The sequence below is a fragment of the Hippocampus zosterae genome, chromosome 13 (genome assembly GCF_025434085.1).
Source record: "Hippocampus zosterae strain Florida chromosome 13, ASM2543408v3, whole genome shotgun sequence".
Taxonomy (NCBI): domain Eukaryota; kingdom Metazoa; phylum Chordata; class Actinopteri; order Syngnathiformes; family Syngnathidae; genus Hippocampus; species Hippocampus zosterae.
This window is the reverse complement of record NC_067463.1, coordinates 7759654-8045065: the sequence shown is the minus strand read 5'-3', so window position 1 is coordinate 8045065 and position 285412 is coordinate 7759654. Positions and strand designations below refer to the sequence as shown.

General features: G+C 42.4%; 12 protein-coding genes and 1 non-coding gene across 34 annotated transcripts; 7 read left to right on the top strand and 6 right to left on the bottom strand.

Moving 5' to 3' along the window:
* Positions 1-62759: 62759 nt before the first annotated feature.
* prr36a (proline rich 36a) lies at positions 62760-153219 on the top strand. Of its 2 annotated transcripts, XR_007966082.1 has the most exons (7): positions 62760-62991; positions 73690-74285; positions 74361-74451; positions 77462-77733; positions 78727-81147; positions 83858-85844; positions 153209-153219. XR_007966082.1 is itself a non-coding variant. In XM_052084066.1 (6 exons), exons 2-6 carry the CDS (start codon positions 73721-73723, stop codon positions 84790-84792), a joined length of 4284 nt encoding a protein of 1427 aa, XP_051940026.1. In that variant the 5' UTR covers positions 62760-62991; positions 73690-73720; the 3' UTR covers positions 84793-86837. The 2 variants fall into 2 exon arrangements, 1 of the variants encoding a protein (XP_051940026.1); XM_052084066.1 differs by lacking the exon at positions 153209-153219 and having other exon boundaries at positions 83858-86837.
* LOC127613187 (UPF0575 protein C19orf67 homolog) lies at positions 88167-98536 on the bottom strand. Its single transcript, XM_052084128.1, has 7 exons — positions 98027-98536; positions 95916-96033; positions 95664-95771; positions 94543-94652; positions 90114-90299; positions 89901-90038; positions 88167-88485 (listed from the first exon to the last, which is right to left on the bottom strand). Exons 2-7 carry the CDS (start codon positions 96000-96002, stop codon positions 88329-88331), a joined length of 786 nt encoding a protein of 261 aa, XP_051940088.1. The 5' UTR covers positions 96003-96033; positions 98027-98536; the 3' UTR covers positions 88167-88328.
* Positions 99952-161217, bottom strand: LOC127613503 (UPF0575 protein C19orf67 homolog). Its single transcript, XM_052084567.1, is given in 8 exon segments — positions 99952-100108; positions 100885-101022; positions 101099-101263; positions 101911-102011; positions 102985-103108; positions 103281-103425; positions 105036-105141; positions 158333-161217. Coding segments are annotated over 7 exon segments (903 nt in total). The 5' UTR covers positions 105109-105141; positions 158333-161217.
* pkn1a (protein kinase N1a) lies at positions 106640-139465 on the top strand. 3 transcript variants are annotated; one of them, XM_052084070.1, is made up of 23 exons: positions 106640-107127; positions 107186-107338; positions 124822-125016; positions 125518-125844; positions 126503-126623; positions 128457-128602; positions 129092-129305; positions 129382-129576; positions 130825-130934; positions 131090-131233; positions 131419-131494; positions 132265-132400; positions 132608-132692; positions 133366-133445; positions 133642-133717; positions 133796-133887; positions 134248-134424; positions 134825-134887; positions 135008-135084; positions 135168-135310; positions 135406-135513; positions 135610-135690; positions 138313-139465. In XM_052084070.1, exons 2-23 carry the CDS (start codon positions 107318-107320, stop codon positions 138514-138516), a joined length of 2871 nt encoding a protein of 956 aa, XP_051940030.1. In that variant the 5' UTR covers positions 106640-107127; positions 107186-107317; the 3' UTR covers positions 138517-139465. The 3 variants fall into 3 exon arrangements, with proteins under 3 accessions (XP_051940030.1, XP_051940029.1, XP_051940028.1); XM_052084069.1 differs by lacking the exons at positions 106640-107127; positions 107186-107338 and adding an exon at positions 123535-123702 and having other exon boundaries at positions 125518-125623; positions 125696-125844; XM_052084068.1 differs by lacking the exons at positions 106640-107127; positions 107186-107338 and adding an exon at positions 123535-123702.
* On the top strand, positions 140100-153891 carry map2k7 (mitogen-activated protein kinase kinase 7). 2 transcript variants are annotated; one of them, XM_052084107.1, is made up of 12 exons: positions 140100-140323; positions 143914-143961; positions 146836-146974; positions 147425-147491; positions 147598-147711; positions 148324-148443; positions 149291-149398; positions 149742-149921; positions 150019-150099; positions 151234-151376; positions 151456-151501; positions 152211-153891. In XM_052084107.1, the coding sequence occupies exons 1-12, from the start codon at positions 140200-140202 to the stop codon at positions 152355-152357; spliced, it is 1317 nt and encodes a 438-aa protein (XP_051940067.1). In that variant the 5' UTR covers positions 140100-140199; the 3' UTR covers positions 152358-153891. The 2 variants fall into 2 exon arrangements, with proteins under 2 accessions (XP_051940067.1, XP_051940068.1); XM_052084108.1 differs by lacking the exon at positions 143914-143961.
* Positions 161218-164971: 3754 nt separating the features above from the next.
* LOC127613145 (myosin-9-like) lies at positions 164972-187464 on the top strand. 4 transcript variants are annotated; one of them, XM_052084057.1, is made up of 43 exons: positions 165565-165637; positions 169206-169396; positions 169466-169606; positions 169695-169851; positions 170915-170942; positions 171080-171173; positions 171397-171417; positions 172675-172767; positions 172845-172905; positions 173208-173309; positions 173417-173560; positions 174087-174182; positions 174266-174342; positions 174414-174608; positions 174693-174866; positions 175504-175677; positions 176294-176408; positions 176573-176763; positions 176848-176969; positions 177051-177120; positions 177194-177354; positions 177446-177554; positions 177655-177786; positions 178135-178341; positions 178440-178577; positions 178677-178800; positions 179226-179397; positions 179474-179686; positions 180014-180158; positions 180231-180437; positions 180540-180644; positions 181374-181526; positions 181612-181860; positions 182002-182214; positions 182295-182507; positions 183640-183801; positions 183897-184025; positions 184163-184251; positions 185143-185266; positions 185355-185563; positions 185655-185763; positions 186340-186512; positions 186829-187464. In XM_052084057.1, exons 1-43 carry the CDS (start codon positions 165571-165573, stop codon positions 186935-186937), a joined length of 5958 nt encoding a protein of 1985 aa, XP_051940017.1. In that variant the 5' UTR covers positions 165565-165570; the 3' UTR covers positions 186938-187464. The 4 variants fall into 4 exon arrangements, with proteins under 4 accessions (XP_051940019.1, XP_051940017.1, XP_051940018.1 ...); XM_052084059.1 differs by lacking the exons at positions 165565-165637; positions 171397-171417 and adding an exon at positions 164972-165165 and having other exon boundaries at positions 172654-172767; XM_052084058.1 differs by lacking the exon at positions 171397-171417.
* Positions 187465-188421: 957 nt separating this feature from the next.
* LOC127613185 (mitochondrial glycine transporter B-like) lies at positions 188422-197699 on the top strand. Of its 2 annotated transcripts, XM_052084126.1 has the most exons (8): positions 188422-188739; positions 188897-189001; positions 191501-191625; positions 193452-193536; positions 194228-194407; positions 194494-194662; positions 194739-194902; positions 196266-197699. In XM_052084126.1, the coding sequence occupies exons 2-8, from the start codon at positions 188987-188989 to the stop codon at positions 196386-196388; spliced, it is 861 nt and encodes a 286-aa protein (XP_051940086.1). In that variant the 5' UTR covers positions 188422-188739; positions 188897-188986; the 3' UTR covers positions 196389-197699. The 2 variants fall into 2 exon arrangements, with proteins under 2 accessions (XP_051940086.1, XP_051940085.1); XM_052084125.1 differs by lacking the exons at positions 188422-188739; positions 188897-189001 and adding an exon at positions 189899-190732.
* Positions 197700-198330: 631 nt separating this feature from the next.
* Positions 198331-198403, bottom strand: trnar-ccu (transfer RNA arginine (anticodon CCU)). Its single transcript has one exon. It is a non-coding gene; the product is annotated as a tRNA-Arg (tRNA).
* Positions 198404-198756: 353 nt separating this feature from the next.
* Positions 198757-208910, top strand: ttc26 (tetratricopeptide repeat domain 26). 3 transcript variants are annotated; one of them, XM_052084805.1, is made up of 19 exons: positions 198757-198879; positions 199247-199311; positions 199393-199536; positions 199796-199888; positions 199960-200074; positions 200709-200758; positions 200868-201013; positions 201818-201989; positions 202766-202840; positions 202919-203021; positions 204236-204291; positions 206010-206063; positions 206145-206208; positions 206296-206384; positions 206779-206862; positions 206949-207018; positions 207500-207606; positions 207829-207962; positions 208632-208910. In XM_052084805.1, exons 2-19 carry the CDS (start codon positions 199309-199311, stop codon positions 208744-208746), a joined length of 1674 nt encoding a protein of 557 aa, XP_051940765.1. In that variant the 5' UTR covers positions 198757-198879; positions 199247-199308; the 3' UTR covers positions 208747-208910. The 3 variants fall into 3 exon arrangements, 1 of the variants encoding a protein (XP_051940765.1); XR_007966281.1 differs by lacking the exons at positions 206296-206384; positions 207829-207962; positions 208632-208910 and having other exon boundaries at positions 207500-207577; XR_007966280.1 differs by lacking the exons at positions 206296-206384; positions 207829-207962; positions 208632-208910 and having other exon boundaries at positions 206145-206265; positions 207500-207577.
* Positions 208911-210730: 1820 nt separating this feature from the next.
* Positions 210731-227935, top strand: ubn2a (ubinuclein 2a). 2 transcript variants are annotated; one of them, XM_052084799.1, is made up of 17 exons: positions 210732-211591; positions 213824-213940; positions 214951-215049; positions 215934-216044; positions 216120-216211; positions 218883-219447; positions 220095-220165; positions 220349-220478; positions 221831-221937; positions 222269-222379; positions 222562-222705; positions 223279-223329; positions 223408-223450; positions 223675-224976; positions 225818-226025; positions 226478-226546; positions 226658-227935. In XM_052084799.1, the coding sequence occupies exons 1-17, from the start codon at positions 211274-211276 to the stop codon at positions 226702-226704; spliced, it is 3585 nt and encodes a 1194-aa protein (XP_051940759.1). In that variant the 5' UTR covers positions 210732-211273; the 3' UTR covers positions 226705-227935. The 2 variants fall into 2 exon arrangements, with proteins under 2 accessions (XP_051940758.1, XP_051940759.1); XM_052084798.1 differs by lacking the exons at positions 225818-226025; positions 226478-226546; positions 226658-227935 and having other exon boundaries at positions 210731-211591; positions 220349-220541; positions 223675-225799.
* Positions 227936-230497: 2562 nt separating this feature from the next.
* On the bottom strand, positions 230498-272620 carry myh10 (myosin, heavy chain 10, non-muscle). 5 transcript variants are annotated; one of them, XM_052084792.1, is made up of 45 exons: positions 272457-272620; positions 269825-270209; positions 265322-265478; positions 257608-257635; positions 256214-256316; positions 255984-256013; positions 255731-255745; positions 255432-255449; positions 251950-252042; positions 251710-251773; positions 251520-251618; positions 251093-251236; positions 250850-250945; positions 249679-249797; positions 248661-248813; positions 248394-248567; positions 248130-248303; positions 246777-246891; positions 246555-246617; positions 244371-244564; positions 244096-244217; positions 243912-243981; positions 243670-243830; positions 243248-243356; positions 243030-243161; positions 242736-242942; positions 242519-242656; positions 242291-242414; positions 241196-241367; positions 239034-239246; positions 238789-238933; positions 238482-238688; positions 238281-238385; positions 237607-237759; positions 237277-237525; positions 236964-237176; positions 236151-236363; positions 235918-236079; positions 235618-235835; positions 235419-235542; positions 234832-234921; positions 234596-234714; positions 234416-234524; positions 231526-231698; positions 230498-231296 (listed from the first exon to the last, which is right to left on the bottom strand). In XM_052084792.1, the coding sequence occupies exons 2-45, from the start codon at positions 270167-270169 to the stop codon at positions 231155-231157; spliced, it is 6054 nt and encodes a 2017-aa protein (XP_051940752.1). In that variant the 5' UTR covers positions 270170-270209; positions 272457-272620; the 3' UTR covers positions 230498-231154. The 5 variants fall into 5 exon arrangements, with proteins under 5 accessions (XP_051940752.1, XP_051940755.1, XP_051940754.1 ...); XM_052084795.1 differs by lacking the exon at positions 246555-246617; XM_052084794.1 differs by lacking the exon at positions 255432-255449.
* Positions 272621-273255: 635 nt separating this feature from the next.
* On the bottom strand, positions 273256-277962 carry LOC127613672 (solute carrier family 22 member 7-like). Of its 6 annotated transcripts, none has more exons than XR_007966278.1 (10): positions 277204-277962; positions 277030-277133; positions 276708-276862; positions 275588-275756; positions 275250-275373; positions 275040-275149; positions 274304-274518; positions 274117-274225; positions 273515-273671; positions 273256-273430 (listed from the first exon to the last, which is right to left on the bottom strand). XR_007966278.1 is itself a non-coding variant. In XM_052084800.1 (10 exons), exons 1-10 carry the CDS (start codon positions 277585-277587, stop codon positions 273336-273338), a joined length of 1689 nt encoding a protein of 562 aa, XP_051940760.1. In that variant the 5' UTR covers positions 277588-277950; the 3' UTR covers positions 273256-273335. The 6 variants fall into 6 exon arrangements, 5 of the variants coding, with proteins under 5 accessions (XP_051940760.1, XP_051940761.1, XP_051940762.1 ...); XM_052084800.1 differs by having other exon boundaries at positions 273256-273447; positions 273515-273721; positions 277204-277950; XM_052084801.1 differs by having other exon boundaries at positions 273519-273721; positions 277204-277755.
* A 919-nt stretch (positions 277963-278881) lies between these two features.
* LOC127612892 (solute carrier family 22 member 7-like) lies at positions 278882-282950 on the bottom strand. 2 transcript variants are annotated; one of them, XM_052083721.1, is made up of 10 exons: positions 282512-282950; positions 282032-282135; positions 281797-281951; positions 281536-281704; positions 281338-281461; positions 281146-281255; positions 280149-280363; positions 279969-280077; positions 279684-279890; positions 278882-279029 (listed from the first exon to the last, which is right to left on the bottom strand). In XM_052083721.1, the coding sequence occupies exons 1-10, from the start codon at positions 282881-282883 to the stop codon at positions 278999-279001; spliced, it is 1596 nt and encodes a 531-aa protein (XP_051939681.1). In that variant the 5' UTR covers positions 282884-282950; the 3' UTR covers positions 278882-278998. The 2 variants fall into 2 exon arrangements, with proteins under 2 accessions (XP_051939681.1, XP_051939682.1); XM_052083722.1 differs by lacking the exon at positions 278882-279029 and having other exon boundaries at positions 279679-279886.
* Positions 282951-285412: the final 2462 nt, after the last annotated feature.

Here is a 285412-nt window from a genome sequence, read left to right as displayed (position 1 = left end):
TTTGGTTTAGGCGTGACACTCAATTTGAATTTTTATTGTTTTAAATGCATTTTCAGGCCGAGCTGAGCATGTTTTTTGACTTTGAATGTATCTTCATAGGAATGAGTTGTGTCGTCAAATTAATTGTCATTTAGGCTTCAGGAGGTCAACCTGAACTAAATACATGTTGAAGTGTGTGCATAAGTCATTTGGTTTAGGCGTTACACTCAATTAGAATTTTTATTGCTTTAAATGCATTTTCAGGCCGAGCTGAGCACGTTTTATGACTTTGAATGTATCTTCATAAAAATGAGTTGTCTGATCAAATTAATTGTCATTTAGGCTTCAGGAGGTCAACATGAACAAAATACATGTTGAAGTGTGTGCATAAGTCCTTTGCTTTTGGCGTGACACTCAATTTGAGTTTTTATTGCTTTAAATGCATTTTCAGACCGAGCTGAGCACATTTTTTGACTTTGAATGTATCTTCATAGGAATGAGTTGTGTAGTCAAATTAATTGTCATTTAGGCTTCAGGAGGTCAACCTGAACTAAATACATGTTGAAATGTGTGCATAAGTCCTTTGGTTTAGACGTGACACTCAATTTGAATTTTTATTGTTTTAAATGCATTTTCAGGCCGAGCTGAGCACGTTTTATGACTTTGAATGTATATTCATAGGAATGAGTTGTGTGGTCAAATTAGTGATCATTTAGGCTTCAGGAGGTCAACCTGAACTAAATACATGTTGAAATGTGTGCATAAGTCCTTTGGTTTAGGCGTGACACTCAATTTGAATTTTTATTGTTTTAAATGCATTTTCAGGCCGAGCTGAGCACGTTTTATGACTTTGAATGTATCTTCATAAAAATGAGTTGTGTGATCAAATTAATTGTCATTTAGGCTTCAGGAGGTCAACCTGAACAAAATACATGTTGAAGTGTGTGCATAAGTCCTTTGCTTTATGCGTGACACTCAATTTGAGTTGTATTTGTTTTAAATGCATTTTCAGGCCGAGCTGAGCACGTTTTCTGACTGTGAATGTATCATCATGGGAATGAGTTGTGTGATCAAATTAATGGTCATTTAGGCTTCAGGAGGTCAACCTGAACTAAATACATGTTGAAATGTGTGCATAATTCATTTGGTTTAGGCGTTACACTCAATTAGAATTTTTATTGCCTTAAATGCATTTTCAGGCCGAGCTGAGCACGTTTTTTGATTTTGAATGTATCTTCATAGGAATGAGTTGTGCGGTCAAATTAATGCTCATTTAGGCTTCAGGGGGTCATCCTGAACAAAATACATGTTGAAGTGTACGCATAAGTCCTTTGCTTTAGGCGTGACACTCAATTTGAGTTTTTATTGCTTAAAATGCATTTTCAGACCGAGTTGAGCACATTTTCTGAGTTTGAATGCATCTTCATAGGAATGAGTTGTGTAGTCAAATTAATTGTCATTTAGGCTTCAGGAGGTCAACCTGAACTAAATACGTGTTGAAATGTGTGCATAAAACCTTTGGTTTAGGCGTGACACTCAATTTGAGTTTTATTTATTTTAAAAGCATTTTCAGGCCGAGCTGAGCACATTTTCTGACTTTGAATGTATCTTCTTAGGAATGAGTTGTGTGGTCAAATTAATGCTCATTTAGGCTTCAGGAGGTCAACCTGAACTAAATACATGTTGAAGTGTGTGCATAAGTCCTTTGGTTTAGGCGTGACACTCAATTTGAGTTTTTATTGCTTTAAATGCATTTTTAAGGCCGAGCTGAGCACGTTTTATGACTTTGAATGTATCTTCATAAAAATGAGTTGTGTGGTCAAATTAATGCTCATTTAGGCTTCAGGAGGTCAACCTGAACTAAATACGTGTTGAAATGTGTGCATAAAACCTTTGGTTTAGGCGTGACACTCAATTTGAGTTTTATTTATTTTAAATGCATTTTCAGGCCGAGCTGAGCACATTTTCTGACTTTGAATGTATATTCATAGGAATGAGTTGTGTGATCAAATTAATTGTCATTTAGGCTTCAGGAGGTCAACCTGAACTAAATACATGTTGAAGTGTGTGCATAAGTCATTTCGTTTAGGCGTTACACTCAATTAGAATTTTTATTGCTTTAAATGCATTTTCAGGACGAGCTGAGCACGTTTTTTGATTTTGAATGTATCTTCATAGGAATGAGTTGTGTAGTCAAATTAATTGTCATTTAGGCTTCAGGAGGTCAACCTGAACTAAATACTTGTTGAAATGTGTGCATAAAACCTTTGGTTTACGCGTGACACTCAATTTGAGTTTTATTTATTTTAAATGCATTTTCAGGCCGAGCTGAGCACATTTTATGAGTTTGAATGTATCTTCATAGGAATGAGTTGTGTGGTCAAATTAATGCTCATTTAGGCTTCAGGAGGTCAACCTGAACTAAATACATGTTGAAATGTGTGCATTAGTCCTTTGGTTTAGGCGTGACACTCAATTTGAATTTTTATTGCTTTAAATGCATTTTCAGGCCGAGCTGAGCACGTTTTTTTGACTTTGAATGTATCTTCATAGGAATAAGTTGTGAGGTCAAATTAATTGTCATTTAGGCTTCAGGAGGTCAACCTGAACTAAATAGGTGTTGAAATGTGTGCATGAAACCTTTGGTTTACGCGTGACACTCAATTTGTGTTTTATTTATTTTAAATGCATTTTCAGGCCGAGCTGAGCAGATTTTCTGACTTTGAATGTATCTTCATAGGAATGAGTTGTGTCGTCAAATTAATGCTCATTTAGGCTTCAGGAGGTCAACCTGAACAAAATGCATGTTCAAATGTGTGCATAAAACCTTTGGTTTATGCGTGACACTCAATTTGAGTTGTATTTGTTTTAAATGCATTTTCAGGCCGAGCTGAGCACATTTTCTGACTGTGAATGTGTAATGATGGGATTGAGTTGTGTGATCAAATTAATGGTCATTTAGGCTTCAGGAGGTCAACCTGAACAAAATACATGTTGAAATGTGTGCATAAGTCATTTGGTTTAGGCGTTACACTCAATTAGAATTTTTATTGCTTTAAATGCATTTTCAGGCCGAGCTGAGCACGTTTTTTTGACTTTGAATATATCTTCATAGGAATGAGTTGTGCGGTCAAATTAATGCTCATTTAGGCTTCAGGGGGTCATCCTGAACAAAATACATGTTGAAGTGTACGCATAAGTCCTTTGCTTTAGGCGTGACACTCAATTTGAGTTTTTATTGCTTAAAATGCATTTTCAGACCGAGTTGAGCACATTTTCTGAGTTTGAATGCATCTTCATAGGAATGAGTTGTGTAGTCAAATTAATTGTCATTTAGGCTTCAGGAGGTCAACCTGAACTAAATACATGTTGAAATGTGTGCATAAAACCTTTGGTTTAGGCGTGACACTCAATTTGAATTTTATTTATTTTAAATGCATTTTCAGGCCGAGCTGAGCACATTTTCTGACTTTGAATGTATATTCATAGGAATGAGTTGTGTGGTCAAATTAATGCTCATTTAGGCTTCAGGAGGTCATCCTGAACAAAATACATGTTGAAGTGTGTGCATAAGTCCTTTGGCTTAGGCGTGACACTCAATTTGAGTTTTTATTGCTTTAAATGCATTTTCGGGCCGAGCTGAGCATGTTTTTTCACTTTGAATGTATCTTCATAGGAATGAGTTGTGTCGTCAAATTAATGCTCATTTAGTCATCAGGAGGTCAACCTGGACAAAATGCATGTTAAAATGTGGGCATAAAACCTTTGGTTTATGCGTGACACTCAATTTGATTTGTATTTGTTTTAAATGCATTTTCAGGCCGAGCTGAGCACGTTTTCTGACTGTGAATGTATCTTCATAGGAATAAGTTGTGTGGTCAAATTAATGCTCATTTAGGCTTCAGGAGGTCAACCTGAACTAAATACATGTTGAAATGTGTGCACAAGTCCTTTGGTTTAGGCGTGACACTCAATTTGAGTTTTTATTGCTTTAAATGCATTTTCAGGCCGAGCTGAGCACGTTTTTTTGACTTTGAATGTATCTTCATAGGAATGAGTTGTGCTGTCAAATTAATGCTCATTTAGGCTTCAGGGGGTCATCCTGAACAAAATACATGTTGAAGTGTACGCATAAGTCCTTTGCTTTAGGCGTGACACTCAATTTGAGTTTTTATTGCTTAAAATGCATTTTCAGACCGAGTTGAGCACATTTTCTGAGTTTGAATGCATCTTCATAGGAATGAGTTGTGTAGTCAAATTAATTGTCATTTAGGCTTCAGGAGGTCAACCTGAACTAAATACGTGTTGAAATGTGTGCATAAAACCTTTGGTTTAGGCGTGACACTCAATTTGAATTTTATTTATTTTAAATGCATTTTCAGGCCGAGCTGAGCACATTTTCTGACTTTGAATGTATATTCATAGGAATGAGTTGTGTGGTCAAATTAATGCTCATTTAGGCTTCAGGAGGTCATCCTGAACAAAATACATGTTGAAGTGTGTGCATAAGTCCTTTGGCTTAGGCGTGACACTCAATTTGAGTTTTTATTGCTTTAAATGCATTTTCGGGCCGAGCTGAGCATGTTTTTTGACTTTGAATGTATCTTCATAGGAATGAGTTGTGTCGTCAAATTAATGCTCATTTAGTCATCAGGAGGTCAACCTGGACAAAATGCATGTTAAAATGTGGGCATAAAACCTTTGGTTTATGCGTGACACTCAATTTGATTTGTATTTGTTTTAAATGCATTTTCAGGCCGAGCTGAGCACGTTTTCTGACTGTGAATGTATCTTCATAGGAATAAGTTGTGTGGTCAAATTAATGCTCATTTAGGCTTCAGGAGGTCAACCTGAACTAAATACATGTTGAAATGTGTGCACAAGTCCTTTGGTTTAGGCGTGACACTCAATTTGAGTTTTTATTGCTTTAAATGCATTTTCAGGCCGAGCTGAGCACGTTTTTTTGACTTTGAATGTATCTTCATAGGAATGAGTTGTGCTGTCAAATTAATGCTCATTTAGGCTTCAGGGGGTCATCCTGAACAAAATACATGTTGAAGTGTACGCATAAGTCCTTTGCTTTAGGCGTGACACTCAATTTGAGTTTTTATTGCTTAAAATGCATTTTCAGACCGAGTTGAGCACATTTTCTGAGTTTGAATGCATCTTCATAGGAATGAGTTGTGTAGTCAAATTAATTGTCATTTAGGCTTCAGGAGGTTAACCTGAACTAAATACGTGTTGAAATGTGTGCATAAAACCTTTGGTTTAGGCGTGACACTCAATTTGAGTTTTATTGCTTTAAATGCATTTTCAGGCCGAGCTGAGCACGTTTTTTGATTTTGAATGTATCTTCATAGGAATGAGTTGTGTAGTCAAATTAATTGTCATTTAGGCTTCAGGGGGTCATCCTGAACAAAATACATGTTGAAGTGTACGCATAAGTCCTTTGCTTTAGGCGTGACACTCAATTTGAGTTTTTATTGCTTAAAATGCATTTTCAGACCGAGTTGAGCACGTTTTTTTATTTTGAATGTATCTTCATAGGAATGAGTTGTGTAGTCAAATTAATTGTCATTTAGGCTATAGGAGGTCAACCTGAACTAAATACTTGTTGAAATGTGTGCATAAAACCTTTGGTTTACGCGTGACACTCAATTTGAGTTTTATGTATTTTAAATGCATTTTCAGGCCGAGCTGAGCACATTTTATGAGTTTGAATGTATCTTCATAGGAATGAGTTGTGTCGTCAAATTAATGCTCATTTAGGCTTCAGGAGGTCAACCTGAACAAAATGCATGTTCAAATGTGTGCATAAAACCTTTGGTTTATGCGTGACACTCAATTTGAGTTGTATTTGTTTTCAATGCATTTTCAGGCTGAGCTGAGCACGTTTTCTGACGGTGAATGTATCATCATGGGAATGAGTTGTGTGATCAAATTAATGGTCATTTAGGCTTCAGGAGGTCAACCTGAACTAAATACATGTTGAAATGTGTGCTTAAGTCATTTGGATTAGGCGTTACACTCAATTAGAATTTTTATTGCCTTAAATTCATTTTCAGGCCGAGCTGAGCACGTTTTTTGATTTTGAATGTATCTTCATAGGAATGAGTTGTGTGGTCAAATTAATGCTCATTTAGGCTTCAGGAGGTCAACCTGAACTAAATACATGTTGAAATGTGTGCACAAGTCCTTTGGTTTAGGCGTGACACTCAATTTGAGTTTTTATTGCTTTAAATGCATTTTCAGGCCGAGCTGAGCAGGTTTTTTTGACTTTGAATGTATCTTCATAGGAATGAGTTGTGCGGTCAAATTAATGCTCATTTAGGCTTCAGGGGGTCATCCTGAACAAAATACATGTTGAAGTGTACGCATAAGTCCTTTGCTTTAGGCGTGACACTCAATTTGAGTTTTTATTGCTTAAAATGCATTTTCAGACCGAGTTGAGCACATTTTCTGAGTTTGAATGCATCTTCATAGGAATGAGTTGTGTAGTCAAATTAATTGTCATTTAGGCTTCAGGAGGTCAACCTGAACTAAATACGTGTTGAAATGTGTGCATAAAACCTTTGGTTTAGGCGTGACACTCAATTTGAGTTTTATTTATTTTAAATGCATTTTCAGGCCGAGCTGAGCACATTTTCTGACTTTGAATGTATCTTCTTAGGAATGAGTTGTGTGGTCAAATTAATGCTGAGCTGAGCACGTTTTCTGACTTTGAATGTATCTTTATAGGAATGAGTTGTGTGGTCAAATTAATGCTCATTTAGTCATCAGGAGGTCAACCTGAACAAAATGCATGTTCAAATGTGTGCATAAAACCTTTGGTTTATGCGTGACACTCAATTTGAGTTGTATTTGTTTTAAATGCATTTTCAGGCCGAGCTGAGCACGTTTTCTGACTGTGAATGTATCATCATGGGAATGAGTTGTGTGATCAAATTAATGGTCATTTAGGCTTCAGGAGGTCAACCTGAACTAAATACATGTTGAAATGTGTGCATAAGTCCTTTGGTTTAGGCGTGACACTCAATTTGAATTTTTATTGCTTTAAATGCATTTTCAGGCCGAGCTGAGCACGTTTTTTGGACTTTGAATGTATCTTCATAGGAATTAGTTGTGAGGTCAAATTAATGCTCATTTAGGCTTCAGGGGGTCATCCTGAACAAAATACATGTTGAAGTGTGTGCATAAGTCCTTTGGCTTAGGCGTGACACTCAATTTGAGTTTTTATTTCCTTAAATGCATTTTCAGGCCGAGCTGAGCATGTTTTTTGACTTTGAATGTATCTTCATAGGAATGAGTTGTGTCGTCAAATTAATGCTCATTTAGGCTTCAGGAGGTCAACCTGAACTAAATACATGTTGAAATGTGTGCACAAGTCCTTTGGTTTAGGCGTGACACTCAATTTGAGTTTTTTTTTTGCTTTAAATGCATTTTCAGGCCGAGCTGAGCACGTTTTTTCGACTTTGAATGTGTCTTCATAGGAATGAGTTGTGCTGTCAAATTAATGCTCATTTAGGCTTCAGGGGGTCATCCTGAACAAAATACACGTTGAAGTGTACGCATAAGTCCTTTGCTTTAGGCGTGACACTCAATTTGAGTTTTTATTGCTTAAAATGCATTTTTAGACCGAGTTGAGCACATTTTCTGAGTTTGAATGCATCTTCATAGGAATGAGTTGTGTGGTCAAATTAATTGTCATTTAGGCTTCAGGAGGTTAACCTGAACTAAATACGTGTTGAAATGTGTGCATAAAACCTTTGGTTTAGGCGTGACACTCAATTTGAGTTTTATTTATTTTAAATGCATTTTCAGGCCGAGCTGAGCACATTTTCTGACTTTGAATGTATATTCATAGGAATGAGTTGTGTGGTCAAATTAATGCTCATTTAGGCTTCAGGAGGTCAACCTGAACTAAATACATGTTGAAGTGTGTGCATAAGTCATTTGGTTTAGGCGTTACACTCAATTAGAATTTTTATTGCTTTAAATGCATTTTCAGGCCGAGCTGAGTACGTTTTTTGATTTTGAATGTATCTTCATAGGAATGAGTTGTGTAGTCAAATTAATTGTCATTTAGGCTTCAGGAGGTCAACCTGAACAAAATACACGTTGAAGTGTACGCATAAGTCCTTTGCTTTAGGCGTGACACTCAATTTGAGTTTTTATTGCTTAAAATGCATTTTTAGACCGAGTTGAGCACATTTTCTGAGTTTGAATGCATCTTCATAGGAATGAGTTGTGTGGTCAAATTAATTGTCATTTAGGCTTCAGGAGGTTAACCTGAACTAAATACGTGTTGAAATGTGTGCATAAAACCTTTGGTTTAGGCGTGACACTCAATTTGAGTTTTATTTATTTTAAATGCATTTTCAGGCCGAGCTGAGCACATTTTCTGACTTTGAATGTATATTCATAGGAATGAGTTGTGTGGTCAAATTAATGCTCATTTAGGCTTCAGGATGTCAACCTGAACTAAATACATGTTGAAGTGTGTGCATAAGTCATTTGGTTTAGGCGTTACACTCAATTAGAATTTTTATTGCTTTAAATGCATTTTCAGGCCGAGCTGAGTACGTTTTTTGATTTTGAATGTATCTTCATAGGAATGAGTTGTGTAGTCAAATTAATTGTCATTTAGGCTTCAGGAGGTCAACCTGAACAAAATACATGTTGGAGTGTGTGCATAAGTCCTTTGGTTTAGGCGTGACACTCAATTTGAGTTTTATTGCTTTAAATGCATTTTCAGGCCGAGCTGAGCACGTTTTTTGATTTTGAATGTATCTTCATAGGAATGAGTTGTGTAGTCAAATTAATTGTCATTTAGGCTTCAGGGGGTCATCCTGAACAAAATACATGTTGAAGTGTACGCATAAGTCCTTTGCTTTAGGCGTGACACTCAATTTGAGTTTTTATTGCTTAAAATGCATTTTCAGACCGAGTTGAGCACGTTTTTTTATTTTGAATGTATCTTCATAGGAATGCGTTGTGTAGTCAAATTAATTGTCATTTAGGCTTCAGGAGGTCAACCTGAACTAAATACTTGTTGAAATGTGTGCATAAAACCTTTGGTTTACGCGTGACACTCAATTTGAGTTTTATTTATTTTAAATGCATTTTCAGGCCGAGCTGAGCACATTTTATGAGTTTGAATGTATCTTCATAGGAATGAGTTGTGTGGTCAAATGAATGCTCATTTAGGCTTCAGGAGGTCAACCTGAACTAAATACATGTTGAGTGTGTGCATAAGTCCTTTGGTTTAGGCGTGACACTCAATTTGAGTTTTATTGCTTAAAATGTATTTTCAGGCCGAGCTGAGCACATTTTCTGAGTTTGAATGTATCTTCATAGGAATGAGTTGTGTGGTCAAATTAATGCTGAGCTGAGCACGTTTTCTGACTTTAAATGTATCTTTATAGGAATGAGTTGTGTGGTCAAATTAATGCTCGTTTAGTCATCAGGAGGTCAACCTGAACAAAATGCATGTTCAAATGTGTGCATAAAACCTTTGGTTTATGCGTGACACTCAATTTGAGTTGTATTTGTTTTAAATGCATTTTCAGGCCGAGCTGAGCACGTTTTTTGATTTTGAATGTATCTTCATAGGAATGAGTTGTGTAGTCAAATTAATTGTCATTTAGGCTTCAGGAGGTCAACCTGAACTAAATACATGTTGAAATGTGTGCATAAAACCTTTGGTTTACGCGTGACACTCAATTTGAGTTGTATTTGTTTTAAATGCATTTTCAGGCCGAGCTGAGCACGTTTTTTGATTTTGAATGTATCTTCATAGGAATGAGTTGTGTAGTCAAATTAATTGTCATTTAGGCTTCAGGAGGTCAACCTGAACTAAATACATGTTGAAATGTGTGCATAAGTCCTTTGGTTTAGGCGCGACACTCAATTAGAATTTTTATTGCTTTAAATGCATTTTCAGGCCGAGCTGAGTACGTTTTTTGATTTTGAATGTATCTTCATAGGAATGAGTTGTGTAGTCAAATTAATTGTCATTTAGGCTTCAGGAGGTCAACCTTAACAAAATACATGTTGGAGTGTGTGCATAAGTCCTTTGGTTTAGGCGTGACACTCAATTTGAGTTTATTGCTTTAAATGCATATTCAGGCCGAGCTGAGCACGTTTTTTGATTTTGAATGTATCTTCATAGGAATTAGTTGTGTAGTCAAATTAATTGTCATTTAGGCTTCAGGGGGTCATCCTGAACAAAATACATGTTGAAGTGTACGCATAAGTCCTTTGCTTTAGGCGTGACACTCAATTTGAGTTTTTATTGCTTAAAATGTATTTTCAGGCCGAGCTGAGCACATTTTCTGACTTTGAATGTATATTCATAGGAATGAGTTGTGTGGTCAAATTAATGCTCATTTAGGCTTCAGGAGGTCAACCTGAACTAAATACGTGTTGAAATGTGTGCATGAAACCTTTGGTTTACGCGTGACACTCAATTTGAGTTTTATTTAGTTTAAATGCATTTTCAGGCCGAGCTGAGCAGATTTTCTGACTTTGAATGTATCTTCATAGGAATGAGTTGTGTCGTCAAATTAATGCTCATTTAGGCTTCAGGAGGTCAACCTGAACAAAATGCATGTTCAAATGTGTGCATAAAACCTTTGGTTTATGCGTGACACTCAATTTGAGTTGTATTTGTTTTAAATGCATTTTCAGGCTGAGCTGAGCACGTTTTCTGACGGTGAATGTATCATGGGAATGAGTTGTGTGATCAAATTAATGGTCATTTAGGCTTCAGGAGGTCAACCTGAACTAAATACATGTTGAAATGTGTGCTTAAGTCATTTGGTTTAGGCGTTACACTCAATTAGAATTTTTATTGCCTTAAATTCATTTTCAGGCCGAGCTGAGCAAGTTTTTTGATTTTGAATGTATCTTCATAGGAGTGAGTTGTGTGGTCAAATTAATGCTCATTTAGGCTTCAGGAGGTCAACCTGAACTAAATACATGTTGAAATGTGTGCTTAAGTCATTTGGTTTAGGCGTTACACTCAATTAGAATTTTTATTGCCTTAAATTCATTTTCAGGCCGAGCTGAGCACATTTTCTGACTTTGAATGTATATTCATAGGAATGAGTTGTGTGGTCAAATTAATGCTCATTTAGGCTTCAGTAGGTCAACCTGAACAAAATGCATGTTCAAATGTGTGCATAAAACCTTTGGTTTATGCGTGACACTCAATTTGAGTTGTATTTGTTTTAAATGCATTTTCAGGCCGAGCTGAGCACGTTTTTTGATTTTGAATGTATCTTCATAGGAATGAGTTGTGTAGTCAAATTAATTGTCATTTAGGCTTCAGGAGGTCAACCTGAACTAAATGCGTGTTGAAATGTGTGCATAAAACCTTTGGTTTAGGCGTGACACTCAATTAGAATTTTTATTGCTTTAAATGCATTTTCAGGCTGAGCTGAGCACGTTTTTTTATTTTGAATGTATCTTCATAGGAATGAGTTGTGTAGTCAAATTAATTGTCATTTAGGCTTCAGGAGGTCAACCTGAACTAAATACTTGTTGAAATGTGTGCATAAAACCTTTGGTTTACGCGTGACACTCAATTTGAGTTTTATTTATTTTAAATGCATTTTCAGGCCGAGCTGAGCACATTTTATGAGTTTGAATGTATCTTCATAGGAATGAGTTGTGTGGTCAAATTAATGCTCATTTAGGCTTCAGGAGGTCAACCTGAACTAAATACATGTTGAAATGTGTGCATTAGTCCTTTGGTTTAGGCGTGACACTCAATTTGAATTTTTATTGCTTTAAATGCATTTTCAATCCGAGCTGAGCACGTTTTTTTGACTTTGAATGTATCTTCATAGGAATAAGTTGTGAGGTCAAGTTAGTGATCATTTAGGCTTCAGGAGGTCAACCTGAACTAAATACGTGTTGAAATGTGTGCATGAAACCTTTGGTTTACGCGTGACACTCAATTTGAGTTTTATTTAGTTTAAATGCATTTTCAGGCCGAGCTGAGCAGATTTTCTGACTTTGAATGTATCTTCATAGGAATGAGTTGTGTCGTCAAATTAATGCTCATTTAGGCTTCAGGAGGTCAACCTGAACAAAATGCATGTTCAAATGTGTGCATAAAACCTTTGGTTTATGCGTGACACTCAATTTGAGTTGTATTTGTTTTAAATGCATTTTCAGGCTGAGCTGAGCACGTTTTCTGACGGTGAATGTATCATCATGGGAATGAGTTGTGTGATCAAATTAATGGTCATTTAGGCTTCAGGAGGTCAACCTGAACTAAATACATGTTGAAATGTGTGCTTAAGTCATTTGGTTTAGGCGTTACACTCAATTAGAATTTTTATTGCCTTAAATTCATTTTCAGGCCGAGCTGAGCACGTTTTTTGATTTTGAATGTATCTTCATAGGAGTGAGTTGTGTGGTCAAATTAATGCTCATTTAGGCTTCAGGAGGTCAACCTGAACTAAATACATGTTGAAATGTGTGCACAAGTCCTTTGGTTTAGGCGTGACACTCAATTTGAGTTTTTATTGCTTTAAATGCATTTTCAGGCCGAGCTGAGCACGTTTTTTTGACTTTGAATGTATCTTCATAGGAATGAGTTGTGCGGTCAAATTAATGCTCATTTAGGCTTCAGGGGGTCATCCTGAACAAAATACATGTTGAAGTGTACGCATAAGTCCTTTGCTTTAGGCGTGACACTCAATTTGAGTTTTTATTGCTTAAAATGCATTTTCAGACCGAGTTGAGCACATTTTCTGAGTTTGAATGCATCTTCATAGGAATGAGTTGTGTAGTCAAATTAATTGTCATTTAGGCTTCAGGAGGTCAACCTGAACTAAATACGTGTTGAAATGTGTGCATAAAACCTTTGGTTTAGGCGTGACACTCAATTTGAGTTTTATTTATTTTAAATGCATTTTCAGGCCGAGCTGAGCACATTTTCTGACTTTGAATGTATCTTCTTAGGAATGAGTTGTGTGGTCAAATTAATGCTGAGCTGAGCACGTTTTCTGACTTTGAATGTATCTTTATAGGAATGAGTTGTGTGGTCAAATTAATGCTCATTCAGTCATCAGGAGGTCAACCTGAACAAAATGCATGTTCAAATGTGTGCATAAAACCTTTGGTTTATGCGTGACACTCAATTTGAGTTGTATTTGTTTTAAATGCATTTTCAGGACGAGCTGAGCACGTTTTCTGACTGTGAATGTATCATCATGGGAATGAGTTGTGTGATCAAATTAATGGTCATTTAGGCTTCAGGAGGTCAACCTGAACTAAATACATGTTGAAATGTGTGCATAAGTCCTTTGGTTTAGGCGTGACACTCAATTTGAGTTTTTATTGCTTTAAATGCATTTTCAGGCCGAGCTGAGCACGTTTTTTTGACTTTGAATGTATCTTCATAGGAATTAGTTGTGAGGTCAAATTAATGCTCATTTAGGCTTCAGGGGGTCATCCTGAACAAAATACATGTTGAAGTGTGTGCATAAGTCCTTTGGCTTAGGCGTGACACTCAATTTGAGTTTTTATTTCTTTAAATGCATTTTCAGGCCGAGCTGAGCATGTTTTTTTACTTTGAATGTATCTTCATAGGAATGAGTTGTGTCGTCAAATTAATGCTCATTTAGTCATCAGGAGGTCAACCTGAACAAAATGCATGTTCATATGTGTGCATAAAACCTTTGGTTTATTCGTGACACTCAATTTGAGTTGTATTTGTTTTAAATGCATTTTCAGGCCGAGCTGAGCACGTTTTCTGACTGTGAATGTATCTTCATAGGAATAAGTTGTGTGGTCAAATTAATGCTCATTTAGGCTTCAGGAGGCCAACCTGAACTAAATACATGTTGAAATGTGTGCACAAGTCCTTTGGTTTAGGCGTGACACTCAATTTGAGTTTTTATTGCTTTAAATGCATTTTCAGGCCGAGCTGAGCACGTTTTTTTGACTTTGAATGTACCTTCATAGGAATGAGTTGTGCGGTCAAATTAATGCTCATTTAGGCTTCAGGGGGTCATCCTGAACAAAATACATCTTGAAGTGTACGCATAAGTCCTTTGCTTTAGGCGTGACACTCAATTTGAGTTTTTATTGCTTAAAATGCATTTTCAGACCGAGTTGAGCACATTTTCTGAGTTTGAATGCATCTTCATAGGAATGAGTTGTGTAGTCAAATTAATTGTCATTTAGGCTTCAGGAGGTCAACCTGAACAAAATACATGTTGGAGTGTGTGCATAAGTCCTTTGGTTTAGGCGTGACACTCAATTTGAGTTTTTATTGCTTTAAATGCATTTTTAGGCCGAGCTGAGCACGTTTTATGACTTTGAATGTATCTTCATAAATATGAGTTGTGTGATCAAATTAATTGTCATTTAGGCTTCAGGAGGTCAACATGAACAGAATACATGTTGAAGTGTGTGCATAAGTCCTTTGCTCTAGGCGTGACACTCAATTTGAGTTTTTATTGCTTTAAATGCATTTTCAGACCGAGCTGAGCACATTTTTTGACTTTGAATGTATCTTCATAGGAATGAGTTGTGCAGTCAAATTAATGCTCATTTAGGCTTCAGGAGGTCAACCTGAACTAAATACATGTTGAGTGTGTGCATAAGTCCTTTGGTTTAGGCGTGACACCCAATTTGAGTTTTATTGCTTAAAATGTATTTTCAGGCCGAGCTGAGCACATTTTCTGAGTTTGAATGTATCTTCATAGGAATGAGTTGTGTGGTCAAATTAATGCTGAGCTGAGCACGTTTTCTGACTTTGAATGTATCTTTATAGGAATGAGTTGTGTGGTCAAATTAATGCTCATTTAGTCATCAGGAGGTCAACCTGAACAAAATGCATGTTCAAATGTGTGGATAAAACCTTTGGTTTATGCGTGACACTCAATTTGAGTTGTATTTGTTTTAAATGCATTTTCAGGCCGAGCCGAGCACGTTTTCTGACTGTGAATGTATCATCATGGGAATGAGTTGTGTGATCAAATTAATGGTCATTTAGGCTTCAGGAGGTCAACCTGAACTAAATACATGTTGAAATGTGTGCATAAGTCCTTTGGTTTAGGCGTGACACTCAATTTGAATTTTTATTGCTTTAAATGCATTTTCAGGCCGAGCTGAGCACGTTTTTTGACTCTGAATGTATCTTCATGGGAATGAGTTGTGTGATCAAATTAATGGTCATTTAGGCTTCAGATGGTCATCCTGAACAAAATACATGTTGAAGTGTGTGCATAAGTCCTTTGGCTTAGGCGTGACACTCAATTTGAGTTTTTATTGCTTTAAATGCATTTTTAGGCCGAGCTGAGCACGTTTTTTGATTTTGAATGTATCTTCATAGGAATGAGTTGTGTAGTCAAATTAATTGTCATTTAGGCTTCAGGAGGTCAACCTGAACTAAATACGTGTTGAAATGTGTGCATAAAACCTTTGGTTTACGCGTGACACTCAATTTGAGTTTTTATTGCTTTAAATGCATTTTCAGGCCGAGCTGAGCACGTTTTATGACTTTGAATGTATCTTCATAAAAATGAGTTGTGTGATCAAATTAATTGTCATTTAGGCTTCAGGAGGTCAACATGAACAAAATACATGTTGAAGTGTGTGCATAAATCCTTTGCTTTAGGCGTGACACTCAATTTGAGTTTTTATTGCTTTAAATGCATTTTCAGACCGAGCTGAGCACATTTTTTTACTTTGAATGTATCTTTATAGGAATGAGTTGTGCGGTCAAATTAATGCTCATTTGGGCTTCAGGAGGTCAACCTGAACTAAATACATGTTGAGTGTGTGCATAAGTCCTTTGGTTTAGGCGTGCCACTCAATTTGAGTTTTATTGCTTAAAATGTATTTTCAGGCCGAGCTGAGCACATTTTCTGAGTTTGAATGTATCTTCATAGGAATGAGTTGTGTGGTCAAATTAATGCTGAGCTGAGCACGTTTTCTGACTTTGAATGTATCTTTATAGGAATGAGTTGTGTGGTCAAATTAATGGTCATTTAGTCATCAGGAGGTCAACCTGAACAAAATGCATGTTCAAATGTGTGCATAAAACCTTTGGTTTATGCGTGACACTCAATTTGAGTTGTATTTATTTTAAATGCATTTTCAGGCCGAGCTGAGCACGTTTTTTGATTTTGAATGTATCTTCATAGGAATGAGTTGTGTAGTCAAATTAATTGTCATTTAGGCTTCAGGAGGTCAACCTGAACTAAATGCGTGTTGAAATGTGTGCATTAAACCTTTGATTTACGCGTGACACTCAATTTGAGTTTTATTTATTTTAAATGCATTTTCAGGCCGAGTTGAGCACATTTTCTGACTTTGAATGTATATTCATAGGAATGAGTTGTGTGGTCAAATTAATGCTCATTTAGGCTTCAGGAGGTCAACCTGAACTAAATACATGTTGAAGTGTGTGCATAAGTCATTTGGTTTAGGCGTGACACTCAATTTGAGTTTTATTGCTTTAAATGCATTTTCAGGCCGAGTTGAATGACATTTTCTGACTTTGAATGTATATTCATAGGAATGAGTTGTGTGGTCAAATTAATGCTCATTTAGGCTTCAGGAGGTCAACCTGAACTAAATACATGTTGAAGTGTGTGCATAAGTAATTTGGTTTGGGCGTTACACTCAATTACAATTTTTATTGCTTTAAATGCATTTTCAGACCGAGCTGAGCACATTTTTTGAGTTTGAATGTATCTTCATAGGAATGAGTTGTGTGGTCAAATTAATGCTGAGCTGAGCACGTTTTCTGACTTTGAATGTATCTTTATAGGAATGAGTTGTGTGGTCAAATTAATGCTCATTTAGTCATCAGGAGGTCAACCTGAACAAAATGCATGTTCAAATGTGTGCATAAAACCTTTGGTTTATGCGTGACACTCAATTTGAGTTGTGTTTGTTTTAAATGCATTTTCAGGCCGAGCTGAGCACGTTTTCTGACTGTGAATGTATCATCATGGGAATGAGTTGTGTGATCAAATTAATGGTCATTTAGGCTTCAGGAGGTCAACCTGAACTAAATACATGTTGAAATGTGTGCATAAGTCCTTTGGTTTAGGCGTGACACTCAATTTGAATTTTTATTGCTTTAAATGCATTTTCAGGCCGAGCTGAGCACGTTTTTTGACTCTGAATGTATCTTCATGGGAATGAGTTGTGTGATCAAATTAATGGTCATTTAGGCTTCAGGTGGTCATCCTGAACAAAATACATGTAGAAGTGTGTGCATAAGTCCTTTGGCTTAGGCGTGACACTCAATTTGAGTTTTATTGCTTTAAATGCATTTTCAGGCCGAGCTGAGCACTTTTTCTGACTTTGAATGTATATTCATCGGAATGAGTTCTGTGGTCAAATTAATGCTCATTTAGGCTTCAGGGGGTCATCCTGAACAAAATACATCTTGAAGTGTACGCATAAGTCCTTTGCTTTAGGCGTGACACTCAATTTGAGTTTTTATTGCTTAAAATGCATATTCAGGCCGAGCTGAGCACATTTTCTGACTTTGAATGTATATTCATAGGAATGAGTTTTGTGGTTTAATTAATGCTCATTTAGGCTTCAGGGGATCGTCCTGAACAAAATACATGTTGAAGTGTGCGCATAAGTCCTTTGGTTTAGGCATTATACTCAATTACAATTTTTATTGCTTTAAATGCATTTTCAGGCCGAGCTGAGCACGTTTTCTGAGTTTGAATGTATCTTCATAGCAATGAGTTGTGTTGCCAAATTAATGCTCATTTAGGCTTCAGGAGGTCAACCTAAACTAAATACATGTTGAGTGTGTACATAAGTCCTTTGGTTTAGGTGTGACACTCAATTTGAGTTTTATTTATTTTAAATGCATATTCAGGCCGAGCTGAGCACATTTTCTGACTTTGAATGTATATTCATAGGAATGAGTTGTGTGGTCAAATTAATGCTCATTTAGGCTTCAGGAGGTCAACCTGAACTAAATACGTGTTGAAATGTGTGCATAAGTCCTTTGGTTTAGGCGTGACACTCAATTTGAGTTTTATTGCTTTAAATGCATTTTCAGGCCGAGCTGAGCACGTTTTTTGATTTTGAATGTATCTTCATAGGAACGAGTTGTGTAGTCAAATTAATACAATACAATACAATACAATACATGCTGATTTATATAGCGCTTTCACAACAGCGGCAGCTGTAACAAAGCGCTTTACAAAACAGTTAACAAAGTAAAATAATAAACACAACACATAACATAAAACACGGACAGTCGTGCAGTCCTAACCACTTTTCCATCACACGCTTTGTTGTTTGAAGCGGTTTGAGATGAAAGAGGAGAGAATCAAAGTGTCCTTTAACCAGTGGATCAGAGACGTCATGCTCAAAATGTGCACACGCCGGCTACAAGCTAAGTTTCAAAGTCAACAAGAAGCTGTAGCATCCATTGACGAAAAAAGAGATTGGTTCACTTCTCCTGTCCCATGGAAATCCATTTCAATTCCAAGCGGCAACTCACGGTTCCAAATACGCATCGGCGCTCTTCGCCAACGCTCCTCTCTCCTCATCCTCAACTTCAGCGGCCATCCATCCAGCCGCACCAACGCCAACTGTCCAACAGCGCTGACATAGCCACTGAACAAATCGGGGTTGTGAAAAATGCTGCCCATTACTGGCGCAAAAAACACAAGCGCCCCAGGTCTATCCAGCACCGACAGTCAATGGCGCCGACATTCCTCCCAATCAAAATCTGTGCTGGTACAGGCGTACTGCCGAGAAGGCGCAACCACCAAGCACAGATACTGCTCCTTTGACGAATGTCGTGGCCAAAAAGCGCTGAAAACAGTCCATATCAGGTCCACACAATGAAACAACAAACAACATGTGACAAAACAAAAGACAAAAACAGCAAAAAAGAACAAAAAAGCAAGGCTCTTGAAGAGCACTTGCCGAAGGCTGCCTACTCGGGCGCCATCTTGACAAATTAATTGTCATTTAGGCTTCAGGAGGTTAACCTGAACTAAATATGTGTTGAAATGTGTACATAAAACCTTTGGTTTACGCGTGACACTCAATTTGAGTTTTATTTATTTTAAATGCATATTCAGGCCAAGCTGAGCACATTTTCTGACTTTGAATGTATATTCATAGGAATGAGTTGTGTGGTCAAATTAATGCTCATTTAGGCTTCAGGAGGTCAACCTGAACTAAATACATGTTGAAATGTGTGCATAAGTCCTTTGGTTTAGGCGTGACACTCAATTTGAGTTTTTATTGCTTTAAATGCATTTTCAGGCCGAGCTGAGCACGTTTTGAGAGTTTGAATGTATCTTCATAGGAATGAGTGCTGTGGTCAAATTAATGCTCATTTAGGCTTCAGGGGGTCATCCTGAACAAAATACATGTTGAAGTGTGTGCATAAGTCCTTTGGTTTAGGCGTGACACTCAATTTGAGTTTTTTTGCTTTAAATGCATTTTCAGGCCGAGCTGAGCACGTTTTCTGACTTTGAATGTATATTCATAGGAATGAGTTGTGTGGTCAAATTAATGCTCATTTATGCCTCAGGAGGTCAACCTGAACTAAATACATGTTGAAGTGTGTGCATAAGTCATTTGGTTTGGGCGTTACACTCAATTAGAATTTTTATTGCTTTAAATGCATTTTTAGACCGAGCTGAGCACATTTTTTGAGTTTGCATGTATCTTCATAGGAATGAGTTGTGTGGTCAAATTAATGCTGAGCTGAGCACGTTTTCTGACTTTGAATGTATCTTTATAGGAATGAGTTGTGTGGTCAAATTAATGCTCATTTAGTCATCAGGAGGTCAACCTGAACAAAATGCATGTTCAAATGTGTGCATAAAACCTTTGGTTTATGCGTGACACTCAATTTTATTTGTGTTTGTTTTAAATGCATTTTCAGGCCGAGCTGAGCACGTTTTCTGACTGTGAATGTATCATCATGGGAATGAGTTGTGTGATCAAATTAATGGTCATTTAGGCTTCAGGAGGTCAACCTGAACTAAATACATGTTGAAATGTGTGCATAAGTCCTTTGGTTTAGGCGTGACACTCAATTTGAATTTTTATTGCTTTAAATGCATTTTCAGCCCGAGCTGAGCACGCTTTTTGACTCTGAATGTATCTTCATGGGAATGAGTTGTGTGGTCAAATTAATGCTCATTTAGGCTTCAGGAGGTCAACCTGAACTGTAAATACATGTTGAGTGTGTACATAAGTCCTTTGGTTTAGGTGTGACACTCAATTTGAGTTTTATTTATTTTAAATGCATATTCAGGCCGAGCTGAGCACATTTTCTGACTTTGAATGTATATTCATAGGAATGAGTTTTGTGGTTTAATTAATGCTCATTTAGGCTTCAGGGGATCGTCCTGAACAAAATACATGTTGAAGTGTGCGAATAAGTCCTTTGGTTTAGGCGTTACACTCAATTAGAATTTTTATTGCTTTAAATGCATTTTCAGGCCGAGCTGAGCACGTTTTTTGAATTTGAATGTATCTTCATAGGAATGAGTTGTGTAGTCAAATTAATTGTCATTTAGGCTTCAGGAGGTCAACCTGAACTAAATACGTGTTGAAATGTGTGCATAAAACCTTTGGTTTAGGCGTGACACTCAATTTGAGTTTTATTTATTTTAAATGCATTTTCAGGCCGAGCTGAGCACATTTTATGACTGTGAATGTATCTTCATAAAAATTAGTTGTGTGATCAAATTAATTGTCATTTAGGCTTCAATAGGTCAACATGAACAAAATACATGTTGAAGTGTGTGCATAAGTCCTTTGCTTTAGGTGTGATACTCAATTTGAGTTTTTATTGCTTTAAATGCATTTTCAGACCGAGCTGAGCACATTTTTTGACTTTGAATGTATCTTCATAGGAATGAGTTGTGTCGTCAAATTAATTGTCATTTAGGCTTCAGGAGGTAAACCTGAACAAAATGCATGTTCAAATGTGTGCATAAAACCTTTGGTTTATGCGTGACACTCAATTTGAGTTGTATTTGTTTTAAATGCATTTTCAGGCCGAGCTGAGCACGTTTTCTGACTGTGAATGTATCATCATGGGAATGAGTTGTGTGATCAAATTAATGGTCATTTAGGCTTCAGGAGGTCAACCTGAACTAAATACATGTTGAAATGTGTGCATAAGTCATTTGGTTTAGGCGTTACACTCAATTCGAATTTTTATTGCCTTAATTGCATTTTCAGGCCGAGCTGAGCACGTTTTTTGATTTTGAATGTATCTTCATAGGAATGAGTTGTGTAGTCAAATTAATTGTCATTTAGGCTTCAGGAGGTCAACCTGAACTAAATACGTGTTGAAATGTGTGCATAAAACCTTTGGTTTACGCGTGACACTCAATTTGAGTTTTTATTGCTTAAAATGTATTTTCAGGCCGAGCTGAGCACAATTTCTGAGTTTGAATGTATCTTCATAGGAATGAGTTTTATGGTCAAATTAATGCTCATTTAGGCTTCAGGAGGTCAACCTGAACTAAATACGTGTTGAAATGTGTGCATAAGTCCTTTAGTTTAGGCGTGACACTCAATTTGAGTTTTATTTATTTTAAATGCATTTTTAGGCCGAGCTGAGGACGTTTTTTTGACTTTGAATGTATCTTCATAGGAATGAGTTGTGCGGTCAAATTAATGCTCATTTAGGCTTCAGGGGGTCATCCTGAACAAAATACATGTTGAAGTGTACGCATAAGTCCTTTGCTTTAGGCGTGACACTCAATTTGAGTTTTTATTGCTTAAAATGCATTTTCAGACCGAATTGAGCACATTTTCTGAGTTTGAATGCATCTTCATAGGAATGAGTTGTTTGGTCAAATTAATGCTCATTTAGGCTTCAGGAGGTTAACCTGAACTAAATATGTGTTGAAATGTGTACATAAAACCTTTTGTTTACGCGTGACACTCAATTTGAGTTTTATTTATTTCAAATGCATATTCAGGCCGAGCTGAGCACATTTTCTGACTTTGAATGTATATTCATAGGAATGAGTTGTGTGGTCAAATTAATGCTCATTTAGGCTTCAGGAGGTCAACCTGAACTAAATACATGTTGAAGTGTGTGCATAAGTCCTTTGGCTTAGGCGTTACACTCAATTAGAATTTTTATTGCTTTAAATGCATTTTCAGGCCGAGCTGAGCACGTTTTTTGATTTTGAATGTATCTTCATAGGAATGAGTTGTGTAGTCAAATTAATTGTCATTTAGGCTTCAGGAGGTCAACCTGAACTAAATACGTGTTGAAATGTGTGCATAAAACCTTTGGTTTACGCGTGACACTCAATTTGAGTTTTATTTATTTTAAATGCATTTTCAGGCCGAGCTGAGCACTTTTTCTGACTTTGAATGTATCTTCATAGGAATGAGTTTTGTGGTCAAATTAATGCTCATTTAGGCTTCAGGAGGTCAACCTGAACTAAATACGTGTTGAAATGTGTGCATAAGTCCTTTAGTTTAGGCGTGACACTCAATTTGAATTTTTATTGCTTTAAATGCATTTTCAGGCCGAGCTGAGCACGTTTTTTTGACTTTGAATGTATCTTCATAGGAATGAGCTGTGCGGTCAAATTAATGCTCATTTAGGCTTCAGGGGGTCATCCTGAACAAAATACATGTTGAAGTGTACGCATAAGTCCTTTGCTTTAGGCGTGACACTCAATTTGAGTTTTTATTGCTTAAAATGCATTTTCAGACCGAGTTGAGCACATTTTCTGAGTTTGAATGCATCTTCATAGGAATGAGTTGTGTGGTCAAATTAATGCTCATTTAGGCTTCAGGAGGTTAACCTGAACTAAATATGTGTTGAAATGTGTACATAAAACCTTTTGTTTACGCGTGACACTCAATTTGAATTTTTATTGCTTTAAATGCATTTTCAGGCCGAGCTGAGCACATTTTCTGACTTTGAATGTATATTCATAGGAATGAGCTGTGTGGTCAAATTAATGCTCATTTAGGCTTCAGGAGGTCAACCTGAACTAAATACATGTTGAAGTGTGTGCATAAGTCCTTTGGTTTAGGCGTGACACTCAATTTGAATTTTTATTGCTTTAAATGCATTTTCAGGCCGAGCTGAGCACGTTTTTTTGACTTTGAATGTATCTTCATAGGAATAAGTTGTGAGGTCAAATTAGTGATCATTTAGGCTTCAGGAGGTCAGCCTGAACTAAATACATGTTGAAATGTTGAGATAATGTTTTGGTTTAGGCGTGACACTCAATTTGAGTTTTTATTGCTTTAAATGCATTTTCAGGACGAGCTGAGCACGTTTTCAGAGTTTGAATGTATCTTCATAGGAATGAGTTCTGTGGTCAAATTAATGCTCATTTATGCTTCAGGGGGTCATCCTGAACAAAATACATGTTGAAGTGTGTGCATAAGTCCTTTGGTTTAGGCGTGACACTCAATTTGAGTTTTATTGCTTTAAATGCATTTTCAGGCCGAGCTGAGCACGTTTTCAGAGTTTGAATGTATCTTCATAGGAATGAGTTCTGTGGTCAAATTAATTCTCATTTAGGCTTCAGGGGGTCATCCTGAACAAAATACATGTTGAAGTGTGTGCATAAGTCCTTTGGTTTAGGCGTGACACTCAATTTGAGTTTTATTGCTTTAAATGCATTTTCAGGCCGAGCTGAGCACGTTTTTTGATTTTGAATGTATCTTCATAGGAATGAGTTGTGTAGTCAAATGAATTGTCATTTAGGCTTCAGGAGGTCAACCTGAACTAAATACATGTTGAAGTGTGTGCATAAGTCATTTGGTTTAGGCGTTGCACTCAATTAGAATTTTTATTGCTTTAAATGCATTTTCAGGCCGAGCTGAGCACGTTTTATGACTTTGAATGTATCTTCATAAAAATGAGTTGTGTGATCAAATTAATTGTCATTTAGGCTTCAGGAGGTCAACATGAACAAAATACATGTTGAAGTGTGTGCATAAGTCCTTTGCTTTAGGCGTGACACGCAATTTGAGTTTTTATTGCTTTAAATGCATTTTCAGACCGAGCTGGGCACATTTTTTGACTTTGAATGTATCTTCATAGGAATGAGTTGTGCGGTCAAATTAATGCTCATTTAGGCTTCAGGAGGTCAACCTGAACTAAATACATGTTGAGTGTGTGCATAAGTCCTTTGGTTTAGGCGAGACACCCAACTTGAATTTTATTGCTTAAAATGTATTTTCAGGCCGAGCTGAGCACATTTTCTGAGTTTGAATGTATCTTCATAGGAATGAGTTGTGTGGTCAAATTAATGCTGAGCTGAGCACGTTTTCTGACTTTGAATGTATCTTTATAGGAATGAGTTGTGTGGTCAAATTAATGCTCATTTAGTCATCAGGAGGTCAACCTGAACAAATTGCATGTTCAAATGTATGCATATAACCTTTGGTTTATGCGTGACACTCAATTTGAGTTGTATTTGTTTTAAATGCATTTTCAGGCCGAGCTGAGCACGTTTTCTGACTGTGAATGTATCATCATGGGAATGAGTTGTGTGATTATATTAATGGTCATTTAGGCTTCAGGAGGTCAACCTGAACTAAATACATGTTGAAATGTGTGCATAAGTCCTTTGGTTTAGGCGTGACACTCAATTTGAATTTTTATTGCTTTAAATGCATTTTCAGGCCGAGCTGAGCACGTTTTCAGAGTTTGAATGTATCTTCATAGGAATGAGTTGTGTTGTCAAATTAATGCTCATTTAGGCTTCAGGAGGTCATCCTGAACAAAATACATGTTGAAGTGTGTGCATAAGTCCTTTGCTTTAGGCGTGACACTCAATTTGAGTTTTTATTGCTTAAAATGCATTTTCAGACCGAGTTGAGCACATTTTCTGAGTTTGAATGCATCTTCATAGGAATGAGTTGTTTGGTCAAATTAATGCTCATTTAGGCTTCAGGAGGTTAACCTGAACTAAATATGTGTTGAAATGTGTACATAAAACCTTTTGTTTACGCGTGACACTCAATTTGAGTTTTATTTATTTCAAATGCATATTCAGGCCGAGCTGAGCACATTTTCTGACTTTGAATGTATATTCATAGGAATGAGTTGTGTGGTCAAATTAATGCTCATTTAGGCTTCAGGAGGTCAACCTGAACTAAATACATGTTGAAGTGTGTGCATAAGTCCTTTGGTTTAGGCGTTACACTCAATTAGAATTTTTATTGCTTTAAATGCATTTTCAGGCCGAGCTGAGCACGTTTTTTGATTTTGAATGTATCTTCATAGGAATGAGTTGTGTAGTCAAATTAATTGTCATTTAGGCTTCAGGAGGTCAACCTGAACTAAATACGTGTTGAAATGTGTGCATAAAACCTTTGGTTTACGCGTGACACTCAATTTGAGTTTTATTTATTTTAAATGCATTTTCAGGCCGAGCTGAGCACTTTTTCTGACTTTGAATGTATCTTCATAGGAATGAGTTTTGTGGTCAAATTAATGCTCATTTAGGCTTCAGGAGGTCAACCTGAACTAAATACGTGTAGAAATGTGTGCATAAGTCCTTTAGTTTAGGCGTGACACTCAATTTGAATTTTTATTGCTTTAAATGCATTTTCAGGCCGAGCTGAGCACGTTTTTTTGACTTTGAATGTATCTTCATAGGAATGAGTTGTGCGGTCAAATTAATGCTCATTTAGGCTTCAGGGGGTCATCCTGAACAAAATACATGTTGAAGTGTACGCATAAGTCCTTTGCTTTAGGCGTGACACTCAATTTGAGTTTTTATTGCTTAAAATGCATTTTCAGACCGAGTTGAGCACATTTTCTGAGTTTGAATGCATCTTCATAGGAATGAGTTGTGTGGTCAAATTAATGCTCATTTAGGCTTCAGGAGGTTAACCTGAACTAAATATGTGTTGAAATGTGTACATAAAACCTTTTGTTTACGCGTGACACTCAATTTGAATTTTTATTGCTTTAAATGCATTTTCAGGCCGAGCTGAGCACATTTTCTGACTTTGAATGTATATTCATAGGAATGAGTTGTGTGGTCAAATTAATGCTCATTTAGGCTTCAGGAGGTCAACCTGAACTAAATACATGTTGAAGTGTGTGCATAAGTCCTTTGGTTTAGGCGTGACACTCAATTTGAATTTTTATTGCTTTAAATGCATTTTCAGGCCGAGCTGAGCACGTTTTTTTGACTTTGAATGTATCTTCATAGGAATAAGTTGTGAGGTCAAATTAGTGATCATTTATACTTCAGGAGGTCAGCCTGAACTAAATACATGTTGAAATGTTGAGATAATGTTTTGGTTCAGGCGTGACACTCAATTTGAGTTTTTATTGCTTTAAATGCATTTTCAGGACGAGCTGAGCACGTTTTCAGAGTTTGAATGTATCTTCATAGGAATGAGTTCTGTGGTCAAATTAATGCTCATTTATGCTTCAGGGGGTCATCCTGAACAAAATACATGTTGAAGTGTGTGCATAAGTCCTTTGGTTTAGGCGTGACACTCAATTTGAGTTTTATTGCTTTAAATGCATTTTCGGGCCGAGCTGAGCACGTTTTCAGAGTTTGAATGTATCTTCATAGGAATGAGTTCTGTGGTCAAATTAATTCTCATTTAGGCTTCAGGGGGTCATCCTGAACAAAATACATGTTGAAGTGTGTGCATAAGTCCTTTGGTTTAGGCGTGACACTCAATTTGAGTTTTATTGCTTTAAATGCATTTTCAGGCCGAGCTGAGCACATTTTTTTGATTTTGAATGTATCTTCATAGGAATGAGTTGTGTAGTCAAATGAATTGTCATTTAGGCTTCAGGAGGTCAACCTGAACTAAATACATGTTGAAATGTGTGCATGTTAGAAGAATCCATGAGCAAAATTGTATCATGTTTAAAGTTTCGGTTAATTTGGGCATGTCTGGACATGCTCAGCGCAGAGGTGTCGGCCGTTTGGGCGGAGGGCCTTTTTCTTGAGTAATCACGTCAAAGCAAGGGGGGCGAAGGCTAGATTCAATCACAAATTGGGAACAAAGAGTTGTTGAATACCAAAAGACAGTTTGGGAACAGCTGTCGCGCCCAGGTGGACATTAGTCATCAGCCAAGTCTGTGACTTGTGTATTCGGGTAGATCAGATCACTACCGAGGGGCCGGACCGGGGGGCGCGGTATGCTAATCTCTGGGGCAAAGTCTTTCTTGTATTTTGCAATAAAAGTTCGAACCGGCGGAGAGGGAGCCGAGTGTGATCGCGGAGCAACAACCGTCGTTCGCTCTCAGAGGTCCGCTCCCGCCGATATTGAAGACAATTTTCCTGTGTGCCGAGTCGTTCCTTTAACTTTGTCCGAGAAAATCTCTGACAGTGCATAAGTCCTTTGGTTTAGGCGTGGCACTCATTTTGAGTTTTTATTGCTTTAAATGCATTTTCAGGCCGAGCTGAGCACATTTTCTGAGTTTGAATGTATCTTCATAGGAATGAGTTGTGTTGTCAAATTAATGCTCATTTAGGCTTCAGGAGGTCAACCTGAACTAAATACATGTTGAAGTGTGTGCATAAGTCATTTGGTTTAGGCGTTGCACTCAATTAGAATTTTTATTGCTTTAAATGCATTTTCAGGCCGAGCTGAGCACGTTTTATGACTTTGAATGTATCTTCATAAAAATGAGTTGTGTGATCAAATTAATTGTCATTTAGGCTTCAGGAGGTCAACATGAACAAAATACATGTTGAAGTGTGTGCATAAGTCCTTTGCTTTAGGCGTGACACGCAATTTGAGTTTTTATTGCTTTAAATGCATTTTCAGACCGAGCTGGGCACATTTTTTGACTTTGAATGTATCTTCATAGGAATGAGTTGTGCGGTCAAATTAATGCTCATTTAGGCTTCAGGAGGTCAACCTGAACTAAATACATGTTGAGTGTGTGCATAAGTCCTTTGGTTTAGGCGAGACACCCAATTTGAGTTTTATTGCTTAAAATGTATTTTCAGGCCGAGCTAAGCACATTTTCTGAGTTTGAATGTATCTTCATAGGAATGAGTTGTGTGGTCAAATTAATGCTGAGCTGAGCACGTTTTCTGACTTTGAATGTATCTTTATAGCTATGAGTTGTGTGGTCAAATTAATGCTCATTTAGTCATCAGGAGGTCAACCTGAACAAAATGCATGTTCAAATGTATGCATATAACCTTTGGTTTATGCGTGACACTCAATTTGAGTTTTTATTGCTTAAAATGCATTTTCAGACCGAGTTGAGCACATTTTCTGAGTTTGAATGCATCTTCATAGGAATGAGTTGTGTGGTCAAATTAATGCTCATTTAGGCTTCAGGAGGTTAACCTGAACTAAATATGTGTTGAAATGTGTACATAAAACCTTTTGTTTACGCGTGACACTCAATTTGAATTTTTATTGCTTTAAATGCATTTTCAGGCCGAGCTGAGCACATTTTCTGACTTTGAATGTATATTCATAGGAATGAGTTGTGTGGTCAAATTAATGCTCATTTAGGCTTCAGGAGGTCAACCTGAACTAAATACATGTTGAAGTGTGTGCATAAGTCCTTTGGTTTAGGCGTGACACTCAATTTGAATTTTTATTGCTTTAAATGCATTTTCAGGCCGAGCTGAGCACGTTTTTTTGACTTTGAATGTATCTTCATAGGAATAAGTTGTGAGGTCAAATTAGTGATCATTTATACTTCAGGAGGTCAGCCTGAACTAAATACATGTTGAAATGTTGAGATAATGTTTTGGTTCAGGCGTGACACTCAATTTGAGTTTTTATTGCTTTAAATGCATTTTCAGGACGAGCTGAGCACGTTTTCAGAGTTTGAATGTATCTTCATAGGAATGAGTTCTGTGGTCAAATTAATGCTCATTTATGCTTCAGGGGGTCATCCTGAACAAAATACATGTTGAAGTGTGTGCATAAGTCCTTTGGTTTAGGCGTGACACTCAATTTGAGTTTTATTGCTTTAAATGCATTTTCGGGCCGAGCTGAGCACGTTTTCAGAGTTTGAATGTATCTTCATAGGAATGAGTTCTGTGGTCAAATTAATTCTCATTTAGGCTTCAGGGGGTCATCCTGAACAAAATACATGTTGAAGTGTGTGCATAAGTCCTTTGGTTTAGGCGTGACACTCAATTTGAGTTTTATTGCTTTAAATGCATTTTCAGGCCGAGCTGAGCACATTTTTTTGATTTTGAATGTATCTTCATAGGAATGAGTTGTGTAGTCAAATGAATTGTCATTTAGGCTTCAGGAGGTCAACCTGAACTAAATACATGTTGAAATGTGTGCATGTTAGAAGAATCCATGAGCAAAATTGTATCATGTTTAAAGTTTCGGTTAATTTGGGCATGTCTGGACATGCTCAGCGCAGAGGTGTCGGCCGTTTGGGCGGAGGGCCTTTTTCTTGAGTAATCACGTCAAAGCAAGGGGGGCGAAGGCTAGATTCAATCACAAATTGGGAACAAAGAGTTGTTGAATACCAAAAGACAGTTTGGGAACAGCTGTCGCGCCCAGGTGGACATTAGTCATCAGCCAAGTCTGTGACTTGTGTATTCGGGTAGATCAGATCACTACCGAGGGGCCGGACCGGGGGGCGCGGTATGCTAATCTCTGGGGCAAAGTCTTTCTTGTATTTTGCAATAAAAGTTCGAACCGGCGGAGAGGGAGCCGAGTGTGATCGCGGAGCAACAACCGTCGTTCGCTCTCAGAGGTCCGCTCCCGCCGATATTGAAGACAATTTTCCTGTGTGCCGAGTCGTTCCTTTAACTTTGTCCGAGAAAATCTCTGACAGTGCATAAGTCCTTTGGTTTAGGCGTGGCACTCATTTTGAGTTTTTATTGCTTTAAATGCATTTTCAGGCCGAGCTGAGCACATTTTCTGAGTTTGAATGTATCTTCATAGGAATGAGTTGTGTTGTCAAATTAATGCTCATTTAGGCTTCAGGAGGTCAACCTGAACTAAATACATGTTGAAGTGTGTGCATAAGTCATTTGGTTTAGGCGTTGCACTCAATTAGAATTTTTATTGCTTTAAATGCATTTTCAGGCCGAGCTGAGCACGTTTTATGACTTTGAATGTATCTTCATAAAAATGAGTTGTGTGATCAAATTAATTGTCATTTAGGCTTCAGGAGGTCAACATGAACAAAATACATGTTGAAGTGTGTGCATAAGTCCTTTGCTTTAGGCGTGACACGCAATTTGAGTTTTTATTGCTTTAAATGCATTTTCAGACCGAGCTGGGCACATTTTTTGACTTTGAATGTATCTTCATAGGAATGAGTTGTGCGGTCAAATTAATGCTCATTTAGGCTTCAGGAGGTCAACCTGAACTAAATACATGTTGAGTGTGTGCATAAGTCCTTTGGTTTAGGCGAGACACCCAATTTGAGTTTTATTGCTTAAAATGTATTTTCAGGCCGAGCTAAGCACATTTTCTGAGTTTGAATGTATCTTCATAGGAATGAGTTGTGTGGTCAAATTAATGCTGAGCTGAGCACGTTTTCTGACTTTGAATGTATCTTTATAGCTATGAGTTGTGTGGTCAAATTAATGCTCATTTAGTCATCAGGAGGTCAACCTGAACAAAATGCATGTTCAAATGTATGCATATAACCTTTGGTTTATGCGTGACACTCAATTTGAGTTGTATTTGTTTTAAATGCATTTTCAGGCCGAGCTGAGCACGTTTTCTGACTGTGAATGTATCATCATGGGAATGAGTTGTGTGATTATATTAATGGTCATTTAGGCTTCAGGAGGTCAACCTGAACTAAATACATGTTGAAATGTGTGCATAAGTCCTTTGGTTTAGGCGTGACACTCAATTTGAATTTTTATTGCTTTAAATGCATTTTCAGGCCGAGCTGAGCACGTTTTCAGAGTTTGAATGTATCTTCATAGGAATGAGTTGTGTTGTCAAATTAATGCTCATTTAGGCTTCAGGAGGTCATCCTGAACAAAATACATGTTGAAGTGTGTGCATAAGTCCTTTGCTTTAGGCGTGACACTCAATTTGAGTTTTTATTGCTTAAAATGCATTTTCAGACCGAGTTGAGCACATTTTCTGAGTTTGAATGCATCTTCATAGGAATGAGTTGTTTGGTCAAATTAATGCTCATTTAGGCTTCAGGAGGTTAACCTGAACTAAATATGTGTTGAAATGTGTACATAAAACCTTTTGTTTACGCGTGACACTCAATTTGAGTTTTATTTATTTCAAATGCATATTCAGGCCGAGCTGAGCACATTTTCTGACTTTGAATGTATATTCATAGGAATGAGTTGTGTGGTCAAATTAATGCTCATTTAGGCTTCAGGAGGTCAACCTGAACTAAATACATGTTGAAGTGTGTGCATAAGTCCTTTGGTTTAGGCGTTACACTCAATTAGAATTTTTATTGCTTTAAATGCATTTTCAGGCCGAGCTGAGCACGTTTTTTGATTTTGAATGTATCTTCATAGGAATGAGTTGTGTAGTCAAATTAATTGTCATTTAGGCTTCAGGAGGTCAACCTGAACTAAATACCTGTTGAAATGTGTGCATAAAACCTTTGGTTTACGCGTGACACTCAATTTGAGTTTTATTTATTTTAAATGCATTTTCAGGCCGAGCTGAGCACTTTATCTGACTTTGAATGTATCTTCATGGGAATGAGTTTTGTGGTCAAATTAATGCTCATTTAGGCTTCAGGAGGTCAACCTGAACTAAATACGTGTTGAAATGTGTGCATAAGTCCTTTAGTTTAGGCGTGACACTCAATTTGAATTTTTATTGCTTTAAATGCATTTTCAGGCCGAGCTGAGCACGTTTTTTTGACTTTGAATGTATCTTCATAGAAATGAGTTGTGCGGTCAAATTAATGCTCATTTAGGCTTCAGGGGGTCATCCTGAACAAAATACATGTTGAAGTGTACGCATAAGTCCTTTGCTTTAGGCGTGACACTCAATTTGAGTTTTTATTGCTTAAAATGCATTTTCAGACCGAGTTGAGCACATTTTCTGAGTTTGAATGCATCTTCATAGGAATGAGTTGTGTGGTCAAATTAATGCTCATTTAGGCTTCAGGAGGTTAACCTGAACTAAATATGTGTTGAAATGTGTACATAAAACCTTTTGTTTACGCGTGACACTCAATTTGAATTTTTATTGCTTTAAATGCATTTTCAGGCCGAGCTGAGCACATTTTCTGACTTTGAATGTATATTCATAGGAATGAGTTGTGTGGTCAAATTAATGCTCATTTAGGCTTCAGGAGGTCAACCTGAACTAAATACATGTTGAAGTGTGTGCATAAGTCCTTTGGTTTAGGCATGACACTCAATTTGAATTTTTATTGCTTTAAATGCATTTTCAGGCCGAGCTGAGCACGTTTTTTTGACTTTGAATGTATCTTCATAGGAATAAGTTGTGAGGTCAAATTAGTGATCATTTAGGCTTCAGGAGGTCAGCCTGAACTAAATACATGTTGAAATGTTGAGATAATGTTTTGGTTTAGGCGTGACACTCAATTTGAGTTTTTATTGCTTTAAATGCATTTTCAGGACGAGCTGAGCACGTTTTCAGAGTTTGAATGTATCTTCATAGGAATGAGTTCTGTGGTCAAATTAATGCTCATTTATGCTTCAGGGGGTCATCCTGAACAAAATACATGTTGAAGTGTGTGCATAAGTCCTTTGGTTTAGGCGTGACACTCAATTTGAGTTTTATTGCTTTAAATGCATTTTCAGGCCGAGCTGAGCACGTTTTCAGAGTTTGAATGTATCTTCATAGGAATGAGTTCTGTGGTCAAATTAATTCTCATTTAGGCTTCAGGGGGTCATCCTGAACAAAATACATGTTGAAGTGTGTGCATAAGTCCTTTGGTTTAGGCATGACACTCAATTTGAGTTTTATTGCTTTAAATGCATTTTCAGGCCGAGCTGAGCACGTTTTTTGATTTTGAATGTATCTTCATAGGAATGAGTTGTGTAGTCAAATGAATTGTCATTTAGGCTTCAGGAGGTCAACCTGAACTAAATACATGTTGAAATGTGTGCATAAGTCCTTTGGTTTAGGCGTGGCACTCATTTTGAGTTTTTATTGCTTTAAATGCATTTTCAGGCCGAGCTGAGCACATTTTCTGAGTTTGAATGTATCTTCATAGGAATGAGTTGTGTTGTCAAATTAATGCTCATTTAGGCTTCAGGAGGTCAACCTGAACTAAATACATGTTGAAGTGTGTGCATAAGTCATTTGGTTTAGGCGTTGCACTCAATTAGAATTTTTATTGCTTTAAATGCATTTTCAGGCCGAGCTGAGCACGTTTTATGACTTTGAATGTATCTTCATAAAAATGAGTTGTGTGATCAAATTAATTGTCATTTAGGCTTCAGGAGGTCAACATGAACAAAATACATGTTGAAGTGTGTGCATAAGTCCATTGCTTTAGGCGTGACACGCAATTTGAGTTTTTATTGCTTTAAATGCATTTTCAGACCGAGCTGGGCACATTTTTTGACTTTGAATGTATCTTCATAGGAATGAGTTGTGCGGTCAAATTAATGCTCATTTAGGCTTCAGGAGGTCAACCTGAACTAAATACATGTTGAGTGTGTGCATAAGTCCTTTGGTTTAGGCGAGACACCCAATTTGAGTTTTATTGCTTAAAATGTATTTTCAGGCCGAGCTGAGCACATTTTCTGAGTTTGAATGTATCTTCATAGGAATGAGTTGTGTGGTCAAATTAATGCTGAGCTGAGCACGTTTTCTGACTTTGAATGTATCTTTATAGGAATGAGTTGTGTGGTCAAATTAATGCTCATTTAGTCATCAGGAGGTCAACCTGAACAAAATGCATGTTCAAATGTATGCATATAACCTTTGGTTTATGCGTGACACTCAATTTGAGTTGTATTTGTTTTAAATGCATTTTCAGGCCGAGCTGAGCACGTTTTCTGACTGTGAATGTATCATCATGGGAATGAGTTGTGTGATTATATTAATGGTCATTTAGGCTTCAGGAGGTCAACCTGAACTAAATACATGTTGAAATGTGTGCATAAGTCCTTTGGTTTAGGCGTGACACTCAATTTGAATTTTTATTGCTTTAAATGCATTTTCAGGCCGAGCTGAGCACGTTTTCAGAGTTTGAATGTATCTTCATAGGAATGAGTTGTGTTGTCAAATTAATGCTCATTTAGGCTTCAGGAGGTCATCCTGAACAAAATACATGTTGAAGTGTGTGCATAAGTCCTTTGCTTTAGGCGTGACACTCAATTTGAGTTTTTATTGCTTAAAATGCATTTTCAGACCGAGTTGAGCACATTTTCTGAGTTTGAATGCATCTTCATAGGAATGAGTTGTTTGGTCAAATTAATGCTCATTTAGGCTTCAGGAGGTTAACCCGAACTAAATATGTGTTGAAATGTGTACATAAAACCTTTTGTTTACGCGTGACACTTAATTTGAGTTTTATTTATTTTAAATGCATATTCAGGCCGAGCTGAGCACATTTTCTGACTTTGAATGTATATTCATAGGAAAGAGTTGTGTGGTCAAATTAATGCTCATTTAGGCTTCAGGAGGTCAACCTGAACTAAATACATGTTGAAGTGTGTGCATAAGTCCTTTGGTTTAGGCGTTACACTCAATTAGAATTTTTATTGCTTTAAATGCATTTTCAGGCCGAGCTGAGCATGTTTTTTGATTTTGAATGTATCTTCATAGGAATGAGTTGCTTAGTCAAATTAATTGTCATTTAGGCTTCAGAAGGTCAACCTGAATTAAATACGTGTTGAAATGTGTGCATAAAACCTTTGGTTTACGCGTGACACTCAATTTGAGTTTTATTTATTTTAAATGCATTTTCAGGCCGAGCTGAGCACATTTTCTGACTTTGAATGTATCTTCATAGGAATGAGTTTTGTGGTCAAATTAATGCTCATTTAGGCTTCAGGAGGTCAACCTGAACTAAATACATGTTGAAGTGTGTGCATAAGTCCTTTGGTTTAGGCGTTACACTCAATTAGAATTTTTATTGCTTTAAATGCATTTTCAGGCCGAGCTGAGCACGTTTTTTGAATTTGAATGTATCTTCATGGGAATGAGTTGTGTAGTCAAATTAATTGTCATTTAGGCTTCAGGAGGTCAACATGAACAAAATACATGTTGAAGTGTGTGCATAAGTCCTTTGCTTTAGGCGTGACACTCAATTTGAGTTTTTATTGCTTTAAATGCATTTTCAGACCGAGCTGAGCACATTTTTTGACTTTGAATGTATCTTCATAGGAATGAGTTGTGCGGTCAAATTAATGCTCATTTAGGCTTCAGGAGGTCAACCTGAACTAAATACATGTTGAGTGTGTGCATAAGTCCTTTGGTTTAGGCGTGACACCCAATTTGAGTTTTATTGCTTAAAATGTATTTTCAGGCCGAGCTGAGCACATTTTCTGAGTTTGAATGTATCTTCATAGGAATGAGTTGTGTGGTCAAATTAATGCTGAGCTGAGCACGTTTTCTGACTTTGAATGTATCTTTATAGGAATGAGTTGTGTGGTCAAATTAATGCTCATTTAGTCATCAGGAGGTCAACCTGAACAAAATGCATGTTCAAATGTGTGCATAAAACCTTTGGTTTATGCGTGACACTCAATTTGAGTTGTATTTGTTTTAAATGCATTTTCAGGCCGAGCTGAGCACGTTTTCTGACTGTGAATGTATCATCATGGGAATGAGTTGTGTGATCAAATTAATGGTCATTTAGGCTTCAGGAGGTCAACCTGAACTAAATACATGTTGAAATGTGTGCATAAGTCCTTTGGTTTAGGCGTGACACTCAATTTGAGTTTTTATTGCTTAAAATGCATTTTCAGACCGAGTTGAGCACATTTTCTGAGTTTGAATGCATCTTCATAGGAATGAGTTGTTTGGTCAAATTAATGCTCATTTAGGCTTCAGGAGGTTAACCCGAACTAAATATGTGTTGAAATGTGTACATAAAACCTTTTGTTTACGCGTGACACTTAATTTGAGTTTTATTTATTTTAAATGCATATTCAGGCCGAGCTGAGCACATTTTCTGACTTTGAATGTATATTCATAGGAATGAGTTGTGTGATCAAATTAATGCTCATTTAGGCTTCAGGAGGTCAACCTGAACTAAATACATGTTGAAGTGTGTGCATAAGTCCTTTGGTTTAGGCGTTACACTCAATTAGAATTTTTATTGCTTTAAATGCATTTTCAGGCCGAGCTGAGCATGTTTTTTGATTTTGAATGTATCTTCATAGGAATGAGTTGCTTAGTCAAATTAATTGTCATTTAGGCTTCAGAAGGTCAACCTGATCTAAATACGTGTTGAAATGTGTGCATAAAACCTTTGGTTTACGCGTGACACTCAATTTGAGTTTTATTTATTTTAAATGCATTTTCAGGCCGAGCTGAGCACATTTTCTGACTTTGAATGTATCTTCATAGGAATGAGTTTTGTGGTCAAATTAATGCTCATTTAGGCTTCAGGAGGTCAACCTGAACTAAATACATGTTGAAGTGTGTGCATAAGTCCTTTGGTTTAGGCGTTACACTCAATTAGAATTTTTATTGCTTTAAATGCATTTTCAGGCCGAGCTGAGCACGTTTTTTGAATTTGAATGTATCTTCATGGGAATGAGTTGTGTGATCAAATTAATGCTCATTTAGGCTTCAGGAGGTCAACCTGATCTAAATACGTGTTGAAATGTGTGCATAAAACCTTTGGTTTAGGCGTGACACTCAATTTGAGTTTTATTTATTTTAAATGCATTTTCAGGCCGAGCTGAGCACATTTTATGACTGTGAATGTATCTTCATAAAAATGAGTTGTGTGATCAAATTAATTGTCATTTAGGCTTCAATAGGTCAACATGAACAAAATACATGTTGAAGTGTGTGCATAAGTCCTTTGCTTTAGGCGTGACACTCAATTTGAGTTTTTATTGCTTTAAATGCATTTTCAGGCCGAGCTGAGCACATTTTCTGAGTTTCAATGTATCTTCATAGGAATGAGTTGTGTGGTCAAATTAATGCTGAGCTGAGCACGTTTTCTGACTTTGAATGTATCTTTATAGGAATGAGTTGTGTGGTCAAATTAATGCTCATTTAGTCATCAGGAGGTCAACCTGAACAAAATGCATGTTCAAATGTGTGCATAAAACCTTTGGTTTATGCGTGACACTCAATTTGAGTTGTATTTGTTTTAAATGCATTTTCAGGCCGAGCTGAGCACGTTTTCTGACTGTGAATGTATTATCATGGGAATGAGTTGTGTGATCAAATTAATGGTCATTTAGGCTTCAGGAGGTCAACCTGAACTAAATACATGTTGAAATGTGTGCATAAGTCCTTTGGTTTAGGCGTGACACTCAATTTGAATTTTTATTGCTTTAAATGCATTTTCAGGCCGAGCTGAGCACATTTTTTTGACTTTGAATGTATCTTCATAGGAATAAGTTGTGAGGTCAAATTAGTGATCATTTAGGCTTCAGGAGGTCGGCCTGAACTAAATACATGTTGAAATGTTGAGATAATGTTTTGGTTTAGGCGTGACACTCAATTTGAGTTTTTATTGCTTTAAATGCATTTTCAGGCCGAGCTGAGCACGTTTTCAGAGTTTGAATGTATCTTCATAGGAATGAGTTCTGTGGTCAAATTAATGCTCATTTATGCTTCAGGGGGTCATCCTGAACAAAATACACGTTGAAGTGTGTGCATAAGTCCTTTGGTTTAGGCGTGACACTCAATTTGAGTTTTATTGCTTTAAATGCATTTTCAGGCCGAGCTGAGCACGTTTTCAGAGTTTGAATGTATCTTCATAGGAATGAGTTCTGTGGTCAAATTAATGCTCATTTAGGCTTCAGGGGGTCATCCTGAACAAAATACATGTTGAAGTGTGTGCATAAGTCCTTTGGTTTAGGCGTGACACTCAATTTGAGTTTTATTGCTTTAAATGCATTTTCAGGCCGAGCTGAGCACGTTTTTTGATTTTGAATGTATCTTCATAGGAATGAGTTGTGTAGTCAAATGAATTGTCATTTAGGCTTCAGGAGGTCAACCTGAACTAAATACATGTTGAAATGTGTGCATAAGTCCTTTGGTTTAGGCGTGACACTCATTTTGAGTTTTTATTGCTTTAAATGCATTTTCAGGCCGAGCTGAGCACATTTTCTGAGTTTGAATGTATCTTCATAGGAATGAGTTGTGTTGTCAAATTAATGCTCATTTAGGCTTCAGGAGGTGAACCTGAACTAAATACATGTTGAAGTGTGTGCATAAGTCATTTGGTTTAGGCGTTACACTCAATTAGAATTTTTATTGCTTTAAATGCATTTTCAGGCCGAGCTGAGCACGTTTTATGACTTTGAATGTATCTTCATAAAAATGAGTTGTGTGATCAAATTAATTGTCATTTAGGCTTCAGGAGGTCAACATGAACAAAATACATGTTGAAGTGTGTGCATAAGTCCTTTGCTTTAGGCGTGACACGCAATTTGAGTTTTTATTGCTTTAAATGCATTTTCAGACCGAGCTGGGCACATTTTTTGACTTTGAATGTATCTTCATAGGAATGAGTTGTGCGGTCAAATTAATGCTCATTTAGGCTTCAGGATGTCAACCTGAACTAAATACATGTTGAGTGTGTGCATAAGTCCTTTGGTTTAGGCGTGACACCCAATTTGAGTTTTATTGCTTAAAATGTATTTTCAGGCCGAGCTGAGCACATTTTCTGAGTTTGAATGTATTTTCATAGGAATGAGTTGTGTGGTCAAATTAATGCTGAGCTGAGCACGTTTTCTGACTTTGAATGTATCTTTATAGGAATGAGTTGTGTGGTCAAATTAATGCTCATTTAGTCATCAGGAGGTCAACCTGAACAAAATGCATGTTCAAATGTATTTTGTAAATGTATAATGTAAATTTTTTTTTTTTTTTCCAAGATGGCGCCCGAGTAGGCAGCCTTCGGCAAGTGCTCTTCAAGAGCCTTGCTTTTTTGTTCTTTTTTGTTCTTTTTTGCTGTTTTTGTCTTTTGTTTTGTCACGTGTTGTTTGTTGTTTCATTGTGTGGACCTGATATGGACTGTTTTCAGCGCTTTTTGGCCACGACATTTGTCAAAGGAGCAGTATCTGTGCTTGGTGGTTGCGCCTTCTCGGCAGCACGCCTGTACCAGCACAGATTTTGATTGGGAGGAATGTCGGCGCCATTGACTGTCGGTGCTGGATAGACCTGGGGCGCTTGTGTTTTTTGCGCCAGTAATGGGCAGCATTTTTCACAACCCCGATTTGTTCAGTGGCTATGTCAGTGCTGTTGGACAGTTGGCGTTGGTGCGGCTGGATGGATGGCCGCTGAAGTTGAGGATGAGGAGAGAGGAGCGTTGGCGAAGAGCGCCGATGCGTATTTGGAACCGTGAGTTGCCGCTTGGAATTGAAATGGATTTCCATGGGACAGGAGAAGTGAACCAATCTCTTTTTTCGTCAATGGATGCTACAGCTTCTTGTTGACTTTGAAACTTAGCTTGTAGCCGACGTGTGCACATTTTGAGCATGACGTCTCTGATCCACTGGTTAAAGGACACTTTGATTCTCTCCTCTTTCATCTCAAACCGCTTCAAACAACAAAGCGTGTGACGGAAAAGTGGTTAGGACTGCACGACTGTCCGTGTTTTATGTTATGTGTTGTGTCTATTATTTTACTTTATGTTAACTGTTTTGTAAAGCGCTTTGTTACAGCTGCCGCTGTTGTGAAAGCGCTATATAAATCAGCATGTATTGTATTGTATTGTATTGTATAAATGTATGCATAAAACCTTTGGTTTATGCGTGACACTCAATTTGAGTTGTATTTGTTTTAAATGCATTTTCAGGCCGAGCTGAGCACGTTTTCTGACTGTGAATGTATCATCATGGGAATGAGTTGTGTGATCAAATTAATGGTCATTTAGGCTTCAGGAGGTCAACCTGAACTAAATACATGTTGAAATATGTGCATAAGTCCTTTGGTTTAGGCGTGACACTCATTTTGAGTTTTTATTGCTTTAAATGCATTTTCAGGCCGAGCTGAGCACATTTTCTGAGTTTGAATGTATCTTCATAGGAATGAGTTGTGTTGTCAAATTAATGCTCATTTAGGCTTCAGGAGGTCAACCTAAACTAAATACATGTTGAGTGTGTGCATAAGTCCTTTGGTTTAGGCGTGACACTCAATTTGAATTTTATTGCTTAAAATGTCCAACCCCTCTCGAGAGGACTGGTACCAGAACCTAGGCTGTGTGTGGAGGCAAGTCCGACTATATCCAGTCGGAACTTTTCTGACTCACACACCAGTTCGGGCTCCTTCCCTGCCAGAGAGGTGACATTCCATGTCGCAAGAGCTAGCTTCTGTAGCCGAGGATCGGACCGCCAGGGTCCCCGCCTTTGGCTGCCGCCCAGCTCGCATTGCACCCGACCCCTTTGACCCCTCCCACGGGTGGTGAGACCATGAGAAGGGGGACCCACGTTGCCTCTTCGGGCTGAGCCCGGCCGGGCCCCATGGGTGTAGGCCCGGCCACCAGGCGCTCGCCAACGAGCCCCACCTCCAGGCCTGGCTCCAGAGGGGGGCCCCGGTGAACCGCGTCCGGGCAAGGGAAACTGGATACCATCGATTTTATTTGTCATTAAGGGGCTTTGTGAGCCGTGCTTTGTCTGGTCCCTCACCTAGGACCCTATTAGTGTTACTAGTGAACATGTAAGCCACAAAACGCCCACTAGTTCACTAGTAAGATCATTTTGAGGCTTACTAGTTGACATGTAAGCCGCAAAACGCCCACTAGTTCACTAATAAGATTATTTTGACACTTACTAGTGAACATGTAAGCCACAAAACGCCCACTAGTTCACTAGTAAGATCATTTTGAGGCTTACTAGTGAACATGTAAGGCCATAAATGTGCCCACTAGTTCACTAGTAAGATCATTTTGAGGCTTACTAGTTGACATGTAAGCCGCAAAACGCCCACTAGTTCACTAATAAGATTATTTTGACGCTTACTAGTGAACATGTAAGGCCATAAATGTGCCCACTAGTTCACTAGTAAGATCATTTTGACGCTTACAAGTGAACATGTAAGGCCATAAATGTGCCCACTCGTTCACTAGTAAGAACATTTTGAGGCTTGCTAGTTGACATGTAAGCCACAAAACGCCCACTAGTTCACTAGTAAGATCATTTTGAGGCTTACTAGTGAAGATGTAAGCCACAAAACGCCCACTAGTTCACTAGTAAGATCATTTTGACGCTTACTAGTGAACATGTAAGCCACAAAACGCCCACTAGTTCACTAGTAAGATCATTTTGAGGCTTACTAGTGAACATTTAAGGCCATAAATTTGCCCACTAGTTCACTAGTAAGATCATTTTGAGGCTTACTAGTGAACATCTAAGCCGCAAAACGCCCACTAGTTCACTAATAAGATTATTTTGACGCTTACTAGTGAACATGTAAGGCCATAAATGTGCCCAGTAGTTCACTAGTAAGATCATTTTGATGCTTATTTATGAACATTTAAGCCACAAAACGCCCACTAGTTCACTAATAAGATTATTTTGACGCTTACTAGTGAACATGTAAGGCCATAAATGTGCCCACTAGTTCACTAGTAAGATCATTTTTATGCTTATTTATGAACATTTAAGCCACAAAACGCTCACTAGTTCACTAGCGGTCGTGAGCACTCGTCAGAAGCTGTGAGCTGCCGTTAGCAACCACCAGCCGACAATTGCAGTCGTTACCTGCCGTTACAGGTTGTTAGCTAGCGTTTGCCGTTGTTACAAACGGTACATATGGTGGCATCAGGCGCCGACAGGTATGGCAGCCTCGGTCACACGCTCCCTAGTATTATCCCTGTTTTTGTCATTTTCGTTTGTTTTTGGCGACCCTGAGCGGCTTACTTACACGAGGGAAAAGTTGCTGCGCATTGGGGAGTCTATGCTCGGTCTTTTTTCACCAGTACACGAAAATCCACAAGGTTTTTCGGAGCTAATCGCGAGCGGAGCGGCTGCGCTGTACGGAGCATGGAAACGCCGCCGGAGGAGGGGGAAGCGAGCCGGCGTGCTCGTCAAGCTCCGGCAGCGCGGATTTCGAACCCCGCTCCCATCGATCTATCTTGCTAATCTACGATCTCTGCCAAACAAGATGGATGAACTTCTCCTCACAAAGACCAACAAAACATTTGCACGTTCTGCTGCGCTCTGCTTCACTGAAACCTGGCTCAGTGACCGCCATCCAGATCCCGCGCTACATCTACCCGGCTTCCGCCTTCTCCGAGCCGACCGCGACACGGAGCTATCAGGGAAATCGAAAGGTGGTGATATTTGCTTCTATATCAACGAAGAATGGTGCACTGATGTCACGAAGCTCGACGCACACTGCAGCCCGGACCTGGAGTCGCTGTCTTTAAACTGCAAGCCATTCTACTCGCCACGTGAGTTCACCTCCTTTTTACTAGTCGGTGTTTACATTGCGCCACAAGCTAATGCTAACACGGCGATACAAACGCTAGCCGAACAAGTAAACAAACTCGAACTAAAATACCCAGAGTCACCCCTGATCATTTTGGGCGATTTTAATAGAGCACATCTTAACCGTGAACTTCCCAGATATAAGCAGCACATCGACTGTTTCACCATAGAAGGCAACACTCTAGACCACTGCTATACAACAATCAAAAATGCATACCGATCGGTCGCCCGTGCAGCATTGGGTCTTTCTGACCACAATTTAATCCACTTAATACCTACATACAGAGAGAAACTCAAATGTGTTAAACCGGTTGTTAAGACTGTGAAAAAATGGACAGATGAAGCAAAGCTAGCTCTACAAGAATGCTTAGACTGCACTGATTGGGGCGTCTTTGTTTGTTTGTTTGGTTTGTTTATTGAACATAAAACATATACAGTAATAATTTGACAGAAAATAAGGTAAATAAAAAAGTAAAAGAAAGAAATCAGTCTTCATTCAACACAGTTATTATGTTCAAGGGAGTAGGATGAAGTAAAAAAACTTATCTAGTCCTACCCCGTTATGTGTTTATATCTACTAAATCATTTTTATATCAATCAGAAAAGAAAAAGTAATAAGAAGTCTCCATTAAGGCTCATACTTTACCCTTAACCGTGATATTTTCACAACTTTTGGTTTGTATCGGGATTATATACATCCTCACCCTGGCACTCTTGTGTCAATTTTCTCTTGTATTCATAATGGATATTGCAATGCCTTTCTCTATTTATCAACTTAGTTCTGATTTATCATTATATTTAATGTTTAGTATTTATCATTTTAACTCTGATTGGTGTAGGTTGTTTGTACTATTTTTTTGAATTTGTTTTTGAACTCAGCAAGCGATTTACTCATTTTTAGGTCAGTTTCGAGATTATTCCACAGATTAACACCTTTGCTAGATACACTTCTTTGCTTGATGTTTGTTCTTGTTTTGAGTTTTTTGAATAAGTTGGTACCTCTTAATTCATAGTTGCTTTCTCGAATTTCAAAAAACTTCTGAATGTTTTGGCAGAGCAGGTTATTGTGTGCTTTGTACATTAATTGGGCGATTTTAAAGTCAACCAGGTCATAAAATTTCATCGTATTTAATTTAATAAATAGTGGATTTGTGGGTTCCGTATATTTTGATCTATTAATAATTCGAATTGCTTTTTTTTGTAGTTTGAGAATAGGGAGTGTGTTTGTTTTGCAGGCATTTCCCCATATTTCCACACAGTAGGTCATGTATGGTAATAATAATGAAGTGTATAATGTGTACAAGGATCTCTTATTTAGCACTTCCTTGGTTTTGCAGAGGATCCCTACGGTCTTGGCTATTTTTCTTTTTACGTTATCGATATGTGGTTTCCAACATAGTTTTGAGTCTATTACTAATCCGAGAAACTTGGTTTCATACGCTCTTTCTATTTCAATTGAGGTTACCATAATTTTAGCTTGGTGTTTGATTGGTCTTGTGCCAAAAACAATTGACTTCGATTTTTTCAGGTTAAGTGACAATTTATTTCTGTCGAACCAGTTTTTTAATTTGTTTAATTCGTTTTCTACGGTTGTCAGGAGCTGTTTCAGATTTATTCCAGAACAGTAGAAAGTTGTATCATCAGCAAATAGGACACATTTAAATAGTTTTGAGACCTTGCAGATATCATTTATATATAAGATGAATAGTTTTGGACCAAGCACTGACCCCTGAGGTACTCCGTGAGTGATTTTCAGTTGATTCGTTTTTTTATTGTTGAGTTGCACGTACTGATATCTGTTTTCTAAATAACTTTTTATCCATTTATAAGCTACACCTCTAATGCCATATCTTTCTAGTTTTTTCAATAATATACTGTGATCTATTGTGTCAAAAGCTTTTTTTAGATCTAGGAAAACCCCAACAGTAAATTCTTTGTTGTCTATATTAGTGGCTATTGCTTCCACAAACTCCATAACTGCCATTGAGGTGGTCCGTTTTTCCCTGAAGCCATATTGATTCTAACTTAACAGCGCATGCTTTTGTATAAAACTATCAAGTCTGCGAGAAAATAGTTTTTCTAATATTTTTGAAAATTGTGGTAGTAGTGATATTGGTCTATAATTTGTAAACAGATGTTTTTCTCCACTTTTATAGATTGGAATAACTTTAGCAATTTTCATTTTTGATGGAAAGATACCAGCTTTGAATGACAGGTTGCATATGTGTGTGAAAGGTCGCACTACATATTCTATAATCTGCTTGATTATTGTCATATCAATATTAAAGCAATCAGTTGACTTTTTATTTTTAAAAGTTTTTATAATATTTGATACTTCTTCTTGTTTTACTGCAGTAAGGAACATCGTGGAGGAGTTTTTTCTTTCTTTGAAACTTCAACGGGCACACTGGATGAATACACAGACACTGTAACATCATACATCAGTTTCTGTGAGGACATGTATGTACCAACGAAGTCCTACCGCTCCTTCAACAATAACAAGCCATGGTTTACTCCCAAACTCAGGCAACTCAGGAAAGAGAAAGAGGCCGCATTTAGAAGTGGAGATCGGGCACTGTACAAACATGCCCGAAACCAATTGACAAAGGAAATTAACATCGCAAAGAGAAGCTATGCAGAGAGGCTGAAAAACCAGTTCTCTGCTAACGACTCTGCATCTGTATGGAATGGCCTGAAAGCAATCACTAACTATAGAATGCCATCCCCCCAAACAGTGAACAATAAGGGTCTTGCTAATGAACTAAACATGTTTTTCTGCCGATTTGAAAAGGACACCCCCATTTCCCACTCACACCCACTTCTACCAGAAACCACTCTACCTACCCCCCCACCCTCTTTTTCTCCACTACAGATCCACGAACAGGACGTGAGACGGCTCTTCAAGCAGCAAAAGATCAAGAAAGCTCCGGGGCCCGACAAAGTGTCCCCCTCCTGCCTGAAAGTCTGCGCTGACCAACTGGCTCCGGTCTTCACACAAATCTTCAACAGATCCCTGGAGCTGTGTGAGGTCCCATCCTGCTTCAAACAGTCTACCATCATCCCAGTTCCCAAGAAATCGGCAACATCGGAACTGAACGACTATAGGCCTGTCGCCCTGACGTCTGTGGTCATGAAGTCCTTTGAACGCCTTGTGCTGAATCACCTAAAGAACGTCACTGGACCCCTGCTGGACCCTCTCCAGTTTGCCTACCGGGCAAACAGGTCTGTGGAAGACGCAGTCAACATAGGTCTGCACTACATCCTCAAGCACCTCGACAGCACAGGGACCTACGCAAGGATTCTGTTTGTGGATTTCAGCTCTGCGTTCAACACCATCATCCCGGAACTCCTCACCCCCAAACTACTCCAACTCGGTGTGTCCCCTACGATCTGCCAGTGGATCCTCAGCTTCCTGACGGGACGGACACAACAGGTGAGACTGGGAGCAACAACATCATCAATACGCACCACCAGCACTGGAGCCCCACAGGGATGTGTCCTCTCGCCACTGCTCTTCTCTCTCTACACAAACGATTGCACCTCAACAGATCCAGCTGTCAAAATCATAAAGTTCGCAGACGACACCACGGTCATCGGTCTCATCAAAGACGGCAACGAGTCTGCGTACCGCCAACAAGTGGAGCAGCTGGAGCTCTGGTGCGGCCGACACAACCTCGGGCTGAACACCCTCAAGACTGTAGAGATGATCGTGGACTTCAGGAAACATTCTTCTCCTCAGTTGCCCCTCACACTATCCAACTGCCCTGTGTCAACCGTCGAGACCTTCAAGTTCCTGGGAATCACAGTCTCCCAGGACATGAAGTGGGAAGCCAACACCATCTCCATCCTGAAAAGGGCCCGGCAGCGGATGTACTTCCTGAGGCTGCTGAGGAAGCATGGCCTGCCACAGGAGGTGCTACGACAGTTCTACACGGCAGTCATCGAATCAATCCTGTGTTCTTCCATCACGGTTTGGTTTGGGGCCGCCACAAAAAAGGACAAAATCCGACTTCAACGGACAGTTAGGACGGCAGAAAAAAATCGTTGGCACCGCCCTACCCACTCTTGAGGACGTGCACACTGCAAGAATCAAGACAAGGGCACGGAAAATCCTCCTGGATCCCCCGCACCCTGCCCAGCACCTTTTTCAGCCACTCCCCTCAGGCAGACGCTACAGATCCATGCGCACCAAATCCAGCAGACACTTAAACAGCTTCTTCCCTCTAGCCATTAACTCCTTAAACAGTCACTGACATAGTCACTCTTCTTGCACCACAAAATGGTACTACAAAACTACTGGTTACTCTAAAATGGTTCAATGATTTTGTTGTTTACGATGATACTAGTGCAGCGTGTTATACCGGAGACAAATTCCTTGTGTGTTCTACATACTTGGCCAATGAAGATGATTCTGATTCTGATTCTGATTCTGATAGTAAGGTCATTTTGACGCTTACTAGTGAACATGTAAGCCACAAAACGCCCACTAGTTCACTAGTAAGATCATTTTGACGCTTACTAGTGAACATGTAAGGCCATAAATGTGCCCACTAGTTCACTAGTAAGATCATTTTGATGCTTATTTATGAACATTTAAGCCACAAAACGTTCACTAGTTCACTAATAAGGTCATTTTGACGCTTACTAGAGAACATGTAACCCACAAAACGCCCACTAGTTCACTAGTAAGATAATTTTGAGGCTTACTAGTTGACATGTAAGCCGCAAAACGCCCACTAGTTCACGAGTAAGATCATTTTGATGCTTACTAGTGAACATGTAAGGCCATAAATGTGCTCACTAGTTCACTAGTAAGATCATTTTGAGGCTTACTAGTGAACATGTAAGGCCATAAATGTGCCCACATGTTCACTAGTAAGATCATTTTGAGGCTTACTAGTTGACATGTAAGCCGCAAAACGCCCACTAGTTCACTAATAAGATTATTTTGACGCTTACTAGTGAAGATGTAAGCCACAAAACGCCCACTAGTTCACTAGTAAGATCATTTTGACGCTTACTAGTGAACATGTAAGCCACAAAACGCTCACTAGTTCACTAGTAAGGTCATTTTGACGCTTACTAGTGAACATGTAAGCCACAAAACGCTCACTAGTTCACTAGTAAGGTCATTTTGACGCTTACTAGTGAACATGTAAGCCACAAAACGCCCACTAGTTCACTAGTAAGATCATTTTGAGGCTTACTAGTTGACATGTAAGCCGCAAAATGCCCACTAGTTCACTAGTAAGATCATTTTGACGCTTACTAGTGAACATGTAAGGCCATAAATGTGCCTACTCGTTCACTAGTAAGATCATTTTGACACTTACTAGTGAACATGTAAGGCCATAAATGTGCCCACTAGTTCACTAGTAAGATCATTTTGAGGCTTACTAGTTGACATGTAAGCCGCAAAACGCCCACTAGTTCACTAATAAGATTATTTTGACGCTTACTACTGAACATGTAAGGCCATAAATGTGCCCACTTGTAGTGCTAGTGACATTACACTGTACTTGCATTAAATGCAAATAAGGATGATTACGAAAACATGTAACGGTATCCTATTGGCTGTACGTTTCAAAATAGTATCATCCCACCAGTCAGGGCTCATGATTTTGGAAATTCTGTGCCCACTTAGTTTTTTAAAACAACAATGGCGGACAGCGTCCTGAGACGTATTCGGCGAAGGTGCAGGGCAATAGAGAGTGCGTCTCATCAAGGGTCTGCCGGTGAAAGTGAAGCACGCGCGATAAACATTTCAATTGCTAATTTAAGAAGAGTTAGTGACCAGTTTAGCGCTGATACTATTCAAAGTTTGATTCAAAGTCCAATAGATCTCCGATCTGTCATCATTGCGGGACCCACTCCTAATGGTGGACGTGTTTGTTCCCATGTGGCACATCGTTTGCACACAGGTAAAATGGCTACCATTTTTTGTCATTGGTTTTTCGTATGTATTTTTATTCGAACTACACACGGGTTTTACTGACGACTTGCTGTGACTTACCTTCTATCACCCTGTCAAACGTCGTTTTATACCAGTGGTTTTCCTGCAAATCAGTAGACTATTAAGTAACGCGATGGCTATACACTTTTAAGCAATAACTAGTGATCTTTTAGTTATTCAATTATAAGTTTGAATTATTTTTTTCTTGAGTAAAATGGTTAGAGAAAATAGCTGCTCGTGGTTTTGAAGCTGCATATACTTTTATGTACATCTGTGTCTATATGCCTGTACTGTATACAGTATATAAAAAACACGTAGTGATTCATTTGCTTGAATTCCTTAATCCTTTTATCTCTATACTTTAGGTAGACGAGGAAGACCAGCACTTGATATTACAAGGGATCAAATTGAACTGCTCCCCACTCAGGGCTTTACAGTGAGAGCCATCACGGGGATGTTGGGCTGTTCCTCTTCATACCTGCATACAAAAAATGAAGTTTTTTCAGATTTCAGCCAGAAATAGATTTACTCCCATTCATGATGTTGACCTGGAGGAGCATGTCAGAAGATTGCACAGCCAATTTCCCAGATCAGGCACGGAAGCAAGTGTTCTGCTACATACTCTTGTCCCTTCATGTATATATCATTATATTCATTGTGAAAGTGTACTTTCTTTATTGTGTTGTTTTATGAACCTGTTGCAGATGATGAGGGCCTACCTGCGTGCTGATGGTATTGTAGTACAAAGAAAAAGAGTTCGAGAAATCCTCAACCGTATTGAGCCAGCTGCTGCAGCCCAGAGATGGAGCCAGACTGTGGCTAGAAGAACATACTATGTGCCATTCCCCAATAGTTTATGGCACATAGATGGGCATATGCGTCTCATTCGGTAATAAGGGATCATCTTATATTTGTACTCGTGGGAGCATTAGAAAGCCATATTGTATGGACAGCACAGATTAAATTGAATTTTATCATTTGTATATCCAAGTTACACAAACTCCAAATTGCCTCCATGTAGTCTTAAGTGCACAGCAATATCATCTCTACCGAGATGATATTTCAAACAAGATATGAAACTTGATTGTTTTCGTGTATTTAATCATTATTCTTTTCATGTTTGTTTTACAGGTGGGGGTTTGTGACACATGCTGGCATTGATGGGAATTAAACTTCGCTGCGTATGAGACGTCTACTTTCAGCCGATTTGGGTGCCTGACTAATCCGGAATAGGAGCGGATCCCTCATACGTATACCAAAAGAAATTGTATTATAAAAATGCTTTAGTTATAAAATAAGGTCACATGACCAATAAAGTACAACATAAAACGCTGGTAACAAAATTACCAGGATAAGAATGAGGGTAACAAAAAGTTCTTGCAAACAGCAAGGGAAATTGCAAATGAAAAATCACAATAAAATGCTTACAGTGTCTCTTTTATTTATTACATATGAGAATTTTAAATGTTGGTATATATTTTAGCAATCGTAATGGATGTTGCCATGTTTGATTTGCTTTCATGGGCCACATAAAATAATGTGGCAGGTCAGATCTGGGCCCTTAACTTTGATACCTATGCTGTATAGTATCCACACAGTGTTAATCGATCCAATTTTACAAAATCAAAAAGTGCAAAATCTCCAGGTACTCCGGTTTCTTCCGACATTCCAAAAACATGAATGGCAGATTGATTAAACACTCTAAATTGTGCCTGGGTGTGAGTGCGGATGGTTGTTCGTCCCTCTGTGCCTTGAAATTGGCTTGCAACCGGTTCAGGGTGTCCCCCGCCAACTGCCCGAAGACTTCTGGGATAGACTCCAGCACCCCCCAACCGGCGACCCTTGTGAGGTTAAAGCGGATCACAAAATGGATGGATGGATAATTAATACACAATTAGTATTGTGTGTGTTTTCTATTTTACTTTTGCCCTCCACTGTATATATATATTAAGGGTGTGGAAAATAATCAATATAAATCGATACATCGATGCGCATGTGCGCGATGCGAGTGCATCGGCTCATTCACTGGGTACGATGCGATTGACGGGTGAAATCGAGATTCATTGCGATGCATTGTCTGTAAAATCCGATTCAAGCGCCGTTTTATTCATGTTAAACGTCACCTATATGCCCTTTCCTAGGCGCATTGAATGCACCATCATTGTTTTGCGTTTTGTGTTGAGTACGGACGGTAGCCGTGCGTCACATACAGTCCCCAGTACACAACTAGCGAAACACTATGGAAGTTCGCGCAAGCAGCAGCGAGGAAACTACTGTATTTAATGCTTCCGCAACATTCAGATCTTATGTTTGGAAATACCTGTACTACGGCTTCGAAAAGAAAGACGGAAAGATTGATAAAAGCTCCGTAATTTGCAAAGAATGTCGCACTACGAAGCCATACAACGGCAGCACCACAAATATGCAGACCACTTAAAACAATGGCACCACTTCACCGACAAGTTTCCCTCCCCCTCCCCGCGCCTCCTCGTCCAGTTCCTCGTTGGACACCGGAGAAACTCTTGGCAAACCAGGTCAGGATCAGAAAAAAAATCGCCTCTTATTTTGGGGGTCCCCTTGCAGCTCACTGTGACCGCGCAAGGAAAAACTATATATGGATGACTCTTTTGGACATTTCATTTTGACACTCAGTGAGAGTGGTCTGTGTACGCTACAATACACACAGCAGCTTTGAGGCTGTGACTGCCACATTGTTTCAATTGTATTTTTTTCTGTCCTATGGAGATGGATATTTCATATAAGACACTCAGTGAGTAGTATGTTTGTGTTTACACTACAGCAACAGCTGTGAGTCTCAGGTGCCAAATTGTTTACATTTTCTTTGCACAAAACCCAATTGTGAAAGGGCTTAAATAAGTTGTTTTACACGTTCTACTGTTTATAAGGAATAAAGTGGTATACTTTTTGCAATACCATACTGAATTACAACTTTTTAAAAACGTTTTTTCTTTGCGTATTTGCATCATGTTTAATTGCACAATATCACAACAAATTGCACTGTATCGTATCGGATCGCATTGATTTGAAATAAATGTGTATCGTGTCGTATCACATCGTGAAGACGGTGAAACGTATTGCATCGTGTCGCTAGAAAATTCCATGTATCGTTTAAGTATCGCATCGCTGGTAGTGCATCGAGATGTGTATCGAATCGTCCTCAGTACTGAGATTCACATCCCTAATATATATATATATATATATATATATATGGGCGGCCTGGTAAGCACGTCAGCTTCACAGTGCAGAGGTACCGGGTTCGATTCCAGCTCCGGCCTCCCTGTGTGGAGTTTGCATGTTCTCCCCGGGCCTGCGTTGGTTTTCTCCGGGTGCTCCGGTTTCCTCCCACATTCCAAAAACATGCGTGGCAGGCTGACTGAACACTCTAAATTGTCCCTAGGTGTGAGTGTGAGTGCGAATGGTTGTTCGTTTCTGTGTGCCCTGCGATTGGCTGGCAACCGATTCAGGGTGTCCCCCGCCTACTGCCCGAAGACAGCTGGGATAGGCTCCAGCGACCCTAGTGAGGATCAAGCGGCTCGGAAGATGAATGACTGAATATATATATATATATATATATATATATATAGTATATCATTTAGCGGCTGGATAGCTCAGTTGGTAAGGCATCGGTTTGGCATACGGGAGACGGTGGTTCGAATCCCGCTTGGGGCAAAAATGAGCACATAACACCATCCAGTGTGGGTCCTTGGGCAAGATCCTTCACGCTAATGCCTACCTCATACAATGATGAGAGACAATAAAACGAATGACATGCCGGCTCAGACGTTGCCCGGCCAAACAAGGTCTGCATCAGGTGCTGGGGAACCAGAGCACCTTGATGAAAAATGGGCTGCCAGAACAAAGCGGAGATGGGCGAGAGGCGATAACATGGCTCTGTTTGAATGCTACTACTCAAGCAACCCTAGTCAGAGGGGTTACATGCAGAGAATGTGGGCTGAATGGTTACTTCGAAACCCACAGTCACGGGTGACCACGAAACAACTAGTAGCTCAGTGTTCCAACATCCACAAACGGCAACTGCTGTCACAACTTGAGATTGATGAGGTACAACGCAGGTTCCATGGCGAAGGGCCCCAGGCTGCCAGATCAGAGGAGGAGGTCATACAAGAGATTGAAAGAAATTGAAAAGCCCCAATGAATGCAGATGATGACATTTGGTGGCCAGCCCCAATGAATGAAATGCTGAGCGAGGGAGCAACTGACCTGAAAGCTAAGATCATGGCGAGAATGAAAGCTGGGCAACCTAGAAACCGATTACAACGGCTGTGTGAAGTACCATCTGAAAGTCTCATAGAAAGTGTGAATGCAGCACTGAGGGCGATCCCTACCGTAACGATCACAGAAACCAATGAGCTGATATACGCTTCAGCATCAGTGATCCTGGAGACTCTGGGCTATAAGAGCAACCATGGAAGCCATGAGATACGTTACCCACCATGGAAAAGACGGTTGGAGGCTAAGATCAAGGCGGCCCGGAATGATTTGAGTCAATTGACGGAGGCCCAGAGAGGTGTGATGAAAAGGCCGATACCCGAGAGGTACATCCAGATGACCATACCTGAAGCACTCAAAACTGCCAAACAAAGGCTCCAAGCCTTGTCCAGTCGCCTAAAGCGGTACACGAAAGAGAATGAGGCCAGACGAATAAACAGGCTGTTCGCAACACAACCTGCGAAAGTGTACGCTCAGTGGCAGGGTCCTAACAACAGAGCCGACCCACCAAGACTGGAAACTGAAAGGTGCTGGAAAGGCATATGGGAGAAGGAGGTTGCATATAACAGCAGTGCACAATGGCTGGTGACCCTGAGAGAGGAGCACAGCAACCTCCCTGAACAGAACCCAGTTACCATAACAGTGGCAGACATACAGGAAAGAGTCTCAGATATGAAGAACTGGACAGCACCAGGCCCGGACATGGTCCACACCTACTGGCTAAAGAAACTCACAGCACTCCATGAGCGCCTAGCAGTACAAATGAACCAGCTGCTGAGGGATGGGACTCACCCAGAAAGGCTAACGGCGAAGAAGGGCGAACGATCCTGATCATGAAGCAACTGACCTGAAAGCTAAGATCATGGCGAGAATGAAAGCTGGGCAACCTAGAACCCGATTACAATGGCTATGTGAAGTACCATCTGAAAGTCTCATAGAAAGTGTGAATGCAGCACTGAGGGCGATCCCTACCATAACGATCCATGAAGGACCCCTCGAAGGGTGCAGTTCCATCCAACTATCGGCCAATAACCTGTCTCTCCACAACATGGAAGCTCATGTCAGGCATCATTGCGGCTAAGATAAGTGGACACATGGATCAATACATGAGCGAAGCACAGAAGGGCATTGGTAGAGATACTAGAGATACATCAACTCCTGGTTGATAGAACAGTCGCACACGACTGCAGGTCCCGACGTACCAACCTGTGCACAGCTTGGATTGATTACAAGAAAGCCTATGACTCGATGCCACATACATGGATCACTGAATGCTTGGAGTTGTATAAGGTGAACAGGACCCTAAGAGCCTTCGTTGCGAACTCGATGAGGATGTGGAAAACCACACTTGAAGCCAATGGCAAGCCACTTACCCAAGTGCCCATCAAATGTGGCATATACCACGGTGATGCACTCTCCCCAGTGCTGTTCTGCATAGGACTGAACCCCCTAAGCCAAGTAATCACCAAGACAGGCCATGGATACCGCCTCAGAAATGGAGCTACAACCAGTCACCTCCTCTACATGGATGACATAAAGCTGTATGCTAATTGCGAAAGGGACATAGATTCCCTGATCCACACAACCAGGATCTACAGCAGCGACATCGGGATGTCATTCGGGCTTGAGAAATGTAGTCGGATGGTGACTCAGAGAGGAAAGGTAGTCCGCACTGAAGGGGTCTCACTCCCAGAAGGAACAATAGCAGACATTGAGGACAGCTACAAGTACCTTGGTATACCACAAGCCAATGGCAACCTCGAACTGGCAACAAGGAAAGCGGCTACGGCCAAATACCTCCAGCGAGTGAAGCAAGTCCTAAGAAGCCAGCTCAATGGCAAGAATAAGACCCGGGCAATAAACAGCTATGCCTTGCCAGTGATCAGATACCCTGCAGGAATAATAAGGTGGCCAAAGGAAGAGATTCAGACCACGGACGTTAAGACCCGAAAGCTCCTAACCATGCATGTAGGGTTCCATCCCAAATCCAGCACCCTGAGACTGTACGCAAGCCGAAAGGAAGGAGGCCGGGGACTAGTGAGTGTGAGAGCCACTGTCCAGGATGAAACATCCAAGCTCCATGAATACATCAAGGAGAAGGCTCCAACGGATGACGTACTCAGAGAATGCCTCTGACAATGGGGAACAGAAGATGAGGCGCTGGAAGAGGGACTATCATGGGAGGACAAGACCCTACACGGGATGTACCACCGGACCATACCTGAAGTGGCTGATCTCAAGAAGTCCTATCAGTGGCTAGAGACGGCTGGCCTGAAGGACAGCACAGAGGCACTCATCCTGGCTGCTCAGGAACAGGCCTTGAGCACCAGAGCCATCGAGGCCCAGATATACCACACTAGACAAGACCCAAGGTGTAGGTTGTGCAAAGAGGCACCTGAGACGATCCAACACATAACTGCAGGGTGTAAGATGCTGGCAGGGAAAGCCTACATGGAACGCCATAACCAGGTGGCTGGCATAGTCTACCGAAACATCTGTGCGGAGTATGGACTGGAAACCCCAAGGTCAAAATGGGAAACACCTCCGAAGGTGGTGGAGAATGACAGAGCGAAGATCCTGTGGGACTTCCAGATCCAGACTGACAAGATGGTAATGGCGAACCAACCAGATATCTTGATCATAGATAAAGGGCAGAGGAAAGCCGTTGTAGTGGATGTAGCGGTCCCAAGTGATGGAAACATCAGGAAGAAGGAACATGAGAAACTCGAGAAATACCAAGGGCTCAGAGAGGAGCTGGAGAGAGCCTGGAAGGTAAAGGTGACAGTCGTGCCTGTGGTGGTCGTAGCACTCGGGGCAGTGACCCCCAAACTAGATGAGTGGTTGCAACAGATCCCTGGAACAACATCGGACATCTCAGTCCAGAAATGTGCAGTGCTGGGAACAGCAAGGATACTGCGCAGAACCCTCAAGCTTCCTGGCCTCTGGTAGAGGACCCGAGCTGAATGACGGACGGACACCACCCGAGGGGTGAGATGAGGATTTTTTTTTTTAATATATAGGGTGTCCATAAAGTCTCTTTACCATTTCAAAAATGTATTAAAAATGCAATTGATTAGATATCTCATTCAGATTTGTTCTATTGTAACATTATATATATATATATATATATATATATATATATATATATATATATATATATATATATATATATATACAGTATATTTATATATACTGTATATACCTGTATATATACAGTATATATACATACATGTATTATATATAGAGAGAGAGAAAGAGAGATTAATCAAAAGTATGAATTGTTTTCATAAAATCACTTCTGTACTTTCTTCTTCAGGTATTATGAGCCGGGTGCAGAAGGGTTAAAGCTTTTTTTTCATTCATTCATCTTCCAAGCCGCTTGATCCTCACTCTGGTCGCGGGGGGTGCTGGAGCCTATCCCAGCTGTCTTCGGGCAGTAGGCGGGGGACACCCTGAATCGGTTGCCAGCCAATCGCAGGGCACACAGAAACGAACAACCATTCGCACTCACACTCACACCTAGGGACAATTTAGAGTGTTCAATCAGCCTGCCACGCATGTTTTTGGAATGTGGGAGGAAACCGGAGCACCCGGAGAAAACCCACGCAGGCCCGGGGAGAACATGCAAACTCCACACAGGGAGGCCGGCGCTGGAATCGAACCCGGTACCTCTGCACTGTGAAGCCGACGTGCTAACCACTGGACTACTGGGCCGCCCGGGTTAAAGCTTTAAGACTGAATATTCATTCTCTGAATATTGACCAATCAAAATTCTTGTCCCGCCTACTTCATTTGCATGCAGCCCACTTGTGAACATGTCGGTGTTCGAGTCGCAACTGAGACATGAATGATCGCATGTTACAGTTGACATGCTCACTTGTAAGGGCCAAATGTCCACTGGGTACACTCGTTAAGGTGTTCTGGCCTTAGCAGTGAACTTGTCAGTTTAAAAATTGATCACTAGCTCACTAGTAAGGCATATTATTTCCACTAGTTGGATCTTCTAAACCTTACTAGCTGACTAGTGAGGTTCAAAATGTTCACTAGTGAACTTGTAAATGCGACAATTTCCACTAGTTGCACTAGTTGGTCTCTTTTCAAGCTCACTTGTGAACTAGTGAAACACATGTTTTCTTTCTAGTAAACTACCGGTAGGTGAGTCCAGAGCGAGCCACTAGTTCACTAGAGACGCTCGTGTTTATTCAACTAGTTAACTAGTGGGAGGCATTTTGTCTCACTAGTCAGACCAAGAAATGAACTTGTGCAAGGTTTGACTGAGCATGTTTGACATTTTTCCTACATGTTGGGCTTTTCTTTTCACTTGTTGGTGTTAATCAGCACTTGTGAGCGACTGTGCACAACGAGTGCAACAAATATCAAACATGTAGGGATTTTTGTTGCACTAGCTCATGTTTTTGGCATACTAGCTGGCATGTACGTCGTACTAGCTAAATAAAATTGCTTACTAGTTGACATGTGTGCACAACTAGTGAACTTGTGAAGTTTAGTAACTGCCAAACATGTAAATTAGCCAAATGTGATTATTTCACTAGTAAACTTGATGTGTGCACATGTCACATAGTGCCCCGTTTTGTCAAACATGTTCAGTCAAAGTCTATACATGTTCAGCATTGAGCCTGACAAGTGAGACAAAATACGTTCCACTAGTTAACTAGTGATACGAAAATCTGTGTCACTAGCTCACTAGTGCGTCACACTGAACCCAACGAGTTTACTAGTGAGGAAACATGTGTATCACTAGTTAACAAGTACAGTGAAAATGAGCCCAACTAGTGTACCTAGTGGATATCTCTACATTGACTTATGAACATGTTCACATTTTGAAACCATCTAGTTAACGTGAAAGGTCAAATTGATTGCACCTAGTTTACTAGTTTGGATTCCTGGATTCACTCGTCGACATGTAACCAATAATGGGCATCATCTAGTGAACTAGCTGCACATCCTCAGGACAACTTGTAAACTAGTGTAAAACATGCAAATGAAGTGGGTGTGATTATGACAAAATCTGAATCCCGATTGGTGTATTTTAGCTGCAGATCCAATAGGAATCCTGCAGCCACATTTCTGCCCCACCTCCTCATTATATTTTGTGCAACTAGATTACTAGTGAGCAGGTTGGCATCCACTAGTTCTACTAGTGAACATTTTAGACCTCACTAGTTGAACTAGTGCAACATTAAATGTCACACTAGTGCAACTAGTAAATATTTGGGGCATCACCAGTGAACAAGTAACATTTTTGAGATTCACTAGTTAGATATCAAGGCGTCAAGGGGCTTTAACTAGTGAACTCGCTACTGTTGTATCCACCACTAGTAAACTAGTGAGTATTTTAGCTCTCACTTGTTTACTAGTGCAGGAAATCACGTGTCACAAGTTCACATGTTAGAATAATCCATGTTTGACAAGTTGACATGTTCCTGAAAATGAATGACTAGTTCGAGTTTGTATGCAACTAGTTCGTCAAAGTGTGTCACTAGTGTGGCGAAGTGTCGAACTAGTGCTGAAAGATATCGAACTACTGACACACACTTATGTTTGATATCAAGGATTTGGAATACATGCTCAAATGGCTTGCCATAAGAATCAAACACTGCACCTCTGCACCGTCAGGCGGACTCTCTCACCAGTCAACCACCATTTGCAAATGATGTTCAACCTATATTTAGTTGAATACACTTCAAATATATTTATATACTTAATATTCAAACGAATAAACTTTGTTATAGCAAATAATCATTAACTTTGAATTTCATGACTGCAACACATTCCAGAAAAGATAGGACATTAAATGCAATTTTTAAATTAAGGCTTGTTCTGAAAAGAGGAAAAAAAAATCCAACACATGTTGGCCCACCCTCCGCCATTGAGACTGAACGGGGGCTTTTTTTATCTCTCAATCTGTCCAAGAGGCCTCCTGCCCGGCCGCACTCGGCCGCCTAGCCGGCCCGCTCTCCGCCGCCGGGCCGGCCCGCTCTCCGCCGCCGAGCCGGCCCTCTCTCCGCCATTGAAACTGAACGGGGGCTTTTTTTTATCTCTCAATCTGTCCAAGAGGCCTCCTCCCCGGCCGCACTCGGCCCGCTCTCCTCCACCCATTAAAATGAATGGCCTTTTGCCTACTACACCGCCGTCTGGCGGACACAAGCGGTATTGCCGAGAATGAATGGGGGGGGATTTTCTAATTTTCACAATGCGACCAAGACGCCTCTCCGCCGGCCACGCTTGGCCACGTCGCCGGGCCTCTCCTCCGGTGCTCAAGATAACTTTCGCGGGCCGCGTTCCAACACTATTCATCCGACCAAGACGCCTCCCCGCAGGCCACGTCGCCGGGGGCTCTCCTCCGGTGCTCAAGATGACTTCCGCTGGCCGCGTTCCAACACCATTCATCCGACCAAGACGCCTCTCCGCCGGCCACGCTCGGCCACGTCGCCGGACCTCTCCTCCGGTGCTCAAGATGACTTTCGCTGGCCGCGTTCCAACACCAATCATCCGACCAAGACGCCTCTCCGCCGCCGAGCCGGCCCGCTCTCCGCCATTGAGACTGAACGGAGGCTTTTTTTAATCTCTCAATCTGTCCAAGAGGCCTCCTGCCTGGCCGCAATCGGGCAACCTCTGACCAACCAATCAGAGAATGGATGAATGGTGATGTAATTGCAGGCCAGCTCGCTGGCCCAATGAGGCAAATTTGAACTTGTATTTTAAAGCTTAGAAATAGTCCCGTAGTTTATATAGTTTAAGTTACATCGGGGCAGCACTACTTACTAATTCTAAAGGCATCTTACAATGACATGGCAGAACATATTTGTTGAAATCAAATTGGACAAACAAACAAAAACGATCTTAATGCACACCTACATGAACTGGTAGCAGTGCAGCCAAGAGAAACACTATAAAAGGGAAGAGATTAAACGTTTGTGAGTAAACAAATATATTTTTCATGGAATAAATCTAAGAAGTTAGGTTGTAAATGTGTTGTTGTTCAGTGCTTCTGATGAAGTTTCGACCAGCAGAGATGACCTGGCTGTCCCTGACCGCCTACCCATGCTAAATATACTGTTGTTTGAGGAAGTAGATATTTTCAGTCTTGTAGGTCATCGGTTCCTCCTAATTGTCTGGGAATTGTATCGCCGGGACACACCCTGGGGAAACGTCTTCAGAAATTGACATCCACTGTTATGTCCACTTGTATTTATGCAGGATATTTGAGTTTATTTCTGCAACCGAGAAATCCAACAATTGTATATTTGAATTTTGAGCCATTGCCCAGTAGATTTTTTTTAAATGTTGAATTAGGAGCCAAAATGGAGTCATATGACCATGCTTCTGATATTGCTGCTCGAGTGTACTGAATAAGAAAATGCCGCAACTGTCAATTCTTTGCATGTGGGTGAGGAATGCCACCATTGATGCACTTTCACCCATTTATTAAAGATTGAACGTCATCACGATATGTTTGATGAATGTATTATTTTAGAGTGCTGTTTTCCATGTTAAAAACACAAGACACAAGGTAACGCTTTACACTTTTTTTTTTTCAAGATGGCGCCCGAGTAGGCAGCCTTCGGCAAGTGCTCTTCAAGAGCCTTGCTTTTTTGTTCTTTTTTGCTGTTTTTGTCTTTTGTTTTGTCACATGTTGTTTGTTGTTTCATTGTGTGGACCTGATATGGACTGTTTTCAGCGCTTTTTGGCCACGACATTCGTCAAAGGAGCAGTATCTGTGCTTGGTGGTTGCGCCTTCTCGGCAGCACGCCTGTACCAGCACAGATTTTGATTGGGAGGAATGTCGGCGCCATTGACTGTCGGTGCTGGACAGACCTGGGGCGCTTGTGCTTTTTAAGCCAGTAATGGGCAGCATTTTTCACAACCCCGATTTGTTCAGTGGCTATGTCAGCGCTGTTGGACAATTGGCGTTGGTGCGGCTGGATGGATGGCCGCTGAAGTTGAGGATGAGGAGAGAGGAGCGTTGGCGAAGAGCGCCGATGCGTATTTGGAACCGTGAGTCGCCGCTTGGAATTAAAATGGATTTCCATGGGACAGGAGAAGTGAACCAATCTCTTTTTCCGTCAATGGATGCTACAGCTTCTTGTTGACTTTGAAACTTAGCTTGTAGCCCACGTGTGCACATTTTGAGCATGACGTCTCTGATCCACTGGTTAAAGGACACTTTGATTCTCTCCTCTTTCATCTCAAACTGCTTCAAACAACAAAGCGTGTGATGGAAAAGTGGTTAGGACTGCACGACTGTCCGTGTTTTATGTTATGTGTTGTGTTTATTATTTTACTTTATGTTAACTGTTTTGTAAAGCGCTTTGTTACAGCTGCCGCTGTTGTGAAAGCGCTATATAAATCAGCATGTATTGTATTGTACACTGTTACCTCATTTACCAACTGATGAGCTAGCATCAGGGGGGATGAGTATCTTGCTCAAAGACACTTCAACGTGGTTGCACGGGCCCCGCATGTTGTTCGTGGCAGTGGTAGCAGTTTATAAATGTGCGAGTTATTAGTGAAAAAATCATCGATATAAAATTAGATATGTGTGATTTCAAAATCTGCGACATAGTGAGACAGCAAAACAAACAAAAAAAAAACTTTAGTTGAAATACTTGTGGGCCAATCTGTATTTGCGTAACCAAGTGGAACAAAAAACATCGTGCACAAGGACAAACGGGAACATTTCAACAATAAATCTAGAGTGGATTTAAAGACGGGTTTATGAGTTTTCCCCTGGTTTTGGCACACTGTCCAGTGTGAAGAAGCAGATTAAACAACTGCCAGACTCTTGAAAGATGCGCACACTCTCCCCAAACAGCTGCATTCTTTCAGACCAGTCACCTCAAAGAGTTTTTCCAATACAACTGAAGTCTTATGCCATTCCATTCTTTTCTCCCAGTGTTGTTGCCCTGCTCTTTGTGCGTGGCCATTCATTGATGTCTATTGAGCTGACGGCAGCTGCAGCACAACAGAAGAAACACGTTCACACAACAAGGCATTCACAAGGCAGCAGCAATTGTGGGCCTAGTACTATAGGGAATTGGACCCTTGTAAAAAACTACTTTTGTTGTACTATTTTTAGAGATGACTTTTGAACAGGCATAATAGGCAGACAACTAGAGAATTTCACATGAGCATCTACTTTTAGGTGAGTAAATGCACGGGTGGCTCTTCTAGATGGTACAATTGCAATTACTGAACTTAAGCTAATGAACTCTAAAACTGCTCATTGTAGTCCACGGTTCATGGTTTGAGGTCCATTCATTTTCCACAACATCCAGCCAGCCATTTTCCGATCCGCTTATCGTCACAAGGGTCGCGGTGAGTGCTGAAGCCTATCCCAGCCGTCTTCGGGCAGTAGGAGACAGACACCCTGAACTGGTTGACAACCCATCGCACAATTTAGAGTGTTCAATCAGCCTGCCATGCATGTTTTTGGAATGTGGGAGAAAACCGGAGTACCCGGAGAAAACCCACGCAGGCCGGGACGAACATGCAAACTCCACACAGGGAGGCTGGAGCTGGAATTGAACCTGGTACCGCTGCACTGTGAGGTTGACGTGCTAACCACCCGCCACCACCGTTTTCTACAACATAGGCAAAGAAAGCGGAGGCGAAAATCCATTAAATATTGGTATGAATAAATGGGTTTTACTTATTTTTTTCATTTTCATTTTCGTTATTGCAATGATGCTAAAAAGGGATTTGAAATTATTTTATGAAAGATATTTAGATTAAAATAATAAAAAATGGCTCTTGGTTGTCCCCCCCAACCCCCCACTTCATATGTTGAGCAATTTTATATTCGTTCAGTTTTTCTATTGTAATGCATTTATTTTCAACGTTTTTTATGATGAAGTTATCGTGACACAAAAATAACAGTGTCACATTCCCCCTTGAGAATGGTTACAACCAGTTTGAGTTCTTTTTATGCTCAATTAGTCAAGCCCCATGAGCTCTCGCGATAATTGCACCACCTGACGTCTTCGCCTCTTTGCATAAACACCAGCTTCGTTCGCTGATTGGCCCTCGGGGCCAGGGTTAATTTGCATATGTCCATTCGAGCCACCCCGCGTTACCATTTCAGGCCGCTACTCCCCACCTCCCCACCTCTCTCCCGCCCCGACTGCATCCTTTAGTAGCCAGGCTGGACAAGCCTGTCGCCGTTTAAACCTGGAGGGAAGGACGCGTCTCCATTGTTACACCGGACGGAGAAACTGACCCCTCCGTCGACACCCCTTCTCGTCGAGCCCACGAAAGGAGCGACTGTGTGTTTCTTCCCGAGTCGCCGATTGAAAGGTAGGCGCAGTTTACCACGTCGTTTCGTCCGCACTCCTCAAATGTTCCGCTTTTGTGCAATTAAGCCTAAACAACCACCACGGCGATGAGTTAAGCCGCTTCCGATTGAGTTTGCGGCGTGGTAAGTGGTTGTAAAATGGCACTTCGGGGCGCTTCTCCCTCGGTTTCAAGACTGGGTGTGATGATGGACACGCTAGCTTGTCACCGTGCACACCATGGGGCGGCGTTTCTTGGCTGTGTTTTAGCCGCCCGTCAAGGCTCGTGTCCGACTTTCCAATCCTTTGGCAGGTGGCGGATAGTTTCTTGCATTATTGAACGTATCCGTCAACAAAACCGCAGCAGCGTGCTACCACGGCGCCCCAAATGATTACGTTTGAGGTTGAATGGGCAGCGTGTTTGTCTCGAACGACAAATGGTCTTATTAATGCGCCGCTTGAGGCACCAAGCACACGCATACATTCAAGCACCGTGCACCGGGTGAGAGCACCCAAGTGATCCTTGATCCTTGTTGTGCATATTGAAGGGAGTTTCATTTTCAGTTTGTCCGTATTTATGACATAGAAACATATTTCGGGAGATTCATTTACTAAACCATCAAACCTGATACAGTAAAGGTTTTAAATGTTTCGCCACGCCACAGCATAAGAAGAATGGATTTGGTTGATGAAACAAAATGAGACAGCCCTTTCTGGTATATATCGAGGACGATTTGAATTTGAAAATCACTTGTGATTAAAAAAAAAGAAGCGCGTACAATCGCACCAGTTTATAATATGTAGAATTGGATAGTGAATGTCTTTTACTGGAGGGGTGCATCGTCAGAAAGCTCGATTGAGGTGCCATCTTTTGCTGAAACAATGATGGAATATCCAGTGCCTGTAACTTCTCTGCCAACAATTGGCACATAATCTCACCAACATTTTAAGATTTATTTAGTGCCAAATCACAGCAGAAAGGATCACACGGCACCTAACACATAGAGCAGGTCACTCCTCACTTATTACACGACCAACTCAGCTCCACGTGAGCAAGCACAAGGTGACCGAGGCAAGGAAAAACATCCTCTTGAGGAGAAACTTTGAGCAGACCAGAACCTGTTTGGATGGAGAGTAGAATGGGGGAGGGCATATAGCACATAATGCAAACAGAAGCAGAACCAAGTCATGTTGTGTCATGGCTTCTTGGGCTACATCACGTTTGTATTTTGGTACTACCTGATTCACCGAGAGCTGTGAGTTGACTTGGCACAGGGGTGTGAAATGACTCGGGAGGATTCTCCCGCTTCTCAGCCTTATTTTGGAAGTGGGCAGGGGGTGAGGGGGGTCTCTTTTGGCTCAATTTTAACTGCTTGGCCTCACTCCCGTGTCCCATTACTAGGATCGCTTAATGCCAAATGTGTCCGCTTTTGCTTGCCATGCCCCAATCTCATCAATTCCTTGCCAGTTATCTTCTAGACCTGGAAATGAGTCACCAAACTATGTTGTGTTTTATAGTTTCGTAATCTGATTCGAACTGGAACCGCACGGTAAGCCCATCCGCCTCAGAGCTCAGAGGTTGTGGGTTAGCTTGTTCTCTCCGTTCCTGCGTGGGTTTTCTCGGGATACTCCGGTTTCCTCCCACATTCCAAAAACAAGTGGGGTAGGTCAAAGGAATGCTCTATATTGTCCAAAGGTGTGATTTGGGAGTGTGAATGATTGTTCATCTTTGTGCCCTGTGATTGGGTGGGAACCGGTTGAGGAGTCCGCCCCCCACGGTTATTTGCATGAAAACACGGTTATTTGTGTTTTTTGGGTGATGGTGTGTATATACCAACTAGTGTATTTTATTGACATGATACTGACTTTGATTAAGTATATACTGGCGGTCTCCGAATTATGGTTTGAGGTCCATTTTCAGCTGGAGAAAACGTTCAACGCTTTGGAGTTGAATACGTTGATGTTCTCTAAGATTAGGTTTTGTAAGAATGTCCTTATTTTTGGAGACATTTTTGTTTTCACCAAGCCAAAATTCTGTAATTTAGCTTTCAGGGTCTCTCTTCCTAGTGAGTCATTTTCTTCCGTTCTGTGATCTCGTCATGCCTTGTAACTTCTCGGAGAACTTGCACTGGCGCTTTTGGGAACACCTGCAGCTATGTGCGGTATTTCCGGTGTGGCCTCAGTGGCACCGTTGACTATTTTGGAGCATGGTGTCATTTTTAAAAAATGTATGGCACACATTTGAAATTGTAGTGGCATTCTTTCGGTGTTCGAGCTTGTGCTGATTTGAACTTGAGCTGCAGGAAAAACGCTTCCTTTCCACACATATCGAAGTTTTTCAACGGCACTATTGGAGGAGTATTTATTTAATGGCGTGTTCATAATTCTTTGCCGTTGTGTGCGACTACACGAAGACAAAGGAGAGCAACAGAACCTGCTTCTCGACACTGCAGAGCCATTTGCGAGCGCTGCTATTTGTCCGCTGCGGTTAATAAAATAAAGGGAACACCTGCAGGCTAATTGAAATGACTGCACCTTTTATAATGCCGAATTGTTCCCGTCAACCGGGTCTTCCCCTTTTGTCGAGAAAATATTCAAATCCTCTGATCCGTTTCATCTGTTGAGTATTCATCATTCCGCTTTGTGCGACATAACTGGAACTTGGCGTGACCGCAAGAGCTCTCAACACGGCTTTCGGGTGCTAGTACTTCCCTCCCCATTAGGATTAAGTGGTGAATGCTGGCGGTGCACTTTTTTTGTGAAGGCTCGAGTCTGTCTGGCATTGCAAGACTTGGCCCAGTGCATGAAAATTATCGACGGGGTGAATTAGCACTTTTGATGGGCTCTTTAGGCAAGCTAGATTTCCCTTATCGAGGCCTGCATACTTTCCAATCTAGTGTTTGCCGCTCTGAACGTCCATCTTCCTAATTGGAGTTTTGGTGAAATCCTGCGTTGAGCTAAAAGCCCGTGCTGCTCGCTCAGAGGCAGTCACCATCTTTTTGACGGCTCGAGGAGGGAAGTTTTCTGAATGCATGCTCGTGCAGTGCATTTGTCACTCTGTATGATGAGCGCGGCAGACGGAGATTGGCCTCAGAGGACCGTTTCGCGTCAGACGGAGGCCTGCTAACTAATCAGACAGAACCTTTTGGGCCCGCCCGCCTCTCATATTGACCGTTTGTGTGCACGCACTCTGTACCGTATGCGGCCCGCTGGCTGGACCCGTGTTTGCTGATGCGGTTTGAAACGTTCACTCTGCTAATGATCAATCGCTTCTCCGGGTCTGGACTGCGCTTGGGAGAATGTGACTTGACTGTCCCTGGCTACTTCCTCACTTCCTAGGCTGGCTCTATTCATGAATGAACACGCAACCATTTGCTCCTCAGTTTGTGTCCGGCATTAGCCTGTGCTTCAGGTTGCTTCCTCCTTGACTATCATTACGTTTCACGTCACATTCATAGTGTCCGACACTCTTAGCGGTGACCTGCCTTATTAAATATTGGAACCGGTTTACCGTGTGATATATTCCAAGTATGTCAGTATCTAAGTAATAATTGAAGATACTGTTTTGGAGACTAAACAATTGGGCCTATTGCTGACTTTGGGCGGCAACCAGGCTCAATTTAGGCAGGAGTAACTTTGCGTGTACCCCACTGCAGCCTTGACTCAAGGTACATATGTATCACAGATCCCCCAGAAATAAGCATATGACTGTCCGACGAGGAGAAATTCTTTTAAGCATTTCAGCCGGACTAGTCTCAGGTACCGGTTTGGTTTTCTGTGAGGCCATGCAAACGTACAGATTTCATTTGAGCTCAAGTGTGCTCTCTCTGGTCCGACTCAGTTGATGGGTTTGCTTGAGTACGTGAACAGATAAATTGACCTTTTTTGTCTCTTTGTACCGTATTTTCCGCACTAAAAGGCGCACCTAAAAGCCTTCCATTTTCTGAATAGCTCACAGCACGCCTTAAAATCCAATGCATCTTGTGTATGGTTATTACGGTAATATTTCGACCGCCAAAATGTCTCCTTGCTAGAGACACGCTTGCAACGCAGAGATCAAACTTAAGGCGATCGGTTTCGCATTTGAACATGGAAATTGAGTTCAACGTTAACGAGTCGATGTTATAACTTGCTGTTGTTTCAGTCAACTGTGTTGCTGCTTTATTAAACAACTTTTACTGACATCTAATCATTCTGTTGGCATTTCCTTTAGCCTAGAGCCATCTAGTGGATGCATTGTAGATTGCATCTTATAACGCGGTGCGTCCAATATTTGAAAAAAATTACAAAATAGGCCATTCATAGTAGGTGCGCCTCATAATCCAGTGCACCTTTCAGTGTGGAAAATACGGTAATGTTAAATGTGTTGACAAACCGAATGTTTTGCAATCTACCAGCTGATCACTGCATATCGAATGGTTCTTCACATGATGGAAGACCCATTTATAGTACTGCATGGTCCAACTCTGAAAGGAGAGCCATAGTTTGAAGAACCCTCAACCAATCGCAGACTTAAGACTTTTAATGCAGGACTGCGTATCAATTTTTTTTTCCATCCATCCTTTTTCATTTTCCTCCTGCCGTTTGATCGACAAGCGTTGCCAGCTGCTTCTCCATCCCGTCGCACCAGTTAATCCAGTGCACTCGCCTACCCCCACCTTCCGTCTAAGCGCCACGCCTCAGTGTTAGATGGTGTCGAGACAATAAGCCTCCCCCCTCCCCCTTCGTAGGATCTTCATGTGGGCTTAATGCACTGCAGAGGCTGACAAACGCTTAAAAAAAAATTACACACAATTTCGTGCTCATCTCTTCCTTCTGCGGTTCGGACAACCGTCCTACCGATACTGGTCAACAAGACTGCCTGTTTGCATCACGGCAGGATGTGCGCTGCTGCCAAGTTCACCACAGATTGTAACCCAGATCCCCGCGGCCGATGGGAATACTGCAGGCTAACTGGCTTACTCCGTTTAACTTGCAGCCATACTTAACCACCTGACCCTAATGCTCTCATTGAGAGGCTTCGAGTCACTTAGCGCTTGCTCAGAGACCGTTGTGGAATTGATGACAATAAGCTCACTTGTACCGGAGAGCCCTCCGTAAAAATCCCAAATCCTGGTCTTTGTTTTTATCTTGTCACGCGTTGATAGGGTTATGCTAGTTCGGATTGGGGTTAGCTTGCATCACGCTGGCGTTTCAAGCGTATCGACCAAAACTAGGGTGTACTGAAAAGTGCCATTGTTTAAGGATCTGATATTTCGGCACTCCTTCGTCGTGGAAATGCATAGCAAATTGAATCGTACCTCTCGGTGCAAACTAGTCTGTCGGTTTCACCAAGATGTCTGGATTTATCTGCTCGCACAAGTTTTGGGTCCATTGATGTTGCTTCACCTTCTGAACCAGGATTTGACCACGGCCATTAAACAGCGGTTCTAATTAAACAGAGCTGCTATGCTGCAATGAAACCAAGACGAACACAAATTGAATTGTGAAGTACAAACACTCGCCATCAACAAGCTTTTCCACTGTTTTCTTGACGCCTGGGATTTGGACATGATTTGTCAATTGTCAACAGTCGTCAACTTGAAAGTCCTTGCCCTGTTTTTGAGCATGACTTGGGTTTATTTTTTATTTTATTTTTTGGGGGTGGGGTTTGTGCTGTATCCAGCTGACCAACATTGTTAATGTCACCAATCCTCGAGCAACTATTGATCTGAGCTGTCCATGTTGACATCAGGAATAAATGGGCCAGTCATCCGCTTGTTCAGCACTTTGGCCTCGATGATGTCATGTTCTTTAACCGCATTTGCGAAAGAGCCACGAGTACTAAATGGTGTGGTGCCTCGGGCATGGACCAAATATCGGCCACTTAAATAAATAAATAAATAAATAAATTAGCACAGCGCATGCTTTTTTTTTTTTTTTTTTAATGAGAATTTTTCACTATTTTTATTTTATTTTCCCCTCCATGGACTTCCTTGAAGGACATTTAATGTCCCGAATCCTGTCTAACACGTGCTGCGTGTCTCCAGACAGTATGTTGGCATCTGTTGCTCTCGGCTTGAACACCAAATCCATTTTTCTTTCTTCCAAATCTCCGTCTCAATGACACACGGGCCCTTCTCTTCTCGTTGCAGTCTCATGCGCCAGGTTCCCCCGCCTCCCAGAGTGCCCGGCAGGAAGGTTCACTAAACGTGATTCCTTCGGAGTTAGTCCCGACGGATAACTGGGGAGTTAACTCATCACCCAATGTCTTTCGGTAAAAGAATTATCGAGTTTGATAAGCAAACTTATCAAACTGACTTTTAAATTATTGTGCAATTAATTGATTATCGCGACGTCCCTAGTAAGAGTGTTTATGCGCATAATCATCCTCTTGCTTCATGGAATCGAAACACTTTTCTTTATTTTTAGTAGTATTAATATGGGTGCATGACGCACCTTAACTCAACGTGGAAGTTAATGATCGGCCAGCCAGTTTGGCCTCGTCTCAGATTGCACTCTGTTAATGTTTGATATTGCTAAACCTGCTTTATTGCCTCCTGGGTGCTCATCCAGGCCTCATTGCATTCTCTGCCTGCTCTTTTTTTAAGGACTATATTAAAACTTGGGTTGGATGAAAATCCTATTCAAAAAAGTTTCCTTTTTTTTTTTTAAGGGCTACAAAGCAACAAAATAGTCCAGACACACAACCATCTTGCCAGATATTTTATACAGTACTATGCAATGTTGCAACACAGCCGGAAACGGCGAAAATAAATGCAGCAAGTGGGTCTAGACGTTCTGGTTGTTGTCGCGGTTGAAGCTAGCGTCATGTAACAGTGATAATGTCGATAGTACGCAAATACTGTATATTCTTGTGAATAGCGGACAATCTGCTATTTGGGCAAATTAAGAATTTTGTGAGATGTCCATTCCACTTTTAGGCTGTGATTTGTTTTAACGCTTAAAAAAAAAATAACCCTTTCATGCACCCTGTAATGCTGTGCACTTGAGTAACTGCTGAAAGGTGTTGAAGCACAGGTGTCAAAGTAAAGGCGTGGGGGCCAGATCTGGCCCGCCACATTATTTTATGTGGCCCGTGAAAGCAAATCAAGCATGTCAAGGTCCATGATGCTTGTTAAAGTCTGAACCAAAATTTCAAATTGTCATGTGTTATCCACAATGACAGTCACTATTCTTGACTTCTGGTTTAAAAAGTAGTTTTTCATACATTTGTTGTGCGCTGTGTATGTAATGTGTGGAGGGGATTAAACATTTATATGGTTCGCCAAAATTCATAACGACACTCAAAGGCAAACCATAACTACAATGTGGCCGGTGTTTGACACTCCTGGGTTAAAGCAACAGCTTTATTAAAATAAAAAGTCACAATTAACGTAAATCACGTTGGCGTGTTGCAGACGAACTTTGTGACGCTGCCATTTTCAAGTGTCACTCCACATTTACTGTACGTCGCAGCCCGGCGTTTCCAATTTCAACTGTTGATGTGATGCTTGTTCACATAGGCTAAAAGAATATATCGCCCCTGTGAATCCAAATGAAATTGTATTCAGATTTGCCTCTCGTATTTTTTTAGGGTGTTTATATGGAGCATTTTCCTTGCGTTTTTGTCATTCGGTTTCATTCTTAAACTGGCATGACTCCATGTAAACGTAGATCTTGTTCTGTGATGCAGGTAGTTTCCTTGTGCCATTTGTCAGGTTTGCAAATCACATTTCAGCATCGCGCGAGCACATTCTTGAGACGTGCGCGCTTACCTGCGGTGCACACCTCTGCGGTCTCCCTCTAACGCTCTCATTGACGCCACAAAAGCAACACAAGACTACTACCAGCTGTCGCTCTGGGACGCTTGAGGAAATCGCTAGCGATGGAATGTGAATGGGTGGGGTTTGCTCTCGACTGTCCTGCCATCGAAACTGTCACTTTTTTTTTTTTTGTTTGCTGTCAATCATCTGGGAGCACATGAAGTCTTTCAGAGCTGACACGAAATGGACATGCTCAGTACAAATTCTTCACCGGGAGACAATTGGCAGGCGGCGAATGCATCTATCGCTCATGCTCTTTTGTGACAACAGTTTGGATGAAATCTAGAGATGAAAAGTACGAACGGCACCGCTCGCCACCCCGCCCCTCTGCAGTCTGGACAATGCATTCCAAAATCCCCGCCACGCTGCAAAATCCCTCTCGGCTTGCGTTAGACACCGTATTAAAAGTGACCCATTTTGTCATGCACTGTTTGAAATGTCTGGGCAAGCGCCGTCGCGGAGGCAGGGCAGTGGAGAACAAGCGATGTCATTAAACTGCCTCAAGGAAAGAAGTCCGCCGTGAGATTTATTGGCACGCAATCGTATTGGAAGGGGTGAGACGTAAATATTAATGAGGTCAGTCGGTTCCCCGTCTAGACATAGTCTCCAAATAAACTCGCAAAGCGATGGGTGGTGTTTGTAAGCTAGGCCCATTGGTCATCACATGACTGCGTTTTTATTGTCACCAAGATACATGCTAAATATAAAAGTCGTGACATAGGTGATAGCCTTTTGTGGAAGTGTCTTTTAAAAAAATGTATAATAATAATCATGAAATGAGCACTTCAGATGCCTTTCAAGAGGAAGTCAACCCCCAAATTTTCTTTACAGCAATGTTTTATGCTCCTCCACTTGTTTAAATATGGTATTCTGATTCCTTTTGCGCTTGTGGAGTAAGAGTTAAGCGGCAAAATCCACATTTTTCTTTTTTTAAAAGCCATCTCAGGGGTCGGCCATTTTGCCACTTTGTGTCAACTGAAAATGACATCGGTTGCTCAGGGCTCAGGTAGCAACAAATCACGGCTCACCTGTTTTCTATCAAACGTCAACAATGGAGAAGAACGAGTGCATCTTGTATTTACTTCCGGACTTGTGTCCTTTCTCCCTGACGGAGGCTCATTTCTGTACTTCTGGCCTTGTGTCCCTAAATGTGACATTAGTGTGACGCAAAGAAACTGTTCATCATCGCGCTACTTAAAGTGGGAAAGGGACATGAAGTCAAAGTCTCCGGCATTGATGTGGCGCACTGCCTCAGCATTTTCACTGTTTGGTGTCAAAAGACGATCCCAAGTGAGGAATTGATACAACATGAGCGTGGAAAGGAGCAGGTAAAAAACAGAAAACAAAAACGCATCGTCACCCGTTGAGTGAAATGCGGTTGCGTGTGCTCAAATGGGATTTTAATGATCCACTGCACTTCCTGTGTGCTGCATCACATCGAGTCAGCTGGGGAGAGAGATGATGCGATTACTTGCCCAGAAGGGGGTCATCAACAAGGGAATGTGATTCAACCTGCCGGACGCTAAATCCCTGGCATTAGTTGCCGGCTCATCATGCTGTTCGAGCACTCTTTCTCCTCCCAGTCTGGATTATTGAGGCAATGCCAGCGCTCCTTAAAGGGCTTCACCTGATTCAGAAAGTGCATAGCTTTTCCAACTGTGAAATCCATAAGAACAGTCGTGGCGACTGCACGGTTGTCTCTCCTGGAGAGCTTCGCCTTCAGCTCTATCCGACGTTGAGGTTTTGTGTTATTTTGTTCAATGTATCTGTGAAGCGCTTTGTTAGAACTATACTTGTTGTGAAAGTGCTAGATAAAAGATGCATAGTATAATGTCCGACACACAATTTGAGATTTGGTGGGCACCCCCCCAAAAAAAAAAAAAACAAAAACAAAATAAAACCACTGAACTGGTAATTCAGGGTTGAGAACTGTTTACACAAATGCCGAGGCATTGCCTAATTATCTATCAAAACAAAAGAGCAAGCTAAATGTGGTTTTGCGGGTTACTCTCATTACACAAACTACTCCCCCCAACCCTCCCACCATCCGTGCGCGCTTGTTATGAACAAGAAAAAAAGATTCTTTGGAGTAGTTGTACAATATCCGTTTCAGAAGTCATGCAGTTTAGGAAGCATTGGCAAGATTTAATTTATTTCTTACAATGTTTTTCTTTGAGGGTTATTTTACAGAATATTTTTTTGTACTCCAAAACAAATATGTACATCGAATGAGAAAGAAATTATGAAACGACTGATTTTCAGATTTGTATTTTTAATTTTTCCCTGATCTGATTCAGTGTCCGTCAATCGCAGTTTTCAATCTTTCCAGCGGTGTTCAATCTTTGCATAGTTTAGCCCGCATGGAACTTCTGTTATCCGCTCCGTCTGTTTTAGTACTTTAATGCTAGCAAATTTCAAGGTGGGGGGTGGGGGGGGGTGAGTTGTGTCGGCAGTCTTTGTTGTGGTTGGAAGGACACACTTGGTGGCTTGTGCTTAGGACTGTCCCTTGTCCCCCCCCCCCCCCACTTCTTGATCGTTTGAATAATAACAAACACATGTTATTGTTGGTATTGTTGCATGAATGAAAGTGCCAGATGAGCGGTGATGCGTGGGCTTTGTTTTTAGTGCCTCGGGCGGTGTGTTGGCTAGCACTGTAATCGCTCTGTGGTCATTGGTTTGAAGATTGCAGAGGGAGGCCAACAGTTGAGTGAAGAGATTTACTGTATTAGCATCGCCGATAATTCACTTCCTGTTTTTTTTTTTTTTTTTGACGTTCCCCTAAAATCCTCAGAGGCCCCTTACCATAAATGAGTTTTCCTTTTGAGTGAGCACATTGCTTAACTGTCCGAAGGCTGGCTCATTGATGAATTCTTGTTAGTGGAAACTTGATGTGAAAGAGACCCTTTAAATTTTGGCAGGAAACTGCGGCGACCTCAACATCGGGGGGAGATGAAACCGAACGAGCTTACCATGGATACCTCGGATCCCGCAGAGCCCACCGAAGCAGCAGCGGCAGAGTCCTCCGTGCCGCAAAACGACACAGTAGAGCAGCCGGAGCAAACCCAGAATGATGTTTCGCCCGCAGATGTCGCCAAGTCCAACGGGGAGGCGGACCACCAAGTCAAACTTGAAGCTGATGCCTCCAAAAAGCAGTCTTCCACCCCAAAAACACAAACTTCCTCAAGATCCAGGACCCAACCTTGTGCCGCTGCCTCCCATCGCCCTGTAAATAACGTGCAGTCTACTACTAACAACAATAAAACCGCAGCCAAATCATCTGCGGCGGGGGCGGTGCCCAAAAGACCAGTTAGCGTTGCGACGGTTGTGCCCACCGTCAAGACCCCGACCAGGATGCTCCACAAGAGGCCCGCAGGAAGTGGCCCATCCAGGACTGCGTCGGGTGCGACTGCAACGTCGGCGACAAATGGGAGCAGGCCCGCCGCACCCCTCGGTGGAAGTTGCAATAAGAGGATGGCCGCTGACAACGTGGACGCAGCTCCAGTCAAAAGTTCCGGTAAGTCATGAGATGACTTGTCCGCTTTGGGTCATCTTCTAATACAACGTTGTCTTTTATTTTTCTGCCTCGTAGCTGCGAGCAGACCGGCTGCATCCACTGGCCACAGACTCTACACTTCAGTTGCTGCCAAAGTTGACAGCGGTGCTGTTCCAAAGTCCAGCAGGTATGCGCTCGCTAGCTTTGGATAGAATTTTGCTTTTCTTAATTTGGTTGGTAGAAATAACATGGAGAGGTGTCAAAATTCTTTGCTTTTCCAAATACTCTATTTTTATTCACTCTTTCATGCCCCATGTCCAGTGCACTAAACCGCTGTCCCCAAAGGGGTTAAAATGGTTGCCGATAAATCGCCTGGAGATTTGTCCAAATTGCTCTGATCTCAGCCTCCCAACAGTAATGATTCTCTGATTTCCGTAATCCTTCATGAAAGCGGACTGATTTCTCTATTACATGAATTATGGGGTGCACCTTGGTACATTGGATGCACCGCGTTATAAGACGCAATCAACAATGCATCCACAAGATGGAGCTACGTTCAAGGGAATGCCAACATCAGATGTCAGTAAAACCCATTTCATAAAGCAGCGACACGGTTCACTTAACCAACAGCAAGTTATAACATTGACTCGTAAACGTTGAACTCTTGCCGCTGCTCTATTTCAGAGTTCCACTGCAAAACCGATCGCCTGAAGTTTGAACTCTGCGTTGTAAGCGTGTCTCCAGTATTACCGTAATAACCATACACAAGGCGCATCGGATTTTAAGGCACGCTGTGAGCTTTTAAGCAAATGGAAGGCTTTTCGTGCGCCTTTTTCGTGTGGAAAATTCGGTAACTTTGTTTTTTTCTTTCAAAATCACTAAACGATACCAAATCAACAATAATTGATTACATGGCAGTCCTTGAAAAACAAATGGTTTTGTAATACACTTTAATATAAAATTGTATCCGATTAATCAATTCTAAACATATTAAACCCTTGCAAGGACAGCGGTTTCTACGGGGGACGGCTTATCACGTTACAGGGCGGATGAAATGGTTCATAGTGACAGCCCTAATGGAGTTTTCCCCAATCAGAGAAAATGAATTAAATCTCGTCCTACCCCACAAGCGTTGGTGGGCAATCACCCTCCCTTTTGTACGTATCCTCTATTTGCGTGTCATTTTATCTCAACTTTCATTGCCCCTCTCTGATTGGGGGGGGGGGGGGGGGTGCAAAACTGAAAATCAAGAGTGGAGAATGAACTGCATTGTGTTTTTTCTGCGTAGTCCGCGAGTCCGATTACACATCCAGAGTGCGAATCGCGTCTGCTTCAATGGGCTGAGACAGAGGACCTTAAGAGAGTCGGTGTTATTGAAGACTTGGTCATTAAATCCAAGCCTGTGCGGCAAGGGACCGGCCGCCAACGCTTCCTTCGAGCCGAGGCGTTTACTTGAGTCAACTTATTTCACGACGCCTGCGTTTTTGATCGACGGCCTTCCGTTGTCTTGTCGGAGCCATAATTGAAGACATTCTCAACAGACGCCGACAACTGACCTTCATCGTCAGTTGCTAATTACCGCAACAAGTCATCCCTGATGACGTCATCTTCTAAAATGGTGGCCATCCATGCCGCAGTGAGTTCTTGGGTCATGGCTACAATGTGATGAGCTCCGTCATCCCATCAATGGCTATTTGGCGCAGTTGCCATTTCTTTCGTGATCATAGCTTGGCGCATTTCTAGCACGACAGTGGACACTTAGCTGTCAAACAATGCCTACAGCCTGGGGGTGGGTGGAAATAAAATCTTCCTTGGCATGTTTTGTTTTCTTTGGGCTGTAATTTTTTGTAGCGAGGAAGCAGCTGGCTCATTGAGTTTTGAACGTAACATAGACTTGACCTGAATAACAGAAGTGAATGTTTCATAATCTTCAAACAATGCATGTGGACAACTAATGGCCAGCCCCCGGAGTGACTAAAAGCGCCTAACCGCTCTTTGCGGGAATGTGATATTTATGTCTAGCTTGACATGATTCATTGCCGCTGTTCCGATTTCACTTCCCAGTTGGTGGGAGGTTTCACTGAATGAGGCCCAATGCCATGTCCGTCATTGAAAAGATTCTCTTGATCGTCAAGGAGATAAACCGGAGATCTTAAGCAGTGAAGCAGCTGGGGGGGGGGGGGGGGGGGGTTTCCTCCCTTGCAACTGAATGTGAGGAGGGGGACAGAAACAAATAGTCCGTTTTTTTTTGTCTGAGGAGGAGTCTTTAAACTGGTGAGGACCAAATTGTGCATCTGGCACCAGACACTCACTCTGTATGTCAATAATTTAATGCTTATTGTGCAGGCGTCTTGACATGCATAATTTATAGTGAGTGATCCGTGTGACACTTGCATGCATTCTTGTTGACATTGTCCTGAACGTTGACCTCGACAAGGACCTCATATGTAGTTGTTAAAATCTTATTGGACTGTGATTTTTATTTGTATTTTTTGGTATTGATTTCACTCCATCTGCCGGGAAATGCAATTCAACAGCAATAGAGCAGCAACCCCCCCAATCCAGTAATGGTGGATGTGGTTAAGTTTAACTACATCCAAGAGGGCATATGTTCAATGGAGGATAAATTTTTTTGGGGGGTGCGGGGTGCCACAATTAGTCAATTGATTAAAGTGACTTATTGGATTTTAAACCTTTTTTTAATTAATGGACAGAATTTTTAAAAGTCACATTTTAAATAATAATTTTTAAAAATCCCTCCAATTTTCCTTCATCACAAATTTGTCCCCCACCCCTGAGTTGGCGGGATTATGCAAAAACGGCTTGACCTACTTCCCAAAAGCTGTTTGGAGGGCTGGGGTGTGGCCAAAGGAAAAATCCAATTCATTTTCTCCACAAGTGTCTCATATCAACGTGTCTGTCTTCTAAAATACATCACTTGGCCTGATTCCGTTTTTTGGCGTCTTGCGACGGGTTTCCACAAAGTTCTCAGTCTGTTCCAAAAATGGCATTCAGTACCCAAGCTTGAAATGAAATGATCCCCTCCTGACACAGTTATCTTTGGGGACACAAACAGCGGAATTATTATTATTGTGGGCCACCTCTCGAAAAGCTTTTTCTTCCGTTGATAATGTATACCAAATGATCAAAACTTATTTCTGTGCTATTTTGGTTTATGCATTTGTTTGTATCCCCAGGCCCGCTTCTGCTCCCTCATCAGCTCGAATGGCAACAGCTGCATCCAGGGCTAGTAGCAGCACCGTTACAACCAGAGCACCCACTAGCGCAGCGGCTGCTTCCTCAGGATCCCGAACAGTGCCATTAACATCGAGAGTTGGTAATGGTGTTGCATCCAAGCCGCCCAGCAGTGCCGGTAGCAGAACCGCTCCATCTCGAGTTACCGCGGTTCCCCCTGCTGGCAGGACCGCAGCAGCACAGCCTCACCCAGCTGCTGCCACCAGGAAGAAAGGTTTGAGTGTTTTTTGAGCGTTTACACCAAGGGTGGCCAACCAGTCAGAGACAAAGAGCCAATTTTTTTTTTTTTACTGAGTTACTGCAAAGAGCCACATCATACTCTTCTTTTGGCCAAAGATCGACTTTTGCACGTGCAAGCATACGCACACACGCGCTACGCACACGCGGATGCCCACCAGTGCACTCGCGCACATATGCACGCACACCACGATGAGCAACAGTCAGAACGGGACGAAAATTAATGAAAGCTCAACATACAAGCAAACATTTTTTTTTTTTCTTCACGCATTTCCTCCTCCCAGTCCTTGCAGTCGACTTGGGACCAGTTCGCCGGCTCCCGGTCGATTCTGATCGACGTATTGGGCACCGCTGCCTTAAAATCAGAAGTAATTCGCTGACTAGCTTAGCACTTAGCGCCGTTGTTTGCGCATGAGCGGTGATGCAGTCATCTGATTGGTTGCTCTCTATGTCAATCAAGTAACAGGATTGATGATAGGCTGACGGAGTACGTTCTGTGAAGTTGGCGCGTTGTTTGAATGGCATCGCCGCTGCCGAGGCGTTTTCGACACTTGAGAGCCCTTTGGCCGCATTGAACCGGCCAAAGAGCCGCGGGTTGGCCACCCCTGATTTACACCTTGTTCTGAGGGGAGATCTTAAAATAATGTTTGAAATCATCAATTTGACATTATTACAGTTTTATGGCGAATTTGCAGGTCCAAGGCACCAATATTACATGAAATGATCAGGGTACACCGCCAGACCCCCCCCCCCTCCCCAAAAAATATCACAACTGAAACGCCAAGCTGATCCATTCACCTAAAAATGTGACTTGCTTTGTTGTGTATCCCCCGTTGCCATGAAGACAAGTTCATTGTACCTTCTGCTATCTATATTTAGTTGTTGTGCCTGCCATTCATATTAAACAAAAATAATTTTCTGGGAAAATTGAGTTCTACCTAAATGGCGCATGTTTCTCTGTTGGCACCAGATGTCAGTCGACTACCTTCGACTTCAGTCACGAAAGGGCCGGCTGCTCCATCAGCTGCCACCAAAAAGCCAGAACCTTCTCAACCTGGAGCCACCGGAAAGCCCCCTTCTACCTCCAAATGGGTCGCGATTTCCCAAAAAGCGGATCCCAAGGTGTCGCAGAGTAAAGCGCAACAAGCTGCAAAACCTGGTTCCGCTAAGTGTTACGCTGTGGCCTCTTCCAAGGCTCCAGCAGCGAGCAAGCCATCCCTGGGAAAAAGCCAGCCTGCGTCTCCAGCTCACAAATCCACAAACGGCAGAGCGGCGCCGGCGAAGCACCTAACCAAACCCACTCAGGCAGTCTTACCCTTCTCTGCTGGTGTCAAGAAAACCAAAGATTCCAGATCCAACCACTCTGTGAGGACACAGAGGGATGCTGGTGCAGCGCTAACGAGCGCAACACCAGCGCTACAAGTAGCAGGACTAATACAGTCTGCACTCCAAGAGCCATCTACTGCTACCTTTGTGCCAGAGATGGTCCCGCCCCAGGCTTCGACCCGGGACTCGTCGCCAGAGGCGGAACCGCAAGTGACTGCTCGGAACAATTTGGCTGCTCCCTCTCCCCCGCGGAGCCCCGTTACTCCACCCTTGCCAGAAATACAACCGCCCCGGCAACAAAGCGAAAGCGACGCTCCTTCGGCGCAACCGGAGCGGGTCGCAACCCCCGTGGAAGTTCCGTCAGCGCCAGAGATACCCGGTCAGTCTGTTAACGTGACTTCAGATCAGACGCTCTCCATATGCAAACCCGTTACAACAGTCGTAAAGTCAGTCACTCAGGCAGCTCCTCCCAGCCATCTCAACGATGATGAGGACGAAGAGGAAAGGGAGGGAAGCCAGCTGTTGTCGGTCTCCGAAATGAGCGGGACGACACAAGCGACCGAGGAGTCGCGTCCCGGTTCGGCCGGACTGGTAGGCAGCTCCGCTTGGAGGGCGGGGGTCGCCGTCCCATCTGAGCTGGACTCGCCGAGCGGGAGCCAGCAGGGGGCGTCGGAGTTGAGTGCTCCCGGCGTCCTGGAGGGCACGGAGAGCATGGACGATCTCGGAGAGGGCAGCCTCAAAGGTGCCCTCGAGATGGAAGGAGCCTCTGCGGGGTCGCCGGACTTTCAAAAAGTTCCTGACATCCCCTTTAATGACTACGAGGAGGATGACGAAGATATGGATGTGGGCTCAGAGAAAACCGACGAGCTGCACAGGCGTAGGCACGACAACGACGTGGATGACGACGAAGAGGACGAGGACGTGGAGATGGCGAGCGAAGCGGTAACCGAGAGCGGTCTGGAGAGCTACGGCAACGCCGACGAGGACGACTTTGCCGAGGAAGAAAGACCGGACAACTTAAACAGGTTGGTCCGGCTTCCCCCGCCTCCTCGGCTCCCGTCGGCTCCGGGTGCTCAGTGGTACCAAGTCAACCCGTTTGCCGACCCCTGGGAAGAGCAAGTTCGACTTCCCCAACTGCAGCAGCAGCTCCCCGAACCGGTCTCCCAGCCCGCCCCGGTGGAAGCTGCGCCGAGCCCACCGGTAGCCCCGCTGCGAGCAGACTCGGAGGCAGCATCCCAGTCTCCCGCTCAGGCTCGTCTGGAAACGAGCTCTGATCCTCATCTTCCTGAAAGCCGAGACGAGTCTCTGTCTTCCACTCTTAAGGACGGGGCCAAAATGGCCACCGAACAGCGTATTGCGGGGCCGACTTCATTCCCTGTAAGCGGCGAGAGCGTCACTCCAGAGGAACTTGGTGATGGACGTGACACATTTCAAGAAGCCCCCGTCACCTCTCCCCAGCCCGATGCGGTCGCCCGTATGGCGAGCGGTGACCAGGAGTTTAAAGCCCTGACCATGCCGGCGGACGAGGTTTTAAGAGGCGTAGTATGCGCTCTCACTTCCAACCCTTCGTCGACTTCCGTGACGGAGGATGAAGCCAGCGACACGGAGGGCGAAGCGCTACTTGATGACCCTTCGGAGTTGAAGAAGAACAGAACCTTCGAGGTCCAGCCATCCGCACAGCGTGGACTCTCCACCGTCGAAGAAGCGGAGGAGTCCGAGGCGACCGGTCTGACCGACGACGCCACCCCGCCTTCGGCGACCTCGCTGGCGTCCTACGGCTTCGACTCCGCAACCACGGCCTCCAACGCCCAGTCCGCCGGCGAGGGCCGCATCAAGAGCCCGGGCATCTTCTCTCTGGAAGAGCTTCCCGAGGAATCCAAGGAGCTCTGTGACCAAGCCCGATCCGGCCTCGCAGAGCAGCAATACATCGAGTGCGCTCATCGGGAAGTAGGTTGTACGGAGCGAGAGCAAGGGTCGGAAGCGCCGGCTCTGAACGAGAAGCCTGAAGACGGCCACCCTCCGTATTATTCTGCAATCTGTGAAAAGACTGACAACGCTTTTGCAGGTAATGTATAGTTAATTATGTCTGGCTGTTCTTGTCCTTATTGTTTGTATTTCAAATCTTTGGTGGTGGTGATGCAAAAAGGTTATTGAGGGAGAGAAAGAAAAAAGTATTTCTATTGACGTCAAAGATCCAACAGATTCCTGTATGTGCAGTGGCTATTTGGATGTACTCGTCATTAACGCAGGAGCCCCGCACTGTCATGATGGATATGTGGTGCAGCGCTGAGAGATGGCAATGCTTAAAATGGTTTGAAGTGGATTGAATTGCCCAAAATACGAGAGCTCTTGATCCTAATGCTTTTAAACCAAATGACTCATTCATACAACTAACATGTCTTGATTTGTATTTTTCTTTTTTGCCGGGGGGGGGGGGCGGGGATGGCGGGGCTTCTCTTCCAACACAGGAACTCTACAGTAGCCCCCCCCCCATCACTCTTTCTTGCACTTTAAATGTATGAATTTCATTGTACCCTCTTTGAATAACAAAACTTAAAATAAAGATAGCCTTTTATAACTATCCTATCCTCATTTCTATAGTTCTGATTAAAGGAGTATTGGGCAGCGGCAATACTCGACAGCACGGGTGTCAAAGTCAAGGCCTGGGGGCCAGATGCGGCCCACCGCGTCATTTTATGTGGCCCGTGGGAGCAAATCATATCTCAATGTGTCGACTGTCACGATTCTTGCTGAAATCTCTACCAAAATGTGAAATCGTCATTGGTGATGAGTAACGTTGAGATTTTGCACCGACCCTCCGAGGGAAGCCGTAAATCCGAAGTGGCCCGTGACAAAAAATGAGTTTGATACCCCTGCTCTGCAGTGTTCCCTCAATTTTTGCCGGTGGTACGTTCCAATTCCAATTAAATCTCCACAAAGTAGAATTGACATTTTGGAGGGTGGGGGGGTTAAGTCCATTAAGCCATTACGACCCCCCCCCCCCACACACACACACACACACACGCACACGTATCCTCCCTTCAAAACACTTTCGCTTCATAAATGTAACTTTTAAACAGCGAAATGAATAATAAATGCGATGTTGCTGATGATTGGCTCGCGTTCATAAATGATTGTGACGGGAGCGCGCGCTGCACCGCGGCAGTAGCAGAGGAGATGTGGCGACAAAGTAACCCACCTTTGGCATACCTGTCAACTCGTACGGTTTAGACATAGGCCATACGGATTTTGTGGTGAATCTTGCGTATATGGCCGTATCGCACAAATCATACGGATTCTGAAAATGCTCGAATGCTTTCATTTCCGGTAACTTTCCAGTAAATCACGTGGTTCCTAGTTGAAAACAGCAGAGTATTCATTGCATATCATTGAATTTTTTTTTCTGGTGTTATTTTGACATATAAAATGCTTTGGTATGTTATAAGGATTTTTTTGGGTAGTTTATACAGATTGGCGCTCCGAAAAGTTGACAGGTATGCTTTGGACAAAGCCTCCACGAATCCTGTCGGAAGAGAACTGTCATAAATGTGGGGGGGATGGGGAGGGGGGGTTGTGTGGATTTACAGACACCAGGAAAACTCCAGGCTGAAAACTCCAGAGGATTAGCGACCACGAAAGGCAATAAGAGACTCGTTCGCGGCGGAAGAACGTCACACTGCGCTAATGCTACAGTACTGTTCTTGTTGTTTTTCGTTTATTTAGTTATTTTGATAAATATATTGATGGCTTAGTCTATTTAGTTCTTTACTACTATAATCCCGACTTTACGACAGCTTTGGCGTCGTTTGTATTGTAAATCTTTGAGGCAGTTAACACTTGTATCAGTGCTGTAGCACAAAACAAAGTCCTTCCCGCCCCCCGAGTTTGCCCAGACTTGACAAGCCGCTGGATGATACCTCAGCATTGGATCCAACGGCACCGCTCCAAGCAACAAAGGCCTTGGTAAACGTTTTAACAGTTTGGCCTCCAAGACGACCGCTGACTGTGCTGCAGCTTTTAGGTCGTCTCCACCATATTCTAGGTGTGTTGCCGCCAAATCACAGAAAGAAAGAAAAAAACATCTTCTGCATTCTTCTACGGCACCGTACGTTTTAACCGAGCATGTGACTGTAACGTCTTGATTTCCATCGCATCTCTGCTCAGGTTTGCTGAATAGTTTGGCTCTAGGATTTGAATATTTGGAATCGGGGGTTCAACGCGGATGCTTTATTTCTCAATTTTGGGTTGGGCTCTTCTTCCTATTGCAGGGGTGGGGAATCAATTGGACCTGGCCCAAAGAGGATTGAATAAGACCTGAAAAGATTCCCCAGTCCTGCTCAAATGACCGAGTCTAAAGCCAAGCTATTGTTTCCTCGCGACGCTGTTTCATGTACACAAATGCATGAGGAGCTTCTGCATGTCTTCGTTTGAATCCACGGGTGGTTTCGGCTGGTTGCGTACACAGGAAGTTGGCTGTTTCTTTTTATATATATATATTTTTTTGACACTCCCCTTGTTGTCTGGGTATTAAAAATGGTGTGCACATTTGCTCTCTCGTCCCAGGTTTCACGATTTTACTCACCTCCTTTTTCCAAATATAAAATGCCATTTTTTTGCCCACGTTTTGCGGAAGCAATTTTGCTTGAATTTGGTTCCGTTGGCTGTTTTCCCCTCACACTGCTTTTTTTTTCTTTTTTACTTTTAAAAGGGCCATGAGCTATTCTTGAACCTTTTCACACCGCCCTGCTCATTGTAACCCTTTTGACCCCACGTAGGCCTGACCCCGCAACATCATCATCGCCACGGAGACCATCGCGGCACAACGCCCCGTCTGACTTGCGCGGACCTGCCCCCCCGCAAGGCCGGGCAGCAGGCGCTCAGCCCCCAGCTGCGGCGCCTGGAGCAGCACCAGAGGCAGCTGATGGAGATGCAGCAGCGGCGGGAGCAGCAGAGCAGACCCCTGGAGGGGGCCGAGCAGGAGAGGAAGAGGACGGAGGAGGAGGAACGGAGGAAAAAGAAGGACGAGGCGGAGGAGGAGATCAAGAGGAACGAGCGAGAGGCGTGCGAGGAAATGGAGGAGGGCGAAACGGGAGATGGGAGTGGCCAATCGGTTACTGAGGAAGTCAAAGTCATCAATGGGGAGGGCAAAACGTCTGCTGAAGAAGAGGCACAGAGGCGCGAGCTGGAGTTGCGACTGCTGCAGCAACAGTCCGAGCTGAAGCAGTGGCAGCGAGAACCGGAGGAGCAGCCGTCTTCCAGTCGAGCCGTGGTCCTGTCCCCCTCATCGGGCCTGTGCACCATCTACGAAGCCCTGGAGAACAGCGACGAAGAGCCGGACGGCCGCCGTGCCGATCGCGGCTCTCGGGAGAGGAGGTTGTCGGGGCGCTTGAACGATCCAAAGGAAATCTCCAGCAACGGGGACCGCTCATCCCCCTTGGACTTGGACTGGGGCGCCAAAGTGGACATGGTGCAGCAGCTGATCAATCAGACATTGCTGCTCAACGGAGATGGCTGCTCCTCCCTGCTGCTTCTTCCGGGGGGTGCGGGGGGCACCCTGAGCCCCCTGGAGAGCAGCCTGTGGCCCAACCTCCTGCCTCCCATCAGCCCCCCCTCGGCCACAGTGACTTCTGTGAGCAGCTTCTCCCCGGAGGCCGCCGGAAGCTCCCCTCAGGGGGAGTGGACAGTCGTGGAGCTGGAGACGCATCATTAAGACTCCACGGGTACTCCTTTCACACAGAGTTGCAACCAGTGCTGGTTTCGTATCTGCTCGATCATTTTGTCGGTGCTCGTCGTCATGAGTGTGAGCTGAAGTCCATCCAAGCTGACCGGAGTGGTTCCCGCTCGCACCGTGGACTAGTATGCTCTGCGCTCAGGCCAAAGCCATGTCTAATGTAACGAGATGGCTTTGGAGCCAAGCTACAATGTCAAAGTGAGGGAAGGGAAGCTTCACTTCGTCAAGACCACAGCCCTGGCTAATGGGGGGTGCTTTGCTGCGATCTTGTGGCATCTGAGGGAACCATTATAAAGTTTTGTGGGCGTTACTTTAAAAAAAAAATATGACGGGGCTAAGTCCCAATTTTTTGTGAACATGATCATGGTGGAGAGCGCCGATGGTTGTTCGTCTCTACGTGCCCTGCGATTGGCTGGCAACCGGTTCAGGGTGTCCCCCGCCTACTGCCCGAATGCAGCTGGGATAGGCTCCAGCACCCCCCTCGACCCTTGTAAGGATAAAGCGGTTCAGAAAATGAATGTCGCTCGTAGTACCGGTTGCACTTGGTTTAGCCTCATGAACATGAAATGTGAACAAGGAGCATCCTCGTACAAACCGCTAATTTAATCTAAAGTGAACTTAACATTCCTGAATTTGCAATGCGAAAGGCAAATTCGGCACACGACTGTGAGGCAGACGGGCTGTCACAGGCTGGTGACGCTGACCGTCGTCACCTGGCATGAACATTCAACCGCATTTGAAGGTGCTGCAGATTTCAAACGCTCGGTAAGCTCACCAACGGAAATACAAGCAGCTCCAAAATGTAACAGTGACTGGAGTCTCCGCATACTTCACTTGTAGCGTATTCTTTTTCTTCCATGGCTAAACGCTCATCGTTGAGACTGCTCCCTCTTATATGGAAGTGTTCCAAAGAAAAAGCAAAAGGCTTGTGTGACACCGTGCACGATGGCCGTTCAAATGTTGAAGGATTATCTTTGCAAAGACTAAACTATTGATCCAGGTGTTGGTTCTTGTGAAAATGTGTACCTCGTGTTGTGACTGCTTTCCGGAGACTAAAACCAAAAAAAAGTATATTCTTACGTCGGGTACCGTACATGTAATGCCTCATGTCTCCGCCATAGATGCACATAAACTAGATCCGATTGTAAATTGATCTTGTAGAGTTTAGAGGAAGCAAAAACACTGGAAATGACTTTGTCACGCATCGAGCTTAAGAACATTTTTGTCTTATTTTTATTATTTGTCCACCAAAGGTCAGTAGGCGTAAATGCTCCCCATTGAAACATCTGTCGGGCACTGATGTTACTTATTTGTATCTGTGAATTGATTTTTTTTTTAAATAATAAATTCCGGATCTTAAGGTCCATGTAGTACAGGTGTCACCAACATTTTTGAGGGTGAGGGCAACTTCATGTGTGCCGATTGTGTGAAGGGCTACCAAATTGATACACGTCTGAAATAACATATTTGTCCAAAATACCTTCAATAATATGAGGATGTGTTATTTTTAATACTTGATGATTTAAATTGTCAGACTTTGATCGTGTTTCGAAATGTCTCACAGTACTGCCAATGTTTGCATTTTTAAATCATAATTTCTACTAGCAAATCACAATGTCCAGGCACTGGCGGGCTACTCAAGTGGTCTTCACGGGCTACCTGGTGCCCGCGGGCACCATGTTGGTGACCACTGATGTAGTATTACACTGTTCTCACAAAGACAATTCAGTGCACTAGCAGAATAACTGTCTTACGAGTAACCCCCCCCCCCCCCCCCCACTGCTGGTGCCACTTGTGGCCTGTGGGACATTTCTGTGACATGTAAGACTGTAGTCCTCAACTTTTTACACCATGTATCACACCCCCAAAAATACTGAGGAAAAAACAAATTTAACATTTGAGAAAAAAACTTAAATTTACAAGAATGAAGGAGTAATGTGAGGGAAGTCGGCATTCCGCATTTTCCACGTTTGAGAATTGTAATGAGAAGGAAAATGTCATTGTGCACTCTGAAAGTTGTCATTTTTGCTAATAGTCCTTTGCAAACTTACAATTTGGTGGGCCTTGACATGTTTTGTCATTGGTTAATTTTGTGTTGAAAGCTGCTGTTTGTGTGCCGTGTTTATTTTCCCTGAATTACGACAGTGAAGGAACTCTCACGATTGGGAAGCGTTTCTGCTCTAATCATTTTCATGAAGGGAAAAGTCCTTGTGAGTCCTGTTTTGCTTCTTTTTGTGTCTTAAATTTATTTTCATGTGAAATCCAATGAAGGATGTCAGATGTTGATAGTGCTGGTCAAAGGGGGGGGGGGAATCATTTTGTTTTCAAATTTAACATATAAAAGTTTGCTCAGTATGGATGTTACCATGCGTTGTAATTCTATGAAAAAAATCTGCCTGTTGCTCACCCTTACCCTTCCTTCCTTCCTAAAATATTACTATATATACTGATTTATGAAAACCTGACGCGCAAGAGGAGAAAAAGTGGTTAGATTTGAAATCGGTGCAAAAAAAAAATGCCGGATTTAAAAAAATGTGTTGACCAATGTAGTCTATCACCACTGATAAATTGACTCTTGTGGGTGCAAGATTTGCCACACTGGATTTGATTAGCACCGACTTGCAAAATAATTATCCGATGAAGGGCTTTTAAAATATTGACTGAAGCAAACTGGGAATTTTAAACTGAAATTTTAAGCTCATGTGCATCCGGCTGCATGTTTTTTTTAAATGCTGTAAATCTGTGAATGTGTGTAATTATATCACGGTGAGGTTTAATGTAAATGTTTTTGACAAGAAATCCAGAATGTCTTTATTTTTTCTTTCTTCTTTTTAATGAAATGTGAGCCAAGTATTTTTTTAAATGATTTGAAACTCCCAACACCATGAAAATGCTAATTTACATTCTGCCTTTTATTTTTCTATCTGACAAAGTGAGACAGGAAATTGTGGACAGAGTGAAAACAGCGGGGGGACTTCCATTGTATTAAAGCACACATTTAAATGACAACGTGACATTTGTTAAGCAAATTTTCAAACAAGCATGATGTAAAAATCGCTTGTGATCATGAAATGTATTACTCACAAAAGTGAGGGATATTAATTTGGCTTTTAGGTGAAATTTATGGAAAATTTAAAAAGTTCATGCGACGGGGAAATTAAACAATGCTGGTTACACCACAACAAAAATGTCAGTAACTTGTCATGTGCCCTTGAGCCTCAATTATAGCGCGGCGACGACATCTCATGTTCTCAAGTCGACTCATTGTCGAACGAGGCATGCCATTCCTCTTTTCTTGAAGGACAGCCCTCAGGTCATTGAGGTTCTGGGGTGCAGAGTTTCGAGACTCTATCCTCGTTCCTCCACATTTATTCAACCCGTTCCAAATCTCCCATTCAACATTTCAATCTTAATTCTTGATTGACTAATGACTTCCAATGTCCTGACACGACGTCGAACCCCGCTTGTGATGAATAAGAGTCCCTGGTTCAAAACATTGCGTAATGACAACAGGGCTATGCCATCCTGGGAACCCCGGATGTGTTACCAACGGAGATGACTGATGACATCAGCAGCTGCAGCAGGTGTTGGGTGGCTGTGTAGCTTGATGGCTCTTGGCTGCCCATAAACAGCAGCTTCTCGAAGGCGCCCTCGGGAACTTCACACTCCAGCCTTAGGGAAAGAATACCACTCAGATGATAGCAAAGTTGATTTTATCCCCCAATCCTAAACCCCCTTACACCAGAGACATCAACAATACACAGGTTACCATCCTGACTGCCAAGTACAACTTGTCAAATCAATGTTACGATCTCTAGAGGGGGAAAAAAAAATCTATGAAAATGTATCCTGATTTCTCTCTGCATGCTCGTGACTCATCAGCTCTGGGTGAGTACACAATTTTGCTTTTAAAGAGAATAGAAATTTACTTTTCACACCCATATAGCAGTAAAGAATTTCAAAATGTGGCGTCAAGCCGACTTCCTTGAGCAAGTCTCCAAGATCACGTCATTGAGGGTGAGTGGTATTTTTTCTTTTTTTATATAGTGGGCAAACTCTAAGGCAGGGGTGGGCAATTATTTTCCCGGGGAGGGGGGGGTCATCAAATGAGAAGCAGAAAATATTGTAGATGTCCGGGACAAAAGTTAGAAATGGAAAATAAAGAAGATAGCACAATGTCTTTGTATGCCAGTAATAATGTAACATTCTCCTCCACTATCACACTCGGCACCGGTTCTCCTCAAGGACGTGTACTGGGCCCCCTCTGTTGTTCACGCTCCACACATTTGACTGCTCTCCGGCTCTTTATTAGCGGTCCAGTTTGCGGAAAGTTTTTAACATGATAACAATCAAACCATTCTAGGAAACGTTCATTTACCACAAGCCACAAGCAATTCACTCTGAGCATGGAAATTGCCAGAATCGGACTGAGTAGGAATAGCTTCCTTGTTTTTCGGAGTCTTGTAGATTTGAGTCTTTCCGACTCCAGGCGTCTCCTGAATGTTTCGTAGTTTGTTACCCGCTTCGTTTAATCAGATATCACTTTCCCTTCCATGGTCATTACTCTCTCCCTCTTTCTTCATCCCCCCCCCCCACCCTCCCTGTGCTTTGAAACTTGAACTGCACCTCCTGGTGTTGAAATACCTGTCATTACAAGTCCAAACGAAATGAATGCAATCAAACCTTAATTGTGCACCAATCTTCAGCGGGCCGGATTAAAAAGTCCAACGGGCCGCAGCCGGCCCGCGGGCCATAGTTTACCCACCCATATTCTAAGTGCTACTCCCTCCTTACCCTTAATTTTTTTTTAATTTGTCAACTGAAAATCGTTGTGGCAAAAATAACCCAATTATGGGTCAAAAATGGCCCAACCGCCCCTGAGGTTAATTGGGCCCATTTTTTGGGTTATTCATTTAATCCCAAAGATTGTCAAGGGGGCACTCCTTTATTTATTTATTTTAACCGATAACAGGATTATTTTTGACCCAAATGCTTTTAAACTAACTGGTGTTTAACTCACGCTAAATGGGAGTCAGCACACACGCACATTGAGCAGGGGTAGGTCGACTGAATACCCGCTATATTACCAGTCAAAAATGGTCTCCGAGTTGGGGTCAGGTTTCAACTGCACCCACTGACCAATGGACCACATCCGCAGAGTTTTGGAATCCGGGTTGTCATCGTCTGTGTGCAAGTCGAGAATATCCTCGTAGCACAGGAAGTAGCTGGGCAAAAGGAACAAACTTAGAAAGCGGCCTGTTTTAAAAAAAGGAAGGAAAGAATGAGAAAATAAGACTCACTACTCTATCTCAGGGTTGCCGTCTCCGTCTTTGGCACCATTAAGGTGCTTCACGTTCCAGCGCATGCGCTTAAACACGCCGGTGTTGATTCTGGCCAGGTAGGGCGTGGGCTTGCAGTAGCGGAATGCGGTGACACTCAGCTGCAGTTGGTCTAGCTCTACGCAGCCGATGCAGAAGTGAGACATGCTGGTGACAAAAGTGAGAAAGTTGGCTATGGTATATCAATGACTATGCATTGCATATTTGAAACAAGCAAGCTTATTCAGATGGATGCTGAGATGCCTGTTCGTCAGGTTTACACATTTGAGCCAAACAGTGCAGCGAGGGACTATCTCCCCTGACCAACCGCATGTCCATTCAGTAACTATGTGTAAACAAACAAAACAAAACAAAAGTACATGCATGTACTGAATGTCAGAATGTTGAAATGCTGCTTTAAAAAATTGCTGGTGTTGGGCCGTAAACTCCGATGTTTTCAATTCCATATTTTTTCCACAAATCGATACTATTGGTCAGTCCACACATGCGGGTGTGACTTTGACACATCATTTTAAAGCAGGGGTGTCAAACTCATTTTGTCACAGGCCACTTTAGTGTTGCATCTTCCCTCGGAGGGCCATTAGACGTTATATTATAAATGTTTAATCATCACATCGTATCATCACTTGTAAACAACAAATATAATTGATAGATTACTGTTTCTTGTTTATTCAATTATTGTCCAAGTGAGTGTAAACGGGGTAAAAAAAAAAAAGATTGCAAAAACACAAAGCCCCTTATGAAAAATAAAATCGATGGTCCTCAGTTTCCCTTGCCCGGACGCGGGTCACCGGGGCCCCCCCTCTGGAGCCAGGCCTGGAGGTGGGGCTCGTTGGCGAGCGCCTGGTGGCCGGGCCTACACCCATGGGGCCCGGCCGGGCTCAGCCCGAAGAGGCAACGTGGGCCCCCCTTCTCATGGTCTCACCACCCGTGGGAGGGGTCAGGGGTCGGGTGCAATGCGAGCTGGGCGGCAGCCAAAGGCGGGGACCCTGGCGGTCCGATCCTCGGCTGCAGAAGCTAGCTCTTGGGACATGGAATGTCACCTCTCTGGCAGGGAAGGAGCCCGAACTGGTGTGTGAGGCAGAGAAGTTCCGGCTGGATATAGTCGGGCTTGCCTGCACACACAGCCTAGGTTCTGGTACCAGTCCTCTTGAGAGGGGTTGGACTCTCTTTCACTCTGGAGTTGCTCACGGTGAGAGGCGCAGATTAGGTGTGGGCATACTTATTGCCCCCCGGCTCAGTGCCTGTACATTGGGGTTCACACCGGTGGACGAGAGGGTTGCATCCCTCCGCCTGCGGGTGGGGGGACGGGTCCTGACTGTTGTTTGTGCATATGCACCAAACAGCAACTCAGCGTACCCACCCTTTTTGGAGTCCTTGTAGGGTGTGCTGGAGAGTACTCCTGCTGGGGACTCCCTTGTTCTACTGGGGGACTTCAATGCTCACTTGGGCAATGACAGTGAGACCTGGAGGGGCGTGATTGGGAGGAACGCCCCCCCCCCCCCCGATCAGAACTCGAGTGGTGTTTTGTTATTGGACTTCTGTGCTCGTCACGGACTGTCCATAACGAACACCTTGTTCAAACATAAGGGTGTCCACATGTGCACTTGGCACCAGGACACCCTAGGCCGTAGTTCGATGATCGACCTTGTGGTCGTGTCATCGGATTTGCGGCCGGATGTTCTGGACACTCGGGTGAAGAGAGGGGCGGAGCTGTCAACTGATCACCACCTGGTGGTGAGTAGGCTCCGATGGTGGGGGAAGATGCCGGTCCGTCCTGGCAGACCCAAACGTATTGTGAGGGTTTGTTGGGAGCGTCTGGCGGAATCCCCTGTCAGAAGGAGTTTCAACTCCCACCTCCGACAGAGCTTTTCCCATGTTCCGGGGGAGACTGGGGATATTGAGCCCGAGTGGACCATGTTCCGTGCCTCTATTGTTGAGGCGGCCAATCTGAGTTGTGGCCGTAAGATGGTTGGTGCCTGTCGTGGCGGCAACCCTCGTACTCGCTGGTGGACACCAGCAGTAAGGGATGCCGTCAAGCTGAAGAAGGAGTCTTATCGAGCCTTTATGGCCTGTGGGACCCCAGAGGCAGCTGACGGGTACCGACTGGCCAAGCGGAACGCAGCTTTGGTGGTCGCCGAGGCAAAAACCCGAGCATGGGAAGAGTTCAGTGAGGCCATGGAAGCCGACTTCCGGACGGCTTCGAGGAAATTCTGGTCCACCATCCGACGTCTCAGGAGGGGGAAGCAGTGCACCACGAACACTGTGTACAGTGGGGATGGGGTGCTGCTGACTTCGACTCGGGACGTTGTGAACCGGTGGGCAGGGTACTTCGAAGACCTCCTCAACTCCACCAACATGCCTTCTTTGGAGGAAGCAGAGCCTGGGGACTCTGAGGTGGGCTCTCCTATCTCTGTGGTTGAAGTCACCGATGTGGTTAAAAAGCTCCTCGGTGGCAAGGCCCCAGGGGTGGATGAGATCCGCCCGGAGTTCCTCAAGGTTCTGGATGTTGTGGGGCTGTCCTGGTTGACACGCCTCTGCAACATTGCGTGGTCAACGGGGAGAGTGCCTCTGGATTGGCAGACCGGGGTGGAAGTCCCTCTTTTTAAAAAGGGGGACCGGAGGGTGTGTTCCAACTACAGAGGGATCACTCCTCAGCCTCCCTGGTAAGGTCTATTCAGGGGTGCTGGAGAGGAGGGTCCGTCAGGGAGTCGAGCCTCAGATTGAGGAGGAGCAGTGTGGTTTTCGTCCTGGCCGTGGAACAGTGGACCAGCTCTACACCCTTAGCGGGGTTCTCGAGGGTATGTGGGAATTCGCTCAACCAGTCTACATGTGTTTTGTGGACTTGGAGAAGGCGTTTGACCGTGTCCCTCGGGGAGTTCTGTGGGGGGTGCTTCGTGGGTATGGAGTACCGAACCCCCTGATACGGGCTGTTCGGTCACTATACCACCGATGTCAGAGTTTGGTTCGCATTGCCGGCAGTAAGTCGGAATCGTTTCCAGTGAGGGTAGGACTCCGCCAAGGCTGCCCTTTGTCACCGATTCTGTTCATAACCTTCATGGACAGAATCTCTAGGCGCAGCCGAAGCGTTGAGGGGGTCCGTTTTGGTGGCCTCAGTATTGCATCCCTGCTTTTTGCAGATGATATGGTGCTGTTGGCTCCTTCAAACAGGGCTCTCCAACTCTCACTGGAGCGTTTCGCAGCCGAGTGTGAAGCGGTTGGGATGAAAATCAGCACCTCCAAATCTGAAACCGTGGTCCTCAGTCGGAAAAGGGTGGAGTGCCCCCTCCGGGTCGGGGGGGAGATCTTGCCCCAAGTGGAGGAGTTTAAGTATCTTGGGGTCTTGTTCACGAGTGAGGGCAGGAGGGAGCGAGAGATCGACAGGCGGATCGGTGCAGCGTCTGCTGTGATGCGGACGTTGTATCGGTCTGTCGTGGTGAAGAAGGAGCTGAGCCAAAAAGCGAAGCTCTCAATTTACCGGTCGATCTACGTTCCAACCCCCATCTATGGTCACAAGCTATGGGTCGTGACCGAAAGAACGAGATCCCGGATACAAGCGGCCGAAATGAGTTTTCTCCGCAGGGTGTCCGGGCTCTCCCTTAGAGATAAGGTGAGAAGCTCGGTCATCCGGGAGGGGCTCCGAGTCGAGCCGCTTCTCCTCCACATCGAGAGGAGCCAGATGAGGTGGCTTGGGCATCTGATTCGGATGCCTCCTGAACGCCTCCCGGGTGAGGTGTTCCGGGCATGTCCCACCGGGAGGAGACCCCGAGGAAGACCCAGGACACGCTGGAGAGACTCTGTCACCCAGCTGGCCTGGGAACGCCTCGGGATCCCCCGGGGAGAGCTGGAAGAAGTAGCTAGGGAGAGGGAAGTCTGGGCTTCCCTGCTAAAGCTGTTGCCCTCGCGACCCGGCCCCGGATAAGCGGTAGAAGATGGATGGATGGATGGAAAACTCGACGTTATTTATTACACATGACAATTTGACATTTCAGTCCAGATTTGAGCAAGGATCATGTGTCAACTTCCATGATGATGAATTGCTTTCGCGGGCCACATAAAACATCATGACGGGCAAGATCTGGCCCCCAAGACTTGAGTTTGACACCAGCCTTTTAAATTATTGAAAATGCTTTGCTCTCATTGGCTTCACAAACGCGCCGTTTTAGGGGTCTCCTGAAAGGTGATGATTTTGGCGGTACAAGGTTTCCACCCGATGCCAGCGTTGATGTTGACTGTCAATCATTGACATTGTAGAATACAGGAAAAATGAGAACTGGCTTGACGAAACAGATATTATCAAACACCGTAATTTTATTTCCTCTCTTGATTCGTATTTGTGTGTGTACACAAATATGGTTGACTGTGTGAGTTTGTGTGTTGGCAGGCATACTTGTCAGGCTCGGATTCATCCAAAGTGAGGAGATTGTTGCTGGCAAAGGTCAGTACCAGATGTTCCAATGTGTCACACATTTGCTGAGAGAACTCCATCAGCTGTACAAACTCCAGCAGGCACACACAAATTTGTCAAGAAGTTATTGTTTTCCGCAGTATGTTTTGTCAAAATACAGCGGACAGATTGTTGTGATCGAGTGACGACATACCCGTAGTCCTCTTATGTTTGTCATTCCCAATCATTCTAAACCAGGGGTTGGCAACCCAAAATGTTGAAAGAGCCATATAGGACAAAAAAAACCCAAAACCAAATATGTCTGGAGCTGCAAAAAAAACAAAAACAAATGCCTTCCATAAAATTTACAGTGAAGGAAACGCATGCTGTAGAAGAGAGAAGGCACGGAGTCAGACCAGACGTGTCTGTTTGTGTCGAGACTGTTAAAAGCATAAATAAAGTGTATGTTTTAAAAAAACCAATACCACAGCTTTCCTTTTTCGGAGCTGCAACGTGTATCTATATCTATATTAGCCTACTATTAAAATCTTTTTCCATTTTCAAACATTTTTACAATGCTCCAGATAGCCAATAACTGTTGCTAAAGAGCCGCACGCGTCTCTGGAGCCGCGTGTTGCCGACCCACCGCTCTAAACAATTTTGTTAAATAAATAGAATAATATCTCTATATCCAGTCAATCGCAGTGCAACCGTTCACGCCTGCGGACAATTTAGAACAGCAGACACAAGAAAGTCCGCAAATGTATGAGCAAACCCGCCTGTTCTTAAAATGGCTCACCAATGATAAGGCATTGTGATTTCGTAAGAATGTTATTCAAGTGAAAATATAAACGCAAATTGAGTAAAAAGGTTTGGCATAATTAGTTTCCCAAATCGTTGATTGCCAGAAATCACTCAACTGATTCGTGTCATAGCATTGATCAATAGCTCAGCTAATTATTAATAGTCACTTATGACGAGTGTGGAACAAAGTCATTGGTCTTTGGACTAATGATTAGTCACGAATCTGTACCCACCGGCGTAGCTCTCAGTTCAAAAAAACAAAAAACAACAACAACCCTAGGCCTTCAACGAGCATGAAGTATGAATATTGAGTTTTGTACCACGTCAGAGGGCAGCTGCATGGTTCTGGCTGTAGATTCCAGGAAGTTAAAGTACGGCTCGCAGGCAAAGGCGAAACTCCTCAACGCGGCGACTTCAAGTCCTGATTGCTTGAACAGATTAGTGCAGTTGTGCCAATATGTCAGAATAGAACCCCCAATGCGATTGTGGAGACGGCCTCTTGTGAGACTTCAGGATAAATGTAAATGTCCTGACACATCCAAATTGGTCTTCCAACCGAGACACCCACTCACCGGTGACCACCTGACGATTTGCCCCACTTGCGCTGAGTCTCCGGGCAGAAGGTTGACCGTCATTGCTTCAGCATCATTTGCCGACATTCTCAAAAAGATTGTTGGTAAATTGTCTCGACTGAAAACAAAACCAAAAAAAAAAAAAAAAAAGTGAAGGAGCGCAATATGTATCGTTTACAATACCAGTAGTGTCTAATTATCTCTGCATCCTTCCTTCTGCGGAACCACACGGACCTAGTCTTGCTGCGGTGTCTTGTAAGATGACAATACTCTTTCATTCTTTGTCTAACAGCATCAAAGACATATGACATCAACAACACCAACTGCAAAAATTGGAAATCTATCCTAATTCAGCGAGTCTCAAAATGTGCCGTGAGTGGCACAAGTGGGACATAGGCCTTCTCTCGTGGTATGGAGGCAAAAACCTAACCAAAAAAACAAATGCTAAAGTGGCTTAAACATTTCATTCCCCCCCCCCCCCATTTATTTTTCACTCATTTATCTCATGAGGCCCCTCAGTGCCCACAATGGTCATCTTTCCAGTTTGCGCTTTTCCCCCCCCACCTCACAGTTCACAGATTGTCGTCCAAAGGTTAATGTGCTTAAGTTTTGCCAGGTAGCTTTTTACAAACTGCTCTTGAAAATGAAAATATGATAAGGAATAAGTTTTCTATCAACTCTACACTCCCCCACCCTTCAAGCCATATTGGGCTCCACTGACTCCCATTAGAACAGACCTTTTTCAATCAATCTATAAATTGCCCTTTGAAATATAAAACCTAAAACCCCCAAACCACAGGTGTCAAAGTCCAGGCCCGGGGGTCCAGATCTGGCCCGCCACATCATTTTATGTGGCCCGCGAAAGCAAATAATCTGTGTCAATTTCCGTGATCCTTGCTTCAATCTGTACCAAAATCTCAAATTGTCCTACGTAATAAATAACGGTGACATTTTGCAATAATTTGGTTGCCCTGTTTATACTCGCATGAGAAATGATTTAACAAATACTTGACTGATTTCAACACGAGTGAGCCATCATTTTTTTTGTGTAATAATACAATGTGATGATTAAACATTTATTTGCGTTTGCTGTTTTAACAGCACTCCGAGGGAAAATGTAACTCCAAAGTAGCCCGCGACAAAAATGAGTTTGACACCCCTGCCCTGAACCTTTAGATGGGGCTGTAAATACAAAAATAAATAAAACAAAACAGTAAGTTTTGATAGAAATTGTGGCTTTTACTCGGGGGGGGTGAAAGAAACTTAAATACAATGAATCTGTGTGGGTATGAAATTCATCAAAGCAAATCACCAAAGGCCCAAATGGCCTGTTGTTTAATCAAAGGAGGCCCTTCCGCATACGCAGACACGTGCTCTGCCGATGAGCCAATATCAAAAGACTTTGTGTTTCAAAGTCATCAGGAGAATATTACAGTCGGAGTTTTGACATTTTCAAGAAGTAAGCGAAGCGGTCTCGCGGCTCTTGGGATGATGACGAGGCTCTCACAAACTCTTCCCGAGAGGACGAGTTCACTCGGAACACCGGAGGGGCCTTGAGCTTGGTCCCGTAAGAGGACGAGAAAGAAAAGGAGCATGAGGTAGCCAGCACACGGTGATCCAAGATGAAGAAAATCCTGCGGTCTTCCAAGTCCCACACAAGACGAAACCGTGCACTCCTCCACCCCAAGTTGCCAGATCTTCAGTGCAGCAGGTATGCGACAATGGACCCGGTTTTCACCACTACTCGTGACCCCATTTTTGTGTGATCATATCATGTAAGAGCAGTTTGAGCTCGAAAAAATGTTGAAAGGTAGCCTGTTTCTCTCAAGTAATTTCAAGGTCATTCAAGCGAAGCTACATCAAGTTTGTACAATGCTGAAGAGAATGTTGTTAATCATGAATGAATAAATCTAAATTCTTGTGTCGTCTCTTCGTTATAATTTGGTCTACACTTAATGCTGAGGCCTTGTTTTGTTTGAAACAAGGGGTCCTTGGTGCCCTCTTTAAAGTCTTAATGCCATAACTTGCTAAATTCTTGAATATGTTGAATTTAAACACTTTTTTTTCCAAGCTCTTCGGTAAAAAAAGAAAAGAAAAATTTTTTTTGTCACGTACCGATCTACTGCGAGTTGTGACGAACATCTGGAAAATCAAAATCCTCAGCGCATCCTGGATTACAACACCTGCAAAGGGGACGGTGGACCACCTGGACTGGGTAAGCCTAAGTATGCATCAAATTGTTCTTTGATTTAGTTTGAATTTTTACTGTACTATCACTTATGCAAGTAGTAACTGTTGAGTGTTTTAATTTTTGTATTTGTTTAAATTACGGTTGGAAATTGTGATGAGCGGTTGAATAATTATGTCACAAGGCTTGTTGTTTATGATGAAGTCACTTTGCAAGTGATGTCACTGGATGTTTATATGACAAGATCAATACTAAATGATGTCAGTAGGCTTTCGAATGATGACGTTTTGGGAGAAATGAAATGTGGTTAAGCGATCAAAGTGTTCAGTGAGAATGGCGGAGCGCTACTTGGGCCGAGAGCCTTTGCGCTCAAGTGAAGGTCAGATATGCCAACGATATATGATAACGATTATTTCTTGTGTAATTTTGAAAGAACAACAAAATCTGAACAATAATTTGTAATTCAATTCAATTCTTTTGTCTTTGATTCAAGGTGACCAACTAAACCCCAAATTCCTCTTCATCACCAAGGCACCAAAACCGAGATGAGACAATGCACAATAGCCACAAGTGCCATTGTTTCTGCTGTTTGTATTGTCTATATTGTTTATACTGTTCAGATTGCATATTATGTCTTTTGTACAGTGTAGCTACCATCTTCTTAGCTGTGTGTTTAATGCACAGCACGTTTGCATGCATATTTGGAGTGAGGATTGAGGAAAAATAAATTTCATCTATGCTGCATGTCATGTGTAAGCATATTTGACAATGAAGATGACCTTGACCTTGACACGCATGCCAAGTGCACATCATAATAATCTCCGCCTGATGCTTTTATATCATGGAAATAATTGTCTATTGAAGCTGTACATATTCAAAACAGTGATGATGTTGTTGTTCAGGTGTCAATATTTAGTGTTAAAATTAAACTGGGGTGGTATATGCTTTGCTCCCTTCTGCTTGTGTTTTCAGTTAAACACTGTTTTCAATAAATGTATATTGCATCAAAATTGGTGTTACGAATTATTGACTTACTCAAGGCTGTAGTTGCCTCATACTCGAGTAATTGACATGCAGAGTACTGCATGCTTTGTTTATCCCATGAAAGTATATTTGAAATCATTTTCATTTTGGCTTATTAGTTTTTTTCTTTTTTTTCATTCAAACGGCCGCACCTAATTGAACCCCGCATTGAATGGCCATGGCCAAAAAGGTTTTCTTTTTCCCAAATCTGGGAATTAATTTGCATTAACCCTTTTATGCACCCTGTAACGTGATAACATAAGTTGTCCACTGTGGTAGCCGCTGTCCCTGGCTACCCCAAAAATGTTACATTTTTAGTTAACTGAAAACTGGATCTATCTCACCCTTCTGAACACTTTGGAAAATGAATGAATGGATGTTTCAGGTGAAGTGTACTGAACTGAATGCTTGAGTACAAATATTTCAAAGCAAAGTATAATGTTTTTGTTTTAAACAATAATAAGAACTCTCCCCCACAAATGTTTTCTTCCAAAATTACAAAAGGTCAACTTAAAAGTGTCTCAATCTTAGCATAACACAACTGTATGTTAATTATTTCTAGACAAGAGGTTGTAATCAAACTAAACAGTGCAAATTGTCAACATTTCAAAGCCAAACAGACTTTAAAGACAAAATGTTATTTTCGACACTAATGGTGAAACAGACATGAGGTAAGCAGCTTTGTGACTTTTACGTGGTTCTGCTTATGGAGATATTGGCATCCAAAGTCCCCTCACATAACTGGGAAATCCCGCTTGAGCTAATTCTAACTCTGAGCACCCTTGTCCAAACCTATACTTTTTTTACAACAGAACAATATCCTCCTCAAACCTGACTGAGTCTCAAGTCCAGCTAAGGTGAGATGCCCTCCTGGGACATGAGCAGCTTTAGAAATTGGTCGGTGGCTGTGCGGCTGGACGGCTCGTGTATGCCCAGAAGCAGCAGCTTATCGAAAGCGCCCTCTGGAATGTCGCAAAGCAGCCTGAAACGAAACGCGTTCGCAAATAAGTCGGATATGAATAAAGATGAGGATTTTGAGGAAGGGGGGGTCAGCACGACCACTGAATTCGGATCCGAACTTTATATTAATCACCAGTGACGGTATGAGTGCCGCTCATCTAACACACTAATTTGAAGGAGACTGTTTTTAATACATCCAATTAAAGTAATTTAATCCGAATACTGTAAAGTGAGTGATTGTGGATCAGCATTGCCCAACACGCATGCTTGCGAGTCACCTAAACGGATTTCACGACAGGCATGGATCAAATAAAAAGTGATTTAAAATCGAACTCATAGTGCCGGATGACTCTCGTTGTTTGTCATTACTGTAGTACATTCAAACATCGAGCACCCATCATCATGCGGAAACGCTCCTCAGTGACAAAGAGTCTGCCGGCTCCTAATTCTGTTTGGACAAACGATAAAATACGACATCAACGTTCAGCAGTCAGTGGAATGTAGGGACCCACGATGGCTCATGGACAGTCGGTGACCACAACAGCCTCTGCACTGTCGAGAGGAAAGTTAATTTGTTTTAGTTTTTTAAAAATAAGTCTTTTGAAGAATACGCACTCTGTCAGATTTGACAGGGAACGGCATCATCCACCCAGCATACGTTCCGTGAAGGTCAGTACTGTATATGAGTGGATGGGAGGATTTGTGCTGCCAAAATAATTGCACAGCTACGTGACTTTCTAACATGAAGAATGACGGAAGAATATGCCCCGAAGATCTTTTATGTATCCCCGTCCTTACCAGTCAACGATGCTCTCCGTGTTTGGGTCAGGCTTCACCTGCACCCACTGACCAATGGACCACATCCGCACCACTGTGGTATCATATTTGTCACTATCTGCATGCACATTTGGAGTATCCTCATAGCACAGGTAGTAGCTGGGGGTGGAAGCCACTTTTATTAAAACAAAAACAAACAAAAAAGTAAGTGCACAGGTATGAAAATAAGACTTACTACTTTTTGTGCCCTTCAACAAGTCTCTCCACGTTCCAGCGCATGCGCTTGAACACGCCGGTGTTGGCCCTTGTCACATACGGCGTGGGCTTACAGTAGCGGAACACGCTCACACTCAGTCTCAGTCGCTCCAGCTCTATTTGGCCGATGCAGAAGTCAGACATACTGCGGACAAGAGAATAGATTGGTCCATGAAATAGTGATGGCCGTTTAGTGTTCCAGTGAAAGCTTCACAGCCGAACAAATTATAAGTTGAGCAGTTTTGAGGTCAACCAAAATTTCTTTCGCGCTCGTGTTACAGTTACTGCCTGTTACACAACGAGCAACGCAGCCGAACGCGACTAAAGTGAACAGTGCAGAAAAAATTCTAGTTGGCGGCTCTTTGTGTGGATGGATAGATACTTACCCCAAATCCAATTGTGTAAAATGTCAATAAAGGGAGCCCATACTGTCGAGCAACTGCAACTGTTGAACATCGAGCAAGGATGGGAACAAATCCCATCTACGAAGCTTCAAGAATGAGTGTGCGTTTTGAGTGTGATGGTTAAAAGGAAAGGTGATTTAACAGAGCAGTAAACATGTCCCTGTCCTTGCTTTTTTTTGGAATGTGGTGTAGGCATGAAGTTCAAAATGAGAGAATATTTTAGGGGAAAAAAAGTTGATCACTTTGAACATGAAACGTTTTGGTAGTGTTTCCAATTACGTATAGGTTGGAAAAGACCCCTGTGTTCTGTTTTTACGTTTTACACAGCGGCCCGATTTAATAGGAATTAGCTTGTGGGTTGGTTGTATGTGTCTGTATGCGTGCTTACTTGTCAGGATCTGTCTGGTCCAATGTGATGAGATTGCGGCTGGCATAGTCCAACACCAGACGTTCCAATACATCACACAGTTGCTGAGAGAACTCTAACAGCTGCATGACACACACACACACACACACACCAAAGAATATATATATATTCAGTACATAAATATGTCCACACTGTGACTTCAGGATGTTACTATTGACAGGTTGTAGTGTAGTTTGCAGTGGTTTAGAACTGCACTCATACACAGAACTAATATTATCCAAACAGTCAGGATAGGTGTCTTTTGTTTACGACTCTCCCAAAATAAGACATTTCATGACGAATGGCATGCAGCCAAAGAATATTTCATCATGCGGCAGTTACCACCATAATCACCATTTTTCATTGGAATTTTATATTTAAGTGTAATTAAGATTACTAGGGCAGCAAGTGGGACGAGTAGTTGGCACGTCAACCTCACAGTTCTGAGAGTTGGAGTTCGATTCTTGATTCCGGCCAACCTGTGTGGAGTTGTGTTTTTTGTGTGCTTGCGTGGGCTTTCTCCGGGCACTCTGACTTCTTCCCACATTTCAAACAAATAGCACAATATGTAGGTGGGAGTTTTTAAATTGTCCATACAGGTGAATGGTTGTTTTGTCCAGATGTGCAACCTGATGGGCTGGCAACTGGTTACAGGGTGTAGCCCACCTTCCATCTTCCTACCAACTACTTGATAGCATGAAAATATGGTATCAACTAGTGATCCACACAAGACAGCACTATTCTAGCCCAAGACTTGGAAACAGGAGTACCCGGAGAAAACCTACGCACGCATGAGGAAGACATGCAAACTGCCCCCAGAATGAAGCCCATGACCGTTGTACTGTGAGGCACACGTGTTTACCACTCACTCACCGTGCCGCCCATGATGTCTTCATTATTGCGTTAACATTGGGTTAGTGACTCCAGCACATTCCAGTTTGCATACAAATTCGGCATACCGGTACTCCGAAAGAAGGGAACTCCGCGATAAAACTGAGTACCCCCAAGCTGTGACTCCAAAATACTAATAATAAGTAACACGATTGAGATGCGTACGTTGTCATCAGGGCACAACATCTTGGTTCTGGCTGTGGATTCCAGGAAGCTGAAGTAAGGCTGACATGCATGGATGAACGTCCTCAGCGCTATGACCCAAGCCCCACTGTCTTTTTTTGCCTCACTGCAATAGAACACAGACTTTATAAAGTCATTTTATATATGTATGTGTATATATATATATACACATACATATATATATATATATGTATATGTATATATATATATACACACACACACACACACTGGCTATATATTTTTTTAAATGTGTATTTTATCCAAACAAAACCCTTTACCATTTGGCAATTTCTTTGTGCAAGTTTTCTGCTTGGTTGATGGGAAACTGGACCTGCAGCTCAATAGAACTGAGGTTCAACGTGGTCCTGCTTACTGGCATGCAGCAGCTTGATGTTGGATGGCCACTCTGGGGCGCCAGAGCCTCTGAAAAGAAGGTTGTATTTGCATTGAATTAAAGTTATTCTATATTAGTTGTGCACTTGTATTGATGCTATAATTACATGTACGCATCTCTCATAGATCCAATCGTGTCTAAATTACCTGAAAGCGATATGTGAGATAAAGTAGAAGTATCATTTGAAGTTTGTCACTTTGTGTAATATTAGCCTACTTGAAATATGTCTATCTACTGGTATACAGTGTCTCAGTATTGAAGGTAATTTTCTCAGAAAAAACTTCAAGACCCTGGTAAGTGAATTCAGTCTTTTTTACATATTTTAAGGTAGCTGCTGAAAATGTGTGCAAACACTGAGGAGGGTCGTGCTGTAACAAAAACTGGTTTAAATCATTGGATTGGATACAACTTTATTGTCAAATGTGCACAGCACAGATGAAATTCCTGTGATTTAACCACAAAAACATGGCAGCGTTGTCAAGGAAGAAGTGGATAGCCATGTCGAAGAAATGGGCGACACAATGTAGATATTTTGAAAAGCTTGGCAGCCAGACGGCTGGTTCTCGTTTACACAGACGGAAATATTTTTGGTGGATGTAGTCATAATAAAAATGTCTTGGGATTGATTGACAGTTTAGAGTTAACCACGGTGTGGTTCGGTTCCAAGGCATACCCCCAAAGCATCCAAGAGCAGAAAGAACGGTCGTGATTTAAAATCTGGTTATACATGCCATTATTTTTAATTGGCACGGTTGTAAAGAACTCTTTTATGGTGTACTATTTACAAGACATTCTCATTTTACAGGAACTTTCAAGTCAACTTATTTTTCAAAAAGTGAGTGGTTAAAATTTTGATAGCGTCTTCATGTATTTTATTTTTGTATTTAGTTTACGTAAGTGCTTTGCGTGCTTGCTCGTGACTCAAGCTCACATACTTTTTGGCCTGGCCACCACAATAAACATAAGCCTCAACACACTTAGAATAATTAAACCATTTAACTTTGGACTCAACCGGTTTAATACAAATTCATATAACTGACCAAGTTGGATGGAAAATGTTTGAATGCCAATGTTTCTGTGACTTTATGTAGGCATATGAGGCACTTCATCCTGGCGGTGGAATATGCATAAAACATTCAAATTATTACTCACAGAGGATGTCTAATAAAACACTCTATACACTTTTAAAAGTAACCATTGCATGGTTACAGACTTTCGTGTATTGTGCACTTATTTTGAGACACAAATAAAAGTTGCAGACTTTCTTGATACAAATTACTCCTACTCTAACATTTTTCTTTGTGATCTTACTTACTTAATGGTCGTTTTTGTATTATGAAATGCTAGACTGCTGTTGTGTTGTGCTTACTTTTTGTACAATTGATTAATATCTGTTCTCCATTCTGGGTAGATGGTTGTCTTTTGTTTGGTAATGAACTGTGTTGTTTTATGAATACTGTGAATACACTTCTAATCAACATAAAACACACTTTTATCACACATTGTGGTATGTATTCTTTGTGTCCATCTTAAAGTTCATCAATTTTGTGTGTATCGTGTACAACTCAGGGAATGAGTGTGAATTCTGACGACAAATGCCGATGATCCAGTGTGACATCCATGGTGGTCGCCCACTCACCGCAGACCTCCTGCGGTACTTGCGCTGACTGTTCAACCACCATATCTTCGACGTCTGTCCAGTTTGCTGACATTCTCGTGACGCTCTTCCAAACGGCTTTGTGTATCTGATGGAACAAAAATACATATTATAATAACTGAACGAGGCGGGAACGGGACGTCTCGCGCAACGCTAGCGGCTAAGCTAACGGCTTATAACACTCATGTAATGACAACACAGTGCTAGTCGAAGCTACCGTCGGAAAAAATTGAAAACTGAAACAACCTCCCCAAAAAACAAACTGGAAAAGAAGACGAAATTAAACAATTAACAATTACATGTGTATCGTCTATTTATGTGTATTGTCGAATAAATACAACAATAATGAAATGACCTAAAATGCCGCTGAGGCTATTTCAATGAAGAAATCGATGCTTGCTGCAATTAGCGGCTGGAGTAACTTTTGACAAAGGGTGAAGGTTCGAAGGTAATGGACGTCCGAATTAAGAAAAAAAAGACTTTAAAATAACATCTATGGAACGCTGTTGCACTTTTAATCGTCTGATTATTTTAAATGTTCTATTATTTTAGGACCTTGCCCACAAATATTTGTCATATATTTTATGTTTTTCAAATGAATATGCTGATAATATCAAAAGATACACTTAAGTGTATTACTTTTATTATAAGTATTTTTGCATATAATAATATTAACAATGGTTTTCCCAAAGAAAAGTTGACCAAACTTGTGAATCATTTGTTTGATTCACAGCATAATTGCCAAGTCATTTTTTTGACTCCTGCTGGCGAAGATTCATGATCATAATGTATTGCATTTGGTACTTCTGTTTCCAAATTGCTGAGAAATCATGAACATGATCAGTGTCTTCACATAAATATCTTTATTCATTCATTCATTTTCTGAACCACTTCATCCTCACTAGGGTGCTAGAGCCTATCTCAGCTGTCTTCGGGCAGTAGGCGGGGGAAACCCTGAACTGGTTGCCAGCCAATCGCAGGGCACACAGAAACGAACAACCATTTGCGCTCACACTCACATCTAGGGACAAATACGAGTATTCAATCAGCCTGCCATGCATGTTTTTTGGATTGTGGGCGGAAATCGGAGTACCCGGAGAAAACCCACGCAGGCACGGGGACAATATGCAAACTCCACACAGGGAGGCCGGAACCGGAATCGAAACCCTGCACCTCTCCACTATGAGGTCAGCGCGCTCACCACTGTATTACCGGGCCACCTCAAAATAACATATAAAGAGTATTTGAACAAATTTGTGATTTCAGAAGGATACCCTTTTTTAAATTAAGTAATTAAGTAGCACACGTCTTGGATAGTCGAGAGAAATAAGTATTCTAGCAAAAAAATGAGACAAAATTATTTTTATGTTGTTGGTAATTTTAGGCTATTGTAATTTAAGCATTAAATTTCGTTCGGCAACAGTTGCTTCATATCACGTCATATGTTATGGTTGCCTTAGCAACCACGGAGTCGGTCGGTCACGTGACATATCCGGTCGCGCTCCCGCCGCGCGTGCTCTCTAACGATGAACTGCTTGATGGTTCATTTTTAATGAGAAATGGTGGCTCATTATTTCAAATGAGCGTTTGGTTACGCGTAAGCGACTTGCGTGTTCGTGTTGTAAAGCGGGGCGCGTGTTCGCGGGTGCGCGCACGCAAGGTCTGACAGGCGGTGTCTTGGGTGTCACGTGATGTGTGGAAGCGAGCGGGTAGCAACTAGCGAGTGAGGCAGACAGCGAGGCGTGTTTTAGTCTTTCACGGATGTAACCGGCGACGCTCTGAGCGAACTCTCGTGGAGGAAGAAGCTCCGATTTCTCTCGCTATTCTTCACTCAGACCCCACCGTGGATGTGACATTTGCAGCGTTTTGGCGAGACGGAAACGTAGCCGCGTGGGGGGCTTTCTTTCACAGGGTTCATTGTTGTAAGCTGCCATTGTGGATGTCCCCCATGTTCCAATTGGATGATTGACTGCGAGACGTAAAGGCAAGGACCAACGTTTTTAAAAGTGTATTTATATTCTTATGTATTTTAAAATACAACGTCAGAAGAGAAGTTCTGGGAACAAGCGACAGGGTGGGTCCACTCAACACCCAGGCGAGGATTACCTCCTTGACCGCCTTTGTGTCAACAGGCTGTTAGGACAAAGTTGAGACAACATCCATCATTGTGTGCCATTGTCTCGGAGCTGGTTGACGAGGGGTGGGGAGCAGAAGCCCCACATGAGCACAGGTTGTCCGGCAGCGACACGGCGACAGGCACCGCGATGGCCAACGACTCTGTACAAGTAAGTTGGCCAAAGCTCCATTTGAATCGCCCTGCTTTTTCACTGAACGTGCATTTCTTTCATTTTCTTTCTTGTATCCTTCACTCCCGAGTACAGTGCAATGGTTAAAACACATCAGTAGCCTACATTTTTAGGTCATCTATGGAGTTGTGCTCATTTGTTTCCATGCCCTGGTGAAATATTGTCATTTTCTTTTTGGGAAATACTGAATGACTGGTAACTGAACAAGGACCATCTCATAATTGTCTTTATTGCTGTTTCAATGTTTAAGTAACTTTCCCCTAATGACATAAAGAACGGTAAACATCTTGCAAACTCTGCCTGGGTGTGTACAGTAAACGTATACAGTATATATTTTGTCATCATCATGATACTGGCTACATTTGTGAAAATCGCCCTCAGACACATTATTCTGTTCTACCCCTGGAATGAAACTGTTCATAAATATCATATATGCAGTATTTAGTTCACTCCTACAGTATGTGTTTTCTGCAATAAACAAATGAGTTAGGCCACAGATATCAAACTCTGGCTTGCTGCATCATTTTATGTGGCCCGCAAAAACAAATTATTTATATCAACGTCATGATTCTTGTCTATGAAGTGGTAATTAAAAATACAAATAAAAATAAAAAGGCAACAGTTTCTGACATTCAAAGAGGTAAAAGTACATTACAGCACATTGTTCCAGAAATAGGAGAGCCAACCCAATCTTACTGGTGTTTTCCCATCAAGAAAACAAGATTAAAGATTCCCGTTATTGAACTATACAAAGTATATGTCATGAGTACAGGTCATGACGCATTTCTCATTGTGTAAAAATAGCTTTCCTGTGACCTCACTCACCACTATGTTGGAGGTGCACACATTGTTTTGTTTCGGTGCTTAGTGAATGTTTGATAAAGTACCTATCTCACCGACCAGCGCATGTTTGCAAGTGTATGCACACTTGGCAAATGTTGGTTTTACACCAAAGTCGCACGTGGTCATGAAGACCTTTGCCAAACATGTTCAAAGTTTCCTTGGAACAAGAAAAGCTGTTTGCAGCCATTAAAATTGTTGGCGAACGTCTTTGCAGCAATATTGAGTATTGTGGCCATTAACATAAACAACTCCTTTCCAGAATGCCTCTGTTGGTTTTCAGTATTTTAAAACTGGAAAGTCATTCTACAATGGTGACATCCAAAAGACCCTGTTAAATGACAATAGATATTGTCTTTTAACACAAGGAATTCTGCATGGAATTTGGTGTGAAGCTATCGTGTTACATATCCTCTCCCTATAAAATTATTACAAATGATCCAGGCAGCCAAAAATGTTTTTCCGGTCAGTAATTGGGACTAGAATTTCAGCTATTCACAATTGGACCGGTTTGTCTCTTTCATGACAGATTGAAACATTTAAAACCTTATATTAGAGACACGTGGTGGCCGTAGTAGAGTGTCCTGAGGAACTCCCAGGTACCGGTACTCAGTTGAAGCGGAAATAGATAGTTTGTTTCCTATTAATAATATACTGTAGGACACGTCTGTGTTTGGGACCTGGATGCAGATCCCTACATAGGGTTCAATCACTTTTACATAGGAAGTGTATATCATATACAAAGTAGAGTGTTTTGACTAAAAATGCACATCCCTGGATGTTTTGTGTGCAAATGGTAGGAGCAAATAGTGGTATTTGTTTTGAGAGCACACATTTTACGTGACCACTTTCCTGTACGACTTGCCATTTTCATTGTCCTGGGATTAGTAACATAGAAAACATCACCTGCATCAAAAAGTCCTCTTGAAATTTATGGCAAAATCCTCTAGCAGGAGGGTTCACAATGTGGAATCATGCTCATTCATTTCAATGAGTTTTTCTCCATGGACATTTTATAAATGTATGTGTCGACGTATTAAGTGTGGGTTTGCAACAAGTAATTAAGGGTAGCTGCAAATGTCACACAGCTGATTGGATGTCAAGTTTGTCTGTTGGAAAGTTTAGCAGTTGATGCAATAAGGGGAAGTTGTCATTTTCTTGAAGCATGAAACAGGATATACATTAGCATTGCGTTATGCCAATTGGAGCTGGCCATTTGAGAACCAGTGATATCGCATTTCTTTGGGGGGAAAATGTGGTGTCACGGTATCTGATGGTTCAGTATATTTAAAATTCTGGGAATTTTAGTGTTGTTGATCCAAGTGAGCCTCACAGACCGAAGTGAACCTCACCTCATTTTGATTACTGATTCAAGATATTCATTGTATCTTGGTCTTCTTAGGACTATATAACTGTTTGTTTCATCGACTCCTGGCCCAGTTTATGTCCACAACTTGGGAGGTGAGGCAGTTCTTCCATGGGAGTTAATGAAGGCCTATTTTGTTTTTATTTGCATCCCGAGGACATGAGTCGAGCATGTGCAGCGGCAGGTAGTAAAAATGAGACGGTCTGAGTTTAATTACGCTGAAGACGTGATGACCTGTTATCAGACTGCTCTAAGAGCTTCACGTCGGCTGACTTTACCACTTGACACGGTCCTAGCGCTTTGATTTGACGCCGTGGTGTCTCAAGGCCAGACAGAAAAGTTCTTGCATTGACGTAGTTGTTCCGTCACATTTTGTCCATGGAAAATGACCAGTGTTGGAAAATATTGCAGAACAGATACATACATCTCAGCATATTAGTCTACCAACCTATTTAGGACCAAAAATCATTGATTTGAAACCTCCATCAGGAAGCCAGCACATCTTACAAGACTGAAATGATCAGGAGACATAACCCTACAAGAGTTCCTCTTTTATCGTGCTCGTACTCAGGAAGATCACAAACCACAGGGACGTATGATCATTAAATACTAGGATTGGCGGCAAGTGGCAAAGGATAGAGCTCTATTTGCTACAGTTGAGCATGATTTCCTGTTCATTCATAAGTACGTGCGTGGAAGTGAAACCACTCGACTTATTTGTCTGCACCTGAATTCATTTTTTTTTTTTTGCCCAAATCAAAAATACTTTTGGGAGGGCAACCTGGCTGCACTTTTGTTGGTCAAAGGTCCATGAAAGAACAAATCCTGAATCTACTGCACTTTAAAATTGCCGCCTGTGTGCAACCCAATCACTTTGTGAAATCTCATTCAGATTCATTCTTCCCATGACGTTTTATTTGTTTGCCCCCACAGGAAGGCACTATTAAACACCCCCCAGTAGAAGCTCACACTTCCTCATAAAATACTCGACGGGAGATGAGAATACGAGCGAGTTCAATGGACCACATTGATGGATCTGCGGCCGTTTTGTCTTGTGTGCAATGTTTTTGTACGGTCTATTTTCGCACCGATATGGAGTCCTCTGAGGAATGCACTGGAGTCCGCCTTACAAGGCCATACCATGACATAATCAGACAGATATGCACAGTCCTTTTTTTTTTCCTCTGACGTCACTGCCCTACAGGCATGCACAGTCCACAGCAAAGCTGACAGTTAAGCACATGAAGACACACACAGATCACATTCTCATTCATTCCAGTGGTAGACATCCAGTCAAACAAGATTGTGTTCTCCCAAGCGATGATGTCATTTCTACGCATATTTTTTTTTCTTATACTTCTTATACTCTGCGATTGGTTGTCAACCGGTTCAGGATATCTCCCACCTACTGCCCAAGACAGCTGGGATAGGCTCCAGCACACCCTCGACCCTTGTGAGGCTAAAGCGAATTAGGAAATAGCCGGATGGATATACTTATACATAACTTCCTCATATTGAGTCCTCTAAATGATGACATGCTCTGTTTGGTCTGGCGCTCAAAAGAATGTATTACGTTTGTACGACTTGCATAGTTTGGAATTGTGGCTCGTACGTAAACGAAGTTTGGAATTGCTTTTGCCTTGGCTCTCATTTGACAGTACAGGTGTCAATTTGATTACGTTACGTAGCCAGGTTTCCACCATGCACTTCAGGCTTCAGCCCAAATTGTTTCCACTGCTTGTAGTGTGACAGAGATGGTGAAAGCTACGACAGACACCTAAATTGTGTGACATCGCAGCGATACAACTGTGTGCATTTGGACAAAGCATCCAACTACGAAAATAAATGTGACGAACAGTATTACGTTATGACATGGCCACAAGCGACAGAAATTCCTCTTTCTCAACTTGCCCTCTTTGTTTGAACGCCGCGATTCAGTGTGGTTTGCCTCGGAATTGTAAATGTTGAACAGCATTTCTGCTGCAGGATTTGCAGGCTGGAATGCTGCGTCTGCTGAGCAAATAATGTGTTTTCAGCCCTGTACTATATACTCACTTATACTCTGAGACCCGCTATAATGGAAATGCACCAAAATGAACTGAACCGAAACATATTGCTTGGTGGAAGTACAATATTAGTTTGATTGTGGGTGGGGGGGCTGGGGTGGGATCCTCTGAGGCTCACATGGCCTCACCCCCCAGAGCAGAGGGCTGAGTGTCTAAAGGGCATTATGCCGATGCCGACGGCGCTCTGCAGCCTCAGCAGTACAATGGCACCTATTGTCTGACACCCGCAACCTAGATCACATTCAGTTCACTGCCAGTTCATTTCCCCACATCCTTTGACTGAGGCGGTTGACGACCACACCCTCACCATCTGACCATCCAAACCCGATGCCCCATCAAGTCTTCCCTTACAGTGTGTTTGACTGTTGATGTTCGGAAGCTTTTGTTAAACAGTGTTTGTGCATCCTGGTTGGTGTTTACATCCACTTATGTTCCTCTCTAAAAACTTCAAAGTATTCATGTGACTTGACAAAAATGTTACACTGCATTCTGGATGGAATTTGAGCGACCTTTACGGTCCGGGTCACGGTATCAATTGAAAAGATCTGGCAAACTTTCGCTGGGCCATTTATCTTTAATTCTCCCAATATTATAGCAACTACTAGAAGACTGTATAATCTCAGTTGAACTATTTCACGGATGCCAGAAAGATTGAGACACAGCTATGGAGTCCTATTCTGCCAGATGCGCACAAAGGTCTAATCAATCTAAAATGGTTCCTGCTTTTCTTCAGTTTTAGAGGAGGAGGGTGGCTCTGCCTAGCTCATGTGACAATGTGTCTGTCACCCGATGGTTTTAACTGGATTCAACTAGCTATGTGTGATATATAAGGAGGCCAAACGAGAGAGAGATCACAGTAATTCAACAGCCTACTTCAAGTCACCTATCTAATTAAATGTGCCAAGGAGGCCCAGTCAAACAAAGCCCACTGGATCACTTTGTCAGCGAACCCCCGATTTATATTGTGTGAGGCAATAATAACTGATACAAGAAGCTCACTCATCCACTAGTGAGTATGTTTTAGTGCTCCTCTAACCTCATTCATGCAAGTGTAAATATTCCCCCGTGTCTTTGATTCTGTGTCACGAAACTGCAACAGTTTCTCATTTTCACTCTCATGCAGTGCCAGGCTTGTCATGTCAACACCGTCAGCCTTGCACCCTGACGTACCTTGACCCCTGACCCTCCCTCACCATGGCAGCGCCCAGGGCGACATGCATCGATCCCAACGCCATTGCTGCCTTGCTGTTGAAACGTTGCCCCTCTCTTTGCCGGCGTCCTGGCAAAGAAATTGCGAACAAGGGCAATCCCTTGACGTGTTCATCCTCTTACTCACACCATTGATTTTCCGTCCAGCAGGGGTCCGGCTGGTAAAAAAGTTCTTGAACAAAACAATGGGCCACCTTAACAGGATAAAAGAAGCATGCTTTCCCTAGAGCTGACTCGACAAACACAAGGCTCAGTTGCGAATGTGAGTGCACGTGCGTCTTGCTGGAAAGTAGCTTTGTCGTGAAACAATGCTGAACCATTAAATTTAATCCTGAAAGTAGTACAGTTAAAATACCAGAGTGAGCCTCGTGAGAAACATCACAGTTATAGTGCAATGTTTATTTTAAGATGATGTCACACTTGAATCGGACATCACGAAGGGTGGACTTCAAAACTTAGCGTTTTCATTATTACCTCTGGTACGTTGCTGTGTTTTGGCATCACTGTTTAGCCATAGTGTATTGTGAAGTTAAAAATAATGTAACTAGAAATGTTAAAACTGGAAAGAACTTTCCCAAAAGTTTTACATACATACCTTCATCCAGCTCTTATCTCCATTAGGGTCTCGGGTGAGCTGAATCTTGTCCGGTGACTTTGACCAATGGACGAGGTAAACCCTGCTTTGGTCACCATTGCAGGGCACAGCTACTCACATTCACTCATATGGACAATTTTGAGTCTTCCATGAAGTAATGTGGATGATTTTGGATCATCCCCCCAATGATCCATCCATTTGGATGGATGGGGGGGGGGGCAGCCATAGTATTTGGAGAAAAACCACACAAGCAGCGGGAAAACTTTTAAACTCCACATTATAAAGATGAGGTTGAATTGAATCCCAAATCTCAGAACTGGAATGTCAAGACCTGTTTTCGCAAACAAAGGAGTGTTTGTTCGGGAACCGAATAAAACAATATATTCCGTCATTTTGTATTTCAGGTCGTCTTTTCCGGTAATATTCTCAACAAAACCTCCATTCGATTGACTAGTTTTGAGTAAAGTGATCTACCACCCTTACGTTATCGTACCCCCTCCCATGTTTTTCTGCACTGGTTCTCCTCCCTTTTCTCCAAACTACAGCTGTTGCCTCTTTTCTTCTTCCCCCTCCGTCCTACCAAAGCCACCCCTTTTGTTTTCCCATTTGGGCTGAACCTCAAGGGCTGTCGTCTACTGGGGGATAATTAGAAGGAAAAGGCCTGTTGCTCCTGCAAGCAACACTTTGCAGACTAAATATGGTCACCTGACTGAATTGTTTAACATATTCACTGCAGTGTAGACGTTTGCGTTGGTGTAGAATCATACTCATGTAACTACAGTAGATAAGTTAACCCAAATTAATTTGTCTTTTGCCGTAATAAGCTTCAAAATATACAGAAAAGCGTATTCACGTCACAGCACATTCAACCTTTACGTTAAGTATAGATGAGTTGTGCATGTTTGTGTGTGAGGGTGTGACCAACATATTGGGTGAAGGAAAAGTCCCTTGAAACAGTGTGTGTGCGGATCAAGTTACGCTGTGGACACATGCGTGAATACTAATGGCTTTGGAATGACAGATTGAAATAATTGCATTATAAAAAAATGAAAGCCTCTTTGAGATATGCAAAAATAGTCAAATGAGCACTCAGCTGCTTTGCTTTTTACACACAACTCGTCAAGGAAAGAATATGTATGGTGTAGTGTTTAGCTGAAGTTAAATTATTTTTTTATTCATATACAATACAATACAATACAATACAATACATGCTGATTTATATGCAGTGGATTGAAACTGAAGAGGTTTACACATCCCTGTTCAATTGTGAGGTTTTTGTGATGTGAAAAAATAGACCATGATGAATCATTCCAAAACTTTCCCCAAAGGGCAGGCAAAAAATAAACAACTGATATAACGTGGCTCCAATATATACACACCCTCTTACAATGGCGATGTGGCTGCGCTCAGAATTAACCGGTCACATTCAAACTTACAGTTCGTTCGTTCTGTGTCCCGCGTCAACTGCAATACGCTTTGCGCGCAAATGCGAGAACATTGCACTGTCGTCGCATTTTTGGGCTTTTAGCAGTTTTGACATTGCTGGTGCATTGTGGCTTTGCGGAGATATATGGAGTGTTTGTTTGTTTGTAGCGTTTTCTTTTCCAAATTGTGTTTTGAAGTGCAACTAAATGAAGCACATGATGTCCCGTAGAAAGTTGCAAGCAATCATACACCTTTGTCACCATTCCTCGTCTGTCGCATTTCAACCTCCAGTTTCGGCGCTCACTCCTGTTTGTTAAACATATAGCTGAAGGGAAGAATTAGCGTTGGTCTTTCCTGCTGCCTTACCTGCAAGGGGGGACAGGGCGATCACGGAAATAGCTGTCGGCAGGATGAGCTATTAGCTGATTTATGTCCACCCGATGACCTGACCACACACATACACACAACTGGTACTTTACAACCATCGGGTTCCTATGCGTGTCCCTGCAGAGCACTGGTGTCAAATTTGTATCCGGCCTGCACCATCATTTTGTGCATTACCCAAGGTTGTCAGAGTTTATGAAAATGTACCAAAAACATTTTACCAATGTTGAAAAACTGAAACTACATTTTACGTTTTCACAGCTAATGAAAAGCAATTATAATTATTGTGAAAATATCTTTGTTTTTCATCTTTGTCAATTAATACATGGGTTTTCAGGGAATTAATTTAAATATATTGACTTTGTCTTGGCCGGTTTTAAGATGGTTGTTCTGTGTGGCCATACGGAGCAAGGAAGGAAGTGGCTTTGTATTGGCTGCTGCCCGGTGCTTGTCGGTGCTTCCTGTCTGTCTAGCTATCGACGGTTGCATCAAAATCAAGTGCCTTTTCGTCGAGTGGAACATCTTTCATTAATTTTTTGGAGTTTGGTGATGGGTGGGCGGGGGGTACCAGATTTTGGTAGCAGCAGTGAGGTTGGTTGTGGTTTTGTCGTCCCCCCTCCCTACTTTTGAAGTTGCAACAAGCCTCTCTCATGGGACAATTAACAGAGAGTTTGCTGTCAAATTCGATCTGGCTTTTAGGTAATGGACTGAAACACTTTTTCCCCTTTTATTGAATTAAACCGTGGCTTCCGCAAAGCAGCCGTTACTCAATCAACCTGAAATCGTTTACACAACCCGAGGTCATCCCATCAAATTATAAACCTTAAACCCAGCCAACCGGTATATTGCTGCAAATGTTTCACTTAGCAAACCGCCGTCTCACAATCGGATAATTCGGCAGCAGTTTGTGGAATGACCTATAAAGAGGGGGCAAGTGCGCGCAACACAACAGTGACGGAGAAGCGAGTGTACACAGCAGCTGGTCTGCCTCTTACAGCTGTGATGTGTCCCCTTGTTCGGCATCAGCGCTGTCCAGACAGAAGAGCGATGCAGAAAATGAATGCCAAATGAAATGATCCTGTTTGGTAGGGAAAGCTGTTTGCTTTTCCCAGAATTAAACATGAACACTTTTTAGGGATTTAACTGAAATGATGCAACATGCTAGTCTTTGCACAAAAGCATACATCTGGTATTTATGTCGCCATTTTCAGTTATGCACAAGAAGACGCACATCTGTTAAATGGTGGTTGTTTTTTTTTGTGCACTCAACCAGGCTCTGTAATGACGTGTTGTAAACATAAACATGGACTACACGGGCCTGCTCCACTAGTCGTCACAGTTGTTGACACACCTTCAACAAAACCAGATAGACAAACACACACATGAATTGAATCCCTTGAGAATCTTCTCCACCTCACGTATTCACTCAAAGACTCAATTTTGAAAGACATTGTCAGAGTTACCTAATTTAGCAACACGAGCCAGTCATATTATGCCTAAAGTGTGGGTGTTGAATTGGAAATGGCAAAAAAAGGAGAGTACCTGATTGTATTAACTTGATATGACACGCATGCATGACCGGTCCGGCAAGAGAAACTAGTCTGAGTGAAAATGCTTGCAAGGAGGTTATGTTAAATAATTACATAACTCAAGCTTCACTCGATGTGAGCAATGTCTTTACAGGCTGAGTGGACTAGCGTTGACAGAAGATGATTTAGTAGGGTTGGGCTATTATGGGAAAAAAATAATGATCACAATTATTTTAATTGATATCATTGACTAATTTCAAAACCTTGTCATCATTCAACTCCCAAAATATAAGCAAATATGCAGTCACTTGAAAGAAGCAGAAAATAAATGAGCAACAAAGTCAAATAGTATATTAAAATAATAGCAACTGCCCCCCCCCCACACCCCAAACAATAAATAAAAATAAAGAGCTGTTGTTCCTGTTGTAGCTTGGCTTCTTAGGGGTTGTGTGTTGCATGTATCCATGGACGCACACGCTTACAGTAGAGAAAACAAAAAAGAGGAGAAGAATGTTGCCTCCTGTTGACGATGCCGTCTGCCACCCATCAGCGATTACGCGTGATGGCTGCACCACCCCCCCGTCACCGACAGGCGAAGAATATTTCTGGGCCAAAATTTTGAACTCAGTAAGTCTCGGATTGGCGCGCTCCAGTCCGGCACATTGGCTCTTGCCTCACGGACAATCAAAACCGATCAGCGTGTTTGAAGCTGTTCAGACTGAGACCCATCCTGGGCAAATGCGATATGAAACTACCTCCCAAATGTGGTTTCAATCTGGTTCACCCAAAACATTTTATGTGCTTTGTGACTGTTGATACTACAAAAAGAGCCATCCGGTTTCAACCCTGGATGGGCTAAAAATCAGATTCTGGCTGGCAGTCTGAACAAGGGTTGTTTAATATATTGTCGTTGCTGACGGCGGTCTTGGGCCAGCAGAAGATCAGGAGCTTCTGCAACCCAAATCTAACACGGTAATCCACCATCGCTGTCAATTTTGGCAGTGTTTATGCTCGGTCACCTGAGAAGTGGGACAACCATGTCATCATTCATCTCAGAAAAGGACTTTGTCTGTTGCTGTTTCCAAACCACGGAGTTACCTCCCGTTAGACAAGGCCCTTTTGCTGACCTTGGCAAAGAACGAGACTTGCTCTTATTTTGGTGCCTTAACAGTTTTGAACTTTATCGTTTCATTTTTTAAAAATTATGTTAGGTTGCTTTATGTGTGATGTTGAGAATACAGGATCAGCATATCCTTAAAATGGAATCTTGCTGCATTTTACAGTATCTCCTCTGGCAAGTGTTTGACTGGTTCCTCAGGCCTCATGCTTCCCACTCTCACCATCACGCGGACTCCTGCTCTCCGGCACATCAAGCGTGACTAGTCGGGCCGCGGCATGTCTGCAGGCCAAGGCCACAAGTCCTTTTTTTTTTTTTCATTTTAGAACAATGCTATGATTGTGATGTCCAATCGAGAGTCGCACGGAAAGGAAACTTGCCATTGCGCGATGTAACAGCAGCCTGCTCTGAATCTTTACATTGATGTTATGTGTAGCCTCGAATCGTCTTTTCATGGAGTCTTTTTTGTCCCGTTTCCGCCTGTGTGATGTCTGTCGGTCCTGCCAGCAGCCTCTCACATGGCCTTTTATCTGTCGCTGGCCTGTGGTGCCGACACCCTCCTTTCCTGCTTCTCTCCTTCCCCCTCTATCTATTCTACTACCACCTGTCTTTTCTCCCAGGCTGTCCACGTCCTTCAGTTTGCAGGCTGCTCTTTTGCACTCTCAAAAGAGGGTGGCGTCTTCTCTCCCTGCACTCCCCGCTGTCTGTGCTGTGCCTCAGTAAGGAAAAAGATATGTGCAGGAGCTCGGGAATTGTTTTCCTGAAACAAAAACAAATACCAGTTGGGCGTGATCGGACTAGGGCTTGTTGTAGCACTGCCCTACATGCTAGCTTCCCTTTACACTACCGTGGATCGCTCCATAGTTGCAGTTTGGCATTTACGATTGTTTTTGGAACCTGTCCTCCGATTTCAAGGAAAAACAACACCTATTTTGTGTTTCTGCATGCTGAGTTCTAACCTGTACATTTTTTTTGAAGGATACAGGAATGTTTGGAGATGTTGGTCATCATCTCAATGCAATTTAAGTGTTTTTTTGGGGGGGGTCATGGTTTGTGTAGGCAATTGTAATCAGTTTAAGTGGGGGGTGGGGGGCTCAATTATGTTCAGAACTTTGCTGTTCATTCCCGTGAATAGAGGCCTCCGCTATACATGAATCTCTCCTATTGGCAGAGACAAGTGAAAATCCATAAGTAGGAGACCCTACCCCGAACCAAAAGATTTATGTCTAGTGGTTTATGTTTCTCCGGGGGACTCCATCTTTTTCCTGTACTCCAGAAACATGCACCTTAAAGTATTTGAAGACTCCAAATTGTCCATGAATGTGTGAATAGTTGTTTGTGTGTCCTGCAATTAGCTGGCAACCAGTTGCAGGCATCCTCTGCCTCTTAACCAAAGTCAGCTAGCTAGGCAAGGAACCCACACCTCTAATTTGGAGATGCAATATATAAAATGGATGAATGGATAATTCAAGGTGCAACTAGTACATGTTCGTTCAAGACAGTCTCAACCAATTAACTCAGATGAAGGCTGTTGTTGATGTAAAAACTCTGATAACTGGGAGCGCCAGACCTTATAATTTTTTACATTTGTTTTAGTTTCTGTTGTTGTAATCGCCTGCTGTCTAAATATTTTTCCCCATATGGCGTGACTTCACTTTTCTTGAATTCCTCCAGTTTCATGATTTAGCATTCCTCAACTCCCTCCTTCTCCTTATTTGCTGCCAGCTTACCTGGCGTCATTACTCAGAAGTCTTAGGAATGCCTGCAGATGTTTCCCCCTGTGTGACGCTGCATAAACACGCAAAAGCGATTCGTCACACTTCCCTCATCGTACTCGTAGGCAACATGGATTGTTTGGATTCAAGATAGAAGTCTCTACTGGAGCTCACATTGAGCAGTGACTCCATTCTCCTTTCCATGGGGAGTGACACAAAGACGAACTGACATCATATCAGTACTCCAAGGCTTATCACCCGTTTCTGGGTCTTTAATTAAGTTGATATTGCTGCCTTTCATAGTGCAGCTCATCTCCAGGCAGAGTAGAGCGCTGTCAGAACAATCACCATGAAACTTGGCCTCACTAATGTCCCAAGTAACATGAGCACACGAAGAAATGGAATATCATATCATTATTTCCTCGCCATGATTTTTCCCCATCTGTTATTAGAGTCCTCTATTCATAACGAGTGCTATGTAACGCCTTATCTAGACAGGTTTAGTGTCTTATCAGGCCGTTTAATGCTTGGATTAATTTCCTCTTCCTGATAATGCGAATAGCCTGTGAAGTGACAGAAATCAGTGATGCGTGCATTCTTTGGGTAGTATCCTTCACATAAATCCAAGGAAAGAATTTGCCCCCACGAAAATAGATCCTTGGTTGAGCAAAATATTCAACACGAGGCCGATGTGTTTACATTCCCACCTGGACTCGCTATCAACAGAATTCCAGATCTTTTGTCATCGTATCAAAAAATGTAAAATAAAAGGGGTGGGTGCGGCGGGGCTAATGTACTCACCCGGAGTATGATTGACAGCTGTTGTCACTCCTTAGAGCTGTGGGATGGTGAGACATACAGGGATGTCTCTGCATCTCGCAAAACATGTCTGTAATGTATCATCATGACGGGCCATAGCAAAGGCTGCAGACAGTAGCAAGGACCAAGTTGCTTTTTAGCCTTTCACTAAAGCCCTGAAGTAGATATTTACCCTTCTTCTTAGCCCATGGAATTACTGGGTTCGTTATTATGAGTATTATTATTATTATATTTATGTATTTATTGATTTAAATTTTCGATGAATTCTTTATCCTTGAGCATCAGCAACACCAGACTGGTGCACTCGATATTGATTCATTTCAATTCAAGGCACCCTTTTCTATCTCTTCCTACCCTGGTGCTTATTTGTCCCATGTATGTGCTCCTAGCCCGTGACCCTCTCGGCGGGGCCTCATCCAGCTCTCCTCCCTCTCTTCCTGTCCCCGTCATGCTCTCTCTTTGTCTGACTCTGTCAGACGCTGCCCCTCGCGCCACATTTCTGCTTGCACTGGACAAACTGCAGCTCCCCAACGCCCGCAAAATCCTTTTTCTGACGACTATTTGCTTAGAGAAGATATCAATTGTCATTTTTTTTCCTGTAGTAAGTCAAGAAAACTTAGTCAAATGTCCATCCATTCATGTTTCCTCATTGTTTCATCTATTTTGGGAGGTCTTATTCCCTCTCCTCGCATCTATGCCTTGCAGTCATTCAGCTTGACATTCTGTGCAGGTTTTTTTTTTTCCCCCACCACTGAATGCTTCTAAATGTCATGTGTGGCAGTAGAGGACAATCACTTCATTAAAAAAAAAAAATTAAAAAGTCAATAGTTTGTCTCTAACGTATCATTTTCCGCCATTTATTTCACATCACCTCGTCATGTTAGGCAAGTGACTATTCCTTCCAGAAACTGAAAGCAAAATAACTTCCAGTTGCTATAGCAGCCCATTTATCCAACAAACTAGTTGCGAGTGAGTTGATTACTCTCCGGAGAGGTTGCTGTCATTTGGTTAAATCCATATTGCCTACATAATTATAAGACACAGCCTTCTACATAACCCCATTCATTCTCAGGAAGTTGGTGTCTATCTGAGATGACTTAGCAGAAGACAAGACTACACCCTGGACTAGTTGCTGGTCCATCATAGCTCGCTTGATTTTCAATAGTGTCAGCCCATCCTGAATTTGAGTACTTGGAATACTCTGCATTAACACAGAATTGGGTGGAGTTCAGTAGCCTTGCTGTACTCATACAAGTGTTCCTCTCTTGGTCTTAACCTGTACCATGTCTCGATTGAATGGTTGTCATCGCGGATAAGGAACATAGTGACATGCTATTTTACACACATCAAACTTCGCTTTTCCCATCACATCTCAGTCCGGCCTGAGGCTTCACTCCGTATTGCTCACACTGTCAAGTTCAATTAGCTCAGCGCTGCTTTGCCCAATGTTCCTTTAGTTCTCTTACAAGAAGCACAGGCTGAGTCATTTGTGCCGTGAGCTGCCAGCGTCTTTGTTAAGGTAACACCGGGTCGAGGACCTGAGGGTGAAGGAGTTGAAAATTTCTTCTTTCCGTTGGCTTGTAAAGTTGCAGGATAAGTTGGAAATTTGACCCAGTTTTCTTTTGTCAAACCATCTTGACGTCTTTCATGTTCCTGCTTCCTTGTCTGAGAATGAAGGGTAATGTAGTTCTACGAGCCTTATGTTGCAGGCAAACCAAACACGAGCTGAGTGTTTCTGGCGACACGTTTCCAATGTAATAATGTGGGAATGCCAGGTAAACTACATAGACAGCTTCCAAGAGCTGCCAGGACCGACTGCTGTCAGGCTGCTGAATAAAATTAACAACAATAATAATAATAATAATAATACTTAAATGATGTGGAGGACAATTGTAAATAGCACTGCGATTTATCCATTTTGTATTTATATTGCACTTAATTGAACGGTGTTTGTTGTTTTTTTTCTTCTTTCTTCTTTCTACCTACATTCTTGCTGCTGGAGGCTGCAAATTTCCCCAGTGTGGGACAAATAAAAGATATCTTATCTTATTTAGCATTAGCCAAAGCGATAACAGAACCACTGGTCTCCAGATTGACTAGCGATGTTCAAAAATTTTTTATATCGTCTGGCGGAGGAGCCCTTCCTCTCCCCAGCTCGAAGGAACCACTGTCTAGTTGTGCGGTGGAAAAAAAAGCATGCGAGACGCGCCGCTGTCCGATATCTCGTGCCCGGTCTGAAACTAGCATGATTGCGCAAAATCTATCAAATGAACGTATGTTACAATTAGCACAATTAAAAAATTATTTATCCCAATAAATAAATAATGCGCTTTACAACCCAGTGTGCCTTATGTATGAAAAGCTTTCAAAATAGACCAGTTCATTGATATTACGCTAAATTATACGGTGTCCTTTATGGTCCGTAAAATACTGTGTATGACACCGAGCAGTACTTCTTGCTGTATTGAACCTGACCTCTCTTAAGTGTCCTGAAATTATTGAGTAATAATAGTGAGTAATAGCTATTATTGTTTTCATGGTACGAATGTAAGTTTATGCCATATTTGTAAATGTGCTGATTTTTATAGCGAATACTGCCCTGAAGCTTCATTTGGAGAAAAAAAAAATCTGTCCGAAGAATCGCAATTCAATCTTTCGCTGAAATCATTCAGCCCGAGTTCACTTTATTTTCTATAAGCACTGTGCCTCTATCTATAAATGCCATAGGAGTTTGTGGAAAAATTAAGACATTCATTACAACTTTGCTCTCTGGCTATGCACCAATACTTGGAAAATACATCCTTCCCTTGTTTCTACCCCCAAGATTTTACCAAATAAAAAGAAAAGGATGCCCCCTAAGGACTGATTCCAAATGCCAGTGTTGACTTGACACTACCTCAGTGCGATGGATCTCCAAAATGATTTACGAAACCTTGTCCAGAGAGGAAATGTTCTTGATGTATGGACTGTCTGTCGCCCTTTTCTCTCTCTCTGCTGACAGCAGTGGCAAAGTTTGCAAAGGAAACAGGAAAGGCCTGAGCCGCTTGGTGTTGGGACGGATATCCTCTTCAGGAGCCGTGACCCCTCCCCTCTCACTTAACTCTCCCTATCTCCTTTTTATCGGGTTTCCCCACCTCCAAACAAGCTGCATTTTATCCACATTTCGACTCAGAAGGGCTCCGAAGGAGGGAGTTGTGTTATTCTGTGATTTTCGGATCATTAAACCTGAGCAAACGATGTGTTGGCATGGCGATGAGGAGGATGAGGACAGCTCGGAGGTGATGTTTTGTCAGCTTGTTTGTTGGCTTTGTGTGTTCCTGTAATGGCAAATCGCTGTGAGTGTGAGTGTTCAACGCTGTGAGTGTTCCTGGTGGATTGTCTTGGAGCGAGCAGACACAGTTCAGTTGAAATTTTGAACACGAAACAAGAGACACTTGTTCACAGGGACAGCTTTGTGACATTTTTCACAAGACAATCATCACGCCTCTGGTCGTTTATACACAAGGATGTCATGTTTATCCATCGTGTGGTCATTGGGAAAAAAATCACTTCAAATAATGATGAACGAAGTAAATAGCATCTTTAATTTGCACGGCAAGCCCTTACCATCCTTTTTGGTGGTCTTTAATATTCAGTGGACGAGCTAGGACATCTCTCTCATGGTGTGACCTGCAGTTTGAATTGTTACTTTTGTGTCATGCAGTGATAATAGATGTCTCTTTTTCCTCGTTATAATTGTCTTTTTAATTATCATTTCCTATTGCGTGACATAGAAATGGTGAAAACCAAACTGAATTGCACTACTTGGTTGCAACCTTGCTGGAGAAAACAAAACCGCTGTTAAAAATGTAATTATCATTGAGGGGTAAAAGACAATGATCTGTTTCTTTAAGTGGATACGGTAGTCAATTAGAGCAGAGGCCACTAATTGAGGGAATACTGAAGACACTCAATGGCATGGGTTCCTGTCAACCACAATGGTTTTAAATATGACATATTTTTACAAATTTTGCTTGCTTTCACTTTTGTGAATTTATTGTTGTATTGTGTGTTATATGTTTAATAAAAATAAACAAACAAAACATATACTTTCAGGCCAGTTCAGGAGCAAAAAATGCCATGCTTTTCTGGCTTTAAATACACACCAAGTCATTCTACTTATCTGCATTCCTTTTCTCATGACTTGTCATTCGGACTCTTTTCCTCGAAAATCCCCCATCATTATCTCTCCCTCTCCATCTCCTTCCTTCCATTACATATCGGTGTATCCTGCCCATCATCTTTTCCTCTTCTGGTGAACTCGCCATCAACAGCTCCCGCTACCAAATTGGGAGCTCTTGCCTTGTTGTCATATTTTATTGCAGCCTCAATTACATCTTTGCTCTCCTTCCCTCCAGAGTGACCCGGGCGGGATGTCGGTACTGGAGCAACTGGGTCTGGACCAGAACTCTGACTTCTCTGACTCTAGCGTGCAGCAGCTTCTGGATGAGCAGCGCGAGAGGATTCGCCGGGAGATTCGCAAGGAGTTAAAGATTAAAGAAGGAGCCGAGAACCTGCGCAGGGCCACCACGGACAAGAGGAACGCTCAGCAGGTTGGCTTGGCAGCCCAAAAATTAAAGAAAAAAATCATAATTTTTGTGTGGAATAGAGCACAAAACAGATTTGGTTAAAAAAAAATCACAAATAGCTAATTTGGCGAAATTCATACATAAACTTCATCTTAACTCGCAAACGTTTTTTTTTCTCTCAAATCCATTTCTTATGCAAGGACTTGACCTGAACTTTAAACATTAGAAAACAAGAATGTGTTTATGAATTACATTTGTACTGCCCCAGTCGGCCCAACGCTAATGAACCTCGGGTGGCTTGACATAGTAACGTAGTGGCCCACTGAGCGGATGTTAGAAATCACAAACTCAATTCCAATGAGACACATCGCCAAAACAAATTTAGAGAATGACGTGCACTCTATTTGTGACACAGAGTGAGTGACTGAGGAAATATGGTAATTACCACTGCTGGAATGATAAATGCTTGGAGTCCAGAATTTGAAACAACAAAAGCTCTCTAACTCCCTTGGTTGAATCCTTCAGGTGGACACCCAGCTTCGGAGCTCCAATCGCAGGCTAGATAACCTTCATGCCCAGCTCCAAGAACTAGACGCTCACATTGTAGTGAAAGGAGGAGATGAGAGTAAAGGTAGGCTGTCAGCACGAATACTCTGCAAGCTCTGTCAGTTTTACATCAACTCCGACTTTTCTCTTCTCCCAGATGAATGTCCTCAATCTCCTGGGGCGGAGAGCAGAACTTCAGCCCACAAGGAGCGCATTGCTGCCCTGGAGAGGCAGCTCAACATTGAGCTCAAAGTCAAGCAAGGAGTTGAGAACATGATCCCCATCTACGCCAATGGCTCCACCAAGGTACTTTACTAAACATTGTTCAGTCATCCATGTATACTCTGGATGTCCGTGCACAAAATAGGAGTCGTTTACAACCGCTTTCACACGCAGAGAGATTTCCACAAAGTAGCCGCATCATCAACAAAACAGAAAATCGACCATAGCATTTTACAACAAAGGCGGAATATTGCCATACATAGGGGTAGCGTTTATCCCGCATATCATATATCATTAAAAAGTTTGATTGTGACATTGCAAGCGATATTCTTTTCAACAAGACGGGCCGGTAGAAGTGAGGATCAGCACTCGAACTCTACCACACACACACAAACTATGCACTCACACACTTGCTCATTTGCAGTCGCACACTCTCAAATGCACACTCCCTAACATACACACATACAGACATTCACACACTTACACACATGCACTCACAGCCACACTCACGCACACCTCCCCCACATGGTTGATCGTAGAGTTGACCTTCCTGATTCTCAACCTTGGAACCTGCTTACGCTACACTGGAATAGTAATCCGACAACGTATAGAATCTCTATCCTCCCTTCTCTAACGCTCGCCACATTGTTCCCCTGAATCTGAAAATCTCTATTTGACTGAGAGTAGGAATGATATGGTGTAAAGGTCTGACCAAGTTTGACCTTTCTGTTTGTGTCATCAGGATAAGAAGATGCTGCAGACTGCCCAGCAGATGCTGCAGGACAGTAAAACCAAAATAGACATCATCCGCATGCAAATCCGCAAAGCTGTACAGGCCACCGAGCACAACGACGACACACAGGGTATGTGCAGGTTACCTCTACCAAGGATGCTCACTTGTTAGCTAGCAAGCGTATACAAAAAGAATGACTCAAGTGACTATCACAAAACCTTAGAGGTGTCTTGCTCAGATGTTTTGTACGTTATGTGCCCTGACGGAGGGATCAATGCCATTTCATGGCAAGTGACTCACTTTGTGTCAGGCAATGAGTGCTGTCGACAATTCCTACCTCTCTAATGGAATAAAAAGGTCCCAATTAATGACTTTGATCAGGTGGTGGATCACAGTTGAACAAAGAATCATGAAAACCATGGAATACACCTACAGGAATAGAAAAAGGGCAGAAAATAATACATTTTCTTTTGCATTTAAATCGGAATCCACTTTTCTGAGATGGTGGGGGGGGGGCTTATGAGGTGCCATTGGTACTTGACTCGGTATCCTTGTGGCTCTCTGTTTCTTTTCAAGTTCATCCCAAAAGTGTTTGACGGGCTTCCTCCAGACTGCACTCATCCAAGCTTTCCTTTTTGCACTCTGAGAACAGAAATGGGCCTTTCAAAAACAGTATCATTCATCCATGCATTCATTGTTCTGCCTGGAAGTATACTGTTAGTCCGTGATGATACAATGCAATAAGATTGAGGCATATGACCCAATACTTTTGTCCATGGTGTATTGTCAATTCTGTCCTCTCATGCTTCAGCTTTTTTTTAAAGCTTCAATGCTCCCCTTACAGATGTGACGTGAATAAGGGAATTAAGATGCTCTTCTCCTTCTCACTAGCCAATATAGCATTCCCATTGTAGATGTTCTTATTTCAAGGTGAAATTAGATATCATTGCTTGATGCAATTTATCATGCAATGTCATTGCCATCATGCGATGAATCCAATTGTCTTTTATTTGTTTTTTTGCTTTCATGTCCCTTAAACAAAACAGATTTTCTCGCTCAACATAATGTAGTTGTTAGGAAGAATAAGCTTTCAGCTAATGACGTCAGCCCTCCCATTTTTCTTCCATGCTGTGCTCCCACATAGATAATCTTAAGTTATTCTGGTTCATTTAAAGCACGCACACACACACACACCGTTGTGTGTCGAGTGTACACAGACGTCTCCAGGGACCACACCCTCTGGAGGGGTGATCTGCCAGAGTCCATGCTAAAGGCAGACCACCTTATTTGGAGATACAAGCACCCATAAGCCAACTCCACTCCCACTGCTCTTATTAACCCCCAACCCCCCAACCTTATCACTCATGCGACATTTTGAACCGTTCACAAATCATAGACCTTTTTAATACTTTTTGAGATTTGTATCCATGTTCAGCAGCTGGACAAAGTCAATTGCGTTATGCTTTGTTTTTCTCCTCCTATCTTATCCTCTTCATCTTCCACCTCCTTTTCTTCCACTCCCCTTGGTCCCTTATCTGCGCCATGAAGCGCATTACCCACTCTTGAGAGGCCCTATCTAAGTGGACCACTCAGATGTTGGAGCTGAGGATGACCACTGTGTCTAAAAGACTGTTTTTGCTCATATATTGTTAAAATCTGGTTTTAAAGAGAAAATTATCCTTTGAAAGATTTGAACGTTATGGAGGATGACAAATGTGCAATTCATAGATTGTAAACAAACCTCCAGGCTCAACTTGTTTCTTTTCCGTCTGCTTAATCCGTGACACTTATTCTTGATGTTATCATCACTTAGCATACCTCCGGGTGAGTGCTTCTCCATTAAAACTATTACCAAACAAGCAAACCAGGACGCTGTTGCCTCAGCATGAACTGTGATGAGACAGAATTCCACTAAAACTTCCTGGATTGGAAATGTAACATGATGTCTCTGATGTCACTCTAGGTAACCACGACATGTGTGGGGTGGAGCTTCGCATCGAGGAGCTGAGGCATCACTACAGGGTGGAACATGCTGTCGCTGAGGGAGCCAAAAACGTGCTTAGGCTCCTGGGGGCCAGCAAGGTTCATGACAAGAAAGCCCTTTCGGAGGTAAAGTTAGCTATTGATGCTTTTGTTTCCAAAGGAGGAGGCACCCTTCAGTTTACGATGGCTATATTTCTGACCTGCAACTGACTTTCAGACACATATTTAATGTAAGTCTGACTTTGCTACTGCGTTACAGTAGATTAATAATGACTGTTGCAATTTATTTGACCAATTAGGTAAAATGAGATCATTTCTCCCAATTCGTGGCACAGTGGTTCGGAATCACCCGTCTCGCAGATTCTGCGCATTTGAGCATACCACAATTCGAAACAACCAAAAAAATGAAATCTTCCTAGTGTGTTGAAAATGACTTAAGATGATAAAATGATAACCATGGATTTACATTTTTTTTTTTTTTTTTTTAACATTTGATGGCAAGCACTCCAGTGATCCAACATTTTTATGCACACATTTAAAAAGGTGATTTTTCCATAATATCCCCATTCTCTAAACATAATTTTTAAAGCCGCCTTGCTTCTTTTGTGTGCACAGGCACAGTCTCGACTGAGCGAGGCCTCTCAGCGCTTGGACCTGCTAAGGGATTCTCTGGACCACCGTCTGGCCGAGCTGCCTGAGGACCACCCCAAGGCCAACGTCATCAAAGAGGAGATGGTGCTGTCCTCATCACCAGCCTTCAGCTCTCGCCATGGCGCCCCCTACATACACAACCAGTACAGCACCCTCAACAAACCCTCACCTCTCACAGGTATGAGACCAGAAACAAGACTCAATACCACCAGTCACGAGATTTTACTTTAAAACTAGTTCAACCGTGTGTGCAGGGACCTTGCAGGTGCAGCTGCTTGGCTGTGTTGGGTTGTTGGAGTTGGTGCCAGGGCGCAACAAGGGAACTGCTGTCATGTTACCCTGTTACAGCCCTGGAGATACACGGTCTTTTATGAGGGCCAACAAGGGACTCTACGGCCGGAGTGGTTCAGTCAGCGGAAAGACGCCGAGTAAAACAGAGGAGCTGTCTTGTAAGTACAACATAAAAGTTAATTCGAGCCTCCAGGTGACGTGTTTCCTGACCTTCGTTAAGGCAACATACATAAAAAAAACAAATCTCAAAGCACACCACCAATCCAAAATTTCACAAAATGTATTTTATAAAAAAGTATTTTAGGCTATAATTTTTTTTTTCTTTGGGGAGCAATTTTGCAATTCAGTCAATTTTAATTTTGGGGAATTGTTTTATTTTATTAGGTTAATTAATCCAAGCGATCGGAAACAAGGATTTATTAAGAAATACAAATGTGACAATAAATTGAATGAACACTTTTTATTAAAGAACACTTGGGCATTGCGCCTTATTGCGCTTTCCTCCTTCTCCCATCTAATGGAAGAGCATTTAATTGTTCTGCCTGTCATTTTACATTGCTGGCATAGCTAGATGTACAAAGACATGTTTGTAATTCATACATCATCATTTTTTGAGAAATTAAATGAAATTTGATAATTTCCTACATCACCACAAAAGGTATCTCCCGAAAGGTGTCCTGGCATTCCATTGTACAATAGTTCTTGACAGAACAGTTTAATTGGCTCCATGACTCACCACAAAATGTATTAGTAGATCAGTATTTCCTACTGAAATGATTTGAAATTCCATTCATCTGTTCATTTTTTCAAAAATCCATTCACATTTTTTGTCGCAGTTGTCCTGGTACCGCTATAATGCGAACAACTGGAAAAACATGAGTTTTTCTTTTTTTTGCCCAAGCATGTTCTTTTGCTATCCCTGCACATTGCCACTGAAGCAAGTCAAACTGCATTATGTTTGCTAATATCAGATGTTGCATCTGGGCAATTTTAATATTGGCTCTATGATTGCGAGACAGGAAATCCGCACATTAGGCTGTCGGTGTTCTCACATCAGAAGTTACTCAACACCTTTTCTTTCCACAGCCACTTTCATCATTCATCTTTCATTATTCTACACATACACTCGAATAACTGCCAAACATGCTTTTAAATATTGCCGCAATATTTTATAATGGGTTTTAATCTTTCATGTCTTTGCAAAAAAAAAAAAAGAGGAGCAATATATTCAACAGATTGACATTAAGTTTTTCGAGTCTGCCAGGTTTTGGGGAATCTTAAACTCAATAGCATAAACCAAGTGACCAAAAAACGCTGAATATGTGAAATGTGCTAATGCTTGGCCTTGTCAGCTTTTTGTGTAGGAATGTCACCTTGCTTACTAAATACGCCGTATGTATGTGCAGCTGAGGTGAGCGCCGTGCTCAAGCTGGATAACACAGTGGTGGGCCAGACAGCATGGAAGACTGTCGGGGAGCAGGCGTGGGACCAGACCTTCACTGTGGAGCTGGAGAGGGTCAGTCACATAAAATTGATATTTAGTCTTATGTTGTACTGGGTTAAAAAAATTGGCTATTTTAATACAAGCTAAAGTTGGCATATTCAAAGTTTGGGCCAAAGTTATCATGTTCATTTAGTAAAAACTGCATGCATTTTCCCTGCATGTTATAGTCGAGGGAGATGGAGATTGCGGTGTACTGGAAGGACTATCGCTCGCTGTGTGCTGTGAAGTACCTGAAGCTGGAAGAGTTCCTGGACAATCAGAAGCACAGAGTTCAGCTGGAGCTGGAGCCTCAGGGCCTGCTGTTAGCTGAGGTAGAAAAACATTCATGATGTATGTACTGCAACCTAAATGTTCCGGTGAAGTAAAAATAAAATGTCTTCTAAATTTGGCACACCAAACGATGCTGCAAAATTTGAATGGTTAAAAAAAATGCCAAGTATGTAGTATGAGGCTTCAAAATAATGGAAAATCAAGCCGGTCTCCGCTTGCTTTCCAGGTGACATTCTTCAATCCAGTTATTGAGAGAGTCCCTCGCCTACAAAGACAAAAGAAGATCTTCTCCAAGCAGCAAGGTGAGAACATCTCTTTGAATTGAATTGATTTTTAGCTGTCCCCACACGCTCATCATTCAGCAATCAATACAAGTTAGCTAATAGTAACCTCTAGTGGTTACCAATTTTCATTTACAGTGTTTTTGTTTAATGCAACAGATCGCATGGCATTCAGAGGGCACTTCATTAGGTACACATGAATGATCAAAATAGGTCCAACGCAAGAGTTGTATCAAATATTCCACTTTTTATGGCAACTTTTTTTTATTAACACTGCAAGAGAGGTAGCAATTAACAATGTGTTTGTGTGTTGTAGCTTCATCAGGCAGTATTTCAATGCGCAACAATAGTCTTCATGTCGATGAGGACTCCTCAGGACAGGGTGCCCGTACATTCTATGTACGGTGCATGTACGGTGTGTATGTACGGTTCCCGTACATACACAATCTCAACATTTAAGGCCGTAATTATCCCTAACATGGTCTTAATTATTTTTTCCAAATGCCACCCTCCACACGGGAAGATTCAAACCATTAACCTCTGAACTTTGAGGCAGACGTGCTCACCACTACTTTGGGCAGCCAGTACCATAAAACAACATTCCCAATGCTTTTAAGAATTGAATGAATTTGATCAGAACGATGGCCATTTGGTTTTGTAGGAGATGCACTTTCACTGCGCATTTGTGCAACATCTAAAATTTTATTTTAAAAGTCAAGTTCAAAATGTCCAAATACCTGCAGATACCCGAACCTTCATCAGCGGCGTTTTTACTTTGTTTATATTTCCAGGCAAGGCGTTCCTTCGAGCTCGCCAAATGAACGTCGACATCGGGACGTGGGTGAGACTGCTCCGAAACGCCATTCCCACTGTCAACAACTCTGGAACTTATAGTCCCAGTGCACACAACATGGCGTTCAATTCTGGGTGAGCCACACAGCACTGGCACGTGCCTGCCACTCATCTACATGTATCCATCAGCAACCCTCGAACCTTTATTTCCCTTTTTTGTTGCAAGCATCCGCCCCCACGTCTAACCTTCCTTTTGTTTGTCTTCTTTCTGTTCATTTGTGCGTCTTCTCCTGCTGACATGCCGCGCATCGCTCTCCCCGGTGTCTCGTTTGGCGCTTTCAGGGAGATCTCCATGGAGAAGCTAAGTCTGGATAGCGACTCGCCGATAAGGGCCGATTACAAACGAGATGCGGACATGCACACACCGGTGAGAGAGAGGGGGCAGGGGGGCGGGGGGAGCTTTGTGTGTGTGTGTCTGGTATGGTTTGGTCTACACAATCTAATAAGTATCATGTAGCATCCGTGTGACATCCAGTGGACAGAATTAGCAACAACAGTAACTTTTGTTGAAAAATTGCACTCAACTGTTGGCTCTATTTTAATGATTGAGTCAAATGCCTGTCCCGACTCTTTGACAAAATAGACGCAAGGCAAACGCGTACACACAAACACCATAAAGGCTCTTATCACGCTTTTGAATGCCCAGGAGACATTGATTAAATATACACATTTATTTGTATTATTTTCATTTCAATCAGTTTTTACATGGCAGTTCGGTTTAATAGTGGTTAGCACATCACAGTTCAAATCTCAGTTCAGGTCCTCTTGTGTGGAGTTTGCATGTTCTCCCCATGCTCATGTGGGTTATCCTCCCACATCCCCAAAATATGCATGTTGATTGCAGACTATTCATGTGTCCATAGGTGTGAATGGTAGATGATAGATTGTTCAACACGTTTTTGAAAAATGATAACCTTCATGCCCTGAGAAGGTGCCTCAACCGCCCATGTTTGTGTGTCGCACGCCACGACATTGTTTTCTTGTCTTTTTATGTGCACCTTTGTTGTCTTCTCCTTCATTCCTCTCGTGTTCCCTGCCAGGACCGACCGCCAATCATCGAGCCCTTTACCCCCCCAGACCTCACCCCCGAGTGCCCTGTCCGAACCCCGTCTGTCATCAGGTATGCACTTTTGCATGCCGGAATGCATTATCCAACACGCGCCATTTGTAACATACACTGACCGTTTACTTCTTTTGCTGCACAAGCTTCCAAGATCCGGTGTCTGTACTAATGACATGTAATGAAGCACCCAATGTGTTATTTCTAGCGATGAATATAAATGAGTGTCTTGTCAAACCTTCCCTTATGTCTGCAGTAAGCAGAGGAAAGGCCCTCTGTCTCTCCAAGACTTCAGGCTAATAGCCGTGTTGGGTCGAGGCCATTTTGGAAAGGTACGCTTACTTAGGGACCTCAGCCTCAACTGTCAAAAACCCTCGAATCGAATAACAATTCACATATCTTGTTTGCAGGTGCTGTTGTCCGAGTACAAAAAGACGGGCACCATGTTTGCTATTAAAGCTCTGAAGAAAGGCGATATTATAGCGCGTGATGAAGTTGAAAGGTATGTTGAACGCATTTCATTGCAGAATCCAATGTTGCCGGACTTTGAATGGCTGTCATGTTTTTGTCAATGTATCAAGTACCCAAAAGGTATTGTATTTGGATACATGACATGCATTCAGCCAATTCTGGCAAGGATCAGGAATTATAGTCACGTTACACATCCACTTGTTTGTGAAATTAGTAGAATGGCTTTTTTCAAAGACCCATTTTAGGAAATAGATAAAAGATTGACACAGTTAAGACAGGCACTCCACTCCAGAGAAAAAGAATTTCCATTCGAGACATTCACAAGTCGGCATTGCATAATATGTCCTTTCTCTTTCTGCCCCTTTTATTTTACTCACTACTCCTGATTCAGTCTGATGTGTGAGAAGCGCATCTTCGAGACGGTCAACATGTCGCAGCACCCCTTCCTGGTCAACTTGTTTGCATGCTTCCAGACTCCAGAGCATGTGTGTTTTGTCATGGAGTACACGGCGGGAGGTGACCTGATGATGCACATCCACACCGACGTCTTCACTGAGCCACGAGCTGTGTACGTAACTAAATATCGCCCCACACATTACAATGATTTGCTGCCTTTCAAAGGAATGCCACAGCAAAAATGAAATTGACGCTTTGCAGCCAGAGGAGGAGAAATGTATAAATTAGTGCCTTCTACCCAGAACCAGCAAAGCGGTATTTTTCTGCAACTGCGTGCGCTTTCACACAATGACATGTTGCAATCAGATAATTAGATGGTGTCAGCATATGCGCTATTCTTCCTAATTAAAAAAAATACATTTCAATGGGGAAAGATGATCTGAGTGTTTTGACTTACAAATGTGATCATGCAACAAATTGCACTTGTATGTCAAACCACCACTGTGCTGAGGATTCCATGCTATGCCCCTGAAGTGCATTAGCGTAATCATGCATGTTTTGTTGAATTTCAGGTTTTATGCTGCCTGTGTGGTTCTTGGACTTCAGTTTTTGCATGACCACAAGATTGTGTACAGGTGAGTGGAACTTTTATTATTGTATCTATTATTGTATCTGATTAGATTATAAAATTGGACTTTAATTTTGTGAACGATAACGATCATGATCCGATGTTCAGCAAACGTGTTCTGTTGTAGAGATTTGAAGCTGGACAACCTGCTGCTGGACACATACGGCTACGTCAAGATTGCCGACTTTGGGCTGTGTAAAGAAGGTAAATATTGATTGGTTCCTGACAGATGGGGGAGCCGTTTTAGATAAGGGTCCCGTGATGCTCATCTTCATCCTGTCATATAGGCATGGGTTACGGGGACCGCACCAGCACGTTCTGTGGGACTCCAGAGTTTTTGGCTCCTGAGGTCCTGACCGATACATCCTACACCAGGGCTGTAGATTGGTGGGGTCTAGGGGTCCTCATTTATGAGATGTTGGTGGGAGAGGTGAAAATCACATTATTTTCACTCGCACATTCTTTTTCAAAGTCTTTCAGCCCTACATGACGTCTTGATATGAACCCGCTCATTCGTTTTTGCAGTCACCGTTCCCAGGGGACGATGAAGAGGAGGTGTTTGACAGCATTGTAAATGACGAAGTCCGCTACCCGCGCTTCCTCTCAACCGAAGCCATTGGTATCATGAGACGGGTGAGGCTACACCCACGCGCGCAAATAAATGTGGCCAAAACTCACTCACACTCATGACACATATACCATCTTTGTGCATGCGTGAAACATGAACAGCTGCTAAGACGGAACCCAGAGAGGCGACTGGGCTCGGGTGAGAAGGATGCAGAGGAGGTGAAGAAGCAGGCTTTCTTCAGGGTGAGACATTTCACTTCTCTTTCTAGCCTACAAAATTACAAAATATAAACAGCAAAAGCAAGCACTCAACGGAGCACAGATAAGATAAGATAAGATATCCTTTATTCGTCCCACACTGGGGAAATTTACAGCCTCCAGCAGCAAGAATGTATGTAGAAAGGAGAAAGAGAAAAAAAAACAACAAACATCTTTCAATTAAATACAATATGAACACAAATGGATAAATCGCAGTACTATTTTAAATTTTCCTTCACATCATTTAATTATTATTATTATTATGATTGTTATTTTTTATTCATCAGATCATACAGATATGTATGTATCAAGTTTGAAACTGAGTTATAAGCATAGGCCATAAGTCAAGGCACCGCTTTGGGGCTTTCCCGCCCTATTTTGACATCTTAGTGTCATGGAGCTATGTTGAAGTGAGTCAACTCTTTCACTGAAGGCAAATTTAGAGCATTTTCAAGCAATTTACAGTGGCGCAGCATCAAACCCTCAACTCGCCTATCTCCACTGAAAAAGCATAGTCGTCAATGGCAGTGAATTAAGGATCAACTTGAGAAAAGTACCGGTAGTGCTTTGGTGCCATATCCTAGCCATAAATACATGACAGGTCTTGGAAACAACAATGAACCACGATGTAGATGAAGTTTAACTGTGAAACTTCATTTTATGCCTATAAAATGGTCATTGTAGCAAATATTTCCTTTGTTTTTGATACATCATCTTTTGGTGTTGATTCTAAATCCATGTATATAGGCTCGACCATTTTTATGACAGCTGCATTTCATGGCCACAGGGAGCACCTGGTTATCTGGTTATTGTTTTAATGACATCTTTTGTTGAGTTATTTGCACAACACTGTGACCTTTCCTACATCTTACCCTGTATTAATAAAAAAAATACAATTACCTGTTATACCAAAACTAAACTAATGCTAAAACTTGAGGATAAGCTGTTCGGATAATGGATGGATGAATAAAAAAACTAAAAATGAAGCAGCCCCCCCACCCAAAAAAAAAAATCTAAATAAAAACGAACAAACCCAATTCAAGAATTCATTAAAACTAAATGACTATGGAAAACAAAAGTCAAAATGAAATAAAAACAAACCATAATAAAAAATCCAACACTATTTAAACCCGGCAGCACACAACAGATACATAATCACATATCTATTTTATTATTTTTATTTTTTGTGTGTGTGTGTGTGTGTGTGTTAAGGGTGTGGAAAATAATCGATATTAATCGATACATCGATGCGCACGTGCGCGATCCGAGTGCATCGGCTCATTCACTGGGTACGACGCAATTGACGGGTGAAATCGCGATTCATCACGATGCATTGATGGGTATCGGTAAAATCCGATTCAAGCGCCGTTTTATTCATGTTAAACGTCACCTGTCTGCCCTTTCCTAGGCGCAATGAATGCACCATCATTGCTTTGCGTTTTGTGTTGAATACGGATGGTAGCCGTGCGTCACATACAGTCCAGTACACAACTAGCGAAACATTATGGAAGTTAGCGCAAGGGGAGGCGAGGAAACTACTATATTTAATGCAGCCGCAACATTCAAATCTTATGTTTGGAAATACTACGGCTTCGAAAAGAAAGACGGAAAGCTTGATAAAACCTCCGTAATTTGCAAGGAATGTCGCACTAAGAAGCCATACAACGGCAGCACCACAAATATGCAGACCCACTTAAACCGATGGCACCAGATCACCGACAAGTTTCCCTCCCGCTTCCCCGCACAGTTCCTCGTCGGACACCGGAGAAACTCTTGGTAAACCAGGTCAGGATCAGAAAAAAATCGCCTCTTATTTTGGGAGTCCCCTTGCAACTCACGGTGACCGCGCAATGGCTATAACTAAGGCCACTGCTTATTTCATATGCAAAGACCTCCAGCCTTAGCGTGGTGGACAACGAGGGTTTCAGACAGCTCGTGCACGTTTTGGAACCCAGGTATAAAATACCAGACAGGTCTGTGTTCACTTACAAACATATTCCCGATGTGTACAACAAAGTGAGAAGTGAGATTACTGTGTCGCTGAACAGTGCGCAAAGACTTGCACTTACAGTGGATGGGTGGACATCTTGCGCTATAGATTCATATACATATATATATTATTATTATATTTCATATAAGACACTCAGTGAGAATAGTCTGTGTTTACACTATAGCAACAGCTGTGAGTCTCAGGTGCCAAATTGTTTACATTTTCTTTGCACAAAACCCAATTGTGAAAGGGCTTAAATAAGTTGTTTTACAAGTTCTACTGTTTATAAGGAATAAAGTGGTATCCTTTTTGTAATACCATACTGAATTCCATCTTTTTAAAAGCTTTTTTTCTTTGCTTATTTGCATCATGTTTAATTGCACAATATCGCAACAAATTGCATTGTACCGTATCGGATCGCATTGATTTGAACTTAATGTGTATCGCATCGTATCGCATCGTGACGACGGTGAAACGTATCGCATCGTATCGCCAGAAAATTCCATGTATCGTTTAAGTATCGCATCGCTGGCAGTGCATCGAGATGTGTATCGAATCGTCCTCAGTGCTGAGATTCACATCCCTAGTGTGTGTGTGTGTGTGTGTGTGTGTGTTAGAACATGGACTGGGATGCACTGCTGCAGAGGAAGGTGCCGCCTCCTTTCGTCCCCTCCATCGGTGACAAGGAAGACGTCAGCAACTTTGACGAGGAATTTACCACGGAACAGCCGGCTCTGACGCCCCCACGAGAGCCGCGCGTTCTCACACGCAAGGACCAGGACAGCTTCCTGGACTTTGACTACGTCTCGGACATCTGCTAGTGGCGCGGCAATATTGTTTTGTGGCCCGTGCGCCCTCTCCGTATGATTGTTTCATTAAAACACTGTGAATGAATGTGGGTAACACTGAAGTTAAGTTTTCCACTTCTGTGGGCTTTTATAGGCACAGGCTGAAGGAAGTTGGCTAACTTATTGCCAGGACAAAATACGTAGGTGCTGCCTCTTGTTACCGATGCCTTACATTTGTATGTACTCGTATCAGACACACGGACCAGCTAAGTTTTTATGTCGGCAAGTCTTTCTGTAGAGCAGCAGGAAGAGTGACAAGATGAGCTGAACGCATACTCTCCACTGTTCTTTTGTGTGTGTGTTTTTAAGAATCAAGAAAAAAATACCTCCTGTCAAAAGAGTGAATCCACTGACGACGAATTGACACATTTTGGTCTTACAGGAAGTTGACCACAGGGTAAATAACCACTGTCTTGACGTAAACGCAGTCGACATCTTATTTATGCTGTACTTATTTTCACGTGACCACTTACCAGCTGCAATTGGTGCAAATGGACTTTTGGCAATTGCAATATTCCAAATACCCTGCACATACTTTGTTTTTTGAATGGATACGTTTGGGGTATGATGATTGCAATAAAACCTGGAGTGCGATAAGCACATGCCACAAATATCAGTGCAACATTTTGTAGTTCTCATTAAAAAATATCCAGTGGTGGCTTGAGGTACAAATGGTTAGACTTGGAAGAGATATGACATTTGACAGTTTTTTTTTTTGGTAGACTTTAGATGCTAGCACTGTATAGTGGCAATGAACTCAACTTGCTCTACAATGAGCAGATGCTTAATGTCAAACCAGAGAATTGCACCTTGTGTATGAAACAATATGGGTACCGGTCTATCTGCATGTTTGTCTGTCTACAAGTATACCTGTCTTCTTGTATTTCTTTCTCTGTCATCTGAAAATACAGTATACACTGCCTTTCCATGTTTTATGAAAACAGTACGTGTCTCTCTCTTTCCTGTTTCACTGTCCGTCAGTTCCTGTCTGTCTGCATGCCTACAGACCTGCATTTACTTGAAAGTCTGACTGTTGTTTTAGGTGCCTGTCTATCTGTACAAAAGTACGTGTCTACCGGTATGTATGATCTGTACAACGGTACCCGTCTACCTGTTCACCTGCATGCCCATCTAGCTAGAAGATATTACCGGTTTGCCTGTATGTCTGTCTGCACACAACTGCTTGTCTACCTCCATGTCCGTGTGTGCAATCTGGTTGTTGTCTAAAGGTTGTCTATCTGCTCGTTCGCGACTATCTACAGCAGGCATGTCCAGCTCCAGGCCTGGAGGGCCACTGTCCTGCCTGTTTTCCAGTTCTCCCGGCTGCAACACGCCTGATTCAGATGATCAGCTCATCAGCCAGCTCCGAACGTTCCTGATTATTTGAATCAGGTGTGTTGCTCTTGGGAGAGCTGGAAAACAGGCAGGACAGCGGCCCTCGAGGACCGACTTTGGACACCCCTGATCTACAGTCTGGATGTCAACCGTAGATTTAACACCCGTCCAACTACGCCGGTACCTATCAATCCGCATGACTTTACACACTTATGTGCATGTCTTGTCTTTTCGATACTGTATGTCGGTGGGTGGGTTTGTGTCAGTCTGCCAAAGGGGGCAGTATCGAGCACTGCTCCATGGGAAGCTCAATTTTTCAAGATGTCGTCGCTGGAACAGAGATTGTCGCGGATCGAGGAGAAACTAAAGCAGGAAAACGAAGAAGTTCGGCGGAGTATGGACCTTAAGATCGACATGAGTCCCCATAGATCCCACGCGAGACCAAGTGAGTGTTAACCGGGATGTCCACAAAGGGGTCAGAATAACTGTGATAGCTGTGGGGTGGGTGGGGGGGAGAAAAAGAGGCGGAGGGTGGGAGTGAAGGAGAACGGCTGTTCCGCTCCTCCTTAGCTGCTGCGTGCTAACCAGCTAGCTACATAAACAAACACCGACGTACGTGTTACGCGGTTTTGTGCCACGCTAACACGCTTGTGTCGCGTTGGGAACGAATACTACCGTGTGTGTAAATTGAGGTTTTCAAGTCTGAGCCGCTGTCAAAAAGTATTAAGCCGACAGTCACCTCCAGAATGTGTTGGGGACCTGTGCTGTCAAATGTGCTAAGCTAACGTGCTAGCAGACAGAACGATAGCTGGCGGCAGGCCCGACAAAAACATAAAAATGTTGTTTTGTGTCATTATGCGTGGGTATGTGTACTCGTAGTGCATCTTTTCCCCCAGAGCACCTGTTTCTTAGTGATTAAACCTCCTGCAAAATCCGAAATTACTATCATTTTTTTTATCCTTGACGAGACCGGGGTGAACAGATTTTAGCTCATCGAATAAACCAGTCACATCTCTGTAATAGCATATAATAACACGGACGTACTTGCATTGCATTTAGTTGTCTGTATTATGTAATTTAGTTTAAAATATTGGTGAAATTACGAGCTAGTTTAAATAGTAATTTCATGACCTCTATATAATTGTTCTTTTCTTCACTCTACCAAACCGTGTTTTCCATTTTTTTTCTCTTCATGCAGTGTTTGTGTGAATTTCTTGTTCCCTCTTAATGCCGAATTGCACTTGTATCGCCCTTTCTGAAGGGATTCCATATCTAAAGAAAAATAAATTCGGATTTATTCAGGACAGGACAGTAAAAAGGTTCTGAGACTTGCCATGTACCTGTTTTGAAATATATGGACTTTTCCCCTTGCTAGGCAGTCAAAGTAAAGATGTAGGACGGAAATTGAATGATGTCACGATGTTGTCTGCACATACTGAAGCAGGCTACACACATTTTATCAGTGTAAGAGACCCCACACGCCAGAGGAAAAATTGGCCAGTGCGTACGTACTGCTCTTATAGTGTGTGGTGTATCCAACATGACACACCACACTCATACATACTCTATACAGTATTTATATGCACAATCGTCAATTTTTTTTCCTCTCAACCATGTCTTTTGTAGTACTTCCATTGCCCTGTGGGAGGCAGCATGTTGCCACAGGGCAGCCAGACGGCCTAAAGTACAAAGAAGAAGCAGTGGCTATGGCACTTTCTTTTCCGATCCAAGTGAGATGATCTGAAGTATTTGGAGGAAAGTTTGCTCAAATGGGAAAAACGCTTAGGAAAGATGCCTCACAGCAACCTTTAAGCCGTGTTTAGCATAGCACCTCCTGGCCAACAAAACGATGTTCAAAGCAAGGGCCAAAACGATATGGATTTTTAAAATCCATTTAAACCAGACTTTCTATAGAGGCACCATTGAGAGCATCTTGACCAGCTGCATCACCGTGTAGTACGCCGCTTGCACCGTGTCCAGCACAGAGTCTGCAGCACGTTGTGATAGCGGCTGAGAAGATCATTGGTGTCTCTCTTCCTCCATTCGCGGGCACTTACAACTCTCACCCAGATCGCAGGTGACCCCACCCACCTGTCTCACAGCCTCTTCAACGTGCTGCCGTCGGGGAGGAGGCTGCAATGTCTCTCTGCTAAATCCGCCAGGCTCAAGAACAGTTTATTCCACCAGGCGGTCAGAAGGCTAAACTCCCTCCATGTTCTGCCCACACCCCCCGCCCTGCCTCCTGCCACAATCAGTGCCCCTCCCCCAGCATCTGACATTCGATTATTGCACTTAAAGCAAGTAACGACGAATATACAATAATCACAAGTGCCCTGGGTTGTCTCTTGTTGCTATTTATTTATTTATTTTTATTGAACATATTTATATATTTGTCTTATTGAATTTTAACCTAAATTCTAGCTGTGTGTGTTCAATGCACTACATGTTTGCACTGTGGTTGAGAGAGGAAAGTAATTTCATCTGTGCTGTATGTTATACATAGAGCATATTTGACAATAAAAGCTGACTTGACTTAAAAGTAGAGTCTGATATTTGGCTGGAAAAAAAATCCGATAGCTGATTAACAATAAAGATTGATTCAAAGAAATGTAGGGTGAATATATTCTTCTTGGGTCTGTCAACACAACAAGATGGACATGAATTAACGATGGAAGATTTGACTGTTTACGATACTTATCAGTATTTAACTTTACATGAGATTAAAGTCAAAATCAGCTGATTTTGGTGGGAGGAGGATGTGTGAATGTCATTAAGTTTACGTTGCAATGGGTTAATAAGGGTGGGGGTGGGGTGTTAAAAATGGCAGATATTTGCTGATTTTAATAGATCTAATATCATCCGATTAAATCATCCATTTGATTAATCGCTCAGGTCCTCAGTATCAGCATATCATTTTTTGAAGTCCTTACATTACTGATGTCAGCAACACTTGATGTTGACCGATGGTGTATGATGGTGATGGAGTAAAAAGGAAGATGATGGTGTATGGCGTAAAAATGGAATGAATGCACTTAAATATTGCTGTCCTTTGTTATGTTTGCAAAGAAGCACCTTGTCACCTTTCCCTGATCCAATGATGTTTTCCCACAAAGGTTAAGGAAAGCGGTAGCATAGGACAGGGGTGTCAAACGCATTTTTGTCGCGGGCCAGATTTCAGTTAAAATTTCCCTCGGAGGGCCGTTACAACCATATAAAGAAGTCAAGAATAACGGTTTATTCATCTATTGTTTAAGTTACAGTAATGAGTGGTTTGGTAACAAGAAAATGCGGACAGTGTCACTCTAATTTATTACAAATGAGAATTTGAAATTTGGGTAGAGATTTTAGCGAGCATCATGAAAAATGACAACTTTGATTTGCTCTCGCATAAAATTGTGGTGGACCAGATCTGGCCCCCGGGCCTTGAGTTTGACACGATGGCATCGGAGGTCTTTACTATTTCTAAGTATTGAATTGGTTTAATATTTAGAACTGTCTACCCTGAGCATTTTTGGATCAGATTGAGAAGGAATGCTCACTCTTAACACGGCCCACACCATACCACACCACGGCATAATCAGTTCGGATCATCTTTAAAAAAATGTGCGTTGCTGACTTTGATTGGAAGTGGGGGATGTTCGTTTGGCCAGATTGTCATGTACTACCTGAAGGATTATTATGAATGCATACATGGACTTCACTACATTTGCCTTCAGTTCCTGTTGGTTTGAAGGACAAAACAACTACCGATTCCATTATATCTTTCATAAAGTTTCATTCACACTTATAAAGTGTTCCATCGTCTATTCGGATGTACCGAGACCGCTTAAATGTGTTAAGCTATCACTGCTGTGTTTCGCTGTTCTTTACAGGATTTGTCTCTTTCATGAGAGTCTATTTGTACAATACATGCTGATTTATATAGCGCTTTCACAACAGCAACAAAATGTAGTATGAGAGAGAGCGTGATTGTGGTCGTAGTTGCAGTACAGTAATGTACGTGTGTGTGTGTTGTATTTTCTTTCCTCCGTCTAGTCATCGTGATCCAGCTCAGTCCTGCTCCAGCTCCTTCCCAGCGTGCAGGTATCATTCAATCCATCGCTCTCTCTGCCATCACACAACATCCTCCCACCCTTCTTATACACCCTCTCAAGGCCATCTACACCATTTACAACCACCACGTTGACCTTTAATTCTCCTTCATATTACTTCATCACTTTATATGAGCCTGGTTGCACTTACTCTCTTTTTTTGACCCACTGGTACGAAAAGTTGCCAGACTTCCTCATGTCTAAAAAAATAATCAGCTGAAAGGGAACAATTCTTTGAATAAATAGGCCAAGCGTCTGCTTTGCGCTGTTAATTGTCACTCGAAATTGGAGGTTACGGTCTAGCTGAGCATGAAAGAAAGAAAATGACTCATCTATTAAATAAAGCCATATAATTTCGCTTAAACGTTAGCTTAATGCTAGCACAAAATGGGTAACACCATTGATGGGCTAACAAAAGTAGTATCCATATTTCAGTGGATGTGACTCTTAAAACTGGTTGTAGTATTTGAACACAAATGGTCTCGGTATGTAGAGACCAAAAAGCTTGATGCACGTTTTGCATACCTTACAGAGTGCCTTGAGAACTGTTCCAGTTCCAACTCTTATTGGTTCACACGAAATGAAATCCATTGGAACCTCTATTTACGCACTGTACAAATCTATTGTCATAATAGTCAAAAATAAATCTAAACAGCCTGTCCTTGTGCCCCCTTCTTGCGTTTTAAGCCGTCTTGTGAATAAGCTGTCCTGGCAGCATTATTTACGTTCTCCATGGAAACAGGTAGCCCACAATGCAACGCTGCTTTCCCACAAAGTGTGGGCTACCTGTTTCTATGGTGAGCAAACGATGCCATTTTGCAAAAGAATGTAAACTGTATCGTATGCTAAAAGGCTACGGCGTTTCATTGTCGTTTGCTTGCAAACACACAGAACTGTCAGACAAACGCTTCTTTTGTAATCGAATTAATGGGAACTTTCTGATTATCACCCCAAGTTACAACACTTTAAGCAATGGATAATTGAACACAAGAAAGCTCTGTTTTGAGATACGAGCATAGTCACAGAATGAATTAAACTAAGTCAAGGCACTACTGTATCTTTTTCTATGTGTGCCTCATTGCAGTCTACAGTGGAACTTCTCAGATTGAACAGTCTGTTCCGAAAAAGCCAAAATGCTAGTTAACGGAAATCCTCATAGCCCATGTAATAGAATTAATCCTATTCAATTGTCAAAATGTAATTTTTGTGAATCCCAATAACCGCAAACAGGTATAACAAGAATGATTTGAATCGGAAAATTGGGTTTGATTTCAAAGATGTGGCGTAATCTAATTAAACGGAATTATTTGCACTGTAAAATGTATCGGATACATACCGAATTGTCTGTTATTGGAGAGCTATATATTATTGAAGGAAGTGCTGCATTTAGAGTACTGACAAGTTATGTATGAAATATGACGACAAGCAACCCGTTGCATCATACACTCGCAACCTGAATCCTACCATATTTGAGAGGTTCCTTTTTTATTTTTTATTTTTTTATTTTGGACAAATCTGGATAATTATTACGATGTTGGCAGCTCATTTACTAGATATTTTTATTTTATGACTGATCATCCCCCTTGGAAAGATGAGACCCGTCCTTGGCCGCCGATGTATTTATTTTTTATTTTTTAGTTGGCCCATTGACACCTCCCCTTCAAATCATACCCTCTTTCTATCTTTACATCACTTCTCCTCTCCCTTTTTTGTGCGTCAGTGAGTGGCAGGACAGCATTGGCGTGTACGTGTGTTGTGCGTGCGAAAAGCGGATGTCCGACAAATAACCTAAAGTTTTGCTGGAGGAGGAAGATCGCACAGTGCATGCGGCTTTTCTGCACGGCGCATTTTGTTTTTGGGGGGCAGCGTCTGATTGTGTTTTGACACAGTTTCTAATCCAGCATCCCCCGGAGTGCGGTGAACACTCGTCTTCCTCTCTTGTGTTTGTTTGCCTGTAACTGAAAAGTCCTCTTAACTTCCAGCTGCGCTATGGCCAATGTTACTCCTCACCTGCAGGGGACAGCGCCTGCAACCTTGTCTTTTGTTTGTGTCCTATTCTCATTCTTCTGGCTGTCCAGCCTGTGCCCGCAAATCTGGAGCCGGCCAAACTGTGGAGATGCACTCTTACTAACGCTTCTCCCCCTCACTAAGCGGTATTCCTTCAACAGGTTCCTGGAAAAAAAACGCACCCGCGGCTTCTTGGTCATGGAGGAAGCCAGCACTAGCAAAACAATTGCTATTTCAGCGATACAGTCATCCCTGGTTATTCACAGATCTAGGGACGGAGTAATTCTATCACAATACAGTATCCAAACCTACAACCATGATCGATCCTCTTTACACGAATGTCACTTTAGAAATAGCAGAACTGCGAAAGTGTACCTGATTAAAAGCCGCGGCACCTAAATTAAAATGTCCCGCTCCATGCCTCGCAATCGACTTTGGATTGGAGTTGGACACCCCCGATGTCCATCAAAAATACTGCCGTACTTAAAATTTCACCTTGACTGTGTGTAGGTGTAAAAAGCAGGATTACAGCTGATGGCATTCATAAAATTTTCAACAATAAAAACAGGCTGCGTTGAAATACAATACGTCCTGTTTCGTTCTTCTTTCAGATGTACACAATCTCAAACTATGTCGTCATCTCATGGTCTGTAGTAGAACTACAGTTTTAGATCTAATTAGTTACTCTCCCCACAAAAATCTACAGAATAGCGGGACAGCTAGATCCCGCAATGGAATGGGGTTTTCCATGCCATATATTTTTTTCACCAGTGCATCATGGCACAATGGCAACTTGAAATGTTTGACAATCAGACCTTTGGTGTGAATGCCCTTAGTGATCATTTCCCCTCTGCACCAGCCCTTCAGCTACCCCTTGCCAATGACGCAGGAAGCCGCTCATCATCTTCAGAGAGCTCACCTCAGCACCATCCCTGTCGCCCCAGACATATGCTCACCCTCCCCACTCCACCATACGGCCTACAGAAGAGTCTAGAGAAGTATGTGAGCTCGCAAACGCACACTCCTGACCAATATTATTATTTATTTAAATGTTTTGCTTTTTTTGGGCCCGCGCCAATATTCGGTAAATTCTATACAATTCTGATAAACCATTCAGTGACCGATTTAGTTCATGAAATAATATATAATAAAATAACTCTCAAAATGGTTACAATAAAGATTTGAGTTAGAGGCACAAGATTTGACTGTTTTACATGACTTTGTCCTTTAGTATTGGTTTAGAGCTTTTTGGGGGGGGTGTATTGTGTGTGTGTGTAGAACAATAAACAAACCGCAATTAGCAAAAAGGCAGATTTTTGCCATTTTTCAAATTATTAATATTGTCCGATTAATTGGTTCGTTCGGCCCTCACGCGATGCATTGGCGCGTCCAAATCTTACATTACATTAATGTGGAAGCATTGTATTTGTCTGTATTTGTCCCCACAGTGCAGAGATTGACCAGAAATTGCAAGAGATCATGAAACAAACGGGTTATCTTAAAATTGACGGACAGGTGAGTTAAGCGAATGAGAATGACATGTTTTTGACCAAGTCAAGGCAAAACCGTACATAAAAGTTCAGTTCAATCCATTGATAACGTGCATATTGTCATTCTCCAGAGGTATCCGGCCGAGGTGACAGATTTGATCAATGAGGGGGAGATTGGCAGCGGGACCTGTGGGCAGGTCTTCAAAGTGCGATTCAAGAAAACTGGTCATGTAATTGCAGTCAAAGTAAGACCGTCCTGTACTTGCTATCTTTCCCCCAACTGTCCCCGTTGTTCTATTCCAGACCCGGAGTATAGCCTCCAGGCTCCATTCGCCTCATGCGCAGTTCCTGACCAGCCCTCTCCGTTTTTATTATGTTAAAATTCATTTGACTTTTATTTTGATATGCACCTGCGGGGATGGTACAAGCCAGCAAGACTTGTCTTCAATGTCGCCAAATTAGTGACATTGTTGCTATATTTAGTCACTTTTCCAGCTTAACTAGCGACTTCCATCTTTGGAATTTTTATTTTATTTTTTTAAATGGCATGAGCACTTCAAATGCCTCTAAAATCCTCGAAACCAAATAAATTCACTAACTAAATTCCCCAATGTAAAAATGCATATTTCTGCGGACCCATTGTACGATTTTCAAAATTATTGGTGTGTTGTACTCTGGAACTCGGCATTGACAGCATTTTTTGTCAAGTCTTGTCACAGTGCGTAAAAAAAAATATATATATATATATATATATATATATATATATATTAGGACATGGGGGGCAAGAGGAATTTGTTTGTTTTGAATTGTCATCTTTCTATTTTGAAAGCCATCTAAATGTGTGTGTGTGTTCTTAGCAAATGCGGCGAACAGGAAACAAGGATGAAAACAAGAGGATCCTGATGGACCTGGACGTGGTGCTGAAAAGTCATGACTGTCCTTATATAATTCAGTGCTACGGTGCCATAGTTACCAATGTGGGTATCTTCCAAAGACTACAATGGAACCTCCAAAATACGACACAATCCCTTCTGTGACACTGGTTGTCAAGTTGTTCCATAGGAAATAATGCAAAATTATTACATGTTTGAGGATATACACAGCGTGCACTAAATTGTGTCGTCATGCAGCACAAAAAGGCACACTGACTTATTTCCCTACATACTGTTTTTCGTTTGATTGTTTGATATTTATGACCTTGAAGGTCTCCCCCAAACAAAACTTGTAATTATCTTCCACTAGATAACAACCTGCCACTTTTTGTGACATTTTTGTTATTGTGGTGTGTAAGATGAGATGTATAAGAATAAAATGTATTATTATTATTATTACTTAAGACGCTGATTAAAGATAAAAGAATAACCCACCTTAAGACAGAAAGATGATGCATAGCCAATCAACATGGCCTTACATCTTCTCAGCCCCCCCTCACCCAACATGTACTGTATATGTTGCTCTATGTGACTCACTGTTGTTTTGCCGACTTTCACTGCTTCTTGCGAACCATTTGCGGACTTTTTACGGACTTCAAAAAAAATATACACTGTATATATATTTTTTTATGAATATGTTTGAAAAAATCCGCGATGCACCAAAGCCACGATAAACGAACCGCGAAATAGCGCGGGATCACTGTATTCCTAAAAGTATATTTCATATTTTAAGCCAATGTAATTTTTTTTAAAGAATTTTGGGTGTTTTACTCCACGTTGAAGCATGATGGCTGTGTTTCTCTTTGGTGGTTCCACGCCACCAATAAAACATCATTGTCAGTTATGTCCGCCAGACTACATGTTACAATTTTTTATGGGCCTGCTTTTACAGACGGATGTATTTATTGCCATGGAGCTAATGGGAACGTGTGCTGAGAAGCTGAAGAAAAGAATCCAAGGCCCCATCCCAGAACAAATCTTAGGAAAGATGACTGTTGCAGTAAGTGAGCCAATTAAGTAGGGCTGCAACGATTAAATAACTGGAGTAATTCTATTACAAAAAAAGTAAAAGCAACATTTCTGCCGGAAAGCTTTGCTGTGATCATTTTCTTAAAGTAACACACATTTGCAAGTCACAGATACAACAGAGTGATGGCAGTCCCAAGTATACAAAAATGATCCCGGCATCTCAAAAATATGTTGTATGCGTATTGATGTTGAATAATGAAAATCGGTCAAATAATTGATTCTTAAAATATTCAATCGCCACAGCCCTATATTCAAGAAAATACATTGCTGCCTTCATTTTGTGGTTTAATCATCGCTATGTGTTTCCGCTCAAGATAGTGAAAGCCTTGCTGTATTTGAAAGAGAAGCACGGTGTCATCCACCGTGACGTTAAACCCTCCAACATTCTCCTGGATGCGAAAGGTCAGATCAAACTCTGCGACTTTGGCATCAGCGGACGCCTTGTCGACTCTAAGGCAAAGACTCGCAGCGCTGGTTGTGCTGCGTACATGGCGGTAAGTGGTGACAAATCAAATTGTGCGAACCTGTTGACTTAATCCAACAATCTGAATTCATACAAGGTTTCATATTTGTATGTTTTTATCCCTGCAGCCTGAGAGAATAGACCCTCCTGATCCAACCAAACCCGACTATGACATCCGAGCGGACGTGTGGAGCCTTGGCATCTCTCTGGTCAGACTCGATTGACATTCTTAGAGATCATTTCGAACCCTTATGATTCAGGACAAATAAGCAAATATGCATCCGTGCATTTTCTGTCGCACTTGCCCGCATTTGGATTCGTGGGTGAGCTGGAGGCTATCCAGCAGATTTTGGGCAGTGTACACCCTGGACTGGTCGCCAGTCAGTCACAGGACAAGGAAACCAATCCTTCAAAGTCCAATTAACATCTACGGACAACCTTTCAATGGCCCTAACATGCAGGAAGAACGTGCATTCTATACACAGGATTCAAACACTGGACCTCACAACTGTGAGGAAAAAGTGCGACCCGCTCCAAATATATTTTAAACATTTCTAGAATTAATTTCCAATTGAATGATTGTGACACAGAGGATGGAGATTCATTACAATACAATACAATACAATACATGCTGATTTATATAGCGCTTTCACAACAGCGACAGCTGTAACAAAGCGCTTAACAAAACGGTTAACATAAATAGTTGGAAATTGTTTTAAAAAAATAAAAAGTTGAGCTTGATTTATAAATTTAAACTAGGACTTTTATGGTTTGGGGGGAAAAAAATACATTGTCACATAACATAGACCATTGCTCGGGCCAAACACATTTTAGCTGTCTGCAAGTGGACTGTGTACATAATTCCTCAAATTGCAGCTTCATCCAGATTTGCTCTACACTGTAACTGTACAAAGCGCTATGGAAATAATTTGTGTCATGATTTTGTTATTCTGCCAACCATAAAGCAGTTGATGGTCGGATTACTCCCGCTCATTTTTGTTTGCCGGAGGTAAAAGTGTACAAACAAAAAGAACACATCTCAGAATTCGCTCATTTAAAAACTTCAACATTCTGAGGCAACAAGAAATACATTTATTTGTGTTGCGGATTATAAATAAATAAATGGATTCAACATTTGGATACGTGCTTTTTGTTGGCTCATGACCATCTCACATCAAGAATAATTACAAAATATGGTCATTAGAAAATGTGTACGGTACTTCTAAATTCTTGTGAACACAGTTTGGGTAATGTCACAGATGGAACTTCAGAAAAATGAAAGTGATGCAGTTGATTAAACGAATTACTGCAGATGACGGTCAATGCCATCTGGTGTGCGCTAGGTGGAATTGGCTACAGGGCAGTTTCCCTACAAGAACTGCAAGACAGACTTTGAGGTTCTGACCAAAGTGCTGCAGGAAGACCCCCCTCTGCTGCCTCTCAGTATGGGATTCTCCCTCGACTTCCAGTCCTTCGTCAAAGATTGGTGAGCTACACACAAATACACCTACACACAAAATAAACACTCCTATTCACAGGAACCTGTTGTTGTTGTTTCCCCCCAGCCTCACTAAGGATCACAGAAAAAGGCCAAAATACCACCAGTTGCTAGTAAGTTTTGAATGAGCTATATTTTGGACTGACCTCATGATTTACACTTCATGGTTCAAGTGACAAAATTCAGGATTTTATTTTTTATTTTTTACGTTCTCCAGTAGAAAATTCGGGATATGTCTCATAACACCATAAATAGAAAAAAAACATGGATTGGAGTTATGTATCGTTCAAAAGTGGATAAAATCCATTCCATCTATCGGATATTTTCCAACGTGACACAAAAATGCAAACGTAACACAAATCGGTTAACCCAGTTGATGCCAGCTTGACTTCATCCAAACACACCGATCAGTATGGCATATAGTTAAACTCTTGCCCATTTGTGGGTCACTAGTTGATAGTTTGCATGAGTTTCTGTGGAACTTAGCCACATGTCACCAAGTCCTAGCTAACGGGTACGTAATTGGTGCCAAGGAAGTATCGTCAAAGTGATCCATCTCTTCTCTGAGACTAAGGTCTTTGTATGTCACCGTGGAGCTTAGCCACATGTCACCAAGTCCTAGCTAACGGGTACGTAATTGGTGCCAAGGAAGTATCGTCAAAGTGATCCATCTCTTCTCTGAGACTAAGGTCTTTGTATGTCACCGTGGAGCTAAATTTAGCCTGAGTAATCAAAGGATTATTCGTGGGGATTTTTTCTCTCTATTTTTTTTCTTTTTTTCAATCAAATCATCTAGGGCAATATTACCTTCCCTTATTGTAGGAGCACAGCTTCATACGACGTTACGAGGTGCTGGACGTGGACGTGGCCGGTTGGTTCCAGACGGTGATGGATCGCACTGAGTCGCCTCGGACCAGTCAGTGTTACAGCCATCATCACCAGCTCCACTCCTCACTCTTTAGCAGGTAGCCCGCAGAGAGCCCCCTCGCCTGCTGTTAGCGCAGCTGTCCTCTCTAATGTAGTCTAGCCTCAGCCTAAAGACGCTAAGCCTAGCCTTAGACTGTGTCCACCGGAGAAGTCCTCAAAGAACGAAATGATGATGACGATGACTACAGATATTTGGGGTGCCGGATTTGATGGATGGAGGGAGGGACTGATGGATGGGATAACATATTCAATCTGGACAGGCAGACATGGGAGGGAGGAGCCCCTTGTAGTTAGCTTGATTTGTGCGCAACTATACACTCGTAAATGTATCGTCACTTTTTAGTCATCGCTTAGCAACGGGTGTCATCCGTGCCACTGTCACATGTACAGCATGCCACATATGAACACAGGCACGAGTGATCAATTTGAACACTGGAGGAAACAGCATTTATTTCACACGTTTAACGAAAAGTGAGACCTCAGTGAGTATTCTTTTCACGACGCACAGTGAAAAACGTCATGATTTTATTTCATAGCTTGCAGTTGAGGAAAACACTTGCCTCAATCTGACTATTACGTCAACAAGGACTCAATCTGGGTTTCACTTTATGAATTGAGCAACTGAAATGACTGACTTTTTCTACAATATTCTATTTTGTTGACATGCACCTGCATACTAAATATTCTGTTCAGTCTTTTCGTCTACCACACACAGATCATCAGTGATCCCCTCGTTTCTAACATTAATTGATTAGCTTTCAAGCGAAGGAGCTCCAATCCACATATCAGCTATGCAATTGGAAGGAAAACTCAGAAAAACAAATTAGTGTTGTATTCTAAACTTCTTTTTGTGTGTGTGTGTGTGTACATAATGAGTTGATCTGAACTGAGAGTAGATCGGAAGGAAATTGGTGGGTTGGAAACGAAGGTCATTCTGATGACTATTTGGGGGCCAGGAGACCCAGACGTTTAACTTGTACAAAGAAACTGAAAAAGGGCAGGAATGGTGTAATCAATTGTGGAGCATCTGCCTAGTCCACGTGGTTGTCTACCTCATCCTCTCCGTCTGCCTCTGCTGTTTAGTGTTTTCCAGACCAAAGGTGATTGCGGCTGTGAGGTGGCGGCCAAGAGACTTGAGACGCCTTACGGTGCAATAACATTCAACTATTTCCATTGATGTTCAATTGAAGCAAGCGGTCCTTGCATACGTTTTGAAGCCACACTCAAAGTGGTTTTTAAAACTTGTGATCATGTCTCAAGTACTCTTGATGTGCTCGAGGTGATAGTCAAAACAGATTGCTACTTTAACTGGCCGAAATGAGCATTTTTCGATGATTTTTAGGGATCATTTCCTTCCTAGATGACAGCACTTCATTGAACAGAACATTATAAAGGTACACAGATCATTCTCAAAGACATTCTAAGCTGTTCTCACCACAATTTAGTAGGAAATCGTACTGAACGTTAAACATTGCCATAAATAAGGGCTTTCGAATACCATGTTACAATGCCTGCGATGCAGTGAAAAGTGATCTCTTTTAAATACATCCATCCATTTTCTGATCACAAGGGTGTCAGGGGGTGCTGGAGCCTATCCCGGCTATCTTGGGGCAGTAGGCGGGGGACACCCTGAACCGGTTGCCAGCCAATCGCAGGGCACGCAATGACGAACAACCATCCGCGCACACACTCACATCTAGGGACAAATACGAGTATTCAATCAGCCTGCCATGCATGTTTTTTGGAATGTAGAAGGAAACTGACGTACCCGGAGAAACCCCATGCAGGCCCGGGGAAAACACACAGGGAGGCCGGAGCTGGAATTGAACCTCTGCACTGTGAGGTTGACACCCTAACCACTGGGCCACCTTCTATTAAATACACGCCAGGTGAAAATAAGTCTTCAAAATTTGACATCTCAGTGTTGGTAACCCCCTGCCAAATTTAAACTATTAAAAAAATTATATCTAAAATGCAACTTCAAAATCTCAGACATGAAACCGCATCCCACTGAAAAGTTCTTAAATGGTGGAAGAAGGGTGACTCATGCCAAAACAGGGTTTGCAATGACGGATGTAAAATATTGAAATATCGTCGTGTAGTATTGTACACTAATTGAGGGAAGACGCCTTTCATTTCACCGAAGAGACAACTGTTGGACTTAAACAGACATGACGTAGAATGTAAATATTTTTTCAATAGTGCATAAGCTGAGTTTTTTCCATTTTTTGGCAAATAAGCAAACACTGATTCACAAACCGTCATCGCTGTATATTGTTGTACGTGCGCATTTATTGTCTTGAAAATAGAATCATTATTGCATGCCAAGTGAAACATTTTAATTAGATCAGTTTGTCCCGCATTTCCATGAGATTTTAGATTAATGTTGAATTTGTGGTTTTCAATATCTTGTCCTTTTGTTAATTGGCACCAAAAAAAAAAATCATGTTTTCAGGCAACCCCCAACTGTGAATGAATGAATCACTTGTTTTGGTGCATGACTTAAGTGTGATATCCTACTAAATTCTCATGAGAATAGAATTAATATGTAGACTTGGCTTGCATCACCAATGTAAACTTGAATGTTGTTTGTCGACAAACGAGGCTGTTGAGGATTGTGGAATTAGTATCGTGAAGACTTGACTGACAGGGCGAGAGAGAGAGAGAGAGAGAGAGAGAGAGAGAGAGAGAGAGAGAGAGAGAGAGAGAGAGAGAGAGAGAGAGAGAGAGAGAGAGAGAGAGAGAGAGAGAGAGAGAGAGAGAGAGAGAGAGAGAGAGAGAGAGAGAGAGAGAGAGAGAGAGAGAGAGAGAGAGAGAGAGAGAGAGAGAGAGAGAGAGAGAGAGAGAGAGAGAGAGAGAGAGAGAGAGAGAGAGAGAGAGAGAGAGAGAGAGAGAGAGAGAGAGTTAAGTGTCAGAAAGCGAGAGATATGTTGTTGTCTAGATGGCAGGAAAGATGAACAGAAATTGAAAGACAGGTAAAGTGGAAATGAAGTATAAGATGCAGAAAAAAGAAAGTAAAGTACTGTATGTGCTAAAAGAACTGAGAGGAGAAAATAGCCGCCATAGCTTTCATGGTGTTACGCCAACCTTTATTTTATTTTTTTTTAGCCAATGAGCTAGTAGATGATTTGTGGTGTTCCGTTCAAAGTATTTATTTACTGCTGCTACTATTTTTATTTTTGAGTTTGTATTTTAATTGTGTTAATTGCTTTTGACGCTGCCGTCACTTCTTTTTCCCCAAAGGACAAAGTACTTCCTGCCAAATAAGTGAACTCCAATGCAAAGTCCGCGCGGGTTTTTTACCAAATACTGACCAGAAGAGCATGTTTTGAGGAAAGTGCATCGCTTAGTGAGAAAGTACTCATGACACAATGTAACTACAGTTGTCATCTCGCGTCAAGAAACAAATGCGCGTCATTACACCAGAGGCGGATTAGAGGGTGTCTGTCTGTCCAGATGCTTTAGGTCATGCCCGTCCACTGCAAGCTTGACAACTGCACACCAAAGGTGTACTCAACCTAACAAATACATTGTCATTGTAACAACTGTTTATATACTGTATAGTTGTGTTTTCGAGCGGCTATAGGGGGCGCTATGGTATAGCAGTTCCCTTTTGTGTGCTCATTTATATTGTACAGAGGGAGACTGGCACACGACATCACGTGACGGGGGCCGAGCAGTCTAAAGAAGCGGCATTGTGGGTCTTCCGTAATAGCAAAGTCCACAATTGGATGTGTCCCCATTTTGGCTTCACTGTAACAGCCAATTAATGCGTGCTGAACAGCAAATCAGATGACATTTACTGCACGTTATTCACCAAGAATTCAGAAAAGTCCAAAAATGTATTTTCCCTTACTGTCAACTCACACTGATGACAGATCATTATGGCTTGTGGTACAGATTCTTTTCATGTCATAGTTATTATGTATGATTACTATTTGTAGATTAGTTAGGAGAAATTAGAGCTGTCAAACGATTAAAATATTTAATCTAATTAAAAATGCAACTGTCATAATTAACTCAAATGGACTAAAAAATTAATCGTGATTACTCACACGTTTTTTATCGTTTCTGAATTTTACATTTTTTTGTCCTATTTTCCCCCATTTGAATGCTCTCATCAACATGGAATCATGAATCAGTTTTCTATGTGCCAAATGCAAATATTTACTGAAATAACAATTTCGATTTTCAATTTTACATGAACATTTTTCACTTGGAGCAGTTATTCACACATAATCTCTCACACAATATTACTATCCATCAACAGCAATGAAAACAATATTTTGTCACACAACAGCTGCTTTAACAGCTTTTTTTATAAAATCAAAACAGAGCAATATAACATTATAAAGTGCACATCTAAGGTAAACTAGTACTCAGCCTATAGTAGATTTAAACCATGGTTGCATACTTCGTTTTTCTCAAGTTTACTTTGAACACAGCAGTCTGTTTCTGCATGTTTGTTGGAGAATAACGAGACACCGGACACCAGCGTTCATTATGTGCCGCTGTATTCAAAACTGCCCGCCGTACAAAAAAGCGCACGCACTTCCCCCGTGCTGCTGGGGCAAACCATTCTGAAAGGTGTGGGAGGGGGGGGGGTCACTCCCCCTAACACAGTCAGGCTATGTTGATTGTGTTGGTCCTTCTTGTGCGGAAGTCTCTCTACAGTTTTTGTGCAGACCTCATTTCGAATGACTACACTTGGTTCGATGACAACACCGGAGACATTTTATTTTCTCTAGGTCGCTACCACTGTCAGACAAACACAGAGAAGCTCCACCCGCTCTATTTATATGGACGCAGAACACTGTAACCTTTCACACAAAATAGTTCCAAACAAGTAACAATCGTGTCAGTGGCATACATCGTATACCTGTATGATATAGAGAGAGAGAGAAGAACAGATAACTTTGGTCTTGTCAGTGGAGCAATCGGGAAACTTTTTAAAAGTAAACTTTCCATTCATAAACTCTTTTAAGTATCCGTTTTCGGTGTCTCGTGCTGCCTTGGCTGGCAAAACAGACATGGGCGTGGACTTCTGCAGCGCGCTTGTTGTTTTGTTCTGGTGTATTTATAGAGCAACGTAACATCCGCTTGTGACGTGTGCCGCATTAATCTCGCGAGAAAAATTTTAATCCCATTAAAATTCATTTAAATTAATGCCAATAAAAATGCGCTAAACTGACAGCTCTAGGAGAAATGATTTTAAATCCCACAGATTATTTCAACTGTTAAAGTTGTGATAGAATTGTCAACCTATTAGATTTAGTAAAAAAAAAACGACATCGCCAATATAGACAGAATTGTAGTAATAGTATAGTAACAATAGTAACAGATAATTGTAATAATAATAATAATAATAATAACATTTTGGCAGTATCCGATTCTAGCCGAGTGAAGCCAAAGTGCACCTTCTGGCTTGCATTGATAAAACATGAAGATGCAATTAAAGGCTGTTGGTCAGCTCGGCCCCTTGTCTATTTTTAGCGACTTGACTTTAAAGCCACGGTTTATGTCGACAGGGCTGACCCATACAAACAGTAAATTCTGGTGCTCGGCATCCAGTCATTCATGACTGGATGCTTGTCCTTCCCCCAACCACCAGGTGATCCCAGTCTCCCACTGTCTAAACATTTTTTGATTATAAGCTGATGTGCACCAACACATGCTTTACGTGCTACTTGGATTGTAGTCCATGTTTTGTTATGTGTTGTGTTTATTATTTTACTTTGTGTTAACTGTTTTGTTAAGCGCTTTGTTACAGCTGCCACTGTTGTGAAAGCGCTATATAAATCAGCATGTATTGTATTGTATTGTAGAATACGAGTGGGCCCAGTACAGACCCATTTGATCTAGTTTGGCTCCAGGAGAACTTTGTAAGTTCTAGAAAAAAGCTCCGCCAGCTCTGACGTAGAGACACCAAATATTTAAATTGATCCCACTCTGGCTTGATATGTATAATAGCTCGCCGGCTGTGTATATAAACAGTGAAGCTAGCTGCTAGCGCCTACCTTGAGCTGTGCCTTGGCGTCCAGCAGCTGCCTCTCTCCCTCTCTGTATTTATGTGTGTTTTAAATCCCATCTGTAAGTAAACCAAATATCATCGTCACTATGCAGTCATGCAAAACCATGTCGGCTTGCTATTAGTGGTATATTGTAAAGAGACTCCCGCCCTTTGAGTTCAACACAGCAAGTTTTTAATGAGCAGAATCCATATTTAAGGATTGTTATCAGGGTGGGAGGGATTATGTTTGCTCGTTTTTTTGCTTTGTTTTTTTCGGGGGTGGTGGGAGGCGTTACATCAATGCTGTAACCCAGGGGTGGGGAACCCACAGGCCGTGGGTCATATTCAGTATAGGAAATAAGGATTTGATCCCCTGCTGAATTTCAATTTTTTTTCACAAGGAAATCACATACAGATGAATAGTACACACACAACCAACAAAATAAGAACTCATACAAGTCAGCGTTAAGGATGGACTTTCAAAATGTTAATGTCATCTAAACAAGAAAAAAATGTGCGTATTAAGTAATAAATATACATTGGTGCCTTGGGATACAAGTCTGATATATTTCTGTATTCCACATTTGTAACTCAAAACATCCTTACCCATTGAATTGAATGAAACTGCCATTAATTCAGTCCAACCTGTCCCCAGCAAGTGACGAAACTTAAAATTCAGGAGGGGATCACATAATTGTTATATGCCCATTCATGCAATTGTAAAAACAAAAAAACAAACAAGACTCTTAATTTCACCGCCATAATATGTAAAAATATACATCTGTCTACTCATTGCATCAGTGTAAAAAGGTTCCTCCCCCTGCCGCAAAGTCTACCAAGTGCACGTCATTGTCACAGCTATAACCACCTCATTTTTTCTTCCGTATATTTCCCCATCTCCTATAGGGGGTGGTGATGCACATGATTTTCTTTCTTTCTTTCTTTTTTATAGTTAGGAATGTTGAATTATTTTTGATAAGCTCTCATGTCAAGCGCACAGTCGCACTTCTCTCTCTCTCTCACACACACACACACACACACACACACACACAGTATTTGTTAAAAAACTGTTGTCCTTTTTATTTTTTTTATTTTTACTTAGGCTGTATTGTGTTTACCAAAAGTCTTTAGCGATGATGATGATGACAATGATTATTATTTTATTTGGGGGGGTTTTCGTGATCATTGTTATTTGACCGTTCATATAATTTAAGATTATCATGATGTTTTTCAAATGATTTTATTCTGAGTTGTTATGGATACTATTCAGGGCAAAGATGACACCAAATTGAACTAATAGTTAATCCACAGTGGAACCTCCAAAGTTGAAGAGTGTGATTATAATCACATATCCAGAAATTTACCTTTTTGCAAGATAGGAAAAGGGTGTCGCTGCTCAGTAGTTTTTTGTTGTTGTTTTGTTTCATATTTCGGTGGAGATTGATATTAAATAGCTACTTCAAACGTTACCTGTACAGTCACTAAGTGGATATTTCACTTGGTATTATTTCCCATGAGAGGGAAATGGTTTTGAATTTGTAACGACTTGAAAGTCAACCATCGCAGAAATTTCTCAACTTCCGAGGTTCAATTTCAGGTGATAGCCGGGTGGATGTGTAGCTCTGGCTGCAAATGATGTCTGCCCGATTTTAGCCGCTACTTAAACTCCACATTAATAGCGTTGTGATGATGCATTGTTGTGGATTGATCCGAAATCTTGATGGTTTTATAACTCAGTGCCCCAAATATGGGTTATAAATTTTGTGCTGTTGTTTTCTTGTTCTCCCCTCCTCCACAAACACAACTTTTGAGTTGACATGTTATTTTTACAATTTTGTGTTATGATTATTTTTGTATTCTTCCTTTTGTTTTTTTGATGCTGTAGTAGGTGAAGTGGTCGATCAAACACAAGAGCTTTTCTTTCGTTTTCCAAAAGCTGTTATACTGATGTTGCACTTGTTATGGGTTTTTGTTATGATTATAATTTTATTGTTTGTGTCTTGCGTTGCAACCTGCCCCCCGTATTTTTTAAGTGTCTTGAGAGGTTTTTTTGTTTTATTTATCTGTGACGCAGCAAGAATATTGAACGATGTATTTTCTTCACTGATTATATATATTTATTATTGTGTGTCTTTTGAGTTGTATTCTTTTTTTTTTTTTTTTTTTTAACTTGAGAAGCGAGCAGTCAAAGTATATCATAATAGTAGTAATATTACCTACCGTACCTAAATGTATCAAAATACAAACACCCTGCCAGCACACTTAGCTTTACTGGCTTAAACTCGTCCATTTTATTTTGTTTTATTTACTCTGTACCCCAACATCAAACAAATATTTGCCATATTTGGAATTGTCCAATTCTTTATTTTATTTTTATCACCCATTTCCTGTTCATGCCGAGTTTTTAAAATATTTTTGATTTATTCTGTTTGGCTGTTAGCTTGACCTAAGTAGTTTTTCCACTATAAAGACGAGAGAACTAACAGACTGTTAGTTCCCTTTTTTCTTTTTTTCCCCACCACAAAGATGTATCTATCAAGTCTCACAGCTTTACTGCCCTTTTTTTCTTGCTGTATTTCGCCTCCCCCCACATCCCTCATTTCATTTCAAAGAAGAATAAATGCCATTATATTGTGAATACCTCAGGATTCTTTTGATGAGAAACAAACAAAACGCCAAAAAATCAAATAAATAAAAACATAAAAAGCTGATGTGTTGTTTTATTTATAATTTTTTAAAGCCTTTGCGTTTATACAAGGTGTGACAATTTTCTTTTCCCTAGGCTCCCATTTTGAGGTTAGTGGGTCATAGAAAAATGCTAGCTGCTGCTATTATTTTCTTTTATTTATCATGAAAACACAGTTTTGACTTTTTGGTCACATTTGTTTTAATGATTTTTTTGGCTATATGTAATATAAACAAAATATAGGATGTTTGTTTCTGATTAAATTTGTACCTATGCTAACATAGTCATAAAATAATGACCGTGTAACAAGTGTTACGAAAACCATTTGTAGGCCAAAAATATGTGCCCTTAGTTTTCTGCACTGTATGTGACCTAACTGTCATACTAGTGTAACAGTTCTTGAGTGCACTCTACTTGGGTGGGATGGTCTGACGGTAGTGATGAATGATATACCTTGCCACACCGATGCAGTCATTGGCAGAAAACCTTTTTTCCAGCTTTCGTGTATAGTGTCTCTTAATTACAGACTCGATACATACATGTGTGCAACCCACCTTGTTACATCAGTCCCTCTGTCATGCGACAAAGACAAATGTGGCCTCCCCCTTCACTGTAACTTTCCAGTTACTTGCAGGACATGACTGCACATGCTATTTACTTAAAGAAGCTTACATAACTGATTAGATTACTTTTTTTAAGGTGTATTGCATTGCTCCATCCAGACGCCTTCATGTGCTATACAAACCCGTTTTGTCTGCATACTTGTTTTTGTCTTACAACACTGCACAGGCGTGTCATTGTGCTGCAAATCAGGAAGTCGTATGTGAAGTGGCGCAACAACAAGAAAACTGTTGCCCTGCGGCTGTGTGAAATGAACTAACAGGATGACAGCTGACAGACTCCATCTGATGTTTCGGCATGATGCAAATGGGACGGGTGTGTAACCCTGATTGACTTAGTCTGAAACCAAATTAATCATTTAAACTGGGGAGGGTGATTCCCCTAAGAGATTGTATTTAAGCTTAACTTTGTGAAATGTCAGTGAATCTCATGACACTAAAGCTTAGTGAATGTCTAGAGCATGGGTGGGCAAGCTATGACCTGTGAGCTACACATGGACCGATCTGTCCAGTTATTTGGCCCGCTGAGTATTTACATGATCAAGAGTCCTGTAATGTTTTGTGTTACTTCAGCCGTTTCCCCTGAAAGTTGTGAATTATATTACTTTTTGCATCAAATTCCCAATTTTTAAAAATCAGTCAAGGTTAAATGTACAAAATATTTATAATATTGGCATTTTTTATTAAATATTTGATGAATATTTTATAACTCAACTACAAATATTAAAATGTATGACATGACAAATCAAATGTGGCTTAACAGATTTTAAAATCACTGGTCACTTTTTTTAATAATTGGAAGGGTCGGAAATGTCACTAAATTCCCAACAGTGACTGCGTTTTTGTAAACTAGCTCCACTGTTAGCAGCCATGTTTGTAGCGTAAGTAAAGCATGCCAGCGAGCATGCCCTTTGAACTAGTGGCGGGTGGATCAATCCAAAGATCGATAATTTCATTACCAAATCATTGTCAATATCACAGATAAGCGTCATCTCAGTCTCGTTCTTGTCTGTACAAATGCAATTTCGCGTCCAACGGGAGACAGCCATGTCGCCGACCTTACCACTTTGGTCTAAGATAAACGGTTTAAAAACCATTTTAAAATATTTCCAAAACATTGCCTGAACGGCTCTTAAGTCTACGCACACACATGGTTTGCGCAATTATGTGTTCGGCGTCATCCCGTCATGTTGCAACAAGCCAGCAACATCGCCTATGCGGTCCGCTTCCACCCTTGGTTGGGGCGCAGCTAATGAAAAGGCTTTACACCCCAGCAGCAGAAAAAAATGAACAGACCCCGCCTTATGTTACCTCTTCTTCTCTTCCCCATTTTTAAGAGGGTATGACCATATATGGTATGGGAATTAAGACCAAAAGCTCATTGGTCGAGTACAGGTAGACACTTTACCTGATTTGACGTACAGTGCGTACTACGTTTGAAGTAACATCCCAACCCCGTCCCCTTCATTTTCACTTTGTTTACTAAACGTACCAATGATAACTAAGAAAACAAAAAATATATATATTACATGATTTTTAAAAATAATTGTTCCATTAATTAATTTCAAAAAATAAATAGTAAAATTAAGAAATGTTACATATAGTCAACAATTTTTCATTTATTTTGTTTAATAATCATGTTAAATGTCAATACGGACCTAAACCAGTCTATATGTACATGAAGAGAATTTTATTACATAATTGGATGATTGATTCATGATGATGAATTAAAACATGACGATGAATCATTTTTGCACATTACGTTTATAGACATTTAAACTTTTATTTCACATTCAAACTTTTCTTTGTCATTTTTCAGCAAAGATGGATTACTTTTAATGCATTTCGCAATGTCAGCCTCTTAAACGTGTGGTCCCCGCTAACCCACTTTGGTATATACTAGCACCTACCCTGCTCTTGCTGCAGGTATGGACAAGTCTCTGCATTCCAACACAAAAACAGCCCCTTGTCTTCCTGGATCTTGAATCTTGGAAATCTATGGCCCGTGGGCCATCTGCGGCCCGCCATGCAAATAGAAAAAAAAACCTATATAAAAGGCAGATAACAATTTGGTTTCAGACATACAAACATCCAGCCATCCATCCAGTTTCTGTGCTGGAGCTTATCCCAGTAGTCTTCAGGCAGCAGGCGGGGGACACCCTGAACTGATTGCCAGCCAATCGCAGGGCAGACATGTAAACATTCACAATCAAATTCACATTGAAGGACAATTAAGATCGCAGGAGCAAACATCGACGACTTCTCTTCCTGCCGGTAAGTTTTTGGACACACTTTCAACTCTTGTTGTTGCCCTTTTTCTTGGTCACATGACAACAGTCCAATGTGTTTTGTCCGTTAGCTTGATTTGCTAAAAATCGCAGGGGTGAAAACAAGGGATTTTGTTTTAACTCAAGCGACTATATATAAATACATCTATATCTATATATAGAGTATATATAGGTATTATTTTACTTTGTTAACTGTTTTGTTAAGCGCTTTTTACAGCTGCCGCTGTTGTGAAAGCGCTATATAAATCAACATGTATTGTATTGTAATGTGGGAGTAACTGCAGTAGCGGAGAAACCCCAGAAATGCGCTTATACGTCATGAATGCGTTGTTATATATATATATATATATATATATATATATATATATATATTATATTATACATTTCGTATGGCCCTACCCGCTCTGACTGTAGAAAATGAAGTGTTTATCATACAAATGTTCAGATTGATGATGTACCATCTGTACAATAATTTACAATTGAAAATTTTTACATAGAAATGTAACTATTTGTTGATTCTAATCATTTGGGCAATGTAGTATTTTTTTTTTTTTTTGGTGTGTGTGTGTGTGTGTGTGAGAGCGAGAACCGAAATACTGGGATTTTACGAGTGGCTCTTGAACGCCACTCCCTAAAGCAGGGGTGGGGACAGTGAAAAAGGGACTCGACTAAAAAACAAAACAAAAAACATTTTGCTGCTGAGAAATCCCCGACATATTTTGATACACGCGTTATAAATGATATAAAAATATGTGAGTAGCAACACAAGTTCTAGATGGAGGGTGTGAAAAGCGGGGCGAGGCGTTCAAGTCACTTACGGACAAAATAAAACTATTGTAAAAATCTCTCTTTTGGGGCACGTAGGCAAATACATAAGTATATGGAGATCATTTATTTAGGTTAGTTTCAAACAAACAAACAAACAAAAAAGTTCCTTGTGTTTTGAGTGGTTGCGACAATAAGAGTAGATTTTACGAGCATTTCCTCCACGCCTCACTTGGAAAAAAAGAGGGCGTCGCTTTCAACTCACCTGCTGGAAAAAAATAAAAGTGTTGCAGCTGAGAGGCGACAGAGCGTCTTTGCTCTGCGCAGCAGGAGTCCGTGCAGCCGAGAGGAGAAGAGGGTCCACCCTTCCAGCGGAGCCACGTCCGTCACCAGCCCGACTTTGGCTGCCTCAAAGACGGACACGAAAGAGACGCCGAGCCGCTCTCACCTCAAGTGCCTTCTCTTGCAGCTCAAAAAACGGGTATGGCCGCTTGTTTATTTAAATCTTATTTTTATTCTCGTATAGTCTTGATGTTGCAACGAAAAGTCACGTAAACATGAGATAAAAATATTAAATTGCGACGCAGGTGTTGTTCATCTGGAGACGAGGTTTTTGCGCATGCGCACTTTCCTCACCATGAAAGGCCAAAATGTTTGCTCTTCAATGCTAAAATGAGCGTCAATACAGTATTTGGCACATTATATAGCGTTACCCCCTTTTCTCCTTTTGAAAAAATCTTGAAAGACAGAACGGTAGTTGAAAGGATGGCCCTTTGTCTTTGTGATGTCATTAAAAGGAAAAACGTGAGAAGGTCTCTCTGATGTTTATAGGACAGACAGACAGACAGGCAGGTCTACTTGTTGTTTCCCACTGAAGTTCATCAGAATGCAAATGATGACTGTCAAAGAAAACTATGCTAACTTCTGCAGCAAAATGCATATTTGCACCTCAGGTATGTTCACACTAAAGTTTGTTGATTGAGCCACCTTTGTATCCGCGTGTGGACAGATTTTTAGCATTGATTGTTTTTCAGTGCCAGGTACTTTTGACTTAATTGGCTGCAATTAAACAGCGCGCGTGCGTAACCAGATGGTGGAGAAAATAAATGTTTTGAGGGTAAGGTGCTGTCACAGCTAAATGTGTAGAAAAAAAATGCCCCGTTCTTCCTTTTGTAGGACTTGATTTCATTTTTAGAACTAGCTATGATCCACGAATGACCCTCAGACTGGACCCGGCGGGCCATTTTAAGACACTGATGGGGAAAGGAAGAGCAGCATTGTAAAGTTTGATACGTATCGGGTTTTCCCATGTTTTGTGTCTAGTCTCGTATTTGCCCAAAATAGCCCCTTGGTTAATTTGTGGATTTTATGTCAAGTCGTTGACTGGGCCATCACTTGCACCCACCAGTTGCGATCAAGTTGATTTGCCAGATTGTTTGATTTTTGGGTGTGAATCTGTCTATTCTTACTTTTTTGCTTTCCTCCTTGCGAGGTGAACCTAATAAGCTGTTGTAGGAAAAAGAAAGTCCACTGTAAGGCATGCCAGGCCGCAAGCGAGGGCGTCAGCAACAGCGAGACGTTCTGGTATCCACCCGGCCGTTTAGCTGGCTATGAATGTCACATCCAAAGTTGGATATTAATTAGTTAATTAAAACAAACGATGTAACCTGACCCGCATCATAGACGGGCTTCTGCATTCTCATACGGCAGCTGATTTATCGTACACTGTAGCCTGTCTGAAACTAAGCCAACAAAATAGGCGTCGTCAGTGTCCGATTGACGGACCTTTTGTCACTATTGACTCTGGAAAATTGCAAGAATGATGCAGATTTTTCAGAATCTGACCAAGAAAATGCCATGTTGAATTGGAGAGATGGCTGGCCCAAGATGGCTTTCACTGTCGCTACTTCATGGCCCCACCTCTTCTAGTTACGTATGGTTGCATACATTAGCTGTCATGACATCGTGACAAATGGGTTCCGCAAGCTATTATGTAGGCTTGCATTAATACAACCTATGTAACCCAAAATGCTCTTGGATGCAGTTTTTTTTTTTTTGATAAAAGATATGTAGTTTTCCTTTCGACCACCACAGGTACACTTTTAGACGCCCTGATTTCAAGTGACGCTTATCAGTTTTTATGTACGGCAGGTGTCTGTTTATTTCTGTAAACTTGGACTCAAGACACCAGCATAGACTGATACAACCTTTTAAATTGTTTCAAATTGTACAGTGCACCCCTGCATACTTGTTTCTCGTCCTCATATTTGCAGGGGTTTTTTTTCTTCTTTTTTTTATCTAGTTTTATTCGAGAGTTTAATATCATATCAATTTAGAGGAGTCATTTTTGGCCCGGTATTTGATGGTATAATTGGATTCAACACTCCTGCGGAGAGTTTACTCCCTGAAATAATGACCTTTTTTTTTTCTTCAAAAAAGCTACTGTGCGATTTCACCATAACGATATGTAAGGTTTTGATGACATTTCGACAGTCTAAAGGGGTGACCTCTTGAGCACATCAATCCCTAAATGGACACGCAAGGATCCAAAAGGTCGGACCCTAGCAGTTGTCACATGAGCAGCCTCCAAAGCTAAGCTTGAGCGCCGGCCAAAAAGAAGAATTGAGCGGAGGTTTACGAGCTGTGAGAGATTTGAGCCTCAAAGCGGAGGAGGTGCCATATTGACGTTCTTGTTTGATTTGTCACCGAGTACCTTTTGTATTTGTGTTCCTCAAGGCATCCAACGCACGCAATCAAACGCTGTTTGTTTTCCGACTTGATGCTCTCTGCCCTTCATTGTTTACTCGGGATGCTGACATCGGCTCGTTTCTCACCAATTCCTGGACTTTGTGAAGCATGATCTGCTGAAAACATGGTCGCCGCCTCGCCTCCTCCTCCTCCTCCTCCTCCTCCTCCTCCGATTGTTCATGTCTGAGCACATAATGAACTTAGGTGGGAGACAGATGACCGCTGACCTGATCCCTTTATCCGAACTTGCAACTAGACTCACACAACTCGTGCTCCTGAGCCCTGCACACCCAATAGTTGTTCTCATGATGAAACTCTTTGATCCTTTATTTGGGAAATCATTAGGGGGTGCATTTCCGAATAAAGACATGAATTCACATCGCCGTAGTTTGGGAAAAAAAGCCAATCTAAAAACAAGAACTACACTATATATTCACCAAAGCCAATCTTAAGTCCCAAAAATGTTGACATTTGAAAATGATCTTTTAACTACCAAGTCTAGCACAACGGAATTGAGCAGTTTAGGTGTTTATTCTGGTAACAAAGATTTGATTTGTTTCCATCCATTATATAAAAATGTGAGATTATTTCAACATTGCCAAAGTTAGTGCCCTCCCCCTTTTGGGAAATCGTGTATTTCATGGGAAATTTGTCTACCTCTGGGTTCCAATCTCGGCTGCGGCCTACACGTGTCCGATAGAGTTCGCATGTTCTTCCCGTCTGTTTGTTTTCTTCTTGTTCTCAATCTTCCTCCTGCATTCTGAAAACATGCATGTTGATTGAAGCCTTAAAAAGTCCATTAGTGGGAGTGGAATCGTTTGTCTCGCTGCACCCTGTAATTTGGCTTGCGAACAGGTCAGTGTGTCGAGAACGACAACCTCTGGCTTTGTCCGATGGAGTAGTTCATCCATGACTCTGAGGAAGCGCAAAGGATAGAAAATGGTTGAGGCCTGTGATGTCCACTTTAAACACTTCCAAATATGCTTGCTTACCTTCTTGGTAAAGGTTGGGTGTGGCCCAGGAGACAGTAATGCCATTTTTCTTCTTGCCCGGGCCTGTTGCTTCCCAACATTCCTGACTACAAAGCTTCTCTCTATCTTCCTCCATCGGGACCTGGAAAATGTTTGGGGTTTTTTTTCCCTCCTGTAAGTCGGGATGCCAGGTCAGCAACTGGAAGGGGATAATCGGCAATGGAGAGGATAGGGTCGATTTGGAAATTTGTGAAATTTGGATCGCTCATGAGAATGGGAGATCTTCCCACCTTCGATTCTTGTGCGGGGGAAGGCATTTTCTTGTGCCGTCGGCTCATAAATACACTGTATGATACATTTAAATACATCTGTAGAATCCGTACAGTTATTTCTTTATACTTGTGTGAGAATGAATTAGAAAAGTTGAAATGGTTTCAAATAAAATGCAAACATCGGAGCTCCTCCCGCCTCTAAGAGAACATGTTGAAAAGCACTCGGCACCGGTCTGGTGATGACATCTTCACCACAAATTTGGCAACCCCTCAAAGGCAATGACTCTCACCGGATTACGGCTCACTTGTTGCTTCCAGTCATTCTCTTCGTCGGTGTGATTACGCAAAAAAACTCCCAGGATGATTACTGTGAAAATCTGGGGTGAGGTAAAAGAAAGGTCGACTTGTTTTATCCACATTCTGTAAACCTGCAGTTGCCACACACTGAATTAAGTGTACCTATACAGTCAGTACGAGACCTTAAACTAGCTTTGCCACTTTTTTTGAGTGTGAAAAGTGTTTCCTTACAGCTACCATGAGTGACGCAGACAAGTACCTGTACGGGGACCGCGGCGGGACGAGCAACCCGCTGGCTCAGGCCGACTGGGCCACCAAGAAGCAGGTGTGGGTCCCCTCGGAAAGACTGGGCTTCGAGGCCGGCTCCGTCAAGGAGGAGCTGGGCGAGGAGTGCGTGGTGGAGCTCAGCGACTCGGGCAAAAAGGTACCAGTTGAGTCTGTGACCAATGGAGCGACTTGGTGGAAAGCTTCTCTAACACGCTTGAAACTTTAGGTGAAGATCAACAAGGATGACATCCAAAAGATGAACCCGCCCAAGTTCAACAAGGTGGAGGACATGGCCGAGCTCACCTGCCTCAACGAAGCCTCTGTGCTGCACAACCTCAAAGAACGCTACTACTCTGGACTAATCTATGTGGGTTGAGCCACTTATTTTATTTTATTTTTTTGGCGGCACCACAGGTGCCATTAAACACTGACTTTGTATTTTTCCACCATATTAGACCTATTCAGGGCTCTTCTGCGTTGTGGTCAACCCCTACAAATTCCTACCCATCTACTCTGAGGAAATTATCAACATGTACAAGGGCAAGAAGAGGCACGAGATGCCACCTCACATCTATGCCATCACCGACACGGCCTACAGGAGCATGATGCAGGGTATACACACACACACACACACACACACACACACACACACACACACACACACACACACACACACACACACACTAAATATTAAACCTGTCGAGCAATGCAGCCAAAGCTGACTGAACTGGACAATCGCCAACAAATTACAGTTCGCCGACTCGCACCCATAAATCTTGCGATTGACTCCTACGCACATCCACCGACACGCAAAACAGACCAAGTGTATGTTGAACCAAAAACAACTTGCAACGATTGTCAAGGAAGAAGCAGATTTTCCTGGCCACTGTAGCTAGAATACAAAGAGGAAACTGGCAAGAAGAAAGGAGACAGTGTGGATATTTTGGAGGTTATTGGCAATGTCCATTCCATGTTTCGGTGAGACTCGTGGTGATTGTTGCTAAAAAAAATTTAACCTCAATTACATATGAAATTGTAAAAACACAATGCCTAGATTAGATGCATTTTTTTTACCTTGAGGGTGTTGATGGAGAAGGTTAAAAGGAGCCGCATTGTCTTTGTTCAGGTCGAGGAACAAGTGTAGTACAGGACATATATGAAGCAGGAGTGAGTTTTATGGCCTGGGTGTTGGTGGTAGGACTGCAGCAGGGATCCGTTCTGGGCCCCCCTTCCGTTTTGCAATGGTGATAGGCTGACAGATGAAGTCAGGTGTGTTAGAAGAACACTAAACCCATTATTCCTGTTGAATCTTAATTCCAAGACTTTTTCGAGGCAATTGTAGGTTTGGGGACTGTTTCTCACTACGGTACACAAAACAAGGTGCAGAAAGACATCTTTTTAGAATAATTTGACGTGGCGGAACTTGATGAAACGCTTGGTGAGATGAATTACAACAGAGATGGTCAGCCATTGGCTTCTCAGGTCCAATATTAGTGAGGTTTGCCCCACGCCATCAGAAAGATAAAAATCTTTCCAACGTCTCGTTTCACTTCGTGCTGGTGTAATGGCCACGCGTCCCAATATTTTTGTTTAGATAGTGTCTATTTAGAGATGGTCAACATTATTTAGCGCCTCCTTTGAGGTTATATTTAATCCATGTTTGTCTTGTCTCCAGATCGAGAGGATCAGTCCATCCTTTGCACGTAAGTCACTTATCTCCTGGTCCGTCAAAAGGACTCGCTACAAAAGATTTTAATCCTTGCAATGTTAAGATCGGAAAAAAAAACCTGTGAAAATGTGGAACATTAGATGTATGTTTTCTCTGTGCTAACTTGTCTAGTGGCGAGTCTGGAGCAGGAAAAACTGAGAATACCAAGAAGGTCATTCAGTATCTGGCCTTTGTCGCCTCATCTTTCAAGTCTAAGAAGGATCAGGTCTGCACAAATAGCTTCAATTTCTCCATCTTGGGTTTTTATTTCGCCCTGTTGTTTCACATTCCTTTTTTTTTTTTGTTGTTTGTTTGTTTTTTAAAATCATTTAATCGACCTGAGCACATTCCTCTTTCAGGTCTTGTCACGTCTCCCCTCATGTGTGCGATTTATTTATTTTGTTGTGTGTATTTTTAAAGTAGTATCCTTTTACCCCTTGTCTCTCCAGGGCAGCACAGCTCTGTCACATGTGAGTTAATGTCTCCGTACGCATGTTGTTTGCTTATGCAAGCCTTTAAACATGGAGCTTTCTGTTGTCTCCTGTCACGGGAATGGTTTCAGTCACTTCATAGCTTGTCTGTCGTTCAAGAACTGTTTACCTGGAGCATGAGATTGGAAGATGCTCCTGTGTAAAAAAAAAAAAAAAAAATCAGCTCTGCTGTATTCTCAATTTAAATGACTAACTGTTTCAAGGCTGCTTAATTAACAAATCACCTCAACTGTCTTGTTTGCACAAAAGTAGAAAACTGTCCTGGTAAAAATGAAAGTGCTTCCTAGGCTGATTGTGGAAGATGCGGTGGACACTTTTTTTTACAATTGCTAACAGGCTTCTGCCAAGGCTGTACGAATACTTTTACGTCTAATTCATTATTGCCTCAGGATGAGATGGGGTTGGGGGGGGGCTTTAATGTTAGAATCCTCACTCAAAAATGTGTTTGGAATAGTGAAGGGGCGGGGGGGGGGGGGGGAATAGTGAAGGATTGAAGTGCTTGCCCTGTATACAAAATGCGCGGGATAGCAAAAGGCTGCAGACTTGAATCAACTTGTACACAATATATATGCATGTCTGGCAGAAGTTGCTAACAAGTTGAACCTCATATGAGATGAGCCAGCCGATCCCCTGCCAGCAGGCATATTTTCCTGTTGCAACGTGTGTTTGTCTGTCACAATGTCATATTGCATATTTCCTACCTTGGTTGGTGGTTGCACGCTTTCTAACCTCATGCATGGCACTGCACCGGCGCTAGGGGGTGGTATAGCCCCGTTAAAAAAATGTTGAGCCTCCTTTTCAGTGCCCAAAGCAATGTATTTATTCTAGTTTAAGAAAGATTAAAGTTCACAAGTGTCCATTCTGGGATATAATTCTCGTTTGTGAGGGCAGGGAGGCGAAATCTTTAAGTTACTTGAGGCATATTTGCAAACATGTTCGAACATATTGAGAAAATGTAGAGTAAATGCAAAAAACATAGAACCCCCCCCCCCATGCCACTTACGCATGCATAGCAATAAAGCTTATCCAATCCAATAAGTCAATACCCCGTGGCATTACAGTAAACATTCAGAACAAATCGGTCATGTATTCCAGAAATAATTAAACTATAAAGACTAAAAAGCAATCTTTACTTAAATTTTGAGGATATTAGTATAAGGCAGGCCCAAATGCAAAAAGAGTTTTTTTAATTAACATGCACAAGTCATTCACTAGATGATGTCTCATGTGTGTCAGGGGGAACTGGAGAAGCAGCTTCTTCAGGCCAACCCCATTCTGGAAGCCTTTGGTAACGCCAAGACGGTCAAGAATGACAACTCTTCTCGATTTGTAAGCATGACTGACATACATTTTCCCTGAAAGTCACTTGCACTTCCGCTCAGCTTTTGATTTATTTTGCTTTTTAGGGAAAATTCATCAGAATCAACTTTGATGTGAATGGATACATCGTTGGAGCCAACATTGAAACTTGCATCCTTTTTACCCAAACTAACTTAACCAACATTGTTTTTTTCCCCCTCAATGCTAATCTTAAATCCTCACTGACGCACGTAAATTTTTCAATTGAAATAATCTGCTGTTGAGCCAAACTGTCACAGGCAAATTTTAAGCAGCATTTTATTTGCATATTGGCATAGAATGATTTGTTACATTTTTCACCTAGTACAGCAAAACGAGGTTTTACTCATAATTACTAACAATATGAAGTTTGAACATGAACGTGTATTTGACAGTAATTTGTGTTGGTTGGTCCTTGACTCAAGCGTTACCAGACCTGCTGGAGAAGTCTCGGGCCATCAGACAAGCCAAAGAGGAGAGAAGCTTCCACATTTTCTACTACATGCTGAGTGGAGCAGGAGACAAACTGCGCTGTGAGCACTCGCACCCCCACCTCGATTACGTCTGCTTTAATCACCTGTACAACTGAACTTGTGTTCATGGCTTTCTGTACTCGATCAACTCCATTCCCTCCGAACAGCCGAGTTGTGTCTGGAAGACTACAGCAAGTATCGGTTCCTGTCTAATGGCAACGTGACTATTCCGGGCCAGCAGGACAAGGACATGTTCTCGGAGACCATGGAGGCCTTCCAGATCATGAGTATCCCAGAAGAGGAAAGAATTGGTAGGTTTTAAATTGAGTCCCACCCACCCCCCAAACAAACAAACAAAAGAATCATACAATGTCTTACAGTATCCTAAAAGGCTGCATTGGATTTTTCACCATTGAAGAGTTCCCTGGTGTCATAAAGCAATGACGGTAGCCATTTTGCAATCGCAAGAACACGATTACAGAATACTTTCCAATGTTTGTTAGTTCTCGACTCGCTTGTTTTGACAGCCGCATGAATGCCATCTTGTGATAGTTTCCCAGCCAAGTCTTCAAAGATTGGTTTAAGCTTGGATGCAAATAACATCCGGGTATTTTGGTTGACGCATACTTTCAATTGGAACAGGACTCGGGCGAGCTGCAACTGCTGTTTCATGAGGACGCAAAGTTGTTAGTGGTCTGTCAAAATTCACAAGGGAAATTTGGTGTCGATGTATAGTTGTGACTAAATAATATATGACGGCACGGTATGCGGGGAGAGCCCGACAATTGCCTTTGCAGGCGCTTTAAGACCGTCGCCGTCTGTGCACATCCTCCTCAGGCCTGTTGAAAGTGGTGTCGGCTGTGCTGCAGTTGGGAAACATGACTTTCAAGAAAGAGCGTCACTCCGACCAGGCATCGATGCCGGATGACACCGGTACACTTTTTCCGAATTGCCCCTTTCTCTTGCTTATACACATCTCGAAATATGATTAACATGTCTTCTTATTCACTGCATAGCTGCACAGAAAGTGTCTCACCTGCTGGGCATCAATGTGACAGACTTCACTCGAGCTATCTTGTCACCACGTATCAAGGTTGCCAATTGAGCATGCTGACATCTTCATAGACATTTGCTGGCATCAAAGCGGTCTCTCTCTTTCTCTAGGTGGGCCGCGACTACGTCCAGAAGGCTCAAACTCAGGAGCAGGCCGAATTTGCTGTGGAGGCCCTGGCCAAGGCATCATATGAGAGGATGTTCCGCTGGTTGGTCATGAGGATCAACAAAGCTCTGGACAAGACCAAGAGGCAAGGAGCCTCCTTCATCGGCATCCTGGACATTGCCGGTTTTGAGATCTTTGAGGTGAGTTGACGCCGTCTTGGTTACCGTTGGATATGGAATGAATTGAAACACTCATTGTCACGCGCGCACGTTTTCTCCTTGCAGCTTAACTCGTTCGAGCAGCTGTGCATCAACTACACCAATGAGAAGCTGCAGCAGCTCTTCAACCACACCATGTTCATCCTGGAGCAGGAAGAGTACCAGAGGGAAGGGATCGACTGGAGCTTCATCGACTTTGGCCTCGACCTGCAGCCATGCATCGATCTCATTGAGAAACACGTGAGCCGTCACACGCCTCGGGCACCTGTCGAGCTGCACGAACAACATACTGAAGGATGACGCGTTTGCCCCAAAGGCTCATTATAAAAAGAAACTGGAGTTACATTTAGGGCTGGGCGATTTGGCTGAAGTGTATCATGATATAAGTTTGAGGGTTTGATAGGTTTGAATCATGTAATCAGACACGCGCGCGCGCACACACACACACAGGAAGTCTGCCAAACGGTTTTCTTGTTGGTCACGTAACATTCCACATATAATGATAATAATACATTTTATTTATAAGCGCCTTTCAAGACCCCCAAGGACACTTTACAATAACAAAAAACACAAAACAATACGGGTTGAGCAGCGGCAGCCAAAACGCGCCAGCGTTCACTCAACCCGAAGGTCAGAAAGAAACCAAAGGGGAGGGAGAGAGGGAGAAAAAACCCCACACTCCAACTACCCTCATTTGCGCCATATGCGCCTTTGTCCGTGGACTGCACATTCGAGTCATTCTGTTTCAACACTTTGATTCAATCTCATTCTTCCAACTGCGTCTCGCCTCAGATGTTCATCACTAGTCGTGTACCATACAGTAGCACTTTGTTTAACAGAGAGACTAATGCACCACCTACTCCTTTCTCGATTGCAGTCTGGACCTCCTGGCATCTTGTCTCTGTTGGACGAGGAGTGCTGGTTCCCCAAGGCCACAGACAAGACCTTTGTGGAGAAGGTGGTTCAGGAGCAGGGAACCCATCCTAAGTTTCAGAAACCCAAGAAACTCAAGGATGATGCTGACTTCTGCGTCATCCACTATGCTGGGAAGGTAACTGAAAAGTCTGTGCGTGCCTAATGCTGTCGAAATGGTTCCAGTCGAGAAATACCGTAGTGGCACTAATATAAGACGGTGTTTTTTGCATTGCAATAGGACTGAAAAAGTGGGGGTCGTCTTCTGTTCTAGACATTCTACCCATTCACGACGCTAGACGGCGCCAGATATCATTGAACGGAATGCTGAACTTGACTCCCCAATCCAAAGTGAAGCCCTGTCACAAAGAATAAAAACAAAAATAGCGGTAGCACAATGAAGAAAAATAAAAATAGTGGTAAGAAAATAATAGAGATGACAATAAATGGAGAAACGTAGTGACAATCTGGAGAAAAGTGGGTCGAAGATCGGCCAGGTTAACCGGCAGCTGAGGAGAACTTATGATGTCATTTAAATTTCAAAAACCAGAAGCCATAGCGAGCCTTTTCTCTCAAATATATTATCATTAGTTTCATATGTACTGTAATTATCTTCTGTATAAAAATTAATTTGGTGTTCAAAAAGTATTTTTTTCAAACCTGAGTTTTGAAAAAGAGGGCGGGGGTCGTCTTACATTCGGGCCAATACGGTAGTTTCAGGTCTTTATCGAGAAAGATGCATTCTATTGCTACAGGTGGACTACAAAGCGGACGCATGGCTGATGAAAAACATGGATCCTCTGAATGAGTGCGTGGCCACGTTGCTCAACCAGTCCACTGACAAGTTTACAGCCGACCTGTGGAGAGACGGTGGGTGGAATTTGCAAATCAAGATTTCCGTATGTCGCAGCGTAGCAATCTGGGGTGCATTCAAAATAAGCAGCAAGGTGACCGGAAGTGGTGTAATATCACAAAGGAAAGCTCCATTTTTGACCCTCATAACATTGCCTCGACACCTTTTTGTGTCCTCGCAGTCGACCGTATCGTCGGCTTGGATAAAGTAGCGGGAATGTCGGATTCCATGCACGGTGCCTTCAAGTCTCGTAAAGGCATGTTCCGCACCGTGGGCCAACTGTACAAGGAGCAGCTGGGGAACCTGATGGCCACGCTGAGGAACACCAACCCCAACTTTGTCCGCTGCATCATCCCCAACCACGAGAAGAAGGTGCTGGCGTCGCGTGACATCATTTCTGTTATTTGATTCCGTCTCCCATTCAAATAGTCATTATATACTGACCACTCGTTTTAGGCAGGGAAACTAGAGCCTCACCTGGTTCTGGACCAGCTTAGGTGTAATGGAGTCTTGGAGGGCATCCGTATCTGCAGACAGGGCTTCCCCAACCGCATTGTCTTCCAGGAGTTCAGACAGAGGCAAAGTGCACCCGTGTTCATTTGTTTTTTGGGATGGAGACGCAAGTAAAGGAAAATAAAATGTCGTGTAACTCTTCTCAGGTATGAAATCCTCACTCCAAATGCCATCCCAAAGGGTTTCATGGATGGCAAACAAGCCTGTGTGCTCATGGTACGAGCTATAAATCACACCAGGAATAAAAGGGAAGGTCGCGTCTTCATCGGACTTTGTTGCGCCGTTTCAGATAAAGGCACTGGAGTTGGACCCCAATCTGTACCGCATCGGTCAGAGTAAAGTGTTCTTCAGAGCCGGTGTGCTGGCTCACTTGGAGGAGGAGAGAGACATGAAGATCACGGACGTCATCATCTGTTTCCAGGCCTGGTGCCGAGGATATGTGGCACGCAAGTAAGGAGGCACTCTGGAGGGGGTTTTGTCATCTTGATGACAGAAACGGCTCATCTGCAAACGCGCATTTTTTTGTGGTTTGTAACGATAGAGCCTTTGCCAAGAGACAGCAGCAGTTGATGGCCATGAAAGTTATCCAGAGGAACTTGGCTGCTTACCTCAAACTCAGGAACTGGCAATGGTGGAGACTTTTCACCAAGGTATGACACCATTTATTCAACTGAACTTTACTGCATCATACATTTAGACACATTGCCAGACTAAAAAAAGTTTAAAACTTTTTTGGTTGTTCTTGTGAAGGTGAAGCCGCTGCTACAAGTGACCCGGCAGGAGGAGGAGATGGTGGCCAAGGATGAGGAGCTGCAGAAAGTCAAAGAGAGGCAGTTGCAGGCTGAGGAGCAGCTCCAACAATACGAGACCAAGCAACAGCAGGTACCAGTGTCACCGATGTAGCAATAAGCAATTATTTTGACTCCCCCAAAGAAGAAGTAATGATCTTATATTAAGTGGAGAAGATGTCTTTAAACTAACGGTTCAACAGAGCCTGATGTAATCGCTTCTATTGCTGTGTGCATTCATGATAATGTTCTTACGTTTGTCCATAATGTTTTTTTTTTTAAATAATCCTTCACTCTTACTTGTCTCGACGTGAATTGTAACATACGGTTGTGCTGCCAACTCGATATACCTTGGTAGAATTTGTAAAACGTGTACCAATCTTTAAAGAAAAGACGAGTGATCGAGCAATAATGTGATTGTCGTTTTTCTTTAAACCGCCAGCTGAACGCCGAGAAGCTGGCCCTCCAGGAGCAGCTCCAGGCCGAGACCGAGCTGTGCGCCGAGGCTGAGGAGATGCGAGCCCGTCTGGCCAGCAAGAAGCAGGAGCTGGAGGAGATCCTTCACGACTTTGAGGCTCGCCTGGAAGAGGAAGAGGACCGCGTAGGCCAGTTGCACAGCGAGAGAAAAAACCTGATTCAGAACATTACCGTCAGTAAAGGGAATCGGGATCGTGATGTACTCAACGCAATTGTGCTCAACGTTTTTTTATTTTCTTTTATTTTTCTCCCCTCCCCCTGTTCTTATAGGACCTAGAGCAGCAGCTGGATGAGGAAGAAGCAGCCAGACAGAAGCTTCAGATGGAGAAGGTCACCACAGATGCTAAAATGAAAAAAATTGAGGACGAAATGATGGTGCTGGACGACCAGAATAACAAGCTCACCAAGGTCACGAGCACTCCACTGCACTCGTCTCCACTCGCCGTCGCTGCCACCATGCAACTGCGCCAAAACTAGCTGTGTTTTTTTCCCCTTTTTCAACTTCAGGAGAAAAAACTTTTGGAGGAGAGGATCTCAGAGTTCACAACTAACTTGGCTGAAGAGGAGGAGAAGTCTAAAAGTTTACAGAAACTCAAGAATAAACATGAGGCCGTGATCACTGATTTGGAGGGCAAGTATTTTTCCTGTGGTCTGACAATCCTGTTTATCTGTCATGTGCATGTTAGAATACAGTATCACTTTGCCTTCCGTTACAAATAATAAAATGGGAATTGTAATTTGGGAGCAGAAAATCAAACGAAACTGATTGGCACACCCAATAACATAAGCCCCCAAACTATTTTTGTTTTAGAAATTTTCCTGACAAATTTTTTTCCCAGAGTTTTGAAATTCCCCCCCCCCTTTTTTTTAATGGAAGCAGCATTTATTTTTCTGTGGCATATTTGTTTTCCCTTCATTATCTGGGTCAGCACTACCGTGTTAAATTGGACTGAGGAATTACTAGTTTACGGGAGAGGTCAGAGAGCAGGAAAAATGTGTGATTGCCAAGGCGGTGACCGATGTGCGATCTGAAGTGTTACGTGTCCTAACTTTCAGAACGTCTCCGAAAGGAGGAGAAAATACGTCAGGAGCTGGAAAAGAACCGTCGTAAACTTGAGGGCGACTCGACAGACCTCAATGACCAGATTTCAGAACTTCACGCCCGCATCGCTGAACTGGAAGCTCAGCTGGCCAAGAAAGAGGAGGAGCTGCTGGCTGCACTGGCAAAGTTGGTTTCTTTTTACTTTTTTTTTTCACTTGCTTCCTTTCAGGCAACCTCAATACTCACCTGCTCCGTTCCGCAGGATCGAGGAGGAGGCCGCAGCCAAGAACACAGCCCAGAAGAAGATCCGGGAGCTGGAAGCTCAGATCTCTGAGCTGCAAGAGGATCTCGAGCTGGAGAGACAGGCGCGCCAGAAGGCGGATAAGATGCGCAGGGACCTGGGTGAGGAGCTGGAAGCTCTCAAAACGGAGTTGGAGGACACATTGGACTCTACTGCAGCACAGCAGGAGCTAAGGTAACGCACCCTCTCCAGACAGTTTAGAGACGGCACTTCCACTTTTTTTATTTCAGTCATTGTTTTGTCAAAAGTTATCAATAATGATCCACAATTTCATGCTCAATGCAGTTATAAAAGATCCATCCTTAAATAAGAGACGGTTTGAACAATTCAAAAAATAACCGCACACTGTAAAACCCCACAAGCAAAGAGCTGTTGTGCATTAAAAAGAAAAAGCGTGTTCAAGGGTGGCACCAAACTGCCGAACAGCAAAACCAGTTACAGATTTTTACCGGCTACAGAAAATCCATTTTCACAATGGCTTATCATTCTCCATCCTTCCAGGTCCAAACGTGAAACTGAGGTTGCCCATCTGAAGAAGACTCTGGAGGATGAGGCCAAGGCTCACGAGCAGCTGATGGCTGACATGAGACAAAAACACAACCAGGCCTTTGACGAGCTGAATGATCAGCTGGAGCAGGCCAAGCGGGTAAGGAGCGCAACCTTCACTTGCTTACAAATGACAGGATGAGGTGTTGAACATTAGCTGATGTGCACACAGAACAAGATGTCTGTGGAGAAATCAAAGCAGGCGCTAGAGAGCGAATGGAATGAGGTGCAGATCGAGCTCAAGACTCTGACGCAAGGCAAATCGGATTCCGAGCACCGTCGCAAGAAGGCAGAGTCCCAACTTCAGGAGCTTCAGGTCAAATATGGAGAGAGCGAACAGCAGAGGCAGGAGATGGCTGACAAGATGGCCAAAATGCAGGTTCGGACATCTTGAAAAAAAAAATATATATATATATATATATATATATATATATATTTTGCAAGAGACTCATTTTCACACCGTCGCTTTCCATGTGGTTAGGCTGAGCTGGACAATGTCAACAGCCTTCTGACTGACGCAGAGGGCAAAAATAGCAAATTCAGCAAAGACCTTTCTTCAATGGAGTCTCAGCTGCAGGATGCACAGGTACAAACCCCGAATATATCCGGCGATGATTATGGACGGGCATTCTTAGACCGCTGAGCTTCGTGATGCTGGTTTCCTCTGAACAAAGTTTGGAAGCATGTACAGTCCAAAGCTCGGTTTTTGTCCACAATCCGTTCCGGAAGGTTGTTCGAAAACCGAAACCACGCTCTTTTTTTTTAAATGTTTATTGAACACGTCTGCCCACAATGGAAAGCAACATGAGGAAGCTTCACCCTTCCTCGTGTAAGGAAGGGTGAGAGGAGTCAAGCGGCGCATTCAAGTGCGCTCAGTTTGTTCGAGAACCGAAATTTGTTCGTCATCCGAGGCATAAAAAAAACTTGCCGTTTTTGGTCGAAAACCGAGGTTTGACTGTACTTCATTCTTGAAACAAGGTACGGACATAAGTAATGATGTGACACTGATGCCATGTCATTGCCTCGACTAACATTGCTTGAAGTCTCCCTCAGCAATCCCTTTATCAGTTCATCTACGTAAACTGGTTTCGGCACCAAATTGTCAACTTTTCGCACTAGCATCTTTCCAATGAATGAACCCCTTGTTGGGCAAAACCTTGGTATTTATTTCTGCCCGAAATTATGACAGGATCAATCTTTGGAGATTCGTTTCTTGTGATTAATTTAGAAACGGTGACGATGAAATGATCAAGAAAAACAATAGAGATGGATCAAAGCCTTCCATGCCTGTGACAATCATTCTCTTGAATTGCAGGAGTTGCTCCAAGAGGAGACTCGTCAGAAGCTGGCCATCTCCACTCGCTTGCGGCAGCAGGAGGAAGAGCAGAACAACCTACGGGAGTTGCTGGAGGAAGAGGAGGAGGGCAAGAGGAACGTGGACAAGCAGGTCTCCTCGCTCCAGGCCCAGGTGAGCTTCACGGACTCTTGGCTTTATTCTTCTCGTCATCTAATGCGTCTGCCCGCGTTTCATTCTTGACCTCGGCGCCCCTCAGCTGGCCGACACGAAGAAGAAGCTGGATCAGGAGACGGCCAACCTGGAGAGCGCGGAGGAGGGTCGCAAGCGCGTCCAACGCGACGCCGACTCGCTGCAGCAGCAGCTGGAAGAGAAGACGGCCGCCTACGATAAATTGGAGAAGACCAAAACCCGTTTGCAGCAGGAGCTGGATGACCTCATGGTGGACCAGGACAACCTGAGGCAGGTGGTCTCCAACCTGGACAGGAAACAGAAGAAGTTCGACCAGGTATCGCAGATGCACCAACAAACCATAAAGAGTCGATTGAGCAAAAAGTTTAGTTGGACAATATGAGGTCCGATTCAGTCCAAGGAGAGATTCGGAAGGCACGTCCGGTTTGTATGAACAAATTCGTCACTCTCCACTTAGATGCTGGCCGAGGAGAAGAACACCTCCACTCGGTATGCCGAAGAGCGCGACAAGGCTGAAGCCGACGCCAGGGAGAAAGATACGCGGGCGCTGATGCTGGCCCGCGAGCTGGAGGGGATGACGGACTTGAAGGACGAAGTGGATCGGGCCAACAAGCTGCTCAAAGCGGAGATGGATGACTTGGTCTCCTCCAAGGATGACGTGGGCAAGAGCGTAAGAGGAAGAACACACGACGGATGTAGGAGACGGATCGTGTTTAGTCCTTGTGACTGGCAATCCTTCGTCTTGCGCAGGTTCACGAGCTGGAGCGCTCCAAGCGTGCTATGGAGCAACAGCTGGAGGAGATGAGGGTTCAGCTGGAGGAGCTGGAGGACGAGCTGCAGGCCACCGAGGACGCCAAACTCCGTCTGGAGGTTAACATGCAGGCCATGAAGGCCCAGTTTGACCGCGACCTGCAGGCCAGAGACGAGCAGGGCGAGGAGCGGAGGAAGCAGCTGGTCAAACAGGTGAGAAAGATTTCCGGCCCCCCCCCCCAAAAAAAAAATGTAAGGTAATTTGATGACGAGGGTTTTCTAATGGTTTTGAAAAAGGAAAATTGTGTTAAAGAATGGAGGTTATACAAGTGTATAGGAATAACTCGGTCTGCAGGTAAGCATTTTGAACGTGACCTTTTGAGTTTAATTGATTACTCAGTCATTTATGTATTTATTTTTACGATGTCCTTCCATTCAAAACCGGCATCATTTCAAAGTCGACAGCACGGAAAATAAGCAAATTGTTTGGGTCGCTAGTTCGGTCTGTAACACTCCTGAAAATGGGCAAAAATGTTGCTCATCAAGGTAAAAGCAGATGTTTGCAATTTGTTTGGATTTAAGACAAAGATAATCAATAGGTCTCCACGGAGAAATCTTGGAATTGTGTGAGCCATGTAATTTGAAATGCACAATGTATGATTTTCTTTCCGCTAACTTCAACTTGGTACCGTTTTTGAAATGCCGAACTGTTCCTCATAAATACATTTTTCAAACCAGTTATTTCCCCATTCCTAATTATTTTCCGCTGTTAATTTTCAATTGTTTTTTTTGTTTTATTGAGCATATATAGTACACGCAATAACAGGTTGACAAAGGTCAAACAAAATTATAAAAGGAAAATTAGAAATAGTTAAAAGAGAAAAAAAACACACATCACAGTTATATGCTCAAAGGAGTAGGAGGAAGTAAATAACTTATCTAGTCCTACCCCTTATTATGTAACTGATTGTTCATTTTTCAAAACAAAGAAATGAAAAACTACATATCATTAAATATTTTTACCCTTGTGTATACTATGCTATTCTATTTCTAAACCTTCTGGTTTTTATATATATTATTCTTTCTTCTTTTGTATTTCGATTTTCTGATATTCATTATAATTAGCATTCCGTGATAAGGAGCATGAGAATTTCACGAGTGTTTTTTTTATAACAAATAATGGTATCAGATTAAAAGAATGCATCAGCATTTTCAATTTTATTTCATGGACATAAATCAATGACAAGAATTTGAAAAATGGAAACGTCTTATTCCAATAAAACGAGTTGAATAAAAACAGTTATCACTTTATTTTAAATCACATTCCCCCCTCCCTCCCTTTCAGGTTTGCGAAATGGAAGTGGAGCTGGAGGACGAACGCAGGCAGCGCTCTCAGGCTCTGTCCTCCAAGAAGAAGTTGGAGCTGGACTTGGGAGAGCTCGAAACCCAGATCGATGTTGCAAACAAGGGCCGAGATGAGGCCATCAAACAGCTGAAGAGGCTGCAGGTAAAAGTTATTTGTGGTGGGGGGGGGGGGGGGGGTTGAAGGCACATTTTGAAGACACAAGCGTCACGTCTAATCTTGTGCATGTCCTAACCAAGGCCCAGATGAAAGAGCAAATGAGAGAGCTCGAGGACCTGCGCATGGCCCGAGATGAGGCAGTCAACGGGGCCAGGGAGACCGAGAGGAAGCTGAAAGCCTTGGAGGCAGATGCTCTTCACTACCAAGAGGTAGCAATCCTCCCCCACGCGCGCACCTCCTTGCAATAGAACACACTTTTCAGAGCAAACCGGACTGTGTGCTTATGTGCAAGCGAGGGTGAGCATTATTCAACCGCAAATAACCTTGTCTTCTGCTTTTTTGACAGGATCTCGCCACTGCCGAGAGACTCAAGAGACAAATCCAGGCAGAGAGGGACGAGCTACAGGATGAGATTAACAACAGCAATGCGAAAAAGTAAGTTGTAACACGAGGGCTACCAGAATTCAAAAACTACTCGATTTGCATTGCCCTCTCACGTCATCGACAAAAATTCCGTTTTAGTAGGTAATGGAGGCCTTTTTTTTTAAATATATATATTTTGTTTTATGCGGGTCAGCGGTTAGAAGTTTCTCGAATTCGACTCTCTGGGCTGTCCTGCAAAAAAAAAAAAGAAAAAAGTAATCACATCTGACTGGTATACTACACGCGGTGCAGCTCCTTTTTGTCGGGTTGGCAGTTGGGACCAAATAATGCAATTTCACCCGTGAAAAATGAACAGTTTTCTTTGACTTGGAGGTTAACCTGCACCACGCACTGGTTTGCTTTAAACTTTGGGGGTGAATGAGTTAAGAGGAACCTCCAAAGACGTTTTTAAACGTCTTTTCAGACTTGGTCCAGAATTGGCTGGTACTGAATGAGTTAAATTTATGATGCATGATGGTGTCAAACTGTATGTAGCATGTCTTGATGGTCAACGATTCAGCGTTATGGTTAACAGTTTGTAAAATAGTTTGTAGTATGCGTTTGCAAGTTGAACAGATTTCACGTTGCAAAACAATCACTCAACCCATCCAGAAATAACGGTCCCATTCAGAATATGGAAAGAAAACGCAGTTACTCTCCAGCATTTTTGCTAACCTGCTCGGGCAATGGCCTCTTCATATTAAACTGTACCGACTTGACGTGATCATTTTAGTCGGTTAGGCTAAAATATGTTTTCGGCAACTGTTAAGATCCCCATTGAGAGCAAACGTTCAATAATCTGGTCACATGATTCACATGAATTCTGATCAAAGGGTTCTAACTATGGCACTTCCTGTCATTTTGCAAACCTAAGTGGCTCTCACCCTTCAATTTATTGTTCAGTTCACTGCAGGCTGAAGAGAAAAGGAGGCTGGAGGCTCGCATTACCCAGCTTGAGGAGGATTTGGAGGAGGAGCTACTTAACACCGAGATGGTCAATGAGCGTCTGAAGAGAACCACACTGCAGGTATGCCCCCCTGCCCATCCCTCCTTTGGAATTATGAAATAAAAGGCAAAGTTCCTAGAGCACGATTGATTTGTATTTCTTCATTTAGATGGAGCAGCTGACCACAGAACTGTCCGCCGAGCACAGCAGCGTCCAGCGGCTGGAGGGCACTCGATCGCAGCTGGATCGCCAGAACAAGGAGATGAAGCTGAAGCTACAGGAGCTTGAGAGCACCATCAAGTCCAAGTACAAGTCCAGCATTGCCTCCCTGGAGGCCAAGATCGCTCAATTGGAAGAGCAGCTCGACATCGAGTCCAAGTCAGTCTCAATTGCTTTTGGGGACAGAAAACCTCTTTCAAAGGTTTTGTCCTCATTCGTGTCCCCCATTCATGTTCCTTTTGGAATTCAGGGAGCATCAACAAGCATCCCGGCTGGTCAGGAGGACGGAGAAGAAGCTGAAGGAGATCATGTTGCAGGTAGACGATGAGCGGCGCAACGCGGAGCAATACAAGGACCAGGTAAGCCATCGTCTATTTCATCCTGCCACCAGATGGCGCTGTTATTTATATTCCATCATGTGTTGCACATACCAGTATGTGTGGCATTGTAACGTTCCAATGGCTCAAAAGCTTTTATTTTATTTTTTTAATAAATCAGTATAGTACAAAAAATAAAACTAGAGATTAAAGACGACTCAAAATTTATTTCCAATTTGTTCTATCGGGCCCTGCATGGCATTCTGATTAATGCCTTTATGGAATATGAACTAATCAGCAAAATTAACTCCCCCCCCCTTTTTTTTCTCTAAACCCTTTTCATGGGGTGGCTGTTTTGCCACTTACTGTCAATTGAAGATGACACCACAGTTGCTTAGGTATCAACCAGTCACGGCACTTGTTTGACTTGGCTTCCCCTTTCAGTGCCGTTCAGTAGTATTTGACGTGACGTGGGTCCAACTGTTGCCTTTAATCTCTAGTTTTATTTTCCTATATTGAAGTGCAAAGAGCACTAACCTAGGGAGGGTAAAAAAAATAAAAATCTTTACATTTTGCCCAACGATTCCGCTTGCGTACATTTGCGAACTATCTCCGCAGGCCGATAAGACCAACATCCGCATGCGTCAGCTGAAGCGCCAGTTGGAGGAGGCTGAGGAGGAGGTGACGCGAGCCAACGCTTACCGTAGGAAGCTGCAAAGGGATCTGGAAGATGTCACTGAGTCGGCAGATGCCATGAACCGGGAAGTCAGCAGTCTGAAGAGCAAGCTCAGGTTAGTGTACATTACAACAATCCAGCCAAAGAATAAAAAAGATGACATGACGCAATTTAGTCCCGATTTACAATACTTGCCAGGTGTCTTAAATCGGCCTCAATGTCACAAAACGGCTCTTGTATACGTTCAGAACTAAAAGGATGTAGCGATTCACTTGATTAATTTCTCCATGGTGGGTGCTTTTAATTCATTTTTACATTTTGTTCCTTTTTAAAATGGGTTAGCGCCAACCTGTACACTCATCCAGGCATTTGCCGAAATGACCATTTCACTTGTCAGATACTGACCCATGTTTGTATGTTTTGTTGTGAAGGCGCGGAGACGTGCAATTGAACATCCGCCGCACCTTTACTCGCACGGGACTGGAGAGTGACGAGGATTTGGACGCGTCCACCGAGGTGTCCGAGCAGGCAGCTGAATGAACGAAGACACGCGCAGGGGGAATATTCTGATTCCAATTCAATTGCAAAGATGGCGCCAACAAAAGCCTTGCCAAGCTCAAAGTATACAACATGCTGGCACACAAATATCATGCTCTTTAATTCATTTATACAACAACATATGAGGTTTTAAATTTATGTTCATCTCAGTGACCAAATCATTTACTCCTAAGGGCTTGATCATGTGCCGTACAATGTTGCTTGAACTGCTCCTCACCATTCTATGCTTTTGTTATTGGTGCATATCCAATGCTGGTGCCTGGGTTTCATGTTGGACATAAGAATAAGTGTATTGTCTCTTTCAGATGTTACCTCAACTCTACAGGTGGTGGGTTTACCGTTTAGTATCAATCAGCACATTTGTCACCAAATGTTGTTCTGCCCTAACTCACAGTGCATAAACACTCTTGCCTAAAAATAAGCACATTGTATTGTCGCCAAAATTTTATGGCTGTTTCTACCTTATAAAATGCCTTTATGCAATAAATAAATGGATATAATAAATATGATCACTTGTGTGTTTGTGTTAGTCGAGAAACCAGCTTTCTGTGTTTTGAGTTGTAAAAACCACACAAAACTGCAAAATAAAACACGAAGTAAAAAAATGCTGCCAAACGGAACTATGCAAACAAAAAACAAACTCATAAATGCCGAATAAAAAGCAAAAACGAAATGCAATCACAGCAAAGTGGAAGCAAAAAAAACCCCCTGCGGAAATCCAAAATACACTAACTAAAAAGACTGCTACAACAACAAAAACATGTAAGTTGAGGCCAATAAAACAGTTTGCCAAGTCATTCGGGGACACTGCAGGACTTGTCCTGTGAGACCAGATCGTCTGAAAGACCTTAGCGGGATTCCCGGATTACTGGGTGCTGTAATTGCCCATATTTTGGAGAAAAACTTTTTAAACACAATGGACGTTATCTTGTCCGTGGGTGGTTTCAAAGCTTGTATTTTGTGTAATGAACGCAAGACTTACAGTAATTAGAATTTAATGATTTGACAAAGGATGGTGGTGAATCGAAGTTCACACCAGGCCAGAAACAGCTTCTCATCGGACTGGTCATGCTTCGGTTCTGAATTGGTGAGTTTGACTTTTTTTTTTTTTTTTTTGCATTTGTGTTGTAGTTTGTAATGTCTGCTTCCACTTTGTTGCTGTGATTACAACATTTCTTGCGTTTTTTATTTTTTGTGTATACGTGTTACTGTTTTTTGTTTACATAATTCCTGTTGGCAGTGTTTTGGCATTGCATTTTTGTTTGTGGGTTTGATTTGTATGTTGGTCTTTTTTTGTATCAGATAAACAATCTTACGTCGCTTGTACTAAAACATACGAGGACCCATCACTATATTCGTTTTTTATGACAAATTGACTAGTTATGTTGAGTCGGAAGAGTTTGATATTAAATTGTGAACTTTTATTTTGAAAGTCCATATCTAAATTATTTTGAAATGTACGGAGCTGTTCATACCCTTTAAGTTACAAGCGGAAGCGCGTGGACGTCAGTGTTGTGTTTCGCCTTAATTCCAGCAGCAACTTTTGGCGACACTAATTGCCTGTGGGATTTTTTGTTTGTTTGTTTGTTTGTTTGTTTGTTTTTGGGCGTTTCTTTCGTGCCGCTGTCGGATGAAGTGTGTGGCTAAACTTGGAGAAGTCGTCGTAGATTGATCTGACTCTATACTCGTAAGTGTTCTCTGCGTACGCCCCCAAACAACAACATGGCGTTTTTCAAGATGTTTGGAGTGAACGCCGTCTTTGTAACTCCTTAACTTGTCTTGAGGTGAGTGTTAGCTATGAACTATAACTGATTCGGCTGAACACCGCGCGAGCTTGCCCTTCACCTTCCCACCACACCCGCCGCCTGGCCTAGCCGATGCTAGCTCGCCGCTGTCGCCATGCCTTCATGTTCACGCCCGCGTTCTTGTCCCCTTTCTCAGTGGCATTATCTGACTTGAAACGCCGCCAAAACGGGAGCGGTCAGCGAGAAGGATCCCCCCGACTCGACCTCCAGATCGAGCGGCGTGAGGATGGAGTTGGCCGCGGTGAGTTGGCCGCTTGAAATCAACTGTCCAGACGTTATCCGCGAGGGTTTCGCGACCAATACCCGAATAGCATCAATTAGCGAATAGTAGAGGCCTCCCTGAAAATGCTTATAAAGTGGAGCCCCCGTTATTTGCAGGGCGAAAGAACAGGTTGGACAGCGAATAGTCAAAATCCCTGTGAGTTACATTGGAATGTGTGTGTGTGTGTGTGTGTGTGTGTGTGTGTGTATGTGGGGGGGGGGGTAAATAATTCTGAACAAATGCTGATAAATACACCATTTGTATTTTCCACAAAAAAATTGAGTGAAAACAATAAAGGAAAAAGAATTTGTGAGTATCTGTAGCCATGGGTGCCGAACCATGAGTATGCAATGTTTACACGAGTTACACCAAATTTAGCAGCCCTGAAAAGTTTTGTTTTCCTGTCTTCCGCTCTTGATAAACAATATACAGTGATGGCTCGACATTAGGACTGATCGATTAATCTATTGCAGTGAGTGGAGTATCACATGTCTGCCTATTGCGAGTAGGTGTGTTTTTCAGCAAATAGCTTTCGTTCTTTGGTCATGGATTTTTATGATAAAAATCTTGATGAAGCAATTTCACATATTGTAACTGCAAGAGTTGACTTCCCTTGTACCTGAGACCAAAACAAGACGGTACGTTTCACAAGCTGCTTAACTTTTAATCATTGAATGAGGAGACCACAGTCAATATAAAGTTATGGTGTCGTTTAAAACAAGCTACTGTGTCACAGTACTGGTTAACGTTTAGGGACAACTTGGGATCATTTGTTTCAGGGCCTAAATGTGTCATAAACACCATAAAAGGACCGTGGCATCCTGAGGATGGACAAAATTATTATTAATATATAAGATAACTATTATTTTTGCATCAATGTACTTTTTTTGTTTGTGGCCTAAAAACACCCAATACTGTACAATCGTATACATAATGTTTTTGTAATTTTTTTCGTAGCCAAATAATTTCTCACTACAGTGCAAAATTATTGTAAATATGCTTAAAGAATTGAAAGTTTTTGATTGGACTGGATTTTCTGTCCGTTGGTCTGTTAAAAAAGGTTCCACTGTACAGGTTAATCATTTCATTTTATTCCATCATGTAATTGTTCTGCCAGTCCCTATATGATGCTGGCAAAGATACAGTAAATGAATCAAGATCTTTTTGTTTTAAGAACACATTTTCAGATCAATAAGGTGAAAGGGGATATTTTTGCATGCACACCTGATGATCTCTCACCGCATAGTGATGTGGCTGGGAATCAAATCCTCAGTGTCTACCGCCATTTTGCTAGACAAAGTGGCCGCTGAATGACGCCATGCACACATTTTACCGCCATGTAACACACAGCAGCATGCCATGACTCATGCAGTTTGACAAAGATGTGGTGCAGCAGCAAGGGGGTGGGCAGATGTGGAAGCATGTCTCCGCAAGATAAAGATAGAAGCCCGTGGAAAGCGTCGCCTGGATTATAAACCTCCGCTTTGGTGGCCAAACTAGGGGAGGGTGCACGGCGAGCCTGCCTTAGATTTTATTTATTTTATTTTTTTCGTGTGTGTGTCTTTCTGCGTCTGTGGCATCCAGTGATGCTTCATTCGCTGACATGCATTTCGCGACGGCGCCATCACTTCGTAGTGTGAGGTGAACCGAGCCAACATGCAGGAAAACCACCAGCCTTCTAGCCCAGGGTCAAGCAGCTTGTGGGGGAAGGTAGGATTTAGGAGCAGAACGCAGCATGTGAACTTTTTGGGGGTCGGTTATTGTACACAGTGTTGAAGGTTGCTCTTTACCTTCAGCACAATTAAGATTAAGATATCCTTTATTTGTCCCGCAATGGGGAAATTACAATCAGAATTCAGAAAGGAAAAACGCTGGGTATTAAATATGAAATATTAATATTTTAAAAAATTAGACTGTCCCTGAGGATTTACATTTTCATCTCCGCACCGAATAGTGTTCAACCGCTTAATTCTATGAATTTGTGTGTTCTTGTCTTTCAATCGTTGTGCATCACTTGTGTGTTGTTAACGTATTCCTGTCTGTCTTTATGCAGCACAGCCATCTACGTGTGTGCGTGTGTGTGTGTGTGTGCGTGCGCGCGCCACCGCTCTTGTCATCCCATTTTGTGTGACTGTGAGATAATGTGAATGCGTGCGAACACAAACTCGTTTTACACTTTTACCTTTTTGTTGCGTGAACGTGGACACGCGTGCAAGAAGCAGGCGTGCTCCGTGAACCCGTCTTTATTCACCACGAGAGAACGTTTCGACTAAACGGGGTCGTGACTCACTCACGTTTATATACGCTGATTTAATTAGGTCACTAAAATGTCACACCATTGTGGAACTGTTGTCATCATGATAGTTGTGTCCCCCCCCCTTTTTTTTTTGCATCCTCCCGTCTTTTCCCCTCTGTATGTGCTTTGTGTGTCCCTCTTTTCCTTTCTCCATCCCTCCATCCGTCCTTTTGTGTCCTCAGGCTCATCCAGCTCTCAAAGCCTTCATGTGCGGCTCCCTCAGCGGCACATGCTCCACACTGCTCTTCCAGCCTTTGGACCTGGTGAAGACACGGCTGCAGACCTTGCAGAACAAAGCCAGACCAGGGTATGTACAGTGCCCTCCATAAGTATTGGCACCCCTGGTTGAGATGTGTTTTTTAGCTTCCAATTATTTTATTTTTTTTCTAAATAATATGGGACCTTAATGGAAAAAAAGAGAAAAATCCAACCTTCAATACAAGTGCATTTATTCAGTGGGGAAAAAATCCCACATAAAGAAATAATTATTTGACATCAAATAATGTGTGTCACAATTATTAGCACCCCTGGTGTTAATATTTTGTACAACCCCCTTTTGCCAACAAAACAGCACCTAATCTTCTCCTATAATGTTTCACAAGATGGGAAAAGACAGAAAGAGGGATCTTCAGCCATTCCTCTTTGCAGAATCTCTCTAAATCATCCAGAGACCTGGGTCCTCTCCTCTGTACTCTCCTCTTCAGCTCACCCCACAGGTTCTCAATGGGGTTGAGGTCAGGGGACTGAGATGGCCATGGGAGGAGCTTGATTTTGTGTCTGGTGAACCATTTCTGTGTAGATTTGGCCATATGTTTAGGGTCATTGTCTTGCTGAAAGACCCAGTGACGACCCAGCTTCAGCTTTCGGGCAGAGGGCAACAGATTTTGATTTAAAATGTCCTGGTATTTCAAAGCATTCATGATGCCATGCACCCTAACAAGGTTCCCAGGGCCTTTGGAAGCGAAACAGCCCCACAGCATCACTGACCCACCCCCATACTTCACAGTGGGTATGAGGTGCTTTTCAGCATGCGCATCTTTCGTGGTACGCCAGACCCACTTAGAGTGTTTGTTGCCAAAAAGCTCAATCTTGGTCTCATCTGACCAAAGCACACGGTCCCAGTTGAAGCCCCAATACCGCTTGGCGAACTCCAGACGCTTGCGTTTATGATTGTGAGTGAGGAAAGGTTTTCTCCGTGCATGCCTCCCAAACAGCTTGTTGGCGTGTAGACAGCGCCTGATGGTTGATTTGGAGACTTTGTGACCCCAGGATGCTACCATTTGTTGTAATTCTGTAACAGTGAGCTTTGGAGATCTTTTGATTTCTCTTACCATCCTCCTCACTGTGCGTGGTGGCAAAATAAACTTGGCTCCTCGTCCAGGCTTGTTTACCACTGTTCCAGTTGTTTTGAACTTCTTAATTATTCCTCTCACAGTGGATATGGGCAGCTGCAGTTGAGTGGCAATCTTCTTGTAGCCTCTGCCTGACCTGTGAAGGTCGACGCACATCTGCCTCACTTGTATGCTGTGTTCCTTTGTCTTTCCCATGTTTAAGAGTGGATAAGAGAAATGGCCTCGGTGTCACGTCATATTTATACCCCAGGGAGACAGGAAGTGATGAATTACTAATTAAATGTTCCTACATACTCTGGTAAACTTTGTAAACTACTGTAGAAATGACAGAAATGCTTCAATTATATTTATTTCCTGGGAATTGTTAAGGGTGCCAATAATTGTGGAACAGGTGATTTGATGTCAAATAATTATTTCTTTATGTGGGATTTTTTCCCCACTGAATAAATGCACTTGTATTGAAGGTTGGATTTTTCTCTTTTTTTCCATTAAGGTCCCATATTATTTAGAAAAAAAATAAAATAATTGGAAGCTAAAAAACACATCTCAACCAGGGGTGCCAATAATTATGGAGGGCACTGTATGTGTACATACGTGAATGTGTTTGTGTTGTGTGGGAGCATTTATTCTCTGGCACACATTCCACATGCTCTCTTGGCACTCGCTGACAAGGGCACACATCGCTTGTAGGCTGTCACATCATCCACTAAGGATACAAAACGGTCCTTTCATGTTGCGGTAGCTGATGTGTGACCAATCCTCTTTGTATTGCCTCTTGCAGTTCACCAAAAGTGGGGATGTTGAGTGTTTTCGTCAACGTGATAAGGACAGAAAGTGTCTTCAGCCTGTGGAAAGGAGTTTCTCCAGTGAGTAACAAAGACAGCAAATTGCTTTGACTGTTTAGCCTCCTCTTCATTAGGTGGGACAGTTCGGTTCAGTTTGGCACATTGTAAAGAGTCCCCAAATATCTGGCCCCAACAGACCGCCCACTGTTCAGTGTTTCCTCTTCACAAATTACTGCAAGCACAATGCCAAGGCGTCAAGATATATTGTTTTGTTTAATTGCCAGTAATTGGTTGAATTCCAGGTTAGTATTTGGTGGTCTCATGCCATTTGCCGTCTGCAGCTGATGCAGCAATCCCACCTTCAGACCGAGAGGTGGAAATACATGCGGGCGTCAAAGTCCTAGAGATGGAAATCTATTTTATTGTCATTGCACATGTCACAAGTACACCACAACAAAATTCATTTTATGGTTTCAACCCATCCAAGAAACATAAAAAGACACTGCCCCCCAACAGAGGGAGGAAGGAGGGGAGGGAGCGAGGCGAGGCGGACTGACAGGTCAAGTAAGCAAACAATATTGCTTTTTCACAGGGTATGCAGCCAACCAAGTGAAACAAAAACGTTTTTTTTTAATCAATTTTAGTTTTCGTTATTTTGTCAGTTTTCGTTCACTTAAAATAACCTTGTTCAGGACCCTGTGAAGAACCTTTAAAAAATACAACTACTAAGAAGTTATTTTGAGCCTTAATGTTATAAATGTCTCCCTGGCAGTCTTTTGTCCGCTGCATCCCTGGTGTGGGCATCTACTTCAGCACCTTCTACTCGCTCAAGCAGCACTTCTTTCTGGACCGGGCGCCCAACGCCGGCGAGGCCGTGCTCCTGGGCGCTGGCGCCAGAGCGGTGGCCGGGGTTTGCATGTTACCGTTCACCGTCATCAAAACACGCTTTGAGGTAAAAAGTGAGACACCGCAAGGGATGACAGTTCTACAGTTTCATTGAAAAAGTACCGGTGATGAAATGACGCTTATCTGTCCCAGAGTGGATTTTACAGCTACGTGAGCGTAGCCGGAGCTCTAAGGAGCATGTACGAGACGGAGGGAGTGAGAGCGTTGTTTTCCGGCCTCACCGCCACGCTGCTGCGCGACGCCCCCTTCTCTGGGATCTATGTCATGTTTTACAGCCAGACCAAGAAGACGCTGCCACCAGGTCTGAATCAACACACTCTCCCAAGAAAACTACACCACGCTGCTATTAAAAAAAAAATCATTATTATTATTAATAGAGGTGACGTCGTCGGTCTACATGCCCCTGGTCAACTTCAGCTGCGGCGTAGTGGCGGGTGTCATGGCGTCGGTGGTCACGCAGCCAGCCGATGTGGTGAAGACGCACATTCAAGTCAGCCCGTCGCATTGGAGCACAGCGGACGCTATTCGCCACATCTATAAGGTTTGTGTCAAGACGGGCTAACACGCGTTAGTGATTTTTCAGGTCTTTAAAATGTGTGACATCCAACACATGGCAGCGGAAAAAAATGCCAAGTGTGTGCTTGATGACGTGTGGTGTGATCCAAAATAGTGTTTCCCAAACTTTATGGATCCACGGCCTCTATTTTACATTCGGAAAAACTCACAGCATACCACCAAACAAAGATGTCTTAAATACTGGATACGCCAGTTAATGATGGATTGGAAGAGGATTTAAATGTTCTGTCTGTCACTAGATGTTACTGGCATGAATGGATGAACACAGATACATGTTTTTTTAGCAAATAAATGATCATTTTCATCCCTTGACATTAGATAAATTAATGCGGCACACTGGTTTGGAATCACTGCGGTCGGTCAGGGCTTCTTAACCCAGCTTTTCCCCTACAAAAGTGGCCCGCGACCCATTCACATATGATGTTTGGTTCCAATGACGAAACATTTATTGATGTGTCAACGTTGACAGCCAACCAGATGTCCAACAGGCAAAGAATTCCTGAATTGAATCAAGCTTTGAGTCTCAAGTCAAGCTTATGACCACAAAAAAACAAGTAGCAATTAGATTTTATTTCAGAAATAGCGATTGAAAAAGCTTTGTCTTTGCGTGAGGTATTTCAACGTTTGATTTTTAAAAAACATTTTTTTAAATCCCTATCCATGCCTTTCAGTGAGGTTTCTTCAATTTATTGTGGACAAATAAATAACTGAGGTCTTTTTGCCACCCAGTGGCAGAAAGCTGAATTTCAACTGAGCATCTCCTTAACAGCAACAGCTCCGATGTATTAAATTGATGAAGCACGCACACGCAATTCATTCATTCATCTTCCGAGCCGCTTGATCCTCACTAGGGTCGCGGGGGGTGCTGGAGCCTATCCCAGCTGTCTTCGGGCAGTAGGCGGGGGACACCCTGAATCGGTTGCCAGCCAATCGCAGGGCACACAGAAACGAACAACCAGTCGCACTCACACTCACACCGAGGGACAATTTAGAGTGTTCAATCAGCCTGCCACGCATGTTTTTGGAATGTGGGAGGAAACCGGAGCACCCGGAGAAAACCCACGCAGACCCGGGGAGAACATGCAAACTCCACACAGGGAGGCCGGAGCTGGAATCGAACCCGGTACCTCTGCACTGTGAAGCCGACGTGCTAACCACTGGACTACCGGGCCGCCCGCACGCACACGCACGGATATGATATCTACACTTACAGTCATGAGTCTTCACCCCCAAACTAGATGTCTGTCTCCGTTGTATTTACACTTCCAACACAGCATTGAGTGTGTTTGAGCAAAGTTAGTGAGACATAACGTTGTTTTCCTTCTCAGAAACACGGCCTTGGCGGCTTTTTCCGCGGTGCCGTACCTCGGTCCCTCCGCCGCACACTGATGGCCGCCATGGCCTGGACTGTCTACGAACAGCTGATGGCTCGCATGGGCCTCAAGTCCTGAAGATGGCGGCGAGGCACACAAGAATTTTGTCAAGCCTGTAGCGTGAGAGCGATTGGGTGTAGTGTGAATGAGTGTGCGCGTGTGTTTCATGCGAAATTATTATAACTATTTGTGAAAATGTGTTCTACGATGTGCGGATGTGAGATTTTGAAGCAAAATCTTTGCGAAGTAGCAACACTGACCGGTTGAGTTGCACTGAATTGTGGCATATTTTTTGAGCTTGCATGCGATTGAACAGGGTTATTGACTCTCCAACAAACCTCCACCGATAAAACGGGTTTAGTTTTAGGCTCAGACAATCACAAATAACCACGCACATGCACAAAAAATTTGGCTAATTGCTCTCCTGCTCACAAGCCTGTTATAAAAGGTTACTCACACTATTTATTTATTCAAACATTTGCTATTTGACTCGGTCATTCTTAGTCAAGCGAGAAATCGCTCATTTCTCTTTCAAGACAAATTAGCAGATAAAATTTTTTGGGGGGGGATTTTTCGCTCATCAGCATTGCCTAAACAGTGTTTAATGAACTCCGAATTTAATTACAAAAAAAGGCAAGTTTGATATTTGTCTGGCATATTTCCTCAAATTGTGGCCGTGAAAATGAAAAGTATAGTATTGTCATTTTAATCTCAGTTTATAGTTGCCATTGTTCACACAGGGACACAAAATGTTTGTTCCGTAAAATTTCTGTTAGATGAATTAAAGTGCACACTCCTACCATATGTTGTCAATGAATTCCCCCGAGTGGTATCACCATTTAACGACATTTTGTTATGTAGAGATTAGCACTCTCGTATACTGACGTGATGGCTCCATCGAAAATAAACAAATGAAAATACCCCCCCCCCCCCCCCCCGCCACTATTTGCGGAAACATGCTAACCTTGACAAAACATGTTCTAAGCCTTCTGACCGTGAGCATAAATGAATTGCAGACAGTGACTAGTTTATAACAATTGAAGGCACTTTTCTCTTTTCTGTACATATTTCTATAGAGTTTGAATATATTGATATTTTGACATGTCCATGCAAAAACTGCCAAATATGCGTGTTGACAGTACATGTTTGTGCAGTTACTGATCACATGATCTTCTGGTAGCAACATGGCAGCTGACAAGTGTCTTAATGTTCCTTTGTGTGTGTGTGTGTTTCTAGAAGGATATCATGTCACAGTACACTGCTGTCTATGCGCGGTGACCATTTCATCATTATCGCACATATTTGGTATGTACAGTGTTGCTGCGAACACTGCCTGTCAGTTTTTATTGTAAATAAATACACATTTTCAATAAATTTATTTGAACTCTGTATCGTGTGTTTAATAAATCTAGTAGGACCCTCGAGTGCATTATTTGAGGAATAATTCCCATTAATGGGGGGTGGGAGGAAAGGTTGCCAACACCTGATGTAAACATGCCAATTGCCATCTTGAGCGTTTCATCCCATCGCCATTTTACATTGCCTCTATTCTTTCAGCAACATTCCACGCGGCGTCAATAGTCATTGTTCTGTCATGACCTCACTGATTCAGCACGTTGCTGCACGAATTGGTTTGTGGGAGTGGGTTTAGGCTGGAGCCATGATGTTATTCCCTAACTGACTGAAACAGGCGGATGTTTTATCATTTTGTTTCTGTATTGATAAGCAAAATAATTTATATAAAGTGGTGAGAATTATCTCACTCAAAAACGTATACATGTATAACATATGGCACGTGCGACACAGCGATTCCCCAAAAATCCTTGTAAATAAATTATCTGGAATTTAAGCACTTACCTGTAAAAGATTTTTAGTGGTTGCACACTCAGTCATCAGCACATCACATTTATAGACAAAAATGGATTTGTGTATTCCAAGGTTGCCTTTGCTCTTTGATTGATAAATTTTCATTGCAAAAGTTCCTTTTCAGGTTATACTAAGAAAAGCATGAAAATTCAACCACCCCAGATGGGACTCGAACCCACAATCCCTGGCTTAGGAGGCCAGTGCCTTATCCATTAGGCCACTGGGGCGCGTGGTCACTTACGAGTCGTTGTATTAATAACTACATTAAATATTGTAAATACTATAAATAAATGTTATTTATATATTTTAAGATGCTTTACACAATAGTTCTCCAAGCACAACATATTCTGCTGGTATCACCTCGAAGGGACAGAAGAATCTATGTTGGCGTTGCTAGGCAACGAATAGAGGCCACTTTGGAGCGAAAGCTGAGTCGTCTTATCTATTGTCTCCTGACACACCCCTTAGAACATCATCTCGACGTAAGTGTTCACCGATGAATAAGTTATTTTTTTAAATAACTATTTCTATTATTTTAAATCATCTTCCAGACTCATGTGTCAAGAGTACTACGTCATAACCAAGCAGAAAACCAAGATGGCGGCCTCTAGGAAGCGTATTGTCGTACTCTCGTCAGGAGTCTGAACTATAATTTAACATTTTGCTTTGCAAACATTCTGAGGACGGGAAACCGGCCTATGAGGTGTGTTTATTTAATGTTTAATTGTTTAATAACATTTCACAGTGTGTAACTTTTTTCATCATGAACTACCAAACTGGCAACGTGTTGTCTTGTGTCGGTGCTTCGGTTCCCGTTGTTTTCGGACATGTTTAACTTGTGTGGTGTTTCAACAAACACTGATACGTTTTAAACGACGCCACTTGCCTTTTACATGAAAACTGAATGTGTTTCAAACGGGCTTGCTGATAAGCGAGGGAGTTGTTGTTGCCAGGTGACCGTAAAGAGACTCATACGCCACCTGTCATAACGTCATCCGGTATCATGGTTGTGGTCCGAGCAAAGAAATGTAGTCATGCTTTGTTTTTGTTTTTATTTTTTTTTTCAACAGGAACCAGAAGTGTTATCTTGGTTACAGGGGTTCTCATCTAGCTATCGTCTCAAGTTATCAACATGGTGAGTGGTCATTCCAATCATCTTCCTCGTGACAGCTTAATATTAAGTATGCATTTCAAAAAACTGAATTTTTTTTTGCAGATCCTGTCTCGCGTGAAGCCCGCCGTGGGGGGAGAGACGGCGGCCAGCGTCAGCGAGAAGAAGAAGAAAAACAAAAGCAAAGTTCCCACTTTGGAAGAATATCTGCAACAGAGAGACTACCTTGGAGCACTAACTCTTTTGGAGGTGCCTTGCCCCCCCACATCTATCTATCTATCTATCTATCTATCTATCTATCTATCTATCTATCTATCTATCTATCTATCTATCTATCTATCTATCTATCTATCTATCTGCCTGTCTGTCCGTCTTTCTGTCCGTCTGTCTGTCCGTCTGTCTGTCCGTCCTCATAAATCAGACCTTCTAAAGATTGTATTTATAAATCAGTCTCCAATTTCTTACGATAACAATATGATTTCTTTCTGATTACTTTTGTTCTGTATAGTTCCAGAGAAGTATCGGAGAGCAAGAGGAGCATGCAGACCTTTGGATTGGCTTCTGCGCCTTTCATTTGGGGGATTACAAGAGAGCTATGGAGGTACTTTTACATAGTCTTTACATGATATTGTAAATGTTGCTATGCAATGAGCCATGCCATTGTTGTGACAGGAGTACAAGGCACTGACTGCAAAGCCTGATTGTCCTCCTGATGTGTGGGTCTATTTGGGTTGCGCCATGTTTTTTCTGGGTCTCTATAAAGAGGCTGAGGAGGCTGCATTGAAAGGTGAATAAATGCACACTACCCACATCACCACCCATCAAAGTTTTAGCTTACAGACAATAAAACATTAAACATGACTTTGGTCTTTGTTCTGGGTATTTAAAATAAACGTACAAAATGTAGAACAAAAACAATTACTTCAGTTAGTTTTTAGGACAAAATGAAAAACCTTCAGAATTTATTTGGGGGGGGGAAACACAATAAAATAGGTACTCAAATTATAAAACAACAAATATTTTCTTAGCTTTATTGATTTAAAAATAATCCCACACACTCAAAATTATAAATGCATAAAAATGAAAGAAAAATCTGAACAAGAATGTTTTTGGTGAAAGAAAAAAAATAGAAGCAAAAACCCAGAAAGTACAAGGGGGATTATTTAAAAAAATCACAAATTGAAAAAAAAAGCCTTTTCTTTGTTATTAATATAAATACAATATTCAAAAACCACACAACATGACTTTCATTGAATTTCTAGTATTCAAATAAAGAACTCACACAGAGAGAGAGACACAGAGAGAAATCCTTGGTAGAGGCATTTATTTCACTGGGCAGCAACAACAAATTCATTGGTCGGCGGACAGGCAAAAAGCGTGTTATTATTATTGCTGTTGCCTTGGTTTGGTTGTCTTTGCAGCGCCAAAGTCTCCCCTCCAAAACCGACTCCTCTTCCATTTGGGTTATAAGGTACAAAAACAACCCAAATACTTAGTTCTCCTTCTCAAAGTCTTGTAGCCACGTTCACATTGAACTATTCTTTTCTCGCCTCTTGTGTTCCAATGCACCTGAATCTCAGTTTAATGACAACAAGAAGCTGATGGAGTTCCACCAGAATCTGGAGGATGTGACGGAGGACCAGCTGAGCTTGGCCTCCATCCACTATATGCGTTCAGACTACCAGGAGGCCATCGAAATCTACAAACACCTCCTCAGGCAAAACATGTGAGCATCCACTCTTAGCTTTTTTTTGGGGGGGGGGGGTCGCTTTATTGGGCGCAGCATTATTTAGGCAAAAGCTACTCTATATGTTTAGATGGGCCTCATGTATCTACTCATAACACTGGTCAGCAGGAAACTTTAGTCAGAGATGGCTTGATGCGTCCTCAAATGTATTTTTGACGCAGATTTAAAACATGTCGACTTAATTTTTGGTTTTTAATTTTGACCAATAAAAGCTCACACTGTGCCGATTTGACCACGCGTTATCATTTATAGCGCTGACAGCTCAGAAACAAAATGCACCTGTTGCTGAACCTCACCGACTAAATGTCTTACTCTATTACTGTAAAATCCCGTGAATAACACTCATTTCTTTTTCAAAGACATGATTTTTAAGGGTGATTTGGGTGACCATGTGATACACGGGTGCACGTTAGCAGACCTAACCTGGAAGACCAAAAACAATTTTGCATAATAAATCCGGTATTGTTGATTGTAATACAGATTAATTTAATGCTTGTGTTAGTTGAAAATACATTTGGGGAGTCCCTTAAAAAAATAATTGCATATGCAATTGCAACAATGAGGGTGGAGGGGATAAAAATCACAATTTGATTTTTCAAAATCATTCAGCCCTAACTCAAGCACATTCTTTATCCTCGGCGAAAAACGACTCATATGATGTCAATTTACTGAGTGGTCGTGACAATGATGTAAATCAAGAGTGAGTCTTGTTGTTAAGGGAGCATTTTCCTGTCCGCTCTTGTACCCAACAAAGTGTCGTATCTGTATTTGCTGCTCCTTTAGAAACTTCCTGGCGATGAAGGTATACGTGGCTCTGTGTTACTACAAGCTGGGCTACTACGACGTGTCGCAGGAGGTGCTGGCGGCGTACCTTCAGAACATCCCAGACTCCACCATCGCCCTCAATCTCAAAGCCTGCAACCACTTCAGCCTGTACAACGGCAAAGCAGCTGAGGTATGCACTCGGTCTCATCAGAGTTCCTTGAAACACAACCCGTCGCTTGATGAGTTATTTAGTTGTGAGTTGTGGGCAAAACATTTCCGTTAGGAGCGGCAAATGGTTGCAGCGAACTTCACAAATAGCACATGGTAAGCCGTTCTTCACAACAGAGGACGAGTGCTTGCTTCAAGCTCTTTATTGCACTTAGCAGTTTAGCCATGGAAAATAAAAAAGTTCTTAATGAATCTAACAAATTGATGTTGTTGGAATTTTAAGTAGGCTCTGAGCAATATGGATTTTTTTTTTTGGTGATTGATACCAATTCTGATATTTAGCATTTAAAAATACCAATAACTGATTATTCGTCCAATTCTTTAAATACTGGATTTTCCGCACTATAAGGCGATTTAGAGTATAAGGCGCATCTTTCAATGAATGGCCTATTTTAAAACCATTTTCATGTGTAGGGCGCACCGCATTATAAGGCGCATAGAATAGAAGCCGGCTGTGGTTGCGCTATGCATCCACTAGATGGAGCCATGTTGAAGGGAATACAATACAATACAGCTTTATTTATCTCGAGCCTTCTCATCCACTGCAGCTGTAACAAAGCGCTTTACAGAACATTTAAAATACTACGTCCAAGAAATCTGAATGTTGATCCATATATAAGGCGCAACGGATTATTATTATTATTCATTTTTAAAATACACAATCATTGGCGTTTGAGTGATTTGTCGTTTGCCTTTGTCATCAACAGTTACACATTTGATTTCCCTCCTCTCACTCAGGCTAAGCTGAAGAACCTCATCGACATCTCCTCCTGCTCCTTTGAGTTTGACAAGGAGCTTATCAGACACAACCTGGTAAACTCTCATTCCTGAGTGCAAACGTTGACACTTAAGGGCCACTTTCTTATTCTTTTTTTTTTTTCAATACCCAAGGTGGTGTTTCGCGGCGGCGAGGGGGCATTGCAGGTGCTGCCCCCTTTGATCGATGTCATCCCTGAGGCTCGACTCAACCTTGTCATCTACTACCTGAGACAAGGTGACCCTTTCATAAATTATGGCATAAGCCATCCATCCATCCATTTTGCGATCCGCTTCTCCTCACAAGAGTCGCAAGAGGTGCTGGAGCCTTTCCCAGCCATCTTTGGGCAGTAGGCGGGGGACACCCTGAACCGGTTGCCAGCCAATCGCAGGGCACACAGAGATGAACAACGATCGGCGCTCACACTCACACCTAGGGACAATTTGGAGTGTGCAATCAGCCTGCCATGCATGTTTTTGGAATGTGGGAGGAAACCGGAGTACCCCGAGAAACCCCACGCAGGCCCGGGGAGAACATACAAACTTCACACAGGGAGGCCGCAGCTGAAATTGAATCCCTAACTCTGCACTGTGAGGTTGACGCGCTAACCGCTGGGCCGGTGGACGGCATAATCAAGAGGCTAATTTCTTCCAAAAAGATTTGTTTGTGACAGCCCCATAGTTATGTGGCACAAATTTTGTCAAACTTTTTTTTTTTCGCCATTGTCAACATTACTGACTCCATGTTTCAGGTTTCTTTGCCATATTGTGGAAGGTGCTGGCCATTTAGTTTTGCTAGCGAACCCACCATTATTTCCTTATCATGCGTTCTAAATTTCACCTATTTCTATGTTGCCCAGAATAAAATTTTTAACCACACAACAATCAAAATAAGGGATATAGAATGCGCGGTCTCGGGGCATCCAAGGGAATTCACGAACTCACCACAATGTTAACCGCAAAAAACTTTTCCTCACAACGGAAAACGTTTTCATTTTCTTTTAAAATGGCTTTCCTTATTTGGAATCCTGCATTGTACAATCCCGCTCAGTTATTGCACCTTTTGGTGTAAATCCTTATTGTGGTGGAAGGAAGCCGCCTGCTAAACTAATGCTACCTCACACATCTGTTGCCATGACAACTTGCCTTCTGCTTCCATTTCTTCTTCTTTGTCTTCTTCCAATTCTTCGTCTTTCATTTTTTCTCTTTTCCCCATCTCTTGTTCTTTTTCTTTTTCCATTTCTTCTTTTTCTACTGTTTCGTCGTGATATTCTTCCATTTCTTGTTCTTGTTCTTCTTTGACTTCTTCTCCTACCTTCTTTTGGTGGGTGGCAAATACTTTTGGTGTGTTACTGCCAATGGAATAAACGTGGGGGTGATGCAACAAAAGTAGTATAGTATAAGTAAAGTATACAGTCGTTATAAATCAAATGTTACATATGACTCTCCTAGACGATGTCCAGGAAGCTTACAACCTCATACAAGATTTAGTGCCTACGACGCCTCAGGTGAGGATTCTCCTTGATACCTATAACCCGCTAATCGTGGCACAAACTGGAGATCAACCAAAATGTATCGGAAAAATATGCCTCTAAAGTCCAACAGAACTTCTGATTGTCAGCATTATTGAGCTGAGTGAGAATCTGACGAATTAGGTCACCCTGCAAGTACTATTTCAGTTTCGCTTTTCTTGTATTGTGCATTTTTTGTAATGTAAGCACAGAACCACTGCTGGTCTAATGATATGATCTCTGAAAAGTTGGCAACATCTTTTCAAATGATGGTTTGAGCTCATGAATATTTCTCCACAACATTCAGGTTGAACTTTACAACTTGTGCAACCTAGGACAATTAACAATTCAATTCTGTTTGGTTCAATCAAAACCGATTTTCCGATTCAAATTGGTTTTCGTGGCCCAACTAAATGTATTGAACACTTCAGAAAGAAAATGTGTTTTGAAAGTTAATACAACTAAACCATTTCACAAATGTGCTGTAATGGCAAATTTGTTGGAGTCACTGTGAGAAAATATACAGTCTGAACAATTCATTCAGTGATTCTTTCACTAACCACTAGAGCAGCGATGGGCAAACTACGGTCCGCGGGCCGTTTGTCTTTTTAATCCGTCCCGCCGAAGATTGGCGCACAATTAAGGTTTGATTGCATTCATTTCGTTTGGACTTGTAATGACAGGCATTTCAACACAAGGTGGTGCAGTTATTTCAAGTTGCAGAGCACAGGGAGGGAGGGGAAGGCGAAGAAAGAGGGAGAGAGTAATGACCGAGGAAGGGAAAGTGATCTGTATCTGATGTATCAGATACAGATATACAGATATACATCTGATACAGATATCAGATGTATGTGATTAAATGAAGCCGGGTAACAAAGTACGAAACATTCAGGAGACGCCTGGAGTCGGAAAGACTCAAATCTACGAGACTTTGAAAAACAAGGAAGCGATTCTTACTCAGTCCGATTCTAGCAATTTCCATGCTCAGAGTGAATTGCTTGTGGCTCGAGTAAATTAACATTTCCTAGAATGGTTTGATTGATTGTTATGATGTTAAAAACTGGACCGCTAATAAGAGAGGAGGCGAGTTCCATAGCGCTAACTATGAGCATCGAAGACTTCGAAGCGCCCCGAGGCTGGCTTCAAATGTTCGTTGCGCGACAGCAGCTGAGCAATGCTGTCATGTGTGGTGATCGAGACGAGGTAAAGTTAGAGACAGTAAGTGAGAGGAAAGAAAAGCCACCAGGTCTCTTACTCATTTCATTTTGTAGCAAATAGTCCTAACTTTGTAATGTTTTGTATATATTTTTTATATACCTGTACTGTCTGCTACAGTTTTTGGGCAATATATTGTTGCACTTGTTGCTTGTGTTGTCACACACGTATGTTGTTAACATACTTGGACGTTCATGTAGAACATATACAATAGCTGTTTCACTGTTTTCATTTTTTAAAAAAAGTATGTTCACACTTTAATGCTTTTGTTCTGTTGATGTTTGTTGTGGACTGTCAACCTATGCAGTTTTTTATATGTACCGAATCTTGTGCTGACCCGGCCCACCTGTCAAATTTAAGAAATCCTTGTCGCCCCCGAGCCAAAAAGTTTGCCCACCCCTGCACTAGAGGGAGCCCGTGCACCACAAGTAGTTCAAGTACCACGCTTTAAGAAATCACTGAAAGGAAGTTTGTCATAATACTTGATTACTTTTTGGCAGGAGTACATTTTGAAAGGGGTGGTCAATGCTGCTTTGGGGCAACAGCTTGGAGCGGTGAGTGTTTGTTTGTGAAATTACATTTAATATGTCGGGGGTGCGTGAGTGTGTGAACTAACTCATTGTCCATTTTCTTAGAGGGAATACTTGAAAGTTGCCCAGCAGTTCTTCCAGTTGGTCGGCGGCTTAGCCAGCAAAATCGGTACGCTGAGAAGAAATGTGAACATTTTGGTGCTGGAGCTGTGTGGGCAAGCTAAGCGTGTGTTTATTTTTGTATGCCGTCTTTCAGACACTATTCCTGGCAGACAGTGCATGGCTTCCTGCTTCTTCCTCTTGAGGAAGTTTGATGATGTGCTCACATACCTCAACTCAGTCAAGGTTCCTATCGATGGCTGTGTATTATGTCATGCTGTATAAAATGCATTTTATGTGAGCACCAAGCGTCAGTTTGAGCTGATATTTCCAGCCTCCTCCAAAGCTTTTGAATGAGAAACATCGTACGTTATAATATAGTACTTTCTAGTAAAGTATATTACTGAAACAATAAAATAGAATGTAAATAATTAAAAGCGTTTGCACACTGTAACTAATTCATTGAACTCCTGGTGTGCACGATAGCACAACACAGCCATGCACAAATGAGTAAAAAAAAATATTCCTCTAAGTGGCTCTCTCAACTCTGGCATGCAATATAGCATGCCAGAGTTAAAAATGTTACAATTCATAATAACATAAAATACAGACGTTGGTCTAAGTTTGCTTTTCATTTTAGGGTTACTTCTACAACAACGATACCTTTAATTTCAACTATGCTCAGGCCAAGGCAGCCATCCGTAACTTCAAAGAAGCGGAGGAGGTACCACAGCACCTGGGTGGCCGCTTTGCCCCCCCCCCCCCCCCCGCTAGATTATTTACTTCTCATTTTCATGCTTTTTTTCCCAGATTTTTCTTCTGATTCAGAGTGAGAAGATCAAGAGTGACTATGTATACCTCAGCTGGCTAGCCCGCTGCTGTAAGTATTTTGGATTTTCCTATTCATCCATCAATCCATCCATTTTCTTCATCATCCTCACAAGGGTCGCAGGGTGTCCCAGAGCCTATCCCAGCTGTCTTCGGGCAGTAGTCTGGGGACACCCTGAACCGGTTGCCAGCCAATCTTAGGGCACATAGAGACGAACAACCATCCGCGCAAACACTCACACCTAGGGACAATTTAGAGCGTCCAATCAGCCTGCCATGCATGTTTTTGGAATGTGGGAGGAAACCGGAGTACCCGGAGAAAACCCACGCAGGCACGGGGGAAACATGCAAACAAGGCCAGAGCCGGGATCGAACCCATGACCTCGAAATGGGAGGTCAACGTGCTAACCACTGGACCACCGGTCCACCATTTTCCGATTCATAATATTCCAAAGCACAAATGCTTCCATTTTCCATTTCGGTGCCACCGTTTGACTAAAATCTCCTCTTGTGCGAAACCTCTTCCTTGTCAGACATCATGAACCAGAAGGGTCGTCTTGCCTGGGAGCTTTACTTGAAGATGGGCACTTCCTCTGACTCTTTCAGCCTGCTTCAGCTCATCGCCAACGACTGCTATAAGGTAGCCATGGAATCACGTGTTAAGTCGTGAACAGTGACGCTTTTGGCTACAAGCTATTTGGCATGCATATGCTCGGTAAAGTACGGAGTGTTCCGCGCCAAAATTGACATCACAAAGTATGAAGATGGTACACCTCTGTTGATGTCGGTAAAGTACGGAGTGTTAAGCCCCAAAATTGACATCACAAAGTATGACGATAGTACACCTCTGTTGATGTTTCAGATGGGCCAGTTCTACTATGCAGCTAAAGCGTTTGACGCTTTGGAGAAGCTGGACCCCGACTCCAACTACTGGGAGGGCAAGAGAGGGGCATGCGTTGGCATCTTTCAGCTCATTTTAGCCAACAAGGAGTCCAAGTATGTTTGGCTATTATCCCAACATTTTTATCATACAGTATACACTTCTCATTATTCTTCCACGAGCACTCGATGTAAGGTTTACGTTCACATTCACACCTAAGGACAACGTTCAGATTTTAACCCTTCCGTGCACCTGGTAACCTGATAAGCTGTCCACTGTAGTAACCGCTGTCCTTCAAAGGGTGAATGACTTTCATGTGGAGACCGAGATTTGAACCCAGAACCTCTTGCCTGTGAGGCAGATCTCATAATCACTCGCACCGTTGCGCTTCAAATTGTTTTTATCCATTCAAAATGAGAGGAAAGCACGTATTTATGTCTCCGTTTTAGCCCAGGTGAGTTCATTTCTGTGTTCTCAGAGAAGCCCGGCGACCTGCTCAAATTTGAGTGCAAAAACGTCCAAAGACTGAATTTGAAAGCGTCCCGATGTAAAGATCTTGATGGTGCTCAAAAAAAAATGCTGGATCTGCACCAGGATGGACCCCACAATCCATAATTGTTTTTGCATAGAATTGTACTTCGAATAATGGTCAATAGATGCCTTCCCCCGCCCATCGAACATTGAGTAAATTAACTCGCACCCTCCCCCCGAGTCATCATTAATCAAAAATTAGGTAAATAAGAATGAGTGATGGAAGGCCTCTTTGCATGTTGTTGCTGTGCCAGGGAGACACTTAAGGAGGTGGTGCTCTTGCTACGCAATTCCGGAAACCCGCAGGTGGAATACATCATTCAAGCCATGAGGAAGTGGGCCAAAGACAACAGAGTCTTCCTCTCGTGACCAAGTCATGTGTGAACGCTGCCGCACACATCAGCTGCCCGCGTGTCACAATGAATACCTGCTTAAAGCTAACATGATTAGTTGGGTTTAGTTTTGTGAATAGATGGTGGTACCGCCTGTATTATTATATTTTTTAATCAAATATATGTGCATTTTAATTATGAGCACTGAATGCGTTGTTATTTTTACTGAGTTACTTTGATCAGTCGATTGAGCAACAAAAAAATGACTTTGCAGTGGATAAAAATGAATTGAAATGACAAACCAGGGTTTTACTAGCCATACCTGCACAAACTAATGAGATCTCAATATTCTGCCTTTCCAAAGATACGGATAGATAGACGGAAGAGATTCTCGAGCTTTCATTTTATTGCCCAGAAACTAAATAGCTGATGTGTGTAAAGAAATCAAAGTTAGTTCGATGTATAAATGACAGAAGCCACGGGAATTTTTGAACATTCTAGTATTAGACATTCAAATAGGCTCAGGTTTTATGGATTCTATTACAGGGTGTGTCAATAACAAGTGAGCATTATTTTTTTATTATGACATCTCTTAGATCTTTGTAGACTGCAGGTGCTCATAATTTTTTTTTAACCTTTATCCAGAATTTTGTGGCTGATATGTGCAGAAATATACACTTTCGGGGGGTGTGGTCTTGATGCAAATAAATGAAATTAAATGCAAAAAAATGAAATTAAATACCTTAATAAAATTGACTCCAGTATATAAAAGGACAGTCAAGGCTTTAAAATTGTTTTATTGTAGGTGACATTTTTTAGGTATTTGGTGCCATTGCAAAAAACTAAATAAATAAAAATTAAATAGTTGCAATATGTAAGCAGATTGAGTTTACTCCGACTTGGAAAGAAAAGGGAATCAAAACAAAGCTGTACATGAACAGGAATATCGTCATCAGTTCCAATTTTTCTTGTGAGCTGCGAATAAAGTACAGGGTGTTCCAAAAGTCATGGGCACATTTTGACATTGAATATCTCGGAAACTATTGAGGATATAAAAACGCATCTGGTATATTCAGAAAGCTTGTAAACTCAATTTTTAAATGGAATGTTCAAAGATGTTCAACGTGAGCACCATTAGTCACATGACACACATCAAGCCGATAGTCAGATTCTTGTTATTGTCAATTGTCGCAACAGCTTCTGTTATTCGTGCCTTCAATTTCAAGCATAAGCACCCATCTGTTATGAATTTAGCATGCTATCTCAGTATGGGCTTCTTCTCTGGTGGCTCCTTTCCGAATTTTCTGTGAAAAGCATGTTGAACAACAGTCCATGATTCAGTTTTTGCAAATTCGAGCACACAAAACGCCTTTTCTGGTTGAGTGAACGCCATGGACCAATGGGTCTGAAAAGAAATTTAAAAATCAATAGGCTTACGAAAAACTTAATGTAATTAGCTTTAAAATGGCACGACTTTTATCTTACCATTCATAGTTCAGGAGATATGAGGACTTCAAATGTGCCCAAGACTTTTGGAACACTCTGTACATTGTAGGTTACTGATGAGAACAGAATCTACTTCGCTGCCTTTAAAGATACCACATGCATTTTTTTTTAAAGGCACTTTGGACATCAAGGGAAAGTGGGTCCAGGCGCCCATAACCCCCACCCTCCTGCACGACCTTGCATGTTGTAATAGAGACATATTCACAGGCTCTTTGATTTTGTTTAATGTAGATTAGACCTAGCATATTACCTGCCAGTGGAGGAGGGGGGTATCCAATACTGTATTGGCTTTGTTCTGAAGTGCCGTGTCCCCCCCCCCCCCCCAACCCACACACGCCTAGTGGGTCAATTCGGCCTATGGTCTTGCTATCATGTTTCATGTCGTGTTATCAACAGGTGTCTCCTCTGCTGTCACGAGAAAAAAAGGCATCGGGCTGACCATGATTCTGGTTCAGCTGCCATTGTAGGGGAAATGAAGGCTGCAATCAGCATTTTATTTTCCTGAAACGTTACATAATATGTTACTTGCACGTAGGGTATGAGACGTCATGACGCAACGTGTGAGCTTCTCTTTACCGCTGTGTCCTTCTGCCACTCTCTCAAAAGGTCATTAAAGTAGTAGTAATGCTGTTATTAACGCCTGTTGTGGTAGGGGGTGGGTCTAAGGTCGGGGCAGCCGCTGATTGGACGCCTTGACGCCCTACGAGTGGCACGTTGTTTCCGGTCTATGATGCGCGCATGCGCAGTGACCCCTCTTCCCCTGGTCTGATATTTTATTTACTCCCAAAACCAAGATGGCTCCTGTGAATGTGTCGGTCCCATAGCAAATCGAGGATGCGAATAGCTGCCGGAAAAACAACTTTCTCCCGACCGTCGCATCCCCTGGAGTCCGTTTCGTATGGTTCGGAGGAGGCCTCCAACTCCGCGTAGCCGCTGAGTAGCCTTTGGGGCTTCGCGGAACCGTCCTCAAGGCACCAATTTGGAGTAGTTTGGTCAAGTATCCTGGTCTCCTTCTCGCCGTGTGTCCGGAGAGAGGTGCGGGAAGGCGGCTCATCCAAATGGCCGAACCGAGAAAAGTGCAGTTTGTCACCCTGTCGGCCTTCGCGGCCGGGGCCGCCTCGGAGTCGAGGAAGCGCCGGTTGGAGGACGAGGCCGACTACAGTTTAAGCGAAGACGACGAGGTCGGCACGTCGGCGGGGGAAGGCTTGACGGAGACCGGGGCAGGAGGCGCCGCGAGCCGCCGCGCCAAAGCCGGGGAGTGGGACAAGGCTGGAGCCGAGAAGAGAGCGACGGTGCGGCTCAACCTGCCCCTCAGCGAGCCCGACGACCGTGCCTCTGCCGAGTTCAATTACGGTGAACTCCTCCACAACCTCCAGGTACGTCAGCTCCACTCACTTTAGTGAGCCGGACTCGGGATTTTATTGTACTTTGCCGTGTTTGTGTGGACTTGTCATGGCTTGGATAAGACGAGGAGGTCGGGGGGGGGGGGTGCACCTTGTCCTTCCGTGGATGACCAAAGCAGAAAGCCAGCAGAGGGAGGGCTTCTTGTTCAACTCCCAACTCGGTCGTTGAACACTATTTGGAGAGGAGGCTGTCTGACTCATTATGCCATGGTGGTGTTGGGCTACCTGTGCCGCCGCCGCCGCCGCCTCTTGCTTGCCCAGCAACAGTCACACAGCCATTATAGAGGCGTCCACATGCCACATGCAGCAGCCTCCCCCCCTGCTCGCTCGTTGGCCCTCTGGCTGCAGCTGAGAGATGAGCACCAGGACGTAGCATGCCACACGCGGCACCTGGGCCCCCACCACGGATTGCTTTATTTACACCACTTCAAGCCAGAGGTGGCGAAAGTGCTCCCACTCTCAACTGAAGTAGGAGTACAGTACTTGTGTGGGCATGGGAGGGGGGGACTGGTGAAACAACAAGTACTGAAGTTAACCCGAAACATCGGAAATTATCATTGACACACAAAGAAAAAAACACGTCATATATGCTGCAGCTGTACGTATGACTTGACAGTAGCTGTACGTATGACTTGTCACCCGCCCCCCCCCCCCCCTTTCCCCAGGTGTCGCAATTGCAATTCAAGATGCATTTTTTTTTGGTAAAGGTCCTCTTCCCATGCAATTTTTATTGCTTGTGTTTGTTGATGAATGAACAGTATCCGATTTCATATCGATCTACGTTTTGCCCTCATAACACGTTTTTTGCGGATCTTTACAAAGTCCTAAAGCAATCAATTGGAATTAAAATATTTTGAAGCAATCTTTGAAAGGTCCGATGAAATGCTAACCGGTAAGTATAATTTTGTGATGGTAAATCACAAAATAAGTTAACTTTCTTAAAAATTGTATTACCCTTTTGATCATGTCACGCAATAACAGCAGTGGAACCCAAAAAACAGTGATGGGGTCAACCATGAAAGGGTTAAAAAAGACACAACAAGAAGAATTTAGAACAAACCTAATTGATGAAACATCAAACAAAACAACAAAAACAAATTGAAACTTTGAAAAATCAACATTTTGGGCACCTTCTCTGTGGGTGTTTGCTTCTGCACCTGCTTCTGGTCGACAACCTTTCCTAAAAGATGCATAACATTTATGAGCTTGGGGAAAAAAAGTGAAGTACAGTTCCGATATGTTTCGCTTTTAAGTACAATATATTTTGCATTTAATCATTTACAAATGCTTTCCAACGTTTATTGAGGTACACATTCTATTTGTCTTAAGTGCAATACATTTTCAGTGAATCATTTGTTTATGTTTTTTCATATGCCATATATTTAAGATAAGGGTTAAAAGTTTTTTTTGGGGGGGGGGGTGAATGAACACTTGGGCATACTATGCTACTGTATTTTTGTGTTACTTGGAGCGTCAAGTACTTTCTGGAGGTGGTACTGAGCGGGAGAGGTCGGGGTTGCAATCCCTGACCATTGCGACCTTGTCGTAGTGTCTTTAAGCAAGATACTGAAGCCCCAGTTGCCCCTGATACTGCGTCATCTGTCGCTAAAAGAGGAAATGGGGCAAAGCGCGTTGAGTACAAAGGTAGAAAAGCGCCATGTAAGACCATTTAATGCCATTTCTAATCGCAGAGGATGCAATTTGGCGGCGAGGGGCAGGAGCTGTTTTATTTTGGTTTATTGGTAGGATTTATTTATTGATCTATCTGTCTATCTATTTATTTATTTGTGTGTCTCTATATTTCTCTCAGGATATAGTTCAGTGTGGGAAGGGTCGATAAGTGCAGTTGACGTTTTGTTTCATGAAACCTAAATGGTTGAAGTGATTCAAGCGCCAATTCTTTTCCATTATTGTTGTAATCTGATCCACGATTTTACATGACTGACCCGTGTTTACGTCACACCCGTGCAAATTCGTGAAGTTGTCGCCATAAATGCTTAAAAGAGAGCAAGTCATGTCAAAGTTAACCACTTGAATTGAAGTAGACAGCTCAAGAATATGAATGTCAGGAACTCATTTGCTGCCTGTATTGTAGTGACCAAAACGTTGATGTGTGGTAAATCTGAGATAATTTATCGCAACGCCTGATATAACGTATTTGTTTGCAATTGATTTTAAACATCCAACTGCTAACGTTGGTTCCAGCCGAAGAACAAACCTCCAAGTGAGACTCCCGCCCCCGACCCCGACGACCCCTTCAACGATGACGAGAAGGAGCGACTGCAAGTGGAGGCTCTGGCGAAGAAGTTCGAAAATAAATACGTATGTCCTCGTGATTTTTTTAAATCTGTCGTTGTTTGCTTACATTTAAAAAGGAAACATCAATTTTAATATTTGATGAGAAGCCATTCCATATAATTTCATAGCATAATTGCCAATGTCCTTTTTTTCCCCATGTTTTCAGAAAACAAGAAAAAAACACAACCAATTCAACAAACAAGATTTCAGTTGCCTCTAATCAACCTTTGCGGGTTGCCATGAAGTGGATGGCTATGAATTCAAACCGCCATAAAGAAAAAAACTACATTTTTAGCAAGGAAGCTGGAAGCTTTTACTATCAAACCGTATTATAAAATAAACAACTTACTGTACTTTGTTGGAAACAAAACTAAGTGCAGATGCATTCAATAATTTTTTTAAATTTATTATTATTACTTGTTTCATACCCGCTTGGAGTCTTTTTCTTCACTATCTTCGTTTGCGCATTTGACTAATTTATTTTTCGCTGTAACACGAAACGTCTCAAAATGTTTTTTCATCACAATTTGTTCTCAGTTTCTCCAAGCAGAAAAGAAAAACCAAAACTTTGAGGTTGCCTTGGCAATAACGGCAATGATTTTACTTCCTGCCACTGCATAATGTTAAATTAAAGCCTTTTTTTTCTGCACGTATTACAATAATGTTCTCCCGCTATTCGAGCTGAGCTTTTTTCCTGCATAAGCTCCTCAATTCACTTCAACAAAGTTCCTTGGCCCGCAAGATGGCACCCAAAATGTTGGGGGCAAAGCAATACTTTTATTGGTTTGGCTCGAGCACAAAAATGTCAGAGAAGCGACTTTTTCGGCAAATAACAGCGGAAATAAAATCAATGGATAATTGAAAGTGCGAATGCCAAACTACGAGTCTTAAGCGGGTTCACTACATTGCATACTTTGCATTCCTTTGCTCTAAATGTGATGTCATCACTTTTGGTTGTCAGATGGACTTTAAAGTAGGTTGCATTCATGTATTTTGCTCCTTAAAAATTGGTGACGTTTGTTTATTTGTTGCAGGGCAACGTGACAAAGAAGAAGAAGGACAGAATGCAGGATTTGATTGATATTGGCTTTGGTTATGATGAGACGGACCCCTTCATTGACAACTCAGAGGCTGTGAGTCCCCGTCCCCCCTTCCAGACACACAAACCATATTTGATGATACTGAGCTTTTCCAAACTGCAATTCCTCCGCTTTCATCTCGGTGGTTGCTGCTGACTCATAGGTCGTGACGACAGCAACAATGACGGTGACACTTTAAGCGACACGTGTTGCTCCCAAAGAAAATTGTACAACATGACTCAACGTTCTTGGATGATATGTGTTTGACTTGGGAATCGCGTGTTTTTGACAACTGCAATCAGTGCCGTTTGATCCATTTTTTTCAACCAATAGAAACCTCTTTGGTTGACCAAGATTGATTCAAAAGGCTGCATTTATACCGAATGGTTCAAGTGGAACAATTTTTGTTGTTGTTTCGCTCGCAAGTGCCACAGTTCAGATCTGGGCCACAGCAGTGAAATAAAATCATGGAATTGGAATGAGGCCTCTTCCAAATGTGGATAAAAGTCCACTAGGTTCTTGTAGAGCACAGCTCTCAAACCTGAGGCCCGGGCGCCATATCTGGTCCACCACATCATTTTATGTGGCCCATGAAAGCAAATCAAACATGTCAACTTGCATGATGCTTGCTAAAATCTCGACCAAATTTAAAAATTCAATATGTGATAAATATGACGCATATTGTCAGCATTTTCTTGTTGCCAAACCCTCCATTACAGTAACTTAAACAATAGTTGAATGAGCTGTTATTATTGACTTTTTTATATGGTTTCAGTCATAACAGCCCTCCTAGGGAAACAGCGACTAAAATGTAGCCCACGGTGGAAATACGGTCTCCACTGAGAAAGTTTTTCGTTTGTTTTGCAGTTTCTTAACTAACGGAGAGAACCCAATGAACGCTGGCGGCAAACTTAATTTTTTTCCTGTTTGTCCGTTAGTATGACGAGCTGGTTCCTGCCTCGTTGACCACAAAGCTGGGCGGTTTTTACATCAACACCGGAACGCTGCAGTTCCGAGCGGCGTCCGACTCCGAGGGCGAGGACGACAAGGTGAGCTGGCCCCGCCGCCCGGTTCGTGCGCCTTCAAAGTACTACGTTGAGTGACGTCTTGTCCTTTCATGTCAGAACACGAACGGCGACAATGAACAGGCCAAAACGAGGAAGAAGAAGGAGCTGAGCAACCTGCAAGAGAAAAAGAGCATTGAACCTAAACAAGGGTCAGTGGGTCAACTCATGAGTGTATTATTTAACGCCAGCATATTGAGCTTTTTTTCTCCTCACAATTCACAATTCCAAGTTTTCTAAAACTTAAAAAAAAAACATTTATTTTTTAAAATTTCGTAGGAAAATCAATTTTAGCTAGAATTATTTAATTTGTTTTCATGAACTCTAATAACCTTGGTTCCCAGGTGTTGTTAAAAACATTTCGGTGACCTGCTTTTGATCAAAATAACCAAGCCAAGGAACAACAATTACAGCACTTGTTAACACATCCAACTTTTTTGTCTTGCTGAAACGAGCCTGTTTGAGAGAATGGCTTTTTTTCATGCAGTGAGTCAAACCCTCATTCTGCCCCAGAATACTAATTGGCCAAATGACGAATTGGAATCGGAAACGAGTGCCCTTAATTAAAGAAAATGACATTATTTTTATGTGTCTAAAGGTGGTGCACGGGTGCGTGGGTGTTTGCTAACATTCATCTGTCTGTACAGCGAACAAAAATAATTTGCAGCTCTGCTTACTCAGATGTGTGGGGGAATTTCTATCTGATAATTGATCTCCAGAGGTGGAATTGCCTGGCCGTGCTGCCGCATGGTGGCAGTTCTGACAGTTGTCACTTGAAAGTGGCTCTGGATCTTCACCTAGCCTAGCCTCAAAATAAATTTCACGACAGTGGGGTGGAAATCCGAAACTGCTTTCTCTTATACACATTTTCACAAATAGAAAAATACAAATTCTTAAAAAGCCCTAAGATAGTATAGCCCTAAGATAGTATGTCCCCTTTAAATCAACGCTCTAAATGAACACAAAAAACTGGGGAAAAAACCCCTCAAATGTCATGAAAGGTCGGTCCACTTTTAGCATGCTAATGAAGCGTGCGTGACAAGACCGCGGCAGCGGGCACGTTGACTCACTGTCACCATGTAGCCACCTTGGAGAAAAGCGCTCCGTTATCTATGCTCACATCGGCCAAATAGTCAAACATGAAAACAAGCGCTGAAAATAGCAGCGGTGGCCATTGTGTCTTCACGAGGGCGGATGATGCTGGCTTGATGTGTGCGACAGCTCCTTCGCTCTTGCGGGTTATGCCGGCCTCATGCACACGCCAGTCATCTTTTAGTGTGCCGTCACTTCTTTACTTGAGCGCAAAAAAAAAATTGCAAATGAATAGAAAAGCCGTCCTGGTCAATTTTGTCGATTGCTTGGAATTGATTGTGCATTAGATGTGTGCTGGAAGAAATCAAAACCTGGATGGCACAAAATTTCTTGAAATATTGTTTGGTCCCAGTGGCCCTTGTACATTCCATCCTGTAGATTTGGGCCCCCTGTCTCCTTATCTGAAATCAACGGTCTCAAACTTGGGGCTTAAACTGGACAGTGATTTCAAACTCGATCGGCAAATTGGTGCCGTTGTTAAATCCAGCTTCTTTCACCTTAGACAGCTGGCCAAAATAAAACCTCTCCCCTCACATGAACACTTTGAGACAGTAATTCATGCCTTTGTCACATCCCGGCTCGATTACTGCAATGCCCTTTACTTTGGAGTCAGCCGGTCCTCCATTAAGCGCCTTCAGCTGGTCCAGAATGCCGCTGCTCGCCTCTTGACTGGTACTCGTAAGAGGGAGCATATAACTCCTACTCTGGCATCCCTTCACTGGCTCCCCATTCATTTTAGTTATTTTCAAGATCCTCCTCTTTGTTTTCAAATCTCTGAATAATCTCGCGCCACCTTACCTCTCTGAGCTCATCCGCCCCTACATACCTGCCCTGCGCCTCAGGTCTGTGGACCAGTCTTTGCTAGACGTACCAAGAACTAAACTGAGGCTCAGAGGGGATCGAGCCTTTTCTGTTGCTGGTCCATCTCTCTGGAATGACCTCCCACTGAACATTCGGCAAGCCTCCTCGCTGCCCATCTTCAAAGCCCTCCTCAAAACTCACTTGTATTCTTTGGCATTCGACTTGGCATGACTTAGATTTGTTCTTGGTTTTACTGTTGGGTGCTTTCTACCGCCTTTATTACCGATTTGTCTTACTGTTTATTGTGCATGTTAAATCGCTCCATGTACAGCACTTTGTATGCAACAATGCCTGTTTGAAAGTGCTCTATAATTACTGTTGACTTGACTTACTTGACTGATTTGGTGAGAGAATGCAGCGCACGACTTGTTAAAAATAACATTTAAAATATCTTGACTAATTCAAAGACAATTAATGCTGAATTAGATTTATATGTCAAATGTGAACATATTTACTTTATTAGTATATATTATTGAAATGGTATATATACAGTATATTTTTTATTATTACAAATTGAAGTTTTTCATCAAATTTTCAAGTTAACCTAATGAAATGATGTGGCCATTTTTAATGTATCTTGTTAAATCTTTCAAGTCTCCTCGTGATGGTGATGAATATATATACAGGTACATATTTTTTTAATGCTCCAAAAAAGTTTGTTCAAGGTCTGATTTCCCCCCCCAAAAAAATCCCATTTGACATTTTCAGGTGCTTTTATGTCACATCTCATCAGGACAGGTTGTCATTTTATACACGTACACAGCTTCTTATTAGATTTTGTCCACTTTGACCCACACTACATTCTGCATCTGGATGGAAAGCATAATCTTTTCACTAACTGTGCCACAAAAATATATCATTTCCTTGCAGAGTGGCAGCTGTCAGCTTTCATCGTCCCGAAAAGAAGAAGCGCAAGAAGCTGATGAAGGACTCGCTGTATTTGGCGGCCATGCTGCGCCGCTTCAGCATGGAGAAGGAACAGATGCGGAAGAATAACCTCAGCGTGGCTCCCGCGGGTCTGGCGGGGGGCGTGGCCAACAAGCCGTGCGCCGCCGACGCAGCCAAGCACCTACTGGCGTCTGACTCGGCCCACCCGCCCCTCGACACCAACGCCGCCGCCAACAGCGACCTCTTGCTGGCGGACCTGACCGGTGACCCCGCCGTGATGTCGCTGCTGGGCTCGGCCAACGAGAAGGAGCTTCAGGACCTCCTCGGCGACCTGGACTTTGGCTTGTTGGACGGCGAACAGCAGCACGTCGCGTCCGCCGTCAGGGAGAACGGCATCCTGGGAGTCGGCGCGCCTGGCCAAAAAGGAGGAGCGGGCGGGGGCATCCAAGGGCGAGGCCTGGGGTCTTCCGGTGGACTCTTCCCACCTCCGCCGCTGCCTGGGGGGCTGCCGGCTCCTCTCGTCAAACGCATCGAGGACCTGCGGGCGGTGAGTCACATGAAGTCATTGTCGTTCCGGTTTCCCTTGGGGGGCCGTTATGAATTTTCGGAAACCGTAGAAATGTTTAATCCCCTCCACAAATTACATACACATCGCACAACAAATTGATGAATAACTAGTTTCAAAATCAGAAGTCAAAAATAATAACTGTTATTGTGGATTACATATGACAATATGAAATTTTGGTTCTGACTTTAGCAAGCATCACGGAACTTGACATGCTTGATTTACTTTTGTGGGCCACATAAAATGATGTGACGGGCCAGATCTGGCCCCCGGGCCTTGACTTTGATAACTGTGGGGTATAGGAAGAGCCCACAATTTCCAAAAAAAAAAAGAAAGCTGCTTTTCAGACACGATATCAGCAGTCCTACTTAAAGATACTTTTTTTTTCCTGCCCCATTTGTTTCCCATGTACCAAATATGCCTAATATGTGGTTACACCTTCGCAAATAGGTAATTAAAGCTGCTTTATTTGCATTTTTAAAAAAAACAACTACATTTTGAGGTAAACGGGCCATGGACGTCGTTTCAACGCAACCTTAACAAAGACTAAAGTCAGATTTGGAAGGGCGTGAGACATGTTGTCGGGCGCAATTTATTGACGCCGCTCTTTTTTTCCCCCCCTACCGCAGGCTTCTCGTCAGTTTGATCAGGAGGGCAGAAAGAAATTTTTCACTCTGGACATGAATAACATCCTGCTGGAGTGAGTACGACAAGTGCAGCTCCTCTGCGCTGCCAGCAAAGACTTAGCGAGGCTTTTGTCCGGCGGCGTCCTCTCGCTTCACACTATCGAACCGAACCGTCTCTGTTTAATCGACACCGCGGTGCGCGCGCGTGACAAGAGTCGTCGTTCAGGGCTGACCTTGAGTTGTGTGTCCTCTGTTAGCATTGAACTACAGGTGCAAAAGCAGCCTCCCGACGTGCGCTCGGGCGTCTACGCGCACATGGAGGCATTCGTGCCGTGCAACAAGGAGGCGCTCCTCAAGCGGCTCAAGAAGCTCAGCCTCAAGATCCAGGTGAGGGGGGCTCAGTGCGACAACGGGCCCACGCCGACACCGACGCCGACGCCCCACAGCAAGGTGCTCGCCACACTTGGCTGTAACTTTCTTTACTCAAGCTCCGCGCCCGCCGTCTTGTCTTTCAGGTGTATTTGTCTTTCACGTACGATATCGGTCGAGACAGAAAGCCAACACGCCTGCTATCCGTTTTCTGTCGCGCTTTTGCGCACGTGTGAACCCGGATCCCATCCCGACTGACTTAAAGCCAGAGAAGGGTTTACACCCTGAATAGGAACCGGCCAATTGTCGCATTCAAACCTGTCGACGGTGGACGATTACGTCTCGAGCTGACTGACAGTGCGTGTTTTTGGAATGTGGTTTCATCCCATAAACTCATTCAGGACCAGCCAATTCTGGATGAAAAGACAAAAAGTTTAAAAACGTCTTTGGGAGTGAACGAGTTAAATATCACAATTGAGTTTTTGTAAATGTCTGAGTTTTTTCTCGGGCAAAGTTAAACAAATGATTCGACACACAGGGAAGATTGTCTTTTGGCGGCGGGAGAGGATCTCTGAGGGCGAACGACGGTAGTTGCCCCATGACCACACTCAAGAGTTCCTTGTCCTCCAGCCGGACTTTTATTGTTTACATATGCAAAAATACAATTTCTCTATCGGTAAATTACAAAGATGAGTAAAATGAACAATTCTCCATGATGATATTGTACGTCTAGCTTGATATAATTGTTCAGAATAGGTTTGTTACAGTCAGGCAAAATAAAAATAAGTCTGAGTTATTGTTCGAATACAATTCACTCATTGAACAATTTTACGCATTTGATGTGTGAGACATTTTAATTGGCCCCTTTATCTTAAGGCCCAAAATTACCGTAACTGGCATAGGCTCGGGCTTCCCGGCAACGGGAGTGAAGACGAGCAGAAAATGGTTGGAAGGATGGCTGGCGTGACTTTTTCATTTTGTTTGGCTTGTATTTTTGGTTCCGTTTTTACTCCCCAAGCGCACATATTTGCCGATCATCACTCATCACTCAAGTTGCTTTGTGAATAATCATGTTTGGACCACAGCCGTATGTATGAATGGACGACTTCCCTTTTTATTGGTTCGCCGTCGTCACTGTTGCAGTGACATCAGTCAAGGTCGGCAGCTGTCACCTTCCCGAGCCCCCCCCCCCCACTGTTTCTTGCCTTGTCAGCTCATTTCGATTCCCAAACGCACTCGGCATAGGTGGCTGACTTGAATAACGGCTGCCGACAAAAACGGTCAAGCTGACGTGTTGTTGACGAAAGACACGGTACGAAAGCCTTCGCTTAGCTCACCGCAGCCTCTCTCCTTCCTCCTTCCTCCCTTAGGACGACAGGATGCGGATGCCGCTGCTGGAGCTGAAGCTGGCCGTGTGCAGCGTGATGCCCGAGCAGATCGCCAGGTACAACATGGACTGCATGGCCAAGGTGGCAAAGTAAGTCGAAGCGGCACACGCCGTCGCATGCATGAGATAGGCGCTCTCGTAAACCACCTTCACAGAGGCGGCATCGCTCACTCCTCTTGTCACACCGTTTTCTGTCAGGCATGCGGACATTTTATAGATAGAAAAAAACGAGCAAACAAACTGTAATATCATCGGTAAACCATCTGTGCACCTGAATACCATGAGGAAAGGCACACCGAGACAGTGCCTTCAAATGTTTTGCATGTTTCACTATTGTTTTGTGCTGCTGTTCCTGTTCAGGCTTTTTTGTTGTTGTTGTTGTTTTTTTTTTTTACTTAGCCGTGACTGTGTGCATCTGCAGGCAGCAGTCGGAGGAGGGTGAGAAGAACGGATCAGAGGAGGATGATGATGAGAAACCTGGCAAAAGGGTGATGGGTCCACGCAAGAAGTTTGTCTGGGACGACAAGCTCAGGTAAAGATTGAGCTGTTTTGCTCTGGCTCCTTTAAATTTATTTTTATTTTTTTTTGTCAGAGGCAAAGATTTCATTGACATAATTCCTCCTTCCACAACGTTGTCACTTTTGGTCATAACCGCGCTGGTATTGTGCGTGCGTGTGTGTGTGTGTGTGTGTGTGTGTGTGTGTGTGTGTGCAGGAGTCTGCTTTGCACGTTGGTGCGAGTGAAGCTGAGCTGCTACGACATGGAATTACAGAGTTCTCTCTCTGTGGAGGACTACCTCAAGGCCTTTTTGGAGAATGAGGTCAAACCGCTGTGGCCCAAAGGCTGGATGCAGGCCAGGTCGGTTTTGGATGTGCGCGCACACGTGTGTGTGTGTGTGTCACTTTCCCCGTTTGCTCTTTGGTAGCTCGTGAATGATCTCAGCCCAGTCATAGAGTATGTTGAAAAGTCAATAATAATCTTCATGACATATCATTTGAAAATGTAAAATAATAATAATAATAATGGCAGCTGGCGGGACAAAAGGTTCGGCATAATATATATGTCATAATATAAATGGATACACTTCTGGGAGGTGAGAGAATGTGTAGGCATTCAGCATTTGTTTTAGATTAATGTCGTTATTTTTATACACATTTACTGTAATTATGACTTGACTTCTATGTTGGTGTCGGTTAGTGGCAGACGAGGGCATGTTCCAATTGTCGCTGTGTGTACCAAAATGTTGGCGAGGTACAGACACTGCGCCCTCGTCTGGACAAAGGGTGGAATAACACAATTTCCTCCTTATTCCTGGAATAATATTGCGTCCCCCCCCCAAAAGAAAATAACCCACTCAATGCTGTCGCTGTGATTCATTTCATTTTATGTGTAAGAAAGACAATAAAGTATGTTTTGTGTGTGTTGGTGTAGGATTCTGTTCAAGGAGAGTATGTCAGTTCACATTCATCTTACTGGGACCCTGTGAGTATTTCTCCTGGTCAGCTGAACGCGAGCGCTCGGTACACGTCACGTCATTTGTTGTTTTATTCTTCCATTCAGAGCCAAGAGGAGAGTGCTGCCGGGGCCCAAGGCCAAAGCTAAGGTCTGTCGCGTGTATGGATAAGCAATCAAGCTCATTTTAAACTGCACTCGTATGATTTCTTTGAACCGTATTGCACGTCAGTCGAGCACCGTACTGACATAACTACTTGACAAACAGTTTTCGAAAATGCAAATGATTTGTGCTTAAAGGCTTGAATATTGGAATCGATGCTTCTTCACCGGCCTGTCTGACTCGTCATGTGTTGTGTACTTTTGTGTGTTGAGGAGGGCGTGTGGATCCGCAAACCTCCGCTGTCCATGCCGCCCGCTCCGTGCGCGCCCGCCTCGTCCACTTCTTCCGTGATCATGGCTCGTCCGCCGCCATCGCCGTCGGAGCTGATCTGTCTGTCGGACTCTCTGGATGAGGATCTGAGCGCCCCGTCGCTGGACTCCATTTCGCATGCGCTCGCCCTCCTCGGCAATGCCGCCAAGGGCCTGGGCACCGCCGACAGTCCCCTGTCGCCTCCTCCGCCGCAGATTCCCACCTCCTCCCCTCCACCCGTCACCCCCCACTACCCCCCGCAGGTCACGTGCGCCGCCCCCTCCAAGCTGGCGAGCACTGCCACGGCTTCTTCTACCTCCAGGGCGCCCTGCAGGCCCGCCGACGGCGCCTACAATCTGGTTAAGGCGATCGGAGCCCCCGGCCAGAGACTAGTAACCGCGGCGACCGCCAACAACAGGCCCAGCGCCATCATGGGCAGCAAGATGCATCCTCACCCCGCCCCGTCGCCGCCGAAGCAGCGCCCCCCTCCCACGGCGTCCCCTTTGATGCCCCCCCATCATCAGAAGGCCTTGGCCAACGCCCCTGTGGCTACATTGGGGGTCCCTCAAAGCGTGCTCAAGGGCGGGCCCAAATTGGGCGGCGTCGGCAATAACGGCAGCATGGCGCAGTCGTCTTCGCCGTCCCCGCAATCCCGCCCCGTCCCCGCGCCCCACCCCACCCTGCCGTCCTTCTGCCCCGCGTCGTCGCCGTCGCCCGTGTGCCAGTCGGCCCCCTCCGCCCAAGTCAAAGCCCGCCCCCAGCAGCCCCAGCCCAACTTCATCACGCCCATGCAGGCCACGCTTACCAAGCCTTCCCACAGTACCAACTCGTCACCCATCATCAAGTTGACCCCTCGCCCGCCGCCACCCACCCCACCGCCCTCCTCCTCGTCCTCTTCGTCCCCCTCGCCATCCTCCTCTCCCTCGCACCCCACCGGTCCCAAACACCAGTACTCCCCCAAAACTTTCCGACCGCCTTTTGGCATTACGGGTAGCGCTCAAGGGACTGCGGCCAAGCAGGCGCCGGGCGCCTTCGCGGGGGCGCCCAAACCTCCGACCAATACCGGCGCCCACAGCTCCGCCGGCAACAACAAGACCTCCTCGGCCACCGGTCACGCGAACAAAACGCCGCCGCCGTCTCCCTCGGCCAATCACAGCCAAAGGCAGAGGCTGGTGGGCGCGGCAGGGCAGAATTTGAAGGCGGGGAATGGCTGGGCGGCGTCGGGATCTTTGGCCATACCCTCCACGACATCACACCTCTCGCAGGTAACCTAAGGAATAGTTTTTGAAGAACGCGGTTTTTATCAGAGGTGGGCAGGAAAAGTCTCCTCACACTTCCTTGAAGGCCAAAACGGAGGATGTGATCAAATATCCCCCCAAAAAGGAGCGCGGATGTAAGAAGTTCTTTGTTGAAACATCAGGCTCAGCAAAAATATTTTGCCGCCCGTTGAATTTTCTACCCCGGGGCATGAGGGGCAGCTGCGCATGTTAGAAGCCCCTGCCCACCTCCCACCCCTGCTCCTTTGCACGCTACTGTCGCTGGTCTTGGCTTGCTCAGAATACACTCACACAAAAAAAGGCGCTCTCATCATAAATGTATCATTTCAAATGTAAAAAAATGCTAAAGCTGTGAAGTTTATTAACAGCGGCCTGAACCTACTCGTTGACGGTGTCGGACCGCTTAAAGGTCACTCATGCTGGCCATACTGGGCCAGTACAAATTTTGTGAAAACGCAAATCTTGCTTTAAAAAATATATTTCATATTCAATATTTGAGTTATATCGACTTAAATGGACCAATCGTCATTGCTGATGTTACTTATCTCTTGCGGCATATTTATCCAGGTTCAATCCTTCCATAACGCTTGAACAAGTTCAGTTTGATTTGTATACCGCAAAGAAAAGCATATCATGCAAAAAAGTGTCCAGCTGCCAAATATGTAATAATCATTGGAACTTATGACATGAATCGACAGGGTCAGTGCTTGGCAGGCCCCCCCGCCCCCACCGCCCCCACCCAAAACGGCTTCGTATCGATTTCCCGTCTGTCGAGCGGCGTCCGTGTTGTTTTTCCGCAGCCTTGACGTCTCCTCTGGTATGCCTTCAGGTAACGGCGGCAGGCGGGCCCCTCTTGGGCAGCCCCTCCACGCTGCCACTGGGCTTTGGAATGCTTGGCGGCCTGGTGCCCGTCTCGCTACCCTTCCAGTTTCCCCCGCTGCTCAACTTCAGTCCCCCCGGAGCCCCGGGCCCCGCCGGCATGGGCTCGGCCCCCGGCTCCAACTCAGGATACCCCCTAGCACAGAGCGACCTGTTGGGTGAGTGCTGTCCCAAGGCAAAACCTTTGACATTCACGCACGACTTGATGGTCAACAGTCTAATTAGGTTTTGGTCGTAATGGACTTTGACCTGTGTCTGAATACGTCACATATCTAATTAGGTGAGTGGCCAGATTGGCTTTGATCTGCATTGGGGTCCGAATATTCACCAACACGCAATATGAAAAGATACCTAAAAGAAAAATCCTTTCACTACAAAACAAGTCATGTCAGTCCATATTTAAGCCCCTAGCGAGGTCTTACCACATTTGTAATGAGTTGATGCATGACCCAGTAACCCATCCCTCCAATGTGGTTTTTGCCTTCAATGTTATAAAGTGATAATTTAATGAGGGAAAGTTTTTCTGGATTTAAAAAAAATCTTGAATCTAATTCGATGAATAGACAGACACAACTATTATCCCCTCATCCTCCATTTTGTGCCTCCTCAGAGCTTTACAAGAGTCTCCAGTCCGGGTCACAGGCCACTCTACCTCCTCACTTGCAGCTTGCTTTCTCAGGTAAGACCAAGTCTCTCCTCATGTCACATTTTATCATTTTTTTGGGACCCAAATGTTTGGAAAGATGTCCGTAAAAATAAAAATAAAATCCTGCTCTTCTGCTGCCATCAGACACCAACCAAAGTCAGGGCGGAGACAAGCGGAAGCCAAGCCACTGATAGCTGCTCCATCATGACAACATTGGACTCTTTTAATTGACTGACTATTGCGCCAATGGGACACCGCAGAGCTTTTTTTCTTGCTATTTTTTTTAAGTAATTAAAAGTGCACCTGGATGGACTTTGGCACACAAATGAACTTTCTAGAACAAGACAGAGTGGGTGAGGAGAAGGATGTATTTTAATTATTTTATTTTTCTTTCTTTTTGGTCAACATGTTTACATCAAGCGACCTTGATCACTGTGGAAGGAGAGAACATGAAGATTTCTATTTAAACGGTGGGGCAGATTTCTCGACAAAAATCAAAACAAGATTGAAAGAAATCTGATGCTTATTTTTTTCTTTGTGTCCTTTTTTAGCCTTTTTATTGTTGCGACACTTACTCCTCTTATTTCTCGCTCCCACTGACGACTGTTAAGTAGTAGCTTAAATTATAAATATTGATAAATTATTTGTAATTTACACAGGGACGTTATACTGTGTGTGCGTGCGTGTTGGAAAGAGATGAATGTGTATGCGTAGGGAAAAAGCAAACAATATACTGTTAATTCCACATTCTCCCAACAGTACGGAGTGAACGTTGCACAGGACATTTTGTTGTCTTTTTTTTTTTTTTTTGGTGCTCTTTCATCACACTGGACCTTTTTATTGCGGCACGCTAAAGACTTGAAATGAGAATGCAGCAGGGAGAGATGCGAGATAAGATTGTAGCATACTTGAATGACTTATCTTTTGTTGTTGTTGGTTTTTTTTGTGTTGCCATTTCTCCAACGTTAACACATGCTAAGGCCTTAGTTTGGACGCCGGTAGAAAATGTTCTATGCAGGATATATGTGCAAAAGTAACCAGAACACGCCCCCCCCCCCTCCCTTTGCTTAAATGACTGATTACCTCCATAGGCTCCTACCCACCTTTGTGCGCGTGTGTAAGACTGAGATGGTTGCACCAAGAATGACGCCAAAGATTGTTGTAGCGCTCCTTCTTTCCTTCTGTGTGCGTTTGTGTGTGTGTGTGTGTTTCATGTCGAGTCATGTGACCCACAGCAGTGATTGACACTTTGGGTGAAGGGGATAAGATGGGGGTTGAAGGAGGTGTTGACTGGTAAGGTGTAAACAAAAGACATTTCTCTGAATCGGTGGTTTCATTTAAATATTTTTTTTTCCTTTTAAGTAGAATTACTTTCTCCTGTGTGTCAAATACGGAATTAAAACACAAAACAGGTGGTTTCCATGACGACTCTGATTTCTCTCTCTTCGAGGGTTAAGGGACTGTATTTCCCAAACGTGATTGATGCAAGTCACCCCGTTTTACATGAAAAAGACAACAGTGCACACACGAAAACAAAACGCAACCTGGTTGCGTTTTGTTTTTGTCATATTGGTCATATCGGTTTACTCTCTGTCGACCAAAACAAACATCACAATTGCACATGACCAAACCCGTGAAAACAGATTTGGAATTTGTCGACAGGGTTGATGACGTAATGGTTTGGAACCCAAAATTAAAAAAAAATATATATATATATATAATTTATTTTCAAGTAGTTTATGCAAACATACATTATAAACTTAAAAAAAAAAATTAACCATTTCGGTCCTTCAAAGAATGCCAAACAAATATGTGACTCACTGTGCGAGCCGAAGGCGACAGCCTTTTAGTTCTATCGTGACTCTACTTCCACATACTGTTCCACATACATATTCTTGGTAGGAAATACATGAGAACAACATCCTCATTATTAATATTTTACACAAATATGCCCCCCAAAATATTTACGGTGAAAGGACAGAACAAGTGAAACTGTTACAATGAATATGCTTTATTTTCCTTTAAAAAAAAAAAAAAAGATACAGTCTAGTAATGCAGGTAGACAAGAAATAACACTGGGAATATTTGTCATGGAATGCCTGCTCAATACTAATAATGACAATCATTACCATCGTAATTATAAGAACCGGATGTTAATCAACTACTTGAGGCTGTTAAAGCTTCCAACCAAATGAAAAATATCCTGTACAATCATAACTCGAGACTTCTTAATACAGAGTCAGAATGAGTGTTAAGTCAGGCGAGAACAAGAGTGGAGGTACCGCGTCGTCAAGTACTGTACCATTCGGATACGAAGCACAGGAACAAAAGACAGAAAAAAAAGATGTTGGATCACGTTTGGTGAGCTTTTAGAATCCTCGTCCGTTGATGTTCTTATTTAGTGTCTTAAGGCACTTTTAACTCATTCACTCCCAAAGACGTATTTAAACGTCTTTTCAGACTTGGTCCAGAATTGGCTGGTACTGAATGAGTTAAAGAAACATACGTTGACCTGTTGTCATTTTACACTAATGAGATGATCCGCACTTTATATGAGACGATGGAAAGCCGGTTGAGCATTTCTTCCGAGTTCTTCGAGATGAGGGTTTGAACAATTCAATTTCACATTCAAATGTGAACACCAGAGATTTGTTGACATGATCTTTGGTAATCTGATTTATTTTACGTGGTGCTTGTCTGGTATGATTCAGTCAAGTTAGTAACGTGAACTCTTACAAGACTGCAAGTCACTGTGTTTCATCAATTAATAACTAGATCAACTGTCTTAATTAGATTAATGATTTATTTGTCTTTATTTGAATATGAACCTAACCTATCAGACCCCCACCCCCACCCATCCAAAAATATGTATAATAAATCTGATATGGTTTGTAATGCACATTAATGTTTCGCTGGCGTTTGTTTAAAAAAAATACTTTGAAAAAGGTCCTTGGAAAAAACACAAATATCAAATATCAATCGCAATATTGACGGAGGGGAAAACAAAAATGTAAGACGCAAGACTATTTTTCAAAAATATTCACCTTAAGTTCCACATCCGATTAGGCTTTTTGTCATCGCTAGCAACTTTGGGCAACTACATGTTACCGTTGACTATCAAAGTAAAACAGGAAATGTCATTTCTCCATCCAGTCGTGGAGAAAAAAAATGTTACTACTGTAGTAAGACACTCCATCCTACTAGTGCACTAAATGGTCTTGCGAGTGAGGACTTCAACGGGATATCAAGGAATACATGCTCAACCGGCTTACCACATGAGACTAACCATCAAAATCTTCCAGTCTTTCTGTGTGACGTGAATGTTGAAAAAAAAATACGTAGAAGCTCTTAACCTCAATTCTATCCTCCATTTTGATGTCGCCGTCCGTTCCTTCGCCACGTGTTGACGTGTCCGTTGTGTTTTCATCACAGCGCCGTCATCCGCTTTGCATTTTAGTCCCTTGGAAGTGCGCGAGTCGACTTTTTCTGTCGTGGTATACTTGAACTTGAGAGTGTGAGTCCGCCTGCCTCCCTAAAAAGCACTTTGTACCCCACATCCATGAAAGACGTTGGAGTAGAAAGGCAGAAAGTCCGTTTGCCTCGCCTCAAAGCAAAGAGGGAGGCGGCGAAAAATAATAATAATACAGCGGTACCTTGACTTAAAAGCTTGTTTCAGTTACTCGAGCAGCTTAGGAACTCAAATTGCTCATATCTTAAGAATTGTATTTTAATTAGAAAAATAGCAGTACTGTACAGTTAAAACATTCGTGAAGAAATGTGGCTGCCACAAAAAAAAAGGAAAATGCAAGCATAAAACTGTAGTTGCACTGAAAAAATGTATCTTGAGTGTATTTTTTTATGATTTTTCTTTGTTCCTTTTTTTTTGATCCCACAAACGGAGTTGCACATCAAATTTTTTGTACAGTGAACTGCTGCATAATCTATTCATGGTTCAATATTTGCAAACTTGGCGTTTTTTTGGGGGGGGGGGGGGTGACTATCCTCCAGTTGTTCGCTAAACTTCTCATATTATTTTGGCACCATCTGCTGGAAATTATGGCGTTGTTAATTTGAATTGAGTGTGAGTGTTTGGAATTGAGATGTCCTGTTTAGTTGTCCATCCCTGAATGCACCTCGTGACCCACCAAAAATGAAAGTATGTTTTTTGCTTCTCTCACAATGCCGCCACAAATAGCCTGTGAATTAATTTGCTGTTACAATTATTTGCGGAAATGAGCCCGTGAAGACTTAACGTTTGCGTAAAGTGCGAGTGCGCGTATTTGTTTGCTCATGTGTGATGTCATATCAGTTTGTGCGAGCGCATCAAGCTAATATTGTTCATGAGCCAAATGTGAAGGTGAATTGTTTGTTTGTGTTGAACAACTGACTGAAGGGTTTTTATCTAACAAGGGTTCATGTTGTGTACATGCTAGATGCATGGTGTTCAAGTACTTTGCCACCATGTACATGTAATTGTGCATTTATACACAATTACAATCCCACCCTGCTTTTTTTTCAGGGGGCGGGGGACTGTGGGAACTTGGGCCAGTTGTAAGTCAAGGTACCGCTGTGGGTGTCGTATTGGCGGACAGATGTGCTGCATTGTTTCGAGTCCAAGTCAGAGTGAGCGAGTGTGATCCTTCACTCCATATTGCCGATGTCGTTGAAGTCGCTGGTGCGGCTGTCGGCGTCATCATCAGAGCGATCCACGGAGGCGCCGTCCACGTTCAGGTTGTGGTGGCCCGAGCGACCGGAGGATGAGAAGCCGACGGGGCCGCCACGCCTGAGCACAACGCACAACAAAGCATAATGCTTGAATTCAGAATGAACAACCCCGCCATCCCCCGGTTGTTTGGAATACACAACGCAAAAAAAATAATTACTCCCAAGGCAAAGGCAAGTCGAGTCTTCCAGAAGCCGAGCAAGTCCCAGACTTCAGTGTGAGTCAAGTCATATGATCTAAGCCCCTCCCACCCGCATATGTTGATGCTTGTGTGTTGAAGTAGCGTCACCTGAGTCTGCTCTTGAGGCTGCTGATCTCGCGGCTGAGACCCTCGCTGGCTTCACTGGCGTCGTCCAGCTCCCTCTGCAGCTTCCTACGCGACGCGTTGGCCTTGGTGGCCTCCTCCTCCGCCTCCTCCAGCTGACGCTTCAGCTGCTTCATACGCGAGTTGCCTTTGTCCATCTGGGCGGAGGGACGGACAGACAGACGGTTGCGCCGCCGCAGTTGCGTTGAATACAGACAGAGCAAATGGCAACGGCAAAGGACATCAATAGCTAATCAAGTGCAATTGGTTTCTCCGAGCGAGGGGAAAAAGAATCTAAAGAGAGCAATATTAAACTACTATTCTTGCTTTATTTCTTGTTTTCTCTTAGTCTAGCCCAGGGGTCGGCAACCCAAAATGTTGAAAGAGCCATATAGGACAAAAAAACAAATGTCTGGAGCCGCAAAAAAATAAAAGCCTTCTATAAAACTTACAATGAAGGAAACACATGCTGTATGTATGCAGGAGACTGGCTCTGTCTCAGAATTGTTGATGTTATTGATTCTTTTGAACGCCTTTCAAGTTGAACGAGATGAGAGAAGGCACGGAGTCGGACGCAGACATGTCTGGGTTTGTCGAGACTGTTAAAAGCATAAATAGTGTGTACCAGGGTTCCCACGGGTTCTTAAAGTTATAAAATTATGTTCTTAATTGTCCTTAATATTCAGGGAAAGCTTCTAAAATCAATAAAAATCCTTAAAAATTAACCTATGGTTTTCATTTCATTTGTGTATGGGCCGAATAAAACGACTATATGTATATATATGTATGCAAGGCATTTTGGGACCAAAAAACCTGTCCATGTACAGTATATAATAAGGCGTTTTGGGCCGAAAAAAACCCCCGACCATGTATAAGAAGGCGTTTTTAGCCAAAACAAACGACCATGTACAGAAAGGCGTTTTCAGCCCAAAAAAAAGACCATGCATAGAAAGGCGTTTCCTGACGAAAAAAACGACCATGTCTAGTAAGATGTTTTAGGCCGGAAAAAAAAAAAAACAACCATGCATAGTAAGGCGTTTTTAGTCGATCAAAACGACCATGTATAGTCAGGCGTTTTTTGCCGGAAAAAAAACGACCATGGCGTTTTTAGCTGACAAAAAGACCATGTACAGTAAGGCATTTTTAGGCGAAAAAAAAGACCATGTATAGTGAGGCGTTTTTCGCCGAAAAAAAAAAACAACGCCCAAGTATATTAAGGCATTTTTAGCCGAAAAAAAGACCATGTATAGTAAGGCGTTTTTCGCTGAAAAATAACCCGACCATGTATAGTAAGGCGTTTTTAGCCGAAAAAAAAACAACCATGTATAGTAAGGCGTTTTTCTCCGAAAAAAACGACCATGTAAATATAGTAAGACGTTTTTAGCCAAAAAAAACGATCATGTATAGTAAAGCGTTTTTTACCGAAAAAAAAGGACCATGTAAGGCGTTTTTTACAGAAAAAAACGACCATGTAGAGAAAGGCGTTTTTTGCCGGAAAAAAAAAAAAAAAAACGACCATGTCGATAAAGTCGTCTTTAGCCAAGAAAAACGACCATGTATAGTCAGGCGTTTTTAGCTGAAAATAAAGACAATGTATAGTAAGATGTTTTTTTTGCCGAAAAAAAACCCGACCATGTATAGAAAGGCGTTTTCAGCCCCAAAAAATAGACCATGCATAGAAAGGCGTTTCTTGCCGAAAAAAAAACGGCATCAAATCGGCCTTAATATACTTGGTCAGCCAAAAACGCCTGACTATAGATGGTGGGTTTTTTTTCCCCGGCTAAAAACGCCTTACTATACATGGTCGTTTTTTCGGCCCAAAACGGCTGACTATACATGGTGTTTTTTTTTGGCTAAAAACGCCTTACGGCCTTACGGTCGGGGTTTTTTTTGGCCCAAAATGCCTTACAATACATGGTAGTTTTTTGGCTTTTACCTTACTGTCCATGGTCTTTTTTTGGCTAAAAACATCTTACTATACATGGTTGTTTTTTTTCAGCCCAAAACGTCTTTCTATACATGGTCGTTTTTTTTCGGCTAAAAACGCCTTACTATACGTGGTTGTTTTTTCTTTGGCCCAAAATGCCTTACTATACAAGGTCGTTTTTTCCCCGGCTAAAAACACCTTACTACACATGGTCGTCTTTTTTCCGCCCAAAATGCCTTACAATACGTGGTTGTTTTATACATGATTGTATCATAAGGGTTCTTCCAGTTCATAAAAATCCATAAAAAAAAGAAATTATGTTCTCAATTGTGCTTCCTTGTTCCCGCTGTGCTTTTCCCGCCGTCTCCGATCAGCTCCAATGACAATCACGTGATCACTTCGGCTCAATTCGGTCCAATTTGACATACAGTATGTCAAATAAAGGGTTAGCTGATTGCCCCTAAAAATAAAGACCTTCCCTTGGCAGCAATGATTTGAACACCAGATCAGTGAAATGTGGCTTTCCATTCATTAAATCCACCATGAATCCCCTGCTGAATGGAGAAAAAGTCCTTAAAAAATGGCTAAATTAGCCCTCAAAAGGTCCATAAATAAAAAAAAACAAGTGGAAGAGTGGGAACCCTGTGTATGTTTTAAAAAACCAACATCACAGCTCTCCTTTTTTGCAGCTGCAACATGTATCTATATCTATTTGATATACTATATTAGCCTACTATCAAAATCTTTTTCCATTTTCAAACATTTTTTTTAAAGCTGCAAGGAGCCACTAGATGTCGCTAAAGAGCCGCATGCAGCTCTGGAGCAGCGTGTTGCCGACCCCTGGTCTAGCCGCGTTTTATTAGTTGTTGCTATATTTTGTCTGAAACAGACAAACAGAAAAAGCAACACGGCCATCAAATCGTTCCACAACTGTATAGCCCCATTCACCTGTTCTTTGTACTGGTCGGCATGACGGCGCTCGTCCTCCACCTGCATCATCACCTCCTTCAGCTTTTTCTCCGTGCGTCGGACTATCTTATTGGCCGCTGCTCTCTCTCTGAAGATGGCGACCAACAAGAAATTAATGGTTGATCTCACGCGCTGTGTTTTGAGAATGCTAGCACCTACTTTGCCTCCTGTTCCAGCTGCTCCTCCAGCTGCAAGATTTTAGCTTCCAGCGCCGTGATGGAAGCCTTAAACTTGGACTTGACCGAGCCTTCCAGCTCCGCTAGTTTGGCTTTCAACTCCTTTATGGGACAAATGGAGCTTTTATAACGCGAAGCTTACGGTATTCAAGGTATCTGGTGTTGGCTGGAGTGGATTGCAGAGAAAAGCGAGACATGTTTAGAAGAGGTCTGTCGCACCTTGTTCTGACGCTCCATCTGTTGCCGGGCGTTCTCACTCTTCTGGGAGGCACCGCGCTCTGCAGCCAGCTCTGTGCTTAGAGTCTCCACCTGGAGAAATTGCGTTTCAACATGAGGAGTCTGCAAATGCCCCCCCGCCATTTTCCATGAGTCATGAGGGGCCATATTCTCCTCTATGTGTAACTTAGAAAAGTTGCATGCTTTTCTGGCCGCGCTCATTCTCCCGTCAAATCAAATCTGTCATTGGTCCACCCTCCCGCCAGCTAAGTTCACCATCAAATCTGGCCGTATTTTCTTGTGAACTTAAGCACATTATATTTGGAAAACTGAAAAATGACAAAGCACATTTTGATTCTGGATTCACTTTAAAGCCTCTTGAGTCTTACTATACATATTGTTCTTTTTTTGACCTTACTATGCCCCGGATGTCGTGTTTATTTTATCTTACTGTGAATCAGACACGGCCACAAGCTCACCCCTGCTGCCTTAACTATAAAGTGATCATTTTAAAATTGTATCATTATCATCAACTATGAGCCATTTATTGTTGAGTGCACCCCATGTCACGAAGACAAACGTGCGTGTACCTGCAGCGTGCTCTTTCTGAAGCGCTCGTTGAGCAGCTCCGCGTTGCCCTGCTCCTCCTCCAGCTCCTCCTCCAGCTGGGCGATTTGAGCCTCGAGCCTCCTCTTTTCATCCAGCAGCAAAGACCTGACAAAAGCGCCGATGTCAACAAACTCTTGTCTTTGTCAATCTTCGGAAAAGTGACGGTCGGCGCGCACTGACTTTCCGGAAGTGCTGTTGGAGATTTCGTCCGCCAGTTCGTCCCGCTCCTGTTCGGCATGGCGGCGGGCTCTCTCCGAGGCGGCGTGGTCCTCTTGTAGTTGTAAGACTTCTGCTTCGAGGCTCTTGAGTTTCTTCTCGTTTTCTTTGGACTGCAGAAAGATCTCATCCCTGGAGGCCCGCGCCTCCTCCAGCTCCCTCTGATAGTCTTTCATCTGAGCCTAAGAAAAGTGGGCGATCACTTTGTGGTGAGACGGAGACGGTAAAGTAAAAGAGGAGGATGACTCGTGGCTTTTTGCGTACTTGTAGTTTCTTCAGTTGCTTCATGGCCTCATCCCTGCCTTTGTTGGCTGCTTCTATTTGTCCCTCCAGCTCGTTGAGGTCCATCTCCAGCTTCTTTTTGGAGGCCACAGCTAGCGTCCTCTGCTTCCTCTCGTCCTCCAACTCGGCCTCCATTTCACGCACCTGCTCGCAACGCGTCTCGCTCAAACACACATCTTTCTCTCGAGGCAAATGTGAAAGTCATAAAGACCGACCTGTTTGACCAGTGCTCTCTTCTTCTCATCGCCCTGCTCGTCTCTGGCCTGCAAGTCTCGATCAAACTGGGCCTTCATGGCCTGCATGTTGACCTCGAGCCGCAATTTGGCATCCTCGGTGGCCTGCAGCTCATCCTCCAGCTCCTCCAGCTGAGTCCGCATCTCCTCCACCTGCTGCTCCAGCGTACGCTTGGACTTCTCCAGCTCATGGACCTGCGAGGAAAAACAGCAACACTTATTAGGTACTATGATAGTTATTATTTTTTGTGTCCTGTTACTGTGGTAAGTATAAACAGAACAAGATAGAGCATCATGGTGTGAAGCAAACGCGCTTCTAAAACTGCCAGAGGCAATTTAAGCCACTTTCATGAAGTTGTCTCTTCAGAAAATGCAACCACAATATTATAGCACAATATTAAGAATAGGAATAAGAAAACCTGTATTTGTCTCACAATGGAAAAATTCCCAATCTACAGCAGCAATGTTATGAAAGGAAGAAAGTAGAAGAACAAAAAGTCTAGGAGCTGCTGTAAAGGCAGCCACGCTCACCGGCGCCATCTTGAAATACTTTCTGTAAACAAAACATCACTATTTTTTAAGTGTTCATCTTTATTCAACAATATGAAACATTATTCATTTTCTATTCAGCTGATTCAACAGCCAAAGGATTTAAGGATTAAGTGTCATTTTTGAGGAGATCTATTTAGAAATGGAAACCCATTATTAGAATTAGCAGCGGAGAGAAGAAATTGGCTCCTTTCATAGATTGATAGACTCGATAGTCTATCCTATTCATGAGATGGATTCGCTTACATTCTTTCCCACGTCATCCTTTGAGCTCATCAGGTCCTCCATTTCTGCACGGAGCTGCTTGTTGAATCTCTCCAGCTCCTCCTTGGCCTCCAGCGCCTCCTCCAGAGCCCTGGCCATGGACAAGGCCTTGGTGTCCTTCTCCCTGGCCTCGGCCTCCGCACGGTCACGCTCCTCGGCGTACCTAGCCGACACGGTTTTCTCCTCGGCCAGCATCTGTTGCAATGAAGTGAAACATGGTCAACACGTCACATTCAGAAACGTTGACAAATCGGCATTGTTTATTCCACGGAAATTAAAAAGTGATGATGGCAACCTGGTCAAACTTCTTCTGCTTCTTTTCCAAGTTGGAGACGATCTGCCTCTGGTGGTCCAAGTCCACCGCCAGGTCATCTAGTTCCTGCTGCAGTCGGTTTTTGGTCTTCTCCATCTTGTCCATTGTCATGGCTTTCTCCTCCAGACGCTGGCTGCTCAGCTCCACGTCTTTCTGGAGTTTTCGCTTCACCTCTTCCAGGCATTCCATGGCTCCCACATCCTCCTCCAGCTTCTTCTTGGTCTCGAGCAGCTATTGGAATTGCGGAATATTCTGAATGCACGATAATCGCGAGCCGGAAAGTTTTCTTAGCAAATAAGATCCACGTCATACCTGAGCTTGGGCCGTCTGCAGCTGTTTCTCCAAGTTGCGTCGAGCCTCCTCCTCCTCCTCCTGCTGCTCCAGCAAGGTGTTCTTCTCCTCCTCCAGCTGACGCACTCGACTGCCCAGGTTCAGCTTCTGGCGGGTCTCCTCCTGCAGTAACTCCTGCACCGCACAGCCACAAAAACATGCTCGATGCCAGTCACGATAACGTTTGTAGACTCCACTGGCAACATTTGTTTGAGTGTGAACATCTTTGTCTGTGTGAATTTGATCATCCAGAATTAGTAACTTTGCTGCAATCAACGTTTGGTGCCTTTAAATTGACCAATGACGAGTAGTTTTCTTGAAAAATGTAATATTTAGCTGTGTCTTTGACACTCCTAAATGGAAGGATCATCTATTTGCAGTCGACATATCAGCAGTGAAACTTCCAATTGCCAAAGTTGGTCAATTTCATAGTTTTTCACAAATCGTTATTTTTGGACAACCCTGATGTGGGTCGGTTATTTTTACAAATTCTTGACTCATGCCAAGTGTTGAAAATCACTCGCTCTTTTTGACGATGCAATGCTAACGACTCAAAAAACACTATTTTTTTGTTTTTGTTTCATGAAACGTGATGGTTTTGGGGACGTGAGGATTCTGCCCGACGCGGTGCAGTTTGACGTGGCGGTATTTCCTACATGCGCATCCTGCAGCTGGCTTCCCAAGTTGTCGGCATCCTTGGTCAATTTGATGCTCTTCTTCTCCGCCTCCTCCAGCAAGGTTGACACGTTGTCCAGCTCCAACTACAGGAGGACATGAAACAAATTAAAAAAAGATGGATAGCTATCTAGCTAGCTATCCTTCTAGCTAGCTCGCTCCATATTGTTGGCGAAATCTACCTGGAGTTTGTGGGAACGGTCGGCCATCTCCCCCTTGGCTCGCTCCATTTCAGTGGTTCTGGCTGAGAACTCCTGCATCAAGGACTCCAGCTTCTTCCTCTTGTGTTCAGACTCTGTTTTTGTCTGCTGCAGAATCTTCACCTCGCAGACCAACTCTTTGTTGTCATTTTCCAGGCACTGCTTGTTCTTTTCCAAGTTGGACTTAAACTGCATCAAAACGGGATGTTTTGAACGAGAATCGCAGTAGCGTGGTCTTGTTCACTGACCGTACGTCTCGACATGAGCACCACCGAAGGAGAAGACTCACTCTCTTAGCCTGATCCAGTTGTTCAGAGAGTTCCTCCAGCGCTGTGGCGTGCCTCTGCCTCATTTCCTGGATCTGGGCCTCATGGTTTTTGCTCTCCTCGTCAATCGCTTTCTTCAGCTCAGCTACTTCTTGCTCTCGCTTGGTTCTTGTGTCAAAATGGAAAAACACCAAAATCAATGTAATCATGATAAACAGGATTTTTGTTGCTTTCTTCCTGTATGGTTCAAGCAGCATTAACTAATCACCTGAGTTCTTGCTGGGCGGCGGTAGTGTCCAGCGTGTCCTCCAGCTCCGTCTTCAGAGCCTCAAGCTCCTCGCTGAGGTCCCTCTTCAGTTTTTCAGCTTTACTCCTGCACAGCTTTTCAGATTCCAGGTCCTCCTGGAGCTCAGCCAGTTGGGCCTGCAACTCGCGGATCTGCTTGAGGGCATTGTTCTTCTGTGCCGTCTCTTCGTCCGTCCTGATAAAAGTTACAAGAGCACATTGAATGTATGTACAATTAATCGTATCGATAGTTTTCAACATGTTTTTAATCTTGCAGACAGACAGACATTCACTTTGTCTTGTTAATGTCTCGAAGGAAGACGGATGTTATTTTCCAACTTGAAATGCTGATACTTTTTGGTAACGTGAATAGGAGGAGACATGACAACAAAGCGGTGTTGAAATAAAGTTTGCACGTCTACTTCACATTTCTGAAGTTGAGTTAAGGCGTGGTGTCGTTTGCGTGTTAGGGAATAACTTAGCAGAAACCTCGAGTGGGTTTTCTCCAAGTGCTCTGGGGCCCCCGTGCACATTCCCATGCCACATTCATCCAAGACTGAATATTGTCTAGAGTTGTTTGGTTTGGTTATTGAACATAATACATATACAGTAATAGTTTGAGAGAAAATAAAGTACATAAAAGAGTAAAAAGGAAAGAGAAATCAGTCATCATTCAACACAGTTATTATGTTCAAGGGAGTAGGAAGAAGTGAAAAACTTATCTAGTCCTACCCCGTGTTATGTGTTTATATCTAGTAAATCATTTTTATATCAATCAGAAAAGAAAGAAAGTAAGATGAAAGATGTGAATGTGAATGCTTTGTTTGTGAATATGTGTGCTGAGATTGACTGACAACCAGTCCAAGGAGCACCTCACTTTTCACACAGTCAACTGGAATAGGCACAAGCTCACCAGCAACCCAAATGAAGACTTAAGAAAAGCTCTTCTGAAATTGGATGTGCTTCACGGTCCCTTACGAACAAGATGCACGTATTTCCCTTTCTTTATTTACTAAATTATTTATCAGAATATATTGTGAACCAATATATTGGTGTGCAGTCAGCGAATAAGCAGCTCCATTAGCATCAATTTCCCACTGCATTAAGTATATGTGTGTGTGTCTGTATGCGCACGCGCTCAGTGTGCGCTCGCTGATAAAGAAAAGCGTGAGCTCAGTTGACACACTCAGCATTTATCTCACCACTGTCTTTGTTGTCATGTCTATTTGAGGCCTTGATTGTGGGCTGAGTACTCTGCAGTGTGGTTGCCATGGAGGCGGACGACACACCATGGGAAGAGGATATGTGCGGTGGTACAACATGAAAAGTGGAAAGTCACTAAACAGTAAGAGGTGCCACATGTTCGACACGATTCTTTTTCTCTGCAGCTGTAAATGTCACTATTTGTGGAATCATACAAAAACAGATACAGTGATCCCTCGCTATTTCGCGGTTCGGTTATCACGCCTTCGGTGCATCACGGATTTTTTCAAACATATTCATTAAAAAAATATATATATATCCCTCGGGTTACTCTTTGATATTTAATCAGTTTCTAAGTGTTGTTACGATCCTGCTAGTGTGTGCATGTGCGTGTCTGTGTGTGTGTGTGTGTGGCTGAGAGAGAGCGAGAGAAAGAGTGAGAGAGAGGAGGCTTATAAGAACAAAAGCAGGTCTCTTCCATCTTTAATTGTCTGATCATCCTTTAATTGACCAATCATAAACGTGTTTGCTGCACACTGCGGGGTCGCTGGCCTGTGTGTGTGTGTGTGTGTGTGTGCTGTGTGTTAGTGAGCTTGAAGCGCAAAGGCCCACTTGGGGCATTTTTTAAATATGTTAATTGATCGTTACTTCGAGGATTTTCATTTATCGCGGGTGGTTTTAGTCCCCATTAACCGCGATAAACGAGGGATTACTGTACTTTATATATTTTTCTAGAGATGCGTGTTGGATGCAGCAATGTTTTAAAGAGGCGCTGCTAATCTTATGAGGTGATTAAGAAGGAAAAAGCTAACACAATGTTAAGCCAAGCACCATACCAAAACAAAACTCTGGTGTGCTTCATTTCACTGCCATTGACGGCTATAGATGCCAAATATGCACTGTGACTGGGAGGGTTGGCAGTGAGTTTAAATGCAATTTTACCTGGCCAAGGATGTCTGCAGCTCTTCTTCTTTCTTGGCCAACTGGATCTTCAATTCCTCAATCTGCGCCTGGAGCTCAGCAATTTGGTCTTGCAGGTCTGTCGTCTCAGCATCCAGCTTGCGTTTTGCCTTCTCCAGCTCTTGACGCGTTTTCTCTTCCTTCTTCAGACGCTCTGCAGGAATACAAACATGTATCATGTGATACATGGAATGTAGTTAGCTCTACACATTTAAAATAATGTAAATGCAACATGATAAGACAAAAAGACACCTTAATGGCAGTAGGGCTGGGAGCGTATCTATATAGTCGTTACAGCTCTCAGCATAGGACTACCACTGTTGGTAATTTGTCTGTTGTTGTGCCCATTGTTCTCTCGTCCCTCCTCCAGCTGCTCAGCCCCACTAATCGATTTTCTGTCCTTATTTACTACTCTAGTCTCTGCAGCTGAAAACACATGGTTGAGACAAACGGTCACCGCATCGAGCAGCGATGCGCAACTCGGGTCTTCGAGGGTCACTATCCAGCATGTTTTAGATGTTTCCCTCTTCCAACTTGCCTAAATCCAATGATCAGCTCATCACAGCAAGCTCTCCAGAAGCCTGATCATGATCCTGATCATTTGAATCAGGTGAGTTGAAAGAGGGAAAATGCTAAAAGATGTGGAATTATGGCCCACAAGGTCTGGAGTTGCCAATGCCCGGCAGAGTCTGGTTTCTATTGGGATTCATCCTCTGAGGGAGTTTCCCCTTTCCTTTGTCTCCCAGTGCTTGCTCATGTGGGTTCAGCTGGTTTTCGTATATAGACACAGTAATTATGGATCTATAATGATTCAGGATTGTGGTTCTTTACCTGTGCAATGTGTACAGGTGGTTTGAGATAACATGTTGTGAACTGGTGCTTTATTAATAAACAGACGTAACCTAACCAACCCTAACCTTAACCCCTAAAGCATAATCCCAACCCCTAACCTAACCCGTTGCTAATCATTATTGCAAAAAAAATATTTTTTTTTAAATCACAATTTAGGATGACTAAATGTTGGACATTTCCCAAAGTGAGAAAACGCTGATCATGTGCGCAAGTGGCCTCTTTTACCCTCCAGATCCACCATCATCATCTCCTGCTTGTTCTTGAGCTTTCCAAGGTTCTTTGCTTTCTCCTCCTCCTCTGTCAGCATGGTGGTTGCTTCGTTGATCCGGTCCTCCAGTAGCTTCTTCTCCTGTCAGGCACAAAAACAAAGCATTAATTAGACTGTGCCTTTTGACTCATTTAAGATGAAAAAGCCCCCTGCAACAAATTTCCCATTAAAAATGGCCCTCTCACCTTGTGGAACTTGGTGTTCTGGTCCTCCAGCAACACAATGTCTTCTTCTAATTTCTTGATCTTTGCTTCAGCAGTCACTTTGTCGAGCTGAAGCTTCTGTCGTGCGGCTTCCTCCTCATCGAGCTGCTCCTCGAGGTCCTGCTCAGGAGACAACGTGATGATCAGCTACAAATGCATCAAGGCTTATCCCTCACAAAAAAAAAACACAAATCAAAACCTGAATGTGCGACTGCATCTTCTTCTTCTCGTTCTGCAGACTCTGGTTCCTCTCCTCCTCCTCCTCTACCCGAGATTCCAGGTCATGGAGGATCTCCTCAAGCTCTTGCTTTCTGGAGGCCAGACGAGCTCGCATCTCTTCAGCCTCTGCAAACAGCTCTGTTTCTGCTTGGAGCTGCTCTGCTAGAATTGTCTTTTCCTCCACGAGCTGCTCAGGGGAAAGTTGTTGAATTTAATGCTATTGAAAAAAAAAGGCAAAAATGTGGGTTTTGTTCAAAGCAGACAACATGTCAACCTGTTGGTGTTTCCTCTCCATATCCACAAGCTCATTTTCCACCATCAGCTGTCTCTCCTTCACCTTGACTAGCTCCTCGTCTTTGGCCTGCATCTCCTCCTCCTGCCTGGTAACCTGGAGAAGAGGCTTTACCTGATATGGGACAAAAGAAATGGGTGTAAAACGTAGTGTTCCACTATGTGCTGTAGCTGGAAGAATCGGGTGTGTGTTTTCCCCGCCTTGGTAAACAGTCTCCACCACTGCCAGTGTCGCAGCTTCAGGTAAGCTGCACAGTTCCGCTGGAGAACTTTCAGGGCGCTTAGCTGCTGCTGTTTCTTAGCAAAGGCCCTGTTGGAGAAATAAGTGACATGAATGCTGGTACCCGCTGAAGACAATCTTTCAAAAAACACTTAGATAGCACTCAGAGAGCACAGACTTTGAGGATTAGTCACCTGGAAATTCAATGAGTGAGCAGCTATGACACTTGATCTTAAGGAGGTTAAGTTTCATCCACATCAAATGGAAGCAAAAAGTAATGAGATTTAACAATTAACGTGATCATATGTTCGACGGACATAAGAGTCTGGAATTTGATTTTTTTGTTCCCCGAGAAATAAAAATAAATGGAATTATCATATAAAGAGTTGATTATGTTACTGACTTGCGTGCCAAGTAGCCACGGCACACAGACTGGAAGTAAATGATGATGTCTGTGATCTTTAGATCACGTTCCTCCTCCAAGTGAGCCAGTACGCCAGTTCTGAAGAAGATTTTACTCTGGCCAATCCGAAACAGATTGGGATCCAGCTCAAGGGCTTGGATCTGGAAAAAGAACACAGAAAATTGCTGCAGCGACATCATAGTCCAATAAGTAACCATTACAACAACAGCGAACTATGTTACCATTCTCTCACAAGCTTGTTTCCCATCCATGAAGCCCTTGGGGATAGCGTTGGGAGTGAGGATCTCATATCTGTCAGTGGGAGAGAACACAAAAGTCAACTCAAATTTACACTTTCCAGTGTAGTGTAATAACCCAGACGCATGCACACAAAAAAACAAACAAATAAAAAGGATTGCATGTCACCTCTGTCTGAATTCCTGAAAGACAATACGGTTGGGGAAGCCCTGCCTGCAGATACGGATCCCCTCAAGAACGCCATTACACCTCAACTGGTCCAGAACCAGGTGAGGCTCCAGCTTACCTGCCTAGAAAAGGAAAAATAATCAAGCGGGACGGCAACCACAACCTCCAACAGTTTATGTCACTGTATTTGTGCCAAACAAACTGTTCCACAAAAACAGAAAACACATGTTGACTTGCCTAAATACAAATAATGTAGGTTTAAAGGACGTATTTACTCGTTTTTCGTGGTTGGGGATGATACAGCGGACAAAGTTGGGGTTGGTGTTCCTCAGCGTGGCCATGAGCTTGGTGAGTGACTCCTTGTAGAGCTGACCCACCGTCCTAAACATGCCCTTCTTCGTTTTGTAGGTGGCGCCGAACGCCGTCTCATTCATGCCTGCCACCTGGTCCAGCCCCACTATACGATCCACTGGTGGGCGAAGAGGGGGAAGAACTGGTTAGAAACGTGTAACTTGACACGAGTGGAAGGAGCAACGGTGACTGATGTGGTGATGTAGTTACGACAAGGCCCGATGCAGACGGATGACAGGAACACTACAAATGACCGGAAGACAGCTGCTGGCACACAAAGTCTTGCACTAATTCTCACTTGTGAACTATTTCTTCACATTCACTTACAGCTTTTTGTAAGCTTGCAAGAATAAATTGACTCCTATATTGCGTCTCAATAAAGACACACTGATTCAGGGCTAAAAACATGGACATGTGAGATCAGAAAGAAATGCCCGAATACCATGCAAGTAGGCTATAAACAGAAAAGGGGTGACAAAGCAAATCTGATTGGACACTGTGCCAACAAGACATTGATCACTTTTTTTCCCCTTTAATGAATTTGAGAATTAGAATGCGTTAAAATGTTAAAAGTATGGGACAAGGGCTCTTTGTGGTCACAAAAGAGATTTCATCATAATCATCTTCATAATAGATTTGATGTAGCCCTTGTGCAGACGAGTTGACGAGTCGACTTTTGTACTCCACAATGACGTTTAGACAGTTAAGTCAACCAGTTGCTAATCACGTGTTCTTGGCTTGTGGGGGAGGCAGAGCTGTTTGCACCAAAACAGCTGAGTGTGCTGAATAATAAATAGTACAGTCCCCTCGGTGGATTTCAATTGTCTTCTTTTTCCGAAAATGCAGCTTTGCAAAGTGAGGTAAGACCCAGTCAAGGGGAAAAAGTCAAGCTCGAGCAGGATTTTGAACAACTTGTCAACTTTTGACTATAGCTGGAATTACCATCACGCGTCAGGGAGCGAGCTCTCACACAGCCCACGTCAACGCTCTCGTGTTCCAATGTGCATGTTCTATGTAAATTTTGTGTCTTAGTTGTTAATTGTCCGTGCATACAGGTTACTGTAAAGCATTCCTTACTCCCGTCATTTATAGAATAAAATTGTATTGTACTGATTAACATTATCAGCGACTCGCAGACGTGAGTTTCAATCACATTAGTGTCGCCCTGACTAAATCTTGAGTCATGCAACCTCGTGTGAAGTGCACTTGACTGTCAGCATGGAGTCCAAACTTGAAAGATTCTAAATGTACCATATTGAGGCTACCATATGTGGAGCCTGAACTGAGGTATGCAATTGTATTTTTGTTAACGTGAACTACAGAATTAGCACTCTGCCTCAAAAGCAATTCTTTAGAAAAAAACCCTAACAATTGTGGTCACCAGTACTAGAGAGATTTGGGGTGTTTTTTTGTTTTCAATCACAAAACAAATTTCCTCCGTCTAGTCTATCCATAGTTGATAAAGATAGCAGAGCAGATAAATTGTAATTAGGCTTTCCAAAGTGATACAACTCATTTGTGACCGAACAATGGGTGAATCAAAGTCACAAAACTTTCATGAGTGGCAGACTGCAGCAAAGCAATGTCTGCAGGCTGCGTGAACCCGCCAACGCTCAGCTCATGGCCAACGCAAACACCACAAACGACATCTGGTTTCATTTGGCCGTTACTGGGGAAAAGGCGGGGAAATTGATGTTGTTAAGTAGCGACCTACAGTAGATTTACCACATTTATTGTTATCACATTACCGGAGCAGGAATACAACATTACTCCGAACAACTGCACCACACCCGATAAGCTCGTTGAAGAATATAACAATCACAAGTAGGCCCATATAAGCACATGAAGCACACTGGCACAACTAAAGACAGCTATAGTCTAGCCTAGCTCAGGGCTTGGTGCTAATGCTACTGGCCATGACATGGAGCCATGCAGCCTGGAAGCAAATGACAACACTGTCTGAAGCATGACACATAGATCCATCAGATCTGGGCTAAAATGTACTGACAGGCTGTCGCTTTAACCTGCTTTGTTTGGTCGCATGAGCATGTTGGTCTCATAACGCAACTACTATTTTGGCCTAGGTCTGCTATGACACTACTATTCACCTGCTGGCTCATCCAGACTAGTGACATTGTCATAGAATGAAGCCCTTTGAATGGTCTGAATCTCTATAACACAGACAGAGACAGAGAGGGGAGGAGGGGTGTTAAAGAAGTCGTAGAAATCAGCTTGGCGAGGCAAACCCAGCTGTTAGGAAGCTGGCCCTCAAAAGGTGAATTGTTGAGATGTAATTACTGTTTTGAACATTCGAACCTGAAATGACTCACCATCTTTCCACAGCTCCGCCACAAATTTGTCGGTGGACTGATGCAGAAGCGTGGCCACGTTGTCATTGAGGGGGTCCATGTTCTTCATTAACCACTCATCGGCCTTGTAGTCCACCTGAGGAAGGACACCACAGTGCTGTGTCAAATCTGTGATGGAGTATTTCAAAAATAATTCTGTACTGTTAAGTCCTGAAAGTGAAGGTAAATGACCTATCGTGCAAGGTCAGCTGGGCTCCAGTTTACCTGTGGCCCTCATGGGGAAATGTGCTATCAAAAAAAAAAGTGATGGATGGAACAAGTTAATGAGATATATACAGTATATATATATATTTTATTTTAATAAATTGAATGAATTCATCACTATGCCTAAAATGGTGGATTTAATGCACCCACCCAGTGCACCCACAGCAGGCAATCTATACTGTAATCGAGCACACTTGATACCTAAAATCTAACAGCTAGAGTGCGTTTCTCAGTAGCATGCACAAGTGTGCAATGCAGACGTGTGTAATTGGTGCATCTGTTATTATTGATAATCTTCATAATCATATCTGAAATGAAAAGAACAAAAAAATAAATCCACACAATTTGGGAAAGCTGCAGTCATACAGTTTTGTATCATGAAGTGATGAGGCAGGTAAGCATGCTCAGTCACAGAGGACAAGTAACCATGACAAGAAATGATATTTTAGCTACATTTCAACCCAAATAGTGGAGAACTAAACCAATACTGTCTCTGCTAAAGGTGACATAAAAGATAAAGACAAATCATCGAAAATCATTGTTTCATTGCTTCAGGTAATTCAATCTTCAGAATAAGACGCGTCCCTATGTAAGAAAAAGGCAGACAGTTTTGACAGCGCCAGGGAAGATTACAGATGGCCATTGTGTATGGATCATTGTGACCGCTTCGATTCACACCAGATCATTTATTTCATGCATACCTAATATTGAACATTTGGCGATGTGGCTGTGTGCTTCAGCATTCTTTCCACCCACCGCATAAAATTGCAAATCTTTGCGGTTTTCTATGATAGTTGTGTAAGACCTAGTCACGGTAATGCTAAGCAGATGTCCTCCTCAGCGGGTCTCGCTCTGTGTGATCGATGCTGTGTTCTGTTGCATAATGCCACGAGCAGTAATTCCACCCCAATTTCGACCACAGGAGAAGCTCGCTTCAGATCAGCTCTGACCAGTACTATCTTTCCACTTGAAGATGATTATGGAGGAAATTAAGTACTTAGGTCTTTCCACGGTATCACTAGAAGAAGTGTAGCCCTCAGCAAGTATTTACTAAACAAATGGAAATGTTCCAAAAACACAGCTATAATTACTTTACAGTATTTAACATACCCTTCCAGCATAGTGGATGATACAGAAATCGGCTTTGTCTTTGAGCTGGCGCGGTTTCTGGAATTTGGTGTGTGTTCCCTGTTCCTGGATCAGCTTGTCCACAAAGGTCTTGTCTGTGGCCTTGGGGAACCAGCATTCCTCATCCAGCAGAGCTAGCACCCCTGGAGGGTTTGCCTGATGGAACAGCAACAGAACGTCATGCGCTCGGAATAAAATCTCTCAAGCATTGTAGAAGTAAGATGACAAATTCATTTCAAAACGGACCGGCCTCTCAATGAGGTCGATGCAAGGCTGCAGGTCCAGGCCAAAGTCGATGAAGCTCCACTCGATTCCCTCCCTCTGGTACTCCTCTTGCTCAAGGATGAACATGGTGTGGTTGAAGAGCTGCTGCAGCTTTTCATTTGTATAGTTGATGCAGAGCTGCTCGAACGAATTGAGCTATTAAAAAAGTGGGGAGAAACCATTAGTATTGCCTCGATCTCTAACAGGATAAAACAGACTTACATAATGCAACAATGGAAGGAGTCAAACCTGGAAGATCTCAAAGCCAGCAATGTCCAGGATGCCGATGAAGGAGGCCCCCTGTCTTTTGGTCCTGTCCAGAGCTTTGTTAATGCGATGGACCAGCCAACGGAAGAGACGCTCGTATGTTGCTTTCGCCAGGGCCTCCACAGCAAAGTCAGCCTGGTGCAAGGGACAGAGTGGTGAGACAGTACAGTAATTACTTATTCAATTTTCAAAATCTGTATTACACCTTGTGTGAAGTGAAAATGGAGTTCATAACAAAATAAAAAATGACTGATATGGAGAAATGGCATGAGAAGTCCAATACTGAGGCAGTTTGTAATGTAAAAATTGCATCGCACCCTGAAACATGAACATGGACGCACATAACATTGTGGAGCGATCACAAGACAGTAGTGTCACATAACTTGAGATCATAGCACGCAGGGAACTTGTTTACAACATCGTCCTGCTCTTCAATTGATCTTTATGTCCCTCAGTGGTTGCTGCTGTTTTGGTTGGCAATAGTGTACCAGTTGAGATGGGCTCCGAAGTTACGTCTTTGTCAATTATTTATTAAGACTGATTGAGGCATAGTGCATATTTGAGCAGTGTTTCCCGAATCTTAATGAGCCAAGGCACATACTGTACATTGGAAAAAAATCTTACTGTGCAGAAACAAACACAAATGTTACAAAAAGTGGATACAGAGATGATGTACCTTCTGCTATCTAGTGGGAAAATATTCCATTGTTATGCCTGCCACTATACGCCGCTGGCTGAGACAGATGAATGAAGATACGGTACATTATTTGTTGTGAATAAATAATTTTCCCATTTCGTGTAGCACTACTGATATTTTATTGGGTTGGCCACTATTTGAAGAAAAACACCATGTCTTTTTTTTAACAGAACAACTTACTACATTTGTGTCCAAATAATGGACAATATGAGTATAGTATATAACTAAGATGTGGGAAAAGTGTATTTTTAGTTGTGTTGTAATAAAGAAACCAGCATGAGAGTAGGTTTACAAAAGACGTACCTGCTCTTTGGTTTGGGCTTTCTGGACATAGTCTCTTCCCACTTTGATCCTTGGAGAGAGGATGGCTCGAGTAAACTCCATGACACTCATGCCCAACAGGTGACACAGCTTCTGAGCGGCTGGGAAATGGAATCAGGGACAGGAAGGGGGAAAAAACAAGACGTTAGGGCGCTTCTGCAGTACTTTTTGACAGTGACGTAAAATAAACACTTCCAAAAAGGATCGAAACAAAGACCTCAATCTATAATCTATTATGAATTTACATCCAAGTTTTTCCTGAAATTGTATGACAGATTTCCCCATTCATATAAAATACAATGGAACAGTCTGGAACTCATGGAAAGAGCCAAGAAGCCGTCGAGATCAGACAGCAATCCTCTAGAAATAACACTCTCCAGGCCCGGATCCCGCTAGTCACATTTGGGAATATTTTGCCAAGATGCATCATTGGGAGTCGTGGCTCAGTCTCCCGCTGTCTCCCTCACTCCCTCTTGAAAGGACGGCGAGTCACCGCCACATGTGGAAGAACTCGGCCCCATTTCCTCTGAGGTGTAAATCTTGAGAATGATGTGTGTAAATAGTAGGTTGACAAGGTTCAAGGACAGAAAGTGCATAAATCGAGGTCCTACTGCTCTATGCATGAAGATCAAAATGTAAAGGAGGTGAAAAAAGAGAGGGGAGAGGAAAAGAACAACTTGTACAGACAAGGTTAGACGTCGGTCATGTGTCAGTTTGTGTGTACCGTTAAAATAATTTCATTTCATTGACTTGACAATCATCACATTTGATTCAGGGTAAAATCTGAAGACTCTAAACTCATTTGTGTTTCAATACCCTGCCGTTTTTTCATTTGTATGTGCACTGTATTTCAATGCCTAACATTTGACAAGTGTTAGGGGAAAATAACAGCAAAGAATAATATAATGCTGTGTTTAAAATTATGCGTGACGCGGTTTTGAAAAATAAAACATTCCATGTAGTTGACGGGTGGGATGGAAAACAAACCTAAGAAAAAATAGTTTCGCTTGGAGCGGCTTAATTAATATTGCAGCGGTAAAACTGCTGTTCATAATAAGTCCATTAATTGTGATATAGGTTGAATGAATGCAGATATGAAACCAGTGTGTTGTTAATTGTTGCATGATTGATATTTGATTTCTTTTTTTTTTACCTGTGTTATCAGGCATGGAGGCCTGGTCAGTATTCCTTTCCTTCTTAAAGATAATGTTCCCAAACTGAAGAACCGAGGACACCACTTTCAACATGGCTAGAAAAATGAGAAACCAGGAGAAAGGGACATAAAAAAAAACAACAACAGCAACAACAACACAAAACACAGTTAAGGCAGGTGTGATAACCTCTAGGCTACGTTGCCCAATATTTCATCTGTCAAGTCTAACCAATTGAAACATACCCAGAATCTCCTCATGGGAGAAGCTCATAATGTGCATGGCCTCCATTGTCTCATGGAAGTTGTCTTTATCCTGCTGGCCCGGGATTGGGATGTTGCCATTAGACAGGAATCGGTAGTTGTTGAATCCCTCCAAAAGCAGGTCGGCTATGGACGCAAGAATACAATCATAAACCTTCAGAAGCATGGACACAAAGGGAGATGCCAAAAACTGCCGTAAGTTATGACTGGCCTCTCAACTTCATTCCACATCAAATCCATCCAAGCATGGGCCTTAAAAATAAAAGTACCTTCACTAAACTGTTCCCCCCAAAAAGTTGGAAGCATACAATTAATTCTAAAGATTCAGGAATGTATTCGTTAGGAAAGAGCCAGCACAATGGTCTGCATTGAATGATGAGTATAAGGTGCATCCATGTTGCATACTCACATTTGAGGTGTTCTCCCGCTCCAGCTAACAGTTGGTAAAAAATATGGAAGGTGCGTTCATCTTTGGCTTGGCGGATCGCTCTGGATTTCTCCAATAAATCTGACAACCGAGAGGTCAAGGATTTTTTTTTCTTTTTAGACACTTCACATTTAATTTCCTCCGAACAAGCATGATGACAAAAAAGGGATACATGTTTCAATGTTGGCCCCAACAATATATCCTGTAACATCAAAGTTGATGCGGATGAATTTCCCCTGCAACAGAAAATAGAACTTTCAGAAGCGCTCAAGCTGATACACACATCAATTCATCTCATGAATATGCTTACACATCGAATCACTCAAACCGTGTTATGATCCAACAAGGCGATGACATAACCGTTGACATCAACAGTTGACTTTGAAAAGATAAGCATGACAGTTGCACTTACAAAACGTGACGAGTTGTCGTTTTTCACCGTTTTCGCATTCCCAAAGGATTCAAGGATGGGGTTGGCTTGTAAAAGCTGACGTTCCAGTTCACCCTGCGGGGGAGGGGGGGAACAAAGGGTGTTAAAGCAATGCTTTGGCAACACTTTGCAACTAATTATTATTATTGGTTTTTCAACCAATAACAAGCAAAAACAATCAGAAAGTAATTTTGCGTCATTGATGTTCCAGGTTAAAAAAAGTTCCATGCAGACAGATAGCAAACATCTGGAGGTCATGTGATTCATACAGACAAGACAGCCACGTTGACAATGTGTAAGTGGACAACATCAAGCTGGATAGATTATGATAGCAGCACAGGAAAAACAAGCACAAACTCATTTTTAATAAAAGAAAGGCTAAGTGGATACTATTGCATATTGTTTAACGTCCATTCAGATTTGGCAGTGCGCATAAAAACAGCAAGCTAAACTTTTAATTACATTTTGAAACATAATCTAACTTTTGACATAGGATTGAGGGGAAAAAAACAGACATTTAATTGAAAAAAAAAAAGCCCAAAATGCATGGTAAAATGAAATTCTAATTAAAATAAAATATGTATAAAACAGACTGTAAAAATCAATCATTCTGCATGATTATTAGTAAATGCTAATTTTAGGTCGTATTTTTCAAGGTCAAGTGATTTCTCCAAAAAGAAATATCTTTACAAAAGCCACACACATTGAAAAGATTATTTAACAATTAATCAAGATCAAAATGAAATGTTTGGATTAACAAGATTCAACTCTCATTGCACATTATTTTTGAAAGTCCAAACTTCTCATAAATAATGCTTGCTTGTAATATTTTTGAGGTATTGTAATTTCTTTTTTTTCTTGTGAGCATTAAACGTAAGCATGTAGCACATAGATGAGATAATTGTCAAGAGGTTATCTTGGGTTATTTGTCTTGGTTAATTTTTTTTGGCGCTCACGCAGAGGCAATAGAGAATTTTTCCATGAACAGGCGGTCGAAATTGACACTTTTGAGAAGCCAAATAAATAAATAAATACACTACTTGTGCAGCTGTTTCAACATGTGGCCCATTTACTCTTTCCATCTAAAGCCACACTATGAGCTAAATCCTAACCAGAGAAACAGAAAATGCTGAGGTAAAGCCCCCCCCCCGCCCCGCGGAATATTTTTGCCAAATTTCAAGAATAACTGCAGAAGCTCAAAGGGGGCTATTTTTCCACAAAGGGGAACACTGAGGAATCGGCATGTGATGTCATACTTGGAATGAGGGTTTTCATGCTTTTTAACTGAGTCTTTGAGCAGCTGGACCCTGTGACATGGCTAAAAGATGCTACAAGTCTGTACAAGTCGTTATCTGATTTTATTGAACACAGTAATCATGTGGTGCAGATTGGAATTGTGAATTGGAAACCTCGACTCAAGTGTGTGTTTTTCCTATGGCTCACAAAGAAAACAACCAAAAAATACGAGCCGATTACAAAGCCCAGAGGGGGTCTACTTTAGCTGACCCACATTTCTGATGCAATGGGAGTTAGTACGACTAGAGTCAGCCTCCACAAGTGACTCCAATTGTTGTGCAGCTGCTACTGAATTCTAAAGCCACTCGTTCACAGGCCCTCTAATTATTCAATCATTTTCTGCATATCGTTGCCTTAGCTGCAACTTTGTGTCTCCCCGTAACACAGGGATTTTTGGCAGGCCACAAAGACTGGACAGATTGAGACGAGTCAAAGAGGATCAGTCAAACTGCTCCACTCAATCTTTCCAGTTGAGGATGTGTACGCGGTGGTAAAACATCTGCTCTGTAGGTCACAAAAAATGTTCACTTATCGAAAGAGCAAGTAAAAGCCCCTCCCTGGAATCACCACAGACTATTTTTGTCAAGGCCAAGTTGATGTGGATTCATCCAAAAAACAATGGTGCTTAAGCTATTCTCGTTACTAAAATGATCTGACTTCAAGTCCTGAGTAAAGGGAGTGCACGGTTTTATGACAAGTTCATTCCTTGTGACAGCGACATAACAGAAATTTGGATGCCAGTGAGAACGCGCCATTACATTGTACATAACCTCTAATGCAGTATTGAAGTCCTAATTATCCATCCATTTTCTGAACCGCTTTCTCCTCAAAAGGGTCGCGGGGGGTGCAGGAGCCTATCCCGGCCGTAAGTCCTAATTAAAAGTAAATAATTGTATAGATTGGTTAGCATGGTCGCCTCATGGTGCAGAGTTGCAGGGTTCGATTCTGGCTCTAGCCTTCGTGCATGGAGTTTGCGTGTTCTCCCATGTGCCAGTTGACCACACCACTTAGCAAACTAGTTAATGGCCTAAGTATTGGCTAAAAAACAGACATTTTAATAAAAATAAATAAATAATAATAATAGCATAAGCAGTAGGCATGGGCCAATATTACAGTGCATGAGCAAAAACATTGCGTATTAAAATGAAAGCTCTAAAATGACCTTTTTGAAATATTTGGGTATATAAAAACAACCAGTACCCACTGGGACAATTTTTTAGGACAATGCACATGAATCAACAAAGCAAAAAGGCATGTTTGTTTGCACACAGTCTCCTTCCTCTTGCTCACCAGCTTCTCCTCCTCTGTGCGTACTCTTGCACTTACTATTTACTCGCCAAGAATGTGAAAAAAAAATTAATTGGAGGCAACTCATTTCAAAGAAGCGAGGGGTTAACTGAACTCTGCAAGCAGATATTCACATTGTGTCCTGCTTACAAGCCCCCTCAAAAAAGAAACTATTAATGGTGACGGCCTGTGTTAGCGGTTATTGAAACCTTGATTTTATTTTATTTTTTAAACCACAGTGAACAGTCAAACCGATAATTGGCCCATGCCTAGTAGCGTATTAGTCTCAAATGATTTACAGTGAAATCTTAAAAAGGTCAAACACAATAAATTCTAGAAAGAAATTTGTTTCGCTTCTAGCATGGGGAAAAAATAACATTCCAAGTTCACCACTATAATATTCCTATGTAAAAATGAAACAGTCATAACACTCTGTAAACTTAAAAGACAAATGAGAAGGGCATAGGATGTTGTGTCACCATCCTGCTCATGTAAAAATAACGGTATGTTCACCGCTACCACGAGAAAACATTTAAACAATTCGACTTTTCAGGTTCCACTGTAAATGTGATTGATTAATGCTGGAAAAGCTCAGTAGATTAATAAAGCGGCCACGCAGCAGGTCGTGCCCAAGTGAGATTGCTACAAATCCTGCTTCCTCGATCAGTGCAGGTAAGATTGTGCGTAAAATAAAGGATAACCACCCGCAAGTGAATGGATGTGGATGAAAAGCAGCTACAGAACAACCTAAGACCATATATGAAAGCGTTAATGGTCTTTCTAGGAGCAAAGTGTGGATGGAAGCAGAGTAGGTTGAGCCCCCCCCCCCCAATTTGTATTGTAAGTAAGGTGAGTCAGGTGAAAATCTACATTCTACTCACATAAAAGAGGGCTCCACTCTGTAGGACATGAGGGGAGTCAAGTGTTATTTTCAAATGAGAAATCAATAATTACATTAATGTCATGATACAAAATTCTTGTGGCGGTCCAAAATGTTTGTGTATGACACTTGGAAGAGGAACCAATAAAATACTTTTAGCGTCTCAATGTTAACTGTATTCACAAAAAATGACAGGTACAAAACTTTTACGTCATGGCACATTCACATAGACAACATATGCACATAAAAAACAGTCACGTAATTTTGAAAGTTGCATGCCATCTTACAAAAAGTACTTACAACTGCATTTTGCGCCTGACAGTAAAAAAACAAACAAAACAAACAAAGTGAACACGAGTACCGGTAAATTTCATGTATCAGTGGTGTGAGAACCGTCTTCAATGCGTGTTTTCATTTTGAGACGGATCAATTTACACCAACTAACTATCGACTGGTGTCAATCATAAGATTTGCCCGATACGGCTGAAAGATTGTTTGGGTGTTACGTGCACATAAATAAAATGAAGTGTATAATGAAAAATAAGAGACTTGCCTGGAGCTTCACTGGTTTAGGAGATTCTGGCTGTTTGTTACAAAATGAACAAATTTCAAAGTGTTAGATCGCACGCACAGAACAGCTGTCCACAATCATGGAAGATAATTCATTGACTATGAGAAAACCTAAAACCGGTAGCAATCCCGCCATGGCTGTTATTTATTTATGTGGACATTGACACTAAAGTTAAATAGATTTTCTTTTTTAGTTGTTCAGGTAATACTCACAGGAATGTTATGGTCTTTCCTTCCTTTGTGGGAGGAGGCAACATGTGCCAGGTACTGGATGACCTTCTTTGTGTTCTCCGTCTTGCCAGCTCCAGACTCACCACTGTGAGTGACAAAAAGAACAAAAGACTCAGAACAAGCTTTGGAAAAACCCCATCCTGGGAATGAACTTCAAATCCATCCCACCTCTGTCTCGGCCATTAAAAAAAAAAAAATCAATAGGGAAGAGGCAGTTGTACAGATTTGCAGGCCCTTTCAGACCGTAGCTATATTGCTCTCCAAAATAGCAAAAACACATAGTACTCCTTCAGGACCAGCATGCAGTTTAGCTTAGGTCAAGCTTAGCAAATTGTGGTTTTGTAAATGTTGAGCTTGCTTTTTGCTGCTCCCTTTGCGGTGTTGCAAACAAAAAACAGAGGGAGGAAATCCTCTAAAGTCCCGTAAGCCCTAAAAAAAAAAAAAGAATTGAGGGACACTTGAGATTTAAATCACGTCTGGGGTTTAACCGTAAGTGCAAATTTGCACATGCCCAAAATAAATAAATTCACCAAATAGTGTATCTCAATGTAAATACGGTTAAAACATAGGTAATTGTGGAGGAATGAATACCAATGTATCACTTGTTGAAAGTAAAAGTGCTGGGTGTGACATTCCACATGTAATCATCCAGCCATCCCATCCATCCGCTATCTGAACCACTTTATCCTCACGAGGGTCGCGGGGGGTGCTGGAACCTGTCCCAGCTGTCATCAGGCAGTAGAGGGGGTACACCCTGAACTGGTTGCCAGCCAATCGCAGGGTATACACAGACAAACAACATCCCTTGTATGTAATGTATATATATATATATGCTTTTACCCCCCTCAAAAAAGAAAACTTATTTATTGTGGCTGTGCACATAACGTAAAAATGCACAGCTCTGCGATGAATTTATTGTCTGATACAAAATGTTGGATCGCAAATGTTAGCTAGAAAAAAAAAATCACAGTTGGTAAAAGAGCAACGACAGTTTGGCATTTCAAGCCAATGTAAAAATAGAAGTACGATATAGACGCCTGCCTCTATTTGAAGAGCAGGCAAGGTTGTGGCAGGGTTCAGGTCTTGATAACTTTGGAATTTTCTTCATTCCTGTCATCTGTACACTCTTGTGAGTCGAAAAGCCAGATGGCTTGGTTACAAAAATGTCAAAAATGCTTTTCTTTCAAGTAACAACAGTCTGGTCAGCGTCACAGGGACCTGAAGCAACACTCTTGACCTGGCGACGCTGACTGCGCCACTCAGAGCCACTAATTATATGCTTCTTACGTTCAAATTCATGTGTGTAATTGTTCCTGTTTTATGACTCAATATAACGTGTGTGAACAGTAGTCGACTATGCAGCGTGGTAGACTTACGTGCACAAAATGGACTGGTCCTCTCGATCTGCGAATAACAAGGAGAAAGATACAAGTCAGCCTCAGCAGTTCTGTCTTTGACTTTGTCTCCAGTGGCTCTTTGATTGACAGCATCAAGAGTTTCAGGAGCATGAGCCAAGTACAATCACCTATGCCCCGACAAAAAAAAAAAAAAAAAAAAAATCATCTCTTGACCCACGTTGATCATACTGAACTAAAATTGTTTTGACCACCAGAAACCTCATCCTTGGATGGTCTTAGACACATTTCCTCATGTGCAGTGAGTGAATCAAGTGAAGGAATACGTTTTTAGATAAACTACAGAACCACAGATTGTTGGAAGCGAGAGAATGGCGCGTGGGGATATCATTGGCTGGCATTGGTTCATTTGAATCGAAAATAGTTTGAGAAACACTTCCACCAAGTGTCTTGTGTATATGTCAACATACTGCGTTGTTGAAGCACTGACAGCTTGACAGCTTGAGGTGAAGTGCCTACTATGTGGAAACTGGAAAGGTATCTGAATGAGGACACAGCTGGGGGAAGCATCAGGGGTAATCTGGATTTCCTGGCATTGACTGGGAACTTCCTGCAGTTAAATTCTGTGACAAAGGGGGTGCAGCCACACGCACAGATCTATAGTCTTTTTCTCAATGTCAGAGGGGAAAAAAAAAAGAAAATCTTTACATGCATTTTTGTGGTGTAAAAAATTTTAAAAAAGAGACCAAGATAAATAATTATTTTTGTTTGTGTGTATTTATTCCCACCATTAATTGACCTCCAATTTATTCATTTTAAAAACTACAAACTGAAATGTGGTTGTACAAGTGTGAACACCCTCTGAAACCATGGATGTTGCTGTGTTCAGAATTAACCAATCATATTCAAACTCATGTTAAATGTGATTCAGTACATCACGGCTATTGTTTTAAGTGCCTGATTAACCTCAAATAAAGTTCAGATGTTCCAGGAGGCTTTTCCTGACTTTTTTTAGTTTGTGGGGTTTTTTTGGGTGTTTTTTAATTTGCTATCCAACAGAAGCATGAAGTTTTTTATTGTTATTAATGACTACTGTTTCCAACTGCAAACACATTTTGATGTCCAAATGTTCAACCTTGGCTCTAATGAACCATAACAAAATCTCCCAAATACACAAGGAGAAATTGTGCTATTTCAGTGTTTATTTTTTCTCCCCCCTCTTAAGAATACAAAGAAAAAAATCTATTCAGATCTACAGGGTCACATGAATGATTTCATGTTCTTTATATCCACTGTATGACGCAAGTTCAGGTTACAAGACGCATTTCTGAAAAATGGAGAAGGCGGTTTGAGAATTAGGTCATTTGAATTCTACAGTAGCAGCATCTAGCAATTAAACGGTTGATGGTCCAACTCCAGGTTCCACTTTAGTCCTGTCCAAGTATTCTTGAGCACTAAGCATTCGGCTACATAAATAAAATGACATCAAAGCAGCGAGAGGCCCTGTAATCAAACAGTCAAAAATTGAGATTTCTCTTCCTCTTTCTAAGTTATTATTCTGTACAAATGGCAGTGACAGAGAAAACAGGACCCAAGGGATTATCAGAGCAGCAACAGAGCCATGACGGCACCTGTTTGAATGGAGAATGTTGGAATGAGTTTCATACCAGACACTCCTGGAAGACATTTTAGTCATCGATGAGAAACACAAATATACGATAAGAAAACTTTTATTCATCTTACAATGGAAATATTCCCAGTTTAGAGAAGCAAAATTATGAAACGGAGAAGTAGAAGAACAAAAGTAAAAAATAAATAGGAATTTTACAGGGACTTTATTTATTTATGCATTATTATTATTTATTTATATAAATTCTATAGGGAGTTAAAAAGATTTTGAGAATCGAGTCTATGCCGAACGCAATCCTTTGAGAGCTAAGTCGTATGTTACCGTTACAACAAGACCTCTTTGTTCATGTTGCTATCTGTAGCAACACACCAACACCACTAAGATACCTGCTGTTTATCAGTCTGTATGCAGACACGGGGGGAAAATAGGATCCCTTCTCTTCACTTCCATACTCTAACATCTCCACCACATTTATAACGTATATCAAGGACAGAGACGTTCACCGAATCTTTGTAAATACTGTAAATTGGTGGGATGAGGGGTTAATCAAATATCCAAACTATAAGATGGCTGAATTTAAAACACTAAAAAGTAACTGATGATTTTTAATCATTATTTAAGGACAATGATGTGTGTCTTGTGATCGTTTATGCTCATGTTCATTATGTGACAGTGCAGTAAATTCTACTGAAAGTCATCAACCATATCAATGGATTGGATACAACTTTATTACACGCACATCTTCCTCGTATCAGGAAACTCTTCAAAATGGAAAGAAGTGACTGGACCACTCAAATAGACATGGATGTCAACACTGTTGTAAAAGTTTGAGTGGTGAAGCAATTAAAATAATTTATTGCGGGAGCAAAATGACAAAGACCACTGGGGTCAGGAGAGATTGGACTGGTTTGTGTCAGCCACAGTTTTACAAATGGAAACATATGCAGTCAAGATCCTCAATATTTGCTTTGCGATGTGGAACATTTTTGAGGAGAGCAGCTATGGAATCTAAAATGTATTGCATGAGGAACTAACACAATAAGGTTATGAATTTCAATCAAAGTCTTTTTGCAAACTGAAGAAAAAGCATCACGACTTCATAAACAGGTCTGCTCTTTTACAAATCACTTGTGACAGCCAGTAAGGTAGCTAAAGGCTGTCCAGAGAAGAGAAAACTGAAAAATAAGTGACTGATGAGGTAAACATGAAGGCATACTTGGATTCTACTGGTCGTAATGCCTTTTTGCCACTCTCAGCAGACTTGAAGGTGCACTTAAGAAACAATTGGTTGGTAATATGTATCCAGTTGGGTTCTGGAATGAAGTACAGTGGTACCTCTACTTACAAAATTAATTGGTTCCGGAAGAAATGTATTAACTAGTACATTTAATAATAATACATCACATTTGTAAGCGCCTTTCACAACACTCAAGGACACTGTACAGCCAAGACCAATAGTAAAACACAGATAAAATAATAAATAAAGAAAGAAAGATTTAAGGCGGGTAGGCAAGTCTGAATAGGTGGGTTTTGAGCTGGGTTTTGAATAAGGAAAGAGAGTATATATTACGAATGTTGGGAGGAAGTGAGTTCCAGAGTTTGGGGGCAGAGCGACTGAAGGCTCTGCACCCCATTGTACTGAGACGGGCAGAGGGTAGAAAAAGGTGGAGGGAGGATGAGGACCTGAGTGAGCGAGAGGGAATGGAGATTTGAAGAAGATCTGACAGATAGGGGGGCGCAAGGTTATGGATGGCTTTGAATGTATAGAGAAGTATTTTGAAGTTGATTCTAAGTTTGACAGGAAGCCAGTGGAGCTGTCGGAGGATGGGGGTGATATGATGGAAGGAGGGGGTTCTCGTGATGATCCGGGCTGCTGAATTCTGAACAAGTTGAAGTTTATGGAGGAATTTTTGATGGACACCGAAGAGGAGTGAGTTGCAGTAGTCAATACGGGAAGTGACGAGACTGTGAACAAGGATAGCGGTGGTGTGCGGAGTGAGTGAGGGACGGAGGCGGTTTATATTGCGAAGGTGGAAATGAGCGGACCGGGTAATGTTATTGATGTGGGAGTGAAAGGATAGTGAACTGTCATTTTTATAAGTAGAGACGCATTTTCCATGTAAATGCCCTAATCCATTCCTAGCTCCTCAAAATTCAGACATAAATGTTTTCTGAAGCATAAGAATGCATCAAAATATGTAACAAATACATGTTTAGATAAGATGTAATTAGATTATTACACAGTAAATGAGAGTTGGGCACAATGTAAAAAACAAAGGACAACTTAAAGAATAAAAAGTATGGTCATTTAACTTTGAACTGCGTTAACCGGAAACTCATTTGGCAGGATCGAAAGTAAGCTGGTGCATGTTTGGTCCATTATTTGTGATCCACGAAGTCACGATACGAGGTGGTGGTGGACCCCAAAAAGCAGGCTGGAGGGAGGAGCAGGGTGCACTTGAAGAAGTGTATTGAAACAGAGAAAACTAAATCCAAAACAAACGCAGTCCAAAGTATCAAACAAAAACATGACAGCAGCAAGCAAAAAGCAACAAACAAACATGAGAGTAGCCAAGAGCAAACACTGACCCGACCATGAGTGGTCAGGCTGGGAGTCCTTTTACAGCACTAATTACCTAATGACCAACAAGTGTGTAGCTGCAGGGAGAGCCCTACAGTGCCACCTGTTGGTCCCAAACCGAATCATGACAGACGACTGCTTGAATTCTGGAGTTCATGGGTATTACCAAAAGATACATCTCTGAAGTCGTACTCAAGTGTTCTAATTTTACCATTCAGAACACAAAAGTAGCTACCCATCACTTCTGTTGCAGCTTTTTTGGAGTAACAGCACTCTAGCTGAATGGGTTAAAAGCAGTCACTGGTCTCGCGCTAATTCTGTATGCGTGTGTGCTGCACGTGCTGAATCTCAGAAATTTCCTGGACGATGTGTGTGTTATTATGTACCGACGGTGAAGCTTTTAGGTTCTTCATTCAAAGGGACATGAGAGCTGTTACTGTGTACAGGAATTGCAACCAGGTGGAACAAAGCCGTATTCTTGGTGTCTGCTCTGTTATTATAAACATTCCCAAGCATTTTATCAGACATTCTTTGCTGTGCGAGTTACATCATACACTGTTCAGTATCATGAAGAATCTGTCTTGGAATGGATGCCATGAGGCTATACATTTGGAAAGCACACACTGATCTAAGATAGAGGCTGATGGAAATCAACCAAAGACTCTTATTTGGCACCAGTGGGACGCAAGGAGGGAGAGTTTCTCACTGAAACAAAGACACACTATCCTTTCCTGGGACCCTTCAAGAGGTGCTTGTGCTCACTGCCAACCCATAACTGCTGACAGGATATCTTTCAACATGCTTTTATTCTTCAAAAAGCACTTCCGGAGTCCATAATGACTCATATAGTGATATCATATCAAGAGTAAAAAAATCAGGACGTTAATCAACAACAGATGTGCATTAGGTTTTACTGATCTGCTTACACACTATTTGTGTTTGGTAAGAGGCCATTAAACAGCACATCAGAGCGTTGGTGGGCGAAACAACTATGTACAGTAGAGGTAATTAACGGATGCCTGTGAGACTAAGACACCCGCTAGCCAACAACAGGACGTCATCATTTGTTAACGGCTCCAAATGTTATGCATTAATGCAACCGACGCTTCAGTCTCAGCACAATCAAACGAATTAATTCCAAAACAAACATCCTGGCATGACAGCTAAAACTGACATTTTCAGACTTCTGTACTTTGACAATCATATTACGCAAGTCACAATGGCAACATGTCAATAGCATTACACACTTGGCACGGATTATAAAACATTTCGGCTTTTAATGGCTTTCTGACCATCTTCATCAACACACTTGCGTTTTACTATCAAACTGGATAATCGCTAATATCAATCAGGTTGCTGAAGATGCTTTGGGCCACCCCTCTGAGCAGCAGCTGGCATCCACTAATCTCCAACCTACAAACCTCTTTTTCTAAGCACAACACTGTTCACTCCAATATGAACACAGCAGTAATAAAATAAATAAGAATGGTGGTGCTCGGCAGCGTTTCTCTCGTTCCACCCATTATGAAGCATGACATTTGTGCAGGTTGTCTATTTATGTTGAGAGGATATTTTCTTTGCGCCTGTTGAGAATTTGGTATGAACAGGCGGGCATAGAAGAAACGTTTGGTGTCATCGCATATGAAAGCAAATCCTAATCCAAGAATTAAAATGCCGAAACCGAATGCCTCCTGAGCGCAAAAGCAAGCCTTAGTGGTAAAAATTAAATGTGCTGACCTAATGCTGCCACAATGATGGGAAATAATTACAATTGTCTGTTTCTTAGAGGGCGTTTCCCCTTCAGTGCTACAAGCGCCGGTTTTAACCGTCTGTAAACTTACCTGTAGCAGACTTTATGTTGGTCATTGTGTGACGCCACAAACCCAAGCCACTTCTAAGTGACTGATTCGTAAATTAGCGCCTCCCTGCTCACCGCCATATCTTCAGTGTAAAGAGGGCACATCAGTAGGCTACGGAAGCCATTAAGAAGGAAAAACAAAACACTAACATTGGGGGGGGGGGGAAATCTATCCAACCTTAAAAACAACTCACTGATTAAACGGCAAGATTTGCGTTAAATTAGTCAAATGAAAACATGTTGCTTAGACTGCTGATATGTAATGTTAAGGAACAGGCAGGAAAGTAGTAAAAATAGGTCATGCTGCTTTTGCTTTGACAGGCTGTGAAGCCTGAAAGGGGTGACAGGGCTGTCCAGTTTTGTCACCAGCATCACTTGTAAGCCATCTCCGTCGCACAAAGGCCTAACTGTCAAGCACAATGGGGTCACCCTCTGTGTTCTTGACGGTCTGAGCCCAGTCGGTCACTGGTCACTGAGAGAGTCGGGAAGTTTGGCAACTACAAGGGCGCTTGAAAATGTAATTCAGTGTAAAGGACTCCAGTCACAAGGGATACAATCAATCAAGCTATATTAAGGTGGTCAGAGTCACCATGAAACATAAAAGTTTTAAATTAAATAACAGCAGTCTTGGGGTCCAGCTGCATAGTCCACATAACCACTCCAAAGCACTGGTCAACCTGATAAGTAATGCCGACGTCAGATGACACGATTGTAACACAATTGTAAGTCGACAGACCTGTCGTAGATAACGCTACAGTCTTGGAGCCTGTTTGGAGCTGTCTTGATGTGTCATAGGCCGCATAGTGTTAAATACTCAACAAGTGGCCGTGAGGTGTCTGGGACGCTTCACAAACCGGATGACAAAAAAGCCTGGCTTGTCAGAATTATTGTTTATCTTGCCGCCTAGTCTGACACATCCTACGTGGTCCTTGGATTAGTTCTTGACCAATCGGTAGACAGTGCTCCCCTACTTATGACGAGAGAACTGGACACGGCGCACACAATCTCAGAACAGTACACAGTATAGTATTTAAACAGTGACTTGAACAAAAAGGTAAATATTGGCAAGTATACGAAGCATTTCAACTGATAGTGCTTTCTGGACAATAGAAAGTTCACACTGCCTTCTCCCTCCCATCCAGAAACGGGTCAATGGTTTCGCTCTCTCTTATTTTTATTTTTTTTCTCACAAGCATTATGTCTCCGTCAACATGACTTTGTCAGCTGCTGGTCCCGCATCCCTAAGGGACCTGCGCTGATGAATTGAATCTTGTTGGAAGCATTGGGTGCGGTCCGGTCAGTGACGTACTTGTGTACTCGTGTGACATCTCGATCGGTCTAAGACGCAGATATTTATGTAGTAGTCCGACAGCGCAACCGTCATGAATGACAAAAAAAGTTGTGCAGTTTGAGAAGGCCATTCATTACATGCATGCATATGCTAAGCAGCTAACATACCATCAACCGTTAGTCATGAGAAAGCGGCATTCCCAGTTCTTTATAAAAACTATAAACTCATTTTAGTACAATGACTGTGACATCATCTGAAGTTACGATCACATCCAGTGCGGGTACATCAAATCTTGGCAGCAGATGGTGTCTTTGATCAAATACGGTCCTATTGATCGAGGTCGTTTGTGACGGAAATGGAGAGCAGCCGACTTACCTTGTAGCATGCATCTGTAAGCAGACTCTGAGATGGCGTAGATGTGAGGGGGCATCTCGTGCCTCTTTTTGCCACGGTACATTTCCACGATGTTCTCAGAGTAGATGGGGAGGTTTTTGTAGGGATTTATGACGACACAGAAGAGGCCAGAGTATGTCTAGTAAAAGAAACACAAAGGAAACATAGTCCAGTGGCTATTTGAGTTCACCTTATATTTATTTGCAGAGGCTTTTATGTTAACTGCTGAGGATTATTTGGAACATGAACTGAGCACAAATCGCAGACCTTGCTGCTGCTTCTTGTACACATTAACACATTCTTTCTACATACATTCTTGCTGCTGGAGGCTGTAAATTTCCCCATTGTGGGACGAATAAAGGATATCTTATCTTATCTTATCTTAAAATGCACTTTGTATCAATATTAACAACCTGTGTAGATGGGGAACGTGCGTTTAGGTTTATTTCATGAATTGTGGCAATTCTCCCCTAATATCTATTAATGAGTGACTGAAATCAGACAGTGAGCCCGATGCGGTAATCCGCAGCTGGTGCGCCGACATAATGTGAACAGACATCCAATTGCAGACAAAGCGGCCGGAGCAGTATTAATCCCTGAACACGCCATTAAGTCAAGAGTGCATGACGCTGTCCAGTAGACAATGGCGGCCCAGGATTAAGGCTATTTCAATCGCATATCAATGACTGGGATCAAAGGTCTTGATTCAAGAGGCCCCCAACCGCAAAAAAAAAAATCCTCACCTGACAATTTGCAGTTAATTTAATCTCTGAATTGTGAGTCATAGCAATATCAGCAGACAAATAATACATAATGCCACAGAGCAGATTTGCACTTTGGTTGTGTCTATATTCAGGTTGTTTAGGTGTTCCATAATTAAAGTATACTGATTTTGGATTTTGGTCACTTATCAAATGATGGTCAAAAATGATAATATACAATACAATAGATCCTGATTTATATAGCGCTTTCACAACAGCTGCAGCTATGTACTAAATTAAACCCTGCAGTTCAAAAAAAGCAAACCGATTGAAAACAGTAATGTGTTTTCAGAGCTCAGATCCCCTCTTTGTCCAATCGGCATCTTTGTTTTGAGCATGCAATAAAAGCGCTCAGGAGCTCCTTCATAACTACCGTAATCATGCTAATATCCAAACCCTTTTTAGCTGGCATCGACTAACTTCTAGACAAATTATGTGCCACAGTAACCTCTCACGGACCCCCGACAGTGGGCACACAGCCAGACAGACGGATCACTGCAACCGACCCAGCATGGTCCACGGGCAGCGGGGAGACAGGAATGACTCAGCTGGCTGCTCTTGACAGTGGACCCCCAGGGGGTATTTTGTGGGATTAGCGGACCTCTTAGGGCAAGAAGTTGGCTGCCGAGTCAGGCAGCCATGACAGGACACCAGCCAGTAATATTTAATCTTTTATTTTTTTTTGGTTTGTTTGTTTGTAAGTCCAGCTATATTATACTGAAATTCAGTTCAATACTATTACAGTAATCCCTTGCGAATTCGCGGTTCAATTATCGCGGCTTCGGTGCATAATTTTCTAATTTAAATTCGTACAGCTTGTAAGAATTGTTAGTACAGGATTTTATCTTAGACAGGTCACACAATATCAAGTACCTAAGAATTCTGGTAATAAGTCTGCAAAGCTTGATGCTCCGAACGCATTGGATGGCCAGAAAAAGAAATCAACTGTGGAATTCCAAATGTGCCAAAGTGAACAGTTTGTGTGGCGCTGTGTGTAATCCCAACAGTCAGCTAAAGTGTCTCTGAAAAACCTCAAACTGAGCAAAGAAAGAAATAGCTTCTTGAACACAATTTGTTCTTGAGGGGTTGATTTCTACCCCACATGCATATTGTAATGCTATTACGCATAAAGCTTTAAAATGTTGATACCCGATCTAATAAGTATATAGTTGTTACTTCAAATCTACAAGCAAGGGATTATTGCCATGTTCCCCCCAATTTTTTTTTTTTTAAATCTGAAGTCGTTCAACCCCGCATACACACTGCAACATCAATGCCGGTTAAAGATGAGCGTGCACGTGGACCAGCTTGCATTCAATAATGCATCAGAGTGGCATCAATAAAACAGACTTGCGCTGAACCTTCTTGGACAGCTGCAATGATGCTCAAAAGCAGGGGAGCTCTGATGCCCGACAGGGGCGCCACCCGAACAGGCTTCATGAAAAAAGAAATAAATCATTCAATTAAATTAAAAAATCACATGAATGCCTTGTGAATGCTTTGGAATATATTCACTGACAATGAACAGCTCTTCCACTAAGTTTACACAACTCTATTAGAACACAAGAGCATCAACGTGGGCTGGATGACGGCTCGCTCACACAAATGACTCAATCAACCTCGATGCTCGACTGAGTACATTTTCATTTCTCCTAAGGCTGCTATGAAATATCCAAACAATAGTTTTTTAAAAAAAAAGAAAGAACGAAAGAATGTGTGATGGTTTGCATGTCATGTTTACTTTGCATGTGTGCTGAACATTTTGTGCCCATGCCCCTAAAACTTTAAGCTAAGGGGCCTCTGTATAACTAAACCCTATGGGTGCACATAATTTTGATAATTTCATGAGCCCGTGAGGCAAGTATCTAATATGTTTGATCTTATTAGCCTCACGGGATTAATGAAGAGAACTTTACTGTGCTGTAAATTTTCAGCTGCCGTCGTGATGCGCATGCCGAAGTGGGGTTCCTAGAGTAGATGCATACGTCTGGAGTCAATTCCTCTTCCATGAACAGAATACTATCTTTGTACGAAGACAAACTGTGGTTGACATGGACTTATCATATGAACAAGTAAACATGAGGTTGAACCTGCAAATGCTTGCTAACACACAATTATTTTTAACATCAGCTCATGCAGTCACAATAGCGCAGGAAAAAAAAGTGATACCTCTGTTCGTGTCTCAGGTGGTCGGGCCCATGAGCTCCGAGCCCCGGACTATTCCAGGCATACATGTCACAAAGTGGTTCATTATCACTTGGACAGCTAATGTAGGACATGATTATGGCATGCCTACTAAGAGGCAAGTCATAAGAGCCCTTTGAAGAGTCGGGAATATTATTTTGGAAGAAATATACCCTTGGGCCCGGTGTTATTTAAAAGAAGAAATAAAAGAACCTTGTACAGTAGAAGCGCTAACTTGAAGTGTTGAATTGAAGGCTGAATTGGAGGGTTTTCTCACCCTGGTAATCAGTCTAACAAAGGCCTGAAAGAAAATTGTTTTCTAAATGTTATGTTTGGCAACGGAGGTTCCACTCGATAAGGTTTTTGTTGCTCTGAGGGGAGTTAATACATCTAACTTTGAAATGAGAGTTCCCCCACATCATGCTTCTGAGAAAATTCTAAGAAAAACACAGTGAGGGAGTGAGTGATTCAGCAAATATGGAGGCATTTGTGAAATCAGGAGAGTGGGAGTTGTTATCTGGGTGCATTGAGGCCTCCTCCTGACATTTGCCATTTTCAGTAAAAAGTAGGGACACACAGACACCAAAACCAGTATACAGTGTTGCAAAAGCTCTCAGATACCATACGCGTCAATACCAAATCAACAACATAGGGTAGGGGAGAGAAATTGGCCATGGGTGGGCATACAGTATATTTTGAAGACATGGATGACAACACTTTTCGGAAAACTGCAAAATGAATGAACTCCTCAAGCACAGAGGAAGTAGCAGTGATGGCAAGTACACAGTGTTGCCTACTCCGCTACCAGCACCAATCATGCACATTGTAGTGGGTGGTGTTTCTTTGATGCTCTAAAAAGATGAAAATTAGGTGTTCATGTTTTGTTTTTCCGAACCGCTTGATCCTCACTAGGATCGCGGGGGGTGCTGGAGCCTATCCCAGCCCTCTTCGGGCAGTAGGCGGGGGACACCCTGAATCAGTTGCCAGCCAATCGCAGGTTCTCATAACAGCTTCCGATAATTGTTATGAATCCAAACTGTGATCTACGCTGCCTTTAAAAAGTGACATTTTGCAGACGGAAACATACGTACTTTTTATCTGTTGAACTTGTTTGCAGTTGTTTGCGTGTTGTGGAGACTCCATGCATGTCCGGCAGCTTCATTGTAATTTGAAAGGCCCGAGCAACATGTATTTTTTGACGCTGTTGCAGATTCCAATATTTGGGGGAAAAAAAAAAAAAAAAAATTCCGAAAACCGATTTGATCAGCCGATTTAAAAAAAATCATAAAATCATTTATTTTTGAAGTCATTGATATATTTGTCTTATGTTGTAAATGTGTCCATCTGTATTAAAAAAAAGAAGAAAATATTTAATTATTTGGAAATGCGCATCCTGAGTCAAAAGCATTTTTTTCTGTGTTCAAATACATTTTTACTGTGTTTCCGTTCAGTTCAAATTTCTCAATCACAGCTCTTCACCTTTTGCACCGTTCACTGTAAAAGAATACATTGGTACACACCACAAGACAAAACTACTCACATAAATGAGGCCCGAGTAATAGCGGTCCTTGAGGTTGTGTAGTACAGAGGCTTCGTTGAGGCATGTAAGCTCTGCCATGTCCTCCACCTTACTGAACTTAGGCGGGTTCATCTTCTGGATGTCGTCCTTGTTGACCGACGCCCTCTTCCCGTTCTCCGCCAGCTCCACGACCACCTCATCGCCGCGCTCCTCGCGCACGCTGGCCGCCTCAAAGCCGTGGCGCTCAGACGGGATCCATACTAGTCTCTTGGCGGTCCAGTCGGCCTGCGAAGCTGGGTTGTAGACAACAGCGCGGTCCACAAAAAGGTACCGCTCCGGGTCCTCTTGCCCACTCCTCTGCGACATTTCCGGCAGCTACCAGAAGCAGTACTCCTCGCTTGGCCACCTGCAGCCGAGATAACAAAGTATTATGAGTTATACAAGTTTTGTAGCGTTCATTCATGCGAGAAGGTGCAAGATGACTCAACAACCCTGAGGGGGAACATCCCAATATTTGGTCACAGAAGCTCTTGTGAATAATGTTTTTAATGGCTGGATGAAGGACCCCAACCGTAAAACTGAAAATAGCAAATGCTAGGACTAAATAGCACAAATGTAATCGTTTTGCTTCACTTACAATATTCCTCATACATATTTCAGTCTGTGTGGACATCATGCCCACACAGATCTTGAAGGCCTTCCACCTCCATCTCAGCCCACATGCACTGTAACGTAACCATTGCAAATCACTCATGGAAACGTCCGCTCCAGAGGAAAAATCATTTGAGATTCAGGCTGGAGCTCACAATTATTTTGCTTTTTTCATGGGATAATCTTTTTTGGTAATAATCTTTTAGATACATCAGACAATCAGACCCTTTGCTGACTTTTATTGGAAGGGAGGAAATTTGGCCCATTTATTAATGTTTAGTACCAGTCAAAAGTTTGGAAACACGACCTAATTCTGTTTTTTTTTAATTACGGTATTTGTCCAGAATTGTAGATGAATACTTGGGCCATTGATATTAGAAAGAAATTGAATTATTTGGTAAACAAAAACATGTCGCTCAAAACCGAATATGATTTGTAATTTAGATTATTCAAATGAGGCATCTTTTATCCAGATAACAGCTTTACACATTTTGGGCTTTCTTTACAATGTGGATGTTGCTTTATTACCAGGAATGACTTTCAGTTCAGAGCTGTGCATTATCAAGCATTACCGTCTTGAATTTCTTGACCTCTTAAGAGTGTTTGGGACCCTGAATTGGAAGGTGGTTCCAAACTTCTGACTGGTACTCTAGGTGAAGACAATTTTGAAACCAGGCTGAACCGCCACATTGTTAGGATTAAGGGCTCTAATACAAGAGTTGTTTTAAATATTCTGCCATTACATTGTGGAAAAGGGCTCGTTAGATGATGCAATAAGACTGCCTTGAGGAGGAAGAACCTCTCTCAGGCCGGGAGCCTGTTAGTCATGTGGGACAAGATTGACTGATGAATGCTGGGAGATGTCGAACCCACAAGCAGGTCCCATGCTTGAACCCAGCAGGCGCCTGTGGGACACGAATGTGGGTCAGGTCACAGAATAATAGTGGGGAGGGGGCTCAGTATGGCTGCTGTGGGTCACTGCATCCCCTTAGCCCTACTTTGTATCCCCCAAGGCAACACCAGATATAAAACACTACTAAGAAAGTGTTAGGACAAATGAGGCACCTAAGTTTTGTTAGTATTTGTGTTGATGCGTGCCTTTTAAGGGGGTGGCGTAGTGAGTGACATCAGGAGTCAGTGGGGATGGACCAGTTAATTTATTCACATTGTCTTTAATCAGATTGTATTATAAAATTTTGTGATGCATTTAGATGCATTTATCGAACAAATAAAATGTATAAGTCAAGGTATAACAAGGTACAGTTGACGTCACATGACCGTTCCGCAATAATTTTGTGGGGTGGAGTGGAAGACTAACGCCGCCGTTGAAAACGCATATTGGAAGTTTATTAGCGTTTTTTGTTGTTGTTGTTTTTTAAAGATATTTTTTTTGGGGGGGGGGCGGGCTTAAATTTCGCCCTCAACGCATTTCAATGGGCGTCATTTGTACGCGGATTTCTCTTATTCGCGGGCTCGTATTTGTAAAATGCTGCAACTTGCTAATCAGCTAGCTTTCAATTGCTTTGCTTCAAAAGATGACCCGACCTCACGAACTAACTTGTCCCACGCACTGTACGTGCACTTTTCATATTCCCCTGTACCTATGTGAACATAAACAAGCGACTCAACAAGCCGAGCGGTTTTAACTTGGTGGAAATCAGACTTTTTTTAGAGCGCCTTGTGACCCAATCATGGGTGTGGGCGGCTCAAGAGACATCTGGGTGGAGATAAAATAAACGTGAAGCGGACAATGACCGCACCGTTCCAAACCCTGACTGCAAACAAACAAACGCCTTTCTTCCGCATAACTAAATCGAGGGAAAGATTACTCTAAGCTGCATGGTTGAAAGGTAGCCACGCCGGCTAGCATTAGGTCCTCCATCATTGAAAAGTCACGAGCACAATAATCCGCTAGCTACAGTAAACGCACAGCCCTACTAGCCAGGACAGGGCTTTAGAAAACGATGGAAAAACACATTTAGGGCCATCGTGTCGCACGTACCACACGAGCAGGTGAAGCAAATCCTCCTGTGGAGTTTTCCAGTATCCGCGTGGAAATACAATGCGAGCTAAAAAGAGTCCCTTCTTCTTTATTGCCCGCTCTCTCTCTCATCAGTGGTACTCCACCATCCGGCACCCGCCTCTCAACCAAACGCCTGCCGCCTCCAAGGTGGATGGCACACGGTGACGCCTACACCGCAAATAAGCAATTTGATTGGCTCACAGGAGTGTCATACTCGTCTGTGATTAGCTATAAGACATTTCCATCTCCACCAAAAGTGGCACTGCGGACTGGTGATGGATGCTGTTGCGGTTGCTGGTTTACATATCCAAGCACTACTTCAATGCTGCAGAGCTTTTTTTTAATTGTTTGTTGTATTTTGTTTCGACTACTTCAATTTGGCTGTGACAAAATGCACATGGAATATATTACTGGTATTTCTATGAAACCTTTCAACTTTATTTTGTGGTGACATTAAATAAATTCGCTTGCCAATATGTTTATTATTATGTTAGTGGTGTAAAATTACAAAGTACAGTATTATACCCATCACTAAACCAAATAGGAAAGTTTTGTAGGTTTACGTTTCAATCATAAATGTTTCAACGGCTCTCTCTGGTGGACATTAAGTTACATTGCATGTAGAAGTGGCTCCTCGGTGAGCGATTTACTCAGTGCGTTGTCACTTATGGGAATTTTTTTGACTCCCTGAATCAATGTACAGTATTTGTCACAGAAAATTGTGCAAGTTCCAACAGGACAACGAAATATAAACATTTATTCACATGAATTCATCTAATTTGTTTTTCGGAATCTTTATTGACTTATATTGCACACAGTTGACGGCGTAACCATGTGCCGTTTGATCTGCGGAGTTATCTAAGAGAATTGTTCTTCAGATGTTTTCTTAGCTGTTTCGTAGCAACCGCAAAAATTATGGTGGAGCATTCGTGGTAGATGTGGAGTCTGGTCTTCTGAAACATAAAGGACACTTTATTTATCATTTACTCAACTCCAACTATGATTATAATATATATAACATTTCCACGCGCAATTACTTGCTCTGTTCCACATCTTCAATTGTCTCCGGGAGGCGGGTGTTATTTGTTTCAGGAAGGAGGATCGTCAACAATCCAACACCGAAGGCCATCATGGAAAATAGGAGTCTTGGTAAACCAACCCACACTTCATCAAGAAGAGCCACCAGCGGCGATACTGCCACACCAAGACGGGCGAGGAAAGAACAGAAGCCAAAACCATTTTGTCTGTGACAACACATAAGAACCCACAACTTTCAGTCACACCTTCAACTTGCACTCATGGAATTCTCATAACAATTAATGTTCTTAAAACACGAGTTACTGGTGTACCTTAAGAATTAGAGAATAACAATGCAACCGTTTTCCCATAATTTACAATTTTTTTTTCAGTGGTGCAAATACACTTTTCTAGACGATTTTTTGGGGGGAGGGTGGCGGCTGATTCCGAGTCCACCCTCATTTTTTTTCTCTCGGTCACATTTAAGTAATTTTTTTGGGGTCCCAAGTCAACGCCCCCCCCCCCGCCCCCCACACCCCCCAAATAAAAAACCTGACCCTGAAAACTCACAGGTCGAGGCACTCGTAAGTCAAGACGCCACTATATATTGTGTTTTACTGACCTCAATACTGTCGGATACAGTTCTGTTGTGTACAAATACAAAACAGTAAAAGCTGCTTCTGCAAACATCTTGCCCATCGCGGCCACTGATGTCTGAAATGCTGCCATATCTGAAAAGAAGACATTCAGGAAGCACTTTTCTCAGCCCACTGAAAAGCTCTTTCCCCTTTCGCACCCTCGTCACTTACCAGGTGGGATAATCACGTTGCAAAACAAACACAATCCAGTCAAAAGAAGTCCACCGCTCTGATTAAACTTTCGGCCAAATTTGTTAATTGAAAAAAGGCAGAACATTTTGGCGGGAACTTCAATGAATCCGTAAATCAACTGTGTGACAAAAATGTTTAAGCCGAATCCGGAGATATTCAAGCTGATGCCGTAGTAACTGCAAGCCACTCCAAACCTATGAACAGAAGAACAGATTAATTCCCAATGGTAAAATTACAATGCAGTGGAATCTACAAGTCGAAGACGTATCAATAAGGACTTTGATAAAAAAAAAATATTCACGCACATGATGCATCTAAGCCACAACAACTTCAGAGTCCAAACTGCCATTGTGTATGATGTTACGAGACCTCAGCTAATTCCCGGCGTCAGCTCCATCGTGTCACGTACATAGCTTTCACGCATGTGTGCCCCCCCCCCCCCATGTAGATATGTCACTTGTGCAGGGACGTTGATCCATAATGAGAGCTAGTAGTATAAAAAATGGATGGCTGGATAGTAGTTTAGGAGTTAGTTTCTGTGGGCCAAAAAATGTCTCACTTTAAGAACAAATTGAAGCTGGCCGGGCCTCCGTCCTGAAAGTGTGCAACCTCAGAGGTTCTACTGTACTAAACCGCACCAACTTGTATCCACGGTATGTGTTAAAGGGCCAAAAAAAAGTCCAGCATGACAAAGTTTTTGTTATATGAGCCATACCACACAGTGCCAGCAATTGCGGTCAGTCTCCTCAATTTCGGCGTTCTCACCAGATCCAACAAGGAATATTTCTTGTTTTCATTTTCTAACGCAGTTATTTTTAACAAATCCTGTGGGAGGTAGAAGAGGACAAAAATACTCCTTTAAAGACATACATTTTTAACAAAAAAACTGTCAGTCTTGACAAAATTTGGTGACAAGAGTTTGCACCTCAGGTTTTAGGTCATCCATAAACTGCTTTCTGCCATTTACCTCGGCACACTTGCTTAAGTACAAATATGCAGGGTCAATTTTTCCCTGGCTTACCAGCCATCTGGCAGACTCTGGAATCCACCTGTATCGACAGCAGAAGCACATAAATTAATCATTAATCGCAACTAGATAGTTCTGGTTCAAAGACAACCAGAACCGTGCATTTGCAGTCGATGAAACACCCTGACAAAGGCATGACCGAGATGAATGAGAATATTCACAGGCAACATCAATGAAGGTCTTTACAATGTTAAAGTTTGTTATAATGAAAGAATCACTTGATACTATTTCCTTACCACCAATAAATGAGTGCTGGCAAGAGTGGGATGGTTGACACAGCCATCAGATACCTCCAGTCATTTACTAAATAGGCAAAGGCGCCAAGCAGCACACTGCCAATACTCCAGTCCATGCTTAATAAAATGAGCAGAGAAGACCGATGCTTGATGTCCGCCCATTCGATAGCTAGGATAAAAGATCATAATTACATGGCTTAGGGGACATTCACACAACAACATCTAACGTATGTTCAGGACAGACAAAAGGACAAATTCTAGGTGGGTATGTAGTCATGTTTAGTCAGCGTTTCCCAGTATTGTGTGTAAAATCTGGGACTGAACTCAAAGTTGATGATGTGTTTTTGCAGGAAGCCATGACTTATTCGATTGTTTCAATGACAAGTTCCAATACGAGCGACAAGTAGCCAAATACGGGCTAACGTTCGGACTAGTGAAGGAGAATTGGATAATTATATATGGAGCCTCTAAAGCACAGGTGTCATACTCAAGGCCCGGGGGCCAGATTTGGCCCGCCACATCTTTTGATTTGGCCTGCGAAACAAATCAACTTCCCTGATCCTTGGTAAAATCTCAACCAAAATGTAAAATTCTCATATGTAATAAATACAAGACAGATTGTAAGCATTTTCTTGTAAGCAAACTCCTCACTACAGTAACTTAAACAATAGTTGAATCAACCTTAATTGACTTTTGCATTTTGGTTTCAGCCATAACGGCCCGCCAAGGGAAACGGGAACTAAAATGTGTCCCATGACAAAAATGAGTTTGACACCCCTGCTCTAAAGTGACAAGGCAAGAAGAAAAAAACGCTCGTGCGCACCAGAAATTGGTTTTCGATGTCACGAGAAGGGTTTTCATGAGCGCACAGGTTTTATTGTGTGCACCAGAAAATCTTCTCGTGACCATAACAAACATTTTGATGCTCACAAGAAAGCTTTCTGGGTCATTACCTTTCTGCTGCGCATGAGAAAATGTTTAGTGTGCACCAGAAAACTTTTGCATGGCCCCTTGTGCTCACCAAAAAAAAAAAAAACTTTTCCGATGTAGTAATGGGCCCATAAGTACAAAATAAGCCTTTGTACCTAAATTGATGAGTTGCATGCAGGTTAAAACTCACTCAGAACCACGCCGACTATGCTGACTCCGGAAGCTCCAAAGCCAGTCAAGAACCGCATGACTGCTAACATGACATAACTACTTGACAAAGCACTTGCAAATCCAAAAATTGAGGTGATCAGAAAGGACACCAACAGCATGATTTTTCTGCCAAATCTGCCAGAAAACAAAACAAAACATTGGATTAAGAGAGAGACTAAGTTGTGTTTATCATGCTAACAGTTTGGACTTTCGGAATCTTCCTTTCATATTGATAGCTGTTAATAGCTCAGGTACAAATTCAATCAAAAGTGCAAACAGAAATATGCATGAATCATGAGGACCTGTCACTGAGATGGCCAATGACTGCTGCTCCAAACATGACGCCCAAGAAGAAAATAGTGGCTGTGGATTTGTTCAGTCTCTTTCGCTCACAAACCAGATCCCACTGAAGAGCCAAACACTTGAAAAGTAAGCATTTATCTGATGATTTATAGAGAAATTCAGAGTCAACTCACCTCTGTGGCCAGAGTAGACTTCATGATGGACGCATCATACACCCATCCATTCTGACAATGTACTGTCGGGAACACGGGAGTCTTGGAGGAATTCAGCAACAGATGATATTGAGGCTCTGCAAACATCTGACAAGAACTAAAGCTCCCATCTTCCTCTACTGGAATACTGACAATGAGCTTTTCCTCACTGGAAAGATCCCTAAAAACATCCTCTTCATCAAAAGCATTGATGTTGCAATGGTGAGAAGGAATGAATGCAACGAAATTATTCTGCAGAAAGTGAAAAGGCAAAATCAGACGAGGAATTACCAACATTAGCATTAGCCTAAATTGAAACCGCCCGAAGCCGTTCACTTCTGCTAACAGGTCATCAAACTTCATCATGAACGTAAGAGTGGCAATGTGGATGGAGCGAGGCACGAGGAAAACAGGAAAAATCTTGGAGCCCAAAATAATGGACAGTTACGATGGGGGGAGGGAAATCTGTAACAGCATGGTGAGACATTGAGAACACAGCGTCGTATTTTGCAAGATATATCAACACAATTTGGCAAGTCAAATATTTTGAGAATAAATGAGTTGCCAGTCGGGGGCTGGCTACTTTGCTGCAATTATACATTACAAGATCATGATTGCTGGTTTGAGCTGTTGCTAACCGACATGTGCTTTGAAACAAAAATGTAATTATTGACTCGAGAAAGAGCCTTTCTCCGTTATTATTGACCAGCCAGTTGAATCTGTCTTGGGATCACAGCTGATTCACTTAATTACATAACTATGGTGAGTCGGGCAAACCATTTCCTTCTCGCTGTCCTTCAAACCAAGCAATAAGCTCATTTTTGACAAATCAAACTGGCTGGGTATGAATATTTTGTTTGTCAGATCAATGATTGGATTTTTTTTTTTTACCCTTTCATGCACCGATAATGATAACCTGTCACCTGATAACATAATAAACTGTTCACTGTAGTAACCTCTGTCCCTGAGAGGGTCAATGCTTTTTTAAAACTGCGGCATGATGGCCTTGGACAGAGATGTCTTTAAAATCTCTATATATATTTTTTCCCTTTCGTTTTAGAATATTCTTAAATGCTTTTTTACTTTGCATATTCTTTGTCAAAGTGAAGGAAAACAAGAAAATCATTTGATTATTTAGTGTTCCTGTTATGTCTTTTAATCTGCACATGACTCCAAAAAAAAATCTTTGAACAGAAAACAGATTAAGGGTATCCACAAATTCTCTTTCCAATCCAAAAAAAAGGCATTAAAAGGTCTCAGATTAGTTATTTTTGTCAGTGGTCATCAAGGTTTTTAATCCCACTGCATTTGAACATTGCAGGTACCTGTGAAATAATTCCCTAAAAATGACTCCTCTGCCCCCCTAAAAAAAGCACAATGTGTTTCATTGTTAACTGAAAACTTTTAATAAACTATTAAGGATGTCAAATATCCACTGTGGGCATGTCTGTCAATTTGTGTGGGGCATAAAAAAAAATTACGACGACAAGGACAGTGTTGGATAAAAGCAGGAGTAGACAAACACATTTTAAAAAGCACACACACACACACAAAACCCTTCTACTCCTCAGTTTGCAATAATTTTGACAGATTTCTCAAGATTGCGTTGAACTGTAAAGAGACTATGGACACGCTATCGCTGCCAAATGAACACTGGAGGTTTTGCATCTTAAAACTTTATTGCCAAACACTTTTGCAGCTCCAAGATTCTTTTCCTTCTTGTGCAAGCTGAATATGACATGGCCAGGCTATGCCACAGGTTTGTTTTTTTTCTTCATTAGATTGTCTTCCCCCTGGTTATTTTTTCCCTGTATAACATATAATAAAATGTAGGTTAGTCTTTTTATGCAAGAAAGATTCAGCTCAGACAAGTATATAAATGCCATTTTCTAAAATCAATGAATGATTCGACACATTTTCTACTGCACAGTACTTCCTGCGCTCATTTTACTACTTTGTAGTTTGAGACGCTTGTTCTTTTTCCACTTTTAAGATTCTACAGTGGGAAACTGTGAAAGCCATCCAGCATTACACATATCAGTCGCGATGCTACATGCTAAAAAACAACAATGGGAGGGGGAAACGATCTTCTGTTTCCTTTTCAACATGCGGCTGTTATACTAAATTTCCCCCAAGAAGCAAAAAGTCGACTAGAGACTATGGTGTGTAATACAGCAATGTCCGGGTACAAACACACACCAACAGGGGATGCTAGCATTATCATGTGTGTGCATGTGTGTATAACTTTTTTTTTTTGGGGGGTGGGGGGGGATTTCTAATTCTAAATTCAAATGTTATAATGGTGGACCCATGCGGTATCAGCTCGGCATGCTAGGAACTCCGCCTTACCAGTCCCTCAAAAATAGCGTCGGGCCTTGCTAATAGAAAAAGCGGCGATAGTGTGTTGAGCCAAGCCAAGCTGAGCATGCAGTCAAGTGTCACAAGGCGTTACACCACTTTACCTGGGTTTGTCAATATCCTCTATGAACTCTGGCATTCTGGTATTTCGTGTTTCGGTTAGGAGTAACGCCACTAAACCGGAAAGGATCGCCATTCCACAGTAAATCATAGGGGGTAGGAAACGCCACACATCTTCAAGAAGCATGATCAGCGGAGATATGGACACGGCCAACCGCGCCACAAAGGAAGTGTAGCCTACACCATTCTGTCTGGATGATAAACGAGGTTGTAATGCAGCACCAGATTGGAAGAGTACAAATGGTTAACTAAGTTTGTTACTGACTCACCGTATGACAGTGGGATACAGTTCAATTGTAAAGAAGAATATGACTGTGAACGATGCTTCCGACATGGATTTTCCTAGAACTCCGACAATCGTACGAATGATCCACTTCTCTGAGGGACGGTTAAAGGTTAAACCAGAATATCCATTGTATGTAAAATTGTAAAAGAAATGAATCAGAAACCTTTTGAGACAAACATGTTGATGAAAAGGCAGAGACCGGTGGACAGCAATGCCCCTGCCTGAACCAGCCTTCTCCCAATATTTTCCAATAAGAAATAAAGGGCAATCTTCATTGGCATTTCGATTGATGTAAATAGAAAGTGAGTGAGGTACAGGTTTAATCCAAACCCGGTGATATTCAAGATTATCCCATAGTAAGTGAAAGCAACCCCAAACCTGAAAGAGGAAAGAAAAAAACATTAAACAGTCCACACTAAATCTTGAACACATCAAAACAAAATTCTACCTCACATGTTCATACAAGGGCGGCCCGGTAGCCTAGTGGTTTGCACGTCGGCTTCACAGTGCAGAGGTACCGGGTTCGATTCCAGCTCCGGCCTCCCTGTGTGGAGTTTGCATGTTCTCCCCGGGCCTGCGTGGGTTTTCTCCGGGTGCTCCGGTTTCCTCCCACATTCCAAAAATATGCATGGCAGGCTGATTGAACACTCTAAATTGTCCCTAGGTGTGAGTGTGAGTGTGAGTGTGAATGGTTGTTCGTCTCTGTGTGCCCTGCGATTGGCTGGCAACCGATTCAGGGTGTCCCCCGCCTACTGCCCGGAGACAGCTGAGATAGGCTCCAGCAACCCCCGCGACCCTAGTGAGGATCAAGCGGTTAGGAAGATGAATGAATGAATGAATGTTCATACAATTACATGCATTTGTAAATAAAATTACTTTTGTGTGTTAAATCAGACATTGATAAGTTGGAGGATGGCTCTGTCCAGAGTTAAGAAATGTGCATCAGCTCTCCTTGAACGCTCACTATTTAACACATTGTATTTCATTTGTGATTCCAGGAATGTAAACTTAACAGTCTTAATATTCCAACGAAGCTGCAACCTTTGCGCTGCGGCCCCGGCAATTTGGGGTTCAGATTTCCCTGCTATATCAAAGAAATGCTCAAAAAGGTACTGAAGGAGAAATTTACCAATCACCCGTTCTCTAAAACTTCAACTTACCATACAATCCCAAGGCATACGCCAAGTTTCCTTAAGGTTGCCGTTTTGAAAAGATCAATAACAGTGTACTTCTTGTCAGCGGTGTCTGCGTCGACAGATTCCAGTAATGTCTGCAAAGCAACGACACAAACGATTGCATCACGGTCACCACTTAGTTGACTGAAACAAAGTAAAAACATGGAGAAAAAGTACCCTTGGCGTAATGGTGGCCATGCACTTGCATCTGTTGTTCATTTCTGCACACTGATTGATGTAATAGTAGGCATCATCAAACTTCCCATTAGCCACAAGCCATCTGCCAGACTCCGGAAGCCACCTGAACATCACAAACATGGTGTCACCTCGAGAGTTTTTGGAGGCATGTTAGCAGGCCTGATGATCTTTGAATACCTCCAAGCAACCAGGGCCAAAATCAGGGGCGAGGTCACGGCCAGAATGAGGAGCCTCCACTCGTTTACCATGTATGCCATTGCAACCAGGACGCAGTTTCCGAGTGACCAATCAAGGCTGAAGATTAAACCAAAGAGAGTCCTCTGTTCTGCACCCAACCACTCTAAAGCTGGGAAGATGATGCTCCGTAAGACTGAATAGCCAGCCAATGGGTCGGGGGGACAACATTTAGCCGTCAAGAAAAATTGTGGCTTTACATACTCAGAACAATAGAGACGATACTTATTGCAGAAATGGACATCCCAGTGAAAAAACGCATAACTCCAAACATGACATAGGACGTGGAGAGTGCACTTAGCACGGCAAATGTCATGGTTGTCAGATAGGACACCAAGAGCAGCCGCCGCCTGCCAAACCTGGTCAGAAAAAAAAGAAGCGTGGTCCTTATTTACTGTAATATTGTTTCCATGACACAAAAGAGTTGAGTTCATTCTACCTGTCACTCAGATATCCAAACAAAGGCGCTCCTAACATAACACCAATGAAGAAGATGGTGGCCGTTGCTTTGTTCATACCTTTCCTGCTGCACACCAGATCCCACTGCGAAGAAACAAAAACGCGTAAACGCAACACATCAATTAGACATCCGAGGTACTTGTGCTTCCCGTAGGGCCAAAAACAACACTGCTATTTTCTTGTTTCTTTCCCCCTTTGACCGATGGCAGGTGCCTGTGCGTCCAGAAGCGCAGCCAAAAAAAGCAAGTTTGCTCTCATGAAGTAGTAATCGGAATACCATTAATACAGCTAATCAGTATGGTATTGCTATTGGCATTACAATTACTATTGATTGTAGACGCAATTTGTTTTCCTTTGATCCCATCTCACGCTCTCTGCCTTCTGTCCTTCTAGTCTATTAATACAACATCGATGACAAAAACTGACTCCACTTGAAAGACTGAACTTAAAATGAACTTACCTCAGTTGCCAATGTTGATTTAAAGTCACTTTTGTCATACACCCATCCGTTTTGACACTGTACAATCGATGACTCCTCACTGATGTTCAACAGGTGTGGATGTCGAGGCTTGGAAAACATCAGACAGGAGCTCAGACTGCCGTCCATCTCTGTCGGAATACCTGTAGACAGCTTCTGTTGCAAAGTTAAATTCGAGATGTTGAAGTTATCCAATGTGCTGATATTGCAGTGGTGAGAGGGAACCCCCGCCATGAAGTTATTCAGCAGAAAGTGACAAGGCACTGTAATTCGAGATATGACCTGGATTAAGATCAACCTAATTTGGAATTTCCCAACGCCACCAATTTCTGAAAGTATGTTGTCAAATTTCATTTTTGATAACTTCTACAGTCACAGAGATGAGCTTCATAGAAGAAGTAAAGTGTGCTCTGCCCTGAGCAAGGTAAAATGTATCATTGCGGGGTTAATAATTACAGCCCTTAAACATGTGGCTTTTTTTTCTCTCCATTTTAGTGATGTGTGGTTGGTGCAGGCCAACTTCACTGTTATGTCATGTAACCTCAGCTCAATTTTATTCATAGAACATGTAACCATCGCTGCATACAAAGTGCTGTATGTGGAGTAAAAATCTGGAATCCAAAAACAAAGACAGTTAAAACAATAAATTACCCGCATAAAAAACAGTAAACACCATAAAAGACAAAAACATTGCTGAGTCCCATTCGGAGACAAAATCCACTGAATGAAAATGTGTTTGAAGCAAGTTGTAGAAACAGACAGAGATGGGCTTGCCTAAGGAGAAAGTGTCTTTTCTGCTCAGTGGGACATAGATCTGACTTTCACCCACATAGCAGTGAAAGGAAATACCATGCTTCCTTAAGATGAAACCCAAGGGGCAGCAAATAAACTAAAAAAACAACAGGGGGCCCATTATTGAACCCTGTTTAACACCATACAACAGTGGGGCAAAGCAGGACTCAGAGCAGCCTAGGTTAAAACAAAAGGTTCTGTCAGCCAAATAGGATTTAAACCCTATAGAGCGCTACCACTACTGTTTACCGGCTGCTGCAAATGATTCAACAGAATACTGTGGTCCACTGCATCGAATGCTGCATGCCGGTCCAAAATAAAATACATCAAACACATTGTCCCTGTATTTCTGAGTGACATAATCCATAAAGAGCTCAATCAGAATTAATATCTTCTAATTTGTGATTTGTCGACAAGGATTTATTTCGCATCCATGCAGAGACATCCAGTCAAAGAGATTTTATGCACACCACTTAACAGTAAGACTATTAAAATTATCTTTCATTATGATATAAAGAAGTCTACATATGCTGTCGTCAAGGGCATGATTTTCCCTTACGGGGGGGCATGTGAGATGCTAACTCAGCTGTGTCCAAGAGAGCATCGACACCTCTTCTTGCTCTTTAAATAGAGTAGAGAAGGAGCAAAGCGGCACTCCAGCTGGTCAGTGGGTTTCCCAGACATCTGTAATTCACTCTAATTTGTCTCTTCTGTGCCCGGATCCTAAATTTCCATCTTGGGCCCTAAAACAAAAAGGAAATAAAGAGTACAGGGCTGGATGCCAACGTATGAGAGAAAAGGAGTAATTTCATGGACGAGAAAGGAACTATGAATAATTGTAAGTAGCAATTTGGTCATTGATTTATTTTGGTGGACCGAAATGGTGCTGCAAGGTAACACTGTGTAAATGTCATTGTTTGCAATGGATTATGATGCATCCGGTAGCTTATGATGAATTTATACATACATGTACTGTATACACTGAGCGCATATACATTCTGTATATGTCACATGTATGTGACAGTACATACAAATGCACATATGTTGTGAAGCAAACCTATACAACGAAACTGATTTCGTGTTGTGGGTTTATGTTCTAATGCGGTCGCTCGATTGGCTAGCGACATTGTCTCAGGGTATTATTGTTTTCCGTTTAAAATTTTGTTTTCTCCTACATGAAAGACTATGCTTGTTTGCTTAAAAAATCATGTTGCTATGTATTTCTAAACAAATTTGTATGAGTGTTGTGTTGTGTTTTGCGATATTCATTGACACTATCTCTTAACCGCGGAGAACAAAATTAAACCTTGAACTCCCGACTCCACAAAGAGTTTGCTATATGTCCGTCAGCGATAATTTTTACTGAATCCTGCTCGCACATACTTCAACGTCACATCACCTCGTTGGCTGAGGTAATACGATGGAAACATCTAACCCGCGAGAGGTCAATCCTAAAGGGAGGTCATGCCTTGGAGCCAGAGATCACAAATGTTTTCAAAGATGCCTACTTCCTGTTGCTAAGGAGAGGGGCAATCATGGCAAATGTAATGCCTTACTTGGAAGCAGAAATTCTTGCTGCACCAAACAAAGTCTTGAGTGGTAAAATGATGTGGAACCAAGTGTGAAGTGAAGAGAACGGGACACATAAGAGACTGTCTAACTTTGGAGTAGCCTCATGCAATGAAGCACAATCAGTCTTATTTTAAATGGCAACGCAAACAAATCTTCATACAAAACAGTTGCGAGGAAACAAACTAATGATTCATGACCAGATGGTCCCTGCTTTACTAGCTTCTGTGCAATAAGCCAATGTCTCTGGTGACATTTTTTATTAATTCAGCAAAAAATATTTTATTATTTGTAAATCCTCATCCTAGTATAAGAGTAAATATTATATGATACTATTTTCTTTTAATTTTATTAGGCATTTTATAACACCACTGACATTTTTTTAAATGGCTTTAGTTATGGGAGTGCACCATTTCTTCATCATACCAAACATATACGGTACTCCAGTATGTCAGACATAAATGGAAATGTTGCTGCAGCCGCACTTGTTAAGGTGACAGCAACCCTCCCTTTATAAACAGG

Bases quoted from the DNA above. Each gene is read 5' to 3' on its own strand.
- prr36a (XM_052084066.1), top strand. From the start codon at position 73,721: ATGAAACCGAACGAGCTTACCATGGATACCTCGGATCCCGCAGAGCCC. The intron at 74,452-77,461 runs GTATGCGCTCGC...TTGTATCCCCAG, and splicing joins GCTGTTCCAAAGTCCAGCAG to GCCCGCTTCTGCTCCCTCAT. The intron at 81,148-83,857 runs GTAATGTATAGT...GACCCCACGTAG, and splicing joins GACTGACAACGCTTTTGCAG to GCCTGACCCCGCAACATCAT.
- LOC127613187 (XM_052084128.1), bottom strand. From the start codon at position 96,002: ATGTCGGCAAATGATGCTGAAGCAATGACGGTCAACCTTCTGCCCGGA. The intron at 94,653-95,663 runs GTACAAAACTCA...TGCCTGCTGGAG, and splicing joins TGCAGCTGCCCTCTGACGTG to TTTGTACAGCTGATGGAGTT. The intron at 88,486-89,900 runs GTAATATAGCGG...TCTTTCCCTAAG, and splicing joins TCGGAGACCATTTTTGACTG to GCTGGAGTGTGAAGTTCCCG.
- pkn1a (XM_052084068.1), top strand. From the start codon at position 123,661: ATGTGTTGGCATGGCGATGAGGAGGATGAGGACAGCTCGGAG. The intron at 126,624-128,456 runs GTATGTGCAGGT...ATGTCACTCTAG, and splicing joins GCACAACGACGACACACAGG to GTAACCACGACATGTGTGGG. The intron at 130,935-131,089 runs GTCAGTCACATA...TGCATGTTATAG, and splicing joins TCACTGTGGAGCTGGAGAGG to TCGAGGGAGATGGAGATTGC.
- map2k7 (XM_052084107.1), top strand. From the start codon at position 140,200: ATGTCGTCGCTGGAACAGAGATTGTCGCGGATCGAGGAGAAACTAAAG. The intron at 149,922-150,018 runs GTAAGTGGTGAC...TTATCCCTGCAG, and splicing joins GTTGTGCTGCGTACATGGCG to CCTGAGAGAATAGACCCTCC. The intron at 151,377-151,455 runs GTGAGCTACACA...GTTTCCCCCCAG, and splicing joins CAGTCCTTCGTCAAAGATTG to CCTCACTAAGGATCACAGAA.
- LOC127613145 (XM_052084056.1), top strand. From the start codon at position 165,571: ATGCAAATGATGACTGTCAAAGAAAACTATGCTAACTTCTGCAGCAAA. The intron at 180,159-180,230 runs GTAAGGAGCGCA...ATGTGCACACAG, and splicing joins AGCTGGAGCAGGCCAAGCGG to AACAAGATGTCTGTGGAGAA. The intron at 184,252-185,142 runs GTAAGTTGTAAC...TTTATTGTTCAG, and splicing joins AACAACAGCAATGCGAAAAA to TTCACTGCAGGCTGAAGAGA.
- LOC127613185 (XM_052084125.1), top strand. From the start codon at position 190,679: ATGCAGGAAAACCACCAGCCTTCTAGCCCAGGGTCAAGCAGCTTGTGG. The intron at 190,733-191,500 runs GTAGGATTTAGG...TTGTGTCCTCAG, and splicing joins CAAGCAGCTTGTGGGGGAAG to GCTCATCCAGCTCTCAAAGC. The intron at 191,626-193,451 runs GTATGTACAGTG...TGCCTCTTGCAG, and splicing joins CAGAACAAAGCCAGACCAGG to TTCACCAAAAGTGGGGATGT.
- ttc26 (XM_052084805.1), top strand. The intron at 206,064-206,144 runs GTGAGTGTTTGT...CCATTTTCTTAG, and splicing joins TGGGGCAACAGCTTGGAGCG to AGGGAATACTTGAAAGTTGC. The intron at 207,963-208,631 runs GTATGTTTGGCT...TTGCTGTGCCAG, and splicing joins TTAGCCAACAAGGAGTCCAA to GGAGACACTTAAGGAGGTGG.
- ubn2a (XM_052084799.1), top strand. From the start codon at position 211,274: ATGGCCGAACCGAGAAAAGTGCAGTTTGTCACCCTGTCGGCCTTCGCG. The intron at 216,045-216,119 runs GTGAGCTGGCCC...CTTTCATGTCAG, and splicing joins CCGAGGGCGAGGACGACAAG to AACACGAACGGCGACAATGA. The intron at 220,166-220,348 runs GTGAGTACGACA...GTCCTCTGTTAG, and splicing joins ATGAATAACATCCTGCTGGA to CATTGAACTACAGGTGCAAA.
- myh10 (XM_052084792.1), bottom strand. From the start codon at position 270,169: ATGTCGCAGAGGAGTGGGCAAGAGGACCCGGAGCGGTACCTTTTTGTG. The intron at 249,798-250,849 runs GTAAAAAAAAAA...TCCATTTCCCAG, and splicing joins CTCCATGCCTGATAACACAG to CCGCTCAGAAGCTGTGTCAC. The intron at 243,982-244,095 runs GTGACATGCAAT...TCCCACTGACAG, and splicing joins TTTCAGGAATTCAGACAGAG to ATATGAGATCCTCACTCCCA.
- LOC127613672 (XM_052084800.1), bottom strand. From the start codon at position 277,587: ATGATGAAGTTTGATGACCTGTTAGCAGAAGTGAACGGCTTCGGGCGG. The intron at 275,757-276,707 runs GTGAGTTTTAAC...CTTTTATCCTAG, and splicing joins CATAGTCGGCGTGGTTCTGA to CTATCGAATGGGCGGACATC. The intron at 275,374-275,587 runs GTAAGGAAATAG...CTGTCGATACAG, and splicing joins CCAGCACTCATTTATTGGTG to GTGGATTCCAGAGTCTGCCA.
- LOC127612892 (XM_052083721.1), bottom strand. From the start codon at position 282,883: ATGAAATTTGACAACATACTTTCAGAAATTGGTGGCGTTGGGAAATTC. The intron at 282,136-282,511 runs GTAAGTTCATTT...GTTTCTTCGCAG, and splicing joins AATCAACATTGGCAACTGAG to TGGGATCTGGTGTGCAGCAG. The intron at 281,705-281,796 runs GTATGTAAAGCC...TCATCTTCCCAG, and splicing joins TATCGTCTCTATTGTTCTGA to CTTTAGAGTGGTTGGGTGCA.